General features: G+C 43.2%; 9 protein-coding genes and 1 non-coding gene across 21 annotated transcripts in view; 5 read left to right on the top strand and 5 right to left on the bottom strand.

Moving 5' to 3' along the window:
• The first annotated feature begins 8,491 nt into the window (after positions 1 to 8,491).
• On the top strand, positions 8,492 to 46,698 carry TMEM62 (transmembrane protein 62). 4 transcript variants are annotated; one of them, XM_007533523.3, is made up of 14 exons: positions 8,492 to 9,071; positions 9,277 to 9,388; positions 10,508 to 10,645; positions 16,389 to 16,434; positions 17,828 to 17,969; positions 22,271 to 22,395; positions 22,542 to 22,664; positions 30,996 to 31,151; positions 32,110 to 32,269; positions 35,230 to 35,343; positions 36,456 to 36,540; positions 38,194 to 38,298; positions 41,335 to 41,453; positions 45,858 to 46,698. In XM_007533523.3, the coding sequence occupies exons 1-14, from the start codon at positions 8,886 to 8,888 to the stop codon at positions 46,182 to 46,184; spliced, it is 1,938 nt and encodes a 645-aa protein (XP_007533585.1). In that variant the 5' UTR covers positions 8,492 to 8,885; the 3' UTR covers positions 46,185 to 46,698. The 4 variants fall into 4 exon arrangements, with proteins under 4 accessions (XP_007533585.1, XP_060030476.1, XP_060030478.1 ...); XM_060174493.1 differs by lacking the exon at positions 9,277 to 9,388 and having other exon boundaries at positions 8,946 to 9,071; XM_060174496.1 differs by lacking the exons at positions 8,492 to 9,071; positions 9,277 to 9,388; positions 17,828 to 17,969 and having other exon boundaries at positions 10,556 to 10,645.
• A 239-nt stretch (positions 46,699 to 46,937) lies between these two features.
• On the top strand, positions 46,938 to 58,630 carry CCNDBP1 (cyclin D1 binding protein 1). Of its 2 annotated transcripts, XM_007534076.3 has the most exons (11): positions 46,938 to 47,112; positions 47,291 to 47,350; positions 47,611 to 47,690; positions 50,599 to 50,680; positions 51,812 to 51,908; positions 52,529 to 52,602; positions 53,575 to 53,651; positions 53,983 to 54,257; positions 55,667 to 55,727; positions 57,889 to 57,935; positions 58,207 to 58,630. In XM_007534076.3, the coding sequence occupies exons 1-11, from the start codon at positions 47,001 to 47,003 to the stop codon at positions 58,319 to 58,321; spliced, it is 1,080 nt and encodes a 359-aa protein (XP_007534138.1). In that variant the 5' UTR covers positions 46,938 to 47,000; the 3' UTR covers positions 58,322 to 58,630. The 2 variants fall into 2 exon arrangements, with proteins under 2 accessions (XP_007534138.1, XP_060030474.1); XM_060174491.1 differs by lacking the exon at positions 57,889 to 57,935.
• Positions 58,631 to 61,911: 3,281 nt separating this feature from the next.
• Positions 61,912 to 84,206, bottom strand: EPB42 (erythrocyte membrane protein band 4.2). Of its 2 annotated transcripts, XM_016192600.2 has the most exons (13): positions 84,058 to 84,206; positions 81,933 to 82,118; positions 80,569 to 80,802; positions 76,439 to 76,557; positions 73,953 to 74,057; positions 72,658 to 72,826; positions 72,251 to 72,389; positions 71,887 to 71,990; positions 70,769 to 71,011; positions 69,413 to 69,709; positions 65,653 to 65,813; positions 62,845 to 62,978; positions 61,912 to 62,389 (listed from the first exon to the last, which is right to left on the bottom strand). In XM_016192600.2, exons 1-13 carry the CDS (start codon positions 84,065 to 84,067, stop codon positions 62,227 to 62,229), a joined length of 2,064 nt encoding a protein of 687 aa, XP_016048086.1. In that variant the 5' UTR covers positions 84,068 to 84,206; the 3' UTR covers positions 61,912 to 62,226. The 2 variants fall into 2 exon arrangements, 1 of the variants encoding a protein (XP_016048086.1); XR_009545271.1 differs by lacking the exon at positions 65,653 to 65,813 and having other exon boundaries at positions 62,258 to 62,389.
• An 8,438-nt stretch (positions 84,207 to 92,644) lies between these two features.
• Positions 92,645 to 138,408, bottom strand: TGM5 (transglutaminase 5). The gene is made up of 13 exons (XM_060174492.1): positions 138,274 to 138,408; positions 129,935 to 130,114; positions 129,531 to 129,770; positions 123,885 to 124,003; positions 121,496 to 121,624; positions 119,731 to 119,908; positions 100,919 to 101,057; positions 100,283 to 100,386; positions 99,964 to 100,203; positions 96,110 to 96,478; positions 95,219 to 95,379; positions 93,787 to 93,920; positions 92,645 to 93,595 (listed from the first exon to the last, which is right to left on the bottom strand). Exons 1-13 carry the CDS (start codon positions 138,281 to 138,283, stop codon positions 93,442 to 93,444), a joined length of 2,157 nt encoding a protein of 718 aa, XP_060030475.1. The 5' UTR covers positions 138,284 to 138,408; the 3' UTR covers positions 92,645 to 93,441.
• Positions 124,296 to 124,478, top strand: LOC132533547 (U2 spliceosomal RNA). The gene has a single exon (XR_009545420.1). It is a non-coding gene; the product is annotated as a U2 spliceosomal RNA (small nuclear RNA).
• Positions 138,409 to 148,003: 9,595 nt separating the features above from the next.
• TGM7 (transglutaminase 7) lies at positions 148,004 to 198,001 on the bottom strand. The gene is made up of 13 exons (XM_060174498.1): positions 197,928 to 198,001; positions 172,405 to 172,587; positions 170,561 to 170,806; positions 165,299 to 165,417; positions 164,182 to 164,310; positions 163,912 to 164,089; positions 161,026 to 161,164; positions 159,376 to 159,479; positions 158,733 to 158,975; positions 153,723 to 154,049; positions 151,750 to 151,910; positions 148,787 to 148,920; positions 148,004 to 148,275 (listed from the first exon to the last, which is right to left on the bottom strand). Coding segments are annotated over exons 1-13 (2,124 nt in total). The 5' UTR covers positions 197,929 to 198,001; the 3' UTR covers positions 148,004 to 148,115.
• A 28,731-nt stretch (positions 198,002 to 226,732) lies between these two features.
• Positions 226,733 to 230,421, bottom strand: LCMT2 (leucine carboxyl methyltransferase 2). Its single transcript, XM_007533513.3, has one exon. It carries the CDS (start codon positions 230,419 to 230,421, stop codon positions 228,370 to 228,372), a length of 2,052 nt encoding a protein of 683 aa, XP_007533575.2. The 3' UTR covers positions 226,733 to 228,369.
• On the top strand, positions 229,824 to 253,842 carry ADAL (adenosine deaminase like). Of its 2 annotated transcripts, none has more exons than XM_060174497.1 (11): positions 229,824 to 229,842; positions 234,458 to 234,669; positions 234,900 to 235,030; positions 236,398 to 236,458; positions 239,330 to 239,417; positions 241,250 to 241,331; positions 243,111 to 243,237; positions 248,453 to 248,533; positions 249,813 to 249,951; positions 252,484 to 252,584; positions 253,627 to 253,842. In XM_060174497.1, the coding sequence occupies exons 2-11, from the start codon at positions 234,565 to 234,567 to the stop codon at positions 253,819 to 253,821; spliced, it is 1,110 nt and encodes a 369-aa protein (XP_060030480.1). In that variant the 5' UTR covers positions 229,824 to 229,842; positions 234,458 to 234,564; the 3' UTR covers positions 253,822 to 253,842. The 2 variants fall into 2 exon arrangements, with proteins under 2 accessions (XP_060030480.1, XP_007533548.2); XM_007533486.3 differs by lacking the exon at positions 229,824 to 229,842 and adding an exon at positions 230,321 to 230,457.
• A 4,462-nt stretch (positions 253,843 to 258,304) lies between these two features.
• Positions 258,305 to 276,069, bottom strand: ZSCAN29 (zinc finger and SCAN domain containing 29). Of its 2 annotated transcripts, XM_007533503.3 has the most exons (6): positions 275,660 to 275,793; positions 274,412 to 274,818; positions 273,239 to 273,443; positions 270,713 to 271,414; positions 263,820 to 264,290; positions 258,305 to 260,476 (listed from the first exon to the last, which is right to left on the bottom strand). In XM_007533503.3, exons 2-6 carry the CDS (start codon positions 274,760 to 274,762, stop codon positions 259,608 to 259,610), a joined length of 2,598 nt encoding a protein of 865 aa, XP_007533565.2. In that variant the 5' UTR covers positions 274,763 to 274,818; positions 275,660 to 275,793; the 3' UTR covers positions 258,305 to 259,607. The 2 variants fall into 2 exon arrangements, with proteins under 2 accessions (XP_007533565.2, XP_060030484.1); XM_060174501.1 differs by lacking the exon at positions 274,412 to 274,818 and having other exon boundaries at positions 275,660 to 276,069.
• Positions 276,070 to 276,181: 112 nt separating this feature from the next.
• Positions 276,182 to 286,639, top strand: part of TUBGCP4 (tubulin gamma complex component 4) — a 39,022-nt gene continuing 28,564 nt past the window's right edge. For 2 of the 5 annotated variants that reach the window (XM_060174503.1, XM_060174504.1), the window contains exons 1-3: positions 276,183 to 276,378; positions 281,756 to 281,815; positions 284,814 to 284,942. In XM_060174503.1, the coding sequence (XP_060030486.1) occupies positions 276,301 to 276,378; positions 281,756 to 281,815; positions 284,814 to 284,942 (267 nt within the window). In that variant the 5' untranslated portion in view covers positions 276,183 to 276,300. Of the gene's footprint in view, positions 276,379 to 281,755; positions 281,816 to 284,813; positions 284,943 to 286,639 lie in introns of all 5 variants that reach the window. The other 3 variants (XM_060174506.1, XM_060174505.1, XM_016192718.2) reach the window with 3 other exon arrangements.

A 286,639-nucleotide genomic window follows, 5' to 3' on the forward strand; every position in this document is an offset into this window, starting at 1 on the left:
AGGCATGAAAGTCATTTGCATAACCTTTATGCTATCTCCCCCAGTCCAGTTTAAGAATTATTTCAACTTACTTGAAGAGTTTGCTTGCTTTGTCATAGACATGACCCAGGTCTGACCCCCCCCCACCACCACCACACTGAAGGAAGCTTTGGTGATATGGTATCTTTCTATCTCTGTCACTGTCTATTTGAAAGTTGGTCTGCAGTGGTGAAGCCCCAGTGACAACCAAAATTGTGTGTGTGTTTATTCAATATATTAAAAGTAATTAATAACTGATGGATACAAGGTTCTCTGCCTCTGCAAAAGGCATCCATTTTCCTTTGTGAAAATGTCATAAATTTTTTCTTTCTCTGATACCAGGATAAGGAGAGTGACCCTTATCACCAGTGACAGTGAGCCAAAAACTAAGATGAGACTGTATAAACAAACTTCATTTATTTTTAATGTATTTATTTATTATTACATAGAGACAGAGAAATTGAGGGGGAGAGAGAGGAAGAAATAGAGAGAAGGAGAGAGAGAGAGACACCTGTAGCCCTGCTTCAGAAGCTTTCCTCTGCATGTGGGACCAGGGGCTTGAATCTGGGCCCTTGAACACTGTGATATGAGCACTTAACCAGGTGTGTCCTTGCCTGGCCCCTTAACAAACTTTATTTTGTAAAAGTAATAACTTGCCACCCAGAAGATAGTGCAGTGGATAAAGCATTGGGCTCTCAACCATGAGGTCCCAAATTCAATTCCATATACCAGGATGGTGCTCTGGTTCTTTTTTCTCAAAAAAAAAAAAAGTACTCCTCAGCTATTAAAGATGATGAACTCACCTTCTTCACCTCATCTTGAGTGGAGCTTGAAGGAATCATGTTACGTGAGATAAGCCAGAAAGAGGATGAATATGGGATGATCTCACTCATGGACAGCAGTTGAGAAATAAGATCAGAAGGGAAAACACAAAGCAGAACTTGGACTGGGTTTGGTGTATTGTGCCAAAGTAAAGGACTCTGGGGGCAGTGTGTGGGTTGTTCAGGTCCTGGTGCCTGATGGTGGAGGAGGACCTAGGCTGGAAGTGAGAATGTTTTGTAGAAAACTGAGAAATTCTACACATGTACCAACAACTGTATTCACTATTGATTGTAAACCACTACCCCCCGCCCCCATTTAAAAACACCTTTTGATTAGGAAAATATCTCAACCAGTAGAGTGCAGGGCTGACATGCCTGAAGTTCTGAGCTTGAGCCCCAGAATGGCATATACTGGAGTGGTCCTCTGACTGCTCTTTCCCCCCATCCCATATAAAACTATCTTCTACTAAATAAAATCTCTTATTAATCCTAAGAAGAAAGAAATGGGAGATTACTTAAAAGATACAACATATAAGAAGGGCAACAAAAGGGAATGAATAAATATTAAAAAAAAAAGATACAACATTACCTTCCAGTAGTCCACTAGTATATATTGTAGTTAATTCCTCACTCATAATTGATGTCCACTGAAATCCAAACCATCTATTTTTTTTTCTATTTTTATTTTGGTAAGTCAGAGAGATAGTGAGAGGGGAGGGGAAGATAGGGAGAAAGAAATATAGAAACCTGAAGACCTAACATTCATTAAAGAAGATGCTAAACTTGTTCTGAGGGATTAATTTCCACTTTGAACAATGTCATGATTTGAGAAATACATGTTTCATTGAACACATCCCCCCCCCCCAAAAAAAAAGAAAGAAACCTGCAGACCTGTTTCACCACTCTTGGAATGTCTCCCCTGCAAGTGGGGAGCGGGGGCTCAAACCCAGATCCTCGTGCATGGGAATGTTGGGGCTCAACAGGGTGTGTCACCATCCAGCCCCCAAACCCTCTTTTCTTTAAGCTTCCAATCCTAACCACTTCAAGTTACGTGTGTGTGTGTGTGTGTGTGTGTGTGTGTGTGTGTGTGAGAGAGAGAGAGAGAGAGAGAGAGTTTTCCTGTGTATGCAAAACAAAACAAAACAAAACAATGCAATAAACATGTATCCCTTTTCTGCCATCTGTCTTGTCAATTAAATCTCTCTTAGTCTTCCTACACAAGATTTTTTTTTTTTTTGACCAGAGCACTGCTTAGCTCTGGCTTAGGAGCTCATAGGCTCCTAAGCTGAATATGGGCCCCAGACCAAATCAAATCTATGGGGTTTACAGTCAACAATATTTATACACCTTTCCCATATTAGGGAGCTACTCTCTTCCCTGATCCAGCTTTCTGTCCCTTTTCCAGCCATGACATCACCTCCCCAGACAATAACTTGGATCCACCTGCATATCAGATTTCAGGCTCAGGAAAAAAAAAAAAACTAGTATAGCTACAGGCTCTTTGGAATATAACTAAAATATGCCTACTAGCTATCTACAAAATTGAGGACCCCCCAACACTTCATCTGCACTATTCCAGCCTTTAGGTCCATGATTGGTCAACAATTTCTCTGGCTTTGTATGTTAAATCTCTTTTCAGTCACCAGGTTCCAGATGCTAGCAGGATGCCAACCAGACTTCCCTGGACAGACAACCCCATCAATATGTCTTAGAGCTCCGCTTCCCCCAGAGCCCCACCCTACTAGGGAAAGAGAGAGTCAGGCTGGGAGTATGGATCGACCAGTCAACGCCCATGTTCAGCGGGGAAGCAATTACAGAAGCCAGACCTTCAGCCTTCTGCATCCCACAATGATCTTGGGTCCATACTCCCAGAGGGATAAAGAATAGGAAAGCTATCAGGGGAGGGGATGGGATACAGAGATCTGGTGATAGGAATTGTGTGGAGTTGTACCGCTCTTATCCTATGGTTTTGTTAATATCTTTTTTAAAAAAAAATAAATTAAAAAAAAAGAACTTAACTTGCTCTTCTATCGATGGCCACACACTCTCAAACCCACCAGGTGAGTGGGTGGGTGGTTGCCATTTCCAAGGAGAAAGTGAGCAGGGCTTTTCCTGTCACTTTAGTCATACCTATGATATGATAATACCCCCTAAGCACCAGCTGGCTGTCTGGATGTGAAGTGCTGGTGTCTGTGAACTGGAGCTCAAGCAATGGGGACCAAAGGGTGTGGTGATGAGTGGCCAGCACCAGAAGAGTTGGAGTTCCAAACTGAAGGACTTCAAGCTAATGAACCAAGGAAGGAAATGGGAGGCGAGAGAAGCAGGTAAGGGCAGAGTCAGGACTAACAGGAGAAAACCAGTTCCCTACATAGTGTTCATTAGAAGCTGATATTCTTCACATGGTCTCTATCAGGTGTGAACCAGATCTTCCGGATAATAGCCCTAACACCACCATCAAGGCTCTGGTGATACGTGAAAAGACCTGAGCTCACCTGTCAGGAATATGGTGACCTCTGCACCCCTCTATATCTGAGCTCACATTCTGTGGTCATGAGTAGGAACATTCCAAGCTGCCCCCACCCATCCCTGGAATGTTACAGAAGCTCCGGACTTTGCTAGGAAGTGCTCCTGTAGGAAGCAGAGCAAGCTGGACACTGCTTAATGTCCCAGTTCTGATTTAAATTCCTTAAATCACTGTTGTTAAAATTCAGGGGCTCCAGCAGGCCAGGCTAGTGTCGCGGCGGTAGACAGAGACTCGAGGACACACGGCTGGGCAGGGAAGCTATATTTCTTTATTCAGGAACAACGATTCATAAACTAACCCAAACTAATCACCAAACAAGACTCTCCTGCCTCCTTCTCACATGGCGGCGCCAAGAACTCTCCAACTCTGGAACTCTGGAACTCTGGAACTCTGGAACTCTGGAACTCTCTCAGGGTTCCTTGGGGCGGGGACAAGAGGGCCCAAGAAACTAGCAGGACTGAACCAATTTTCTTGGCAGGGGGAGAGCTAGAACAACCCAATGTAAAGCATACAACAAATCACCATGGGCAGGCAGGTGATGCTTCCCCTATGTTCCCCCTGCTTAGTGAGGGTCATCTCCTAGTACAGCAATACAGACATTCATGGTTGGTGCTGGGTGGTGGCACACCTGGTTGAGTGCACGTTACAATTCACAAGGACCCGGGTTTGAGTCCCCAGTCCCCAGCTGCAGGAGGAAAACTTTGTGACCGGTAAAGCAGTGCTGCAGGTGTTTCCCTGTCTCTCCCATACCCTCATGATTTCTGGCTATCCAATAAATAAAGATGATAATAATAATAATAGAAATTCGTGGTCAAGTCCCAGGTTCCTAGATTGTACTAGATTGAGAAGAATATTTATTTTAATATATAAATTTACCATTTATACATTATATAAACATAAGAAAACAAGAGAGAAAGAATTACAGAGACAGACTTCCTTTAGTGTGGAGAGGGCCAAGCTCAGACTTGGTTCATACATGTTAAAAGAGCACACTATCCAAGTGAGCAATATTGCTGCCCTTCAGTCAATTACACATTATAGTTTCTTACCCCCCTCCAGGGTTATAATAGCTGGGGCTTGGTGCAGGCATTATGAATTCACTGCTCCAGTGACCATTTTTTGGGAAGGACAGAAAGAAATTGAGAGAGGAGGGGAAGACAGGGAGAGGGAGAGAGAGAGGAAGAGAGAGAGAGAGAGAGAGAGCCTGCAGACTGCTTCAGCACTTGTGAAGCGACCCCCCTGCAGGTGGGGATCGTGGGACTGGAACTGGGATCCTTGAGCAGGTCCTTACACTTAGTACTATGTGCTCTTAACCCAGTGTGTCACCACCCAACCCCACACATTAGTTTTTTAAAGCTGTTTTAAAATTGTGACTAATAGTGGTTTAAAAGATTGTAAGATTGGGAGTCGGGCTGTAGCACAGCGGGTTAAGCGCAGGTGGCACTAAGCACAAGGATGGGCATAAGGATCCTGGTTCAAGCCCTGGCTCCCCACCTGCAGGGGTGTTGCTTCACAAGCGGTGAAGCAGGTCTACAGGTGTCTATCTTTCTCTCCCTCTCTCTGTCTTCCCCCTCCCCTCTCCATTTCTCTCTGTCCTATCCAACAACAATGACAACAATAATAACTACAACAATAAAACAACAAGGGCAACAAAAGGGAATAAATAAATAAAAATAAATGTAAAAAAATATTAAAAAAAAAAGATTGTAAGATTATGGGATATAGTTCCACACTACCAAAGTTCTGTGCCCTGACTCTTCCAACAGTAACCACCATAGTTCTCACAGTTTTAGAGACAATTTGCTTTTGTATTTTGCTGTTGTTGCTACAAGTTCATGGCATCATTTTTTTTTAATTGGGGGATTAATGGTTTACAGTAAGTACAGTTGTTGGTACCTGTATAGAATTTCTCAGTTTTCTGAAAAGCACTCTCATCCCTCCTAGATTCTCCTCCACCAGTTTGCACCAGCACCTGAGCTCACCCCCCATCACCCCAGACCTTTATTTTGGTCCAAGACACCTAACTCAGTCTAAGTTCTGCTTTGTGTTTCCCTTTAGGTTCTTATTTTTCTTTTTGTTTATTTAATTTACTTATTTTTAAGATTTTATTTATTTATGAGAAAGACAGGAGGAGAAAGAACCAGACATCACTCTGGCACATGTGCTGCCAGGGATCAGACTCAGGACCTCATGCTTGAGAGTCCAAAGCTTTATCACTGCGCCACTTCCCGGACCACTTCGGTTCTTATTTTTCAACTTCTGTCTGTGACTGAGATCATCCCAAATTCATCCTTCTTTTTTTGGCTTATCTCATGTAACATGATTCCTTCAAGCTCATCCAAGATGAGGTGAAGAAGGTTAATTCATCATTTTTAATAGTTGAGTAGTATTAACATTATACTTTCTTTAATTTTTTAATTATCATTATTTATTTATTGGATAGAGATAGCTAGAAATGGAGAGGGAAAGGGGAGATAGAGAGGGAGAGAGTGGTCCAAGAGGTGGCGCAGTGGATAAAGCACTGGACTCTTAAGCTTGAGGTCTTGAGTTCGATCCCTGTCAGCACATGTACCAGAGTGATGGCTGGTTCTTTCTCTCCTCCTATCTTTCTCATGAATAAATAAATAATTAATTAAAAAAGAGGAGGGGTGGAATAACAGAGAGACAGCTACAACACTGCTTCAGCACTTGTAACGCTTTCCCCCTATAGGTGGGGACTGGGGGTTTGAAACGGGATCCTTGTGCATTGTAATGTGTACTTAAGCAGGTGTGCCATCATTCAGCCTGAACATTATACTTTCTTTTTTTATATTTATTTATTCCCTTTTGTTGCCCTTGTTGTTTTATTGTTTAGTTATTATTGTTGTTATTGATGTCGTTGTTGAATAGGACAGAGAGAAATGGAGAGAGGAGGGTAAGACAGAGAGGGGGAGAGAAAAAAAGATACCTGCAGACCTGCTTCACTGCTTGTGAAGCGACTCCCCTGCAGATGGGGAGCTGGGGGCTCGAACTGGGATCCCTATGCTGGTTCTTGTGCTTTGTGCCACGTGCGCTTAATCCGCTGCACTACTGCCCGACTCCCACATTATACTTTCTTAATTAAACTTTTCCCAGTTTTAGCCTTCCTCTAGTCTTTTATTTATTTTTCATTTTTCTTATTTTCCCCCTCTAGTCTTTTATATTTAATTGTCTTGTATTTCAAATGGCACATATATATATTTAAATATTTAAAAATTTATTTCCTTTAGTTGCATTATTATATTTATTATTGTTGTTGTTACTAATGTCGTTGTTGGATAGGACAGAGAGAAATGAAGAGAGGAGGGGAAGACAGAGAAGGGGAGAGAAAGATAGACACCTGCAGACCTGCTTCACTGCCTGTGAAGCGACTCCCCTGAAGGTGGGAAGGTAAGTTAGAGAGGGATAAAGATACCTGCAGCCCTACTTCACCACTTGTGAAGCTTTCCCCCTGCAGGTAGGTACTGGGGTTTTGAACCTGGACCCTTGCAGATTACTATGTGCATGTGCACTCTACCACACGCACCACTGCCTACCCCCCCCACAAAGTGGACCTTAATAACTCTGAATTATTTTCTTAGGTTGCCAATATCAAAATTATTATAATTTCAACTCAATACTTACTTTCTTTTTTAGTTTATGTATTATTATTATTATTTTTTACCAGAACACTGCTCAGATCTAGCTTATGTTAAAGCTAGGGATTGAACCTGGGACCTCAGAACCTCCGGCATGAAAGTCTTCTTTGCATTGTTAAATACTTTTTTGAGTACCATTAGAATGCAAGATAATGATCTTAAGCAGAAAGCGAAGAAACACATAGAAAGTAGCTGAAAAGCCAGCATGCATGATCTTAGAAACTTAGGACAGAGCAAAACACAGATAGATTTTTAAGATAATATACCATTTGCCCGGTTTGAGCCCCCGGCTCCCCACCTGCAGGGGGTTCGCTTTGCAAGCGGTGAAGCAGGTATGCAGGTGTCTATCTTTCTCTCCTCCTCTCTTTCTTCCCCTCCTCCATTTCTCTCTGTCCTATCTAACAACAGCAACAGCTATAACAACAAAACCAATAAGACTAACAACCACAACAAGGGCAACAAAATGGGAAAAATAGCTTCCAGGAGCAGTGGATTCATAGTGCAGGCACGGAGCCCCAACGATAACCCTGGAGGCAAAAAAAAAAAGTTTTATGATAACCCCAAAATTCAACAGTAATGAAATGGTTATGTAAGTTAAGCATAGGGATCCAATCTAATGATTCTCCAGTGCTTAGCCCATAGAAAGTATTTAAATTTTATTAAAGGGCAGCTGGAAATTATCAGAAGTTAAAATAGAACTAAACAAATAAATAAGAGGACCTGACATAGCATAGTGGTTATGCAAAAGGCTTTCATGCCTGAGGCTTCAAGGTCTCAGTTTCAATCCCTGGTTATCACCATGAGCCAGAGCTGAGCAGAGTGAAGTTCTGGTTGGGGATGCCTATGAAAATATATATATTTATTTTTAATTTAAGAAAGTGGGGACTGGTGGAGCTTAAGGAACTGAAAAACAGATCTCTCTTTCTCTCTGGTTGCTGGGTTAGAGTGTTCCACAGGAATGAATGTTCTATGTCCTTGCAACTTAAAAAAAAAAAAAAATATATATATGATTGGATAGAGACAGAAAGAAATTGAGAGGAGTTGGGGAAATAGGGAGAGAGAAAGAGAGATACCTGCATTTCTGCTTCACCACTCATGAAGCTTCCCCTTGCAGGTGGGGACCATGGTCTTGAACCTGGGTCCTTGTGCACTGTAATGTGCGCGCTTAACCAGGTGCACCATCGCCTGGGCCCAGTGTTCTCTCTACCCCTCTCCATCTCCCGTTCCCATTCAATTTCTCTGTCTCTATCCAAAATACATAAATAAATACATTTTAAATTAAGCGTCACAACGAATAGCATGCCATTGTACTAAAACACTACACAGTGCATATGACACCGGGCTAAGGGGTGGGGGGATCACTCGCGCCAAATACACGCATGGCATCCAGAGCAAGCCCGTGGTGCGACACTGAGTCGTCAGAAGCGGCCGGGGAGATGGCAGGGCCCTGCTGCACTCTGGTCCTCCCCGCCCCCTGGTGCAGGAGAAGCGACAGGCGGGGCGTCATGAGCTCCGCGTTTACGGGTTCAGGAGGTTGACCCGGGGAAACCGGACTGGACTAGGTGCAGTCAGCCCCGCAGCAGCCGCCTTCCCGTTTCCGCTGTCCGTTTCCAGGCCCTTCGCCGCCGTCGCTGGGCTCCTTCGAGCGGCGCTGGCACCCGCGCTCGCTCTTCTCCCCAGCCGCGCGCGCTGGAGCCGAGAGACGCGGGCGGCCTGCGACCGGCAGGAGCTCAGCGACTCGGGGAGCGGCGACGGCGGCGAAGCCAGAACCATAGACACCGGAAGTGAGGCCAGAGCGGCTCCTGGAGGGCAGGGGCGCCTCGCGCTCCCGGCCCGGGACGGCCAGGCGGCACCCGGGCGGGCGGAATGGCCGTGGTGTTGGCGCTCAGGGTGTTCACCGGGCTGGCGGCCGCGGCGTTGGCGGCCGTGCTCTTGGAGCACTACGGCCTGGCCGGCTCGCCCTCGCCCGCGCCGCTGCCCCAGCCCCGCGCCCGGCGCAGCCCGCAACCCGCCCCGGGCCCCGATGGCAGCAACATCTTCTGGGGTCTGCAGGTGACGCCGCGGCGGGCGCCCGGGGGCTCGGGGGAGGGGGGTGCAGCGAGGCTCGGCCTCATCCAAACCCGCACCTGCAGGTGGGGGTGGGGGGCTTGGTCTTTGCCGGGGTTGTGGGTGCATTGACGCTACGCCTTTTGCCTTTTTCTTTAAGTGCTACCTCTCCCTGACTCACATCTCTCCGTTTAACACCTGCTTTCGGCAGATTTCCGACATTCACCTGAGCAGGTTTCACGATCCAGGCAGAGCTGTAGACTTAGAGAAGTTCTGTTCTCAAACTGTTGACATCATTCAACCTGCTCTCGTCCTAGCAACAGGTAGGGAGGATGGCCGTGCCTTCGTGTTGTTCTCTTCTGGATGCTAGACCACTAGCCGAGGCTGCAGCCTTTTCACTGTGGGGACATTGGGAACACTGTAGCCACAGCTCTACGGGAGTCCTCTTCCTGAGGCATAGATGGAATTGTAGAATTCTTTGCTTGTGAATAGCTGAGTCAAGATTCCAGATAAATGACTAACTTGCCTTAGAAAGATTTTTTTCTTTTTCTCCAGAGCGGTAGAAGGAAGACTCCGATTTTCATGCTATTTGCTGTTAGTTCTACTTGTCTCTTTTGTCGTTGTTGCAGCTTTGCATTTGAGAGAACTAGGGAAACTTCTTGAATCACAAAGTTAAAATCACCCTCCTCTTCTCCCCTATTTACTTTACAGTAATAGTTGGTCTTATGTTGTCAGTTGTTTGAGGCATCAAGTGATTTATTTTATCGTCGTCGTCTTTATCTCATCTCTTGGTACTTATGTGACTTTAAATTCTGATTTGCTCTCAAACTGTGTTGGGAGGGGAAGCAGTTAATGGTGGTGGTGGTGGTGGTGGTGATGATGATGATGATGATGATGGTGGTTCAACTCCCACACACCTTAGTGAAACACTTCTGCTGTGATGGAACATAGACCTCATTTTTTGCAAGGTCTCATTTTCAAATGTGTGTCTAGTTTCCTAGAAATTTTTATATTTTGCTTTCTTGCTGTAAAGATAATACTTAGTCATATCACATATTCTGATTTGACATTTGAATAATATGGTCATTATAGATGGTAGGTACCTGCCCTGGGCTTCTTACAGGTTTTATTTTACTAGAGTCTCATGATACATTTTGTAATAATATATTTCTTTCTTTCTTTCTTTCTTTCTTTCTTTCTTTCTTCACAACTCATTCCTAAAAGCATTGGAAATTAAATAAACACTTGTTAACCCATAAGAAGCAAGCCTTGCTAAGAAAATCTTATTTTATTTGACTTGCTTTAAACATAGGTTGACTGATACATTGATTGTAACTATACATGTTGAGCTCATGAGATAGTGTTCTTAGGTGTGCATTAAAAAAATTGAACTCCCTGATATTTGTTTTGCACGGTGATTCATTTCTTATGTAAATCTACAGGAGACCTGACTGATGCCAAAACAGAGGAGCATTTGGGGTCCATGCAGCAAGAGGAAGAATGGCAAACTTACCAGGATATTCTGAAGAAGACTAGAGTCATGGAGAAAACCAAGTGGCTTGATATCAAAGGAAATCATGGTAAGAGCAAGGACTGTGCTTTAATTAAGATGAATCCCCAGTCTCCTTCAGGACCTTAGATTCTTCAGTCCACATTGTAAAATTATAAAGTGGTACATAATACCATTGATTTGGAAATATTGAAGGCCACAACTCTGAGGTCTAGATAGGTGATTTTAAAACTTCAAGTGTCATTGTTAGCTTTGAAGGGAAAAGTTGGTAAGAATTCTTCATCTTTATTTGGAAGAAGAGCCTCTAGAAAAGCCCAGGCAAGTGGGTATTTGCTTGTTTTATATGTGGTGCTGGGTATCGACTCACACTTGCAAGGCATGCTCTTATATTGAGTTACCTCCCAGTCTTTTAGATGGATGGATATATGCCAAACCTACAAGTCTATATGTTCTATGATTTCATTTATATGATATTAAAGAAAAGACAAAATTGTGGACAGGTGAAAGCCAGTGGTTGATGGGGCTTGGGGATAGGAGGAAAGGTTGACAACACAAAAGCTATAGGAGAGAAGTTTGGGGAGTAATAAGACTTGTGTATCTTGATTGTGATGGAAATGACTTTGTTAAATAGAACTGTATGTCCAAAAGAATGAACTTTACGGGGCCGGGTGGTAGCGAAGCGGTTTAAGTGTACATCGTGTGAAGCACAAGGACTGGCATAAGGATACCGGTTCGAGCCCCCCACCCCCCAGCTCCCCATCTGCAGAGGGGTTGCTTCACAGGTGGTGAAGCAGGTCTGCAGGTGTCTATCTTTCTCTCTCCGTCTTCCCCTCCTCTCTCGATTTCTCTCTGTCCTATCCAACAACAACGACAGCAATAACAACAACGATAGACAACATGGGTGACAAAAGGGAAAAAATGGCCTCCAGGAGCAAAGGATTCGTAGTGCAGGTACTGAGCCCCAGCAATAACCCTGGAGGCAAAAAAAAAATAATGAACTTTACTCCTTACATAAGCATAAAATTACATGGCAATTAATTCCCATATGCATGGGGAGAGAAATGATGGATAATCTGTTTCTGTTTTTGAGAGTATTATTTTTGTGTTACTGAAGAAATGAACTCTTCTTCATGGAGATGGGGTCCTGATGGCAGATTTCTTTGTTTTATAAGGTTAGCTTTCTTCTTAGCTAAGTACTTAATTTTTCTCCTTTATTTGATCATTCTTTGCTAATGAGTGAAAAAAAAAAATATATATGATTTTTTTTCCTTTTGCCACTAGGGTTATTGCTGGGTTCTGTGTTGTAGGATAGATCCACTCCTCTTGGTATCCATTTTCCCCTTTTTTATTCTTTCTGATAGAGAGAGGAGGACACCTGTAGCACTGATCTACCATTTGTGAAGCTTTCCTCCTGCAAGTGGGGATCAGAGGCTTGAATCTGGGTCCTTGTGTATGGTAGTGTATGCACTCTATCTGGTACCCTACTGCCCTGCTCTGAGTTTTTATATATATATATTTAATATTTTACTTATTTATTTTCTTTTTTGTTGCCCTTGTTTTTATCATTGTTGTGGTTATTATTGTTGTTGTTGTTATTGATGTTGTTGTTGCCGGATAGGACAGAGAGAAATGGAGAAAGGAGGGGAAGACGGGGGAGAGAAGGATACATACCTGCAGACCTGCTTCAACGCCTCTGTGTGTGTGTGTGTGTGTGTGTGTGCGTGTGTGTATTTCCTTTTTCAGATAATTTTATTGGCAGTGAATAACGGTTTACAATATAGTTGTTGACACATGGGTATAATTTTTTATCCCTTCATGACAGGTGGCTGCAAAGCATTCTCACCCTCAATTTAGGTCTTTTTTCCCACCATCCTGCACTGGGGTCCTCTCCACTCCTCCCATCCTTTCCTCCTTCAGAGACCTTAGCTTTTGTGTAATATACCCTGCCCAGTCCAAGTTTCACTCTTGAGTTTTCCCTTTCTTGTTTCTTAAGTTTTTAAAATTTTTATCTATAAAATGGAAACACTGACAAAACCATAGGATAGGAGGGGTACAATTCCACACAATTCCCACAACCAGAACTCCATATCCCATCCCCTGATAGCTTTCCTATTTTTAAAAATATTTTATTTATTTATTAATAAGAAAGATAGGAGGAGAGAGAGAACCAGAAATCACTCTGGTACATGTACTGCTGGGGATTGAACTCGGGACCTCGTGCTTGAGAGTCCCATGCTTTATCCACTGTGCCACCTCCTGGACCACGCTTTCCTATTCTTTAACCCTCTGGGAGTATGGACCCAGTATCATTATGGAGTGCAGAAGGTGGAAGGTCTGGCTTCTGTAATTGCTTCCCCGCTGAACGTGGGCATTGACAGGTCGATCCATACTCCCAGCCTGTCTCTCTCTTTCCCTAGTGGGAAAAGAGCTCTGGGGAAGCAGGTCCCCAGGACACATTGGTGGGATTGTCTGCCCAGGGAAGTCTGGTTGTCATCATGGTGTTTCTTAATTTCTACCTATAAGTGAGACCATCTGGTATCTGCCTTTCTCCTTTTGGCTTATTTTACTTAACATGAGTCCTTAAAGTTCCATCCAAGATGAAGCAAAGATGATACTATCATTTTTACAACTGAGTAGTATTCCATTGTGAAGTGATATATTATGCTAATATATCATAATAATGATATATTATGAGTTATTTCAAGTAATAACTATCAAACTGGGTCTTGTGACTAAATGATTTGAATAGCCCTGTAGAGATCACACTAATCTGACTGGTGTAGGCATAAATGCTTATGGTATGTGTATATGTGTATAATAGTGTGAGACCTGGTGCTGGGACACTTGGCAGAGTGCACATGCTGAACCAGTTCCCACCTGCAATGTGGGTAAGACTTCATGAGTGGTCAAGCAATGCTGCAAGTCTCTCTCTCCCCCTTTCTGTCTCCTTCTTCTCAGTTTTCAGTCTCTCTGTCTCTATCCAAAACAAACAAACAAACAAACAATATTAAAATAGTTTTTAAGGAAGTAGGGAAAGCTAATCTTTTTTTTTTTTAAAGATTTTATTTATTTATTAATGAGAAAGATAGGAGGAGAGAGAGAAAGAACCAGATATCACTCTGGGACATCTGTTGCCAGGGATTGAACTCAGGACCTCATACTGGAGAGTCCAGTGCTTTATCCACTGCTCCACCTCCCGTACCATGAGAAAGCTCATCTTTACTAAGCTATAACTATAGAAGAAATATTCTCTTACCAAGAGAACTATGAACTGTCAATATTTATTTTGGCCTAAATTGGACATACAGCTTACTCTGTGAGGCTGTTAGAAATGTACTGAGGAGTCGGGCGGTAGCGCAGTGGCTTAAGCGCATGTGGTGCAAAGCGCAAGGACTGGCATAAAGTTCGAGCCCCTGGCTCCCCACCTGCAGGGGAGTTGCTTCAAAGGCGGTGAAGCAGGTCTGCAGGTGTCTATCTTTCTCTCCTCCTCTCTGTCTTCCCCTCCTCTCTCCATTTCTCTCTGTCCTATCCAACAACAACAACATCAATAACAACAACAGTAATAACTACAACAATAAAACAACAAGGGCAACAAAAGGGAATAAATAAATACTTTAAAAAAAGGTTTAAAAAAAAAAGAAAGAAATGTAGCGTACCGAGAGTCGGGTGGTAGCGCAGCGGGTTAAGTGCAGGTGGCGCAAAGCACAAGGACCGGAGTAAGAATCCTGGTTCCATCCCCCGGCTCCCCACCTGCCTGAGAGTCGCTTCTCCCCCTGTCTTCCCCTCCTCTCTCCATTTCTCTCTGTCCTATCCTACAACAACGACATCAATAACAACAATAACTACAACAATAAGACAGCAAGGGCAACAAAAAGGGAATAAATAATATTTTTTTTAAAAGTTAATAAAAATACCAAACAGTTTGCTAGCTTGAAAAAAATGTAGTATACCTCTGGAAGTCAACACTGGTAATCAAACTATAGCTATTGCAACCAGGCAAAGTCTATGAAGTCATTGCATTTCAAATGCTTTATGATATCCTAAGCTTTCCTTAATCCTTACCATTGTATAACTCCCCCTCCTTTTTTTTTTTTTTAAAGTTTTTATTTATTAATACAAGATAGGGAGAAAAGGAGAACTAGAGCATCACTCTAGCATATGGAATGCCGGGAATTGAACTGGGTAACTCAGGCTCCCAAGTCCAACGCTTTACCCACTGTACCAACTTCCATTCTCCACTGAATATATCTTTAAGATTTAACAAGAGGGAGGTCGGGCAGTAGCGCAGCGGATTAAACACTGGTGGCACAAAGCACAAGGATTGGCGTAAGGCTCCCAGTTCCAGCTCTCTGGCTCCCCACCTGCAGGGCAGTCGCTTCACAGGTGGTGAAGCAGGTCTGCAGGTGTCTTTCTCTCCCCCTCTCTGTGTTCCCCTCCTCTCTCCAGTTCTCTCTGTCCTACCCAACAACAATGACATCAATAACAACAATAACTAGAACAACAATAAAAAAAAAAGCAAACCAAGGGCAACAAAAGGGAAAATAAATAATAATAAAAAAGATTTAACAAGAGAGGGGCTTGTGTTAATTAAAGTGTTATCAAGTGACCTTCCACTTAGCAGTTCTTGGTATGGATCAAAATGTAGTCCCTGTAGGCTTCTAGAAGCTCATAATTCTGATAACACTGTAATCTTTTAACTTCAAGTTGATTTACTCTGAGTAGCACACAATGCAAAGTATTTATTGTTCTGTAGTATACTGTGTGCCTTAAATAAATTTCCAGATAATGAGAATTGTATTACACCATCACATTTTAAGAATGATCTATTTAATTAATTTGCATTATAACATTTAAAGTATTATGATTTACTTTTTTTCTTTTTTTAAAGATTTTATTTATTTATTAATAAAAAAGATAGGAGGAGAGAGAAAGAGCCAGACATCACTCTGGTACATATGCTGCCAGGGATTAAATTCATGCTTGAAGAATCTAATGCTTTACCCATTGCGCTACCTCCTGGACCACTTAAAGTATTATTATTATAGAACCCGGGAGATGTCTCTGTGGGTAGCGAACAAGACTGGCATGCGTAAAATTTGGCTCTGATCCTCCTGTGCCATTTATGCCAGAATGATCTTTCGGTTTCTCTTTCTCATGTGAGTAAGTAGGAGGGGGCGGAAAGGGAAAGATGGCTTGGTGGTGGGTGAGATATATTAACACCTATCTTGGGTAGATATGAAAATACACTCTTCTGATAATAGTTCCTGTTTGTCAGCATTTCTTCAATAAAGTGGTTTTAAAAAAAATCTTAAAAAAGGTCAAAACAGGACAAGGGAGGTGGCTCAGTTGGAGAACACCTACCTTGCATGCAGGAAGCCCTGTTTTTTTTTTTTTTTAATTATCTTTATTTATTGGATAGAGACAGCCAGAAATCAAGAGGGAAGGGGGTGATAGAAAGGGAGAGAGACAGAGAGACACCTGAAGCCTTGCCTCACCACTCATGAAGCATTCCCCCTGCAGGTGGGAACCGGAGGCTCGAACCTGGGTCCTTGCGCATTGTAATAATAGGTGCGCTCAACTAGGTACGCCACCACCAGGCCCCAGAAGCCCTGTTTTTGATCCCCAGTACCACATGAGAGCAACAAATATAACTCTTTGAATGGTGTCTATATTTCCTCACTCCCTTTTGTAAAAATTAAGAAATAACAAAATGTAAAGTGTTGTTGAAAGAATTATCATTTTTCTGTAGTCATTAGCATGTTTGCATTTTCCTCTTTAATACTCAGGACCTTTGTACTTTTCTTTTTAATTAGATACATTCAACGTTCCCAGTTTGGACAGTGTGGAGAATTATTACAGGTACTGTAATGAACAGATCACACTGTAGGTTCTGGGTTATACAGGGGGGTATAGTTAGTTCAGTGAATGAGTGACAACACTATTAACAAAATAATTTTTTTATTGGGGGATTAATATTTTACAGTCAACAGTAAATACAATAGTTTGTACATGTATAACATTTCTCAGTTTTCCGAATAACATTTCTCAGTTTTCCACATAGCAATACAGCCCCCACTAGGTCCTCTGTCATCCTGTTCCAGGACTTGAACTCTACCCCTCCAACCTCCCCAGAGTCTTACTTTGGTGCAATACACCAACTCCAGTCCAAGTTCTGCTTAGTGTTTTCTCTTCTGATCTTGTTTTTTCAATGTCTGCCTATGAGTAAGGTCATCCCATATTTATCCTTTTGTTTCTGACTTATTTCACTTATTTAACATGATTTCTTCAAGCTCTATCCAGGATGGGCTGAGAACGGTGAAATCACCATTTTTAATACCTGAGTAGTATTCTAAATTAAAATGAGTGTTTAAAAATAAACAAAAATTTCACTATTTGCTAAGTGCCATTTCACTGTATCTTTTTTTTTTAAGTATTTATTTTTTTCCTTTTGTTGCCCTTGTTGTTTTATTGCTGTAGTTATTATTGATTTCATTGTTGTTGGATAGAACAGAGAGGAATGTAAAGAGGAAGGGAAGATAGAGAAGAGGAGAGAAAGACAGACACCTGCAGACCTGTTTCACCACTTATAAAGCGACTCCCCTGCAGGTGGGGAGCCTGGGGCTTGAACCTGGATCCTTATGCTGGTCCATGCACTTTGCGCTACTGTCCGACTCCCCTGTATCTTTTTAAAAATTGGATCAGTGGTTTACAGTCAATAATGAAATATAGTAACAAAATACAGTAGTGTGTAGAAAAAACAGATTTATAATATTTATTAATGAATACAAGAGAGCAAGGATCCATAGAATCAGTCCAGCACATGGTGATGTCAGAGGTTGAACTCAGGACCTCATGTTTAAGAGTCCAACACTTTAACCACTGTGCCACCACCTGGGCAACCCGTTTTACTGTATTTTGATTGATATCTTTTTAAATGTTTAGCAAACGGCCTACTTCTCTCCTTTGCTTGGTAATCTTGTACTTGGTTATTAGTGAGTTTGTTTGCCTCAGTCTAGGGCCATATAAAACAAGAGAAGAAAATCTTTAAATTTTCTTTTAATTGATTTTTAGTTTTTTTAAATCATAGATTTATTTTGGTGGGTTTCTGTTTCTGTGCCAGGTCAGGAAATTTCCTTTCCACAGGGAAGCAGACTCTAGTGTGATACTAGAGAAGTAATTTAAACTCATTCTGGTGTTTTTTTTTAATGACTGAACTAAAACTTTACTATCTTGTATTTTTTTATTTTTTTAGGAAATATTCTGCTTTACGTAGGGACGGCTCTTTCCATTACGTTCACAGTACTCCCTTTGGCAACTATTCTTTCATCTGTGTGGATGCCACCCTAAATCCAGGGCCCAAGAGGCCTTTTAATTTCTTTGGAATTTTAGATGAGGTACAGTAAAAGTTTCACTTCCCTTTGTATCTAATGTATTTTTATTTTATTTTATTTTGTTTTGGTATATGTGGCTTACTTAATGTTATCCTGGGTAAAAGTTGAGAAACACATATGGCATTTATAAGATATGCTGGGAGAAATTACCAGCATTTAAAAAAAATTTTTTTTGCCTCCAGGGTTATCACTGGGGCTTGGTACCTGCACTACAAATCCACTGCTCCTGGAGGCTATTTTTTCCCCTTTTGTTGCTCTTGTTTATTGTTGCTGTTGTTCTTATTATTGTTGTTATACCTGTTCAATAGGACAGAGAGAAATTGAAAGAGGAGGGGAAGACAGAGAGGGGTAGAGAAAGATAGACATCTGCAGACCTGCTTCACTGCCCATGAAGCGACCTCCCTGCAGGTAGGTGGGTGGGGTCCTCAAACGCTGCTCCTTGAGCTTCCCGCCATATGCTCTTAACCCGTTCTGCCACTGCCCGACACCCAGTTACCAGCATTTTTATTACTATCCCTGCTCTTATCCCAAAATCTGATAAAGGAGTACCTCACATTTTTTGTTTATTCAATAAACATTTATTATATATGTATTGCACTAAGTGCAGGATATACAGCTTTGCATAGTATATGTTATATTTCTAAATCCATATAGTTGCATTTCTAAATGGTTTAAAATATTTTGGGAGCCGGGCGATGGCGCAGTGGGTTAAGTGCACATGGTGCAAAGCTCAAGGACCTGTGTAAGGATCCAGGTTCGAGTCCCTGGCTCCCACCAGCAGGGAAGTCGCTTTACAGGCGGTGAAGCAGGTCTGCAGGTGTCTATCTTTCTCTTCTCTCTGTCTTCTCCTACTCTCTCCATTTCTCTCTGTCCTATCATGTTCTATCAACAATGACAGCAACAACAACAATAATAACTACAACAATAAAAAAACAAAACAAGGGCAACAAAAGGGAAAATAAATAAATATAAAAAATTAAAAAAATATTTTAAGAGAAGGGCAACTATTTTCTTAGGAAGTATAGTTCATAACGTGAGTGAAAACTGTAGCTAGATTTAAACTGCCTGGAAAAGTTACATCTGAGAACCTCTCATTTTGTGGTAGAACAAATGTTGGCCCATTAAATGTTTACTGAGCAACTGCCCATTAAACACATGCTCAGTGTAAGATGGCAAAGGTGGTAAGATCAAGTCTTGGACCTCAAAGAGTATTTAGCAGAGAAAATGGAGACCAGTACAGAGATAATTAGGATAGAGGGTAGAATTTGCTAAGAATTTAGCTAGGAAAGGTAATTAGTGTGATGGATTTACAAGTGGTGAAGCAGTGTTGCAGGTCCATATCTCTCTCTCTTTTCTCTCTCTCTCTCTCTTCCCCACTTCCCTCTCAATTTCTGGCTGTCTATCCTATAAATAATAAAGATAATAAAAAATTTAAAAAAGAATCAGTGTGATGTGAGAGTTCAGAGGAGCTCACGATAAACAAGAATACTGTCAAATGCATTGTGCTAAGCATTTTATTTAATGAAAAAATATAGTTTCCTATCTTTTAAATGTTTCTAGACAGAATTGACTAACACTATTTTAACACCTATTCCTTAGAATAGTGTTAAGCTATGATTCAAGGATCATCTGCATGAAAATCAGCTGGATTCGCAAAATGCAGATTCCAAGGTTTTACTTGAGACTTACCAAGTTAGAAACCCTGCAGGTAGGGACCAGGAATTTCTTGTTACAAGCATTTTACAGACTAATCTATAAGTATGTACCTACAAGTTATTTTAGAAGTCAACTTTAGCAGGGATAGTTAGCATAAAATAAAATATGTTGAGTTTAAATCTCACCACAACCAAGAAAGAATATTTCTTTTTTTATATATTTATTTATTTTCCCTTTTGTTGCCCTTGTTTTTTATTGTTGTAGTTATTTTTGTTGTTATTGATGTTGTCATTGTTAGATAGGACAGAGAAAAATGGAGAGAGAAAAGACAGAGGGGGAGAGAAAGACAGACACCTACAGACCTGCTTCACTGCCTGTGAAGCGACTCCCCTGTAGGTGGGGAGCCGGGGGGCTCAAACTGGGATCCTTACACCAGTCCTTGTGCTTTGCACTACATGCACTTAACCCTCTGTGTTACCGCCTGACTCCCAAGACAGTATATTTCTATCACCCCTAGGATGTTCTCTTGGACAGTCATTTCACTTCCAGTGACGGGTTTAGTTTTCTTTGAATTGTTTTAAATATTTATTAATTTAATTTAATTATTAATGAGAAAGATAGGTGGAGAGAGAGAAAGAACCAGACATCACTCTGGTACATGTGCTGCTGGGCATCAAATTTAGGACCTCATGCTTGAGAGTCCAGTGTTTTATCCACTGCACCACCTCCCAGAGCACTGTTTTAAAGATTTATTTAGTAAAACCTTTTAATTACTTCTTTAAAAAATATTTTATTTATTTATTAATGAGAGGGATAGAAGAGAGAGAAAGAACCAAACATCACTCTAGTTCATGTGCTGTCGGGGATTGAACTCAGGACCTCATGCCTGAGAGACCAATGTTTTATCCACCTCCCGGACCACTAATTACTTTTTTTTTAAACCAGAGCACCACTTACTCTAGATTATTATGGGGACTGAACCTGGTTCTGTGGAGCTTCAGGCATGAAAGTCTTTTTTCATAACCATTATGCAAAAATGGTTTTATCCCTATCTGATTTATTTATTTATTTATGAGAAAAAAAGAGGGAACCAGAGCACCCCTCTGGAATAGGTGGTGCTAGAAATCGAACTCAGGAACTTGTGCTTGGGAGTCCGGCACTGTATATATTGTACTACCTCCCAGACCACTGATTTGGTTTTCTATTGGTATGGATTAGCTTTGTATGCTATAGACTGGTTTTATTGTTATCACTAAGGCTTTACCATTTGGGGCTGATTTTTTCAGATAGCAAGTCAGAGAGCCAGAGAAACAGACAGTGGGAGAGACAGACAGCTAGCACTGGCTTTCCCCAGTGCCCTGGGTTCTGGGGCTGGAACATGACAATGTAGGTGTCTTCCAGGTGAGCTATCTAGAATTTTGAATAGGTTTTTGATCTAGAATTTTATATAAATGACATTTTTCTCTTCTGTCTAGCTCAATATATTTTATTACAACATTTTACTGGGAACTACTGAAAGTCAGTGATTCTTATTAATAAGTAGTATTCTGTTATCTGGATGTACTATGATTTATTGATAATTTCTAGCTTCTGACTATTATGAGGAAAGCTGTTATGAACATGCAGGTACAAGGCTTTTTGTGGACTTAGGTATTTTTTTTTTTTTTTGCCTCCAGGGTTATTGCTGGGGCTTGGTGCCTACACCATGAATCCACTGCTCCCGGAGGCTATTTCCCCCCCCCTTTTGTTGCCCTTGTTGTTTCACTGTTGTTGTGGTTATTATTGTTGTTATTGATATCGTTGTTGGATAGGACAGAGAGAAATCAAGAGAGGAGGGGAAGACAGAGAGGGGGAGAGAAAGATAGACACCTGCAGACCTGCTTCACTGCCTATGAAGCAACTTCCTGTAGGTGGGGAGCTGGGGGCTCGACCTGGGATCCTTAGACCAGTCCTTGCACTTCGTGCCACGTGCGCTTAATCCGCTGTGCTACTGCCCGACCACCATGTATATGTCTTAGAAATTTAATTTCAGTGTGTTTTTTGCAATGTAATATACAGGGTTAAAAAAAAAATTGTGGTTCAAAGGAAGCTTGTTTCAGCTTTTTCTTTTTTTTTTTAAATACATTATTGGCCAGAGTCAGAGAGAAATTGGTAGGGGAGGGGGAGATAGAGAAGGAGAGAGACAGAGAGACACCTGCAGCCCTGCTTCACCACTTGTGAAGCTTTCCCCCTGAAGGTAGGGAGCAGGGGCCTGAACCTGGATCCTTCACACTGTGATGTGTGTACTTAACCAGGTATGCCACCACTGGGCCTATTTCTCAGCTTTCTTACCTATCAAATGCAGATAAAACCTTCCCTATTTAGCACATTATTATTATTATTTTTGGATCAAATGAGCTAACAGGTTGTCAGAAAAAGTCATGACACATTTTTTGCATAGAAAAATACGTTAGGATTTACCAACTACCCAATATAATATGTGAAAACAGTGTAAAACTTACAGAGAGAGGTCCATATGTCATTAGTAGGATTTAAGCCTTTGGCAGATACACTTATTAATTTAAAATTTTGAGGGAGTTATTTAATTTGTGACATTAGATTTCTTCCTGTGTCTTAATTAAGGATCCACTCCCCTCTTCCCATTTCAGAAACAGATGAATAAACTTATATTACTGGATAAGGAGAGTAGTAGGAGTAACCACAGTATTTGGTTTGGACACTTTACAACATCCACTATCCTCTCTCCACCACCAGGGATTCGCTCCATAATAAGGTGATATAAGCTTCCAAAAGTAGACTGAGTTGTTCTTAATTATCTTGTGCTTCTTTACCTATCTTGCTTTCTCTAAGAGATATTTTTATAGCTTAGCATCACAAACTGTGTGTGCTCATTTAATCCATTTGTTTCCCCTTGGTTAGTTCTGCTACAGCTTATTTCTGTGGGCACCTCCATACACTTGGTGGACTGATGCCTGTTTTGCACACTCGTCACTCTCAGGGCACCTTGGAACTTGAGCTGGGAGACTGGAAGAATAATAGAAGGTAAGCAAGGACTTCCTTACAGAATAAAATTTAGACATGTAAGCTTTGATAAAACAATGGTAGTTTTCTTCCCTTTTTTTTTTTTTTAAAAAAAAAACAACTTTTTATCCTTTTCTTTTTTAAATTTTATTTAATTGATAGAACAGAGATAAATTGAGAGGGAAGGAGGATAGGGAGAGAGAGAGACAGACATCTGCAGACCTGCTACACCACTTGTGAAACTTCCCTCCTGCAGATGGGGACTAGGGCCTTGAACCTGGGTCCTTGAGCATGGTAACATGTTTACTTAACCAGGTGTACCACTGTCTGGCCCCCAATGATAGTTTCTTATTGCTACTATGAGTGATTATAGTGAAGGAAAATGTGTTGTTCCTGTGTGTGTGTGAGTGTGTGTGTGAGAGAGAGAGAGACAGAGAGAGAGAAAGGAAGAGAGAAAGAGAGAGAGGGTGTATGTGTGTGTGTCAGTCACTGGGGTGATTCCAGTGCACCCAGGCTGATTTTTTAAAATTATTTTTTATTTATTTATTTTTTGCCTCCAGGGTTATTGCTGGGGCTCTCAGTGCCTGCACTACAAATCCATTGCTCTGGAGGCTATTTTTTGCCTTTTGTTGCCCTTGTTGTTTATCATTGTTATTGCTGTCGTTGGATAGGACAGAGAGAAATGGAGAGAGGACAGGAAGACAAAGAAGGGGAGAGAAAGATAGACACCTGCAAACCTGCTTCACTGCTTGTGAAGTGACCCCCCCCCCCCCCGCCCCCTGCAGGTGAGGAACCGGGATTCTTAAGCTGGTCCTTGAGCTTCGCACCATGTGCGTTTAACCCGCTGTGCTACTGCCTGGCCCCACTGATTTTTTTAAGATTTATTTATTTATTTATTTATTTATTTATTTATTTATTTATTTATTTATTTATAAGAACAGGGTGGGGAGAGAGATAATTAGACTATCACTCTGGCCTAGTCAATAATGGGAATCAAACTTAGAACCTTATGCTTTCTAGTCCAGAACTTTATTGACTGTGACAACTCCTGGCCCACGTGAGCTTATTATTTTTTTCTTCTTTGTTCTGTATTATCTTTATTTATTTATTGGCTAGAGACAGCCAGAAATTGAGAGGGAAGGGGGTGATAGAGAGGGATAGAAACAGAGACACCTGCAACACTGCTTTACCATTTGCAAAACCTTTTCCGTGCAGGTAGGGGCTGGGGGCTCATAACTGGGTCCTTGTGCATTATAACATGTGCGCTCAACCAGGTGCGCCACCACCTGCCCCTTTTCTCTTTCTTTTTTTGTTTATTTTACCAGAGCACTGCTCAGCTCTGGCTTATGGTGCTGTAGGGGGATTGAACTGGGACTTTGGAGTCTCAGGCATGAAAGTTTCTCTTCATAACCATTATGCTATCTACTCCAGCCATTTCTCATTCTTCTTATTTTAGGTAGAGAAATCGAGACAGAGAGGGAGATCACCACCTACTTTGGGGCTTCTCCTGCTGCCTTAGTGCTCATTTGTGTGTTGGGGTTTGAATGCAGCCTTCACATATGGTAAGGCTTGTGCTCTATTGGGAGAGCTATCTCTTAGCCCTTCCCTGTTTTTTTTTTTAATTTCTTTATTGGAGGATTAATGTTTTACAGTTGACAGTAAATACAATAGTTTATAAATGCATAACATTTCTCATTTTTCCACACAGCGATACAACCCCCACTAGGTCCTCTGCCATCCTGTTCCAGGACCTGAACTCTCCCCCCGACCAACCCCAGAGTCTTTTACTTTGGTGCAAACACCAGCTCCAGTCCAGGTTCTGCTTAGTGTTTTCTCTTCTGATCTTGTTTTTTCAACTTCTGCCTGTAAATGAGATCATCCCATATTCATCCTTCTGTTTCTGACTTATTTCACTTAACATGATTTCTGCAAGCTCCATCCAAGATGGGCTGAGATTACTCTGATAGTGTCCTATAGTTCTAGTTTATCTAGCTTTTCATTTAGCTCCCTTGTTTCTTTATTGATTTTCTGCCTGGATGATCTGTCAAGTTGAGAGAGTGGGGTGTTTAAGCCCCCTACCATGACTGTGTTGCTGTTAATATATTGCTGTAGCTCTTTCAGCAGATGTTTGATGTATTTAGATGGCCTCTCCTTGGGTGCATAGATGTTGGTAATCATTAAGTCCTCTTGATTGATTGATCTTCAGAGCACTAAGTAATGTCCATCCCTATCTTTTTAAATTTTATTTATTTATTTATTTATTTTTATTTATTTATTTATTTTTTTATATTTATTTTATTTATTTTTTCCCTTTTGTTGCCCTTGTTGTTTTATTGTTGTAGTTATTATTGTTGTTGTTGTTGTTGGATAGGACAGAGAGAAATGGAGAGAGGGAGGGGAAGACAGAGAGGAGGAGAGAAAGATAGACACCTGCAGACCTGCTTCACCGCCTGTGAAGCAACTCCCCTGCAGGTGGGGAGCCGGGGTTCGAACCGGGATCCTTATGCCGGTCTTTGTGCTTTGCGCCACCTGCGCTTAGCCCGCTGTACTACAGCCCGACTCCCTTTATTTATTTATTTTAAAAATATTTATTTATTTCCTTTTTGTTGCACTTGTTGTTTTTATTGTTGTTGTTGTTGTTATTGATGTCATTGTGGGATAGGACAGAGAGAAATGGAGAGAAGAGGGGAAGACAGAGAGGGGGAGAGAAAGACAGACACCTGCAGACCTGCTTCACCACCTGTGAAGTGAGTCCCCTGCAGGTGTGGAGCCGGGGGCTGGAACTGGGATCCTCACGTTGGTCCTTGGTGCTTTGCACCATGTTCCCTTAACCCGCTGTGCTACCGCCTGACTTCCAAATTTTATTTATTTTAAGGTCTATCGTGTCAGATATGAGCAAAGCTGTTCTGGCCCTTTTCTGTGGGCCACTGACTTGTGTGGTAGTTTTCCGCCCTTTCACTTTGAGTCTGTGTTTGTCTTGTTGAGTCAGGTGCAGCCCTTCCTTGTGTTTTTTTTTTTTTTTTTTTTTTGCCTCCAGGGTTGTTGCTGGGCTTGATGAATCCACTGCTCCTGGAGGCTATTTAAAAAAAAAAAAATATATATATATATATATATTTTTAAAGATTTTATTTATTCATAAGAAAGATAGGAGAGAGAGAGAAACAGCCGGACATCACTCTGGTACATATGGAGCCAGGGATTGAACTCAGGAACTCATGCTTGAGAGTCCACTGCTGTATCCACTGTGCCATCTTCTGGACCACTATTTTATTTTTTTTATTCCCTTTTGTTGCCCTTGTTGTTTTATTGTTGTAGCTATTATTGTTGTTGTTATTGATGTCATCGTTGTTGGATAGGACAGAGAGAAATGGAGAGAGGAGGGGGAAGATAGAGAGGGGGAGAGAAAGACAGACACCTGCAGACCTGCTTCACCACCTGTGAAGCAACTACTCTGCAGGTGGGGAGCCAGGGGCTCGAACTGGGATCCTTAGACCAGTCCTTGCACTTTGCGCCACTTGTGTTTAACCCGCTGCACTACCGTTCGACTCCCCCTTCCCTGTTTTTAAAGCAATCTGATTATCTCATTGTCTTTATCATTATGCAGAAATCTTGTAGTATTATGTTTATTACTGTATTAAATTAGATTTATAAGATGTATCTTTTAGGAAGTAGTCCTCAAATTCTAGCATATAAAAGAATTACAGAGGAGGTTGTTAAAAATTTCTAGATCCTCTCTCTTGAGAATTTGCTTGTGTTGACATAGATGAGGGCCCAAGAAATTGCATTTGTATTTTTTTTAAATGTAGTTCCAGAGATCAAACGTAAGGTATAATGTATGTGGTTTTTTACCTCTCTGGACAAATTTTTATTTCTTAAAAATATGTTTTTGTTAGTGAGAAAGAGAGAGGAAAGGAGAATCAGAGCATTGCTTTGGCATATATGATGCTAGGGCTCCAAGTTGGGACCCCATAATTTTTGGGGGGATCCCATAGTTTTAAGTCTAGTGTTGTACCCCTTGTGCTACCTCTTATGCCTTAGAGAGAGAAAGATAGAATGAGAGAGAAGGGGGGATGAGAAGAAAACAGTGCTCCACCATTCACGGGGTTTCCCTATTGCTCTCTCACGTGCCCAGAATCAAACTCAGAGCTTTACACATGCAAGCTGGGTGGTCAGTGATCCCAGAAACTGCATTTTTTTCTTTTATTTTTTAAAAATTATTTATTTATTTGGATAGAGACTGAGAGAAATTGACAGGGAAGGGGAACTCTAGAGAGGGAGAGATAAAGAGAGGCACCTGCAGCACTGGTTCACCACTCATGAAGCTTTCCACCTGCAGCTGGAGACTGGGCTTTTGAACCCAGGTCCTTGGTTATTGTAACGTGTGCTCAGCTAGGTGCACCACTGCCCTGACTTTACATTTTAAAATATGAAGACCTCTGTATGTGTGTGTGTGTGTGTGTGTGTGTGTGTGTGTGTGTGAGAGAGAGAGAGAGAGAGAGAGAGAGAGGGAGAGGGAGGGAGAGCACTGAGCATCACTGTGGCACATATGTTGCTAGAGATCAGACTCAAAACTTCATGCTTAAGAGTATCACACTCTGGGGGCTAGGCGGTAGCGCAGCGAGTTAGGCACACAAGGCCCAAAGCACAAGGACAGGCGTAAGGATCCTGGTTTGAGCCCTCAGCTCCCCACCTGTGGGAGGAGGGGGTTTTGCTTCTCAAGCAGTGAAGCAGGTAATTTTTTCTCTGTCACTATCCAATAATAAGTAAATAAAAATATTAAAGGAGAAGTTGGGCGGGTTAAGCTCACCTGGTGCAAAGCCCAAGGACCGGCATAAGGATCCCGGTTTGAGCCCCCAGCTCCCCACCTGCAGGGGGAGTCGCTTCACAGGCGATGAAGCAGGTCTGCAGGTGTCTGTCTTTCTTTCCTCCTCTCTGTCTTCCCCTCCTCTCTCAATTTCTCTCTGTCCTGTCCAACAACAACAACAACAGCTATAACAACAATAACAATAACAACCACAACAAGGGCAACCAAATGGGAAAAATAGCCTCCAGGAGCAGTGGATTCGTAGTGCTGGCACCAAGCCTCAACGACAACCCTGGAGGCAAAAAAAAAGTGTCACACTCTATCCACTGTATACCTCCAGGAATGCAGGCCCTGTTTTTTTTTTCCAAATCTTTTAAAAATTATTTATTTATTTATTTATTTTCCCTTTTGTTGCCTTTGTTGTTTTCCATTGTTGTTGTAGTTGTTGTTGTTGTTGATGTCGTCATTGTTAGATAGGACAGAGAGAAATGGAGAGAGGAGGGGAAGACAGAGAGGGGGAGAGAAAGACAGACACCTGCAGACCTGCTTCACCGCCTGTGAAGCGACTCCCCCTGCAGGTTGGGAGCTGGGGGCTCGAACCGGGATCCTTATGCCAGTCCTTGGGCTTTGCACCAGGTGAGCTTAACCTGCCCAACTTCTCCTTTAATATTTTTATTTACTTATTATTGGATAGTGACAGAGAAAAATTGAGAGAGGAAGGGGAGGGAGAGAGGGAGACAGACAGACACCTGCAGCCCTGCTTCACCACTCGAGAAGACTTTCCCCTACAAGTGGGGATGGGAGGACTAACCTGGGTCTTGCACACTGTGATGTATGCACTTAACCAGGTGCACCACCATCTGGCCCCTGGCACTGTGTTTTTAGAAAGCCAGCCAGGTCCACTATGAAATATATTTTTGTGCTCCTGAATTTTTTTTGTTTACTTTCATAGTGTGTTGTTGGAAAAGTCATATGTATTTTTTTTTAAGAATACATTTATATATATATTTTTGCTACTAGAATCATTGCTGTGCACTGTGCTTATTCATGAAACTTCCCTTTTGCATGGTTCTTTTTATTATTTATTTTTTTTTTTTAAATTAATTAATTACTTTTTTTTAACCAGACCACTGTTCAGCTCTGGTTTATGGTGGTGCAGAGGGGTTGAACCTGAGACTTTGGAGCCTCAGGCATGAGAGTCTCTTTGCATAACCATTATGCTATCTGCCCCTTCCATGATGTATTTTTCAATGCTATAATATGCCATGGCTTTTCTGACAACCCAGTAGTTATTGCTGCAAGATAATAATGATTTAATTTTCTGAAATATATGGTTGTCCAAGCTTTATAAGTTCAAGTCTTTTTAAGAGAGAGCATAATATCCAAGCCAGATTTTATAGCACCCCAGGAGATGATGCAACGACTAAGGCATTTGACTTAAAAGCATGAGGTCCTGAGTTTGACCCCTGGCATTACATGTAGTAAGTGATGCTCTGGTTTTCTTTCTCACTTCTTTCTGTTTTAAAAATCTTCATTAAAAAAAAGAAGTAGTGTAATTTAATATGTGTATATGTACATATGAAATAAATGTGCATTTGAGATGTATTTCAGCTACTGAAGAGTAAGTACAGATAAGTATCATTTCATGTCTCTTTTGAGAACTATGTAGGTGAAATAGTTTAAGTACAACAGATACCATCTCATATTCATACCCAGTGCTCTGAAAACATCGTTTCTAGAAAGATCAGCTGCAATAAGTGCCTTCTAAGACTTAAAACTGCTTTTAAATGAATGTAGTTAAAAATAGGTAACAAACTCAGCTCAACAAATATTTATTGAGTTGATTTTCCTAGAGACTATGTTACACCTGCTCTTGAAGTCTATAATTAGTTGGCAACTGTAATTACTTTGAGCTGATACCTATTTAGTTCTGACTGTAGGCTAGGCTAGACTAGGATTGCTTTTTACTAGATAGTTTCCTACCCTATCAATTTCTTGATTATTTATAAATTCAGGTTAAGTGATGTTAACTATAAACTCATTCATTTCTTTTCCTGCCTGCTCTCTTATGTTCCAATTCTGGGGTTTTATCTTTTTAAAAAATATTTATTTATTAATTTCCTTTTTGTTGCTCTTGCTGTTTTTATTGTTGTAGTTATTATTGTTATTGATGTCGTCATTGTTGGATAGGACAGAGAGAAATAGAGAGAGGAGGGGAAGACAGAGGGGGAGAGAAAGATAAACACCTGCAGACCTGCTTCACCACCTGTGAAGCGACTCCCCTGCAGGTGGGGAGCTGGGAGCTCGAACCAGGATCCTTACTTCACATGTGCTTAACCCGCTGTGCTACCTCTACTGCCCGACTCCCTATCTGGAGTTTTAATTACAAGTCTCCCCTAACTCTTCCCATCCCTTCTAAACATTTCATTTGTGTTAGGACAATGGAAGAGTTTTTTGTTTTTGTTTTTTTCCTTTTTTTTTTTTTTTTAAAGATTTCTTTACCTGTTAATACTAGGGAAACTGGGAAATACAGGGGAACAAATGGAGTATTTTTGGAACACTGTTATTCCTGTCATTGTTAAGCTTTTCTCAGTTCAAAAAGTTAGAGCGAGAATACTTTGGTAAGTATTTATGCCTTTCATAGTATGCTTAGAAAATCAAAACAATGGGGATAGGGCGGTAGCGCAGTGGGTTAAGCGCAGGTGGCACAAAGCGCAAGGACTGGCGTAAGGATCCCAGTTTGAGCCCCCGGCTCCCCACCTGTGGGGGAGTCACTTCACAGGCGGTGAAGCAGGTCTGCAGGTGTCTATCTTTCTCTCCCCTTCTCTGTCTTCCCCTCCTCTCTCCATTTCTCTCTGTCCTATCCAACAATGAACACGAACGACATCAATAAAGTTTTAAACCAAGAATGAAAAGTTTCTAATTGTATTAATTTTATATCTTTTATGTAGTATCATTGATGGGTTGAAGAATTTCAGATATTCAGTTTATAATTAATGTTTTAGGTTCAAAATAATCTTAAAGTATAGAAATCCACTGAATTAGGTAGTGGAGATAGCATGGTGGTTACACATCCACAAAAACAAGTCCCAGGTTCAGTCCATCATAAGCCAGAGCTGAGCAGTGCATGGAGTGGGGTGGGGCGCAATGATTTAATTTACCAAGCATTTATTTAAGAGTGGGCTGGTGAAATGACTCACTTATATAGTGTGCTGCTTTGCCATGTGTGCAACCCAGGTTTGAGTCCAGCCCTCACAGCACTGAAGGAAATGTTGGTGCTGTGGTCTCTTTCAGTCTATCTAAAAATAAAAAAAGATAAAATAAAAATTAAAAAATGCATTCCGTGTGTCAGCTATTTTTTCTAAGCATAGTTAAGTTGTTTTAGTCAGATTCTAGTTGTAACAAATGCTAAGTGCAAAGAGATAGGGTAAGGGAAATAAATTCATGATCTCATAAAATGCATTTGTTTGACATTTGCTTTGTATCTAACTTTGTCTCCTTTTATGATAGGAAGTGACTAAATTGGTGTGTTTCCCTTTGGTCTCTAGGTACCGGATCTTTGCTTTTGATCATGACCTCTTTAGCTTTGCAGATCTGACCTTTGATGAATGGCCTGTGGTTCTCATCACCAATCCTAAATCACTCCTTTATAATTGTGCTAAACATGAACCACTAGATAGACTTCTTCACTCAACACACATCAGGTATGTATCAGCCTTTCAGAATTTACTTTTCACTTGGTACTTATGGAAAATAGGTATTGAGACTGCATTTCCATGTGAAGGCTGTGAGATGCCTACATCAGTTTTCTCAGAAATTTAAACGCCTGATGGCTGCAAATGGCTCACTGATTCATTTCCATTCACCTAGAAGAAGTGTCATTAATATATATATATATATATATATATATATATATATATATATATATATATATATATATATTTATAAGAGAGAAAGAAACAGCATTATTCTGGCATATAGAATGCCCGGTATCAAACTTGAGACTTTATGCTTGAGATTTTATTGTTTTTATTAAAGAAATAATTATTTTCAAGACATTTGTTGTCACATGGGTACAATTTCTTATCCTTCCGTGATAGATGCCTGCCCACCACTGCCACCATCAACCTAGGATCTTCTCCATTGTTGTGCCTTGGGCTCCTGGTGCCTCCTTGGCTCCCTCTCCCCAGCTCCACACCTTGGCCTTTCCACAATAGACCATGCCTAGTCCAAATTTTACCTGTGTTTTGCCTTTCTCTCCTTGTTTCTGTTTGATTTACTACCAGAGTTATCACTGGACTCAATAGCTGCACGTTGAATCCACAGCTCCCAGCGGCTTTTTTGTTTTGTTTTGTTGGTAGAGACAGAGAGAAATTGAGAGGGAACGGGAAGATAGAGAGCAAGAGAGTCACTTGCAGCACTGCTCCACTGCTAACAAAGCTTCCCCCATTGCAGGTGGGGACCAGGGGCTTGAACCCTGGTTCCTTGCCCATGGTAGTATGTGCATTCCACCAGGTGTGCCACCATCCACCCTGTCTTAATAGCTGTTTCAAGTGAAGGTTCTGCCTATACTTACATTTTCTCAGATTACAGTAAGTATTCACCTTTATAAATCAATGACAGATACCTAAAACCATGCAATTATGTATGCTCTCATTCCAGAGTTTTGGCCTTTTCCTTATTCTCCATTACTTCTGTCACAGTTAAGATTGATGGAGTTTATTTAGGGCAAGCTGTTCATTTGTCTGGCCCTCTTTTTGTACTGAAGTGGAACCCGCAAAACTACAGTATTAGGACACACAACATAGAAGTAATTGTCCAGGTAAGTTAGAAATTTTCAGTTTGCTATGTAAATGGTTAGAATATAAGCCCATGAAACTCAGATTGTGCCCTCCCCTTGGCCCTATTCAATTGATGGAGGTGAAACTATGCTAATAGAAATCTTGACTACATTAGGCTTTGTATGTTCTGAAAGTGGGCATTCAGGAAAACTTTAGCTGTTAGACTGAAAAGTAAACAGAAGAAGGTGACAATTGACCACAGTACCCACTGTGTTAACCTCAGGGAACTAACTACTTTTGTTAATTTATTTTTAAATTTTCGCTATTCTTTTTATAATGGGAACAGACTTCTCAATGAATCCCAAAATAATAAAATGAGTCAGAAAAAATGCACATATGCCCTTGATTGCTGTCATCAGTATAGGGAAATTATGTCATTATTTTCATTGCTCTAGAATAGAGATTTTTTTTTCTTTTTTTTTGCCAAAGCACTGCTCAGCTCTGGTTTATGGTGGTGTGGAGGATTGCAACTTTGGAGTCTCAGGCACAAAAGTCTTTTACATAATCATTACGCTATATCCTCCACCCTAAGATCTAACCTGGTAACAGGTAATTGTTCAGATTTTATTTTTCCTTCTTTTTTTCACTAGAGCACTGCTCAGCTTGGGCTTATGGTGGTGCCAGGGATTGAACCTGGTACTTCTGGTGCCTCAGACATGAAAATCTTTTTTTCCTTTTTTTTTTTTTTTTTTAACCTCCAGGGTTATTGCTGGGGCTCAGTGCCTGCACCATGAATCTACTGCTCCTGGAGGCTACTTTCCCCCCTTTTGTTGCCCTTGTTGTTGTAGCCTTGTTGTGGTTATTATTGTTATTATTGATGTCATTCGTTGTTGGATAGGACAGAGAGAAATGGAGAGAGGAGGGGAAGACAGAGAGGGGGAGAGAAAGACAGACACCTGCAGACCTGCTTCACTGCCTGTGAAGTGAAGGTGGGAAGCCTTCACTGCAGGTGGGAAGCCAGGGGCTCTAACCAGGATCCTCATGCCGGTTCTTGGGCTTCGTGCCCTGTGCCCTTAACCCACTGCGCTACTGCCTGACCCCTGGAAAATCTTTTTTGTAAAACCATTATGCTATCTCCCCAGTCCCATAAGAATTTTTTGTTGGGTGGGGTGGGGAAAAAAATGAATTTTTTGTTGAGAGTTGTGTGGTAGCTCAACGGGTTAAGCGCAGGTGGCACAAAGCGCAAGGACCAGCGTAAGGATCCCGGTTTGAGCCCCTGGCTCCCCACCTGCACTGGAGTCGCTTCACAAGCGGTGAAGCAGGTCTGCAGGTGTCTTTCTCTCCCCCTCTCTGTCTTCCCCTCCTCTCTCCATTTATCTCTGTCCTATCCAACAAGAATGATATCAATAATAACTATAACAATAAAACAACAAGGGCAACAAAAGGGAATAAATAAATACATATTTTTTTAAAAAGAATTTTTTGTTGGGGCATATGCATTAATCACATATGTACTAGCCATCTTTTTATTATTATTATTATTATTTTATCTTTTCATTATTCTGACTCAGCTTGGGTGCATTTAATGTACTAGAATACATTAACTGCTGGAATAGGACATGATGAGAACTCATTACCAAATAAAACATTTCATCATCATGATACTCTTTAGGGAGTAGACTGCTTAGAATTTAGTTTAAGAAAGAAAGAAAGGAAGAAAGAAAGAAAGAAAGAAAGACCTGTCAATTTCTACAACCATATGACTTGAATTTTTCCTTTTTTTTTTTTTCCACCAGGGTTATTGATGGGGCTCAGTGCTTTCACAACAAGTTCACCACTCCTGGCAACCACCCCCCCCCTTTTTTCAAAATTGATAAACAAATTGAGAGGGGAGGGGGGGAGGTAGAGAGGGAGAAAGAGACACACCGGCAGCTCTAAATCACCACTTGTGAAGCTTTCCTCCTGCAAGGGGGGACTAGAAGCTTGAACCAAGGTCTTTGTGCATAGTAATGTGAGTTCAACCAGATATACCACCACCTGCCCCCCTTGATGCATTTTCAGTTATTAAATCTTCTGTTAATTCTCAGTTTGATGATTACCTAAGAATCCTTCAGAAAACATATGTAATTATTTTCATTATCTTTTTTAGTTGTTGTCAAAGAAGGAGTTTGAACAGGAAGGTATTATTGATTGGAGAATGCCAGACACTTAGGAATGTTTACTTAGTCCATATAACAACCCTTTGTGGTGGGTAGTTTTATTCCAATTTATAGGTGAGGAAATGAGAGGAGGCACATTGCTATGCACCCATGTTTGATGTGTTTTACTTAAGAGGAAAAAGAAACACATGGGGGATGTGGAAGGAAGGCTGGCTGGGATGAACTCTAAATAACTTTCACAATAGAGGCCAGACCATTTTGAAAAGACTTGAAGGAGCAAGCACACCTAGAATAAGGAATGGTGAATTCGCAAATCCTTGTATTAAGTCAAAGCTCCAGCTCTGTAGATCGTTAGTTCACGTTTCCTTAACATTCTTGGCTACTTATTCTAATCCTTAGTTAATAAGTGTGAAGTCATTTTTTTTTTTTTTTTTTTTTTTTTTTTAATAAACCAGAGCACTGCTCAGCTCTGGCTTATGGTGCTGCAGGGGATTGAACCTGGGACTTCAGAGCCTCAGGCATGAGAGTCTCTTTGCATAACCATTATGCTATCTATCCCTACCTGTGAAATTACTTACACTTTTTATATGTTCTTACAACACTATTGAGCTATACTTTTCATTTTAAAAAAAAGCCTACATAATTGTGGTCTGTATACACAATGGAATACTACTCAGCTATTAAAAATGGTGAATTCACCTCCTTCACCTCATCTTGTGAAACTTCCCTAAAAAATATTGTTGTTCAGAGGTAATTGACAATGATTGGTCAAAATTAAACTTGGAGCATTATACATATTAAAATGTGCATGAGAGTTACTTCTTTACTGTACTTATAACTAGGACTCTGCTGGACGAAATAAGAGTGTTCAACACATTTTTTCGGTTCAAGAGGATAATCATCTCAGGTTTCACCCCATAGCATCACTTATTCTTCTCACTGATCACTACATCATGGTGAGTAAATTCAGGTAAATGTTCTTGTGTAGTTTTACTGTATTTGGTAGGTCAAAAGTGAAGTATAATCATGTGACAAGAATACTGAAGCTTTCAATATTAAAAATTGAATCATTTAGTTATCAGAAGAATAAAATACATTGATTTGTTGTGACATCAGTACTTCACTGGGGTTTTACACCTGCACCAATATATATTTCACTTGGTGGGACAGAGAAATTGAGAGGAAGAGGAAATAGACACCTGTAGCACTGCTTCACCTCTCATCAAGCTTCCTCCCCCTGCAGGTAGGGACTTGGGTCTTGAGCCCAGATCACTGTGCATGGTAATGTGTATACTTAACTAGGTGTACCACTGCCTGCACAATTTTACTGCTCCTAGTAGACTTTTTTTTTTCTTTTTTGAAAATAGAGGGTAAGAGATGGAGAGACAGGGAGAAGAGAGACATCACAAGATTACACTTGAATCATTTCTTATGTATGCTGCCTCCATGTGGTGACCAAGCACTCAAAACATTGGTCCTTTTGCACGGCCCTTACAATATTAAGGAAAACAAACTATCAGTAGTACAGTGAAAGTGGACTTTTAATTTGATGACTTTATATAGTTGTATAAAATTGCTTAGTTTCTTTTTTTTTAAATTTTCTGGGGCTTCACTGCTGCTGCTCCAGATCAACCTCTTTTTTTCCAGATAGAAGCACAGAGACAGAGAGACAGAAAGACACCACAGCACCAAAACTTCCCTCAGTACACTGGGAACCAGGCTAGAACCTGTGCTGTGCCTATGACAGAGCAAGCACACTATCCCAGTAAGCTACCTTGCTGGTCCTCAATCTGACTTAGTTTCAACATTGGTTTGAATAGCCAAATTTCAAAAAAGTAATTCTGAGATAATTTATAATTTTCTTTTCTAGGGAATCAGGTATTTGATCTTTTCTCTCCAGTCTGAATACATATCTATATCTACCTACATATATATATGTTTTTTTTTTCCCTTATATACTCACCTCTGCTATGATGTCATTGCCGTTTTTGTTAATGAGCCCATTTTAAAAAGCTTAACTGAAGCTGTACCCACATTATGCTTCCTGTTAACATCTGTTTCTCTGCAGGCTCGGGTCTTTTTTGTGATGATTGTGCTGATCCAGCTCACCATTCTCATTGCTTTTAGGTATCGAGACTTTCCAAACTGTGAAGGTCAGTTATGGTTTCTCTTATTATCAGAACCTTTTACTTTAAAGTACCACAGAGCCTCATTATTACCAGGTGATAAATATCAGTACATATTTTCTGTGCTTGAGCACTATGTGGTACAGCCTTCAAACTATCATCCATACTTTTCCTGCATTATTAAACCTTAAAGTAAAAACCCTTCTATTTTCACTGCTATATGGCAGTAAAACAACACTTAGCCAAAATGAGGGGCAGTGGTGATCAGAATATAACTCAAAATGATCAGACACCTCTACCAGACATAAAGACCCTTTGTAATCTCATCTAACTAGCCATGACTTCAACCAGTGACCCACATTCCCGCCAAGATAATGTGTCACTATCCCCTGTAATGCCATACTTATTTCTGTCTGTGTTTTTGCCAAGGCTGTTATTAATAAATTACTATTAATTTAAATCACTGAACTTATCTAAAACAAGAAAATCAATATCCTTTAGGGCCCACTCCAGATGCTTGTTTTCCATATCATTTTCTCCAAACATTCCCAGTCAGAATGATTTCTTGATTCTGAGTCCCTGTAAATCTTTGTACAGTTCTGGCTTTGGGTGGTATGAAAGATTGAACAGGGGACTGTAGAGCCTTGGGCATGAAAGTCTTTTGCATAATCACTATACTGTTGCCCTGCCCAAGAAATTTTATATTTCTTTGATATATGTTGATACACCTCTTGTAAGTTTATACATTTGCATACAAGTCCCATAGTAATCCTTTGAGTACAGCACTATATTTCAGACCACATGAAGATATGAAGATACAGTAATATAGGCCTCTGGAAGATAGTGTTCTGTTGTTTTCAGTCATTAAAAAAAAAAAAGGGGGAGTTGGGCGGGTTAAGCACATGTGGTGTAAAGCGCAAGGACCGGCAAAAGGATTCTGGTTCGAGCCCTGGCTCCCCACCTACAGGGGAGTCCCTTCACAGGCGGTGAAGCAGGTCTGTAGGTGTCTATTTTTCTCTCCCCCTCTCTGTCTTCCCCTCCTCTCTCCATTTCTCTTTGTCCTATCCAATGATGACGACATCAATGACAACAATAACTACAACTATAAAAAGACAAGGGCAACAAAAGGAAAAATAAATAAATAATGAAAAAAAGTGTGTTGGGGGCTGTGCTGGGGAGATAGTATTAATAGTTATTGCAAAGAGACTTTCATGCTTGAGGCACCAAAGGTCCCAGATTCAGCCCCCAATACCACCATAGCCAGAGGTGAATAGTGCTCTATCATTAAAATAAGTAAAAATATCTTTAATATCTCTGTGTGAGTATGAGTACATATATATATCTCACAATTACATCATAGCTTTGATTTTCCTAACTGCTATAATTCTTGGTGTACTTGCTTACCAGGATACCTTCCAACTTCTGAATTTTAAGTGAACCATACAGGATCAGATAGTCACACCCTGATTGAGCCCACAAGCTATAATGTGCAGGGACCCAGATTCAAGCCCCCAGTTCAATAAGTACTAAAAAACGAATAAAGTGCGTCATCTGAACACTTGCCATGTAATACAAAGACTTGGTGCATACATAGTATAAAACCCATGGAATTCTTCTAGAAATTGTTAGAAGTAAATTGAAGTTTGCATGTGTTCACTGGATCTTTATAATTCTGTTTAGGACCTCCGGGTTTTGTAATTTTTACCTCATTTTCCCTTCATGTCTTGAGTAAAATGAACATCTTCTACTATTCGGTGTTGCTGCTGACCATATACACTGTGCTGGGTAAGTTAATTTAGAAAACCTGCCATTGTGGGGAATTCTCTAAAAGAATATATTGAGAATTTGACAGTAGAATCATTCGGGGGTTTTGAGAGCATAGTGGACGTCACATGGTTCCATCATAAATCATTTCCTTGGATATGAACTCAGGAAATAAAGTTCTTTCCTAACATGCTTAGAGAACACTTGGTTGATAACAAGTTAACTGAGAAGATCGGTTTTTGTGTTGAAGCTTAATAGAAGATAGAAGTGTAGTTTAAATGCCATTCCTCAGTGCAGCCTTCTTTGATCCCCTTTAAGTTTTGTCCTCTGTTTCATCACACTTTTTGTTTCCTTCATTACTTTTATTGGAATTACGACTGTCTCACATGTTCATTATCTCTTCTAATATTTGAATATCTATTGATATCTTTATGAGTGGTGCAGCAGTGTCTCTTTCTCCCCCTCCCCACTCTTCTGTTCCTTTCCACCCTTCCCCCACCCGTCTTGCATTCTCAACTAAAAACAAATAAAAAACCACCAGAAAGGCTGCTAGTAATGGGAGCTGTACAGGCACCGAGCACCAGCAATAATCCTGGTGGCAAAAGAAAAAATAAAGTTCAGGTATATCTGAACTCTTCTGTTATATTAATTATTATTCATAGTAATCTAGTCATAGAAAATTCACTTAGCCTCTTATGGAAGAAGAAAATTTTGTAAGTCTCCCTCTTTTTTTTGCCTCCAGGGTTATTGCTGGGGCTTAGTGCCTGCACCACGAATCCACTGCTCCTGGAGGCCATTTCTCCCCCTGTTGTTGCCCTTGTTGTTGTAGCCTTGTTGTGATTATTATTATTATGATTTAATATTTATTTATTCATTTTCTCTTTTTGTTGCCCTTGTTGTTTTATTGTTGTACTTATTATTGTTGTTGTTGTTATTGATGTCTTCGTTGTTGGATAGGACAGAGAGAAATGGAGAGAGGAGGGGGATACAGAGAATGGGAGAAAAAGATAGACACCTGCAAACCTGCTTCACCGCCTGTGAAGCAATTTCCCTGCAGGTGGGGAGTCGGGGGCTTGAACCAGGATCCTTATGCTGGTCCTTGTACTTTGCGCCACCTGCGCTTAACCGCTGTGCTGCCGCCCAACTCCTGTGATTATTATTTTTTAACAAAAGTTTCTTATTCTTTTTTTTTAAAGGAAGTAGGTGCTGACTTTGATTTTTAAAAATTCTTATTTATTTATTCCTCTTTTTGTTGCCCTTGTTTTATTGTTGTTGTTATTGATGTCATTGTTGCTAGATAGGACAGAGAGAAATAGAGAGAGGAGGGGAAGACAGAGGGGGGAGAGAGAGAGAGACACCTACAGACCTGCTTCACCGCTTATGAAATGACTTCCCTGCAGGTGGGGAGCTGGGGGCTTGAACCGGGATCCTTACGCTGGTCCTTGTGCTGGTCCTTGTACTTTGCGCCACCTGCACTTAACCCACTGCGCTACCACCCGACTCCCAAAACAAAATATTTTTTATGTAATATACAAAATGACTTTAAAGTTGAACTCTGTTCTCACCAGCAAATTTTAGTATTTGGACTCTGAGGAAAGGATATTTCTTAATTATTCTTGATAATACAATAGTTTCAGAAACTTGCACACTGAGAAAAGGGCAATAGATAATAGAGAGGAGATAAAAGTCATTCTGGTGTTGCGAAAAAGAAGCATGTTAAACTTTGTATATGCTAACTTTGACTATGTAGTTGATATATATACTAAATAATGACTGTAGGCTGGTAAGAAAAAGACTAAAATACATTTCATTTATATCAATTAGAAAGAGTTGAAGTGCATTTTGGAAATATTAAAGCTTTATTGTTTAAAGGAATATCACAGTTACCTGAAAAAGTAACTTGTGAAATACCTCTTTCTTTTTTTCAATTTTTTCTTCTTTTATAATTTATTTATTTATTAATGAGAAAGATCAGAGGAGAGAGAAAGAATCAGACATCACTCTGGTACATGTGCTGTCAGGGATTTAACTCAGGACCTCATGTTTGAGAATCCAGTGATTTACCACTGTGCCACCTCCCGGACCACACCTCTTTATTTCTTAAAGGAAGTGTTAATGCGTTATAGTGAGGTTATTATTGCAGCAGAACCTCTTAGAATTTAAAAATGTACTCCAATGAATTTATGGCATCTAGAAACTGCATACTTATTTCAAGTACAGCATATACTCATGATTTTATAACCCATAGATATATAGAGCAAAGGAATAAATAACCTGAGGGTTTGCCAGGACTTGGGGCACCGCATTAAGATTAGCAAAGGAAGGAGTCGGGCAGTAGCACAGCAGGTTTAGCGCACGTGGCATAAAGCGCAAGGATGCATGTAAGGATCCCGGTTCGAGTCCCTGGTTCTCCGTCTGCAGGGGAGTCGCTTCACAAGCGGTGAAGCAGGTCTGCAGGTGTCTCTCTTTCTCTCTCCCTCTCTGCCTTCCCTTCCTCTCTCCATTTCTCTCTGTCCTATCTAACAACGACGACATGAATCACATCAACAATAATAATTACAACAATAAAACAAGGGCAACAAAAAGAATAAATAAATATTTTTTTAAAAAAGATTTAAGTTGTCCAGGAGGTGGTGTAGTGGATAAAATGTTAGACTCTCAAGCATGAGGTCTTGAGTTCAATCCCTGGCAGCACATGTACTAGAGTGATGGCTGGTTCTTTCTCTCTCCTCCTATCTTTCTCATTGATAAATAAATAAAATCTTTAAAAAAAAAATAGCAAAGGAGAGCTTCATGAGTACTGAAACAAGGCTGCAGTGTCTCCCTCTCTATCTCCCCTTCTCAGTTTCTTTCTGTCCTATCAAATTGAAAAATAATATATATATTTTTTAAGATTAGTAAGGGAGAAAAGTTGTGCAAATAAAATGCCTATAGTTGACTAATCTCTTATTTCTTCAATGTTTCTATAAGTGATCTCATGATGTATATAGTTATATAGATGTCTGTAGAGCCAATAGTTATTTAATCTTCTCCTTTCCTGTCCACTGTCTCGTTCAGGACCATGGTTTGTTGGTGAAATCACTAAAGGCAAATTAGGTTGCTGCTTTTCCTTTGGTATCTTTGTTGATGGGCATTTCCTACAAGGCAGCGTAACATTTGCAGTTGGAATTCTCCAGGTAAGAAACTAGAACTATAATTTAAGATGACTTTGGCCTTGAGCCAACTGTCTCACAGTTATGAAATAAATCCCAAACCTCAAGTAAACATGGTAGATTATGTTTCCTTATTTCCAGACAAGGAAATCTTTAATAACTGCTATTTTTTGCTTTAAGAGTACTTCTTTCTTTTTAAATTTTTTAAATTTTCCTTTATTGAGGATTAATGTTTTACAGTCGATAGTAAATACAATAGTTTGTACATGCATAACATTTCTCAGTTTTCCACACAACAATACAACCCCCACTAGGTCCTCTGTCATCCTTTTTGGACCTGTACTGTCCCCACACACACACACATACAGACTAGAATACTTCTTTCTTTCTACCACTGTTTTCTTGTAAACATCTAACGTACTGTTTTGGGAAGGTAGGATTTTTAAGAGGTTTTTTTAAATAAAGGTTTTTTTTTTTTCTGTTGTTGTTGTTCTGTTTTACTGTGCCTTTTCATTAACAAAAATGAAATAAGGGAATTATGGTAGAATAAATGATAATGTGAGTAAACTGAAGTTGATTATGATACTGGAGAATAAAAGTGTTTCAGAAGAAGAAAGGAAAAATAGATGTAAAAGAAAAATGAGTCAGGTATCCAGTGGAAGCTGCACTGGACATAAGCTAACCCTGGGCTTTCTCATGATGTCTCAGTGGTATACTTGTTCAGGAAACTGAGACGATAGGTTTACATGTAGATTAAAATTCCTTTAAAACAATACTCCAAAAAACCCGGATCCACCAAAACCTCCATAAATTGGTTTGGAAAGTATTTACCTAGCTATTAACTCATCTAATGGGGTTAATGAACCAAAGGCGAAAGTGATAATCTGTAATTCTGGAAGAAATCTAAAAACAACGTCAAAAAAAAGTTCACAATCCCATAACAGGTCAGTAAAACATGGTTACTAACCAAGGTAAGAGGAAGACAAATAGGAAGGATTTTCCCACAGACCACATTCTCTGTACAGCAGTGTGTTACAGGTGAGTGCTGGGCCCACTTCAGTTTGCTATTATGCAGGTAGAGGCTGTCTCAGGAGCACTCTTACACCAAATAAAACTTGAGCCTTATGAAAAGGCAGGCTTATATTCATATTTTAATAAACAGTGTACTAATAATGGATTTTGTGTATCATCTAGACTCATGATTTCCCAATCTCTAACCTAGACTTTTCCTGAGTATTTGGGTATCTAAATGCCATTTTACATCTCCCCATTGGGATCTAACAGGCATCTTAATTTAGTGTTAAGTCACTAGTTGGACTTTAATTTCTACCCTACACATGTTTGTCTTCCATTTCTTTCAAATGTCAGTAAATGACTGTACCATTTATACAATTTCTTTGGGCATATCCACTCTCAGGTATCTAGCCCATTAGCAAGTTGTGTCTTGTTTGATGTGCTTCTAGTATACATATCTTGAAGCCACCAGTTCTTTCTATTTCTGTTATTGTCACCCTAGGCTTGACATGATTATTTCTTGCCTGGGCTACTGTAATAGTCCCCTAATTTGCCTTCCTGCTGCTGTCATGCTCCCCTGCCATCAGTTTGCCAGAGGATATTGTGGCTCACTAACTTCTCAGTTTTAAGCCATTTAAACAGAGCAGTGACATGATCTGGCTCCTGCTGACTGCTCCAATTTCCACCAGAGGCCATTATCTCTCCTACCTTTGGGCTTTTTGTTTATCTTTTTCCCCTTGGAATATACTTTTCTTCTGCTAACCAGAAAACAAGTAGGACGTACTTAAGTTTTTAGATGAATTTGTTAAAAGTATCAGACGGAGCTGGGGAAGATAGCATAATATTTATGCAAACAGACTCCCATACCTGATGTTTGAAGATCCCAGGTTCAATTCCCCAAACCACCATGAGCCAGAGCTGAGCCAGTGCTTTTGGTGTAGAGAGTTTATACACTATATGAGCCAGTGGTTTTGGTGTAGAGAGTTTACACACTATATGTACATGAGGGAAGGTTACAGGACCAGAGAGATAGCTGACTATGTAGGGCATGTGTTTTGCCATGTGCTGTGCCCAGACTTTATAGCTCTGGTACCACATGGGAGATGCTATGGCATCAGTGCTATGGTTCATCTGTCTGGCTATCTATGTATCTGAATGAAAAAAATGACTGGTGAGGAGTGAAATTGAACATGTATGAAACCAAAACAAACAAAACAATCAAAACAAAGTTACGATCGGTCAGGTGTTAAAATTAATACCGAGAGAATTCTGTAGCATAGTAACTAACAATATTATGCAAGAATCAGTGTTATTTCTGCATTGAGGCAACCAAGTTTGGTCACTTTATATTTTTTTCTATTATTGTGTTAACCTGTTAGGGAGCTGAGGGCCAGGCATCATAGAACACTAGTTATTTGTGTGTCCTTGGTGACTAGTGAAGGTCAGCTCTCAAGTCTTTGTACCCTGCCCCTTCACAGGCTTAGGAGATTTGGAGTGTGGCCTCTTCCCCAGAGTCAGACCCACTTTGTTCTGACTTTTGGCTCAGAAATATATCTGTGAGAGATGGTAGTTTTAGACTGATTTACCTGATACTTAAAAAAGTTTATTTTATTATTTTATTTATTTTACAAAATTACATGTCAACAGGGGTTTAAATCCACACCATTCCCACCATCAGAGTTCTGAATCTTCTGTCTCCCCACTACAAGCCACCACAGTTCTTCCAAGGTTGTAGAGATGGGCCAACCATCATCTCTACAACCATCTGTCTACATTTATACATAATCACCCCCTTTTTCTTCCTGATCCAATCCTCTCTTCCCCTTCAAGCCACTCATGACAACATTACTACCTCCATATGTCCTTCTGTCTCTCTCTGGGTGCTGACAGAGCTGGAGTTAAGGGCCCTCTTATCACTTCTCCCCCACTGGGAGTACCAATCAGGGTTGTTTTGGAGGTGTAGAAGGTAGAAGTTCTGGCTTCTGTAATTGCTTCTCTGCTGGACATGGGTGTTGACAGGTTGACCCATACCCCCAGCCTGTTGTATCTTTCCCTGGTGGGCTAGAGCTCTAGAGAGGTGAGGTTCCACAACACACTGGTGAGGTCATCTGCCCAGAGAAGTCAGGAAGGAATCATTTTAGCATCTGTAACTTGGTGTCTGGAAGTTGTTCAGAAATTGAGATAATATGGTTAATGAACAGGAACCAAAAAGTAGGAATATAGAAGATGAGATTAGGGATCTTAGGGTAGAAGAAAGTTAGGAAGTTCATTCTAGGCATGTTCCTGGGGTTACACAGCTATGGTAGTTTTGCTTGAGTTTGATAGCTAGCCTGAAGTTGGATAAGAATATTGGCTGAGAGAATGGTGTCAGAATAGAGAAAAGGGCTAGAAAGTTGGAGTAGGGCAGCGAGTATCTCCCATTCTGTGAATAAAATTAACTATTTACCTACATCCACCTGGATATATATATCAGGACACACACACACACACACACACACACACACACACACACACAATCACCAGAGCCTGTATAACCTCTAAATCCCTACTGGTCTGATGGTCACAGCTGGAAACATTGCAGGCTGCACTTATTTCAGGACCAGTCTTCCTCCAGTGGCAGGACAGGATATCCCAGCCTCCCTCTGGAAACTGGGTTTATTCCTACTGTCACTGCTTTATGGTGAGGACAAGGTCTTGGAAGGTCCCACAAGATGCTGTTCCTGTTGGAAGTGACCAGTGGTGGTGGAGAGAGGGATCCATTAGAAGTCTAGGAGGCTGATTTACTTGACAAATTAGTTTTCCTTAACACTCCATATCCTCATTCCTGGCCCAAGGGCCTTAGATAGCCTAGCTCCCAGTTATCCCCTCACCACCCAATTATTTCCTTCATTGAATTTATCACTGTGTGTAACCATCTTTTTAAAGTGGTCATCTCCATGTTGTTATGTAAATGTATCATGCTTCTTTTCTCACTTGGGTGCTAAGTTATTATTTGGTGAATGGACGAACTTATAAACTAAGTCTAACTTGGACCCCAGCACTGACCACACTCCTTCAAATAAAAATAAGAAAAAAATCATGGATACTCAAGCCCTCTCACTCTGAAGCCCTTAAAGTGTGAGTGTATATTAAATTCATTTCTACCTTAAACATGGTTGAGGGCCTCAACATAAATGAAATGATAGTCTGCTTTTAAGATGAAGGATACAACTGGGGGTGGGGGGTGGTGTGTGTGGCATAGTGGATAATAGAGGGTACAGGCGAATACACAACTACACAACTAGGTCACAAAACATCAGAAGGAAAGCAGTACATTCTTAGGAATTTTTCCATCAATAATGTGTTAATGAGAACCAGCCTCTTCCAAGGGCTCACTAGGAAGAAGCTAATGGTTTGTCTTGTTCCTTTTTTCAGCTGGTGTTTTTCAACGTTCCTTTGATGGCTTACTTGTGTTGGAGCTTGCTGCAGCGATGCTTTGGCCACAACTTTAGATCTCATCTCCGGCAGGGAAAATACTTGAAAATCATCCCTGTACATCTGCTTATGTTACTACTGTTCCTCTGGCAGGCTTATTCCTGCTTCTTTCTTCATCTGACATATGGCACTCTAGCTTTTTTACTCTCCCCTTTGCGGACCTGGTTGACACTGCTGACACCTGTTCTCATTCATCGGGCGTGGACAGTGAGTCCCACTGAGCTTGGAACTTTCATTGGACAGTTAAAAAGCTACTTGAGCTCCTGAAGGCCTTGTCTCCCCCCATCTGCCTCTGTAGCCCAGGCCTTTGCTCCAGAAGCAAGTGGAAAGCCACTACTGGGTAGCTCCTGGAGCTCCTTGCTCCTGGGATACCCAGGCATTGAGGGGATTACCCACTACTGATTCCTGCAGGATGAACTGCAGACAAATTTTCAGATAATGCCATAATTCCTGCCTTCCCCAAGAAGGCAAAGGGTTGATTTACTTTTGTGAAGAGAAAGTCCCATCTGGGAGACCCGCAGGAGTGGGGCCGGGTCTGTGTATGGGCGTATCTAAGGCCCAGTGTGTTTTTTGGGTTACCTCAAGTAAAGTACTTAGCACTGGGTCTGGTACTGAGCCGCTGCTATCTAGAGTGCCACTTTAGGATCAGGGAACCAGGGCGCACGTGGGCCGGACCCTGATTGCTCTTGCACCTAGGCCTCTTTCCCCATGGTATTATTGCCTCTCTGCATCCTAGTCGGGGGTGTTCTCAACCAATCCAATAAATGAATGCTGAATAAGGCCCGGGCCTCGCACGTGTGGCGGCGCCATGGGAGAGGGAGGAGGCGTGGAGAGGGAGGAGGCGAGGGCGTGACCTGGTTGGAGGAGGCAGTCTCGGGGGCGGGGCGACCGAGTTGGTACCGGAAGCCCTGGTTGGAGGAGGCAGTCTCGGGGGCGGGGCGACCGAGTTGGTGCCGGAAGCCCTGGTTGGAGGAGGCAGTCTCGGGGGCGGGGCGACCGAGTTGGTACCGGAAGCCCTGTCATCGGAGACACCCGGAAGTGGTGCACCTAGAAGGCTGCGGAGGAAGAGGCCGAACCGTAGAGATGGCGAGCGCTACGGCTGCGCCCGCAGCCGCAGCCCCCGACCTGGCTCCAACTTTGGAGCAACTTCGGCTCTTAGCCGGGGAGCTGCGGCTGCTCCTGCCTGGACTGAGGGGTGAGCCGGCGCAGTGGGCGCGGGGGCTGGTGGGGGCTGGGCTGCGGGGGAGGCGGCGCTGTATGGGCGCCCTGGCAGAGGGGTGATGCCGGGTGGAGGAGGGGTGCTGCGGGAATAGTGGGGGGGTGGTTCGCTAACCTTTTCTGCCTCCGTCGGGTCCTCACGCCACACCCACCAGTCGGTGAAGCCCAGGAGACCACCAAGGAGTTTAATCGCGAGACGTTTTGGAGAAGACTCAGTGAGTGCTGGAGCGGGGACTTGCATCTGACACCTCCCGAGCCCTGGCCCTGGCCCTGGCCCTGGCCCTTCTGCTTTCCCCCAGCCGAATGTTACCCATCCTCAGAGGTTGAAATAGAGTGGTAAAGTGATCTGGAGAGGTGTTTCAGAGATATCCCAGCCCGAGAGGGTGGAGAGGGAGCGCGCTATCTTTAAAGCTGGGCCGCAGCTGCGCTCGTATCACCTGGTGCTCATGGCAACGCGTCTTCTGTCGCCCCTTAGACGAGGTCGCGATGCAAGTGTCAAGGGAAGCCCTGACTCTGACCACAATCTTCTCTCGACCGCCTCTGCCGTCTCCACAGGTGGGTTTTATTACGCTCCTGGAAGCCTGGTGCTGACTCTTTGTTCCTTTGGGACCTCAGCTTTTAAGTTCCACTTCATATACTCAAGCCAGGTGGCTTACTTTCTGGCAGTACCTGGGGTGGAGTAGTCCCAAGTATTGGTTCAGTCTGAAGTTTATCCTGGTTATTTACATTCTGGTAGTATATGTTTTTTAATTTCATTTATTTATTTTTTCATTTTGTTACCCTTGTCTTTTTAAAATTGTTGTTGTAGTTATTGTTGTTGTTGTTATTGATGTCGTTGTTGTTAGGACAGAGAGAGATGGAGAGAGGAGGGGAAGACAGAGAGGGGGAGAGAAAGATAGACACCTGAAGACCTGCTTCACCGCCTGTGAAGCGACTCCCCTGCAGGTGGGGAGCCGGGGGCTCGAACTGGGATCCTCATGCTGGTCCTTGCGCTTTGCGCCACCTGCGCTTAACCCGCTGCGCTACCGCCTGACACCCTCTGGTAATATTTTTAAGCACTTGCTATTTGCTAGGTGTTTTCACATATATGGTTGCCATCTGACAGATGAGCAAACAGGCTCAGAGGTTCAGGTTAAATAAATAAGCAGTGTTATTTATGTATTCAACCACTGACATATTGATAGAGTATAAAATTAAATCATATTGGTATGCTGAACTCGTATAATTTCCCTTTCCAGCTCCTTCTACATCATTCCATTACATATATTGCGTTTACACAAATGGTAGGATACCATAAACATTCTTCTGGATCTCCCTTTAAAAAAACAGACTCGGTAGCGAAGGGTAAGGACCAGAGTAAGGATCCCAGTTCGAGCCCCCGGCTCCCCACCTGCAGGGGAGTCGCTTCACAGGCGGTGAAACAGGTCTGCAGGTGTCTTTCTCTCTCCCTCTCTGTCTCCCCCTCTTCTTTCCATTTCTCTCTGTCCTATCCAACAACGATAACAACAACAATAGCAATAAAACAACAAGGGCAACAAAAGAGAAAATAAAATAAATAAAACAAAAAAACCACTCATAGCTTGAACATCGATTCTTAGCAGCACGTGTGATGTTTTTGTTTCTTTATAATGACTATCTGGTGTTCAGGAGAGTGATACTAAGTATCATTTATTTAACTGATACTCTGGACATTTAAACTGATTCCAAGTGGTAACTATTAAAAAGGCTCTGTAATAAATTACTTGACACAGTCTTTGGTTATGTGTGTATAGCAATAAAAATATCTCTGATGTATAATTTAAAAATTTTTGCATTTTTAATAACCTCTTGTTATAAAGTGAATGAAAGTAAACATGGTGACTGAGCTGTATTCTATATGCCCTGCTTCTCTAAAGCTAGTTATATTTAATTTTGGAGTAAGTTTATCTAGAAATGAGATATCTGTTTGAGTTTCATAGTCAATAGTTGTATTCTCTCATGTTAATATATACCTATGTTTTGAAATGAAAAAATGATTGTCCTGCACCTACATGCCTAACTCTTTCTCTACATTTCAGAGACATATGATGAGAAAATTAGAAATTGAATTATATGAGAACACTTAAAAAAAAAAACTTTGTGGAAGAAAGTCTGTTTATTTCAAAGGAAATAGTAATATTGTCTGATTTTTTTTATCTGCTTGCTTTTCTTCTGGATCCACTTAATACTTGCTGCTAAAATTTACAGCTAGTAAGATGCCACACAGGGACATCATAGAAATGCTTTTCAAGGGGTCGGGTGGTAGCGCAGCAGATTAAGTGCACATGGCACAAAGCACAAGGACCAGTGTAAGGATCCTGGTTTGAGCCCCCAGCTCCCTACCTGCAGGGGGTCGCTTCATAAGCCTTGTCTGTCTTTCTCTCCCACTCTCTGTCTCCTCTCTCAGTTTCTCTCTGTCCTGTCCAACAACAATGACAGTAATAACAACAATGATAAATAACAAGGGCAACAAAAGGAAAAAAATAGCTTCCAGGAGCAGTGGATTCCTAGTGCAGGCACTGAGCCCCAGCCTGGAGCCAAAAATAAAATAAAAATAAAATAAAGTAAAATGCTTGCCTGTATATAATCAGGACAAGTTTCATTCATAAATGAAAATTCAGAACTTTGTTTTATTTGGATGATGTACATTTGGATCAAATTGCTTCCTTAAGATCTCAGTACATTAGTCCTACTGAAGTTTTTTTTTTTTTGTTCATGTGTTTCCAAGATCTTTTTCTTTTTTTGTCTCCTTTTTGCATTTTAATATGCACAGTATTTTTATAAGTTGTGTTTGGAGACTGAAGTAATATGATGTTTCTATAAGTCTCCAAAGACTCAAAATCACTATACTTATCCATCCCAGACTAATAAATGTATGGACTAGTCCTAAACTGCAGATCATATTTTCATAGAAGTGGCTTAGAATTTTAACAGAGAAATGAGGACAAAGAAGATACAAAAAAAGCCAATGACTGCATAGAAAGAAAATAGTCAATACTGAGCATGGTAAAGTCCATGTTAATTACCGTTGGGTACAGTGTGACTATGCTAGGGAAAGGCAGAGATCAAAGGATTTGTGATTTTGTAGGCCCACTCTGCTCTTACACAACTAACACAACTATAGATAATATGTATTGACTAGACTGTCACAATAACCCTTTATTTACAAGAATTGGCAGTGGGCTTTAGTTTGCCAACTCCTGGTCTAAGATATATTGTATAAGTCATAGCAGATCACAGATATTTTTGGATAAAGATAAATTGTTCCTATAGACTTTTGATTTTTTTTTTTTCTAATTTTCAGCTTAGTTTCTTACATTCTACTAACCCCTCTCTCTTGTGAGCTGAGACTAGCACAAAGCCTCATAACAAAGCCTCAGCAAATGTTTAATAATGATTTAATCCATTTCCGTTTTCATTCTGAAATTGGCCCATCACTTTGTAGGAAACCCAGAGTCTCTGTGAACGAATCCATGTTGCCATCAAGGGGACTATAGCAGTATATTACTCACTTCCTAAGGGTCAAGGTAAGCCAGTCTGTGCACACAAGCTTTTGGTTTACAGGATAGATTTTTGTTAATACAATAGTTAGTACCTTAAGACTTTTTACCTTTTATTCAGTTTGAGCTTATAAGATAACTTTCCATCATAAATACAGCCAGGAATAATTTTTTTTTTTTCCCCTCCTCCAGGGTTATTGCTGGGCTCGGTGCCTGCACCATGAATCCACTGCTCCTGGAGGCCATTTTTTTTTCCCCCTTTTGTTACCCTTGTAGCTTCGTTGTGGTTATTATTATTGCCCTTGTTGACGCAATTCGTTGTTGGATAGGACAGAGAGAAATGGAGAGAGGAGGGGAAGACAGAGAAGGGGAGAGAAAGATAGACACCTGCAGACCTGCTTCACCGCCTGTGAAGCGACTCCCCTGCAGGTGGGGAGCCGGGGGCTCGAACCGGGATCCTTATGCCGGTTCCTGCGCTTTGCGCCACATGCGCTTAACCCGCTGTTCCACCGCCCGACCCCCAGGAATAATTTTTATAAGTGTTGTCCATAAATAAGCCTTTATGCTAAATTAGAGATGCTATATTTTCATCTCTCCTGGCTTTTCTAAATCTAGTTGTTGAATTCTCACGGGCTCTTCTTTCTCTAACACATTATAACCATCACTGATGCTGGCTGGATCTCTGGCCCAGGCCATCCCTAGTCTTCTCCATCCACATTGCATCACACCTGCTTCTGAGTTTTCTTATACCTTAGGTTACCTCTGAATGATCCCCAAATTATAAACAAATTATAATGTCAAAATTATAAGTGAGTTTGTGTCTTGTGGGTATTCAGGGTCACTCACAGATGGTTTCAAGTTCAAGTGTTTACTCCACAATTGTCAAGAGACCACTGTCCTTAATGCTGTTGTGGGAAAATTTTGCACGAGATCTGTTTTGGAAAACAGCATTAAGGAATGGTGGGAGGAGCAAGAAAATGACATGGGAGTGTAAGTCTGACCTGAGTTTTGTGTTGGCATGTGGGTGGGCCAGTTAGGCATGTGGCCAGTTAGGCCAGTTAGGCACTGCAAGCTCTGTTGTGAGAAAGAGCCTCTGGAAAGTAGATGCTGACCTCTGAAAAGAAGATCAGGCTGCTTACTCTTTGGGTTTGACTCTAGGAATCACCTTGAGAAAGCTGGTACGGAATGCTACTCTGGACATCGTGGACAGCATGGCTCAGCTTGTGGAAGTGCTTGTCAACACTCCTACTCAGAGGTAGTAATAGTAATACCATTATTCAAGTTGCCAGTTAGTGGGGTTCCTTTCTTTGGGGAAGGTCAAAAGCCATTTCAACAGCCAAGTTATTGGCAGCTGAAGATAATAACCAGGAGAGAGGAACTTTTATTTATTTATTTATTTAGGTGGCTTATTAAACTTTTAAAAATTATCTTTATTTATTCATTTATTGGATAGAGACAGCCAGAAATCAAGGGGGAAAGGAGGGACAGAGAGGAAGAGAGACAGACACCTGCAGCATTGCTTCACCACTTGTGAAGCTTTCCCCCTGCAGGTGGGGTCTGGGGACTCGAACCTGGATCCTTGCGCATTGTAAGGTGCGCTCAACCAGGTGCGCCACCACCCGGCCCAAGGATATTTATTATCTTGTGATTTGCCCTTGATTACATTCTCTCCTTGTTTGTTTGTTTTTAAATTTCTTTATTGGGGGATTAATGTTTTATAGTTGACAGTAAATACAATGGTTTGTACATGCATAACATTTCCCAGTTTTCCACATAACAGTACAGCCCCCACTAGGTCCTCTGCCATGTGAGAGGAGCTTTTTGAAGAGACAGGATCTTAGGTCATTGATACCTCCTTGCTGATTTCTTTTCTAGCCCCGAGAACACTGACCTTATCTCCTGCAACAGTGTCTTTATTGCCTGTGAGCATGTCCCCCGGATACCAAGAGGTGGGTCAGTGGTGAAGAGAGTTGACCATAGACTATACTGCCCAAAGCAGACAGACCTCCCATAGCTAGATTTCAGTTCTGTAGCATATATACATTTTAAAAAGATTGGTTTCTTTCATGAAAGAGGAAGGAGAGAAAGAGTCAGCACTCTGGCATTTGCAGCGCCAGGGATCAAACTCAGGATCTCACGCGGGCAAGTCCAAGGTCCTCTCACAGTGCCACCTCCTGGGAACACACATGTATTCCCACTTCTGAATTTAAATTCACCTTGTGCTGTGGCTTTGCCTTTTACTTACTTATTTATTTATTTATTTATTTATTTATTTATTTATTTATTTATTTTTCCCTTTTGTTGCCCTTGTCTTTTATTGTTGTTGTAGCTATTATTGTTATTGATGTCATCATTGTTGGATAGGACAAAGAGAAATGGAGAAAGGAGGGGAAGACAGAGACGGGGAGAGAAAGATAGACACCTGCAGACCTGCTTCACCACCTGTGAAGCAACCCTCCTGCAGGTGGGGAGCCGGGGGCTCGAACTGGGATCCTTACACTAGCCCTTGCGCTTGGTGCCATGTGCGCTTAACCCACTGTGCTACCTCCTGACCCCCAGCTTTATCTTTTATTGCATAAAAGTTCTTATTGAACAAATGCTCCAGGAACAGTAAAAGCGGTCTCACTGAAGCGGTTGTAGAGGTAGGGTGGCATAGCCAGCTAGGCCCAAAGGAGTGGTCTTCCAAGGGGACCATGATGAGAAACATCATGTGGCCTTTTAATTCTAGTGTTGATTGATGAAAAGCTTTGTAGCCTCCTGTCTAGGTACTAGAGTATGTATCTGAGTATTTTTCCAGTTAACTGTAACCCTTGTTGGCTGTCAACTAGGAGCACTGTTAACAACCAGTTGCCTTTTGCAGACTTGAAAAGAATTATCAGGTTTTTCTTCTAATTCTAGTTCCTCTGGTATTTCACTCACAGATAACAAAGCTGCAGCCCTTTTAATGCTGACAAAGAGTGTGGATTTTGTGAAGGATGCGTATGAGGAAATGGAACAGGTAAGGAAATCACTGTCTTAGCTGGCCATTGGAAAACAATCGTATGATCAGTAGCTGAGAGTTGGTCATTTAGAGAGATTTCCTGAGCATTGACCAAATCATGTCGTCATCACTCGTGTCCATAATCTCCCATCTCCCACAACATGCAGGTGTACCACTCATCCTTTCCCTTGTAAGAGGAAGAGAGTGAGGACAGAGTTTATGATGTGATTCAGCTCTGTTGCTATTAGTGAAGTAGCTGACTGAGGATTAGGGGAAACTCAGACATGATGCTTTAAGTATACTTGTCTTTTTTCTTCTTGACGTTCAAATATATCATTGGATGCTGCAGGCTGTGGAGGAAAGGGACCCTTACTCTGGCCTTTTGAATGACACTGAGGAGGACAACTCCGATAACCAGGGCAATGGTGGTTTGGGGTCTCCAAACAATCAGGATGCATATTGGTCTCAGGAAGATCAAGAGCTCCTAACACCATGCCTGGCCCTGGTGAGAGCATCCAAAGCCTGCCTGAAGAAAATCCGGGTCTCAGTGGCAGAGAATGGGAAGAAGGACCAGGTGGCCCAGCTGGATGACATTGTGGACATTTCTGATGAGATCAGCCCTAGGTAAGTACAACCCCCACTTGAAATATCTGGTTTGGCGTTCTGCAGCGTTCTCATCTCAGCCTTTGATCTTATTCTGAGACATTCCTCCATGATTTTTTATTTTGAAAAATTTCAAATCTATAGGAATGTTGAAAAAGTGTTGCAGTGGATACCCAGATGTCCAGTGCATCTAGATCCTATTGTTCACATAGTTTTCTATCTTGGTTTATTTTTCTGTAAATAGATATGCCATTTTTTTTTTGTGTGTGTGAACCACTTGATAGTAAGATGCAGACCTCAATGGCATTTCACCTTAAATACTTTAGCATGTACTTCCAAAGAACAGACATTCTTATTCTTTTTTTAAATTAAAAAAAAATTTAATTTATAAAAAGGAAACATTGACTAAGCCATAGGATAAGAGGGGTACAACTCCACACAATTCCCATCATCAGAACTCTGTATCCCATCCCCTCCCCAGATAGCTTTCCTATTCTTTAACCCTCTGGGAGTATGGACCCAAGGTCATTGTGGGATGCAGAAGGTTGAAGGTCTGGCTTCTGTAATTGCTTCCCCGCTAAACACTATGTGGTCATAAATTAGGGCAAAATATATACCTGAAAGCAAAAATACACAATAGTCTGTAGTGAGTCAGTATAAAGTTCATAATGAAATGGTGTCCACTTAGACTTAGATACCCTCCTCACCTACTTCCTATTACAGTTCTCTGACTCCAAAGCTAACCTCATCAAAGCAAGGACTGCAAAAGCTGAATAAGGGCAAGAGACTGGCATACTTTAACGACGACTCTTTAGTCACTATCAGCCCCCCACCCCCATCAGGGGTCCTAATCAGGGAGTCCTGAGATTCCCAAACAGACATGATGGGCCTAGGCCTCGAATAAACCCGTCTCTATATTGTTACCGATCATTTCTATCAGGAACAACACAATAGACCCCTTTGTGGGTCCCCATAGGGCCTTGCCCTCAACTTGGATCAACAATGGTAGAGAATGTTCCATCCTCCGAAGGGAGGCTGGACAATATACTCTATGCTACACCTGAGGAAGGTGGGTCCTGATACTGGGGCAGATTGGAACGTTCCTACTTATGACATTCTTATTCTTACCATAGCCAGGACATTGGGTAACACTACCTTATATGCAAATTTCCTCTTTTTTCTAAAATGGCTCTAGTAGACTTTTTTTTTTTTAAGTCTAGGTTCTGTCAGATTCTCACATTGCATTTGGTTTTCACCTCTTTAGTCTCATGTAACTAGCGTGGTCTCTTAGTTCTTCCTCAACATTGACATCCTCTATTGCATTTTTGTGTACTGGATACCACTTAGCTTGTTCTTTGCTCCTTTTAAAAATTTATTTATTGATTTATTTATTATTTTGGTTAATGGTTACTTTTGTTTTCTGCCCTTAGTGTGGATGACTTGGCTCTGAGCATATATCCACCAATGTGTCACTTGACGGTGCGAATGAATGTAAGTGCCATCTTTGAGGGAACAGCTGCAGATGGCCCCTAAGTGGGAGAATTTCACTAGTCATTCATTTTCCCTTTAAGCTGTGGGTAACCTATTCATCCATTTCACTTGGATGCCATCATAACTGCAGTGTCACAATTCTTGCATGCACTTGTGCTTGATAAATAGCTGCTGAAGTTGAGCTATACTAGCCATTCATTTTTACTTTAATTCTTGTACCATAGCTGTTTGGGTAATTGTTTAGAAAAACCTAAAGATGTGAAAACACTGCTTCGAAAAGAAAAGTTCTAATTATCACAGAGCTTTACAGTTCTCTCAACCTTAAGGCTCACATTTCATATTTATAATTTAGGCAAAACAAAATGTTCCAGAAACACACTCTGTTCTAATATAAACACAGTGTCTGACTTAACCATGGAGGGTCAAGTTTTTTTTTTTTTCTTACAAATATCTGTTATTATTGCATTCTTTCAAGTCCTGGCTCCTGTGCTAGAGAAAGTTCTAGTCTCTAATTTAATAAATTTGTTTTTATATATGAGCGACTGGCGAGAAAAGTAAAACTGCCAAGCAGGGAGTCGGGCTGTAGCGCAGCGGGTTAAGCGCAGGTGGCGCAAAGCCCAAGGACCAGTATAAGGATCACGGTTCAAGCCCTGGATCCCCACCTGCAGGGGAGTCGCTTCACAAGCGGTGAAGCAGGTCTGCGGGTGTCTATCTTTCTCTCCCCCTCTCTGTCTTCCCCTCCTCTCTCCATTTCTCTCTGTCCTATCCAACAACAATAATGACAACAATAATAACTACAACAATAAAACAACAAGGGCAACAAAAGGGAATAAATAAAATAAATATTAAAAAAAAAAGAATTCTCTTAAAAAAAAACAAACTGCCAAGTAACTTATATTTTATAATCAGATGTAGCAGTCCTAAGAATATTTGATAAGTTATATAGTGGAAATTATTTTTATCAACTGTATCTTCACAGTGTGCAAACACTTTGAGGCAGAATAGGATTCTTTTGGTATTAACTTTATATATATATATATATTTATTTATTTATTTCCTTTTGTTGCCCTTATTGTTGTTGATGTCATTGTTGGATAGGACAGAGAGAATGAAAGGGGAGGGGAAGACAGAGAGGGGAAGAGGAAGATAGACACCTGTAGACCTGCTTCACTGCTTGTGAAGTGACGCCCCTGCAGTGGGGAGCCAAGGGTCCGAACCCAGATCTTTTGCTGTCCTTGTGCTTTGCGCCACATGCGCTTAACCTGCTGCGCTACGGCCTGATTCCTGGTAATAACTTTTTAAAGTAGACTTGCTAACAAATAAACATCTTTAGCAATATATCTTGTCAATTATAAAAATTTTAGAAGCACAACATATTGTTGGCATAAATACAGCCTCAAACATGCCTCTAAAAAATACCTCTGATTATTGGCATTCTTAAAAGTGTATACATAGATTTCTTTTTTTAAAGAGCATTAGTTATTTCTGCTGTGCCTCCTGAGTTAGCAGCAGCTGAGACAAATCAAGCTTGCATTCTTCCTTTTACTTTTTTTTTTTTTAAGGCTTCTTTATTTAAGAGAAACCAGAACCCTGCTTAGCTTTGGCACATAATGGTGCTGGAGATTCAACTGGGGCCTCTGGTGTCTTGGGCATGCAAGCCTGGTGCACATCTACAGTGAAATTCCCAAGCCCACTATCTTTCTCTATTCAATTAAAAATGTTTTAAATGGGAGCCAGGCCGTGGTGCAGTGGGTTAAGCACACATGGTGGGAAGCTGAGGACCAGCATCAGGAACCCAGTTCTCAGCTTGAGCTCCCCACCTGCAGGGAGTTCCTTTCATAGGCAGTGAAGCAGGCCTGCAGGCATCTTATCTTTCTCTCCCTCTCTGTCTTCCCCTCCTTTCTCCATTTCTCTCTGTCCTAGCCAACTATGACAGCAATAACAACAACAATGATGATAAACAAAGGGAAAAAGTTTTTTAAAAATTTAAATGTTTTAAATTAAAAAAAAATTTCTTAACTAGGAGAAAATTCTATAATTCCATTACTCTAATCAGCATTTTTTTTGCATGTTTCTTTTTTATGATTTGTTGTTGGGGTCTTTTAAATATTTTTGTTTTTCTGGGAGGGCTTAGGATGAGTAACTTCTGTTTCTTTTCTAGTCTGCGAAACTTGCCTCTGTTTTAAAGAAGGCACTTGAAATCACAAAGTGAGTATGAGGACTTCCTCCAAACAGCATTTTAAGAATAAACATATCCAGATATTCTAAACTCCCAAATCCCTATTTTAAGGAGGAGCAGGAGGAGACCAATAGGGAGGGTGTGGTATTATTAACTTTCAGCTTCAGCTGTAGAGCAGTTGAGTTTCTGCAAAGAAACGTGTTTCCTTTCTTTAACAGTAGTTTCCTTTGTGCTCCTATTACCATAGGTTTTCCTTATAGTATAATATTGACTTTGTATTTTCTTCTGTTCTACTTGCAGAGCAAGTCATGTGACCCCACAGCCGGAAGATAGTTGGATTCCTTTACTCACTCATGCTGTTGATGATTGTATGAACAGAATCAAGGAGCTCACTCAAAATGTACTTGGATTATGAGTTTTCAGATTTATTTGTACCCGTCCCTCACCTTTTCCTATTGTCACAGGTGGGCTCTGATGTCTACTTTTAAAATGGAGCGAGAATGCTGACACCAAAAGGGCATTCCTGTCTATATTTATTAAAGGATACTATTACCAAAGATTGTTGGCTAGGCTAGTCTGGTAATTATTTATAAATCTTGTATATCTATTTTTCTGTGGTAGATAATTGCATGAGTTTATGCTCCTGAGTTAGCTTTTAAAGATTCCTGAGGAAGCTGGCTGCCTTATTCCTTGTTTGCAATAAAGTGTGTTATTTAATTATTAAGGATGTTGATTTCTTAATAAAAAGCTAACATGACAGTGATTAAAAGGGTTCTTTTTTTAATGTTTTTTAAATTTTTTCCCCCTTTTGTTGCCCTTGTTTTGTTGTTGTTGTAATTATTGATGTCATCATTGTTGGATAGGACAGAGAAATTATTGAGAGAGGAGGGGATGACGGGGAAAAGAAAGATAGACACCTGCAGACCTGCTTCACCACCTGTGAAGCGACTCCCCTGAGGGTGGGGAGTTGGGGGCTTGAACCAGGATCCTTAAGCCGGTCCTTGCACCTTGTGCCACCTGTGCTTAACCCACTGCACTATTGCCCGATCCCCTAACATGACAGTGGTTAAATGAGTCCCCATACAAAGTTTTTCTCTACCAGGAATTCAGTGGGTTGGTAGTAGAACACTACTTTCATTTGAGTGTAGGGAACTTAAAATACAATTGCAATCAGAAGTATAAAAAAAGGACACAATACTTAAAAAAAAAATTTAACTTATTCCCTTTTTGTTGCCTCTTTGTTGTTTTATTGTTGTAGTTGTTGTTGGTGGTGTTGTTGGATAGGACAGAGAGAAATGGAGAGATAAGGGGAAGACAGAGGGGGAGGGAAAGATAGACACCTGCAGACCTGCTTCACCACTTGTGAAGCGACTCCCCTGCAGGTGAGGAACACTTAATACTTGATTACTCCAGAGCCTCCTTAAATAATTTAGCATGTTACATAGTAAGTTCTTCTGAACATTCCATGTTATTCCATGCTTTTTTTTTTTTTTTTTTGCCTCCAGGGTTATTGCTGGGGCTCAGTGCCTGCACCATGAATCCACTGCTCCTGGAGGCCATTTTATCCCCTTGTTGCCCTTGTTGTTGTAGCCTTGTTGTGGTTATTATTGTTGTCATTGTTGGGTAGGACAGAGAGAAATTGAGAGAGGAGGGGAAGACAGAGAGGGGGAGAAAGATAGACAGCTGCAGACGTGCTTCACCGCCTGTGAAGCGACTCCCCTGCAGGTAGGGAGCCGGGGGCTCCCTTACACCGGTCCTCGTGCTTCGCGCCAGGTTCGCTTAACCCGCTGTGCTACTGCCCGACCCCCATGCTTCTTTTTTTTATACTGAGCTCATTTACTAGGGTTATCTGCCTTATTGGAGAGATTTACATACCTGTGTTCTTGATCTGTTACATATTACATGTCTCCCCACATGTAAATATAAAGTAGTTGTATTTATTTGTTTTTAGATAGAGACTGAGTAAGAGACTTAACACCAAAATGACTGGGCTCAAACATGGGTCTCACATGGCAAAACAGCACACCACCCAAGTGAGTTATTTTGCTAGTCTATAAACACAAAATACTTATAAATTAATAAAACTACATAGGACATTTCACATAATTTAAAGGATCTCTACACTTAATGTTATTTTTTTACAACAGAGAAGAAGCGAGACACACACACACATAAACACACAACTTTAGCACTGCTTTACCACTCATGAAGCTTCCCTGTAGGTGGGGACTGGGGGCTTGATCCCTGGTCTTTGTGCATGGTAATGTGTCCACTCTATGGGGTGTGCTACCACTACCTGGCCCCAATACTTTTTTAAAAACATTGCCACTTTGACTATTTTTTTTTTTTTAAAGATTTTATTTTTCACTAGAAAGATAGGACAAGAGAGAGAAAGCACCAGATATCTCTCTGGTACATGTGCTGCCGGGGATTGAAATTGAACTCGGGACCTCACGATTGAGAGTCCAGTGCTTTATCCACTGCACCACCTCCCAGACCATTTGATTATGTTTTCATTTATATTTCTGGAGGATTACGTATTGAAACAGAAGTAAACCTGTAGTGACATATGATTTTGGTCACCTGGCTTGGGCCATATGCATGAACTGAAGGTCTCTATGACAATATAGTGGGTACCAAATATCTTGGACCTCTAGCACCAATCCCTTTTCCTTGATTAGATATAATTCTCTACATCTGCCTATGTGATGTCTCCACAGCTAATGTATAATTAGCCACAGCAGTCATTCTTTTGAGCCAACTAGTATTTACTTGAATGGAAACTCCTGAAGTTAAATTAGTTTTTATTTACTTGTATGTGGTATCATTCTATACCATTCTGAAACTACTTTTTAAAAAAATATTTATTTATTTATGAGAAAGATAGGAGGAGAGAGAAAGAACCAGACATCACTCTGGCACATGTGCTGCTGGGGATCGAATTCAGGACCTCATGCTTGAGAGTCCAAAACTTTATCACTGTGCCACCTCCCAGACCACCTGAAACTACTTTTATGTGGTATCATTCTGAAACTACAATCATAGTGCCAAGGCAACAAAATAATGGAAACAAAAAGGAATCACAGATTTATACAAAATGATTCCAAGTCTTTTATAGAGTCTGTTTTTTTAAAATATTTTATTTTAATGAGAGAAATATTAGAGCCCTGGTTAACCCTGCCTTATGGTGGTTCTGGAGGTTGAACCTGGGACCTTGTAGCCTCAGACATGAAATCCTTTTGCATAACACTATGCTGTCTCCAGCCCTTACAGAGCCTATTTTAAAAAAATATTTTCTTATTATCTGTATTTACTGGATAGAGACAGTCAGATATTGAGAGGGAATGGAGTGACAAGGAGAGAGAGAGAGAGGGAGAGAGAGAGACACCTGCGACACTGCTTCACCACTTGCAGAACATTCCCCCTGTAGGTGGGAACTGAGGGCTCGAACCTGGGTCCTTGTGCACTGTAACGTGCGCTCAACCAGGTGCACCACCACCTGGCCCAAAAAACCTATTTTTTATATACATAATATCTTGCTTTTCATTTCTCTGCTGGACCAAGTTAACATTAATAACACTAGACTTTGCCAGATAATAAATGTAACAGAACTCCAATAAAGACTCATCTTTCTATATCTGAATGCTAAAGATCATTCTGCTCTCAGGCCCTACATTGTATATTTTAGAACTTAGTTTACTCATCTTTGGAGTTTTAAGAATAATGATTAGGGATAGTACCAATCAATGTAATCTTAAGTTTACATAAAAATTCTGTTTTTTTAAATACTGTCCTATTTCATCAGAAATACAAGAATTATTTAATGCCAGGATTGTCTCTTTTTAAAATTTCTTTATTGGGGAATTAATGTTTTACATTCAACAGTAAATATAATAGTTTGTACATGCATAACATTCCCCACTTTCCCATATAATAAGACAACCCCCACTAGGTCCTCTGTCATCCTTCTTGGACCTGTATTCTCCTCCCCCAACCCACCCCAAGGATTGTCTCTTTAATGAATGTGTATGTCAGTAGTAAAGTACTTCAAAAAAAAAAAAAAAACTCTGGACTTCCAAAATCTGAATATACTTATCTGATTACTTTTTCAAAGACATCCTTTTGTCAATCAAGTCCCATACTTTCTCCTTTAAAACAACTATTTAAGGTTTTTTTTTTCTTCTTCTTCTTAACTACCACTAATCACTCTTGAATGGAGATTCATTTATCTGAGAAGCAGTTTTTCTCCCCAACACATTGGTTTTAGATTATAGATGCCAAGGGGAATGTCTGAGGGTGAGTGACGCTAAAGCTTGAAGTCTAAGCTGGAAGTTCAGGGGCTACCACCATGACGTTTCTGTAACTGGTCAGGTTCTGGAACATGTTGCAGTCCATTTCCACAGTGAGCCTGTGGAGCCCCACATGCGTTGGTGTGAACTGGAATTTGGTACGTAAGATGTTTCCTGGCCACACTGGATCTAATCTGAAATAGAGAAAAAGGCAGGTACTATTTCTCTCCAGGTTCACTGCTTTGCTGGTGGACCATGAAGAAATAAAACATGGAATAACTTTGCTGTTAAACAGAAAGTATGGATGGGACAGAAGACGGGAGTTTCCCTGTGGTGACTAATTGCATGGTTGAGAAGATAAACATTCTATTATAAGGACTTCCCCCAAAATGCATCTGTTTCTGTTTTCACCTGTACTTTCAGTCTCTAGAAATTCTTGTAAAGAGGACTGGGGTATGTTTGGCAAAGCGATGGTTTGGGACCATTCACTAATTTTCAGTGTAATGGTAACAGTGGGCATAATGAGTGGTCACACCGCCTTCCTCATTCCTACAGACAAGAATGAGAGAGGTCCTAATCCTTTATTTCCTCGGTCTCCATGGAACCCTGCCTTCTTGATCAGTTGGGATATTTCAATAATATACCTTACCTGTAGCTCCTCTCTCTGTAAATGAGTCCCCTTCCGAAGATGGAGATCACACAGTCCTTCAGAGGTTCATCCAGGGAATTTTGGATGCTGACCAGGACAGTAAGAGGTTGATACTGCTGTGTAGTCTCTGGCATCTAGGGGAAGAGGCAAAATTTGAGCAGATGTTAAGAACAAAGCAGCAGTCATTCCTTCCCCTCTTAAACACCCCCCCCCCCCATCTAACCACAGCCACCCTTGTCTGCCATCCTGACCCAAAACTCCTAAGCTCATTTCTTTACCTCTCTACCTGGTCTTCCTGCATTTACTCTAACCCTGATGTATCACTGACCATCTCTGCTGGGGCCTCACCTCCACTTAGAAACCTTTTGGTTGATATTCAGAGGCTCCATGAAATGACCTCAACCACCACCTCAGCTTTATTTGCTCTTCCCTTGACTAAATGATATTCCAGTCATATCAGGAATCTCTTTGTCCCCAGCATCTTCACGTTCCCTTCCTCTAGATCTCTTTGCTCAGTTCTCTTCTGCCAATTACTCCCCCCTACTTCTGCACTAAAAGCTTATCCATTATTCAAATTTTAACACAAAGACTATCTTCTTCATGAAGTTCTCCTCAAACCCATCAACTGGAATTAACCTTTTTTTTTAATTAAAAAAAAATTTTTTTTTTCCTCCTCCAGGGTTATTGCTGGGCTTGGTGCCTGCACCATGAATCCACCGCTCCTGGAGGCCATTTTTTCCCCCCTTTTGTTGCCCTTGTTGTAGCTTCGTTGTGGTTATTATTATTGCCATTGTTGACACAATTCGTTGTTAGATAGGACAGAGAGAAATGGAGAGAGGAGGGGAAGACAGAGAAGGGGAGAGAAAGATAGACACCTGCAGACCTGCTTCACTGCCTGTGAAGCGACTCCCCTGCAGGTGGGGAGCTGGGGGCTCGAACCGGGATCCTTACGCCGGTCCCTGCGCTTTGCGCCACATGCGCTTAACCCACTGCGCCACCGCCCGACCCCCTGGAATTAACCTTTTAAGCTTACATTTATCGCATAGTGACTTTGTACCTTTATTAAAGCACTAATAGATTTCCCCCCCTCTTTTACCTAACTATAGTCTCCTTGAGGGCAAGAACAGGGTCACATTTATTTTCAGCCAGGATAAACATGTGGGAAGAGAATTAGACAAGAGCCATAAGCCTTTAAAATGGGATTTTTTTTTTAACATATATATAATTCAGCATTAGGGAAGGAACTCAGGTCTTCATGCATGCACAATCCTGCTGAATTACCTGCCTGGACTGATTTCTATATTTGGAGAGAGACATCACAGCACTGCTCCACCACCCATGGAGTTCCCTTGGTTGTTCATGGCACTCCCATGTGAGACAAGGGCCCCATGTATGGTAAGGGATGTGCTGTAGCCATGTAGTCATTTCTTGCACCTTCCTTATAATTTTTTAAAAGGTTTATTAATGAGAGAGAACCAGAGCATCACTCTGGCACATGGGATGCCCAGGACTGAACTTGGAACCTCATATTTGAGAGTCTCACACTTTTAACCACTGTACCAACTCTTAAGCCCCACTTTCTTCAGTCTAACACTCTCCCAACTGAGCTAGCTTGGTGAACTGACCCACTTTCTTTATACTCTTTTAAAACTGAGATCATTTTTAGTTCACAGGGCTACATGTTTTAGGGGTACGCTTTCACACTTGCCCTAATATATTATCATACCACCAAAATACCACAGTGCTAAAATGTCCTGCTTTTATTATTTTTGACGCATTACTTTCCAGGACTCTTTTCTGCATAATGAGGACAGCTCCCCCATTACAGGGTTTTGATTAAGAATAAAGGAGGTGAAAATATGGTAAAAAATATTACCATAAACATAGGCATGGTAATATAATAACATGGGAGTTGGGCGGTAGTGCAGCAGGTTAAATGCACGTGGTGCAAAGCGCAAGGACCAGCATAAGGATCCCAGTTCGAACCCCCCAGCTCCCCACCTGCAGGGGAGTTGCTTCACAGGTGGTGAAGCAGGTCTGCAGGTGTCTATCTTTCTCTCTTCCTCTCTCTATCTTCCCCTCCTCTCTCCATTTCTCTCTGTCCTATCCAACAGTGACGTAAATAATAATAATAACTACAACAATGATAAAACAACCAGGGCAACAAAAGGAGAAAAAAAAATAGCCTCCAGGAGCAGTGGATTCATAGTGTAGGCACTGAGCCCCAGCAATAACCCTGGAGGGGAAAAAAAAAAAAACATAGGCAGGCTATTATTGTCCCTGTGAACATGGAAGTCTCACTTGTAGAAACCTTTACTGAACCATCTCAGGAAGTTGGGAAAGGGTCAAGTGGTGAAGCGCCTGGTAGAGTGCACACATTACAGTGCACAAGGACCTGGGTTCAAGACCTTGGTTCCCACCTGCAGTTGAGAAGCTTCATGAGTGGTAAAGATGTGCTGCAGGCATCTCTCTTTCTCCCTTTCTATCTTCCTCTTCCCTGTTTCTGTCTCTAGCAAGTAAGTAAATAAATGAAATAGAATTTTAAAAAAGTAGTAGACTAAAAACAAGAGTGTTAGGGACACAGAGACAAAAATAAAATATGGGGAAAATGTTGGGAGGCTAAAATGTTAATATAATGCTGAAGTAACACCCTCTTTCAAGAGAAGGAGCTCTCAGCCCAACCTTTTATGATAACCTCACAAATACAGTCACCTGTGCTGAAGGTGGAAGGGCTTATATTGCTTCTGAAATGGGGGAGGACCTAACTCATGGCAAATGGGAGTAATTCAAGAAAGAACAGACACCTACCTGGATGACCAGTTGTGGTCTACAAATGGGGATGTCTTCCTGAGCAAAGCAGCTAAGGCTAGACTCAGAGTGTGTGGCCATGGCGGTGATTCTAAGGAAGCTATTTGTCGGTGGACTTTGACCAAAATAGGAGGAGGACAGGCTGGTCGTGATTCTTTTCACTGAAACATAGGTCAGGTGGGTTCAGTACAGGGGAGTGTTTGTACCACAGGAACAAGCAACAGGCAAACACACTGCAAAGGAGTCAGGACCACACCGAAGCCATGAAGGTACCTCCTCCACACAGCAACTTTAAGCTTTGGGCTTGTTTAAAGCCAGTCTCCATCCCCTTCCCACCCTTCCACCAACATTCTTGATAGACCACCTCAGTGAGCTTTTAAAAAGTTTCTGTGAAGGAGAGCAAATGCAGCATTTCTGGTTTCTCTTTATCTAAGTATATCACCCACCTGTTGTGGTGTTTTGGTAAATGAGATACTGCCAGTGAAGTACTCCCTCAGGCCCAGCCATGCAGGCTGTGCAGAGTATGTGTGTTTCAGCTTCTATTTCCTTTTAGCAGAGAAAGGAGACATTTCTCCTTGAAGAACTTTTTCAAGTTCATGTTTCCACTCCTACAGACCTGAAGACATAGCCCTCTAGCCTGCTAGTCCCTCCCCTCTGGAGTCCCATCCTGACTCTACCACCGTCTTGCTGTGTAGCTCTGTGTCTAGGTCTCCCTGTCTGTAAAGTGAGGGTAACAATGTTTGCCTCATAGATTGCTGTTAAGATCATTGAGACCATGCCAATAGGACATTAAAACTTTTTTTTTTTTGGTCCGAAACAGGTGTTCCAAAAAGGTACTGTATATTCTAGTTGTCACTCACCTATCAGGAGTTGCATCATCTCTCAGACCCATCTCTCCTGAGGCTTCAGTCTTTGCTTCTACTGATTTTTGATTAGTGTGCAAGCATGGTCTCCGTCTCTTCTTAAAAGACAACAAACACCCTTCCTCTACACGGTCTCTGGCTTATAATCATCCAGTTTCTTTTCTCTTCCCATCATTTGTCCAGGAAGGATTATACAGCTAGAATCAGCCTGTTTAAACTGGAAGAGCCTCACCTTTGTTCTTATTTCTCAGTAACAGTTCTCTCTACACACTACCTCGCTTTTAAAATTTTGTTGGATAGAGACAGAAATCAAGAAGAAAAGGGAGATAGAGAGAAAAAAGACTTGCAGCACTGCTTCACCAGTCATTAAGCTTCCCCGCTGCAGTTGGGGGCTGGGGGCTTGAACCCGTGTCCTTGTGCGCTCAACCAGGTGTGCCACCACCTGGCCCCTGTGAGTACTATCTCAATGGATGCTTTACAGCTTCAACGTGTCATGTCTTCGCTGCTGACCCAGTTGTGTCCCCTTCTTGTCCGGTGTCACTTACTCTCTGCTTTTTCCCTGACTGGCAGCCTCCTACATGCTAGGCCTGCCTCAGTTTTTTTCTCTCCCTTTCGTCCTCTCACGCCCGTTCTACTCTGCGAGCTCACCGATGCTATGACTCTCAGCTGGAATTCCTACATCTGCTCTCCAGCCCAGTCCTTTATTTTGAGTAGAGGTTTAGGCTTCTAGATGTCTAGTAAACATCTCTGCTTACTTGTTTTCTTCCTTTTTATCATTATCATTTTTATTAGTGACTTAATGATTGACAAGATTGTGGGATAAGAGGGGTACAATTCTTTTTCTCTTCCTTTCTTCTTTCTCTCTTGAATTTAATTTTAATTTTATTTTATTTGGTAGGACAGAGAGAAATTGAGGGAGGGTGGGGCAGAGGGAGGGAAGGAGAGAGAGAGAGAGGCACCTGTAGCACTGCTTTACCACTCATGCTTTACCACTGCTTTACCTTGCCCCCTGCAGGTAGAGACTGGGGGCTTGAACCAGGGTCCCTGTGCACTGTAATGTGTTTGCTCACCCAAGTGCACCATGGCCTGGCCCCACCATTTCGGCTTTCAGATGTAATGTACCACAAACAGAATGCATCATCCCTTTCCACAGATCTGTTCCTTTTTATTTCCCCTAGAGATTCACTGAAACCAGAAGTAGCACTTCTTCTGACCACTCCCCTTCACAGATCCGGTCTGTGGCATTCCCTTAATGTTTTAAGTGCTACTAGTTTAGCTTATCTTTCACTTCTTATTTACAAGTTTGCCCAAATCCTAATCCACTGGTCTCAATACCGGATGCACATAGAATCCTATGAGGCAGGAGGTGGGCCATGGTGCATCAGGTAATGAGTACACATCCTCAGATTGAAGGACCTTGGTTCAAGCCCCCAGTCTCCATCTGTAGAAGGAAAGCTTTACAAGTGGTGGAGCAGTGCTGTAGGTCTATCTTCTTTCTTCCCCCCTCTCTCTTTCCCTCTTCGCCCTTTCTATTCTTCTCTGTTTCTTAACAGAGAAGAATAGAAATAAAATAAATAAATAAAATAAATAAAAAATGGCCAGCAGGAATGGTGGAGTTGTGCAGGCACTGGGCTCTAGCAATAACTCTGGTGGCAAAAATAAATAAATAAATAGCCTTTGAGATGCTCATAAAACAACTTCAATGCCAGGCTATATTCTAGATCAATTACATTAGACTGGTGGTAAAATCCAGGCATCATCATTAAAGAACTTCCTCCACTGAATCAATATGCAGCCAAAGTTGAGAATCACTGTTTCAAATTCTTTCCATTTCACTCCACTGAAAAAAAAATTTTTTTCAAACAAATTTTTGATCACATTTATTCTGCTAGTTAAAAATCTTTCACCAGCTCTCCATTACCTGAGGACAAATGTCAGCCTCCTTAGCACAAGATAAAAGCCCCTTCAGGCTATGGCCTCATTTAATTCTCTTACCACTCCCCACCACCTTCTATGCCTCAGACAGGGAACAAGGCAGGGAAACTGGAGGCACAGGAGCTGCTTAGGGGCTGTTGCAGTGACATAAACAAGCTCTAGTTCACGGACTGTTCAACTCTTGCATGTTGGAATGACCCAAGGAATTAAAACTTTTGTTGATATTTGGGTCAAACCATGCAGTTTCTTTTTTAAAAAAATGTTTTAAGATTATCTTTATTTATTTATTTGATAGAGACAGTCAGAAATTGAGAGGGAAGGGGGGAGATAGAGAAGGAGAGAGACAGAGAGACACCTGCAGCCCTGCTTCACCACTTGTGAAGCTTTCCCTCTGCAGGTGGGGACCAGGGGCTTGAACCTGGGTCCTTGTGCATTGTAACAGGTGCACCACCACCTGGCCCCTGCAGTTTCTGATTTAACTAGTCTAGAGGTACAGGCTGAGCATGAAGCTTCCTACTAGGTAATGCTATCATGCAGGAGAGTTTGAGAACAAATGCTCTAGTCCAGGGAGTTTCAACTTAAGATAACATAAGGAGCTTTGAAAAGTTATTGATAGAATATACAATTTTTCTGTCCATCACTCTTCTACTTCTTTTTTTAAGAGCCAGTGAGTCTGAGTCACTTGGGATGAGCCTGCTCTGTCCTGGGCGAGTGGTCCCCTGCCACTGTGCTCTGTCTGCCTCATCAAACACCTCCTGCACTGCTACCATGACTGCTTACCTATCTGACCGCAAATAGGGTAATACAGTTACACATGGCTTTATTTTTCTCTCTCTGCTGAATTCAATAAATAAGTTGAATGGCAGTGTAAGGATTAGGAGCCACCTCTCAGGCCTGCAGGGGCACCCTATGGCTACAGCTGTGGCTGGGTGTGTGAGGTGTCTGGCAGAGCATAGAGTTACCCAGGTTGGCACTGAGTGTAAGGTACAGCTTCTTCCTCCAGAGTTCAGCAGCAAAGACGCCGTCGTAGTACACCGCCTGCACTCCAATTGCCAGCTGCACAGACTTCTCCTGGTCACTGGGGTTGACTAGGGTCACAGACAGCATGGTGTCCCCTCCCAAGGAGAGGGAGCAGGGCGCTTCCAAGAACAGATACAGAGGATCAACAACCTCAAGGATGGGAGGACAGATGCTGTTGTCTTTCCCATGCTCCATTCTCTCCTGGACTCTCCTCAGCACCTCTTTTTCTTCAGGAGACCCTGAGAGTGGAAGAAACACAGCAGACCTCTTACTCTGCAGTTACAGACCCCTTTCAGCTCAGGACTAAGGGCCATTTGTCCACTGCTGCTCAAATTCCAAAGTCACAGGAACTCTGCCATATTTAGCCTCTAAGGCCATATTTAGCTAACTAACAGCTCACTGTTGGTGAAGCCACCACAGATACAGCATATCTCTTCAAGCCACTCAGAGCCTCAGTTCAAGTGCCATGTGCTTGTCCCTTAGACAGTGGAATGCTGGTATGCTTCTAGTTCTGCTTCTGGGACCCCTTCTGTTACACTGCTTGACATTGTGGTCTATTTACATGGTCATTCTGTTACATTGGTTTGGTCTCACTCCCCCTGCCTCCGGGAGATTTTGGTTTAGACCTTGCTAGTTCGCGCTTTCTTCTCCCCACCCCACATCCTTCCTTGGTTCCTGACTCTTCTGCCAGAGGAGAGAGAGGCGGGACATAATTGGGTTGTGATTAGATTAGATTAGTTTTTTGAGCCATTCGCTCGTCAATAAAGAAATACTGCTCTCCACTCAGCCATGAGTCCCTGGTCGTCTGTCTCCCACCCGCGAAGCTAGCCTGGCATACTGGTGCCCTGAACTGGGACTGACAGTGGGAGAGCCAGCTTTTGGTGGAGTCACACTCTCTCTGAGGACTTTATGAGGAACTTGAATTATTTTCCTCAGTTAGAGTTTAGACTTATTTCCAGGGCAGTGTGGTCATGGACTGTTTCGGAGCAGAATAGCATAAATGCATAGTTCAAACTCCTGGACTTCACCTGCAGGGTGGAAGCCTCACAAGCAGTGAAGTGGTGCTGCAGGTATCTCTTTCTTCTCCTTCTCTACCCTCCCCTTTCTCTCTCCATTTCTCTCTGTCCTATCAAATAATCAAATAAAATGAGAGACAGAAAAAAAAAAAAAAAGGAAAAAAAAATCCCCTTTGCATATACTAAGGGATGGACCATGACTCTCTGGACTGCATCAGTCTCACCCTTCCTATCTGTTGCTGTTTCTGATGTCAAGAAGTCAGATGCCCACCATCCCAGTACCTTCAGGATACTTGTAGTTCTGTGTGATGTCCTCACAGCGGTCACTGCCCACGCCTTTGGTGCTGATGTTGTTGCCAATATACTTAGTGTTGTAGCTGGTTAGCTCCAGCGTCCCATCCTCACAGCTCTTCCACACCACACAGGAGGCATTTACTGAGGCAAATAGGTCAGCTACAGCAGGGGCCAGTTCCAGTGTGCCCTCCTTGACAGCTCTGACCGGGACCAGCTCACAGGCCTCCAGCACTGAGGGGAAGACAGGTTGGTGAGCAAGAGGTGTATAGCTTTGCCCCCATGGGTCAAGGGTAGACATGGGCACTAGGCAGGGTTTCTGCGAAGGCATTGCAGGGATGACACACTATTCAGTGACAGTCCTTTCTTGGCCATAACCTATAACATGAGTCTTCTCAGAGGCTGGCCAGAGAAATAGCATATAGAACAGTTTTTTATTTAATTTTTTTTATTTGACAGGACAGAGAGAAATTGAGAGGGATAAAGGAGATAGAGAGGGGGAAATAGAAAGAGACTTGCAGCATTGCTTCAGAGCTTGTGAAGCTGCATCCCCCACAGGTGAAGACTGGGGGCTCGAACCCAGGTCCTTGCTTATGACAACATGTGTACTCTAGCAGGTGCACCATTGCCAGCGTCAGAGAACAGGTTTTGTACTGACATGCTAGGAAAAGGTCATCTTTACTGAGCACCTGTGTGTTAGGCTTCTGAGGAAAGCAGAGCTATCCTTTTATGATTCCTGAAGATTCCTTCCCTGATCTTGAGTCTATCCTGATACCCTCGGCTTCCATTTCAAAAACTCAAAAAACAAACAATAAAGTAATTCAAAAGCCCTGACCCAGCAGGCTCACAGCTATCCCAGATGGTACCCTTCCGATGAGACCAGCTCCCTCATGGGACTCTGCACTAGGGCTGCTTTCCTGACAGCCTGTGGTGGAGATGGCTGAGGGCTGGGTTCCACAGACATCAGCCACTCTCATCCCTTTTTGCTGATCTCATCCATTTTGCAGGCCCCCTTAGGCCACTGGCTGTTTGTGTTTCCTCCCTGAGGGTCCCCTGCTCTTGCAGTTCTGTGCAGCCAGGGTGGTCCCAGGCCCAGCCTCAGATTTTACCTCCACCTTCATGAGGAACAGCCACGTGCAGGACCTGCCATCCACCATAGTCCGGGGCCAAAGTGGGCTGTGCCATCCAGCACTCTGTGGAAGTCTGGAAGACCCTGAAGGTCACAGAGGGAACAACACAGGTGGGAAGCAAATGAGTCCTGGAGAGCTTCTAGAAAGAGCAATCACTGTTGCCATGGTGATGGGGGAACCTTCCAGGAACAGGTGCCCCTTGGCTGCTCATCAGCATTCAGCAGTCTTAAAGGCCTGTTCTCAGGTCAGGGACACTTAGGGTAGGGGTGGATCCCATGGGAGTTATTCCATGTGGGTCTGGGACACTTCCAAGCCAGAGACCTCACCCTTTTGGGCTTCTCACCAGATTTTCCCCGTCTGGCCTTCTCCATTCTGAAGCCCCTCCTCATTGTAGTACTCATCCACCAGCAGGCTCCCGCCAGTGCCCTGGGCTGAGGCGAAGGTGGTGATGACTCGGGCAGGAATGCCCAGGCCTCGGAGCACTGTGTGAAAGGGGCTGTGAGTCAGAGAGCAAGAGTGGCCTGGGCAGGGATGGGTGTGTATACCTAGGACCCTCTGGGTTTCCTCTAGGTGGGCAATGCTTAAATGCCAGGTGATATGGAGGGCAGAGGAGAGGCAGGGGCACTGGTAAGTTAGGATCCACATCCAGGCACAGGAAGGGGAAGAGCAAGGCCTGAGGCCACAGCAGGGAGAGGCTCCCAGGACAGACACACCGACCGGTTGGGGAAAACAGACAAGCCTGTCCTGTACCTGTGCAAGTGACGGCAGCCAGCACCCAGGCCTGACTGGCATACACGGGCCGCCCCTGGCCTGTGAGCCACTGTCGCAGGATAGGCACGCTGCCCCGACGCTTGGTTGGCAAAGCCCCCTCCTGGGTCTGTAAGGTGGGCAGGACTCGCTTCTCCTTGAGCAAGTGTAGCTGTTGAGTGTGTGGGGGGAGACATGTGGATATTCTGTGAGTCTGGGGAGAGGACTGCCTCCACACTTGGCCAACGGTCCCTTTGCATCAGAACCACCTGGAGCTTGTTAACCCTGCACGTGCTAGAACTCTGCTCACTAACATCAGGGGGTGGGGCCCCGAACCTTCCTTGGTAACAAGTCCTTGGAAGACAAGGTTTGTGAAACACACTGGCAAATAACACACCAGGTCCTAAGAGCAGTGGGCTACCCCTCCCTGGGGGCGGGCTGACCTCCTACATCCCAGCCCAGATTCCCTCCAGGCCCACTTATCCCAAGCATGTTCTTCCTCACAGAGCTGTCTGGACCCTCATCCCCTTTCAGAGGGGGGTTCATAGCATTTGGGGTGGGGTGGGATATCCTGTGGTAGGGTCTTGAGGGACAACAGTTAAGCACCTGGCTACCTTCAAAGTCTGCGTACGCTTGGAAATAAGCAAGAAATGAAAGACAAATCCTGGGCAGGAGAGAGCTCCCTCACCGGGTCTGGCTCATGGCTTGTCATTTACACGGCCCAAGTTTGAGCCCCCAGCACAACATGGGAGAACTTTGAAACTGGGGAAGCTCTGGTGTTGTGACTTGTCTCTCTGTCTCTGTCTGATTGAATGAAAAAGCGGCCCTGGAGTGGTGAAATCATGCATGTGGGAGGTACCAGTTCTGAAAAACAAAGTCACCGCTGCAGAACACAGGACTTATAAGCTTTAAAGCCCCCAGTTTGATCCCCAGCATCACACATGGCAGAGTGATGTTCTGGTTCCCTCTCTTTTTCATAAATGAATATATATTCCTCTGACACCTTAGCCGTGAACACTAGGTCAGCAGCACCTCCCAATCCCTCTTACAAGCCCTGAGCCTCCAGGCTGGGGCAATCTGGTGGGAGGAGCATGTTGAGGAAACCAAGGCCAATTTTCAGTCCTTTTGCTTTTCTCTCCCCCATGGTTGCTGTTGCCCTCCTGTCTTCACTGAGACCCTTCCCTGAGTACTGTCCTTGGCCCCTGGAGGAGGGGACTTCCAAGGCCACTGAGGTAGGGCCCACTCTGTCTCCTCTCATTCCCATTCTGCCCACCCCCCTTTACCCTTCTTTTACTCACCAAGGCACCCAAAACGCGGGCCACATGCAGAGGGTTGCCCCACTCTTCCACTTGCGTGTCCACATTCAGCAAGCTCAGACTGAGGTCAATGACATCCCATTCGAACTGTAAAGATCACACAAGGCCACCTTGAAGGCGCTCCAGGTCACTCCCCAAGACATGCCCCCTGCACTGTGCCCCCTTGCTAGATTTGGGCTCCACTCCTTCTCTGCCTCCTTATGCTCCCAACCCCTGTGCTGCAGTCCTCTGCCCTGCCGCCTGACTCTCCCAGTGTGTGTGTGTGCCAGCAGCTGACATACGTGGAGACTGTGCCTGTGTGTGTGGTGATAGATTCTTTTATGGCAGTGAGGAAAGTCTGTAGATTTATAATCCCAATGACTGAAACACCAAGCCCTCTTTAAGTGCCTTACATGCTCTCTGCAAACCTTTAATGTCTTTTCACTTTAGCACCAAGATGAAAATAATTAAGAACAATGAGATAATTTTTAGTCTTGAGTTATGGTTAAGAAGGAAAATAAACAGGCCAGAAACTAGGAAGAAAATAAATCACTCTGACTGATGAAAGAAAAAAAACGAAAAGTTAGTCATCTTTTACTGGGTCTTCACCTTTCCAGAGGCTTTAGGCATCCATTAAAATGCAGGAGAAACATTACATGCAATAAAAAGCAAAGAAATGAAAATAAAACAACTGAGGACCTAGTGTCCAAAGCGACTTGCACACTTCATTCAACCCTCCTAATTGTAAGAGAGTGACTATAACTGTTTTACAATAAGGAAAATGAATGACTGGTGTCCAGGTTAAGCAGATGATGGAGTGCAGTTTATGTTCAAGTCTATGCCTACGCTATGCTCTACTAAGCTGTTCAAGTTCCTTAAAGTTTTTTTTTTCTTCTTTTTTTTTAGCTTTTTAAAAAAGATTTATTTATTTATTTATCTTTGCCTGCTGGGGCTCAGTGCCGGCACTACAAATCCACTGTTCCTGGAGCTTTTTTTTTTCTTCCCTTTTTGTTGCCCTTGTTGTTTATCATTGTTGTTATTATTGCTGTTGTTGTTGTTGGACAGGACATAGAGAAATGAAGAGAGGAGGAGAAGACAGAAGGGGAGAGAAAGATAGACTCCTGCAAACCTGTTTTACCACTTGTGAAGTGACCCCTCTGCAAGTGGGGATCCAGGGGCTTGAAGCGGGTTCCTTAAGGCGGTCCTTGCGCTTCATGCCATGTGCGCTTAACCCGCTGTGCTACCGCCTGGCCCCCTTCTTTTTAAAAAATTGCCACCAGGGTTATTTCTGGGGCTCAGTACCAGCACTACAAATCTACTTCTCTTGGTGGCCATTTTTTTCCCTTTTTAAAATTTCTATTTTATTAGATGAGACAGAGAAATTGAGAGAGGAGAGGGGAGAGGCGGAGCAATAGAGCAGCACCTGCAGACCTGCTTCACTGCTCATGAAGTGTCTCCCTCTGTGGGTGGGGATGGGGGTCTCAGACCTGGGTTCTTGCACATGATAATGAGTGTGCTCAGTCAGGTGTGCCGCTGTTGCTTCCCCCGCCCCCCCAATTTTTTCTCTATTGTTTATAGCTTCATCTTCTAAATTCAAGACTTTTAATAATCTAATGCTATTGTTAATTTACTTGCTTTGAGTATGGAAAAAATTTACTTGCTAAAACAGAAGGATATTAGAAAATCCTTCAAATAATTATAACAGTATATACATAAAATGGTGGTTGAATTCATTGGCAATGACAGTAGCAAAGTAGAATAAACAAAACATGAGCTTGGCTGTGTCTTCTTGAGCCCAGGGCTGGGAGTGGTGAGAAGCATTCAACCACTCAGACTAGCATCCCAGCAAGGTGGCCAGGGACCTAGAGAGAGTCCATCCCAGTATAAAGAACTCAGTGGGGAGATTCCCTTAACCCTCGGAGACTGGACATAGTCCCGAGAAGGTCTAAGAAAACACCTGAGGACTTTTCCAGGGAAATAAGGGAAGCTGTTGTCATTGAGCCCATAGTCTAGAAAATGGTCAAGAGCCAAGTATCGGTGGCTCATGGGGACAGAACACTGGCTGTGGAGAATCTTGTGTCAAGCCAGGAGAGTTGATCTCTATCCTGTACAGGGCGGGGCTTAACTGAGTTTGGACGTGCCTGGTCTTTAGGAAGATAAGTCTGGGGGTCGTGGAGGGTGGTCTGATGTGATTCTGAGGAAAGAGAATCCCCACCCACACTACTGTAATTGGCTAAAGAAATGGCCAGGTTGGGGAGATAGCATAATGGTTATGCAAAGAGACTCTCTTGCCTGAGGCCCCAAAGTCCCAGGTTCAATCCCCTATATCACCATAAACAAGAGTTGAGCAGTGCTCTAGTAAGAAAAAAAAAAAAAAGTAGAAATGGCCTCTGAACAAGTGGCTGTTGGACCTACTAGTTCTCTCTGACCTGAATGATGGTGAGTGCAATCACTGTCCCATTCTTTCTCTAGGCTCTCAAACCCATTACCTGTCCAAAGTCCCAGGGAACTTCCTGAAGGCAGTTGGAAGTTCCCAAGTAGATGATGCCATTCTGATTCAACACGTACTCCCTGCGTTGAGCCTCATTGTTCAGGAACACAGCATCCTCTGTTGAGAAAGAAGCAGGCAGCAGTGAGGGCCAGTGAGCTGCCTCCATAGCCAAGTTCTGCTTTCCCTGCCCAGGTGTGGCTGCAGGCCTTCAACCTTGACTCTGGGTCTGAGAGGGATCACTGAGAAGCAGTTTTCTTTCACCGTCTGGCAATGGGAAAAGGATCAGAGGACCTATTTTTCTCTCTACTCCTCTATCTTCTCCTCCCCTCTCAATTTCTCTCTGTCATATCCAATAAAATAAAATAAAATAAAATAAAATAAAATAAAATAAAATAGCCACAGAAACAGTGGATTTGTAGTGCAGCACCATGCCCCAGTGATAACCCTGGAGGCAAAAGAAAAAAAATAATAAATCAGGAAAACCTAAGGCCTCAAATTACAGACCCACATGGCCCAGGTGCACTCAATTCCTGCACCTGCATACTGATTCCAATCTGAAGTCTGCTGGACCCTGTGGCAATGGCTTCAACTATGAGTATGGCCCGAGGCTCTGCTGGGCTCTGTGAAGAGCATTATCAGAGCGGGGAGCCACATTCCTCTTCTCTACTTGGATGCACCCCCATTTATTTGTTTGTTTATTTTGATAGAGACAGAGAGAAATTGAAAGAGAGAAGGGGGAGCTAGAGAGGGAGAAAGAGAAACTTGCAGCACCGCTTCACCACTCGTGAAGATTCCCTGCTGTGGGGGGGGACCAGAAACTTGAAAGTGAGTCTTTGCACATGTGTGTGCGCTACAGCGTGTGTCACCACCTGGTCCCAAAGCCCCTTGTATAAAGTTCCCTAAGAGCAGCACATAGGTTTTCATTGTAAAATGTAGCATCAATTCTGGATCCTGGAGAGCTTGGTCTCCAAGTAAGTGAAGACAAGATTATGTCCTAGGCCGCCTCTACAAAGCTCACAACCACTTCCCAGGGGGGCAGGAGCAGAGCCAGCAATGCTTCCCGGCTCAGATATCTCCACTTATACGTATTCACACAGAGCCTTTCCAGGTGCGTCCCTACAGGCCCAGCACAGAAGTAGAAATCTTGGCATGGAGCTGAGACCGGGTTTTCTCTGAATAGACCCCTATTCGGGAACTATCTTTGCTGTTTTATTTTATTTACCTACCTCAGGGTGTGAGTTAGCAAGATGGGGGAAACACTAAAGTCTCGGCTTTGGAGGGAAATGACTTGAAGGCCTTCCTGCTATATGTAGAGTCATGGGGCTTCCCTGGCAGGAGGGTCCTGAATCCACACCCACCCTCATGGGTCAGGGCCACCTGAATGGACACTGGTCCCATCATCTATTCCACCTGCTGAACCTCTTGGAGAGGATAAAAAAGAAAGGAGTTGGGAGTCGGGTGGTAGCGCAGCGGGTTAAGCGCACATGGCGCAAAGCACGAGGACTGGCTCAAGGATCCCGATTCGAGCCCGCAGCTCCCCACCTGCAGGGGAGGCGCTTCACAAGCAGTGGAGCAGGTCTGCAGGTGTCTATCTTTCTCTCCCCCTCTCTGTCTTTCCCTCCTCTCTCCATTTCTCTCTGTCCTATCCAACAACGATGACAACAATAAAACAACAAGGGCAACAAAAGGGAATAAATAATTTTTTTAAAAAAAGGAAGGGAGTTGGGCAGGCAGGGCTATGTGAAGGAGGGGGGTCTTGGAGAACGCCAACCTGAGCAAGAGAAATGGAGAGAGAGCCCACTGGGGTTCAGGTACCACAGATCAAGGGAGTCAGGAACCGGGATCTGGGGACAGAGAGTGTGGGAACCTAGCAGGATTTTTTTCTGTTTCTTCATGTTTGTTTGTTTTTCTTCATTTTCAGCCCAGTCTTGTAGTGAACCCCCCTGGCAGAGAACTGATTGAGGGGAAGGGGCTCTGTGCTTGCCATGTGTGGTTAGGAAGGACAGGAAATGCTTCCATTTTCCCAAGTAACCCTTTAGGAACCCCAAGGAATAAGGTGAGTGGTAGCAGGTAGGTGTGTGTGTGTGTGTGTGTGTGTGTGTGTGAGAGAGAGAGAGAGAGAGAATCCAGAACAGCATACATCATACTAGGCCTACAACCGTGGGTTCAAGCATCAGCACCACATGGGAGCTCCATGGACGGTGGACTAGTACTGCAATGCTTATCCTCTTTCTCTACCTATTTCTTCCACCCGCTCTCTCTCAAAAATAGAAATTTAAAAAGTTGGGCCAGGTGGTCACTCAGTAGTATCAAATATGTGTGAGACCACAGATTCATTGCCAAGTGTCACATAAAATAAAACACAAAGAGAAAGGAAGGAAGAATAAAGGAAGGGAGGGAGGGAGGAACTCAGTTTTCAGAATGGAAAGGAGTAGGAAAAGGAAAGCCCTGCTGGGTTCTGTCTGAGGCACATTGACCTTGTCTGATGACATTTTCTTTCCTTTTCTTCTTTTTCTTTGTAAAATTTATTATTGGATAGAGACAGAGAGAAACTGAGAAGGGAGGGGGAGATAGAGAGAGGAAGAGACAGAGAGACACCTGCAGCTCTACTTTACCACTTACAAAGCTTTCCCCCCCACAGGTGGGAACCAGGAGCCTGAACCCGGGTCTTTGTGCACTGTAATGTGAGCACTTAACCAGGTCCCCCACTGCCTGGCCCTTATGACATTTTCTAGATGAAAAGTTCCCAAAGCCAGGGCTGAGCTTTGCTACAGGTGGCTACAGGTTGGACAGGAGGAGTTCACCCCAGGAAAGCCTGCCCAAAGAAGGCTGAGTTATAGAAGGCTGCCTTTTACTTTGCTTCTTCAGTTAGGTATTTAGACAGGGCAGTGTGGAGAGGACCCAGCAGTGTGTAATAAGAACATAACAAATACATGGAGAGCAGTAGAGAGAATGAAAAAGTGCAGATTTACTGTGAATCTGAATCAGAAGCTCTGGACCCCCTCACTAGCACAGACCCCTTCAGACTTTAGCAGCGGCCTCAGAGGTTCAACCTTTTGATGGTCTGGGAGATGGCACAGCATTAGAGCTCTGGACTTACAAGCATGAAGCCCTGAGTTCCATCCTGGGCATTCATATGTGATGCTCTGGTCTCTTATGAAATAAAAAAAATTAAAAACTATTCATATTAGAAAGAATGAAGTATGTGGTCCGGGAGGTGGTGCAGTGGATAAAGCATTGGACTCTCAAGTGTGAGGTCCTGCGTTCAATCCCTGGCAGCACATGTACCAGAGTGATGGCTGTTTCTCCCTCCCTCCTCCTATCTTTCTCTTTAATAATAATAAAAAAAGAATGAAGTAAACATGTTTATTAAAAAAGGAAATTCTAATTGTTTTCTAAAAACATTTACTTATTAATAAGAACTACAACAATACTCTGATGTATGTCATATCAGGAATTGATTCAGGATCTTTGGTTTGCAAGCCCTGTGCTCTACTGCAGTGCTACCTCCCTTGCTGCTGTATTCTTTATCTTAAAGGGGTCCTCCAGTGTCAGGGCCCACAAAACCACAGTTTCAGGTCCCACAAAACGTGGATCCCACTCAGAGATAAGACTCTGAGAGGACAAGGATGAGACAAACCTATCCCTGGAGTTGCCTTCATTCCCACAACAAAGGATAGTTTTCCTGAGGGTGACATCTGGACTTATTTATTTAATATATTTTATCAATTTATTTTGGGTAGAGACGGGTAAATTGAGAGGGAAAGGAGAAACAGAAGGAGAGAGAATGGGAAAGAGAGAAAGAGAGAGAGAGAGACCTGCAGCATTGCTTCACCGCTTGTGGGAGCTGCCCCCATTGCAGGTGGGAACAAGGGGCTTGAACTTAAGTCTTTGTGCATTGTAACATTCACAAATCAGATTTGCCACCACCTGGCCCAGCCTCTGGACTCCTGAGAACAGATTACCTGGTGGCAGCCCCAGGGTTTGATGGTGAGTCCTGCCTTTGCGTTCTGAAGGGTGCCCTAGACCGAGGGGGAGTGCTGGAGGGGAACGTCAAGACAGGATAGAGGGCCCCGTCTGCCAGGTGCTCCGAACTACAACTGCACCTTAGTTCCCAGACTTGCTCACCTGGGACCCAGGGGTTAAAGAGCAGCGTGAAATGACCTAGAAGGCGTGGCTTCCGGCCAGAGACCTGCAGGAGGAGGGAGTAGTGGCCAATGATAGCGTCGGGGGGCGTGGTCACAGAGATGGTCCAGGACTCGTCATCACTCTCCTCCACCTCAGCGCTCCATCCCTTCCTGTCTCCCAGACTGGACACTGAGAACTTGACTTGGGTCCTGTTGGTTGGGGAGGGCTGCTCTCCTGCAGTAACACAGAGTTAAACAACTCATTACGACCTCGTGGTCACAATACGGAGCAATCAAATCAAATACTTCTTCTTCTAGCGTTTGCCCTTCCGTAGCCAATCAACAGCGTCAGGTTGAGCCTGATGTAAAGTTTTGAGACCTCCTTTGAATCTGGAGAGGTGACAGTCGTTGACTATGTGGGTCATAGTCTGTCTGGAGCCGCAGGGGCAGTTCGGGTCGTCTCTGGCTCCCCAGCGATGGAACATAGCGGTGCACCGGCCATGGCCTGTTTGATAGCGATTGAGGAGGGCCCAATCATAACGTGCTAGAATCAAATACTGAAAAGCTTGAACAGATGGGCAGTGGTTTAGGGAGGAGAATGAATGGGCTCATCCAGTAATGGGAGGTGGCCAAGGCTGATAGGGGAACACAGGCAATGTTCCTACATCTGGAAAGCTTCCACAACTGATATGAATGGAGAAATAATACCTGCATCAGAGAGCTGCAAAGAGCAAGTTGTACTTTATCTGACTTGTACAGATTCAATAGATATTCACTGTTATATTTAGCCTGGATTAGATCCGATTCTAACTTTTTTACCAAAACCAAAAGCTATTATATTTGCAAAAGAAACCCCTTAGTGACAATGCTATTGAACAACTTTTGAGTCGTGATGAACATTTCTTCTTGTGCACGTTAGCTCATCCCCATCACAGTTGGCTGGGCAGGATTTCTTGGGCTCTAGGAACCATCTGGGCCATGTGCCCCTTGGTGTCTTGCAGGGATGCTGGAGAGAGAACCTTAAAGTCCCCCCCCCACTTTATTGCTGCCTGTGTTATCTCTGAAGACTGGTACCTGCAAGATGAATCCACTGCTCCTGGTGGTTATTTTTCTTTCTTCCTTTTTATTTGACAGAACAGAGAGAAATTGAGGGGAGGAATCAAAAGGGAGAGATAGAGAGACACCTGCAGCATTACTTCACTGCCTGTGAAGTTTCTCCTCCATATGTAGGGAAGAGGGGCTTGAACTTGAGTACTTGAGCATGGCAACATATGTATTCAACTGGGTGCACCGCTGTTTAACACCTAGTGAGAGAACCGCCTAGACCAGATGCCAAAAAAAAGGTCTGGGCCTTCCCCTACTTACCCGTTTGTGCAATGAAGGCCACCTTCTTTAAATTAGGCAGAAATCTGTCGATGGGAGTTAGAAACTTCAGGATGACATAGAAAGACTGCCCCCTCCTCAGTATGAGTTTCTTGGAGCTAAACTCCTTGGTATGGTGCTCTTCATTGTTCTTTGCTACCTGGAGGTCAAAGCTCTTGATCTTTAAGCCTACCTCACAGGAGAGAAAGCACGGAAATTAGGCAAACATAACCACACAAGTGAAAGCAGAGGTACTGGAATCAGAGAGACCAGTGTTCAGTTCTTTCACTCAACTTTCTCTTTTTTCTTTTTTTGCCTCCAGGGTTATCACTGGGGCTCAGTGCCTGTATTACAAATCCACTGCTCCTGGTGCCCATTTTATTATTATTTTATTTTTTGGATAGGACAGAGAGAAATTGAGAGAGGACAGGGAGACAGAGAGGGAGAAAGATAGACACCTGCAGACCTGCTTCACTGCTTGTGAAGCTACCCTCCCTACAAGTGGGGAGCCAAGGGCTCAAATCGGGATCCTTGTGCTCCATACTATGTGCGCTTAACCCAGTGTGCCACTGCCTGGCCCCCTCCACTTAACTTTCACTTACTGTCCGTCTCATTTCAGACAAGTAACTTAACCACTCTGAGTGTCACTTTCCACTCCCTTAGAATAACCCTCCCTCCTTGTGGAGATTACTAGGTAATATATATAATACTATTAGCACAGAATCAAATATCTAAGTCCCATTAAATGAGACTGGTATTATTAATAAAAATCAATGTTTGTTCTCATTATTTAGGTTGTTTTCTGTTTCCAGTTCAAAAGGAATGAATAAAATGAAGTATCATGCTCACCCCCTACTCATTTTGTCTTAGGACACAATTGGATAATTTTTAGAGCTAATTTTGAAATCATTGAGCACAATTCTCTCATTTTATAGATGAGGAGAATGAGCCCCAGGGAGTGGAACCAACTCAGCTGAGGTCAAATGTGATTCTTTGACTCACAGTTTTACCAAAACCATTGTTCAGCCTTGAAAAATTCTACAAGGAGTGCTGGCCAAACACCTCCTTGTATAGTGTGCTACTTTGTCATCTGTGCAACCCAAGTTCAAGCTTGGCCTCCATGACATTGAAGAAAGCTTTAGTGCTTTGGTCTTCTTCACTCTCTCTCTGCCTGTCTCTATCTAAAACAAATAAACAAACAAACAAACAAGTCTACGAGGGGCTCAAGATTACTAGCATTGTATCAGACAATTCTCATTTTAAATAATTTATTTATTACCTTTAATTTATTTATTCCCTTTTGTTGCCCTTGTTGTTTTCTTATTGTAATTATTATTGTTGTAGTTATTGATGTCATCATTGTTGGATAGGACAGAGAGAAATGGAGAGAGGAGGGGAAGACAGAGAAGGGGAGAGAAAGATAGACACCTGTAGACCTGCTTCACCTCTTACAAAGCGACTCACCTGCAGGTGGGGGGCCAGGGGCTAGAACCGGGATCCTTAAGTCTATCCTTGCACTTTGCACCACCTGCGCTTAACCCGCAGTGCTACCACCCAACTCCTGACAATTCTCATTTTATGACAGTTTACAATAAAACTTGCAAATGTGTTAATAGACCCTTGCTGAGGTCCCTGAAATTTCTGCATCCATTGCATTTGCTGATTTTGGTTTCCTTCTGTGTCTTGTTTTTATGTGTCTGTCCCCTTTGGTCTTGTTTACCATTAACCTTGATATTATGACACTCATTCATTTCCAGGCCATCTTCCTTATCTATCACAGCTTGGTGAGAACACTCATGTTTTAGTGATCTCAGGATAAGAACATAAATCCATGTTAACTACCACCATCATCTTCCCACTATCATCACAATGATCACAAATTCACCACCAACAAACTCCCCTATTGACTCTGTAATGCTATGAAGCCACCAATGTCACCACCAGAACACCCACTTCCCCCACCTCACCAAAGCCCTCTCTTGGTCACCTCCACCACTACCAGCATCAATACCACTCCCCCACACCATAGTCCACACTCCACCACATCCTACTTCCTTTAGTGAAAACACATAATGATGGAATGGTTACCGACTGTCAATTAAGCCCACGGAGAGCTGGCGTGGCTCACCCTTTGCCATAGCTGCAGGCTGTTCGTCTCCACTTGACCACAGGAAGCACTTGTCTTGAACTCTTGCTCTGGGCTTCCTTTCTGATTCTGATTCTGTCTCCTTGACAGAAAGTAATGTTTTGTTGACTCAAGAACCTGTTGACAGTGGAGTTTCCATCTGCTCCTCCTGTGAGCTCTTTGATAGGTTTTCTTTTTCCTGCTCACTCCTCATTGCTATCTCTTGGGCCAGTTGCTGGGAGTAACCCTTTTTCACCTTATCTCTTGTTCCAGAGGCTCAGGAGTATGGGGTGTGTGTGTGCCTGTGTGTGTGTGTGTGTGTGTTGTGTGTGTATAGGGGGAGGGTGGAACGGGGAAGGCCTATTAGGAGAGAATCTCAGAAGAAACCTCTAAGCTTATTTCCTAGCAGCCTCACAATATCCCCAGACATGCTATCTGCATGGGATTGAAAGAGCCTGGATGAGATGACTTGACTTTCTCTTCTGCTTCCAAATCTCTGGCCCTAGATATGCATAGGTTGCAAGTTGCTAGATGTTCATGTACTATTTTAATAATATAAAGACTGTGTATACCTGGGATTCATCTGTGTGAAACAGATAAGGAGCTTAAATTTATTGGTGAAAAAGAAATGTCTTAAGAGCAAAAGCCAGGGAGTCGAGCGGTGGCGCAGCAGGTTAAACTCACGTGGTGCAAAGCGCAAGGCCTGGCATAAGGATCGGGGTTCGAGCCCCGGCTCCCCACCTGCAGGGGAGTCCCTTCACAGACGGTGAATCAGTTCTGCAGGTGTCTGTCTTTCCCTCCCTGTCTCTGTCTTCCCCTCCTCTGTCTATTTCTCTCTGTCTTATCCAACAATGACTGCATCAATAACAACAATAATGAATATGGGATGATCTCACTCTCAGGCAGAAGTTGAAAAACAAGATCAGAAAAGAAAACACAAGTAGAACCTGAACTGGAATTGGCATATTGCACCAAAGTAAAAGACTCTGGGGTGGGTGAGTGGGGAAAATACAGGTCCAAGAAGGATGACAGAGGACTTAGTGGGGGTTGTATTGTTAAATGGAAAACTGGGAAATGTTATGCATGTACAAACTATTGTATTTACTGTTGAATGTAAAACAGTAATTGTACAATAAAGAAATTAAAATAACAACAACAATAATAACTACAATAATAAAACAACAAGGGCAATAAAAGGGAATAAGCAAATAAATAAATATTTAGAAAAAAAAAAGAGCAAAAGCCAGAGTCCCAGCTCTCAATCTGCTGAATCTGGGACACTCTTGCAGAGGTTTGGAGCTATACCAGGACATACATCATACATACATACATACATATTTGCCACCAGGGTTATATCTGGGATTCAGTGCCAGCACTGTGAATCCTCCTTTCTTGGCAGCCTTCCCCCAACCCCAATTTTTCTTATAATAGTTCTTACAAATTTTCCAGTTTATTTTTAGACACTTCATCTTTTATTGTCATTGTTGTTACTATTGTAATCTGGGTATTTACATACTTAAAAAATTTTTTAGGATAAAGAACATAATAAAGCTCAGCTCTGGCACAGGCAGTGCTGGGGACTGAATCTGGAACCGCAGCCTGCAAGACCTGTGCTCTACTGCTGACCTTTCTCCCTGGCCCTAGTTAAACTTCTAACTAGTTGTTGATTTATAGTTATGACAGCTATTGGTTTGATAATTTTGGTACTAGTTCTCTAAATTATTTTTCCTAGTCATTTATCTAGTAGATTTATGTTTTTTAGGTTAAAAAGAAAAAAAAAAAAGAAGGGAGCATTATGACCAGCCTTCCTAGATATCCAAGTACAATATGACATCACTGTAACTGCTAAAATACTCAGGACTGGGGAGCTGGCATAGTGTTATCTTTCATGCCTGGGACTCTGAGGTTCCAGTTTCAGTCCTAGACAGCAACATAAACCAGAGCTGAGCAGTGTTCTGGTGTGTGTGGGGGGAGGGGAGGTTGAATGTGGGAAGAAAGAAAAAATACACAGACCAAAACATATGCATTGAGTATGTGATAAATGTGGCACTTTGGGTGGGGTAGATAGTATAATGGTTATGCAAAGAGATTCTCATGCCTGATGCTCTGAAGTCCCAGGTTCAGTCCCCCACACCACCATAAGCCAGAGCTGAACAGTCTTCGTTTAAAAAATAAAATAAAGGGAGTCGGGCAGTAGCGCATCTGGTTAAGCGCAGTTGGTGCAAAGCGCAAGGACTGGCGTGAGGATCCCGGTTCGAGCCCCTGGCTCCCCACCTGCAGGGGAGTCGCTTCACAGGCGGTGAACCAGGTCTGCAGGTGTCTGTCTTTCTCTCCCCCTCTCTGTCTTCCCCTCCTCTTTCCATTTCTCTCTGTCCTAGCCAACAATGATGACATCAATAACAACAACAATAACTACAACAACAATAAAAAACAAGGGCAACAAAAGGGAAAATAAATATAAAAAAATTAAAAAAATTAAATCCTAAAAACACTAGCTGAACAGATTGTAGTTTTATTTTATTTTTAAAGGTTGTACAAAGTTTATTGGAATAAACAAATTAAGAAGTAGTTGCAACGAGAAGAGAAGGGTACACAGTAAAAAGGATCTTCAAAGATGAGACAGAGGGGGCATGCCAGCTAAGTTTCGAGCCTGGTCTCCATACCACTGAAAGAAACTTCAGTGCTGTGGTCTCTTTATTTTTCTTTCTCTATATTTGTCTTTTTATCTGAAATAGTCCTCCAGGAATAAAGCCCTAGTAACACTAACTACAGGGAAAAAAAATGACAAAGTAGTTTGACCATTTTCTGAATTGGTGATGATTTGGAAAAATATACATGTGTATATATAGGGATGGTAGAAGTGTAAATTGGTGCAATTTTATGAAAGGGTAATTAAGTGATATCATCTCAAACTTGGAAGTCTATATTCTGCTTTCAGAATTTTTAAGATGCAGATAGCATCTTAGTGTAAAGTGAAATGTATGCAAGTATATCCACTTTACTGGTATTTATAATAGGTCGTTGGAAACTACCTGAATGTTAAATAATAACAGAAAATAAAATGTAAGACATGCATTCTGTAGAGTACGGCTATCCAAGGATTAAAAAAAAAAAAAGAACGAATTAGCTTTATAAACTGAATATGTGACAAATCTCCGAGCCATATTGTTGAGTGGTATAGGCAAGGTGTGTGACAATGTGAATACAACGCTACCTGTCTATGTAGGGTTCTGTATGGGGAGAGACGCATATACACATTCCTTTGGGTTTACATAGAATCTTTCTGAAAAGTTACTTCTTCAAAATAGAAGATTCAGAATCTGGGAATAATCTATTGTTCACCCACCTCCTTTGGTATTTTTGTACCAGGAGAATACATTGTGTTTTAATATTTTTAAAGTAATAAAAGCTTTCAAGGGAAAGTCAAGGCTGTCTGAAAGGCTGTCTTCACCACTATGAAGGCCTTACCTGGAAGGACAATGAGGAGTCAGGAACTGACTTCAGGTTGGAGATTTGGCTCACTTCAGGTATCAGTAAAGAAAAGCTTCTTGGGTAGGGAAAACAGCATAATGGGTATGCAAAGAGACTTTCTTGCCTGAGGCTCCAAGGTCCCAGGTTCTATCCCTTATACCACCACAAGCTAGAGCTGAGCAATGCCCTGTCTGTCTATCATCTATCTATCTATCTATCTGTCTGTCTGTCTGTCTGTCTGTCTGTCTATCTATCTATCCTATTTCTCATTTAAAATAAAATAAAATAGGGAGTTGGGCAGTAGCACAGTGGGTTAAGAGAGAGAGAGATACTATACCATTTGGGAAGCTTCGCCATGCATGATACTCCCATGTGATGCCAGGGGCTTGAACCTGGGTCATCACACATGATAAAGTATGTGCTCTACTGGGTGAACTATCTCCCAGTGCCAAGATCAGGGAGATATGATAATGCCATTATCTTATTTTCATTTATTTTTCAAAATATGTATTTACAAGAGTTACAAGAGTTTTATTTTGGCACGTGCAATGGTGGGGCTTGAACTCTAGGACCTCATGTCCGAAAGGACAATGCATTATCCATAGCACCATCTCTGGGGCCACAAGAGAAGTTTAAATTTTTTTTTTTGCCCTTGTTTTTTTTATCCTTATTGTAGTTATTATTATTGTTGTTATTGATGTCATTGTTGGATAGGACAGAGAGAAACTGAGAGAGGAGGGAAGACAGAGAGGGAGAGAGAAAGATAGACACCTGAAGACCTGCTTCAAAGATTGTGAAGCGACCCCCCTGTACGTGGGGAGCTGGGGGCTCCAATGGTCTTTGTGCTTCCCAATCTGCTGTGTAACCGGCCAGCCCCCCATGGATGCTATTTTAATCATTGTTATTTGTCTAGTGAAGTTTTAAATGTTATTGGGCTGGTGAGAAAGCATAATGTTTATGCAAAAAGACTTTCATGTTTGAGGTTCCAAGCTCCCAGTTTCAATCCTCAGCAAATCCTCAGCATCACCATAAGCCAGAACTGAGCAGTGGTCTGATAAAAGGAAAAAAAAAAAAAAAGAAGGTTTAAAGGTTGGAATAGTATATGGTGATTTATGCAGTTTTTGATTGTGATAGAAAACACATGCCATAAAAATTCTCATTTATGAGTTCATTAACCTTTTTTTGCCTCTAGAGTTATTGCTGTGGCTCAGTGCCTATACTATGAATCCACTGCTCCTGGAGGCCATTTTTCCCATTTTGTTGTTGTTATTGTTGTTACAGCTGTTGTTGTTGGACAGTATAGAGAGAAATCAAGACAGGAGGGGAAGACAGAGAGGGGAAGAGAAAGATAGACACCTGCAGACCTGCTTCACTATTTGTGAAGTGCCCCCTCTGCAGGTGAGGAGCCGGGGGCTTGATCCGGGATCCTTGACTTCATGTCATGTGTGCTTAACCGGCTGCACTACTTCCCAGCCCCCAAATATACATTAACCATTTAAGAGTACAATTTAGTAGTGCTTAGTATATGTGAAAGAGGTCAGCAGATCTTGCATAACTGAACTTCTTTTTTTTTTTAAGATTTATTTATTTATTCCCTTTTGTTGCCTTTATTGTTTTATTATTGTAGTTATTATTGTTGTTATTGATGTTGTTGTTGGATAGGACAGAAAGAAATGGAGAGAGGAGGGGATGACAAAGAGGGGGAGAGAAAGATAGACACCTGCAGACCTGCTTCACTATTTGTGAAGTGCCCCCTCTGCAGGTGGGGAGCTGGGGGCTCGAACCGGGAACCTTACGCCAGTCCTTGCATTTTGCGTCACTTGCGCTTAACCTGCTGTTCTACTGCCCGACTCCCAGAACTGAAATTTGATGCTCACTAAATATAATTTTCTATTTTTTCTTTCTATTTTATTTGATAGGACTGAGAGAAATTGAGAGGAGAGGGGATGAGAAAACTATAGACACTTGCTGACCTGTTTCACTGCTCATGGAGTATTCCCCTTGCAGGAGGGGGGTTTGAACCCTCGTCCCTGAACAACGTAATGTATGTGTTCAACTGGGTGTACCACCACATGGCTCCCTAAATATAATTCCCCTTCTCCCACTGTCCTACTTTCCATATCATTAATTAGATTGATTTAGATACCTCATTTGAGTGGAAGCATGCAGTTTTAGGGCCTGGCCCTAGCAGACACTCAGAGAATTAAAAAAAAATTTGTTTTTATCATCTTTATTTATTTGATAGAGACAGCTAGAAATCAAGAGGGAAAGGGAAGGTACAGAGGAGAGAGACAGAGAGACACCTGCAGCCCTGCTTCACCACTCTCAAACCTTTCCCCCTGCAGGTGGGGACCGGGGGCTTGAACCTGGGTCCTTGCACACTATAATCTGTGTGCTTAACCAGATGTGCCACCACCTGGCCCCCACCCAGAGAATATTTATCAAGTGAAAGAGTTAAGTGCAGTATTTAAAATTATTTATTTTTATTTCATTTATTTTTATTGTGACCAGCGTTATCGCTGTGGTTTGTGCCTGTACTATGAATTTACTGCCCCTGGAGGCCTTTTTTTTTTTTTTCTATTTTATTTGGTAGGACAGAGAGAAATTGAGAGGAGAGGGGGAGGGAAGGAGGGAGGGAGAGAGAGAGAGAGAGAGACCTGCTGACTTGCTCCACCACTCATGAAGCATCCCTCCTGCAGGTGGGGAGCAGGGGCTCAGATCCATATCTTTGTGCATGCTGTTTCAGTGCTAACCAGGTACACCACCGCCCAGCCCCTCAATGCAGTCTTAAGATCAGAACTCATGAAAGAGTCCCAGGGTGTGATAGCTGAAATATTCTGATTACTGCAGAGGTTATTGTCTGTGTAGAATGCTCCCTTCCAGGACTTTTACCTTAAAACATTTATCATGCTTGTCAGGAATCATTACAGCATGCAATAATTACAGTTGGCTTCCAGCTCCCAGCTGCCAGAGTTTTCCTGGTTTTCTGCCCACTCCTTGACAGGACTATCAACTTACTACGAAATTCCCACCACACCCTCTCCAAACCCTCTAATTAACTGCATTTACCTTTTGTTCACATATAATAGAAGTATTTAACTTTAGTTAATGTGTGTGTTTAATATATGCCCTAGACAGCTTTCTCAGTCATGTAACTAATGCCTGCCGGGCAGGTGCTCCAAACCTTTCCCCATGCAGAACTGTGTGCAGAGTCATGAGAAAATAGATGTGAATGAGAGGAGATCATGACTGGCATTGTTTCGTGTTCAGTAGGACCATCAACACAAGCTGCAGCCATGCTGCTCTGTGGGACTTGAACCCAGGAGACTGTTAGACATGAGAGATGTCTTGGATGTGGTATGGGAAGGGATTCAAAGGAAGATCAAGTTGGGTTGTGAGATAGTTCATCCAGTAGAGCACAAGCCTTGCCATACAGAAGGCTTCAGATTCCAAACCCAGCATCATCACATGGACCACACCAGGCCAAGTTCTACAGGTGGTGGAGCTTTGCTGTGGTGCCTCTCCCTCTCCCTCTCCCTCTCTCTGTCTCTGTCTGTCTCTCTCTCTCTTTAAAACAAAAACAATGAATGTTGACCTAGAAGCTACAGAATCTTGCATACCAGAGGCCTAGGAAATACACACACACACACACACACACACACACAAGCAATGAAGAGGTCTCTTAGACTTTTTCCTAAAACACAAATATGGTAAACTATATGTAGACAGACCTACATGGGTTCTTTTTTTTTATGTGATACTTAAAAAAATATATTTATATATTCACTTTTGTTGCCCTTGTTATTTTATTGTTGTAGTTATTATTGATGTAGTTGTTGTTGGATAGGACAGAGAGAAATGGAGAGAGGAGGGGGAGACAGAGAGGGAGAGAGAAAGATAAACACCTGCAGACCGGCTTCACCGACTGTGAAGTGACTCCCCTGCAGGTGGGGAGCCGGGGGCTTGAACCAGGTTCCTTACGCTGGTTCTTGTGCTTCGTGCCAAGTGCGCTTAACCTGCTACACTATCACCTGACTCCCGGGTTCTTGTTTTTCTAACAGAATTATGACTGCCACTCCTACTGTAATAATTTGCTGATATGCTTCATATCTGTATCCTAGACACTCATCAGCCCCCTTCCTCCAGCTTGAATGTGAGTTCTACTGAGGGCAGGGATTTTTACTTTGTCTATGGCTTTATCCTCTATATTCATTTATTTTTTACAGATTTTTCTACTTCCTTTTTCAATTTTTTTCAAATGTCACCTGCTATATTCTTTTTAAAAAATCTTTATTCCCTTTTGTTGCCCTTGTTTTATTGTTGTAGTTATTATTGTTGTTGTTATTAATGTCATCATTGTTAGATAGGACAAAGAGAAATGGAGAGAGGAGGGGAAGACAGAGAGGGGGAGAGAAAGATAGACACCTGCAGACCTGCTTCACCGCCTGTGAAGCGACTCCCCTTTAGGTGGGGAGTCGGGGGCTTGAACAGAGATCCTTACGCTGGCTCCTGTGCTTTGCGCCATGTGCGCTTAATCCACTGCACTACCACCTGACTCCCCAATTTTAAAAAATTTATTAATGAGAAAGATAGGAGGAGAGAGAAAGAACCAGACATGATTCTGGTACATGTGCTGCCAGGTATTGAACTCTGGACCTGATGCTTGAGAATCCAATGCTTTACCTACTGTGCCACCTCCTAGACCACTATTTTCTACATTCATGACAGCACCTGACACATAGTGGACACTCAGTCAAGTACTTCTTAAATGAGTGAGTGGGCTCAGATACTGACACATTTGGAAACTTCCAGCACCCAGGGCAGAGGTGGGAAAATGGTGACTATGTGGGTGCAGAGATAAGGACAGTTTTTTTTAATTATTATTATTTACTATTTACTGGACTTGCCATTGTAATGACAGAGTTACAGTGAGTTGCTTGGCCAGACTTCTTTTTTTAAATTATCTTTATTTATTTATTGGATAGAGACAGGTAGAAATTCAGGGAAAGGGATAATAGGGAGGGAGAGAGACAGAGAGACACTTGCAGCCTTGCTTCACCACTTGTGAATCTTTCTCCCTGCAGGTGAGGACTGGGAGCTTGAACCCGGGTCCTTGTGCATTGTAATATGTGTGCTCAACCAGGTGTGCCACCACCCAGCCCCAGCATTTTTTTTTTCTTAATTTCTGAGGAGGGCAGAGGGTGGGGCAGTAAGTCATGATGGTGTCCAACCAGCGTCCTCAGACCTCTGTGCAACCTTACACACCTGGAGGGGACACCTGGAAGTCCTGGGCCTAGACCAGAGCCTTAGAAGCTGTGCACATGGCCCAGGGGACTGTCCATCTTCCCCATATCCCTGCAAAGCCTCTGAAGTGGTGGGGAAGGAAAGGCATGCTTGCATTTGAACTTATTCTTTGTCCTGATGTGGGTCATCAACATATCCAGCTCTTTGCCCCAGAATGTATTTATTTATTTATATTAGTGATTCAATATTAATTTACAAACTTACATGTCAACAGGGGTATAATTCCAAACTGTCCCCACCACCAGAGTTCTGAATCTCTGATCCCTCCATTGCAAGCCACCATGGTTCTCCCAAGGTTGCAGACATGGGTTAACCATCATCTCCACAGCTATCTGTCTACATTTGTACATAATTGCCCCCTTTTTCTCCCAGGCCTAGTCCTCTCTTCCTTTCTAAGCCACACATGACCCTATTACTTCATTCAAATATCTCTCCCCTGTTTGTCCTCTCTCTCAGGGACCTGATGGAGCTGGAGTTGAGAGCCCTCTTATCCTCTTCCTCCTATCACTTATCCCCCACTGGGAGTATGGATCAAGACTATTTTTGGGGTGCAGAGGGTGGGAGTTCTGGCTTCTGTAATTGCTTTTCTGCTGGACTTGATTGCCCCAGAATTTATAACCCAGTGTCTACATAGACAATCTTGTAGCCCTTGATGTCCTTAAACTTGTCACTCTTCAGATTGGCTTGAATCTGTCTTTGGCCACTCTTGAAGGGAATAGTTTCCAGAGTGATGCTGCCTCTGTGCTGGGGCCTGAGGACTCCAAAGCTGTAGCAGAGAAAGAAAAATGTCAGAAAACAGCAGGCAGCATGACGACCCAGTGGCTTTTTTTTTTTTTTTTAACTTGTCAACCAGGCAGCTCCTTTCTGTGAGTCTTCAGACTGTGACCTGGGTGCCCAGGCCCAGAAAGGTAGAGCTCATCCCAGATCTGATGGGGGAGAGAAGATACCAGCACTCACAGGATTCTCTGTTGTTTCTTGAAGATCCCGCTCCCTTCCACAGTTAGTTCACAGTCAGCAACCTGCTCTGACAAGGGGTTTGAAAATATCACCTGTATTGAGAGTGGCTGGTTCACAATGGCTGCTCCTAGAACCTACAGAGAAACCCAGAGGAGAGGGAGGAGTGGGGAATTAGTCTTATGGAGGGTACTGTTTCCTGGCTTGATTCCCAGAATGGCCTAAATTTTTCCAATTACACTTGATGAAGTACCATTTCAAAAATAAAACAAACATCCCACCAGGGGCAGGAGAGACAGTTCAGTGAATAGGGTGAGTACCTTGTTATGTATATAGCCCAGGCCTGAGCCCCACCACCCTATGGAGGGTACTGCATCTCAGTGGAAACTCCTGTACTAAAATCTCTCTCCCTCTCTCTGCCTCTGTGAGTCAAGTAGTGGCCAGGGAGCAGTGAAGCCTCACATATTTGAGACTCCCACTTTACACACACACACACACACACACACACACGTACATCACTGTTATGTAAAACTCCTGTTTTGTTTATTCACATTTGGATATTTGTACAAAATATGTTATATCACAAAGAGAAGCCTGGTGAATTGAGACCCTCCGGTGATGTTTCCTCTGCACTGAGAACCAACTATAAAATAATTCAGCGTGCTCCAAGGGCTGTTATGCATACTTTAGTGGGTAGGTTCCTTAGATCCTCATGTGGACCCCCTGGGAAGGCAAACAACAGGAAGTGGCACAAGGGAAGGATCTCTTAACTTTTATTTTTCCTGTCTTCTTCTCTTCCTTTTTTTTTCCCCCCAGGGTTATTGCTGGGGTTTGGTGCCTGCACTACGAATACACTGTTCTTGGAGGCCATTTTCCCATTTTTGTTGCCTTTGTTGTTGTTGTTGTTATTATTGCCATTGTTGTTGGATAGGACAGAGAGCTTGAGAGGAGAGGAAGACAGAGAGGTGGAGAGAAAGCAGACCTGCTTCACTGCCTGTGAAGTGATCCTCCCCACGGGGAGCTGGGGGCTCAAACCAGGATCCTTACTCCGGTCTTTGCACTTTGAGCCTCATGTGCTTAACCCACTGTGCTACCACCTGCCCCACCCCTTTAAATTAAACCAGAGCACTGTTTAACTTTGTCTATTGGTGGTGTGGGGCTCGAACCTGGGGCCTCTTGTACGCAAATTCTATGCATTACTGCTGCGTTTACTCTCCAACCCAAAAGTGAGACCTCTTTCTGACCTCTTCAGAACAACTGCCCAAGGTCCGCCCACAAGGCTTCTAGTGGTGCAGCAGGGAAGATGGAACCCTCATCCAGTGCTTTCAGACAAGCCTCCTGCTCCTGGCTGGGGGGAGGCATCTGGGGGCACCGCTTTCAGAGGACCCCACCCCCTTCTGGCAGGATCCCTATGAGCCCCTAGGCTCTTGCCTACCTTAATCATGATGGCAGGGTAGGCTAAGGTGATAATCTCGCTCACCAGGATCTTCTCAGGACTGCTCTGCTCTTCACCCAGGGCACTGATTCGGATCAGCTTGTCCGTGGACAGGTATTGGCTGTACTGACGGTAGGGGATTTCACAGAGGTGGGTCTTTGCTAGGGAGAGAACACAAGAGTGAGGTAAGCTGAGCTGGAAAACTGGTCAAGTCTGGGTTAGGCCTGTCAGAGTCTTCTGTTGAGGGGAGGTGCTGTGGCCTGGTGAAACAGGCACTAGCTTTATAGGGATGGTGAGGTTGAGAGAGGAACAGAGAGCCTATCCAAGGCCACTCTGTTGGTGATGTGTGAACTGACCTCTAACCAAGGATTAGGGATCTGGCTGATCCTAAAGCTCAGACTTTCTCCACTAAACCTGGTAATTTTCCTTGAGATAGTAAAGGAAAGGAGGAGAAGAGAAAGATCAAGAGAGGGGCCGGGTAGTGACATACTTGGTTGAGCACAGGTGTTACAATGTGCAGGGACCTGGGTTCAAGCTCTTAGTCCCCACCTGCAGGGGGAAGCTTTGTGAGAGACAGAGCAGTGCTGCAGTTGTTTAATTGTCTCTCTTCCTCTCTATTTCCTCATTCCTTCTCAATTTCTCTGTTTCTATCCAATAATAATGGTGGTGATGATGATGATAGTAAGAATAAGAATAAGAAAAAAAATAAGAAGAATAAGGAAGGAGGGAGAGAAAGAAGGAGGGAGGAGGAGGGGAAAAAACCTCCCAAAGGAAGAGCTGTGTTATAGGAGTCTTACCTCAGAACCCTTGTTGGCTGACACACCCTATACTAGCACTTCTGCACACACACCCCACACCCCACAACCCCTGGGCCCATCCCAGAGGCTGTACCTTCTTGGGGGTAGAGCGTGATGAAGGCCGTGTCCTGCCAGAATGGGGGTAGGGGGCTGCCATCATGCAGCAGGGACTGAGCACTCAGGTTCACTTTGAGGTCCTTGAACTGGGGTGACATGTTGAGAGCCAGCAGGGCAAATCTGATGTCCTGGCCCATGTTGGGTGGGTTGAGCAGCTGGAATTTCAGGGACACCTGGACAACTTCACTGGGCTGAAAGGGTGGTGGTGCCTCCAGGCTCCGGTGGCTGCTGGCGCTCCGTGGCGTGGGCCTGGGGGGTTGTAGGTATGCTGGATGGGAGCCTGGGGAGCTTCTGGCCTTTAGCTTCTGAAGAGCCTTCAGAAACACCTGTCTCTCCTGGGGAGAACCTGGGAGGGCAGAGCACACCACCAGAGGTTGGCCAGGCTGACCCAGGGCTCAAACCTCTCTGGGATTTCTCCCCAAGGGCTCCAGCAAGGACGTTAGTTAGCATCTTCATGTGCCAAAACAAGTGTTTCTCACTATTCGAGTGCTTTCCAAGTGTCTGCTCTGCTGAGCATGCCTCACTTTTCATCCTCACATCAACCATGACAGAGCTGCACTAGCACCACATTGCTAATGATGTTGTTATTGTATTACTCCATATGCAGATGAGGACAACAGGGCTCAAAAGAGATCATGTCACATTTTTTTTTCTTTTTCCTACCAGCTCTGACTTATGGTGGTGCAGGGGATTGAACCTGGGACTTTGAAGCCTCAAGCAAGAGAGTCTATTTGCATAACCATCCATTATGCTATCTACCCCTACCCTTTCAATCCGGGTTCTTTCTTTTTTAGTAGAGCACTGCTCAGCTCTGGCTTATGGTAGTATGGGGGACTGAACCTGGGACCTCAGAGTTGCTCTGGGGGTCATTTTAAGCCCAAGTCCAGGCAGAAGAGGCTCTTGAGATATAAATGTCAATCGGATTCAGCTCCTGTGAGGTCTGTTCTACCCCCAGGTCCTGTCAGGCTGGTGGTGAACATAGAACAGAGCTGACAGATGCATCACCAACATGGGTTGAACTGCTCAAGTTCACTTGTATGTGGGTTCCTCCTCCCCCAGTAAATATTATCAACGCATGAATTGTTATACTGGCAAACCAACATGAATTACTTTTTCTTTCTTTTTTATGTTTAGTGTTAGCAATATGTACAAGAGTGTTTTGTGGCCTGTAAGATGATATTGATGTTAGCACCAATAAACAGATTGTATACAATAAACACAATATAGTACTGAAAATGTGCTTTCTCTTTCTTTTTTTAAATTTTTAAATTTATTCCCTTTTGTTGCCCTTGTTGTTTTATTGTTGTAGTTATTATTATTGTTGTTGATGTCATTGTTGTTGGATAGGACAGAGAGAAATGCAGAGAGGAGGGGAAGACAGAGAGGGGGAGAGAAAGATAGACACCTGCAGACCTGCTTTATTGCCTGTGAAGCGACTCCCCTGCAGGTGGGGAGCTGGGGGCTCGAACCGGGATCCTTCAGCCAGTCCTTTGTGCCATGTGTGCTTAACCCGCTATGCTACCACCTGAGTCCCTTGCTTTCTCTTTCTTTTTTAAAAAATATTTACCATCATCTTTTAAAAAATATTTATTTACTTATTATTGGATAGAGATAGAGAGAAATTGAGAGGAGTTGGGGAGATAGAGAGGGAAAGGAAGACAGAGACACCTGCAGCCCTGCTTCACCACTTGTGAAGCTTTCCCTCTCCGGGGGGGAGGGTAGGGATTTGAACCTGGGACCTTGTGCACTGTAATGTGTGCATTTAACCAGGTGCATGGGCCACCGCCTGGCCTCTGCTTTCTCTTTCTTATGATTTTCTTTTAATTGACACTAGGTTATTGCTGGGGCTCAAACCTGGGTCCTTGTGCATGGCAATGTGTGCCCTCACTCAACCAGGTGTGGCACCAGGGAATGAGCCCAAGGTCTCGTACATGGCAAATACCACTGAGAGGCCTCACTGGTCCCAGTGTGTGTGTGTTTCTTTTTTTTTAATACCTTTTTTTTTTTTTTTTTTTTACTCCATGGCTATTGCTGGGGTGTGGTGCCTGCACCATGAACCCACTGCTCCTGGAGGCCATTTTTCCCATTTTTGTTGCCCTAGTTATTTTTATTGTTATAGTTGTTGTTGTTGGATAGGACAGAGAGAAATGGAGAGAGGAAGGCAAGACAGAGAGGGGGAGAGAAAGACAGACACCTGCAGACCTACTTCACCCCTTGTGAAGTGACCCCCCTGCAGGTGGGGAGCCAGGAGCTCAAACCAGGACCCTTGAGCCGGTCCTTGTGCTTTGCGCCATGTGCGCTTAGCCTGTTGCTCTACCGCCTGGCCCCCAAGTGTGTTTTTCTTTAAAAGAGAGGTGGAGAAAGAGAAACAGACACATAAAGGAGAGACACCACATCATCAGTCTTTCATGGATGGAGGCCCCCATGTCATCTTTATAGCACTACTATAAAGTGCTGGGGTTCAAACCCAGGGCTTCATAGATGTCAAGGCATTTGTTCTACCTGACTTCTTCTTTAGCTCTTGTGTATGTGACATACATACATATATAAATATATGTACATATATATAAATATGTATATATGTGTATGAAACAACTATGCTGTTAGACTTTCAATCAAGAAGAGGCTCTTGGTGGTTAAGTTTTCAGGTTACTTTTTTTTTTGTATAGCATTTTATTATGAGCACTTTGCCATTAACAGTCTTCCCCACCTTAATTTTTTAATTTTTTAATTTTGCCTCCAGGGTTATTGCTGGGGCTTGGTACCTACACCATGAATTTACTGCTTCTGGAGGCCATTTTTCCCATTTTTGTTGCCCTTGTTGCACTTTTTTTTTTGCCTCCAGGGTTATTGCTGGGGTTCAGTGCCTGCATCAGGAATCCACTGCTCCTGGAGGCCATTTTTTTCCTCCTTTTGTTGCCCTTGTTGTTGTAGCCTTGTTGCGGTTCTTATTGTTGTTGATGTCATTCGTTGTTGGATAGGACAGAGAGAGAGGAGGGTAAGACAGAGAGGGGGAAAGAAAGACAGACACCTGCAGATCTGCTTCACCACCTGTGAAGCGACGCCCCTGCAGTTGTGGAGCCGGGGGCTCGAACCGGGGTCCTTACGCCAGTCCTTGCGCTTTGCGCCACCTGCGCCCAACCCGCTGCGCTACCGCCCAACCCCCATTGTTGCGCTTTTTTAAAAAAATTGTTATTGTTATAGCTGTTGTTGTTGGACAGGACAGAGAGAGATTGAGAGAGGAGGGGAAGACAGAGAGGGGGAGAGACATAGACACCTACAGACCTGCTTCACCGTGAAGTGACCTCCCCCTGCAGGTGGGGAGCTAGGGGCTTGAGCTGGGATCCTTATGATGGTCCTTGCACTTTGCGCCATGTGCGCTTAACCCACTGCACTACCGCCCAGCCCATCAGGTTACTTTTGTAACATGTAGTTAAGCTAAAAGTTATTGGAGTGTTGTCCACTTCGTGGGGGGGGGGGGTGCGGTCAGTGCCCATAACCTATAACCCCTGAATTGTCTGTCAACTGAAGAACATTGGCACCACATGGGAGGTGCTATGGGATTATGGTGTCTCTCCTCTCTCGACCTCTGTAGCTGGATGAAAAGGTCAGCCTAAACTAGTAAAAATCATGCATTTACAATTCCCTCAACTCTGCAACATGAACAAACAAGTAAAGCTGAATGGCTGGGGGGACAGTGGACCCAGGCCTGTCCTGTGTGGGTCTGTGGCTCCTCAGGGGTCTGCCCCCACTCAATCAGAGGCTCCTGGGGAAGAGGAGTGGAGGGTACCCACAGGACCTGGACTGTAAGTGGGGAGGACTTGGCCCTACCTTCTCCATACTTGTAGTTCTCTGTGATATCATCCCGCTCATCACTCTGGATGCTCTTGGTGCTGATAAATTTGCCGACAGAGCTGGTATCCCGGTAAAGCTTCTGTTCCTTCCCTCCAGAGACCAGCCAGGACATGCAGTCGGCATTCACCATGGAAAAGGCGAAGGGTGTGTCGTACTTGAGATCCACCTCGCCCTCCTTGATGGCCTTGATCGAGGCAGGGCCGCAGCAGTAGAGGCCTGTAGGAGGGCAGGAGGGTCTCGGTGGGTGGCTGCTAACAGCCTGGGCAGGGGCTGCCTTCCTTCTGCAGAGCCTCACCATTGCTTGTCTCCTGAGGAGTGGCATCCACCACCTGCCAGCCTCCATAGCCGGCGGGGAGGTCCTTGCGAGCCATCCAACACTCGTTCCAGACGTGGAAATTCCTATGGGAAAAGCCGGCAGAGTGGGTGTGAAAGGAAACTAAAAGGAATTGCAGTGCTGGGACTCTTTCTAGGCAATACAGGGGATGGGTGGCCCCCATGGCATTGAAGGAAGCTTTGGGGCTGTGGGCGTTGTGATCTCTTTCTCCCTCTCTCTCGCTCTCTCCTCTCTGTCACTCTGTGTCTATCTTAAGAAAAAAAAAAAAAATAATAGAATGATTTAGGAAGGTTGCCCTGCAGTGGTATCACCATGCACAAGGGCCTGTGTCCATCCCTTGACAAAGCACAAAGACAACTCTTGTGCTTTAAAGATTCAAAACTCCAAATCATTGATACTGTGCTCAGCTGGTTTCCAACCTTAGTGCTGGGGATACTGAGTCCCAGGGCTGGTGAAAGTGTGTGTGTGTGTGTGTGTGTGTGTGTGTGTGTGTGTGTTGGGGAATCAGGCATGAGAGCAAAGCTCCTGGGGCACAGTCTAAGCCTCTTCCTGCTGGTAGGACTTGCCCCAGACAGAGGCCAAGACATTGTCTCTCACCAGATGCTGTCCTTCTTCTTATTCTCCAAAATTCTGCCCGTGTGGTCATAATACTCGTCTATGATCAGGTTTCCATCAGTGTCATGGCCAGAGTCGAAGTTAGTGATCACACGTGTGGGGATCCCCAGGCATCTCATCACTACAGAGAGGACACACATGAGAAGGAACACAGGAAAGCTGCTCAATAAGGTCAGCGAGGAAACGAGGCACCACTGCACTCCCACAGACGAGAAATAGGCAAGAAGCAGGAGAGAAGCAGGCCACACTTGTACCCACAGACACAGACACATACACAGACCACAGCACTAGAGCTTCTCCCGGTGTCATGGCACCTCACATGTGGCAATGTGGCACCAGGATGCTAACACAAGTCAGGTGCATGACAAAGCAGGAATTATTAATCCTCTGGTCCAGGATGGGTTCTCTGTACCCACAAGACATCCTTTTGTCACACCCATAGTCCTGCTTACCCACCCAGGAGAGGCAGGGCAGTCTGAGAAGAAAGCAGGAGACCGAGGCCCAGGGTGTCTGTGTCTGAGTCCCAGCAGGCGGAGGGGGGACTCTAGCTGGGCTTGGATGCTGGGGACAATCCCAGGGAGGGGACATACTCTTGGGAGTGGAACTAAATTGGTGAGCTGTGGGCTTGAGGACTCTGGGGTACTGGGTATAGGGCACAGGGAAAATGTTATTTGGCACTTGCAGGCAGGCAGGAGCTGACTGGGGTGCTGGGACCCATGGGAGAAACCCCAGAGAGGGCTAGGATGCTGGCTGGCAGCACAAGTGCTGCTGGGACCAACAGCTAGACAGTTCACCTGTTTGTTCATGTGCCAGTCAAAGTTTGAGTCTTGGGAGTCAGGCGGTACCACAGCGGGTTAAGCGCAGGTGGCGCAAAGCACAAAGACCGGGGAAAGGATCCTGGTTCCAGCCCCCGGTTCCAGCCCCTGGCCCCCACCTGCAGGGGAGTCATTTCACAAGTAGTGAAGCAGGTCTGCAGGTGTCTATCTTTCTCTCCCCCCTCTGTCCTCCCCTCCTTTCTACAACAACATCAATAACAACAACAATAATTACAACAACAATAAATGGGGTTTACAGTCAGTTAACAATATTCTATACACCTTTCCCATGTTTGGGAGCTACTCTCTTCCCTGATCCAGATTTTCCAACCATGACATCATCTCCCCAGACAATAACTTGGATCCACCTACATTTCAGATTTCAGGCTCAGGAGGAAAAAAAAAAAAAGACTAGTATAGCCACAGGCCCTTTAGAATATAACTAAAATAGGCCTACGAGCTATATACAAAACAGAGACCCCCCCCCAACTCTTCATCTACACCATTCCAGCCTTTAGGTTCATGATTAGTCAACAATTTGTTTGGCTTTATATGTCAACTCTCTTTTCAGCCACCAGGTTCCAGATGTTAGCATGGTGCCAACCAGACTTCCCAAGACAGACAACCCCACCAATATGTCCTAGAGCTCTGATTACCCAGAGCTCCACCCCACTAGGGAAAGAGAGAGGCAGGCTGGGAGTATGGATCAACCTGCCAATGCCCATGTTCAGCGGGGAAGCAATTACAGAAGCCAGACCTTCCACCTTCTGCATCCCACAATGACCTTGGGTCCATACTCACAGTGGGTTAAAGAATAGGAAAGCTATCAAGGGAGGGGAGGGGATATGGAGTACTGGTGGTGGGAATTGTGTGGAGTTGTACCCCTCTTATCCTATGGTTTTGTCAGTGTTTCCTTTTTATAAAAAAAAAAGGGCAACAAAAGGGAAAATAAATAAAATAAAAGTTTGAATCCCTGGTACAACACACAGGAGGACTACAGAGCACAGGGGGAAGTGTAGGTATTGTGGTGTCTTTCCCTTCTTTCTCTGTTTGAAAAGGTCAGCCTGGCACAGGGAAGCAACACCACCACCAGTGACAACAACAGACAATCTAGGAAGTGGTCAGCTCGCTGGCATGGCCTAGCAGGGTGGGCCAGGCACTTCCCTTGGCAGGACTCACTACCCTGACATAGCCCCATTTCTCTTGGCCAGAATGTTCCAACTTCCAAGAAAATAGCTGGAATATTCTCCTTCCTATAGTAAGGCTCACTGGTCAATATTACCAGATTTCCTTTTCCATTTTGGAAAGAATTTAATTAATGGAATAAAATGGAGGAGGTGATGGTCTAGGAGTTGGTGCCAAAGCTGGTACCAACCCAGCCCTGACAAATCCTGGGTAGGGCAAGGGGGCTCTTATTTGTACCTTTTTGAGTAGAACTAGCGTCGACAAGCAGACACACTACTTATAACCACTGCAAACCACTATACTATAGCACCTTCTCCTTGTGTGTACTTCGCATTATTTACAGCTTTTTATTTTTTTCAGAACATTTATTTTTGGGATTTTTTGCTTATTATTTGATAGGGCAGGGAAAAGATGAGAAGGGGAGGAGGGGAGCTAGAGGAGAGAAAAAGAGAGACAGCTGTAAGATTATTTTACCTCTTGTGAAGCTTCCCCATTGCAGGTGGGGACTAGGGGCTTGAGCCTGGATCTTTGCACAAGATAACATGTGCCCTCAACTGGGTGTACTGCCTCCCAGCCACCATTTACAGTTTTTTTTTGTTTGTTTTGCCTCCAGGGTTATTGCTGGGGCTTGGTGCCTGCACTACGAATTCATTGCTCCTGGAGGCCATTTTTCCCATTTTGTTGCCCTTATTGTTATAGTTACTATTATTATTGCTTTTGTTTTGTTGGATAGGACAGAGAGAAATCTTGTGAGGAGGAGAAGAGAAAGATAGACATTAGCAGACCTGCTTTACCACTTGTGAAGCCACCCTCTTGCAGGTGGGGAGCCAGGGGCTGAAACCAGGATCCTCTATAAGTACTGCGCGCTAACCGATTGCGCCACTGGAGCTCCTGGAACCAGGATCCGTATGGCAGTCCTTGAGCTTTGCACCATGTGCTCTTAACCCACTGCACTACCACCTGCCCCCCTACAGATTTTTTAAAAGACAGACTACTGCTCTTTGTTCCAAAGTAGCTTCAGGCACTCTGAAGCTGGCTCAGCGCATGAATGTATGCTTATCAGGAAAGTTTCAGTGCCTCACTAAAGAGATAGTTTTACTTAAAGAAGAAAACAATTTGTTCTGCTTTATATCTTCATGTTTTTCAGCCATCAGGTTGCAGATGCTACCAGGACACCAACCTGACTTCCCTGGACAGATGACCTCACCAACGAGCCCTGGAACCCCACTTCCCCAGAAAGATAGGAACAGGCTGGGAGAGTAGATCGACCTGTCAATGCCCAAGTTCAGTGGAGAAGCAATTACAGAAGCCAGGCCTCCCACCTTCTGCTTCACATAAAGTTATTTGGTCCATACTTCCAGAGAGGGATAAAGGGTAGGGAAGCTTCCAATGGAGGGGGTGGGATATGGAACTCTGGTGGTGGGAAATGTGTGGAATTACCCTTCTTATCCCACAATTTTGTTGATCATTATTAAATCACTAGTAAAAACAAATAAAGAAAACAAGAGATCAAATAAAAAGCTAGAATTTATAAGCCGAATTAACTCATGGAACCAGGTAGTGGTGCACCTGGTTAAGTGTACACATCACAATGCACAAAAATCCATTTTCAAGCCCCTGGTCTCCACCTGCAGGGGGAAAGCTTCACAAGTGGTGAAGTAGGGCTGCAGGTCTCTCTCTGTATCTTTGCCTGTCTATCTCACTTCCCTTCTCAGTATCTCTCCGTCTCCATCCAATAGTAATAATAATAAAAACCAAAATTAAATCACCAAAGTGAAAACAATGCATTTCTCAATAGCTAGGAGTTAGATTGCAGCTACAGTCTTTCATATATTTAAGTCTGCCATCCTCTCCCTCCAATTCAGGTTAAAGTTCATAGCAAGATAACACAAAGTCACACCAGTGCTCTCTGCCCCGAGGAGGTCAGAGCTCACAGATAAACATTCCTCAGTCCAAAGGAATTGTGACTGAGTGCTCGCTGTCTTCCTCAATCACAGGTCAAGCGCCATTGAAATTAGTCAGTCCCTTTCTGCCCAATGCTGTCACAGTGCTTTCTAAATCAGTCCCTTTCTGCCCAGTGCTGTCACAAAAGTCAAGTTTTGGGGCTGGGTGGTGACACATCTGGTTAAACACACATGTTACAACATACAAGGACCTGGGTCTAAGCCCCTGGTTGCCACTTGCAGGGGGAAAGCTTTGTGAGTGGTGAAGCAGGGCTGTAGAAGCAGGGCTCTCTCTATATATATCTCTCCTTCTCTTCCTCCCCCTTCCCTCTTGATTTCTGGCTGTCTATATTCAAGAAATGAATAAATAAAGATAATAAATTATTTTATTTTATTTTATTTTATTTATTTATTCCCTTTTATTGCCCTTGTTGTTTTATTGTTGTAGTTATTATTGTTGTTGTCGTCGTTGTTGGATAGGACAGAGAGAAATGGAGAGAGGAGGGGAAGACAGAGAGGAGGAGAGAAAGATAGACACCTGCAGACCTGCTTCACTGCCTGTGAAGTGACTCCCCTGCAGGTGGGGAGCCGGGGTTCGAACTGGGATCCTTATGCCGGTCCTTGTGCTTTGCGCCACCTGCGCTTAACCCACTGCACTACAGCCTGACTCCCAATAAATTTTTTTTTAAAAAAAGAAGTCAAATTCTGCCAGTCCAGTTTTTGCATGAAGGGAGATCTGTGTTATTTGTGTAAATAATCTGCTGCAGGAGTATTTTATATTCAAATCAGACCTCTCCTCCTGTTCCAGTAGATGATTATAGCCCTTGAGCTGGGGGTGGGGGGGTAGGTGGAGTGTTAACCAGAGAATTAATTCCTGCCTGAGTAGGAGGCCTGGGGATGGATAATTGAAGCTGTATTTGTTCTCATCCTTTTTTTTTTTTTCTCTCTTCCAGAGTACTGCTTAACTCTGGTTTATGATGATGCAGGGGATTGAATCTGGGACTTTGGAGTCACAGGCATGAAAGCCTCTTAGCATAACCTTTATAATATCTACCCCCACCCCATTGTCATTCTTGAATGCCAATATTGGCCTTTGACGGTTGTGTCTTATCACCTTCTGTACCTAGTTGGTCTTTGTAGACAAATCTGGGTGGGGACAGGGATGAAGACACATGTGTACCCTTGACTTAGGTGTGAGCTTCCCCCCCCTCTTAATTCTCTTCTCTTCCTCTTTCTTTCTTTCCTTTTTTCTTCCTTCCTTCCTTCCTTCCTTCCTTCCTTCTTTTTTAACTTACAGGGTTTTTTAAAAAAACATTTCTTTATTGGGGAATTAATGTTTTACATTCGACAGTAAATACAATAGTTTGTACATGCATAACATTTCCCAGTTTTCCATATAACAACACAACCCCCACTAGGTCCTCTGTCAGCCTTCTTGTATCTATTTACAGGGTTTTTTTATGGGACTTCTTGACTTCAAAGTTCTATTGCTCCCAGGAGTCTCTCTCTCTCTCTCTCTTTTTTTTTTAAGAGGGTGAGAGACAGAGAGGGAAAGAGAAATAGAGGAAGAGAGAAGTAGAGAAGGAGAGAGACAGAGAGAGGAGAAAAATGCTACAGTGCTGCTCTGCCACTCAGGAAACTTCCTCTGTGCGGGTGATCCCATGTGGTGACAAGGACTTGTCACTTCCTTCCACATGGTACAATGTGTACTCTTCAGGTAAGTTGTTTCCAGGCTCCAGCCTGAGCTGTTAGGGGCCAGTCATGAGGGACTAAGCTCTTGAGTCAGTCATGAGGGACCAAGTCCTCTTAGTGGTCCTCTCCCTGTTACCATCTGACATGAGGTATTTCTCCAGAGGACACCTCTTTCCTAGGGTCCAGTTTGTTATTATATGTTTAAATACCACCAGAAGCTACTAAAAGTAATCAAAGGAGCTTTTGACTTGTCTGCAGGTGTTTTTGACCACAAAGAGGGGGGCTGTGGCAAAGGCTTTGCTGTGATTGCTGTGATGGTATTTGTGACTTCTTTTTTTTTGGTGAGTGAGGGAAGTGTAGTAGGAAGTAGGTGAGAGGTGAGGAGGGTATCTAAGTCTAAGTAGACACTATTTCATTATGAACTTCATACTGACTCACTGCAGACTATTGTGCACTTTTGCTTTCAGGTATATATTTTCAGGTATATATTTTCAGGTATATATTTCAGGTATATATTTTCAGGTATATATTTTGCCCTAATTTATGGATACATGTGAATATATGCTCTATCTCATAGGACCTTATCTATATCTAGGTTTTGGGACTTTGTTAGGAAGTGAACCACCTGGAATGGAATTAGAGAATCCTATGAGAGGAAAGGTCTCACCCGAGTAATGAGGCTGAAGGGTTGACAATCCATGCCTGACGTCTCTGGACACAGTCTGAAGTGAAGTATGCTGAGGTGGTACTTGTTACGTTGATTAGGTTGTGATCAGCAGATGCAGTATTAGTTGGTATGAATTGAGAGAAGCATTCAGGAAAGTGAGCCCCACCCTAGAGGTTCCAGGACTGGGGGAAAATAGAGGCTCTACAGAGGAAGTGGGAGGTTCCTGCTGTCTTAAGGTTTAAGAAGGCAATAGATAGTTATTGCTGTAATCACATTGTTTGGCAATTGGGTTCACTTTGAAAAATCTCTTTGTTAGGATTTGCTGTATCATACACAACATCACCATAATTTATGTCCTTTGATATTATTTGTATATAGCTCTGCCACCGGTTGCTTCTGTTCTCCCTGGTCTAAGCTTTTAAGAGAGTCAACATATCAAAGACTCAGCCTGTGCATTAAAAAGTTTGAGATATTCAATCAATTTTTTTTTCCTCCTCCAGGGTTTATTGCTGGGCTTGGTGCCAGCACCATGAATCCACCGCTCCTGGAGGCCATTATTTTTCCCCTTTTGTTGCCCTTGTTGTAGCTTCGTTGTGGTTATTATTATTGCCCTTGTTGACGCAATTCGTTGTTGGATAGGACAGAGAGAAATGGAGAGAGGAGGGGAAGACAGAGAAGGGGAGAGAAAGACACCTGTAGAATTGCTTCACCGCCTGTGAAGCGACTCCCCTGCAGGTGGGGAGCCGGGGGCTCGAACCGGGATCCTTACGCCAGTCCCTGCGCTTTGCGCCACATGCGCTTAACCCGCTGTGCCACCGCCCGACCCCCTCAATCAATTTTTTTTTTTCGAATTTGTCACTTCTTAAGTTGCCTAGGGCTCTTCCCTTAAATTTCTGGTCAGGAAGTGGGTTCCTCTTGAGGTTTTTCCTTCAGTTTTGAGCCTGCTTTTAAGATTGATTTGTTTATCTATACACATGAGAGAGACAAAAGGATTGCTCTACCACATGGAAGGGCTGTTAATCAAATCCGAGGCTTCATATACTAAAGGCATGTGCTCCAACTCACTGAGTGAGCCCCTGCTCTATACCAGCTTGCCACAGCCTTAAGTCCGAAGATGTGTACAGTCTTAGTGTTGCTGGACAAGATAGTAAAATACTTCCTTTTTTTTTTTGCCACTAGAGCTATGATTGAGGTTAAGTGCCTGCATGACTGCACAGTTACTGCTGGTCATTTTTTGAAAGAGGAGGAAAGACAGAGGGAAAAAGAGACAGAGAGAAGAGACACCTGCAGCAGTTGTCCACAGCTCATGAAGCTTCTCCACACTGTAAGTGAGAACTGGGGACTTGAACCCTGGCCCTCAAGCATGATAACAACAACAGGAATAAGAGCAACAATAACAACAAGGGCAACAAAATGGAAAAAAATGGCCTCCAGGAGCAGTGGATTCATAGTGCAGGCACTAAATCCTTGCAATAACCTTAGAGGCAAAAAAAAAAAAAAAAAAAGAAGAAGAATTTGAGGCTAAAGATAGTTTGCTGCCTTGACCAAAACCACAGAGCTAAGAAGTAACAATGATAACTTCATTCTGGTCTCAGACCTAAGCTTGTATTCAATTCTGAGTCTCCCTCCAAGCCTTGTGAGCACAGTCTAGTCTTGTAGTATTTTTCTCCTAATGACACATCTCAATTACTTTCTCATGTTATTAAATATTTGGAAATAGCAGATTCTGCTGCCTATGATTTTTTTCTGATTGCCACCAGAGTTATTGCTGGGTTTTGGTGCTGACACTAACAATCCATTGCTCCTGAAATCCATTTTTTTTCCTTCTTCTTTCTCTTTTTCTTTCTTTCTTTTTATTTTTTGTATTTGATAGGACAGAGAGAAATTGAGAAGGCAGGAGGAAATAGGGAGAGAGAAAGACATCTGCTGACCTGCTTCACTGCTTGTGAAGCTTCCCTCCAGCTTGGTGGAGATTGAGGGTTAAAACACAGGCCCTGGCATATGGTAACACGCTCTCAACCAGTTGCACTATTGCCTTCCCCCTTCCTATGGTTTTTAGACATTTATTTTCTTCCTATTGTCCTTCTTGGTATAAATAAGGTTGTGATGAACATTTCTGAAGGCCAATCTATATCCTCTCCCCCCCTGCTTGGGACAGATTCCAAGAAGTGAAAGGAATGAGTCAAGAAATACAGACACTTCTAAGCATTCTTTGCACATAGTAGTGTCACTAGACATGTTTATACTTTTCAGCTCAAGTACTTATTTATATCAGGCATTTAATTGTTTTTCGGTTTTAGTTTAGGCTCCTTATGTGTGGGCATAAAGCATCTTTGGGTAACCTCTGAAGACACACCTGTGAGTGGGGACACACCCCTGGATGCAACTCAGGACTGGGAGGGGAGAAGCCCACAGGGGAACCTGGAGCTCTCCCCAGAGCAGCAGGTCTGTACAGGGCCAGGGATCAAGGGCAGGGAGTGAATAGGGCCAACAAGTGAGCCGTAGGTGGAGGTGACGCGGACAGCCTCAGAGGGAAGGGTGAAGGCTGGAGATGCAGCCACGGGAGGAAGTTGAGACAGGAGTGAGGCAAGAGCCTCCAGGTGACTCAGAGGCATTGTGTGTGCTAAGATTTCTGCAGAGGACAGCCAGGAAGGCGGATAACCCGTATGGTAATAAGAGGACGTGCCAGGGAGGGGTGGACAAGGAGAGCAGAGCAAGCCTCCTCTGTGTTTCACCCTGGTGGATAAGTTCACCAAGAGCCACTTGGGTGAGTGGTGGGGTCTACTGCTCAGCACACCTGAGTGGGTCCTTTGCCACCCAGCACAGGACACTAGTCTCTCAAGCACTCTGAAGATCTCTATTAGTACAGCCCATTAGTAATACAGGCTGTCAGGGCCAGGGAGACACTATAATGGTTTTGTAAAAGACTCTCATGTCTGAGGCCCTGAGATTCTAGGTTCAATCCCCAGCACCACCAGAAACCAGAGCTGAGCAGTGCTCTGATCCTTCTTGCTCTGTATCTTTCTCTCAGTCATTAAAAATAAATAAAATAATTAAAATATTACAAAACAAAACAACAACAAAATACAGGACAAGGCCTATGTTGTAGAGGCTGAATACAATTTTGCTGGGTTGGGGGAAACATGATATCTCCTGAAACTTTGCTGTTCTGGTGATTTTCGACCTCTGCACACACTGCCATGATGAGCATGTGCTGTGCTGCTGGTGCCAAGCTGGACTGTCAGAGGAGCATAAGCTCTGAGTGGTGGGGGGCTGCTCTGGTTGATTCTCACTCTTGCTTCATCATAGCTTGTGGGAAGACTGGGATGGGGGACAACAGCCAGTTGCCATGAAACTACAGAGAGGGGGGTCAGGCGGTGGCGCAGTGGGTTAAGCGCATGTGGCGCAAAGCGCAGGGACCGGCGTAAGGATTCCGGTTCGAGCCCCCGCCTCCCCACCTGCAGGGGAGTCGCTTCACAGGCGGTGAAGCAGGTCTGCAGGTGTCTGTCTATCTTTCTCTCCCCTTCTCTGTCTTCCCCTCCTCTCTCCATTTCTCTCTGTCCTATCCAACAACGAATTGCGTCAACAAGGGCAATAATAATAACCACAACGAAGCTACAACAAGGGCAACAAAAGGGGGAAAAAATGGCCTTCAGGAGCGGTGGATTCATGGTGCAGGCACCAAGCCCAGCAATAACCCTGGAGGAGGAAAAAAAAAAAAAAAAAAAAGAAACTACAGAGAGGCGAGAACAGCTTCTTACATGAGAAGAGGGGTCATGGCTTAGCTTCATCATGATGACACAAAGGGAGTCAGTAGCTCTAGGCAGTATAGTTCAAGCACAGACAAGTTTGGAGGCCTCTTGTACCCTTTGTCCTTGCTCTGTCTGCCATCAAGAAGCCTTTCTTGTCGCTTCACCTCTCACTTTATGACCTGAAGCTAAATTCAGAACCAGAATGGAGATCTCCCCAAGTGAGCACGCCTTTCAGTCCTCCCTCTCTTCCTCACCAGCTGACACTATCGTAGGTGTGAGGTGTGAGGCGTGAGGCCAGGTTCAGCACAGGCCTGATCCCACTTAATCCTTGGCACAGCTGTGTGATTATCCCAGCTTTAGAGAGGAGAAGCCTGAAGTTTAGAGGGATTGAAGTCACATGGAAGAAAGAGGAGAACCAGGGCAGGATTCAAACCCATGTTATTCTGCGTTTAAAACCTCTCCTGGGAGTCGGGCGGTAGTGCAGCGGGTTAAGCACAAGGCGGCGCAAAGCACAAGGATCGGTGGAAAGATCCCGGTTCAAGCCCCCAGCTCCCCACCTGCAGGGGAGTCTCTTCACAGGTGGTAAAGCAGGTCTGCAGGTGTCTATCTTATTCTCCCCATCTCTGTCTTCCCCTCCTCTCTCCATTTCTCTCTGTCCTAACAATGACGACATCAATAACAACAACAATAATAACTACTACAACAATGAGAAAACAACAAGGGCAACAAAAGGGAAAATAAAAAAATTAATTAAGAAAAAAACACCTCTCCTACACTTCTGACAACACTTCCCCAACCTGCAGCTTTGCAAAGCATCCCAGCAATAACTCAGGGTCGATTCACCTTCTTCTGTGGAGTTTTCAATGATTTCTCAATGTCACACCAATCTCTTCTGGTTCTCACTTAACCCCAATCACCTGTGCTACATGCTGTATCACTCTCTAGCCTGTCAGATTACAGATTCTCCCAAGAACAGGGTTCGTATGTTGTGCTTTTCCTTTCTAGCAGTGTGGGGCACAGAGTAGGTGCTCACTGAATCACTGTTGAAGTAACTCACCATCAAAAGAAAGAAAGAAAGAGAGAGAGAGAAAGAGAGAAAGAGAGAAAGAGAGAAAGGGAGAAGGAAAGAAAGGAAGAAAGAAAGAAAGAAAGGAAGGAAGAGAGAAAGAAAGAGAGAAAGAAAGAAAGAAAGAAAGAAGAAAAAGAAAGAAAGAAAGGTTTATTTATGAGAGCCCAGAGCCCTAGCCAGGCATATGCAGTGCAAACCTGGGGTCCTGTGCTTCCCTGCTGAGCCACCTCCCGACTGCATGAAGTGAACTATCTTGTCTTTAACCTGTGAACAAGGTTTCTGAAGACAGAATCCTGATGACTCATATGTTTTGTTGTTATTGTTGTCCTGGGCTTCACTACCCTGGGTGGACATTTTCAGAGAGAGAGAGAGACAGAGGGAGGGAAAGACATGACACCACTGTAGCTTCCTGCAGTGAAGTGTGTGTGTGTGTGTGTGGGGGGGGGCATCCATTCAGGGATGAATCTGGGTAGTGCAGGTGATAGGCAAGCATACTATCTAGGTGAGATTTTTTTTTTTTTTTGCAGTTCCTGATTCACAATTTAACATAAGACTCGCATGATTCTCTCGGTGATAATTTTGTGGGAGCCGAGTCCCTCGTGAAAGAGAAACCCATTTGGAGCTTGTGTGTGTGCGCACTTGCACACTCTCATACAAGGATACTTGGACAAATGTGAACACAGCCTCTGTGATGGGAAAGGATTACAGGTCTCTCAGTGAGGTCTGCCCCATTCCACACTCAGAGCATTAACTATGGGCTCTTCACCTGACCACTCACCAGCGAAGATGCAGAAAAAGAACCAACGGAACTTCTAAAGATGAAAAAAGCAATACAGAAACCAAAAATGATGCTGGAAAAAAAATTGTTGTGCATCTAACAATACACACTTTGAGAGAACACATTAAATATAATGCTACATACAATATATTAGGAAAATGTTTCTTGATTGTAGGGAAAAATGACTAGGAGCGCGTTAAGAGATAAGGGGGTGGGATAATAAGTAAATAAATTAAAACTAGAAAAAAGAAAGACCTTGGAGCCGGGTGGTGGCACACCTGGTTGAGTGCATACGTTACAATGTGCAAGGACCCAGGTTCAAGCCCCCAGTCCCTACCTGCAGGGGGAAAGCTTTGCAAGTGGTGAAGTAGTATTGTAGGCATCTCTCTGTCTCTCTCCTTCTCTACCCCAACTCCCTTCTTGATTTCTGGCTGTTTCTATCCAATAAATAAATAAAGATAATAAAAATAAAAAAAAAGAAAGACCTCAACTAGACCATGGATCTATCTATGATGATTGTTGCCATGGAATTTGGAACATTGTTAGTTTAGCCCCAAATACTCCAAGGAACACAGGAAAGAAATAAATTTAAAAAACAAGAGAAAGGAAGAAAAAAAAGTGTAGAGAGGATGGAGAAGTAAAGTTTGGAGGATGACTAGAAATACTTTTTTGCATAAGGCATAAGACCCAACAAGACCTTTAGAGGGTAAGAGGCAAGTACTTTTTTTTTTGCACTAGAATCTAGTTCATGGGCTATTAGCCTAACCTTTTGTCTGATGAAGAGGCAGCAAGAGAGGTAGAGACAAAGAGAAAGGGAAAGACACCACAGTACCGAGCTTCCTCCAGTGCTGTGGAATTCCTTTATAGTATCAGGGCCTCAAACATGGCAAAGCATGCTTACTACCTGGCGAGCTATGACTGAGATTAGAACGACATCAGACTACATATAATGGTTAACACTAACCATGTGCCAGATACTTTTTAAAAGTGTTTGCCATATGTTAGCCCACAACCCTATTAGGGAACATTCCTTCAACCCATCAAAGTCTCATGCCTGAGCCATCGCATTACACAAAGGAGAGTTTGGATTGGAATCTAAAGAAAGGCTGAAGCAAAACAACATACCAGGCTTGGTGAAGGTTCCTTCTTTGAGCACCAAGGACTCATACAATCAATGAGAACAAAAGTTGTACAGATAATGAGATACTTTAGCGAGGCCATTAAGCAGCTGAACTGAAATGTGAGGAATCCTATAAGACATCTTGCCTGGGGGCATTCAAACTAGGTTTAAGCAAGGACTCCTGCAGACAAATCAGAAGTGGGAATCCAGTATATCGAATACTTATACATGGGGAAGATGGGTTGATAGCACAGTAGTTATAGAAAGAGACTTTCATGTCTGAGGCACCAAATGTCCCAGGTTCAATCACCAGCTCCAGAAAAGATGAAGTTTATCAATGCTCTGGGAAAAGAAAAGGAAGGAAGAAAGAAAATAAGTAAGGAAGGAAGGGAGGAAGAAAGAAAGAAAGAAAGGAAGAAAGAAAGAAAGAAAGAAAGAAAGAAAAAGAAAGAAATGGAGACAGGAAGGAAGGAAGAAAGAATGAAAGAAAGAAAGAAAGAAAGAAAGAAAGAAAGAAAGAAAGAAAGAAAGGAAGGAAGAAAAAGAAATGGAGGAAGTAAGGAAGGAAACTTTTTGGGTCAGGGAAATAACTCACTTGGACAGTGTGCTATTTTGCCATATGCACAACCCAGGTTTGAACCCAGCCCCTACTACACTGAATCCTTTTTAAAAAATTTTTCTGTATTATTTTTATTTATTTATTGGCTAGAGACAACCAGAAATTGAGAGGGAAGTGGTGATAGGGAGAGAGACAGAGACACCTGCAGCACTGCTTCACCACTCGTCAAGTTTTCCCTCTTGCAGGTGGGGACCATGGGCTCAAACCTGGGTCCTTATGCATTATAACATGTGCGCTTAACCAGATGCACCATTACCTGGCCCCCTACATTGAATCTTTGGTGCTGTTGTCTCTTTTACTCTCTTTCTCTCTCCCTCTCTGTCTCTTCTGTCTCTACTAAAAGCAAAACTAAAATAAACACCAACAAAAGACTTATAAGTGGGAGACTTATGAGTGAAGGAAAGGGACAGACCAAGCATTCAGCTCCATCATTATCCACACCACTGCCCATCACTTTTCTCCCCAATGTGGCTCAGGCCCAGACCCCCACTTTTCTAGAAGTGGAGACCATACTCCATAGACCTGCCTACTGCTGCCCGATCCCCATCCCATGCAGTTGCAGGTAGGAATAGACATAGCACAGTCCCAGGATTCAGGCTCATAGCCAAACAACAAATCAAGGAAACTGATTAAATCTTTAAAAACAACAACAACAATAACAATTAAACAACTTTTTTATAGTCAGGGAGGTGGTTCAGCAGTATAACATAAGAAGTTGCAAGCATGAGGTTCTGAGTTCAATTCCTATCACTGCATATGGTGGAGTGATGTTCTGGTGTTCTCTCTCTCTTTCACTCTATAATAAGTAAATAAGTATTTTTAAAAAGGAGATGAAATTTACATACCATAAAATTCACTTCTCTCAGTGATATGAGAGGTGGTGCAGTAGATCTAATGGTGAACTCTGAAGTGTGAGGTCTTGAGTTTGATCCCCAGCCCTGTGTGCAGTAGAGTGATGCTCTGGTTTTTTATCTATTTATTATTATTATTTTTATTATTTTTATTTATTATTGGAGAGAGACAGAAAGATATTAAGAGGGGAAAAGGGAGATAGAGAGGGAGAGAGACAGAGAGACACCTGCAACTTTCCTTCACCACTCATGAAGCTTTCTCCCTACAGGTTTGAACCTGGGTCACTGTGCCCTGTAAAGTGTGCACTTAACCAGGTATGCCACCACCTGGCCCTTCTCTCTCTCTCTCTCCTCTCTTCCATCCTAATTCTTACTAGTAAATAAATATATCTTTTAAAAGAAACAAAATATTTAAAAAATAAGCATAATTTTAAAATTAAATTAAATTAAATTTAAAAAAAAGAAAAGAGAGCACTTTTCAGTGGACTGCACTATCTACTCCAGATGGCCTCATCATATCATAAAGAAACTCCACACCCTGTAAGTCATCACTGCTCCTCCCCTAGTCCTAGGCCACCAGTAATTGAGTCTGTGTCTGTGAATTCTCCTTGTCTGGCATTTCACATCTATGATGTCAGACAGGAGGCGACCTTTAAATGCCTGGCTTTGGGGAGAAGTTTCAGGCAGCCGGACATGGCTATCCCTTTGCTCCCTTGTTACCATGCAAGGTTCCAGGCTACTTTTCTGGCACAACCAAGGCTGAGGGGCTTAACTTTGTCACAGAAGTGGACAACTGGCACAGAAAGAACAAAAAAGGGACATGTTCGAAATCCCCAAATGGCTCACTGAACATTCCAAACAATTACAGCCATATCTTTGATGCGCACAGTCTCCTCCTAGCAATTTTTCTTTGGGAAGTCAAAGTCACTATGTTGACATTTTAAAAGGCAGCCTAGGAGTCAGGAAGGTGGCTTGATGAGAAAGTGCATGCCTTATGCTCTGAGTTCAGTTACCAGCTCCCCACAAAATCACATAAACACATGAAAGACAAAAACAAACAGAGGACCAGCAAATCAGCTCATTTGCTTTGCCAGGCATATGACCAGGTTCAAGCCGGATAACCACTTTATTGAAGAAAGTTTTGGTGTTGTGGTCTCTTTCACTCTCTCTGTCTCTGTCTATCAATTTACCCACAGGGGCCAAGCAGTGGCACACCTGGTTAAGTACTCACATTACAGTGCACAAGGAGCCAGTTCAAGCCCTTGGTGCCCACCTGCAGGGGGAAAGCTTCATGAGTGGTGAAGCAGTGCTGTAGGTATATCTCTGTCTCTATGCCTTTCTATCCCCCCCTCCCCTCTCAATTCCTCTGTCTCTATTCAATAATAAATTAATTAATTAAAAATATTAAAGAAAAATTTACCTGCAAAAGTCAGCCCAGAGTGGTGAAGTACCTCCCACCCACCCCAGAAAAAAACACACTACCACACCACCAAAATAGAGCATAATAAGTGATAAAACAATGCTCTCTCCCTCTCTCTCTCTTTCCGTCTCTCTCTCTACACACACACACATACACACAAATAAAAATAAAATGCACTGAGGAGCAGAACTTCAGAGAGGAGAATGTATTTCTGCGTCAGACAAGAGTGATTTGCTGTCTTTAAACCTCAGTTTCCTCATCTGTAAAATAACAGTAAATAAGAGCTACTTTGCAATGATTGTAAGAATTGTAAAGGGACAGCTAGAGAAATGGTAACTGCTTGAAATGGTCCTGTGGCAGCCTAACCTGATGAGCAGATCCTGCCCAAAGAGCCAGCCAGTCCTGAGACTTGGGCTGTCACTCTATTTGCTCATAGGGCAGAATGGAGCTGATTATAGAGCCTACTGCCCAAGCTCATTCAGGAGCTCAAGCTAACACTTCTGAACATTCCAGGGAGCCAGGCACTATTCTAAGCACTCCCCAGGCCTGCACTTTCTTGATCCCTTTGCTCACTCTCAGAGACATACCATTTTATGTCTGAAGAGACTGAGGCGCAAGTGACTTGCCAAGTGTTACTCAGTCAGGTAGTGGTAGCACTGGCATTTGAACCTCAGTACTGTACCTCCAGTGTCCACGTGCTTCATCTTTGCTCTAGGAGATGAATGTTTGTCACACAGTGCCAGGCAACCAGGAAATCCCCAGTAAACATCAACCATTGTGATAGTTCACTAACAACAACAACAACAACAAACCATGCTTCCCAGATAGATTGAGTCAAGGAGTTGGGTTACATCCTTCCCTTTCAGTGGAGAGTGGAGGCTGGTGTTACACTCCTGTGTACCCAAGGGTGGCTGAAGCACAGTGCCTAATGGAGGACAAGAACCCACTAAGTGCTGGGTGAACAGAGGAGGTTTTCAAGCCTGTGTGTTGATTCATAAACAGCGTGGTGGTCCTTTGGGGGCCAGGGTGGTTCTTACTGAGCTGCAGCTGAACTGGGTCGTATTTGACCCACTTTGCCCAGCCCTTTGCTTCCTAGGTCACTAAAGGCCGTGATTCTCACAAACATTTTAATTGCTCTAATTGCATAATTTCTATTCACTGGCTCCACCTCTGTCATCGCTCATTTCCAGACTGTCCTGCCCCAGTCCCTGACCCTCTCCCTCCACATACACCTCACCCAGTAGGCTCTAGGATTTTCCAAACACAGGAAGCTTCCTTCTCTATCATGCAAAAGAGCAGTCCACATTCTGTCATACTTGTCCCTGATCCTGGGATGGAAGGCCCAGAAGTCCCGGCTCTTTCAAGTTTCCATAACCCTGGGTTACAAAACTATTGAATCTACGGTCCCTTGTTCCTGAGCAATCAAAGCACACAACTAGTGCCCTTGGACAGAGACTTGACCTTACTGCTCCACTGCCATGGAGAAGCTTGGAGACAGGTCCAGCACACATGCATATAAGACTCCACCCAGCTTTCCTTCTGAAGAATTACTGCACAAAAGACCAGAGCTCTCTGTGAAGATCAGGTTGTAGGCCAAACTGGTCTCCCTGGCTTGGACCAGAGTCCTGTGAGCAAAAGCCGTACTTGGCCCCTTTCCCAACCCAACTAGAAAATAAATATGGCCCAGGTCACTTAACACACATGCGTGCCACAAGGTTGAGAGCTGTCTGGGACCTGGGGGTCAGGCTGGGGGTGGGGCAAGGAGCAAGCATTTGGTCCTGGGTGAAGCAGAAGGCCTCTTCCTGTCGCCCTCAGTATGGGTTTCATTTCAAGACCTCATTCTCCCTATATCCCCATCCTGTTTGCTCCTCTGTCACATGCAAATCAACATCCCATGTGAATGTTTTTAGCTTTTTTTTGAGTAACATGGCATCAGCTCTGTTTGAAAAGCTGACCTCCTACTTACCCTTAGCTCCTTGATCTGGGTCATGTGTCAGATGTTTTGAACTTCTATATCTCTAAACTCAAGGTCATTTTATTTTGACTGCCATCTTGCTCTAGCCCCATTGCCCTTCTCAGACATATGCCTCTGTCTCTCTGTCTCTGTAATACACACACACACACACACACACACACACACACACACACACACACACACTAAGTTCACTTCTTGAGTTCAGAAAAGGTACTAACCAGTTTTTAAAAAAATATATTTATTTATCAACAAGGGCAACAAAAGGAAAAATAAAAATATTTATTTATTTATTTTCCCTTTTGTTGCCCTTGTTTTTCATTGTTGTTGTAGTTATTATTGTTGTTGTTAATGTCGTCGTTGTTAGATAGGACAGAGAGAAATGGAGAGAGGATGGGAAGACAGAGAGGAGGAGAGAAAGATAGACACCTGTAGACCTGCTTCACCACCTGTGAAGAGACTCCCCTGCAGGTGGGGAGCCGGGGGCTCAAACTGGGATCCTGAATGCTGGTCCTTGCACTTTGCGCCACCTGTGCTTAACCCGTTGCACTACCACCTTACTCCCTTACTAGCCAGTTTTTAAGCTTTCTAATTAATTTACCTCTCATTTCATTCTTATTTTAGACTTAAGCAATTTCTAGTCATTCTCTTCAGAATATTCCTTTGGATTATCACGCTCAGTAGAAGGACAGGCCACTGTGACCTATTGCCATCTCAGAACTATCCGCTGAAATAAGCGCAGAGTTATAAAGTCTCAGGTCAGCCATGAGATACTTTGACTGGAAACCCTTCCTTCTGAATGAATGTCCCTTGGTGTGAATGGTGTGAGACCTGGGCAAGAAGGGTTCCTAAGGCTACCACCTGAGCCATGAAAGACTGTTCTCTCTCCCTGGGACCCTTTCACCCCCTACCTGTGCACATGACAGCCGCAAAAACCCAGCACTGCCCGTATCTCACTGGCTGGCATCCTGAGGCGTGCCACTGCTTCAGGATGGCCACACTGCCTGTCCACTCTGCAGGGTTGGTGCCATCTGAGTAGTTCTCACTCCAGTTGCCATTGAGCACCCCGTTATCATCATTGCTGTTGATCTGGAGAGCAGACAGAGATGGAAGCATTAAAAGCATCCTTTTCCATGAAATCTTTTCTTTTATTACATGTGGATGGAAGTGGAGGAGCTCATGATAAACACAACAGGACAGAAGGAGAAAGACAGATGCTGGATGACCTGACTCATCTGTGGGTTTCAGGAGACAGAGAAAACACGTATAAACAGAGAGAAAAATTTGTAAGCCCCTTGGCCTGTATCTACAAAAATGTGGGCCGCTAAGAGGGGAAAGGTCCTTAGGGAGAGGAGGTCCAATGCCCTGCACTAGAGGGAAAGGGCAACTTGGTGGTGGGCATGGTAAGATAGCACAATTTGGAGGACATATGAAGTTGTACCTTTGAGACAACAACTGTTTTATCAAACAAAATAAAACTTAATTAAAAGAAAGCAAGGGAAAAAGGAGGAGAAAGAGGAAAGGAAGAAGGAGGAGGAAGAAGAAAGCGAAGAAAGAAGAAAGACAAAAAAAGGAGAAGAGTGTCTATTTCCTCAACAAGCTGTGACATCCAGCTGGTCTCAAAAAGCCTGTGAGCCTGAGACACAGAGACTTTTTTTTTTGCCTCCAGGGTCATTGCTGGGGCTCAGTGCCTGCACCATGAATCCACTGCTCCTGGAGGCCATGTTTTTCCCCCTTTTGTTGCCCTTGTTGTTGTAGCCTTGTTGTGGTTAATGTCATTTGTTGTTGGATAGGACAGAGAGAAATGGAGAGAGGAGGGGAAGACAGAGAGGGGAAGAGAAAGACAGACACCTGCAGACCTGCTTCACCACTTGTGAAGCGACTCTCCTGCAGGTGGGAAGCTGGGGGCTGGAACCAGGATCCTTCCACCGGTCCTTGTGCTTTGCGCCATGTGCGCTTAATCCACTGTGCTACCGCCTGACCCCTACACCAAGACTTTGATCTCCTCTTACCTGGGACCTTCCAGACTAGCTGGAAAATGGATGGAGTGGGAAGTTGGCTATTCTGACTTGTGCTCTGTGGGTGGCTTATTGTTCTGTTTCTACCCACTCCTTGCACTCCCTCCCAACCCCCCCCCCCACCCCCATAAAGCTAGAACTTGGCCCTGCGAGCTTCTAAACATGAGTTTGTGTAGCCTAACAGAGTATTCCTAAAAGTCTTACTGGAAATACTCCAGGTCCATGGTAAAAATGAAATGAGAGTCCAATTAATTAGAAGCCTTATTAACTGACTAAAGTCCTTCCTGCACACATAAAACTAGCTTGGAGTAGAGGAGCAGACAAGAGAAAGATGGACAGAGGTGTGGGCTAGGGGGCAGAGCAAAGGGGATCTGGACTCTTGATCTATGCTCAGCCATTCCCAGAGCAGGAAATTTGGAGATGAATAGAGATGAGGGCTCACATACAGCTATCAGAGCTCAGATGGGAAAAACTGTTACTCATATTCTGGTATCACACTCACACAAAATCTCTCTTGCAGAAGGTCCCTGTCTCTCTCCTTTTCATTCTTTCTCTGCAGAGAGCAACTACAAATGGGAAGGGTCCCTCCCCCCCAACACACACAGTTTCCTCCCTGATGGACACACCCTGGCTGGACAGGACTGGACCCCCACCTCACCATGGCGCACACCACTCTGCTGATGTAGACGGGGCTTCCCCGCAGGGCACAGTCAATGGCTGGGTCGACCTGGAAGTTCAGGCTCTTGTCTAGCAGCTCCAGGCAGATGTCTACGATGTTCTCTTCAAACTGCAGGGAAGGAGCAGAGTGATGAGGCATCATGAGTGCAAAGACCTCCATGGTCTACCCCATAGGGAATCTGCGTCCCCAAACTCATTTGGAAAATGACTGTGTCCAGTAGCACAGCTGTGAACTGCCCCCTAGGTAGCTGCAGGGTCTCAGAACTCTGGGGTTAGTATGTCCAGCTTTGAGGTTTGTATGTTTATCAATGCTAATCCTTCTGCTCTGTTAATATTTTATGTGGTTTGAGGGAGTGAACTTAGGTCCTTGCATATGTGTGATTTTATCACTGAGTTTCTTCTGCAGTAGAACTCTTTCATTCTTTTTGAAAGAGAGAGAGGTAGAGAAGCCAGGCAAGTGACACATCTGGTTAAGTGCATATTATAGTGCAAAAGGACCCAGGTCCAAGCTCCTGGTTTCCACCTATAGGGTGAAAGCTTCACAAGTGGTGAAGCAGGGCTGCAGGTGCCTCTCTGTATCTTTCCTTCTCTCTATCTCCCCCTCCCTTTCAAATTCATGCTGTCTCTATCCAATAACAAATAAATAAATAAGTGAATAAATAAATAAATGGATTGGGAGTCAGGTGGTAGCACAGTGGGTTAAGCACACGTGGTGCGAAGCACAAGGACCGGAGTAAGGATTCCGGTTCGAGCCCCCGGCTCCCCACCTGCAGGGGAGTCACTTCACAGGCGGTGAAGCAGGTCTGCAGGTGTCTGTCTTTCTCTCCCCATCTGTCTTCCCCTCCTCTCTCCATTTCTCTCTATCCTGTCCAACAATGATGACATCAATAACAACAATAATAACTACAACAACAATGAAAAATAACAAGGGCAACAAAAGGGAAATAAATAAAAATAAATAAAAGGATTTAAAAAACCCAGGTTCAACCACTCTGTGTTGTCTTAAAAAAGAGAGAGGCAGAGACAGAGCTAGACAGAAGAAGAGCTATCTTAGCACTGCTGTACCATTCATGGAGCTCCCTCTGTGTTGCCCACGGTGCTTCCATGAAGTGCCAGGGTTTGAGCCCAGGGCTTTAGCAGGGCATGGGTTTTTGGGCAAGTTATCTTCTAACCTCTTTTTTTCTCTTATATTAAGGTAACCATTGCTACTGCTGAGAGCTTCTTCAAATAAGCCTGAATGTTTGGAAAGTCTGCTTCTCTTCTCCTAGGCCCCACACTCCTGGAGCTCTTGGGATGCTCTGAAATGAGGAGCATGTTGCCTTAATTTCCACTCTCACCTGCTGGTCTGACAGGTGCTGCGGAGTTGATGGTGCCCCTGACTCAGTGGCACCTGAGAATGACCACCCTTGTTCCTCAGGCTTGGCGTGATAGCCGCTGCCCTCAAGGCTTCCTCTGAGCTGGGCCTGGTGTATGTAACTCCACAGCCCTGGCCCCATCTTTCTACTTATCAGATTCACTGAAGAGTCACAGCCTGTCTCACTCCAGCTCTCCTCACCACTCTACACCACAGACTCTGTGTGACTTTATTGGATGAGAGGACATGAATGTGTTTGCTCCCCTGTTAACACCAGATCATGAACATATTAGGAGGCTTCTCTGAGCCATCATCCCCAGGGGATGGCTTGATCAGTTTGGTTTTTCCATTTTCAAATTATGCAAAGGTCTCTGCAACCTACAGACTCAAAGATCTAACCATCTCACCAAGACACACAAGGCCCTTTCAGACTCGGCTCCCTACCACCTCTCCAGCCCCTTCCTCACACCACACTCCCTGATAACCCCAACAGTAGCCAAACTGTTTCTCACCTTTGTATCTTTGTTCATGCTTCCTTCTGCCTGGGATGCCTTCCCATCTCCCCCTAACAATAGTGCAGGTATCTCCTGTTTTGGGAAGTTCTCTGTGACCAGCTAAGAGCTCTTCCTAGGGACTCTCCGAACACCTTGTGCCTGCCTCTTACTCATTTTACAAACCCCATTGTACAAAAAAGTGACCTTCTTGGGTGTCTGAGTCCCCATTACACTGTGGTACAGTGTTTTATTCATTCTCCTAGAGTGACTTTTATCCATTCATAGCTCTCTAGAGAGCACTAAGCACCCTGCCATCACTGAGATAGCTTTCCACTGATGTTCACGGAGTAGGAGAGGGAGAAGGAAGGGTCTAGGGTTCAATATTCAGGAAGAGTTCACTGCTATTTCTCACAGAAAACTCCTGTCCAGGGCTTCTTTGGGGCACAGCTCCCCTCCCTGCCACTACTCCCTCTTCCCATGAACCTAGGACATGGATGGACTGGGAGTAGGGAGAGACTCACCTGCCCGTAGTTCCAGGGGCATGGGAGAATCCAGTTCTTGTTGCCTTGGTAGATGAAGCCATAATCATTCACCACATACTCGTGCCTCTGGGGCTCACTGTCCAAATAGACAGTATCCCCTAGGAATTAACAGGGGAGACACGAAGTCGGAAAGTCAGCCAGTCCCTCCCTGGCCATTCCTGGCCCCGGAAGATTCAGTCCCATGGAAACAGTTCTGGAAAGGCGCTAGCTACACCAAGAGGTGCACAAAATGGGGTTCTTGAAGAGAATCTTCCATCACACCCACATACTGGCAGCGGGCTTAGCATGAGAATGAGGCAGAAGAGTAAAAATTTACCTTTGCTGGAATCCTTGGTTTACAAAGCACATTTCTTTCTTTCCAAAAAAGTGTTATTAATAGTTTGTTATATAATCACTTCTCGGCCTTTTGGCTAAGATCAAGTATAGTATCTGTTCTTTTTTTTTTCTAAATATTTTTTAAATTATCTTTATTTTTATTTATTTATTGGATAGAGACAGCCAGAAATCAAGAGGGAAGGGGGAGATAGAGAGGGAGAGAGACAGAGAGACACCTGCAGCTCTGCCTCACCACTTATGAAGCTTTCCCCCTGCAGGTAGGGACCAGGGCCTCGAACCTGGGACCTCATACACTGTAACATGTGTGCTCAGACCAGGTGCACCACCACCTGGCCCCCCTAAATATTTTTTTAATATTTATTTATTTATTCCCTTTTGTTGCTCTTATTGTTTTATTGTTGTTGTTGATGATGTCCTCGTTGTTGGATAGGACAGAGAGAAATGGAGAGAGGAGGGGAAGACAGAGAGAGAAAGATGGACACCTGCAGACCTGCTTCACCGCCTGTGAAGCGACTCCCCTGCAGGTGGGGAGCCGGGGGCGCGAACCGGTAGTATCTGTTCTTATCAGTTTAATAGTTTGTCATAAGATTGTACGATTACAACGTATAGTTCCACACTACACCCAGCACGCAAAGGACATTTCTAAGCTAGCCCCATTGTAAGGTTGAGGAGACAGGCGCAGGGCACTACACCATGTGCCCGGATCACAGTAAGTGCGGGGTGCAAGCTGAACGCCGAGCCCAGGTGACTCTACGCTCTTGTTCTTGCTGTTATACTCAACTACTTAATCCTGGCTGGCAAAGTGCCGACACGGGGCATGGCATAGAGACTCTCACGCCTGAGGTTTTGAAGTCCCAGGTTCAATCTCCCACACCACCAAAAGCCAGAGTTGAGCAGTGCTCTGGTTACAAAAAAAAAAAAAAAAAAAAAAAGCAGTAGCACAGTGGGTTAAGCGCAGGTGGTGCAAAGTGCAAAGACCTGCGTAAGGATCCTGGTTCGAGCCCCCGGCTCCCCACCTGCAGGGGAGTCACTTCACAAGCGGTGAAGCAGGTCTGCACATGTCTATCTTTCTCTCCCCCTCTCTGTCTTCTCATCTTCTCTCCATTTCTCTCTGTCCTAATAATGACGACATCAATAACAACAACAATAATAACTACAACAATAAAACAACAAGAGCAACAACGACAGGGAACAAATAAATAAATATTTTTAAAAGTGTGTATGGTGTGTGTGTGGGGGGCGGGGGTTGGGCAGTGGCACACCGGGTTAAACACACGAAGTGCAAGGATATGCGCAAGGATATAGGTTTGAGCCCCCGGCTCCCCATCTGTACAGCGGTCACTTCACAAGTGGTGGAGCAGGTCTGCAAGTGTCTATCTTTCTCTCCCCCTCTATATATTCCTCTCCCCCTCTCAATTTCTCTCTGTTCTATCCAATAAAATAGAAGAAAAAAAAAAAGGACTCCAGGAGCAGTGGATTCATAGTGCTGGCACCTAGCCCCAGTGATAACCCTGGAGGCAAAAACAAAAACAAACAAACAAAAAAACGTGCAAGATGGAATGACACTGACATTATCATTTCTTATGTAGGATTTAATCTCAGGAAAGTACTTAGGATTTAGATAGACTTATTGTCTGAGAACTGTTTATAGTACTGTAAAGCTAGAAGTAACTTAAATGGCCTGTTCTTAGGTTAGTTATCTCTACTATGGGATTCGGTACATTATTCCTATAAAGACATAAAATCACTTATAAAGGGGAGTGGGGAGGTAGCGCAGCGGGTTAAGCGCATGTGGTACAAAGCTCAAGGACCGTGTAAGGATCCCGGTTCGAGCCCCTGGGTCCCCAGCTGTAGGAGAGTCCCTTTACAGGTGGTGAAGCAGGCCTGCAGGTGTCTGTCTCTTCTCTGCCTCTCTCCATTTGTCTCTGTCTTATCTAACAACGACGATATCAATAACAACAACAGGGGCCGGGGTAATGGTGCACCTGGTTGAGCACACATGTTACAATGCACAAGGACCCAGGTTCAAGCCCCCAGTCTCCACCTGTAGGGGGAAAGCTTCACAAGTGGTGAAGCAGTGTTGCAGGTGTCTCTGTCTCTTGCCCTTTCTGTCTCCCCCTTCCCTCTCAATTTCTGGCTGGATCTAGCCAATTAATAAAGATAAATAAAAAATAATAACAACAGCAACAATAAAAAACAACAAGGGCAACAAATAAATATTAAAAATGTTTAAAAATCACTTATAAAGATGGGCCTGTATATGGTTTATTAATTTTAAATAGCTTACATAATAATAAATTCATTTGCTGCATGAAATGACTTTTGTTAAAAATGACTTTTGTTTATGCTCATGAAGCTTCCCCGCTACAGGTGGGGGAGAGAGGCTTGAACCTAAGTCCCTTGAGCATGGTAATGTGTGTGCTCTACCAGTTGTGCTCTCACCTGGCCCTTGACTTTTGTTTATGAATAGAGAATTTTGAAGCCTGTTCTTTTTTCTCCCCAGAGCATAACTCTTTGAAGCCTGTTCTAAAAGATGTTAATAATAATGTCTTTATAAGATTTATTTTGTTTATTTCATATTAAAGAGCGAGAGAAGTCAGGGCACCACTCCGTGCATGTGGCACTGGGGATTCTCAAGGCTGAAAGTCCTGTGATTTATCAGCTGAGCTATCTCTTCAACCACACTAATTCTTTTTTCTGTTTTTGCCAATTGGTAATCTCAAAATTTTCTGGAAATAGCATGTGTTGCTTTTAAATTACCTTCTGAAAGTTAAGAGTGAGCCACAAAAGGCCATGGGAACAGGTACTTCTTTTGCAATGTCCTGGAGCAGTCTGCAGGCCCTACCTGACCTAACCCTGAGGTGAAGTTGTCCCCTCCCTTCCTCAGGGGCAGCCTAGGCACAGCTTGTCAGGATGACAGTGGAGGAGGAGCCCTACTGAGATGCACTACTTGGAGGTTTGGGACCAGTGTGAGGAGAGCCACAGGCTTGTAATTAATATGATGCCCGGGAGTCAGGCAGAAGCCCAGCGGGTTAAGCTTAAGCGCAGGTGACACAAAGCTCAAGGACCAGCATGAGGATCCCGGTTGGAGCCTCCGGCTCCCCACCTGCAGGGGAGTCGCTTCACAAGCTGTGAAGCAGGTCTGCAGGTGCCTTTCTCTCCCCCCCTTTGTCTTCCCTCCTCTCTCCATTTCTCTCTGTCCTATCCAACAATGACGATATCAGTAACAACAACAACAACAATAACTACAACAATAATAAAAACAAGGGCAACAAAAAGGAAATACATTTAAAAAAAAGGTGATGCGTAAACCCCCACACAGTGGGGAGCCATTTGGGGATCCCAGTCAGTATCCTGGCAGGGTAGTGGGGCAGCTACTGGTCTGTCTTCAGCTGACCCTGTTGATCCTGACTTTCTCTGGGACCTGGGTGCACAGTCTTCATAGAAGAAGACTCCACACACACCACTTTTCCTTCCTGCATCTCAGAATGGCACTCAGAGTGGCTCTAAGTCCCAGTCTTGTAGGGTTTATGTGTGTGTCTTGGCCAAGGAAGAGGAAGGGGGGGCAGAGAGAGAGAGAAAATTAATATTCTTGATCTGGTTACCTGGCAGATGGGTAAAAGGTCTAAATCATCCAGTGACAGGACAGAGAGGTGCTTAGAGAGGTTCTAGATATTGGCAAATGCAGCTGGTTCTCTTAGGGGTGAGGTTGGCAACAAGGGAAGTAAGGAGGGGAGGGGCACCTTCTTTAAGTCATAGGTGAGATTTTGTTGTTTTGTTTTGTTCTTTGATGGGCTGGGAAATGAACTCAAGTAGCCCTAAGCACACTATTGGGGGCCGGGGATTGCTTGTCCTCATTTCTTTTAAGAAAGAGTCTAATTGGCTGCATCCACAGTTCAGAGCATTCAGAAGTGCTCCAACCCTCCTCTCTGTTCCCTTTCTTGGCCACTGATACTGCTTGTAGATGACTCCTCTGGTACTTTTTATTTGTTAATTGTCTTCTTTTAAAAATTAATTAATAAATTTATTTATTTATTTTGGATAGGGATAGAGACAGAGAGCAATTGAGAGGGGAGGGAAGAAAGAGAGAGACCTGCAGCACTTTTCACTGCTTGTGAAGTTAGCCCTCTTGCAGGTGGGGATGGGGGCTTGAACCCAGGTCCTTAGGCACCGTAATGTCTGTGCTCAACCAGGTGCACCACCATCCAGCCCCTCTTATGTTTCTGTTCATTTACATTTTTAGGGGGATTCTTTGATATCTGGTGGCTTGAAGAAAATGGACATGCTTAAGCTAGAACAGTATTGGTTGGGCAACATACAAGCTGGTAGATTCCTCAAATCAGTAAGATTTTACCTCTTGGTGACTCTGAGAAGAGACATCCTCTTAGAGGTTGGTCAATGACTGGAGGAGTGAGATTTAGCTGTGGAGTCTGGCCTCTGCCCCAAAGTCTATTCCCTGCTTTCAACACTTCCTGCCCTTCTTCCCACTTTTTCGTCCTGCCTTGTGCTTCATTCTGCCCACACTGTGTCCTTATGGTTGTGATACCCTCTCTGCCCCATTGATGATGAGGCAGATGGAGATAGCGGGCAGGGTGTGCTGGAATATTCACTGTAGCTTTGTTTGTGTGAGACAGAAACTGGAAACAGACAAAAATGCCCACCACTATGATACTAATTAAATACATCTGTATATCCAGACAGTAGAGGCACTACAGCTGTTAAAATACTGTACTGATAGAAAGAAAGTACACCCCATGTTGAACTGTTAGAGCAAGTTAAGAGCATGGTAAGTGTGATGTAACTCTATTCCTGGTGGGTACTGTGTAACCACTATATATGCACATACTATGCATAGTTGTGTATTTTTAAAGTCTACAACAGAATGTTAACAAGGTTTCATTTAAAGATAGAAGTTGGAGACTGAGATAAGGCTCCACTTGCCTTTTTTGCTTCATTTCACATCAGTTCAGTGCATTGATTACTCTTACAATGAACAAAGTTGAGTTAAGACTGTAAGAGATAAAAGTCGATGCTAATAGCAGTCAAGCTTCACTATAACCATTCTCACTTTAGGCAAAGCTGGTTCCTAATCTAATTCTAAGGAAACAAATCATCAGCAGCCCTGCCCTGCCCCATTTGTTGGTAGGTAGGATGGATGCTGAGTATACAGGGTGGGGGAGCTTTGTGGGTGGGTGGACAGCAGTGGTTTGGGAAACCTTGAGCCTGGCTCTGTGTGGCACAGACAAAGGTGCAGAGCTGAGGGGCCCCTTCAGGAGCATCCTGCCTTACCTGGGCACCAGGGGTTGAAGAGCAGGATGAACTCCCCAAGCTGGTAGGCTGTGGTGAACCCCTGAAAGGAGTTAATTCGAACCTTCAAGAGATACCGACCCACAGCTGCCATGGGAGGGGCGCACAAGTTTACCTCCAGGGACATGGCTGTGTTGTTCACCACAGAAGCAATCCAAGGACCACCATGACCAGCCAAGCTGAACATGGCCTGCGTCCCCTTGGCCATGTCTGGCAGTGGTCCTGAGGGGGAGACAGAGCTGAAGTTTTCTGTAGGGACATCAGTGAGTCCTCCCAACACACACACACACACACACACACACACACACACACACACACACACACACACACACACACCCTCAATGAGTCCCATAACTCCCTCTCCCTTTCTCTCTCTGGGTCCTCACCAGTCTCTACCACAAAGATTATGCTGTCCAGGCCAGGCTGGAAGCTCCGGTTCCTGAAGTACAGGGTGATGCTGAAGGCCTGGCCTCTGCGGACAAGGAGGCGCTCCAAGCTGATCTCTTCTGTGTGGTGCTGCACATTGTTTCGGGAGCTCTGGAGGTCTGTGACGGCCACCTCCAGCCCTGCAGCAGATGAAAGGGCAGGGTTCTGGAGTCAGTTCTAATCCACTTAGCAGATGTGCCCACTTGAGAAAGAAACTTAACCTCCCCAAGCCTCAGTTTCCAAGACAGTGAAACAGAAGCCACAAAACCCACCGTACAAATTTTGTATGTGCCAGCTGCCTCTTACTCATTTCCTCCCTTCCTTGCTTCTCTGACCCTCTGTCTCTGTCTCCCTTACACGCCCCTGAAAGGCATGAGTTTCTGCCTCTGTTCAACACCATAGTCCAGCCCCTGCTCAAGTGCAGCTGCTCTCTTCTGCCGAGAATACCCCAGACTTACCGCCACATCCACTTTCTTGACCTCAAGTTAAAAGTCTCACCTGCCTATACCAAGTCTCTGGAGCTGCCCTTCAGTTAGCTGCCCTGTTTTTTGTTTGTTTTGTTTTGTTTTAAGCCATTTGCTGATTCTCTGACTGCCTCTAGTGCTATGCCCTAAAGTTCCAGTGACTGAGATGCTGAGAACAATAAAAGAACCTTCTCCTGGCCTTCTGGGACTTCTGTCAAAACACAGGTTGATGGGAGTCGGTTGGTAGCGCAGCGAGTTAAGCGCACTTGGCAAGTGCAAGGACCGGTGGAAGGATCTGGGTTCAAGCCTTCAGCTCCCCACCTGCAGGGGAGTTGCTTCACAAGCAGTGAAGCAGGTCTGCAGGTGTCTCTCTTCCTCTCTATCTCCCCCTTCTCTCTCAATTTCTCTCTGTCTCTATCCAATGACAAATAAAAAAAATTAAAGAAAGAAAAAAAAAAAACACAGGTTGACTTCACTGTTCTGTAAGGAGCACTTCTGAATTTTCCATCCATGAGCCTACACTGATGCTTAGATATCTGGGCTCATACCTTTTTTTTTTTTTTTTACAATTAGCTTTTTCATTTTATTCTCAGCCCATACTTGATATGCCATCAAGTCCTTCCACTCTTCCTACAAAACTGGAAGAGAAAGAAGTAAGTGATACTACTCTTAGTGACTTATCAGTCCTCAGTTTTCTTTTTCTTTCTTTCTTTCTTTCTTTCTTTCTTTCTTTCTTCCTTTCTTCCTTTCTTTCTTTCTTTCTTTCTTTCTTTCTTTCTTTCTTTCTTTTTTTCCTCCAGGATTATCACTGGGGGTTATTGCCTGTACTATAAATCCACTGCTCCCTGTGGCTCTTTTGTGTTTTTTATGTTTTTCCTAGTTTATTTGATAGGACAGAGAGAAATTAAGAGGGGAGAGGAGATAGAAAGGTAGACACCTGATTCACTGCTTATAAAGCATCCCCTGCCCCCCGCAGGTGGGGATCGGGGTTCAAACCTATGTCCTTGCGCCTGGTAATATGTGCACTTAACCGGATGCACCATTGCCTGCCTCCTCCCTCCCCCAGCATGGTCTTTCTCCATCAACCTCTCCTCAGCACATCATCGCTTATTTTCTCCCTGAGTCAGTTTGATGATCATGCCGTTCTCTTGCTTTAAGAATTCTGAGATACTCCATAGCCACTGCCTAAAAGGTACACACGTAGCTTGACATTTATGACCCTCCTTGCCTGGCCTTGCCTGATGCTTGCATTCCCACAGCTTGAACCTGCCCAGCATGAGCTCTCTTGCCCTGCCAGTCTACCCTCAAGCAAGTGGCAATCCTTCCCCACATATTTTGGCTCCGTTATAACCTCAACTCAGGAAAACCCCTTACAACCAACCCAGACTCCATCTGTCCTCCAAGATCTGCTCAAGACCCACCTCACTCATGAAACATGTCCTTTTGGCCAGAGTTTCTTTTAATCCGTGATGTTTGACTGCATCACTTACAAGCTGCTTAATTGGCACATTGATCACCTGCTAACTTGCTCATTTCTACCAGTAGACTTTTACAGAGAGCCTATTAGTTTCTGTCTCAGCATGTGTTATGCATGTATTTTTGTTGTTATTTTGTCTGTCTTCTATCATTAGATGTAAGTTAATGAAGATAGAAACCTTGCTGGATTCCCCAGATTTTTAGAAATACAAGCCAACATACATGATAAAATCAAATATTTTATTATGTGCCTGACATAATAAAAATACTCCACAAATAAATTATTTCTATGACTCGAAAAAATTTTCCTCGGGCTTGTAAAGAGTACTATGAAAAAGTCATAGCTAAAATTATAATTGCAGTGAAGAAATAGAGGGCTTCTCCCTTAAGATCTGGAACAAGACTAGAATGTTCACCCTTTGCCCACCTTATTCAACATTGCATTGGAGGTTCTAGAAGCATACACTGGAAAGTAGAAATAAGATAATCTCCATTTATGTATAACAGGAGAGCCAGGAAACAGCTCACTAAGAACACACGTTACCATGTATAAGGACCCAGAATTGAACCCCTAGAACCACATTGAAGCACCATTCATAGCAGTGATCTCTCACAGTTAAATGGTGCTATGATATCTCTCTGTATCTCTGTCTCTCTGTCTCTCCCCCTATATCTTTATCCCTCTCTGTCTCAAATTAAGAAATAAAATCTACCAGGTGTGGTGGTGCAGGAGAACAAAATACACACATATAAGGGATAGAAAATTCTAGCAATTCCATAAACAAAATTAAAAATAATATCCCTATTCATCAAGGTTGTATAATGCCATCAGTTATATAAAACTTAATTGTACTTCTATACACATTTAATGAATAATCTGAAAATAAAATTAAGAAAACAGTGGTGGGGTGGGCAGTAGTGCAGAGAGTTAAGTGCACATGGCACGAAGTGCAAGGACCAGCGTAAGGATCCCAGTTTGAACCCCTGGCTCCCTACCTGCAGGGGGTCACTTCACGGGCAGTGAAGCAGGTCTGCAGGTGTCTGTCTTTCTCTCCTCCTGTCTGTCTCCCCCTCTTCTCTTGATTTCTCTCTGTCCTATCCAACAACAACAGCAATAATAACAGTAATATAACAACAAGGGCAACAAAAATGGGAAAAAAACAGCCTCCAGGAGCAGTGGATTTGTAGTGCAGGCACCAAGCCCCAGCAATAACCCTGGAGGCAAAACAAAAATGTGACAGGTCAGGAAGCTAGCACAGTAGTAGTACATGGTAGTATATTTAATCCCCAACAATACAACAAAAGCCAGGGTTGAACATTGCTGTAGAAAAAAGAAGAAGAAGAAGAAGAAGAAGAAGGAAGAAAGGGAAAACAATTTAATTTATAGTGGCATCACAAAGAATGGAATATTTAATAAAATAATATAGTTAATGAAATATTTAAATTTAGCAAAAGAAATACAGGATTTGCACCACACACATATATACATAATACACACACACACACACAGACACACACACAGCAAGCCATTATTTAAATAAATTAAAGAAAACCTAGGTAAATAGAAAGACATCCCATATTCATGGATTGGAAGAGTTAATAACATTTAGATGAAAGAATGATCTACAAATCCAACACAGTTCCTATCAAAATTCCTAACACTATTTTGTGTAAGTCAATAAATAAACCCCATTATTCATATGAAAAAGCAAGGCATCCAGATAGTCAACACAATTTTCAAAAAGATAAACATTTGTGATCTGGGAGATGGTGCAGTGGATATAGCACTGGACTGTCAAGCAGGAGGTCTGGAGTTCAATTCCCGGCAGCACATGTACCAGAATGATGGTTCTTTCTCTCTCCTCTTATCTTTGTCATGAATACATACATAAAATCTTTAAAAAAAAGATAAACGTAGAGGACCCACATTTTTTTCTGTTTCAGAATGTTTCAGAAAGCCACAATAATCAAGGCAATGTGCTAGTTGCATAAAGATGGACATACAGAGAGATGGAATAGAGTTGAGATTCTCTGTTCATGTCTAGTCAGTTGGCTTTTTGATGAAGGTGCAAAGATAATTCTATGGGGAAAGAATACCCCCTTTAACAAATGACCTTGGGGCAGTGAATAGTCATATGTAAAAGAATGAATTTTTACTCTCACCACACCCTAATTAATAGTTACATCAAATTTAATCAAAGTTCTAAACATGAGAGCTGAAAGTGATACAGTCTTTAGAAGAAACATAAGAGCAAGTCTTCATAATCTTGAAAAAGGGAATGATTTCTCAGATCTGACAACAGAAGCACAAGTAAGAAAAGAAAAATCAGATAAATAGAACTTCATCAAAGTTAATAGTTTCTTTTTACAAAGGTACCATCAATAAAGTGGAAAGAATTCACAAGGTGAGAAGAAATATTTGAAACCATAAATGCAAAAAAGGAGTTGTACTATGAAGTTATAGAAAACTTGTGCAACTCAACAATAAAAAAACAAAACAAATGAAAAGATGACAGCTGATCAGAATAAACATTTCTTTTTTAAAAAGGCATGCAGAAGACCAATAAACACATGAAAAAGATGCTTGACATTACTAGTAATGAGGGAAATGCAAATGAGATACCGTTGCACAACTATGAGGATAAATATAATAAGAAAGACAGATAAAACTAGTGTGGAAGGGGCCAGGTGGTGGTGCACCTGGTTGAGCGCACATGTTACAGTGTGAAAGGACCCAGGTTCGAGCCCCTGATCCCCACCTGCAGGGGGAAAGCTTCATGAGTGGTGAAGCAGGGCTGCAGGTGTCTCTCTGTCTCTCTCCCTCTCTATCTTACCCTCCCCTCTCAATTTCTGGCTGTCTCTATCCAATAAATAAATAAAGATAATATAAAAAATTTTAAAAACTAGTGTGGAATAAAATGTGGATAAATGGATCCCTAATACACTCTGATAGAATCGTGAAACGATGTGGTTACTTTGGAGAACAGTTTGACAGTTCCTCCTAGTGTTACAGATTTGCCACATGACCCAGCTATCCCTTTCTTAGGGTACTTAAGAGATTGAAAACAAACTTCCTACAAAATCTGCACACACACACATTGACAGCAACATATTCATAACAATGAGTAAGTGGAAACAACCCGAATTTTCCTAAATCAACAATTTATCCTTTTTGCAAGAATCAATGTGCTATGTCCATAAAATGGAATATTATCCAGTCATAAAAAGGGATGCTGAATATACTACAACATGAATGAAACTTAAAGACATGTTGAGCAAAAAAGGCCAGACACAAATGATCATGTTAATAGTTCTATTTATATTAAATATGACCAAGATAAAAATCCATAGAGATAGAAATTAGATTATGGCTTGCCAGAAGTTGAAAGAGTGGAGGGATATGGAGAGACTACCAGTGGGTAAAGGGTTTCTCAGTGGAGAAATCTAAAAGTGATCAGCTTGTTATAGGTACTCAGAAACGTTTGCTATGCTGAATGGTTTTCTGTTATTTGCATAATCACCCTGTACTTATTTTGGATTTCAAATTCAACCAACCTCGGTGAGGGCCTGTCTACTGTATACCTGGGCACAAGATATTGTTCCACCCTCTGGAACAGTATCTTATTGACTACTGACCACAGGATGGATAAGAGGAAATGTGTCAACCACTTGGAGAAGAGAAAAACAAGATGAAAGTAGCTTAAGAGTCTTGCTGCCGCAAGTTAAAAACCTAAGGTTGCTGGCCCGAGTCTTGTGCTTATCCTATTACCCAACAGTTACCACCCTTTACTAGATTCACTCATATTCAGAAAGAATATCGGGCCTGCTGCCAGCTGAGAAAGTACTTAACTTTTTCCTAGACGTGGAAAAAGAAGCTCACTCCCGCCCTTTGGAGACCAACTGACTAGACAGTGACTGTCCACAGGCTCTTCTGATTCAACCTGCCACATGACCTCCACTACTCAGCAGGTGTGGCATCTGCCCAATACCAGGCAGTGGGGCCAAATCCCAACCTCTGGACATACCACGAATCAAGTTAATCTCTGCCAGCACGCAAGGATGATTCTTTAACCCAGATGCCAGCTATTCAAACAGGAGTTACATTTAATATTGAACACGTGTTCTCTTTCATTCAAGAGGAGACTAGAATGAAGCAATCAAGAAAAGAAAAAGGGACGGGATATGGAGTTCCGGTGGCGGGATGGTGTGGCGGGGTGGTGTGGCGTTGTCCTCCTCTTATCCTGTGGTTTTTGTCAGTGTTTCCTTTTTATAAATAAAAATAAAAATAAAATAGAAAGGAGTGGTCTGCGAGGTGGCGCAGTGGATAAAGCATTGTGCTCTTAAATATGAGGTCCTGAGTTCAATCCCCAGCAGCACATGTACCAGAGTGATGTCTGGCTCTTTTTCTCTCTCTTCCTAGCTTTCTCATAAATAAATAAATAAACAAACAAATAAATAAATGTCTTTAAAAAATATCTGGGCTCTATTTAAGAAAAGGAAATTAAAGGAAGAACTTTAAAAATAATTGGTCTCAGCATCAATCCTAGAGAGACACTCTTACATAGTGAGCTCAGAGAGACAGAAAAAGATATGAGCATTACCTGTGCAGTTGAAAAGTGGGAAACATCCTAAGTGTTCACAACAGGGGCTGGGACAAATAAACTATTCACACCCAGGATATTAAATATTGTGCAAAGTGGAAAGCTTTAAGATAGATCCTGGGAGTCGGGCGGTAGCGCAGCGGGTAAAGTGCTTGTGGCTCAAAGCACAAGGACTGGCATAAGGATGCCGGTTTGAGCCCCCGGCTCCCCACCTACAGGGGAGTCGCTTCACAGGCAGTGAAGCAGGTCTGCAGGTGTCTATCTTTCTCTCCCCCTCTCTGTCTTCCCCTCCTTTCTCGATTTCTCTCTGTCCTATCCAACAAAAAGGACATCAACAACAACAATAATGACCACAAGAAGGCTACAACAACAAGGGTAACAAAAGGGGAAAAAATGGCCTCCAGGAGCAGTGGATTCACGGCGCAGGCGCTGAGCCCCAGCAATAACCCTGGGGGTAAAAAAAAAAAAAAGATAGATCCTGAGTGGCAGGGATAGAGTTCCAAGACATACTATCATATGAAAAAAAAAAAAGTTGTGGAAAAATATGTACAACATGAGGATATCATGGATATACCAAAAAAATTCACACAAGCAAATCATTTGTGTTATATTGTGTATATATGTACATTAACAAGACTAGTACTTGCACTTGGTTTAGCTGAAGAAGAGGTTGGGGTTACGAGTGATGGTCAGAGAATTATACTTTATCTGTATTATTGCTTTATCCGGTTTCAATGAAGTATTCTTATGTTTCTTCCATGACTAACAGTTACACAGCCTAGGCACCAACAAAAAGGTAAATAAAGCTGCAATCGTTATAGAAATTTCAGACAGTTCTTTTATGTGATTTCAACATTTTGGTTTTTTATACATATTTTTAATCTTTATGTATTCATTTATTATTAGATAAAGACAGAGAGAAATTGAGAGGAGAGGGGGCGATAGAGAGGGAAAGGGACAGAGAAACACTTGCACACCTGCTTTACCACACGTGCTTTCCCTATGCAGGTGGGGACCAGGGGCTTGAACCTGGGTCCTTGCGCACTGTAATATGTGCGCTTAAACTGGTGTGCCACCACCTGGTCCCAACATTTTGTCTTTATTGCAGTGGTTTTCAGAGAGTTTCTCTAGTAGAAGGATGATAGTGGAAAGATTGACTCAGATGATCAACAGACCCTCTGAAGTTGAAGGGAGAAGACAGGAAGACTCAGATAAATTTAGTACTGGAAAATGGCTTCAAGATCCCCTGGGGGCTGGGTTGATAGCATAATGGTTATGCCTTAAAAGCCTGAGGTTCTGAGATCTCAGGTTCAATCCCCAGCACCACCATAAACCAGAACTGAGCAGTGTTCTGATCTCTCTCTCTCAGTATCTTTCCCTCTGTATCTACTCTTTCCCATTAAAGTAAATGAAAATATTTTTTTAAAAAAAGATTGTCTAGTCCAACCCCCAGGTTTTTTAGACTGGGAAGAAGAAAGATGCTCATTGTCAGAGGGTCAGCTAGCGGCAGAGAAGGACACCTGTCCATCAATCCCTGACTCTGCCCCAGACTACTGGCCATGGAGGCAGACATGCTGGCACACAGCAGCCAAATAGTATTTACTTGCCACCTTATCTCTTGATTTTCAGGCTACCACCAAATCCTGAGGCTTCCCCTCTCACACCTCTCTGCTTCAGAATCCTCCTTCTCTTTGGTTTCCATCAATCTTTCTATCCTTCTTGTCCCTGAATTCCAGCAGCCCTGTGGGCCCGGCCTACCTTGCTCCATACTGGTTTTCTCTGATTCCCCTGCTCCTCTCCACAGAACAGTTGGATGGCCTGGAGCTTCAGGAAATTGGTCCTGGAATGTGTGTTTCCCCTTCCAATCCTAGGACTCCAGGAGCTACAGAGGGCGGGCCGGCTGCTGCCCTGCCACCTGCTTACTGGGCAGATCACAACTGGTTTTCTCAGTCGCCCTCAGGTTTTTCTTGGCAGTGTCGCCTGATTGAGAAGCATGGAGGCCAATGAACTGTCAGAGCCTGGAGCCAGCTGGGCACTGGATAGCTTTTGGGCAATGGGACAGTCCCTGGTGGGTGCTGAGCTGCAGTCTGCAGTGGGGGGGGGGGGGGAGTCAAGTACTGGAAGGGAGCCAGAGGGGGGACTATACTCCAGCAGAAAGGGCCTCAGGGTCCAAGGACCACTGTTCACAACTAGAGAGTCTCTCGGTCTTAGAACTCCACTCCAAACCCAAGTCCCTTCTTTCATCCAGAAGAGTAGCCTTAAACATTATTTTATTTTATTTTAATGAGAGAGAGACCAGAACCTTGCTCAGCTCTGGCTTATGGTGATGCTGGCGACTGAACCTTAGACCTTACAATTTCATTCATGAAAACCTTTTGCATAGCTATCATGCTGTCTTCTAAGCCCAACATCAATTACAAACAGAGCTCGCTTTGGATCCCCTTCTGCATGGCCTTGGGTACTTCTTTTTTCCTTCATTTTCTCTTTTTCTTTTCTTTTTCTTTTTTTTTGCAGAGGTATTATTTGGGGTAAGACCTGAGGTCCCAAGTAAATCTCAAATAAAAGCAGTAGCAGAAGAAAATATGCTTGGAGGGCTTCTAAAAATGGTTGAAAAGGCCAAAAAAGCAGCTCGATGCCTGAAAAGGGTCTTGGAGCTGCGAAATCATAAACTGTAACACCCTGATTCCATCAATAAACCAACAAAGTTAGAAACAGTTGAAATAACAGGAATGCCAGTTAGTAACCCTGACTGCGGTAAGAAAAGTGTATACACTTAGAATCAGTCTGTAAGGAGAACTGCACAAAAGGGAGGAGGGGGAGTGGATGGGATTCTCGACAGCCAGTGCTCTGTGCTAACATCTACCTACCTCTCCTTCTTTTGAGATCCCTTTCCCTGTAGCTCCCTGCTTTGGGGGCTCCATGTCCTTTCTCCTCAGGAACCTCAAGCACCGGCTTCCCTTTTCCCTCCTGTATCCCCAAGTCTCTCTGTCCCAGTCAGCTGATTACATTACCTGTGTGCGGGCACATATAGGATTCACTGCCTAAGACACCTGCAGCCACCTGCAACCCCCTCCTCTTCCAGATGCGCTTCTGGCCTTGGAAAGTGAGGGCAGTGCCTACCCAGCCACTCAGGGAGGAACCCAAGTGCCACCTCACACTTGCCCGTCCTCCCGACTGTCACTGAGCCGTGGTGAGTCTGACTCCTGATTGTCCTCTCTGTGCCTCTGAGCCTGCCTTCACGGAGCCCCATTGCCCCCTTACTGGACACCAGTTTCTAGTCAGTCTCCCAGCCAGCCTTTCCCCAGTGAGTCACCAAGGCAATCTTTCTGGAGTGAAATCCAACCAGCTTGCTTTTTGCTGTCTGAGAGATCCTCTCACTTGTCTGCCTTATCCAGTGTCCAGGCTCAAGCACCGCAGCTCTAGGAAGCCTTCCTGACACCCTCTCTCCTGGGGCTCCCCTTTGCAATCCTTAATTTAGCCCACTCACACCAAATGTTTTAAATACCCCTCTGTCCCCTAGTTTCCTGAGGACATGGTCTGTGTCTTATGACGACATCTCCACTGCTTGATAACAATTGTGGCTAACAGCAGTGCAACTACTAGCAGAACTAGCTGTTGCTTTTAAGTTCCAGACACTGAGTTGTTTATGTGCTTGTGCTGTTTAATGGTCACATTATCCCCATGAGTTAAGCACTGCTATTGTTCTCATATTATAGCCAAGGAAATCAAGTCTTTCATTATTATTATTATTATTGCCTTCAGGGTTATTGCTGGGGCTCTGTGCCTGGACTATGAAGCCACTGGTCCTGGTGGTCGTTTTCCCGATTTTTGTTGCCTTTGTCGTTGTCATTGCTGTCGTTCATTGTTGGATAAGACAGAGAGAAATGGAGACAGGAGGGGAAGACAGAGAGGGGGAGAGAAAGACAGATACTTGCAGACCTGCTTCACCGCTTCTGAAGTGACTCCCCTGAAGGTGGGGAGCCTGGGCCTTGAACTGGGATCCTTATGCGGGTCCTTGTGCTTCATGCCACATGCACTTAATCTGCTGTGCTGTTGCCTGGCCCCCGGAAGTCAAGTCTTAAAGACATTAGTTTTCTTAAGATCACTCACATAAAACTGGTGGAGCCAGATTTTGAACATAGGCAGTCAGACTCTGGAGCCCCATATGTTTAAGGCAGTTTCTTTTTTTTTTTTTTTAATTTTCTAAATAATCTTTATTTGTTTATTGGATAGAGACAGAAATTGAGAGGGAAGGGGGATATAGAGAGTGAGAGAGACAGAGACACTTGCAGGCCTGCTTCACCACTTGTGAAGCTTTCCCCCTGCAGATGGGGACTGGGAGCTTGAACACAGGTCCTTTCAAATTGTAACATGTGCACTCAACTAGGTGTACCACCACCCGGCCTCCCTTAAGGCAGTTTCTAAAGTCTAGTTTGTGTTCCAGCTCATATCTGTTGAGTGTTGGAAGGAATGAATTTAAAAAGACTACATGCATGGACTCATGGATAAATGCCTGAACCCACTGCTGCACTGAGATTAGCTTAGGCAGGAGGAAGAGATACAGGCAGAGGAAGAGGGAGAGAGGGAGGCTATGGAGAGATGGAGTAGCCAGAGGTGCCCAGAGGCTGTGGGTAACAGAAGAGGGCTCTGACTGAATAAGCTGACTTACAGGTTCACCTTCCATCTGACTCCTAGAAACCATCCGACAGAGGACAGGGAGGGAGTGTGCTGCGAGTGGGGAGCAGCTCTGAGAAGACCGAGCCTCTTGCTCTTTGGACCGGGGTCAGAGAGGCAGAGGCAGGCCTGGGAGCTAAGCAGGCTTAACTAGCACCTTTTTTGTTTAGATGGAAGGAAGGCTGTAACCCACAGCAGAGGGACAGGGAAGATTGTGGGATACTCAAGTTGGGAAATGTGAACTCACCTGCCACCCTCATGGAGTGGTCCAGCTCTAGGTGGCAGTGGAGGGGCCCCCAGACCTCCCTAATGGCCTGAGAGATAAGGACACCAATCTGGGCCTTACCACGAATCACCAGCATGCCTTTACACAGGCTCCAGCTTCCCTGTCTGTAGAATCAGGGTACTTGTGGGTGCCTAGCTTTGAGGGGAAGGTGAGGAAACTCCCCAGACAACTGCAAAAGGAAACCAGAAAAATTCTCTGCATCTTCCCTCTACCCATCACAGAAATGGCAATAATCTCCCAAGGGAGCTGTTTATTTTACCTTTAATTTTTTTTTTCTTTACTGGGAGGACTAAAGGTATCTCAGCTTCTCCTCCGCCATCATGTTCCAGGATCTGAACACTAGCCCCCGCCCCAGAGTCCTTTAATACACCAACTCCAGTCCAAGTTCTGCTTTGTGTTTTCCCTTCTGTTCTTATTTTTCAGCTTCTGTCTATCTCATATTCATCCTTCTATTTCTGTCTTATCTCACTTTTAAAAAGACTTATTTATTTGTTTGTTTATAAGTGAATGAGAGAGAGAGAGAGAGAGGATATTAGGATGCTGGTCATCAAATTCAGGACATTATGCTTCTGTCCTGTTCTCTGATTTTGTGCCATTTCTCCAGCTTCCAAGAGAGATCATTAAGTTGATCCCAGTTCCTCTGCACATGAATGTCCTTCAGAATTTACAAACCACCTAATTTTTTTATTGAGGCACTATCAAGCTTATTGGGTTCTGACTAGGAGCCAATGGGTCTTGAGAACTCTGTGAATTCTCTAATCCTCTCTCTTCTCAGTGTGCTTTGCAACTTGCTTCTGTTAACCCTTGAGCAATTTTTCCTTCTAGATATGGATCTCAGCTTTTCGTCCTTTTTCTCCTCTGGGGTTTCTGCATTGTCCAACCATGCATGCAAGTGAGCTAGGCACTCCATGAAACCCAGTGTTATTTATCTATTTATTTATTTTCTCATAGATACCAGGAAATGAACCCAGGGCCTTGCACATGCACCATGTCATCAAGAAAGCTTTCCAGCCCACTGTTTAATTATGGGGGGAGGGGGAGAAGAGAGAGACAGAGAGAGAGAGAGAGAGACACCAGAGCATCACTCCACCATTCTTAGAGCTCCTCTGGTACTTCCATGTGGTGCCAGGGCTCAGACCCAGGATCTCACACACAGCAACGTGTGCATCCTTCTGGGAGAGCTATCTCCCAGCCCTTTGAGATAGTCTTGCTCATCCAAATGAGATAGGAGGAAATGAAGCCAGAAGGCTTTTCTTATATGAGAAAAAGTTACAAAGTATGGTTTTTCAAGTTAAACGTTAGGTGGGGAGGGAAGGAATTATCCAAAAGGTCAAGTGGGGAGCTGTCGTTAAAATTTTCGGAGGCTCTTGCCGGGCGGGTAACAGAGACGCGGAGACAACGGCTGGGCAGGGAATCTGTATTTCTTTATTCAGGAACAACGATTCATAAACTAAGACAAACTAATCACCAAACAGAACTCTGCTGTCTCTTTGCGGCGGCACAAGCACTCTCTCTTACTCTCGAACTCAGGAACCCTCTCTTACTCTGGAACTCAGGAACTCTCGAACTCTGCAACTCTTCTACTCTCGAACTCTGAAACTCTCTCGGGGTTCCTTGGGGCGGGGCCAAGCAGGCCCACGAAATTAGCAGGCCTGATCTAATTCTCTTGGCGGGGGAGAACTAGCACCCAATGTAAAGCATACAACAGGGAGCTAGGGAGACAGATGGGCTAATGTTCACACACCTTGAGAGAGAGTCCCCTCAACCTCTCCCCAGGGTGAGGAGGAAACCTTTGCACCCTTACCCTGCCAGTAGTACAAGTGACTGAACAGGTAAGGCAATGGCTTCGGAGGAAGACAGGACACTGGAGAGGTGGGGCGAAGTTTCAGCTTTCCACAACACCCAGGCAGCTTCCGGGGTGCCCTTGCAGGTGGGCCTGGAGCCACCCAAGACACAGCTTAACAAGCAATGACAAAACCCCAGAGAAATGCCCAATGGAAAGAACCCAGTGCCTAATGGGGCTGGGCTCAGCTGGCCCACAGGGTGGAGTGGGGTGTGTGCAGGCACCTGCCCTTCCGGCCCAAAGCAGCTTGTGTGAAAGCAAAATAAATAAAAAGCAGAGGAGGTGGAGGGGGAGCTGGGGAAGAGGGGGAGCTTGCAGAGCCACAGAGACCAGGAGCCCACTCTTGAAACTCTCTCTCCCTGCATTTCTGGATTTTCTGGATTTCCTGTGGGAGAAGATGTCCAGGTATCCCAGCAACCTCGTAAACACCGCCAATGATACGGTAGATGCTGAAGGCATCCAAGCTGTTGACTGATGTAGCCTAAGGAGACCACCAGAGTGCTGTCAGTTAACACCACCCCACACGGTTGTCATTTCTTGTCTGTTGTGAGTACATTTAAGATCTGGCCTCTAAGGTGGCTGGGCAGTGGCACACCTGGTGAAGTGCTTGTTTCAGTGGGTGTTGGGCACTGCATTCAAACTCCTGGTCCTCACCTGTGGGGGTTGGGGGAGGCCACAGGAGCAGTGAAGCAGGTCAGCAGGTATGTCTTACTCTCCCTTTATCTCCCCCTTCCCTCTCAGTTTCTTTCTGTCCTATCAAATAAAAAGAAAATTAAAAATAAAAAGGGGTGGGGGTCACCTGGAGCAATGGATTTGTTGTGCCAGCACTGAGTCTCAGTGATAACCCTGTTAGAAAGAAAGAAAGAAAGAAAGAAAGAAAGAAAGAAAGAAAGAAAGAAAGAAAAAAGAAGGGGACAGGTGGTGGCACACCTGGTTGAGCACACTTGTTACAAAGTGTAAGGACCCAGGTTCAAGCCCCCAGTCTACACCTAGAGGGGGAAAGCTTTGTGAGTGGTGAAGCAGGGCTGCAGGTGTCTCTCTCTTCCCTTCTTTTTCACAAAAAAATTTATATTTATTTATTTATTTATTTATTCCCTTTTGTTGCCCTTGTTGTTTTATTGTTGTAGTTACTATTATTGTTATTGATGTCATTGTTGTCGGATAGGACAGAGAGAAATGGAGAGAGGAGGGGAAGACAGAGAGGGGGAGAGAAAGACAGACACCTGCAGACCTGCTTCACCACCTGTGAAGCGACTCCCCTGCAGGTGGGGAGCCGAGGGCTCGAACCTGGATCCTTACGCTGGTCCTTGCGCTTTGTGCCTCCTGCGCTTAACTTGCTGGGCTACCACCCGACTCCCTCTCTCTCCCTTTCTATCTCCCCCTTGATTTCTGGCTGTCTCTATCCAATAAATAAGATAATAAAAAATGTTTTTAAATAAAGAATGAAAGAGAAAGAAAGAAAGAAGGAAAGAGAGAGAGAAAGGAAGGAACGATGGAAGGAAGGAAGGGAGGAAGGAAGGAAGGGAGGGAGGAAGAGAGGGAGGGAGGGAGGGAGGAAGAAAGAGGGGGCCAGGTGATGGTGCACTGGGTTAAGTGCACATAGTATGTAGTGCAAGGACCCAAGCAAGAATACCAGTTTGAGCCCCCAGTTCCCCACCTGCAGGGGGGTTGCTTCACAAGTGGTGAAGCACTTCTGCAGGTGTCTATCCTCCCCCCCACCTCCCTCTCCCTATCTCCCCATCCTCTCTCAATTTCTCTCTGTCTATCCAATGAAAATGGAAAAATGGGCTCTAGGAGAGAGAAAGAGAGAGCTATCTTGCCTCTTGGTAGCTTTGGTCTGTAATGATTTTGTCAGCTGTGTTCACTATGCTCTACATATTACATCTCCAAAACATACTCCTCTTCTTACTGCAAGCTTGTACCCATTGACTAACTTCTTAATTCCCCCAGCTCCTGGTAACCACCATTCTCCCTTTTAGATCTCACACTAAGTCACCTCAGACACAGTATCTGTCTCTGTCTGACTGATGTCACTTAGCATAATCACCTCAAGTTCTGCCCATTTAGTTACAGGTGGCAGGGAACCCTTCTTTCTCATGGTGAGTAATCCTGCATTGTATTACCCCTTCCTTATCTGTTCATCCTTTCTCAGACACTTAGGTTGTCTCCAGCTCTTGGCTATTGTGAATGATGCTGCAATACACAGGGGAGGGCAGATATCTCTTTGAGATAACGATTTCCCTTCCTTTAGATAGATACCTATTGTTGGATCATATGGTAATTCTAGCTTTTTATATTTTGAGGAACCACCACACTGCTTTCCATAGTGTTACCCCAACTTCCACACCCACCCAGCTAACACAAGGCTTCTCTTTATTCCATGTCTTCACCAGCACTGATTTTTCTCCTGCCCTTGTGATGATGGCTGTGTGATGAGAACTTCAAATAATAATAATAATAATAATAATGCCACAATGAGATTACAACTAATATGAGTTCCTATATAATGCAGTTTTTTTTTATTAATTTCCTCTTTATTTTACCCCAATCTTTTACATATACTCACTTAGATGGTGTTTGTGTTAAAAGTATCTATACATAATTATGTAATATTTCTCTCTATTATGTTACAGTTCCTGTATTGTGGTATGTCTTTTCTCTATTTCATTACTTTTCGAAATACACAAACTAGCTGAAACAATATTTTAGAATTATTATACATTATCAATGTTAAGCTTCATAAAATCTAAGAAATAACCCTAATTATTAGTTGCAAATATTAAACTCTGAGTTTGATCAGATACAGATGATAAACATGGATTTCTAGTATAATAATGCAGTTTTTTATCTTCATGTCATTGCTATTTATAGAATCTTAAATGTTCTAAGAAATAAAACCAATGAAGCTAAACACGCACATACACACACAATGAGAAGGGGAAAGGGACAGGCGAATGTGTTATTTATCCACAGGTATTTCTCCTGGGGTGGGGGAGGGGGCTTTTGGTGATTTGGGTTGTTGTTGCTTCAGTTTTCTGTTCTTTCCAAATGATCTAGAGTGGGCACAATGATTTGATGAACCACCAGAATAAAATATAAAAGAGGCGGGGGTGGGGGTGGCTTTCGTCCTTAAAATAATAAGAGCAAAAAATCAGGCCTGAGAAGTTAGGGTCACTTGGAGAGGACAAAGATAATTAGAGGAGTGGGTGGTAAGATAGTGCAGTGGTAGCACAACTGACTCACATGCTAGAGGTCCCAGGTTTGATCCCCAGCACCAGAGCTGAGACATTCTCTGCTCTCTCACCTTCGTGTCCTGGAGCCCCAACTCTCCAGAGCCCAACCCCACCAGGGAAGGCTAGAAGCAGGCTGGGTGTCTGGGTTGATCTCCCAATACCCACTTGGAGAAGCAATTACAGAATCCAGACCTTCCACATTCTGCACCCTTTAAAGAATTTTGATCCATACTCCCAGAGGGGCAAATGTTAAGGGAAGTAAATAGAGGGCTCTGAACTCCAGTTCTACCAATGTCCAAAGCATCTGTCACCAGGAATCTTGGTTTTTTTTTTTTTTTTTTTTTTTTTTAGGAATTTTGTTTTTATACTGTCACTGAAAGGAAGGTGAAGCTAGAAAACAACAGAGGAAGTCAAGCACTATTTCTTTTATCTGAGAGAGAAAAGGGAAAAAGGAAGGTCACTTGGAAGTAGTAATAGGTGCTTAGGAAATGAAGGCAAGACCATAGAAAAAGATGGACCGTGAGTCAGACAGCAGCGCAGAGGGTTAAGCACATGTGGCGCAAAGCGCAAGGATAGGCGTAAAGATCCCCAGCTCCCCACCTGCAGGGGAGTCGCTTCACAGGCGGTGAAGCAGGTCTGCAGGTGTCTATCTTTCTCTCCCCCTCTCTGTCTTCCCCTTCTCTCTCCATTCTCTCTGTCCTATCCAATGACGATGACATCAATAACAACAACAATAAGAACTACAACAATAAAAACAAGGGCAACAAAAAGGAAATAAATATTTAAAAATATTTTTAAAAAATAAAAAGATGAGCAAAAAAGTATATAGATAGACAGTGATAGATATAAAGCCAGCCCATATCTGTGACCTTGGGAGAAAGACTGCATTTTCCAGTGGAGGGGTGGAGGACACAGAACTCTGGTGGTGAGAATGGTGTGGAATTACACCCCTAAATTATCTCATAATTTTGTAAATAAATATTAAACCACTAATAAAAATAAAGTTTAAAAAAGATTGGTCCCGCTCATAAAAATAAATAATTTTTTTAAATAAAAGAAAAGCAGGGGTAGGCATAGGAGGGGAAGGAAATCAGGGACCTCTTGAAAGCAGCTGGTTATGCTCAGCTTCCTGGTCACCCTGGGGGCCTGTCCTGAAAGGCCCTTTCTGGTTGTCCAACATGCTCTCAGCATCAACAGAGAGGCCCATCAGGGAGCACCTGACCAGGTCTCCTTGGCACTAGGCACCCTCCTCTCAAGCAGCTCCAGACTTCCCTCCAGCCTTGATTGGCAGGTTAGCTGAGTGCACTGGGCTTGTTAAAGAGAGAAAAGGAAAGAACTGTTGGAAGGCTCAGCTGTAGAGCCAGACCAGGAGGCCCAGGCAGCAGCAGTAAGGCAGCTGCTCATTAGCACAGAAGAGAGAACTCCAGTGATAAACAACCTTGTCTTTATTGCCTCAGGCTAGGAAGAAGATTGAGAAGGGTCCAAAACAGCACCTTCCTGAAGCAAGGCTGGACTGGGAGGGAGCGGAGGGTGTAAGAGGCACCATGGGAAGGTTGGGTGGGGCTCAAGAGGCTCCTGCAGCCTCCACAAAGATGTGTTTGTAGCCCTTGATCTCCTTGATCTCCTTGCTGCTGACCAGGACTTGGAGCTGGCGGGGTCCTGACTTGATGGGGTAGAGGTCCAGCTGAACGTGGATGGTGTGTTCAGCCACCAGTGTCCCGAGACTGAAAGTTAAAAAGAAGCCTGTTAGGGGGCCAGGCGATAGCACAGTGGGTTAAGCTCACATGGCACAAAGCGCAAGGACCGGCTCAAGGATCCCGGTTTGAGCCCCAGGCTCCCCACCTGCATGGGAGTTGCTTCACAAGTGGTGAAGCAGGTCTGCAGGTGTCTATCTTTCTTGTCCCCTCTGTCTTCCCCTCCTCTCTCCATTTCTCTCTGTCCTATCCAACAACAATGACATCAATAATAACTATAACAATAAAACAACAAGGACAACAAAAGGGAATAAATAAATAAATGTTAAAAAAAAAAAAAAAGAAGCCTGTTAGATTGTTGGGGAGGAATTGCTAAGTGGGGTGATCTGACTCCCCTCTCAATGGCTGAGCACCTCCCACCCCTCCCCCCAGCCTCAGCCAGCACTCTTCCTTGCCCACGGGGGTGAGATCAAGGAGGCACCGCCCAGGAGACTGAGGACCCTGTCTGGAGCTGGGATGGGAGGATGGTGGCTGCACTTACTTCTTTGATATCTGCCCATTAATGAGGCCACTTCCTTCCAGCACCATCGTGCAGTTGCTCAAGGCCATCGAGAGGGTGTTGGTAAGGGTGACGTGGACTTCCAGGGCCTTGCCCACCTCAGCTCTCTTGGACACCTGTGTGGAGAGAAGATCATGGGCAACGGGCCATGTTTCTACACTCCACCTGAGTAGCCTTACTCGGGCCCTCCCTTCTGCTGACCACAGGGAAATCAATACTACTCAGAAAATTCTGAACCCAGACACACTTCCTCTGGGTGACAGTATTTCAGGAAACTACCACTGAGGGGAATCAGCACCGAGATGAAACCTGTCTCCCTACTCATCATCTGTCTAGCCCAGGACACAATTAATCTCTCTCTCTCTCTCTCTCTCCCTCCCCTAGAGCAATGAATCCATTGCTCCAGGGGGCCATTTTTCTTCTTTCCTTTTTAACTTTCTCCCCCCCCAACAGAGAGAAATTGAGAGGAAAGAGGGAGGTAAAGAGAGAGAGAAACACTTAAACACTACTTCACTGCTCATATAGTTTCTCCCCTGAAGAAGGAGGCTGGGGGATTGAACCCAGGTCCTTGCTCATCTAACATGTGCACTCAACCTGATATGCCACTACCCAGCCCTCATGATTAGATTCCATCTAAGTGCCAGGTCCAGTACTCAGCTGTAGCTAGTAATAGCAATGAAGTGCTAAAATGCATCCCAAGGATGGATCTAAAATTGACCAGAGACTTGTGACTGGCTACTGGGGATAAGTGGTGTCTCATGTGGCATCCATACGCCATCAGTGATGTCATCCTGACACCAAGGTCACAGACTGTGTTCCTTGAAGAGACAAGACCTGGCCCAGGTGTGCCGGATCCCAGCCTGGCTCTCTTTCCCCCACTGCTGTCCTCACACTGAGTTTTCCCAGGTGCTCTCAGCGCCTCCCAGGTGAGCCCTGCCTGTGAAGCAGCACAACGTCAGCCTGTGAGCAGGTGGCGAGGAGTCTGTGGACCCCTCCTGGGATGCCCCATCAGCAGTGCCTGCCCAGAGCAATGGCTCCTCAGGAAGCAGAGCTGACATGTGCTCTGACCACTCAGACCCCACAGGGGCCACATTCTGGTTCAATCTGGGAAACTAGGAGAAGGAAGGTCTAAGTATGCTTCCTGATTTCTCTGGAATTCAAACGAGAGAAACAAGTCCTTTGTATGCTAATGAGGGTGGTGAAGTCAAGCTGGTAAAAATAATACAGATTCTCCACTGGTGTCTTATGCCAGGAACCAAGTAACAGCCTGCTTGGCAGCCGCTGTGCTCACCTTGGTTCCAGCTGGGCCCAGGACTCTCTCCTCAGCACCAGGCTTGTGCCCTCCAGGTGCTGTACCAGAGACGGTGCCTGACAGCTCCAGAAAACCTGGCAGATACCCAGGGGAAGACTGTTGGGAGGCCAGGTGGCTTGTGACCCAGAAACTGAGCCTTGTGATTTAGGGTAAAACAGGAAGGTGGGTAAGGTGACTTCTGGGAAGGAAAACCCTGGTAATGGTTGCTGGCATAAAATTGTAAAGACTTTTTGCCAGGCTGACAGAATAGCAAGAATTCAGAGGTAGGCTAGTGAAATGCCCGCTCATCTACTCGCCCCACCCCACCCCACCCCACCAAGGCTTAAGACATTTACAAGTAAAAAAAACAAAACAAAACTAGCTGTTGGGGCCAGGTGGTGGTGCATCTGGTTGAGCACACACATTACAGTGTGCAAGGACCCGGGTTTGAGCCCCTGGTCCCCACCTGCAGGGGTGAGCTTCATGAGCTCCTTTTCACTACATGTCATTCTCTTGGTGACTATTTCATTTTTCTTTTTTAAAAATCCTTTTAAAAATTACTTATTTAGGGAGTCAGGCAGTGGGTTAAGCACACGCAAGGACCCATGTAAGGATCCCGGTTCGAGCCCCTGGCTCCCCACCTGCAGGGGAGTCGCTTCACAGGCGGTGAAGCAGGTCTGCAGGTGTCTATCTTTCTCTCCCCCTCTCTGTCTTCCCCTCCTCTCTCCATTTCTCTCTGTCCTATCCAACAATAATGACATCAATAACAACAACAACAACTACAATAAAAAAACCCAAGGGCAGTAAAAGGGAAAATAAATAAATTTTAAAAAATTATTTATTTATTTTAAGAGAGAAATTGAGAGGGGAGGGGGTGGTAGAGAGGGGAAGAAACAGAGAGATACCTGCAGCCCTGCTTCACCAATCATGAAGCTTCCCCCCTGCAGGTGGGGACCAGGGGCTGGAACCTGGGTCCTTGCGCACTGTAGTGTGTATGCTTAACTAGGTGCACCAGCACCTGGCCTCGGTGACTATTTCTTAACTTATTTATTCCAATAAACTCCCTAAAAGCTTTACTGCATGCTGCCCTATTCTCTCCCAGATCCCATCTACCGCTGGCCAGAAAGAAGGCCAAATATGTGGTGGTGATGGGAACAGCTCACCCTCCTCCTCCCTCCCTTCCTCCCTCCTTCATCTGCATTCCTCATTGGGCAGTGGCCATTCCCATCACCCAGGATCCTGAACTGGAAATCTGAGGTGCACCTTTCACCAGTGTCCCCCTTTCTTTCCATCCCCCATTTTGTCAGCAGCCACCTTTTAAATGTAACCTTGTCTCTCTCCTACCAGGCCTCCTACCCCCGGCCTCCCCTCAACACATACACACACCCTCATCACTGCCTTTGGTTTCTGCTTCAGCCAAGCTGTTTCCTCACTTGAAATGCCTTTCAACTTCTCTTACAGACCCCCCAGATGTCACCTCTTCTGGGAAGTCCTGAAGCTTCACCCTCCCTCCATGAGGCCACATTGTACCGTGCTTTAATCATCTGCTCTGTGTCCCAGGCAGGGTCCACATCTCTGTGGCCACTGTGTCCCCGGGCCCTGCGTTGGGTGGGTCAGAGGACCCTTGGGCCCCATCTCTGTGTAAATGTCTCACCTCAATAGACAGGTGGGGTGGCTCCAGTGAGATGTCCTTCAGTACCAGGATGAAACTGCCCATCTCCTGCACCTCAGCAATTGCGGACACTCGGATCAGTTTCTCATCCGTCAGCTTGTTTCTGTAGCTGCTGTAGGGGAGCACGAGCGGCCACTGAACCTCTAAACACAGATAAAAGGCACTGAGTCTGGGGAACGGGCCTCAGGAGGAGAGAGGAGAACGGGGGGTGAGAGATGAATGTGTGAGAGGGGGGAAACCACCTGGAGAGGCAAAATAGCTCACCTGGAGAGTGAGTGCACTGCTCTGCCACGTGTGACCCGGGTTCAAGCCCTTCCCCCACTGTTCTGAAGGAAGTTTCAGTGCAGTTCTCTCCCTCTCTCTCTCTCTCTCTCTCTCTCTCTCTCTCTGCCTCTCTACCTCTCTGTCTCCATCTTTAATCTCCTTCACCTTATCTTGGATGGAGCTTGCAGGAACCACACTAAGTGTGAGATAAGCTAAAATGAGAAGGATGAATACCAGATTATCTCACTCACAGGTAGAATTTCAAAAAAACAAAAAAGGACAGAAAGGAGAAACAAGGTGAAAAGCGAAACTTAGACTAGGCTTGGTGTATTGCAACAAAGCAAAGAATTCTGGGTCGGAAGAGAGGAAGGGAAAGGGATGGTGGGACTTTGAGGGCGAGAGTGTTTTGCAGAAACCTCTCACAGGGAGATGAGAGATGAACCCGTGTGTCAACAGCTGCACTATAATCCATCAACCTCCTCCAATTAGAAAAAATGTTTACATGGCACCTGAGAATGAGTGACTCTGGACACACATGAGAAAGTCTGTGCGTGCGTGTGTGTGTGTGTGTGTGTGTGTGTGTGTGTGTGTGTGTGTGTGTGTGTGAGAGAGAGAGAGAGAGAGAGAGAGAGAGAGAGAAAGAGGTGGTGTGTGCCCTGCTCCCAGAGGGCACTACAGTGCTTCACCTGGGTGGATCGAGGGTGTCCATGTGGCATCTAACCTCCAGCCAGTGGCAGTGAAAGACACATTTGTGTAGACGTGAGAGTCTCCACTGTGAAAGGACCGAACCCATCCCCTCCACACCCGCATGCCTACCCCAAGCCTACCTCTTTTATTTTTAATTTTCATTTTGTTGTCACTATTCTGGGATAACTTTTTCAGATAGACAGAGAACAAGAGAGACTACAGCACCAAAGCTTCCTCTGGCACCGTAGAGCTCACACGGTATATGGGGACTCAGACCTTGTTTCTGAAGTTCAGCTATGAGTAAGATCATCCAGTATTCATCTTTCTCATATTGGCTTATGCTACTTAATATGATTCCTTCGAGCTCCATCTAAGATGAGGAGAAGGACATTAAAGATAGAGACAGGAGAGTCGGGCGGTGGTAGCAGCGGGTTAAGCGCAGGTGGCACAAAGCTCAAGGACCGGCATAAGGATCCAGGTTCGAGCCCCTGGCTCCCCACCTGCAGGGGAGTTGCTGCAAAGGCGGTGAAGCAGGTCTGCAGGTGTCTATCTTTTTCTCCCCCTCTCTGTCTTCCCCTCCTCTCTCCATTTCTCTCTGTCCTATCCAACAAGGATGACATCAATAACAACAACAATAATAACTACAACAATGAAACAACAAGGGCAACAAAAGGAAATAAATAAATATTTTTAAAAATTATTAAAAAGATAGAGACAGGTAGAGAGGCAGAGAGAAAGAGGAGGGCAGAGGGGAGGAAGAGGGAGAAGGAGAAGGAGAAGGAGAGGGAAAGGAGAGGGAGAGGGAGAGGGAGAGGGAGAGGGAGAGGGAGAGGGAGAGGGAGAGGGAGAGGGAGAGGGAGAGGGAGAGGGAGAGGGAGAGGGAGAGGGAGAGGCCACAGTGCTGAAGCTTTCTTCAATGCATTGGGGCTAGGTTCAAACCTGGGCCATGCAGCCACCCTCCCAGATGAGCCATCCCACGGCCCCCAGGCCTGCCCCTAACTCACCCTTCCCAAAGTCCAGGTGCAAGTGCATTGTGAGATTCCACAGGGGCTCCCAGGTGCCCCCCTTGTGCAGCAGGGGCTGAGCACAGAAGCGCACAAGCAGGGAGATGGGGCCCCGGGGGTGGGTCCTGTTGTGCACCCTGCGAGCATGCAGCCTGAGCAGCAGGTCATGGCCCCACTCAGGCGTCCTGGCCAGGTGTAGCTGCAGCTGGGCCGGCTGGTTCTGGAAGCCCCCAGAGCCCAGCAGATCCAGGAAGGGTGACGAGGCCCCTCTGGAACCCAACATTTTCCGGGCAGCCTTCATGAAGATGGACCGCTCTTCTGAGGAACCTGGCAGAAAAGAGAGACTGGGTGTGAGGGGACATCAGCAGGGAGGGGACCCGAGGGGAAGAGCGGGCACCAGCAATGCCATCCCCCACCCCACCACATGAATGGCTGTGTGAGGAGGAGGGTAGAGAGTGAGGGCAGAGTTGCTTGGTGTTGGGTTCAAATCCCTGCCCTGTCACAGTCCCTGCCTCTCCAGGTGCTCAGCCCTATCACCTATAACCCAGGGGTAACCTTGTCTCATACACCATGGTCAAAATTTACACCAGATGAGTGGGTGAACATAAGCGTCAATCTTGTCACCACCACCATCATCATCTAAACCAGCATCCACCAGCCATGACATCATCTCCCCAGACAACAACTTGGGTCCACCTGCATATCAAGATGTCAGGCTCAGGAAAAAACTAGTATAGTCATGGGCCCTCTGGAATATAACTAAAATAGACTTGCTAGCTATTTCCAAAATGGAGACCCCAAGTCTTCATCTGTACTATTCCAGCCTTTAGGTTCATGAGTAGTCAACAATTTGTTTGGCTTTATATGTTAACTCTTTTTTCAGCCACCAGGTTCCAGATGCTAACATGATGCCAACCAGACTTCCCTGGGCAGACGACCCTCCCAATGTGTCCTGGAGCTCTGCTTCCCCAGAGCCCTGCCCTACTAGGAAAAGAGAGAGACAGGCTGGGAGTATGGACCTGTCAATGCCCATGTTCAGCGGGGAAGCAATTACAGAAGCCAGACCTTCCACCTTCTGCATCCCACAATGACCTCGGGTCCATGCTCCCAGAGGGATAAAGAATAGGAAAGCTATCAGGGGAGGGAATGGGATATGGAGTTCTGGTGGTGGGAACTGTGTGGAGTTGTACCCCTCTTATCCTATGGTTTTTGTCAGTGTTTCCTTTTTATAAATAAAAATTAAAAAAACAACAACACAGCATCTGAATATATCAGAGAAAAGATGAGAGAGAATACATGTGTAAGAAGGGGTTCTTCACCTGAGGAAGCCAGGCTCTGTTTCTCTTATCTGAGAGGGAAAAGGAAAAAGGAAGGACACCCAGAAGTTGTAATAGATGAAAGTATGGTTTAGAAAGGAAGTGAAAGCAGAGCCATAGAAATTACTAAAAACGGGGGGAAGGAATATGTATATGTATGTATGTGTGTGTATGTATGTGTATGTGTGTATGTGTATGTATATATGTGTGTATATATGTATGTGCATATGTATATGTATGTGTATCTGTATGCGTATGTATGTATATGTGTATGTGTATGTATATGTATGTGTATGTATATGTATGTGTATGTATGTGTATATGTATGTGTATGTATATGTATGTGTGTGTATGTGTGTGTATGTGTATATGTATGTGTATATTCAACCCATATCTGTGACCTTGGGAGGACATTGGTAGTTATTGTTGGAGGGGGTAGGGACACAGAACTTTGGGGAGTGCTGTGGAATTTTATCCCTATTATCTTATAATCTTGTAAATCATTGTTAAATCACTAATTAAAAAAAAAAAGGTGTGTGGTGGTCCGGGAGGTGGTGCAGTGGATAAAGCATTGGACTCTCAAGCATGAGGTCCTGAGTTTGATCCCCGGCAGCACATGTACCAGAATGATGTCTGGTTCTTTCTCTCTCTCCTCCTGTCTTTCTCATAAATACATAAAATCTTAAAAAAAAAAAAAGGTGTGTGTGTGTGTGTGTGTGTGTGTGTGTGTGTGTGTGTGTGTGTATCTGCTTGCATGTGAAAAAGGGTGTGTGGACAATTGCATATGTATGACAGTATGTGTGTAAGAGACTGTATGTTCCATCCCCAGATATGGTGCTCAGAGGGAACCCAGTACAGTACTGCTGAGCCATCTTCCTGGCCCATATTTGTCCATATTTTTAGAGACAGATACACTAAAGAAAGCTTCAATGAGAGGGGGTATCTCCAGCATCTCCAGTCCCACTACCCATGGAGTTCCAGTCATGTTTGTCACTGGTACTGTGTAAGGTGCTTAAGTGTGGTGCTGAGGATAGAACCCAGGGCCTCACACACGGAAGGCCTACACCCTACCACTGAGCCACCTCTGAGGCCCCTACACTGAAGTGTCCTCTCTCTCTCTCTCTCTCTCTCTCTCTCCTCTCTCTCTCTCTCTCTCTGTGTTGTCACTGAAGCCCCAGTGAAGCTTTTTTTTTTTTTTGCCCCCAGGGTTATTGCTGGGGCTCGGTGCCTGTACTACAAATGCACTGCTCCTAGAGGCCATTTTTCCATTTTGTTGTCCTTGTTGTTGTTATTGTTATTATTGCCATTGCTGTTGTTGTAGGATAGGACAGAGAGAAATGGAGAGAGGAGGGGAAGACAGAGAGGGGGAGAGAAAGACAGACACCTGCAGACCTGCTTCACCGCCTGTGAAGTGACCTCCCCCACTGCAGCTGGGGAGCCGGGGGCTCAAACTGGGATCCTTATGCCTGTCCTTACACTTTGCACTCTGTGCGCCTAACCCACTGTACTACCGTTGGCCTCCTCCATGTCAACTTTCTCAGAGAGGAAGAGACAGAGAGAAACACAGCACATCACTGAAGCTTCCCTCAGTGTGGCGGGGGCCAGACTTGAACTTGGGTCATCCCTATGACAGAGAAAGCACACTGTTCAAGGGAGCTATTGTGTTGGCCTTCTTTGTTTTCATGCAGCACAGGAGAATGAACCAACAGCCCACGATACTGCTGAGAGGCCTTGTGGGGTGTGTGTGTGTGTGTGTGTGTGTGTGTGTGTGTGTTGCTCTATACTTTGGCGAGGGGGAGGAAGAGAGAGAAAGACTCCACAGCACTGCTCCACCATGTGTGGAAACCTCCTCCAGTGTTGTTTGTTTATGGTGCTATCATGTAGTGCCAGGACTTGAACACATAAGGCCTGCACTTAACCCACTGAGGCATCCCCCAGCCCTGCTCAAGCCTTTTAAATAGAACGTCATTTTTTGTTGCTAGGACCAGCTCAACATGCTGGTTTAACCCTAACTCGCTCCAAACTGAACTTCTCCAGCACAGGAACTATTTGCTGGAACTGGAGCACTGTTCTAAGTGGCCTCTGTGTGCTAACTCAGTTCACTTTCACAGCATCTGCTGTTCATCCACTTTACAGATGAGGAAGGGACCCGGAGATGGTGTGAGCACTGTCCAGGCTCCCACAGCTTGAGGCAAAGCCTTGGTGCATGTGCCACCAGCCTGGCTCGACTGGGGCCTTTTAAGGGAATGCCCCCCCGTCTTGCCATAGCCCGGGACCCCTTTCCTTCCTTGAGTGTGTCCTCTTTCTGCCACCCCTACCAGGAGGTGTGAAGCGACTGAAGCTCTATTATGGTACTTTTGTGCAATGTAGCAGAAGCTAACTGATGTTAAGTTTTTATGTGAAAAATACAAACAAATTCTGCTATAACACTGGTATCATGTGTTTGGGGAACCTTTTAAAGTGTACATGAATCTATCATAATAGAGTTACCAGGTAAAATAAAGCATTCGATCCAATTTGAACTTCTGATAAACACAAATGGCTTTTTAAAAAATATTTATTTATGGGGGAAGTCGGGCGGTAGCGCAGCGGGTTAAGCACATGTGACTCAAAGCGCAGGGACTGGCGTAAGGATCCCGGTTCAAGCTCCCGGCTCCCCACCTGCAGATGAGTCGCTTCACAGGCGGTGAAGCAGGTCTGCAGGTGTCTATCTTTCTCTCCCCCCTCTGTCTTCCCCTCCTCTCTCCATTTCTCTCTGTCCTATCTAACAATGATGACATCAATAATGACAACAATAACTATAACAACAATAAAAAACAACAAAATGGAAAATAAATAAATTAATTAATTTAAAAATATTTATTTATGTATGATAGAGGAGAAATACATGTAGTGCTAGGGACTGAACTCAGGTCCTCAGGGTGGAGAGTCCAACACTTTATCCACTGCTCTGCCTCTCAAGGCACAAACACAAATAACTTTTAGTATAAGTTTGTCCCATGCAATATTGGAAAGATAGCAATACTGCTATTCATAAAATACTTGTTTATCTCAATGAACCTGGAATTCAGGTTTAACTGTGAATGCAGTAGTCAATCAATCATTAATCAATCAATCAATCAACCTTCTTTTTTTCCTTCTTCTACTTCTCTCTTTCTTTTTAATATGGTGCAAGGAATAAGTCCTGGTGTGAGATCTGCTGAGTAGCCACCCTGGCCCTATTTTTAAAAAGGTATTTATTTGATAGGGACAGAGAGAAATTGAGAGAGAAGGCAGGAAAGAGGGAGAAAGAGAAGTCTCTGCAGGACTGCTTCAGTGCTTGTGAAGATGCCCCCACGGAGGCGGGAACTGTTGTTAAATCTGTACCTGTAGAAAGAAAGAGAAAAGAGAGGCATGACAGAAAGGGGTGAGACACCATGGAAGAGTTCCCATCACCCACAGAGCTCCCATGCGGTGCTGAGGCTTGAACCCAGGCCTCATGCCCCGTGAAGCATGCTCCCTACCTGCACAGCTATCTCACGGTCCCTGGGCACCCTGCATTGCACTTTGCTAAATTCAGCAAATGAAACTTAGATCCTCATGGCTAGGCCCCTGGAAAGCCCCTAGGAGTGAAAGCTTTAGGGGGAGCATCCCAGTTGGGGAGCAACACAGTGGAGGTGACACCCTCCCTCCACAGACCCCAGCTCCCAGGTACCTTCTGGATACTTGTAGGAGCTGGTGATGTTCTGGCGCTCCTCTGACCCCACCATCTTGGTGCTGATTTCCTTCCCGATGGAACTGGTGTTGTGGGCCAGGATTTCCTTGGCCTGGCCGTCCCTGAGGAGCCAAATGACCTCATCAGCGTTCACCTCGGCATACACAAATGGGGTGTCGTAGTCCATGTGGACCTCGCCTTCCCGGATGGCCTTCACAGACGCAGGGCCGCAGCAAAACAGCCCTGGGTGGAGAGCAGGAGTGTGAGCCCCGGCACACTGCTCACTTGTGGACCAGGGGTGACTGGGCAGGGTGGGACAGGGGGTGGGTTGGCAGGAGCAATGGCATCCAGGTCCCTCATCCTCTGAGTGCTCCCTGATTCCCACCAACTCATCAGACCCTCACAGCTACTCAGTGAACTGCAGTCATCATCACCATCACCATCACCAACCCCGCTCCCGGGAGAGGAAGCAACAAGAGGATCGGAGACTCGGCCATGACACCCAGCTCTAGTGACAAGTCAGCTCCTGACCCATCTTGTCTCTGCTGTATCTTGGGGAAGGGGACAAAGTGGGATAAATGCTGCTCCAGCCCTCTGTCACCTGACTCCACTCCCCCACCCCAAGTCCAGGTCTCCACTTAACCTTGGCTGGTTTGCTGAGGGGTGGGGTCCAAGACCTGCCACCCATTGTAGCCTGGTGGGAGGTCCTTCCGGATCATCCAGCACTCATTCCAGACGTGGAAATTCCTGCAGTGTGTGGAGAGAAGGACAAAGACAGCCAGAGGATATGCCAGAAGTCAGACAATTCATAGAGTACTTCATGCCATTCTTCTTCCCCTACCTTTTATTTGGGAAGTAGTTCCAAGCTTATAGGAAGTTGCAACAACACAAAGCCCCTTCATCTACTCAGTTCACTTATACTGAACATTTTCTTCATCATTGTCTCTTTTCTGCGTGGATAGGGAGGTCAGACAGCTTTTTTGTTTTTCTTTCCTTTTGGATTTTCACTTCCGTGTGTCTATCCTAAGAACAGTTATCTTCTCTTCCATGGGTCTTGCATGACCACATGCACTTAATCTGGTACCATGAGCACATGTAGTTGACTGTCTATATTTTAATTTTGTCAGTCGACCCCAGAATGTTCTTTGTAACATTTCCCCACCCTGTCTAGGATCAGTGCAGCATAGACCCTGCATTTAGTTCCCAGGGTCCTTGTCTCCTGTGAACTGAACAGTCACCTAGCCTTTGTTTTGCTACATTGGCATTTTGGACACTGTTCTTATTTTTTCACTAAAGTGGCCATTGTGTTAAACTTGTCTGTTTGCTTGTGGTGTCTGTCAGGTTACGCATCCACAGACAGAACTCAACTGCAGTAACGTGACCTTCTCTCTACCACTGCTTACTGGACCACAGAAATTCTCCAGAAGCCCAGGGAGGGAGAGGATTCCAATGACAACAGTCAGCTGTCACACAATTCAAAGGATCTTTATCTGGAAACTGGCTAGAAAAAGGAGTAGTAACAGAAAATCAGATTAGGGAGGGGCCAAATAGTGACACACCTGGTTGAGCGCACATGTTGCAATGTGCAAGGACCTGGGTTCAAGCCCCTATTTCCCAAATGCAGGAGGAGAGCCTCGAGAGTGGCGAAGCTGTGCTGCAGGTATCTCTCTGTTTCTCCCCCTTTCTATTTCTGGCTGTCTAGAGCCAATACAGAGATAAAGATAAATTAAAAATTCAAAAAAAGAAAGAAAATCAGGTTGGGGTAGACCAAAGGAGGAAGGAAGGAAGAAACCAGAGAAAAAGAAGAGACACAAAAACAAAGGGACACACACACACACACACACACACACACACACACACACACACACGAGGTGAGGCAAGTATTGGAGAAATTAAATATCCAAAGAAAACAAAATTATGTACAAGAGTCTCACAGAGACAGCGATTCTAGGTTTTGCCCCATGACAGAAGAAAGAGACTGATCAAAAAAAAAAAAAAAGACTCACTATAGGGAAAGTATCAAGAAAGAGTATATTCCAGGATTTGAGGTCAGTATTGAGAAGATATCTAGTCTATTCATTTGGTTGCGCCACATTATTGTCCCATAATCTACCTCTGAAGTGACTTAGATGTGATGATCTAATAATCAGAACAACCTCCTTGGTGGGGAATTTATTCTGAATATCAGCAACAATTGAGAGTAACATAGCCTCAGGGCCAAAGAGGACCAGGTCAAAGTGTCCCTGCCAGACCTGGAGTGTAGCAGACATCAGTCGGAGACAACTCCACTTACCAGATTTTGTCCCGTATCTTAATTGGCAGCATCTCTGCGTTCTGGTCATAGTAGGTGTCGATGGTCAAGTTCCCGTCCACATTGTGTGCAGAACGGAAATTGGAAACGACACGGGTTGGGACCCCTAAGCACCTCATTACTGAGGGGGAACAAAAGCATGGAGAATCACTGGGCTCATTTCAAGCCGGACTACAGGTTACCCATGTTCATGCTCTAACTTTGGAGTCAGAGAGAGAGAGAGAGAGAGAAGGCCAAGCTCCATGCAGATCCATACCCGTAAGCCTCTCTGTCTACAGAGCTCCATGCTCAGGGCCAGAACCTGCTTCCCATCTGTCCTTCCAATGGGCTCCAGCCCACAAGGAGAAAGAAATTAATTTCAGGGTCATTTTGCAATTAATAACTCAATTCATCATTTGGGGTCTTGGGGAGGGCATCTTTTCGATTCAGAACCTGTCCAGGTGAAAAAACAAAACAGAGGCTGGTTGGTGGCACACCTCATAGAGCATGCTCATGGCCCAGGTTCAAACCCCCGGTACCCACCTGCGGAAACTTCATAAGTAGTGAACCAGTACAGTAGGTCTCTCTTTTGCTCTCTCCCTCCCCCACACCGCCCAACATCTCTGTGTCTATTTAAAACAAATAAATAAACATTTAAAAGGGAAAGAAAAGACAAAAACATTGGGTAGCTATAAAGAAAATTACAACTGTATGTGTTGTGGCCAGTTTTAGAAGAGAAACTCTATTATTTCAGGTAAATAACTTGACTTCTCTGGAACATAGATGTCTAGTGTGTAACAAAGTGAGGTGTTGAACCAGATGACCTTTACTTCCTAAATTCTCCATCTATAATTATCCTTAAAGACAGGCAGCTGGAAATGAAAGAAATCAAGAGATTTGTATGTATATTCAAGAGACTAGTGGACGCCACCTGACAGCTTTGATAGGGCAACTGCACCCTCTGGTGGCCTTATAGGATAGTGCTACAAGGATTTTTATTTATTTTAACCACACTGCTCAATTCTGGCTTATGATGGTGCAGAGGATTGAGCCTGGGACATTGGAACCTCAGGCATACGAGTCTCTTTGCATAATCATTATGCTATCTACCCTTCATTCAATTTTTTAAAAAGATGTATTTATTTATGAGCAAAGAATGAGACATAGGCAATCCAACATTTTACCTAATGAACCACTTCCTGGACTGCTCCACAAAGACCTTTTTAATGCTGAGTTAAGATTTCACAGATCTAATCACCTAAGTAAATTACTGGGGAATAGTGGACTAGCACAAGAATGAAGCTTCAGGGGGTTGGGCGATAGTGCAGCATGTTAAGCGCACGTGGTACAAAGCAAAAGAACCCTGTTCGAGCCCCCAGCTCCCCACCTGCAGGGGAGTCACTTCACAGGCAGTGAAGCAGGTCTGTAGGTGTCTCTTTTTCTCTCCCTCTCTGTCCTCTCCTGCTCTCTCCATTTCTCTATGTCCTATCCAACAACGACGGCAGTAATAACAACAACAGCAACAGAACAACAAGGGCAACAAAAGGGGAAAAAATAGCCTCCAGGAGCAAGGGATTCGTGGTGCAGGCTCCAAGACCCAGCGATAACCCTGGAGGCAAAAAAAAAAAAAAGAATTTAAAAATGGGGTGTGTGGGGCGGGGGCGGTAGCGCAACAGGTTAAGGGCACGTGGTACAAAGTGCAAGGACCCGCTTAAGGATCCAGGTTTGAGCCCTGGCTCCCCAACTGCAGGGCAGTCACTTCACAGGCAGTAAAGCAGGTCTGCAGGTGTCTATCTTTCTCTCCCCCTCTCTGTCTTCCCCTCCTCTCTCCATTTCTCTCTTGTCGTATGCTTTACATTGGTTTGTTCTAGCCCTCCCCTGCCAAGAGAATTGGATCAGTCCAGTTAATTTCGCGGCCTGCTTGGCCCCGCCCCAAGGAACCCCAGGAGAGGGTTCCTGAGTTCGAGAGTGCCAGAGTTTTCAGAGGGTTCCCCAGTACGAGAGTTCCAGAGTTCCAGAGTTGGAGAGTTCGAGAGTAAGAGAGAGTGTTTGTGCCGCCGCAAAGAGACAGCAGAGTTCTGTTTGGTGATTAGTTTGTCTTAGTTTATGAATCGTTGTTCCTGAATAAAGAAATACAGCTTCCCTGCCCAGCCGTTGTCTCCGCGTCTCTGTTACCCGCCCGTGAAGCTAGACCCGCCCGGCCAGAGCCTCCGAAATTTTAACAACACTCTCTGTCCTATCCAACAACAATAACAACAGCAATGACAACAATAATAATAACAACAACAATAAGGCAAACAAGAGATAACTTTTAAAGAGAAAAGCAAGTGTGGGTGGTGAAGTAGATAGTATAATGGTTATGTAAAGAGACTCTGTGCCTGAGGCTCCAAAGTCCCAGGTTCAGTCCCCTGCACCACCATAAATCAGAACTGAGCAGCACTCTGGTAAAAATAAAATAAAGAAAGAAAAGAAAAGCAAGGGTTACATTTTTAAAGAAAAATGCAGTTGGTGGCAATCTTCCCCACTCCTCCCAGCATAAATAGGGCTTCCCATTGATGTCATCCAAGAGACCTTGGTCTGTGGCCTTAGAATCTGCTACTTCTGTCCAAGAGTCTGCTGATAACCCAAACAAGTTGTACTCTCTGTATACACAAAAGAAAAAGTAACCTGTGAAAACTGTTGCTATGAGTTACTATGGGAAGTTGGTAACTGTATAAAAGGACAAGCACCATTGTGCCCTGGACCCAGTCTTTTGTGGATACAAGTCCGGCTGGCCTACTGACATAATAGACACTGCTTCCTGCATTCAAGCCTCAGTGTGTCCCGTCTCTCTGCCAGATATCAAAAGGGGTGTGAGTGGCCCTGCATCCCCCTCTCCGGCCCACTCACCAGTACACATGACCGCTGCAAAGACCCAGCACTGCCCATACTTGACGGGTTGCCGGCCTCGGGCTGACCACTGCCGCAGGATGGCCACACTGCCATTCCACTCCAGCGGGCTGACGCCTAGCGAGTAGTTCTCACCCCAGTTCCCCTGCAGGACCCCGTTGTCATCATTGCTGTTGATCTGCAGGAGACAGGGGTGGGGAGGGATTGCATGGGGAGCCTGTGTGTCCTGGGGAGACCTGAGATGGGCTGGGTGGGTCAGTCCTCACTCACCATGGCGCTCACCACCCTGCAGATGTACACCACGTCGTTTCGCTGAGAGTAGTCTTTGGATGGGTTCTCTAGGAAGTACAGGCTCTTGTTAAGGATCTCAAAGCAGATGTCTATGATGTCCTCTTCAAACTGTCAAAATAAGAGTTAGGATCAGAGAGTTTCATCATAGTAGCCTGTTTTCTTGTAGAATTTTTTTTTAATGCTTTTATTTTATTTTATTTTTGCCTCCAGGGTTATCACTAGGGCTTGGTGCCAGCACTATGAATGCACTGCTCCCAGTGGCCATTTTTTCCATTTTACTGGATAAGACAGAGAGAAATTGAGAAAGGAGGGGAAGGGAGTCTTTCTCCCTCTCTATTTCCCCCTTCTCAATTTCTGCCTGTCTCTATCCAATAAATAAATAAATATTTTTTAAAAAAACATATATAAGAAAAATAAAAGGGTAGAGAGACACCTGCAGACATGCTTCACTGCTTGTGAAGTGACCCCCCCCCGAAGGTGGGGAGCTGGGGGCTTGAACCAGGATCCTTGTGCAGGCCCTTGCACTTCATAGTATGTGCGATTAACCTGGTGCACTACTGCCCGGCCCCCTTGGAGGATTTTTTTAAAGAATATATATTTTATTTATTCATTTGTTGGGTAGACACAGAGAAAAACTGAGATGGGAAGGGAAGAGAAAAAGAGAGAGAGAGAGAGAGAGAGAGGAGAGAGACCTGTAACACTGTCCAACCACTCATGAAGCTCAAACCCCCAGTAACAAGTATGCTCAACTGAGTGTACCACTTGGCCCCTCCTTGGAGGATTTTTTTTTTTAATCTCACATATAAATGATCAAACGCTTAAAAGAAGGCTGTGGGAGACAGCATAACGGTTATTCAGAAAGACTTTCATGCTTGAGGCACCAAAGGTCCCAGGTTCAATCCCCAGCACCACCATAAACTAGAGTTGAGTACTATTCTGGTAAAATAATAATAATAATAATAATAATAAAAGCATCTTTGCTTTCCATCTTGCTCCTCTCACTGAATCAGAAATTGGTGGCCCTTCAGAGAGCTGACAGTGGCCTAAGGACCAGGTTTCAGAGAAATGACCCTGGCCCACCTTCGGGTGATGTTACCTGCCCGTAGTTCCAGGGCCAAGATGTGATGAACTTCTCATGTCCTTTGTAGATGAAGCCATAGTCCATCATGATGTACTCCTGTAACAATATTTCACTTGGCAGGTAGACGTCATCCTCTAAGTGTCAGAAAGAGCAAAAAATAGAGTGAGAAGAATGACAACCAGTAAACTCAACACCTTGCTGGAAAATAGAAGCAATGGGTTGATGACAATAGAAATGAAGACTAGGCCCCTTAGAAGCCTCATTTGTGCTTTTATAGAGGCCAGTGATGTGATCTGTACAAAAAGAAAAAGAAAAAGAAAAAAAGAAGAAGAAAAGAAAAAGAAGAAAGAAAGAAAGAAAAAGTGTTTGGATGGAGGAGACAGCATAATGGTTATGCAAAAAGACTTTCATGCCTGAGGCTCCAAAACCTCAGGTTCAAGTCCCACACCACCATAAACAAGACATGTCTGGTCTTTCTATCTCCTTCTCTTTGTCTCTCTCTTTTTCTCTCTGTATCTCTCTCTCTCTCTCTCATTAAAATAAAATAAATAGACCAGACAGTGGTGCACCCAGTTAATAATACATGTTAGCATGAATAAGGACTCCAGTTCAAGGCTCTGGTCCTCATTTGTAGGAGAGAAGCTTCAAAAGTGGTGAAGCAGGTCTGCAGGCATCTTTCTTTCTCTCTCTATCTCCCACTCCCCTCTCAATTTCTCTCTCTCACAAAAAGAGGGAAAAAATTTAAAACATTATAAAGAACAACATATACACAATGATGACCTTATCTTTTAAAAAAATTCTTTATTGGGGAATTAATGTTTTACATTTGACAGTAAATACAATAGTTTGTATATGCATAACATTCCCCAGTTTCCCATATAACAATACAACCCTCACTAGGTCCTCTGTCATCCTTCTTGGATCTGTATTCTCTCCCACCCACCCACCCCAGAGTCTTTTACTTTGGTGCGATATGCCAATTCCAGCTCAGGTTCTACTTGTGTTTTCTCTTCTGATCTTGTTTTTCAGCTTCTGCCTGAGAGTGAGATCATCCCATATTCATCCTTCTGTTTCTGACTTATTCCACTTAACATGAATTTTTCAAGGTCCATCCAAGATCAGCTGGAAACGGTGAAGTCACCATTTTTTATAGCTGATAGTATTCCATTGTGTGTATATACCACAACTTGCTCAGCCACTCATCTGTTGTTGGACACCTGGGTTGCTTCCAAGTTTTGGCTATTACAAATTGTGCTGCTAAGAACATATGTGTATACAGCTTTTTTTGGATGGGTGTGTTGGGTTCCTAAGGATATATCCCCAGGAGAGGAATTGCAGGGTCATAGGGTAGGTCCATTTCTAGCCTTCTGAGAGTTCTCCAGACTGTTCTCCACAGGGGTCGGACCAATTTACATTCCCACCAGCAGTGCAGGAGGGTTCCTTTGACCCCACAACTTCTCCTGCATTTGTTGTTGTTACCTTTTCTGATGTATGACATTCTCACAGGAGTGAAGTGGTATCTCATTGTTGTCTTTATTTGCATTTCTCTGATAATCAAAGACTTGGAGCATTTTTTCATGTGTTTCTCTGCCTTTTGGATCTCTTCTGTGGTGAATATTCTGTTGATGTCCTCTCCCCATTTTTGGATGAGGTTATTTGTTGTTTTGTTGTTGAGTTTGCAAGCTCTTTATATATGTTGGTTATTAAACTCTTGTCTGATGTATGGCATGTAAAGATCTTCTCCCAGTCTGTGAGGGGTCTCTTGGTTTGGGTAGTGGTTTCTTTTGTTGTGCAGAAGCTTTTTAATTTTATGTAGTCCCATAGGTTTATGCTTGCCTTAGTCTTCTTTGTAATTGGATTCATTTCATTGAAGATGTCTTTAAAATTTATGCAGAAAAGAGTTTTGTCAATATTTTCCTCTAAGTATCTGATAGTTTGTGGTCTAACATCCAAGTCCTTGATCCACTTGGAATTTACTTTTGTATTTGGTGAAATATAGTGGTTCAGTTTCATTATTCTGCATGTTTCAACCCATTTTTTCCAGCACCATTTGTTGAAGAGACTTTACTTTCCCCATGTATTAGTCTGGGCACCTTTGTCAAAGATTAGATGTCCATAGGTGTGGGGGCTGACTTCTGGGCTCTCAGTTCTATTCACTGGTTAGTGTGTCTATTCATGTTTCAGTAACAAGTACAATGGCCCTATAATACAATTTGAGATCTGGAAGTGTGATGCCTCCAGTTCTGTTTTTTCTTCTCAAGATTGTTTTGGCAATTCTAGCTCTTTTCTGGTTCCAGGTAAACATTTGTAGCATTTGTTCTATTCTCCTTAAAAATGTGGTTGGGATCTTGATGGGGGTAGCATTAAATTTGTAGATGGCTCTGGGTAGTATATTCATTTTGATGATCTTAATTCTTCCAACCCATGAACATAGAATATCTTTCCATTTCTTTGTGTCTTTTTCAATTTCCTTGATTAGTGACTCATAATTTTCAGTATACAAGTCTTTCACTTTTTTGGTTAGGTTTTTAAAACAAAACAATATTTTATTGTTTTGTTGCTACAGTAAAAGGAATTGATTTCTGGATTTCAACTTCTTCTACCTTAGTGTTTGCATTGAGGAATGCCACTGACTTTTGAATGTTAATTTTGTAGCCTGACACCTTACTGTATTGCCTGATGATTTCCAAAAGCTTCTTGCTGGATTCCTTAGGTTTTTCTATGTATACTATCATGTTATCTGCAAATAGGGAGAGTTTGACTTCTTCTCTTCCAATCTGTATCCCTTTAATTCCTTGCTTCTGCCTTATTGTTACGGCAAGAACTTCCAACACTGTGTTGAATAGTAATGGTGATAGTGGGCAGCCCTGTCTAGTACCTGATCTGAGGGGAAATGCTTCTCACTATTGAGTATGATGTTGGCTGTAGGTTTGCTATATACAGACTCCACTATCTTCAGGAATTTTCCATCTATTCCCATTTTTTGTAGTGTTTTGATCATAAAGGGATGTTGTATCTTGTCAAAGGCTTTCTCTGAATCTATTGATATGATCATGTGGCTTTTGGATGATGACCTTATCTTAATTGTAAAAGCAGCAAACTTCTAGTCAGGATTTAGAAAATACAGGTGACATTCCCTGGGCAGAGGGCTTCAGCAATGTGTCCTGGATCCTTACCTCCCCAGAGCCTTCCCCGACTAGGGAAAGATAGAAACAGGCTGAGGGGTATGGATCGACCTGTCATTGCCCATGTCCAGTGGAGAAGCAATTACAGAAGCCAGACCTCCCACCTTCTAGACCCCAGAAAGAAATATGGTCCATACTGCCAGAGGGGTAACTAAAAGGGGAAGGGCTCTACACTCCCATTCCATCAGGACCTGAAGTGTTTGTCACCAGGAATCTTGTTTTTATAACAATACTGGAAAGGAAACAAACCTGGAAAATACCAGAAGCCAGACACCATTTCTTTTATCTGAGAGAGAAGAGGAAAAAAAAAAGGAGGACACTCAGAAATAGTAATAGGTGTAGCTGTGACCTAGGAAATAAGGCAGAATCATAGGGGGAAAAGGAAAAAAGAAATATATCTGGACCACTTTGGGGCCCCCATAGGACCTTGCCCTCAATGTGGGTCAACGATGGTAGAGAATGTTCCATCCTCTGAAGGGGGGTTGGATAACATATATTTTTTAAATTTTTTAAAGCATTTTTTATTATCTTTATTTTTATTGGATAGAGGCAGCCAGAAATTGAGAATGGGGAGATAGGGAGAAAGACAAAGAGGTACCTACAGCCCTGCTTCTACACTTGGGAAGCTTTCCCTCTGCAGGTGGGGCCTGGGGGCTTGAACCCAGGACCTTGCACACTTTAATATGTGTGCTTAACCAGGTGTGCCGACACCCAGCCCCGGATAACATATTCTATCTACCACCAAAGGAAGATGGGTCCTGAAATTGGTGCAACTTAGAGTGTTCCTACTCATGACCACAGAGTACAAGCTCAGACCTACAGGGATGCAGAGGTTACATAGACTCCTGTGCTGACTATGGGCCCCAGATCAAATCGATGGAGTTTACAGTCAACAATATTTATACACTTTTCCCATATTTGGGAGCTACTCTCTTCCCTAATCCAGCTTTCTAGCCCTTTTTCCAGCCGTGATGTCATCTTCCCAGACAATAACCTGGATCCATCTGCATATCAGATGTCAGGCTCAGGAAAAAACTAGTAAAGTCATGGGCCCTTTGCAATATACCTAAAATAGACCTAGTAGCTATTTCCAAAACAGAGATGCCAAATCTTCATCTGTAATATTCCAGCTTTTAGGGTCATGATTAGTCAACAATTTGTATGGCTTTATATGTTAACTCTTTTTTCTTTTTTTTCCAGCTACCAGGTTCCAGATGCTACTGTGATGCCATTTAGACTTCCCTGGGCAGATGACCACACCAATGTTTCCTGGAGCCCCACTTCCCCAGAGCCCTGCCACACCAGGGAAAGAGAGAGACAGGCTGGGAGTATGGATCGACCTGTCAATGCCCATGTTCAGCGGGGAAGCAATTACAGAAGCCAGACCTTCCACCTTCTGCACCCCATAATGGCCCTGGCTCCATACTCCCAGAGGGATAAAGAATAGGAAAGCTATCAGGGGAGGGGAGGGGATGGGATACAGAGTTCTGGTGGTGGGAATTGTACTCCCTCTTATCCTATGGTCTTGTCAGTGTTTCTATTTTAAAAGTAAGAATTTTTTAAAAAGGAATATAGCTAAATAGATATAGATAGTTATAAGGTTAGCTCATATCTGAGACTTTTAGAAAACTGAAAGACCAGTTTTCTGAAAAACCAGCTTCCAGTGGAGGGGATGAAGACACAGAACTCTGACAGTGGGAACTGTATGAAATTATACCCTTACTGTCTTATAATTTTGTCACTAATCAAAAATAAAAAAGAAAGTACAGGTGACAGAAAGAAGACAATGAGAAAATCATTGATTCCCATCTCTCAGAGATTCCTGCCATGACCATTTGTGCCTTTCTGGCCGCTGACTCCTTCTCTGCACACATGTGTGATCCAGTCAGGACCACACTGTGTCCCACTTCCCCATGCTGGAGTGTCCAACACTTTACCCAAGGCACCAACCCCCAACATCCCCACTTCCCACCCTACTTCCCTTCACAGCACACCATGGACATTCTCATCATGCAAAGCTAGCATTCGTGAGCACACGGGGACATGCTGTGCTCACAGAGCTTTCCCAGTGGGACCTGGGAGCACATCCCACCTGCACTCCAGGGATTGAATAGAAGGATGAACGTCCCCATGGGCTGAGTCACGCTTTGGCCCTGGCCTTGAGAGATCTTTAGCTTCAGAGTGTAGGGACCGATGACAGCACTGGCTGGCGTGAAGAGGGAGACCAAGAGCGAGTTGGCATCCACAGTGAACTCAGAAGCACTCCAGTTGTTTCCTTGTCGGGCCTGGGTGAGCGAAAAAGTGGCTTTCGTGCCCAGCAGCTCTGTGGGTTCTGGACCTGAAGAGAGATGAGCCCAAAGTCATGTTCAGCATCTGTGTGACAAGGTGTGGGCAGTGGCACACCTAGTTGAGCATACATAGTGCACGAGGACCGGGGTTCATGTCCCCTGTCCCCACCTGCAAGACGGAAGCTTCACAATTGGTGAGCAGTCCTCCTCATCATTATCATCCTCTTTCCCTCTCTCGCTCTTCTTCTATATCTCCCCCTTCTCTCTTAGTTTCTATCTCTACCCAAATTAAATACATACAAATATATATTTTAAAAGGGTAATCTAAATTTGAAATGTTTCAAATTTAGGTAGGATTGTTGTTGTGCAGAATATATATATATATATACATATATATATATATATATATTATAGGAATTTTTCACCTGACAAAAGTAAATCTTATTATCATGGAAAAAAAAAGTGGGGTGGGGGAGTCAGGTGGTAGCATAGCGGGTTAAGCACACGTGGCACAAAGCGCAAGGACCAGCCTAAGGATCCCAGTTTGAGCCCCTGGTTCCCACCTGCAGGAAAGTTATCAGGGGAGGGGAGGGTATACGGAGTTCTGGTGGTGGGAATTGTGTGGAGCTGTACCCCTCTTATCCTATGGTTTTGTCAATGTTTCCTTTTTATAAACAAATAAAAAAGAAAATGAAAAAAAAAAGAAATTGTTGGGACACTTCTAGGATTTGATGACTTCATCAATATGGTACTGGAGGATGTCACTGAATTTGAAATCATACCAGAAGGAAGAAGAATAACTAAATTAGATCATATTTTGCTAAATGGAAATAATATAACAATGTTGGTCCCTGGAGGAGAAGGACCTGAAGCTGCATGGCTTTTCTGGACTTACACTAGATTCTGTTTTGTCTCATACTGACAAGAAGATAGAATTTTTTTTTAACTTTTTAATATTTGAATTCTGTGAAGCTAAGTTTCCCGTTGAAGGGAAATGCTTTGAAAATGCATTGTAAATGTCTTCTTTCGTAAGTTGGTCCTGACTATCTTGGGAAAAGAACATTTTGTTCTTTCTATGCTAAAATCAAAGTTGGTTTTGGTTAATAGTCATGCTACTTGCTATACTGCAAGATCCAATGGAACAAAAATTCTAATTTTGTCATTTGCCTTCCTATCATTCTATATTACTTGCTTCCTCATTTGCACAATCACTCGATTTTCAAACAAAAATTGTTCCTAAGAAAATGATGCTTGATTTTGTACAGGTGCATTTAAGAGACTTGAAGTGGTTATATGTAAAAGTGAATTAAAGTTGTTACATTGTGTAATGAGGATTTTTCCGCTGAACTCAAGTTTCATTATCTCTTTTAAAAAATAGCACAAAATATAGGTAATATATGTATACTGTAGAACTGGGGAAACATAGATATTAATTACACTGCTGTATATCTTTTTAGACTTTCTCAGAATATTCTCAACACATGTTTTATTTTTATTAAAACTTATTCACACATACACACACCCAAAAAAAGGAAGAAAGAAAAATTGGGTGTTATTATTGCAACTTCAACCGGCAAGGTAGGGAGGGCAGTTTAGAGGGGAGAGGCGAGGCCCTAGTTATGAACTTCGGGGGGCGGGGTGAGCTCACCGGTCTCAGCCACAAAGGTGATGGAGTCACTCCCAGGCCGGAAGGGTCGGCTAAGATGCAGGCTGATGGCGAAGGCCTGGCCCCGGCGCACGATGAGGCGCTTCAGGCCCATCTCTTGCGTGTGGTGCTCTTTGTTGTTCCTGCGGGTGTGCAGGTCCACCGACCTGAGCTCCAAAGTGGCCACTGGAGGAGAGGGGAGGACACTCACTGCCTAGGCATCCCGGGTCACCTCTCACTGGTTTCTAGGACACCTGGCTCAGGTGGTGCCATCCCTCTGCCCCTAGTCTCACGAGTCAGCTGCAGAAGACAATGGAGCAGCCCTAGCTAGACTGCAAGGAGCACCGCGTGCCTTCTGCAGCTAGACACCCAGACAGCTGGAGCACTAGCAACCAAGGAAAAAAACATTCCCAGGGCTGGGGAGACAGCATAATGGTTAAGGCTCTGAGGCCCCAGATTCAGTCCTTAGCCACCATGAACCAGAGCTGAGTAGTGCTCTGGTATCTTCGGGTATCACCCCCATTAATAAATATATATGTGTGTGTTAATACATATTTTTAAATACATATTCACAAAAAAACATGTTTTCAGATAACAGATACTTAACCTTGGAATAGCTGTCACCAGGGGTTGGGCGGTAGCACAGAGGCCAAGTGCAAGGACCAGCGTAAGGAATAGCTGTTCACATACCTTTAACCTCTTTAGTTGACAGTCTTTTTAAAATTATAATTATTAGTGTTTTAATATTGATTTACAAAATTGGGAGATAACAGAGGTATAATTCCACACTGTTCCCACCACCAGAGTTCTGTGTCCTCATTCCCTCCACTGAAAACTGTGGTAGTTCTCCCAAGGTGACAGATAAGGGTTGATTTTTATTTATATATATTTGCCCATTTTTTTCTATTGTCCTGCCTTCTCTTCCTTTCTAACTTACACCTATACCTATTACTACTTCTGAATGTTCTTCCTTTTTTCCTCTTCTCTGTCTGGGTCCTAATGAAATTGGAGTTCATAGCCCTCTGGTCATTCTCCCCTATCATTTCTCTCCTGAGAATGGACCAAAAATAATCTGTGGGGCAGGGTGCAGAAGGTGAGAGTTCTGGCTTCTGCAATTGCTTCTCAGCTGGACGTGGGCATGAGCATTGGCAGGTCCATCCATACCCAGCACTGTGAATCCACTGCTCCTGGAGGCCGTTTTTCCCATTTTGTTGTGCTTGTAGTTGCCCTTGTTGTGGTTATTATTATTTGTTATAGCTGTTGTTATTGAATAGGACAGAGAGAAATGTAGAGAGGAGGGGAAAACAAAGAGGAGGAGAGAAAGACACCTGCAGACCTGCTTCACTGCTTGTAAATCGACCCTCCTGCAGGTGGGGAGCTGGGGGCTTGAATGCCGCTCCTTGCGCTTTGAGCCGTGTGCGCTTAACTTGCTGTGCTACCACCCAAAACCCTTGTTGGAAGTCTTTTAAAAATTCACTTTATTCTCCAGCTGTTAGCATGATTAGCTGATAATGTAGTGGAGATGTAGCCAGAAGCAGACAAAGAAGCAGATTGAAAGTAGATGAGAAAACTGATTAAGAAAAATAGGTAAGTAGTAAATAAAAAGAATTAGAATGTTGGGAGTCGGGCGGAAGTGCAGCAGGTTAAGCGCATGTGGCGCAAGGACCAGTGTAAGGATCCTGGTTTGAGCCCCCGGCTCCCCACCTGCAGGGGAGTCGCTTCACAGGCAGTGAAGCAGGTCTGCAGGTGTCTTTCTCTCCCCCTCTCTGTCTTCCCCTCCTCTCTCCATTTCTCTCTGTCCTATCCAACAATGATGATATCAATAACAACAATAATAACAACTACAACAAGGGCAACAAAAGGAAATAAATAAATAAATACTTTTTAAAAATAATTGAAAGTTATAAAAACAAGTTAGGTCAGAACTAGGTCAGACTGCCCTGTCATCTGTAGAGTGAAATAATCCATCCCCTGAACAGTACACCTACTAGTTGAAAATGTCAATGATGTTGATGGTGGTGGGTGGCAAAATCCCCTGTAATTGTAACTGCAAGGGTTAACTGCCTTGAATTTTGCTTCTGTACTTCCTGGCTTGCCTACTTGTGCTGATAGACTTGGAATGAACTATAAAAGACAGTTTAACATGAGGTTTGGGGCTGAGCACTTTCTCTGGAGTACTCCAGGCTCTGGCCGAATGGTGAAATAAACTTCTTTTGCTGCCCATCTTGGTCTCCGTCTTGTTACTGGCTGTAACAAGAACAGGTTAGAGAGCATGACGCCTGTGTTCCAGCCCCGACATCACAGGGAAACTCCATGGATGGTGGAGTGCTGCTATGCTATCTCTCTCTCAAAGTGGAAGAACAGGCCTGAGAGGCCACTGAGTGGTGTCATATATGTATGAAGCCTTGAGTTCTTTTCTGGGCATTGCATTAACAAAAGAAATAATAGGGTGCTTAGGACTAATCTGCAAAGAAGATAAAAAATATTTGAGTTTTCCAAATTATAAGTTACTGCTAAAGGAAATGAAAAAAAAAAAAAAAAGACACAAGGAAATAGAAAGAAAATCCATGCAGGTAGATTGGAAAAATTAACTTAGTGAAAAATGACCATCATATCCAAAGTACCCAAAACAATGCATAAATTCAATGCAATCCCTATCAGAGTACCAATGAATTTCTTAAAGAAATAAACAGATGCTAAAGAAATTTGTCTGGGACCATAAAGGACTCAGAATTTCAGAACCAATGTTGGGGAAAGGAGATGAAGGAGGAGACGGAGAAGGAGAAAGGGGAGAGGAAGGGGAAGGAAAAGGAGAGGAAGAAGAAGAAAGGGAAGAAGAAGAAGAGGAGGAGGAGGAAGAGGAGGAAGAGGAATGGAATCATCATTCCTCCTGACTTGAAGCTATATTACAGGGTTGTAGAAACCAAAATTAAAAAAGAAAAGAAAACAGAAAGAGAGAGAGAGAGAGAGGCGCAGAGAGAGAGACAGAGAATGAAAGAAAATCATACCTGTGTGATAATGAGGAGAAAGAAAAAGGGGTTTAGGTGGACTCTGAGGTTCTGGTGCTTAATGGTGTAAAAGACCGTGTGCTGGGGGTGACCTACCACAGGGAGATGGGAGATTGTACCCAGGTATCAACAACAACCACACTGTGACCCGTTAAGCCCACAATAAAGTAAACAGAGAGATAGATATCGGTGGAATAGAATCAAGAGCTACAAAATAAACTCTCACATATATGGGCAGTTAGTTTATGACAAAGAGATCCAGAGCATAAAACGAAGAAAAGAATGTCTTCTCAACAAGTAGTTGTGGAAAATTGTATAGTTACATGCAGAAGAATGAAACAGGATTACTGTATTTTACCATGCACAAAAGTCAACACAAGGGCCCTGAGAGGTGGCACAATGGATAAAGAGTTGGACTTTCAGGCACTGGGTCACAAATTCAAACTCTAGTGTCCCATATTGGGGGAGGATAAAGACACAGAGAAATTGAGAAAGAAGGGGGATATATGGAGGGAGAGAGAAATATCTGCAACACTGTTCATTACTCATGAAGCTTCCCCCCTTGCAGGTGGGAAGCAGGGTCTAGAACCCGGGTCCTTACACACTGTAATATGTGTGCTCAACCAGGTGTGCCACCACCAGGCCCCAGTAATATATTTTTTAAAGTTAACACAAAACAGATTAAAAACTGGGTGTTATACTCACAACCATAAAACATAGGCAGAACACTCAATGATACTGGATTTAGAGATTCTTCAGAAAATTCAAGTCCAATTGCAAAGAAAAAAAAAGTAAAAATAAACCAGAATTACATCCAACTGAAAAACTGTTTTACAGCACAAGAAACCTTCACTAGAACAAAAAGATCCTATCCACTGGGAACAGACATTTGTATAACATACATCAGAAAAGGACTCATAAAACTCAACAATAATAAAAGCCCTATCAAGAAAATAAAAAAATAAAAGACAGCAGCTGCCAGCCACAAATATAAATAAGTAAATCTATCAAGAAATGGGATAAGATCTGAACAGACTCACTAAAGAAAATATACAGGCACATGAAGAATATTTTCATAATCATTTACTGTCAGAGAAATTCAAGAGAAGGGCCAGGTGGTGGCACACCTGGCTGAGTGCACAAGTTACAATGTACAAGAACCAAGGTTCGAACCCCGGACCCCTACCTTCAGGGAGAAAGCTTTGCGAGTGGTGAAGCAGGACTGCAGGTGTCTTTTTGCTCTCTCCCTCTCTATTTCCCCTTTCTTCCTTGATTTCTGGCTGTCTCTATCCAATAAATAAATAAAGATAATTTTAAAAATTAAAAAAATAGAGAAAACCAAGAGAATGCGTTTTCAGTTCATACTTGTGAGGAGGGCCTCCATCAACCAGGCAGAAACAAGCGGTGCTGGTGAGGATGTAGAGAAAGAGGGATGTTTTTACACAGGTGGTGAGAATATAACTGGTTGAGCCCCTATAGAGTGTCAAAATATTAAAAATAGGGCCGTGGAAATAGCTTACTTGGACAGTGTGTTGCTTTGTCATGTGCCCAGCCCCCAGTGCACTGAAGATTTCAGCGCTTTGGTCATTTCCACTCTGCCTTTCTGCTTATCTGCTTCTATCTTTAAAATAAAATGGAGACAAAGGCGCATTCATTCATTTTTTATTAGTGACTTAACATTGATTTACAAAACTGTAAGATAATAGGGGTATTCCCTCCATTGGAAACTGCAGTAGAGACAATGGATGACATTCTTGCATCACAGTTTTCCACAGAACAGTTTATCCCCCATTAGGTCTTCCTCCACCATCATGTTCCAGGATCTGAACCCTCCCTCACCCTAACCCCAGAGTCTTTTACTTTGATGCAGTACATCAGATAATCTGGGGGATGCATTGGATCGACCTTCTCGTGGTGCATCCCGTGAGTACCCATTCATTGGGGAAACTGACGATCCTTCCTAGCCGACTGAATCCACATGGATCCCAGTCACTTTCAAAGCCAGCAACAAGCAGCTCCTGACAGCTTTCAACCTGACCTGTTGACTGGCTACGGAAGAAGGGCAAACGCTAGAAGAAGAAGAAGGGTTCCCCTGTAAAGATCCCGGTGCAGTAACTCTGATAGCAGATCCTGAGTAAGTACCCAGAGTAGTTATCTGTGGCTCTTCCTATAAGCCATAACACAGCCTCAGATTGCATTTGCTTTGCTGGTTTTTCAGTGGTTCTATTTATTGTATTTTTTGTTAGGGGTCTGTGCAGTAGCACATCAGGTAAGAGCACCCAGGTTCGAGTCCCTAATCCCTACCTGCAGCAGGGGGGGAGTTAAGTGAAACAGATCTTCAGGTGTCTTTCTCTCTCCCAATTTCCCTCTCACTTTTATAATGCATTACTCAAAACAGTCAAAGAGTGGGAGCAGCCAAAATGCCCACTGACAGATGACTGGATAAAGAAGTTATTGGGGTCTAGTCAATAGATTCCACGGGCACTACTCTGCCATCAAAAAGATCAAAACAAAATGCATGGATTTGAAGGTGATTATGTGTATCAAAATCAGAAAAGAGGTGAAGGATGACTACTGGATGGTATCACTCATGTGGAATCTAGAGAACTGAAACACATGAACTGGAAAACAAAACAAAACAAAACCATGTTACCGTGCACAAGGACCCAGGTTCAAGGCCCCAGTCCCACTTGCAGAGAGAAAGCATCACAAGCAGTGAAGCAGTGTTGTAGGTGTCTCTGTCTCTGTCTCCCTATCTCCCCCTTTCCTCTTAATTTCTTTCTGTTCCATCAAATAAAATTAAATTTAAAAAAAGTTAGAAAACAAGAGCTTAGCTTCTATTGCTGTTGGAAATGACTGCATTTCATTAAAAGTATACTTATTTATTTGTGACTTAACAGTGGCTTATAATATTATAAAATTATAAGGACGTAGTTCCACATCACATACACCACCAAAGTTCTGCACCCCATCCACCCACCAATAACCACCAGATATCACAAAACATCATCTCATTTGTTTATGAGAAATCTATTTTTTTTAGATTTACTTATTTATTAATGAGTGAAAACAGAGTATTACTCTGGCATATGAAATGCCAGGGATCAAACTTGGGATCTCATGTCTGTGAGTCTAACACCTTATCCACTATACCACCTTCTGCCTCACTAGACCTGATTTTTTTTTAAATTTCTTTATTGGGGAATTAATGTTTTATATTCAACAGTAAATACAATAGTTTGTACATGTGTAACATCCCCCAGTTTCCCATATAACAATACAACCCCCACCAGGTCCTCTATCATCCTTCATGGACCTGTATTCTCCCCACCCACCCACCCCAGAGTCTTTTTCTTTGGTGCGATATACCAATTCCATTTCAGGTTCTACTTGTGTTTTCTTTTCTGATCTTGTTTTTCAACTTCTGCCTGGGAGTGAGATCATCCCATATTCATCCTTCTGTTTCTGACTTATTCCACTTAACATGAATTTTTCAAGGTCCATCCAAGATCAGCTGGAAATGGTGAAGTCACCATTTTTTATAGCTGAGTAGTATTCCATTGTGTGTATATACCACAACTTGCTCAGCCACTCATCTATTGTTGGACACCTGGGTTGCTTCCAGGTTTTGGCTATTACAAATTGTGCTGATAAGAACATATGTGTACACAGATCTTTTTGGATGGATGTGTTGGGTTCCTAAGGATATATCCCCAGGAGAGGAATTGCAGGGTCATAGGGTAGGTCCATTTCTAGCCTTCTGAGAGTTCTCCAGACTGTTCTCCACAGGGGTCGGACCAATTTACATTCCCACCACCAGTGTAGGAGGGTTCCTTTGACCCCACAACTTCTCCTGCATTTGCTGTTGTTACCTTTTCTGATGTATGACATTCTCACAGGAGTGAAGTGGTATCTCATTGTTGTCTTTATTTGCATTTCTCTGATAATCAAAGACTTGGAGCATTTTTTCATGTGTTTCTCTGTCTTTTGGATCTCTTCTGTGGTGAATATTCTGTCCAAGACCTCCCCCCATTTTTGGATGGGGTTATTTGTTGTCTTGTTGTTGAGTTTGCAAGCTCTTTATATATGTTGGTTATTAAACTCTTGTCTGATGTATGGCATGTAAAGATCTTTTCCCGTTCTGTGAGGGGTCTCTTGATTTGGGTAGTGGTTTCTTTTGCTGTGCAGAAGCTTTTTAATTTTATGTAGTCCCATAGGTTTATGCTTGCCTTAGTCTTCTTTGTAATTGGATTCGTTTCATTGAAGATGTCTTTAAAATGTATGCGGAAAAGAGTTCTGCCAATATTTTCCTCTAAGTATCTGATAGTTTGTGGTCTAACATCCAAGTCCTTGATCCACTTGGAATTTACTTTTGTATTTGGTGAAATACAGTGATTCAGTTTCATTCTTCTGCATGTTTCAACCCATTGTTTCCAACACCATTTGTTGAAGAGACTCTGCTTTCCCCATTGAATAGTCTGGGCACCTTTGTCAAAGATTAGATGTCCATAGGTGTGGGGACTCACTTCTGGGCTCTCAATTCTATTCCACTGGTCAGTGTGTCTATTCATGTTCCAGTACCAAGCAGTTTTGATGACAATGGCCCTATAATACAATTTGAAATCTGGGAGTGTGATGCCTCCAGTTCTGTTCTTTTTTCTCAAGACTGTTTTGGCAATTCTAGGTCTTTTCTGGTTCCTAGACCTGCTTTTTAAAAAAATATATTTTTATTTATTTATTCCCTTTTGTTGCCCTTTTTTATTGTTGTTGTTACTGATGTCATTGTTGGATAGGACAGAGAGAAGTAGAGAGAGGAGGGGAAGACAGAGAGGGGGAGAGAAAGACAGACACCTACAGACCTGCTTTACATCTTGTCAAGTGACTCCCCTGCAAGTGGGGAGCCCGGGATTCAAACCCAGATCCTTAAGTCGGTCCTTGCCTTTGCGCCACCTGCACTTAACCCACTGTGTTACCACCCAACTCCCTAGACCTGATATTTTTATACCAAGACCTACTGAGCCTTCAGGGAAAGTCTTTACACACTTTATCTTTTAATAACTATTTCACTCTAAATATCAACTACTGAGGAAAGTCAGAGCTGGAGATAGCACAGTGATTGTGCATCTGAATTTCATGCCTGAGATTCAGGGAGTCCCAGGTTCACTCCCTGGCACTATAAGCCAGAAATGAGAAGCCAGAACTTTCTCTCATCAATTTTTTTTTTTTTAAAGAAGCAGTGAAGAGCCAGAAGATAGCTCACCAGGGAGTCCGGCAGTAGTGCAGCAGGTTAAGCGCACGTGGCGCAAAGCGCAAGGACCAGCGAAAGGATCCGGTTGGAGTCCCCGGCTTCCCACCTACAGGGGAGTCGCTTCACAAGCGATGAAGCAGGTCTGCAGGTGTCTTTCTCTCCCCCTTCTGTCTTCACCTCCTCTCTCCATTTCTCTCTGTCCTATCTAAAAACGGCAACAACAATAATAATTACAACAACAGGGGCAACAAAAGGGAAAATAAAAAAAAAAAAAAAAAAGAAGATAGCTCACCAGATTGAACATATACATTACAGTGTATGAGGCCTTGGCATCATGGACAGCTCCAGGGGACTTCCACAGATGGTGGAGCAGTGCTGTAATATCTCTCTCTCTCTCTCTCTTCCTCCTCCTCTTCCTCCTCCTCCTCCTCCTCTTTAAAAACTTTATTTAAAAAAAAAAACTGGGCCAGTAAGACTATTCAGCAACATCCCTCATGCACAGAGTCTTGGCTTTATTTCCTAGTGCTATAGGACCAGGAATGGACGCCTTTTTTTTTTTTTACTGCTCAAGGCTTAGCTCCTAAGGGCAGCCACCATACTCTCCCCTTTATCTAGGCCATCACTAGGTTTGGGGACAAAAGTGCAAAAGGAGGAAGAAAGATGATACTGTCATCTCAGATCCAAGACTGCAGAGCATGGAGGAAGCTCATCCCCCTGTGGAAATTCTGGTTTTCTTTTTTCATTCCATGTCATGTAATCATGCATTTGGCTCACTGAGGTGCTTTTTCATGTCAGAGAAACGAGTACAGAAAAGAAAAGGGAGGGCCATCCAGGGAGCAGGAAAAAAAAAAAAAAAAAAAACCAACCCAGAGCATCAGGAAGAAGTTTAGCAAAGCAGGAAATCAAACCAAACCAATTAGTAAAAACATGTCAGCACCCACAAGGTTGCCATCCCACTGGCATTAATAACTTGAGTAAGAAGTGAGGTGGGGCTCTGCCACCTGATTCCCAGAGCTTGGCTAGTAGAAAGACAAGGATCTATAAAGGATCAAAATATACCTCTGTGTATTATTACCCTTTTAAAAAAAAGGCAGGGGTAGATAGCATAATGGTTATGCAAAGAGATTCTTAAGTCTAAGGCTCCAAGGTCCCAGGTTCAATCCCCAGCACCACCATAAGCCAGAACTGAGCAGTGTTCTGGTTAAGAAACAAACAAACAAACAGAAACACTAAAAGGAGACATTCAGACAGTTGTCTGTCTATAGTGAGTTCTGCTGTGAGAGGTCAAAGTTGGAGGTTGGTGGTTGGTGGTTGGTGGTTGGTGCCATCTTTCTTGTGGGTCCTTCTTGGTAGACAGATAACCACTGAATATAAGCCCCACCTCCCACCCTACAATCACTTATCATCCATCATAGCACCCTCTTTACTGTCCACAGAACACTTAGGAGGGTCTAGAGTCAGTTCCATAGAAGCAGAGTTCTTGTCCATCTTCTCACCACTGGGTTCCTCATGTCTAGAATCAAATAGGGCTCCTAATTGCTAAGAATTATAAATACTAGTCACTGAATACTTCCTACACACCAGGCACTGTCGGGAGAATTTTTACATGTCTGAAATAATTTACATTCTTACAAATTTTACTATAAAATAAAATAAAGTCTAAAAACAGTACTTGTTAATCTATAAATTTCTTCTCTAGGAATTTTCCCAAGAGAATTATTGTGTGCATAAAAAAAAAGTAACAAGAAGAACATGTATTGCAATCCAAAAATTCTAAAATAAGAGTTAGAAACATTATCTTTCTTCCTCTCATCTTGATATAGCCAACAAACAGCACAAATGATATGGGGAAATAATTCATGAGTTTTTTTTTTGTTTTGTTTTGTTTTTTGCGTGTGTGTGACATAACAGAAGGCTTAAAAAACAGTGTGTTACAAATTAGGTGGTTAGATTATGGGATATTTTTTTCCCCTATGAATTTTTTTGGTGTTTTTCCAAGCTTTTCCTTTGAACATGCATTCCTTTGTATAGGGAGAAGAGTTATATTGATTAAAGGCAGTTTTTTCAGCAGGAGTGGCTTGATCAAAGCTTCACTTCAGGGCTAATCCGGCTGTGGTATGTAGCTCAGACAGGAGGAAAAAAGCTGAGGCGGGAAGGGCAGAGAGCACTGTCACAACAATCTGAGCAAAAGGCTAAAGATAACCTGGAAGTGTTGATGAGAAAGGAAGAACCACCTGTGTAGGCCAGCGCCTGCTAGTCCTCGCGTTGAGCTAAGAAACACTTGTGGAAATAATGTCTAGACCCCAGGTAGCATAAAGAAAGACTGGAGAGTAAAAAAAAAAAAAGTCCATTGTCAACACTTGGGCAACTGGTGAGGAGCCGGAAAGCCCCGGATGGATGCAGATGGCAGAGGGTAAGTTACGCCAGGCACAGACAGCAGTTAGATTTGGCACCTGTCCCCAAGTATCCAGTGGGCCCTGGCCTTCCCTTCTGCTGTCTTTGCCCTTGTGTCTACTTCAGTTTCTCTGCCAACTGTCTTTTCTTTTTCTACTTCCTTCTGCATTATGGTTGTCAGACTGTTGCACTGATATATACTTAACTCTTTTTAAGTAGTTGCTTTTTTAAAAAATATATTTATATATTTATTTAATTCTTTTTTGTTGCCCTTGTTGTTTTTATTGTTGTTGTAGTTATTATTATTGTTGATATCGTCGTTGTTGGATAGGACAGAGAGAAATGGAGAGAGGAGGGGAAGACAGAGACGGGGAGAGAAACACAGACACCTGCAGACCTGCTTCACCAGCTGCAAAGCTGCCCCTGCAGGTGGGGAGCCCGGAGCTGGAACCGAGATCCTTATGCCGGTTCTTGCGCCACGTGCGCTACCGCCCGACTCCCAACTCTTTTTTTTTTTAAGACTTTATAGCTTTTTTATAAAAGGTTTTATTTATTACTGAGGAAAATAGGCAGAGAGAGAAAGAACCAGCCATCACTCTGGTACATGTGCTGCCGGGGATCGAACTCAGGATCTCATGCTTTGAGAGTCCAATTTTTTATCCACTGCCATCTCCAAGACCACAATACTTCACTCTTTCTTATTCCTTTCTTTTTAAAAAACAAAACAAAACACATAGAAGAGGGGGCTGGGCGGTGGCGCACCGGATTAAGAGCACATAGTACAAAGTGCAAGGACCCACCCAAGGATCTCCGTTGGAGTCCCTGGCTCCCCACCTGCAGGGGGTGGGGTCATTTCACAAGCTGCGAAGCAGGTCTGCAGATGTCTTTCTTTCTTCCTATCCTCCCCTTCCCTGTCCTATCAAAAAAAAAAAAAAAAGGAAAAAGCTGCCATAGTGGCAGTGGATTCATAGTGCAGGCACCGAGCTCCTGGAGGCAAAAAACAAAACAAAACAAAAAAAAAACATAAGAGAGGAGGAGGTGATACTGTAGTTAGAGCATTGACTGTATATGAGAGGCCCTGCATTTAACCCTGACTACCACCTGAGAGTGACAGACGAGTCAGAAGTCCATGGATAGTGGAGCCGTGCTTTGCTTGCTCTACTTCACAAAAATAAAACATTTGCCATTGTATGAAAGGGCACACATCTGTGTGAGAGCATAAAAAACTCCTATGCGGTCAGGATACTGCAGAGAATTTCTGTGTCTAAGACTTTAAGTTGATTTTAAGAATTAAAAATGCATTATTACTTAGAGGTTCAGATCCAAATTCTTGAGTAAAGCATGCAATTCCCTCCACCATGTGGTCCCATCATGTCACTTACCTCTCAGTACCCACAAACAAACCAGACTTCACTGATGTCGGGACCTCCCAACAGACCAGGCCCAACTATATCCCTGGACCTCACCTGCCCTCCCATTTCTTTAAGCAAATACAGTGTCATCTCCCTGAAATCCTTCCCAAGCATTTCGCACTGTGGAGATGTCTCTGTCAGCTCCTATAATGTTAGTTTCCTTTCTAGCTAGTATTTACTGAGTGTTCTTAAGCTCCAGGCGTCATGGCCTTGTGTATTATTTCCTTCTATACTACCAAACAAAATTTAAAAGAGATTTGTCTATTTAATGAAGAAAGAGACACCAGAACAGCATTGTAGTCACATCTGATGCCAAGGATCAAACCCAGAATCTCCCATTGACAAAGCATTTGTCCTCTAGCCCCCAGTAAGATATGATCAGTGAGGTTAACTGCTTAGTGGCTCAATGCTAACTTCCTAGCAAGTAGCAACACTGTCATTGAAACAGTTTGACTACAGGCCCTCGCACATAATCTCTGACTTGGGCTGCTGGAACGGAGGTGCTGGGTTTGGTTTTTCCAAGTGAAGATCCTGCTCGGTTCAGGATGAAAATGCAACACTTTCTCCCAGCTCTGCAATTTTCCAGATCAGAACCACTTCCTTGTCAGTTAATCTTGTACTTTTGTGTTGTTTCTTTGAAACAATATTTTCATTGATGGTGTTTACATGATCAACTACATTGTGGGATTGTCTGTATCCATTACTCATCAATTCCAATAGCTGCTGGCAGAAGGAAAGTGTTGCCAGGCTGGCTCTGCAGGTTTAAATCATTAGGTCTTCTGTAGTAAATGTAACAAAGGATTCATGTTCATGATCTATTAAAGTGGTTATCAGTATGAAGAAATCTTGCTATAAACAGAGAAATGTGGATTGAAACAATAATGAAATCCTGTCTTCGTTCCATTCAAAGATGAAAGGGCCAGGAGAAAACCCAGTAAAACCTTGCCTGTGTGTGAGGACCTAGCTTCAAGCTCCCGGCACCACATGAGAGTTCCATGAAAGTGGAGTATGTTACCTTTCCATTTCTTTTCTGTTCTTTTTTTTTTTTCTTTCTATTTTTATTTGACAGGACAGAGAGAAATTGAGAGGGGAGGGGAGGGGAAAAATTGAGAGGGGAAAGGGGAGGGGAGAGGAGTAGAGAGAGACACCTACAAATTTACTTCACCACTCATGAAGCGTTCCCCCTACAGGTGGGGAGCAGAGGCTCAAACCTGGGTCCTTGCACATGGTGATATGTGCCCTTAACCAGGTGTGCCACCACCTGCCCCCCCCCCCACCATGTGTTTTACCTTTCTACCTCTCCCTGTCTTTATCTAAAACTGCCAGGAGCAGTGGGATGGGGCATAAACAAAATTCCAGTGGATGAGATTTAAAAAAAAAAAAAAAGGTCAGGTCAAAGAATAGTTACAAGCGATTTTATGAGGTTGTATGGAAATATACTGCCTTTGTTTCATATAGGGAGAAACGCAGTGAACACTGATTGATAGTAAAAGACAGCAGAATTTGCCATTCCCCAAATCCGTCACTTTGCCATATGGATTACATCGAGCTAATGGCAACTGAGGAGAAGTGAATACAATAAAAGCCCTCTGTTCTCACCCTATTTGCCTATCAGCAGAACAGTTTTTCAAAGGTGTTCTCCCTGCCATCTCTACTAGGGGAGACAGAAGTTAATCACAGTTTTAGACTTCACCAGCCCGGAGAGACCACCAGAGAATATATCAATATCTAACAAGCTATTAATTACCCCTTAGTTTCCACTAGTCCTCCTGTATATTTCTTCCTTAAGTCTGTGCCCTAGAAACTCCATGTCCTTTTCCTTGTTGCCTCTCTAAAACTATGTTTTCTTTTGTTAAACTACTACCCAAGCCCAAGTTCTAACCACCTCACTGAGTTACTCAGCACTGTCTATGTGGTGCACGTGGTGATAAATGGTCTGTTTTTCTCTTGTTAAAGTGTTTATCACTTTTCAGTCTAATTTTCCCTCAGACAATGAACCTGACTAGTAGAGGAAAACAAAAGTTAAGTCTTTCCTCACCTACATTATCTGTCAGATCTTAAAGTGGATATTGTCTTAGAAACAAAAGTCTTTCTTTTTGGAAATCTTTCATATAGGGACCCAGTCGAGTGCACATGAAACCATGTGCAGGAACCCAGATTCAAGTCCCCGGTCCTCACCTGCAAGCTTCACCAGCAATGAAACAGGGCTGTAGGTGCCTCTCTTTCTCTCTCCTCTATCTCCCCCTTCCAACTTGGCTTCTCTTTATTTATTTATTTTTTAATATTTATTTATTCCCTTTTTGTTGTTTAGTTATTAGTATTGATGTCGTTGTTGTTGGATAGGACAGAGAGAAATGGAGAGAGGAGAGAAAGACAGAGAGGAGGAGAGAAAGATAGACACCTGCAGACCGCCTGTGAGGCAACTCCCCTGCAGGTGGGGAGTCGGGGGCTCGAACCGGGATCCTTATGCAGGCCCTTGCGCTTTGCGCCATGTGCGCTTAACCCACTGTGCTACTGCCCAACTCCCTTTATTTATTTCTTAATATTTATTTATTTATTTATTCCTTTTTGTTGCCCTTGTTGCTTTATTGTTGTAGTTATTGTTGTTGTTACTGATGTCATCATTGTTGGATAGGACAGAGAGAAATGGAGAGAGGAGGGGGAGATAAAGACGGACACCTGCAGACCTGCTTCACCACTTGTGAAGCGACTCCCCTGCAGGTGGGGAGCCAGGGGGTTCAAACCAGGATCTTTACACCGGTCTTTGTGCTTTGTGCCACCTGCGCTTAACCTGCTACGCTACTGCCCGACTCCCTTCTCTTTATTTCTATCCATATAAATTTAAAAAAAAACCTTTCATATAAAAATAATTACAAGTATATGAAGTTATATTAATGAGGATGCTCATCATTACAGTATGTGTTTAGAAGCAAAAGTTTAGAGTGGATTCTATAATTTTGTTTTCAGAACTGGGTCCCAGGCACATAATTTCACTGCCCCTGGGTTCACTTTTTCCCCCATCCAGATAGTCAGAGAGCCAGAGAGTGAGGAAATGATACCTCAGCACCACAGCTCGCCCTGGTACCGTGGCACTCCATTGTGGTTCCAGAGCTCAGACCTGGCATAGACTCTACTTGGTGAGTTATATCACCAACCCTCACTGCACCGTTTTGATAGACCAATACACACTGGCATGCAAAGACTTCCAAGACAGAGACTTACATTTTTTTAAAGTAGCAAACTATCAGATAATATTTATTATATACTCCCCTTTTGTAAAAGCAGGTTTATGTAATCTAGAATTATTTGGAAGCAGTTAACCAAATTGTCAACAATTTCTCCTTAAAAAAAGAAGCAGGTGGGGCCGGGTGGTGGTGCACCTGGTTGAGTGCACATGTTACAGTGCTCAGGGACCCAGGTTTGAGCCCCTGGTCCCCACCTGCAGGGGGAAAGCTTTGCAAGTGGTGAAGCAGTGCTGCAGGTGTCTCTCTTTCTCGCTCCCTCTCTATCTCCCCTACCCTCTCAATTTCTGGCTGTCTCTATCCAATAAAGATAATTAAAAACCTTTAAAAAAAGAAGCAGGATTGAGAATATATATATAGAGAGAGGGGAACTAGGCCCTTTTTTCACCTTAGTATATAAAAGTTTTACTTCTTACAACAAGCTTATATTTTTTATTTAGTACTTGTTTAGTTAAACATATTGTTTTTTAAAATACATCATTTTAGATGGTGATAGTTTAAAGGGAAATACCCTAGAATCCAAGACAAAAATGCCCCCAATTTTAGCACATGAGCAAGCCTATTAAATTATGAATTGTCTTAAAATGCCATGTACATGTCTAATGTTTCTAGGACATATCACTTAGAACACAATAAATTATTTTTTTAAAAAAAAAAGCATAATCCTGTCCAAGAAGATAATTCAGCATGCTAGAATACCAGTTTTCATGCCTGAGGCCCCAGAGGCTTTAAGTTCAGTCCTCAACACTGCCATATCCAGAGCTGAACAGTGCTTTGGTCCTCTCTCTTTCCCTCCTCTTTTATTCTCTTTCATATAAATCAGTAAGTCATTCATGTTTAATTCCCTCTCTGGCAGGCCTTATGAACCTGTCAACAGTCCTAATTTCTTGGCGTGCCCTCACTCCCAGGAACAGGACAGCAGAGGTCATGAACACACCACAAGGAAGGTTTGAGAGTGAGGCAACTTAGAGAGGAGCTGAGAACCAGAAGAAAAGTCTAGAATCTGAAAGCTGGTTCTCTCACATCTCCAAGACATAAACAAAAACTCCCAAAAGCCCAAAGGAAGTAAACACCCAGAGCCTTGTAAGCCCCCTCAGACTTTTCAAGGCTATTCTAGTCTCAGGATACTATGGAAATGATCGTCCACACTTTCAGGAGTAAGTGGGAACCACCTGTCAGAAAATGAATGGCTAGGGGTCAGGTGGTAGCACAGAAGGTTAAGTGCACATGGCAGGAAGCACAGGGACCAGCTTAAAGATCCCAGTTCAAGCCCCCGGCTCCCCACCTGTAGGGGAGGGAGGGATGCTTCACAAGCGGTGAAGCATGTCTGCAAGTGTCTATCTTTCTCTCCCCTCTGTTTTCCCCTCCTCTCTTGATTTCTCTCTGTCCTATCCAACAACAACATCAATAACAACAATAATAACCACAACAATGATAAACAACAAGGGCTACAAGAAAGGAAAAAAAAAAAAAAAAAGGCTCCAGAAGCAGTGGATTCATGGTGCAGGCACCAAGCCCCAGCAATAACCCTGGAGGCAAAAAAAAAAAAAAAAAAAGAATGGCTGTATGATTTGTGACTCAAGGTCCACATGAAGGTGAGGAAATGGAAAGATCCAGAAAACAGAATGAACTATCAACACGGACCCAGGCTCCACTGTCTCTCATGTTCATCCCCTGCCCTCTCCAAATGTGTCTCCTCTCTTGACTTAGCATCTCAGAAAACTTAGATTCCCAGTACTCACCCTGTTCCATATCCTTCCTTCTTCTACTAGTCAAGTCCCTTCAACTAACAAGTATTAAGATCCAAGACCTAGTTGCCTCCCTGAGCATTGACAATTATCCTACTTGAACCTTCCTTCCATCCTGAGCTGGGTGGGGCTGCCACTTCCTCCTCCTCCTCCTCCTCCTCCTGTTTCCCGTTGTTCCGGGTGCATCTTAAGGAAAAGAGCTTCTGTCTAAAGCCTTTTTCAAAATTGCTAAGGGGTTTGTTTCTGTAGCCTTCTTCTTAAGCCATGAAGACTCATGTGATCTAGGAAGGCATACATTTGGTTTGGTTCTATCCCTTTCTGTCTTTACCATTTCAAGGCTTGGGACCTGACCCACACAAAGTTAGCTCAGCCTTGTGTCATGCATGGCCTGCAGTCAGTGTTGAGATGGAGATGAGTAAGGATAGGGCTGTCCTCCGGAAGGAGACATTTGGATAGCCAAAAAATGGATTTGAACTGCCCATTATAACCCAGAGAACTTTGCCTCTGATGAAAAATGAAGTACATGGAAATGGTGGATTGTTATACTGCTGATTAAAAATGAAGTTGATAGGGCAGGGGTAAATAGCACAATGGTTATGCAAAGAGACTCTCATGCCTGAGGCTCCAAAGTCCCAGCTTCAATTCATCACACCATCAAAAGCCAGAGTTGACAGTGCTCTGGTAAAAGTTAATTAATTTTTTTCAAAGTGAAGTTGATGGCCAAGGATGTAGCTCAGTGGTAGGGCAGATGTTTCACATGTATGAGGCCATGGGTTCAATCCCTGGCACCAAGAGAAAATTATTTTTTTGATACATTTCTGATGGCAAGGGGAAATGTCTATGATATACATATTAACTAGTGTGGAGGTGGGGACATCCTATCTCAATGGGGTAAACATGTTATTGATACACAAAGATTCCTTTTTTACATGCCATACATCAGATAAGAGTTTAATAACCAACATAGATAAAGAGCTTACCAGACTCAACAACAAGACAACAAATAACCCCATCCAAAAATGGGGGGAGGAATTGGACAGAATATTCACCACAGAAGAGATCCAAAAGGCCGAGAAACACATGAAAAAATGCTCCAAGTCTCTGATTGTCAGAGAAATGCAAATCAAGACAACAATGAGATATCACTTCACTCCTGTGAGAATGTCACACATCAGAAAAGGTAACAGCAGCAAATGCTGGAGAGGATGTGGGGTCAAAGGAACCCTCCTGCACTGCTGGTGGGAATGTCAATTGGTCCAACCTCTGTGGAGAACAGTCTGGAGAACTCTCAGAAGGCTAGAAATGGACCTACCCTATGACCCTGCAATTCCCCTCCTGGGGATATATCCTAAGGAACCCAACACATCCATCCAAAAAGATCTGTGTACACATATGTTCTTATCAGCACAATTTGTAATAGCCAAAACCTGGAAGCAACCCAGGTGTCCAACAGCAGATGAGTGGCTGAGCAAGTTGTGGTATATATACACAATGGAATACTACTCAGCTGTAAAAAATGGTGACTTCACCGTTTTCAGCCGATCTTGGATGGACCTTGAAAAAATCATGTTGAGTGAAATAAGTCAGAAACAGAAGGATGAATATGGGATGATCTCACTCTCAGGCCGAAGTTGAAAAACAAGATTAGAAAAGAAAACACAAGTCGAACCTGAAATGGAATTGGAGTATTACACCAAAGTAAAAGACTCTGGGGTGGGTGGGTGGGTGGGGAGAATACAGGTCCATGAAAAATGATGAATGAAATAGTGGGGGGTTGTATTGCTAAATGGGAATCTGGGGAATGTTATGCATGTAAAAAAAAAAAAAAAGAAGTAGAAACGCAAAGCAGAAATTGACTGAGTTTGGAGTATGGCACCAAAGTAAGAAAGCAGAAGTATACTAGAGTTTGCAGTGAGTACCTCCCTAATACTTCCTCTCCACTTTTCCAAGCTTTGGGTCCATGATTGCTCAACAATTTGTTTGGCTTTGTATGTTAACTCTCTTTTCAGTCACCAGGTTCCAGGTGTCATCAGGATGCCCGCCAGACTTCCCTGGATTGAAGACACCACCAATGTGTCCTGGAGCTCAGCTTCCCCAGAGACCCATCCTACTAGGGAAAGAGAGAGGCAGACTGGGAGTATGGACCGACCAGTCAACGCCCATGTTCAGCGAGGAAGCAATTACAGAAGCCAGACCTTCTACCTTCTGCAACCCTCAATGACCCTGGGTCCATGCTTCCAGAGGGATAGAGAATGGGAAAGCTATCGGGGGAGGGGGTGGGATATGGAGATTGGGCGGTGGGAATTGTGTGGAGTTGTACCCCTCCTACCCTATGGTTTTGTTAATTAATCCTTTCTTAAATAAATAAAAAAAAAAAGAATTGCGAAGAAGAAAATATCAAAGTAAAATATCACAAGCACCATGACCCCCTGATGCTCCACCTGTTTTCAGAAAATGAAAGTTAACTCAGCCATGTAGGATTACCAAGTAGATGAGTTCTAGGATGTTGGCACCACAAAGTTGTGGTTCTGTGTATTCTTTCTTTATTTTTTCTTCCCTTCTTTTATTTGATAGGACAGAGAGAAACTGAAAGAGTAGGGGATTAAAAAAAAAAAAAAGGAGAACATACAAATAAAAAGAAATGATTCTGACTTTCTTATTTATACTTCTGGGTTAGACCAAAATTCCACAATGGGAGAGTAAGGTGTTCTTAATCAGGAAGGAAAAAAAATACTTTTAAGAGAAAGTGAGAAGAGCCAGAGGTCTCCAGTCATGGAGATCTCCACAAGTGTGTCTTACTAGATTCTCAGTTAAAAGAGAGTAGCAGATGTCTTCAGCCGACACATATTTACTTGGTAAAACTCAAAACTTATTTGGTAAAAGAACAGTGCCACAGAGAAAACATGAAGCTATTTGTACATTTACTAATCATTCTCAAAGGTATGTAAGAGGTGTCTAATTCCCTGGATTAATCTCTGTGATTCATCGTAAATTCCCAAGCACTTCTTGTAAATCAAAGCTGTCATATCCTCTGCCTTTTTTAATGTGTTGAGTGTATTTAGGAGCTGGCCCTCAGTCAAATGCACTGAATTCAGCCATTAAGAAGTGTTTACTGAATATCTGGGGACTATATTTTATCAAAATTACTTTGGCTCAGAAAAAATAACATTTTGCTTACTGATGCAAACCTCTTATAGCAGAAATATATGTTCTTTTGAATAGAATTTTTTAAATGTGTAATAAAAGTCCTAATTCACATTTCAGGCAGGTTGAATATACTCTTTAATGGTGGGGCAGAAAATAGTCATCTTGATAAATTTCTGTTCTTATGTCTAAGTACAGATTCTTTGACTAGAGCACTGCCCAGCTCTGGCTTATGGTGGTACCAGGGATTGAACCTGGGACTTTGGAGCCTCAGACATGAGAATTTGTTTGTATAACCATTATGCTGTCTACCGCTGCCCAGCACAAATTCTTTTCCCCAATGTTGTAATCACACTGTATCTTGAAGGTAGGGCTCATCTAAAATAAGGATTTCCATGTAAAACAATTTGCCATTCTATCTGAAAATGTACCTTTAGCTATGCAATGATTTTATCTTGCAAAAAAAAGTATTTGCATAAAATTGATTTTATGTACTTATTTGTCTAAATCATATATATAGTTATTGGAAAAGTCATTATGTATTTTTTTAATTTTTATTATTATCATTATTTTTATTTATTGGGTAGAGACAGCCAGAAATTGAGAGGGGAGGGAGATATAGAAAGAGAGAGACAAAGAGACACTTGTAGACTTGCTTCACCACTGGTGAAGCTTTCCCCCTGCAGGTGAGGACCAGGGGCTTGAACCCATGTCCTTGTACATTGTAGTGTGTGCACTTAACCAGGTGCGCCACCAGCCGACCCCGATTTGTCTATTTTTCAATGCAACATGTGTCATGTTCACAATGTTATTATCTAGGTGAACCAGAGGAAGCCCATTTGATTAGTCCTAAGGGCATCACTAAGACAGAGTGTCCTATTTTTGCACCACTTTGATTGTATCTAGTGTGTTAAGCCTACTGACAGAAATAAAACACAAAAACATCCCTTACAAAGAAAACTATCTTGGATAGTAGACTCAAAACCACAGAGATGTTCTAGTGAGTTGCTCAGGAAAGTGGGAATGAAGGGGGTTTTAGAGAGTTGTGGTGTGAGAAAGGCTTTCCAGGCCTGAGACACAGTGTCAACAGAGAGGAAGATCGAGGAAAGCTAGGGACTTTCTGAAACGGGCACAGGCCTTGCCCTCTTGATAAAGCAATCGCTGTAATAGAGAAAAGGTTCAAGCCTCTGGTCCCCACCTGCAGGGAGAAAGATTCACCAGTGGTGAAGCAGATCTACAGGTGTCTCTGCTTCTCCCCTTCTCTATCTCCCCATCCTCTCTCAATTTCTCTGTCTTTATTCAATAATAAACAAATAAAAAGATTTATAAAAAAGAAAAAAATAGGGGCCGGGTGGTGGTGCACCTGGTTGAGTGCACATGTTACAATGCGCAAGGACCCAGGTTCGAGTCCCTGGTCCCCACCTGCAGGGGGAAAGCTTCACAAGTGGCGAAGCAACGATACAGGTGTCTCTCTGTCTCTCTTTCTCTCTATCCCACCCTTCCCTCTTGATTTCTGGCTGTCTCTATCCAATAAATAAATAAAGATGATTAAACAATTAAAAAAAGAAAGAAATATTTAAAAAAGGAAATTGGAGTTTTACAGTTGTGAGTTCTCAGTTATAAAACCTAAACATCACTAGTCAAAGTTGAGCTTTTTTTTTTTCTTTTATTTATTTATTCCCTTTTGTTGCCCTTGTTGTTTTATTGTTGTAGTTATTGTTGTTGTCGTCATTGTTGGATAGGACAGAGAGAAATGGAGAGAGGGAGGGGAAGACAGAGAGGAGGAGAGAGAGATAGACATCTGCAGACCTGCTTCACCGCCTGTGAAGCGACTCCCCTGCAGGTGGGGAGCCGGGGTTCAAACCAGGATCCTTATGCCGGTCCTTGTGCTTTGTGCCACCTGTGCTCAGCTCGCTGCACTACAGCCCGACTCCCCAAAGTTGAGCTTTTTATCATCTCTAGCTTTTTTTCCTTTCACATCACCACCTCATGCTACACCAACTTCTTATATGTTGCCATCCTTACCTAAGACCTAGCTAATATTAGGAAAACTTTTTTCTTTTCACAGTGACAGGGTGTCATACACAATCCCGTGGGTCTTGGACAACTTCTTTAATCTTTTTATTTCAGATAGAGTGGGAGAGAGAAGAGATGCCACAACACCTTCACTGAATACTTGGAGCTTCCACTGGTTCCTTCCATGGTGCTTCCTTATGGTGCCAGGTAAAGTGTGTGTCCTACTGGCAGAACTATTTCCCACCCACTGGTCAACTAATTTTTAAATTAAGTTACAGTTAAGGTGGAGGCCAGTAAGTGACACACCTGCTGAAAGTGCATTTTACCAAGCACAAGGACCCAGAGTTCGAGCCCCTGCTCCCCACATGCAGAGGGTCCACTTCATGAGCAGTGAAACAGATCTGCAGGTGCCTATCTTTCTCCCCCTCTCTCTATCTCCTTGTCCTCTTTCAGTTTCTCTTTGTCCTATCTAAAAAGAAAAAAGAAGAGGAGTAGGAGGAAGAAGAGGAAGGAGAAGGAGGAGGAGGAGAAGAACAAAATGGCTGCCAGGAGCAGTGGATTCGCAGTGTCAGCATCGAGCCCCAGCAATAACCTTGGTGACAAAAAAAAAAAAAAAAATACAATCAATGTTTCATACGGCATTGCATTTTTCCTTTGGGGGCTAGGGTGGGGGAAAAGTTTTCCTTTGTAAGTGTCCTCGGATTTTGTGCCTGAATGTCTTCACCGCTCCCAGCCTACTCCTTTTCCCCACTTATTTTTAATTCAGATAGAGACAGAAAGAGGGAAGACAACACAAAGCCAGTCTACTGTTCTTGAAAGCTCCCCTTGTAGCATTCTTGATGCTCCCATGTGGTACCAGGGGTTCAAACTTGGGTCCTCACTCATGGCAAAATGCCTACTCTGTTGGGTAGACTACCTCCCAGCCCTGGGAAAAAAGATTTCTTTGGAGCAATGTATGTTCTTTAGCTGATCATATCATATTGTTTACTCTATAGATTTCCTAAAAAGTAGATGTTCTACATTACAATCAAGTTTTAAATTTATTTTCTGGAATAAAAACAGCAACAAAAGTCTACCTACTATAGAATTATTTCCATGTTAACAATAGGCCAAACTCTGCCAGGGTTAATCCACAAAATTTTTTCCACAAGACAGCATGCTCTGAGGACACTAAAGTCTAAAGTCAATACAGACACACTGTAATCCTTTCTGGCTCCACACCCTTTTGTGTCTCCGCTGGGATCCTCACTAGAAAATCCTGCAGTCACTTCAAACTCAACATGCTTAAAATTGAACTTGGCCCCACCCATCCCCCCAATTAATTTAATTTCTTACTCAGTCTCGCAAATGTTACAAAACTGCATTCATTGTTTGGAAGTTACTATTTGAAGGCTTTGCCACCAAATGAACAGAGAGAGCACAAGTTTCTAAGTTTGAGAACCTGGTTCACAGTCCTGCACTGGGGCCTTCAAACGTTCTAATTTATTTGCCCTTAAGCAGGTAAGCTTTGACAAGAGAGTCCCACCTTCCTGCTACTTAAGCAAGACTAATATCAGGTACTTAATTCTTGAAGCTCCTTGGAGAATCAGACAGTGTCTGTGGAAGCTTTAAAGTGCTATACAAACGTTTATCTAGTTTGATTGGCAAGACTTACAACGATAATATGTATGATCCTTCAGCACCTGACATTTGTGTTGAGTGAAAGAATGTGTTAAGATGTGCTGCTAAGTTGCCCAACAGACATTCATGACCAGGAGAAGCTTGTCGTAGCTGAGTCTAGCCTTGCTTTCAGTCTTGTCCTTACAAGCACACGTGAGCATGCTGTCTCATTGTGGATCAGGCTGGCATCAGCCGTGTGCAAGGTCTCGAGTTCATTCACTGGCACATTGAAAAAAAAAAAACAGTTGGAATTACTCCAGAGTCCAAAAATAAATCTGAAAAAAAAGTTTACTTAAAAAAAATGAAGGATTTGTTTATCAGTGAGAAAGAGAGCATAAAACCCAGAGCACCACTCTGATAACATTTAAGGATCAAACTCAGGACTTCAGGCTTGCAAGTCTTGCACTCTACACCACCTCCCTGGCCACATCTTAGCACGGTTTAAACATTCTGCCACTATATTCTACCCTGATCTCATCTCCACCATTCTTGGGACTTGTTGATCTTTTCCTGGTTTGCCCAAGCACCACAATCCCAAATTCAAGTCTTCCCCAAACCATGCCCTTTCCTGGTCACACCTCCCCTCCTCCTCCTCTTCCTCCCCCCCTTCTCCTTCTCCTCCTCCTCCTCCTCCTCCTCCTCCTCCTTCTCCTTCTCCTTCTCCTTCTCCTTCTCCTCCTCCTCCTTCTCCTCCTTCTTCTCCTTCTCCTTCTCCTTCTCCTTCTTCTTCTTTAAATTTTTATTTTTGCCTACTGGGTTATCACTAGGGGGTCAGTGCCTGCACAATTCTACTATAATAGGTGGCCTTCCCCCCTTTTTGTTAATGGAAACTGATAGAAATCTAATGGATAAATAGATATAGAGAGGCAAAGAGGGAGAGTAAGAGAGGAGAGATGAGAGACAAGCGACACCTGCTCCACTACTCGTGAAGCTCCTCCACTGCAGGTGAGAACCCGTGACTTAAACCTGGGTCATCATGCACGCTAACTTGTGCTCTCCACCCGGCACCCCAGTCATACTTTCTGCCCTCTCTCTAGCCCTCAGAACTGAAATGCCATTTCCTCACAGAAGCTTTTTTTTTTTTTTTTTTTGGCTCCAGGGTCATAGCTGGGGCTCAGTGCCTGCACCATGAATCCACTGCTCCTGGAGGCCATTTTTCCCCTTTTGTTGCCCTTGTTGTTGTAGCCTTGTTGTGGATACTATTATTATTGTTGATGTCTTTCGTTGTTGGATAGACAGAGAGAAATAGAGAGGAGGGGAAGACAGAGAGGGAGAGAGAAAGATAGACACCTGCAGACCTGCTTCACCACCTGTGAATCAACTCCCCTGCAGGTGGGGAGCCGGGGGCTTGAACCAGGATCCTTGTGCCAGTCATGGCGCTTTGCACCACATGTCTGCATTACCGCCCGACCCCCTACAGAAGCTTTTTTCTTAGTAACTGAGGAACACTTCAATTCTTCTTCTCAACACATCTAAACATCCATCTGTATTCCTTTCCTAGTAGGCTCCGTCTCTTACATATGCTGCTTAGATGACCCTGCCTGAGCCAGCTACAAAAATAAAGCTCATTTCCTATGGTATCTGATTAGCTGGAAATCAAGTACTTCCTAGGGTTCCCTCCTCACATATCCTAGGGTATCCCCAAGTTTGCTTACTTCTGTCCACTGATGGGTCCTGTTCTCTGCCGGTGCCTGCTTGGAGAATAGGTATTCAGTTGCACTCTTTCAAGGGTGGGATGACTGATTCTGCCACCAGGCTAGAGGTTCTTGACTGACTCTAGTTTATATAATCAGGAGGGTGGAGCAGGAGGGGCTAGTGAAATCAGCCCTGCCCACTGTCTGGGATCAGCTCCTGAGGCCCTGTAGTTGAGTCTTACCTTCTCATGCAGACAGCCCCTTCCTGGTGGTAAGATGCACACTTTGTCCTCCCCTGCCTGACCTCAGTCTGAACCACCTCAGGCTATTAAAGATTTTTCAAAAGTTTATTTATTTATTCATGGGGCAGGGTGTGTGTGTGTGTGTGTGTGTGTGTGTGTGTGTGTGTGTGTGTGTTGGAGGGCGGGGGTAGAACCAGAGCATCACTTTTACATGAGACACTGAGGACTGAACACAGAACCTCATGCCTGAGAATCTAGTGCTTTATTCACGTTGCCACCTCCCAGATCACTCAAAGTTGTTTTAATAAGTAAACATCTACCAGAATTGGAGGTGGTTATGCTAAGTGAAATAAGTAGAGAGGTAGAAGACAACTATTGTATGATATCTCACATGCAGAGTATAGATGACTAAAGCAAAGAAACTGGCAAAAGGGGAGTCGGGTGGTAGCACAGTGAGTTAAGCGTAGGTGGCGCAAAGCGCAAGGACCCATGTAAGGATCCCGGTTCGAGCCCCCAGTTCCCCACCTGCAAGGGAGTTGCTTTACAGGTGGTGAAGCAGGTCTGCAGGTGTCTATCTTTCTCTCCCCTCTCTGTTTTCCTCTCCTCTCTCCATTTCTCGCTGTCCATGATGACATCAATAACAACAACAATAACTACAACAACTATAAAAGAAAGAAACAACAAGGGCAACAAATGAGAAAATAAATAAAAAGAAACTGGCAAAAGAAAAGAAAGAAGGAAGGGAAGAAAGGAGAAAGAAAGAGTGTCTCTTGTAAAATGTGAATAGTAAATTGATTGTGGGGGGTTAGGTTGGATGAACTTTGGTGGAGAACGTAGTGACTTGCATGGACCAATTGTAGATATGAAAATACTTCTGAAGAGGGCCAAGCAGTACTGCACCTGGTCAAGCACTCACAGTTACAGCGCACAAGGACTCAGGTTCAAGCCCCTGGTCCCCACTTACAGGGGGAAAGCTTCACAAATGGTGAAGCAGGGCTGCAAGTGTCTCTCTGCCTCTCTTCCTCTCTGTCTCTCCTCCTCTCAAATTCTCTCTGTCTCTATCCAATAATAAGTAAGATTTAAAAGGAAAGAAAATTTGATGATCCTGTAAAACAACGTTAAAGCACTAATAAAATGTTTGTTAAAAAGAGTAAGCATTCTATTTTGAAGGGCGGTCAGGCCACTGTCACTTCTCCTGGAGCAGCTCCTAACTGACCTCCCATTGTTGGTCAGGAGTCCAGAATTTCCTTGGACTTTGCCTTATTCCTTGTGCACACCTGTTTTTTTCCTGCTCAAACCATTTGTCATGCGCATCTTCCCAGAATATTCTCCTTTCATCTGTTCTCCTAGCTAACTACTCCTCTTTCTTTAGGACATTGGTATAAATGCTTTTGAGAGTCGGGTTAAGCACAGGTGGCGCAAAGCATGGCATAAGGATCCAGGTTCGAGCCCCCAGCTCCCCACCTGCAGGGAGGGTTGCTTCTGAAGCAGGTCTGCAGGTGTCTATCTTTCTCTCCCCCTCTCTGTCTTCCCCTTCTCTCTCCATTTCTCTCAGTCCTATCTAACAATGATGACATCAATAACAACAACAATAATAACTATAACAATAATGAAAAACAACATGGACAACAAAAGGGAAAAATAAATATAACAAAATAAATTATTAAATGCTTTTTCTCCTGGATAACTTGCTTGATAAATGATTCAGTAGTTTGCATGCATTCTTTCACTCATTTCACAAAGACTTATCAAGTGTCTGAGGTGCTAGGCACTGTTCTAGGCTCCAAAGATATTATTAAACATTAGCAAAATTATAATGATGTGCTTAGAAAAATATGATGAGAAGTGTGGTTAACACAGTATGTCAAGAACACCATCCTAGGAATTTTACTTGCCAAACAACCAGGGAAGATAGCATAATGGTTATGCAAAAGCCTCTCCAAAAGAGGCTCAAAGTCCCAGGTTCAATTCCCCACATCAACATAAGCCAGAGTTGAGCACTCCTCTGATTAAAAAAAAAGAAGAAGAAGAGAAAAGAAAGGAAGGAAGAAAGGAAGGAAGGAAGGAAGGAAGGAAGGAAGGAAGGAAGGAAGGTAGGAAGGAATAGCTGTGCTTTAGGCCACTCGAGGGAGTGCAAGCAGGTCTGAAGCTTTGGGCTGAAAGAGACACAGCTTATGAAGAAGTAGTTGACCTGAGAAAACAAGGATTTTGAATTCACCTACAGGTGGTCATTTGAGACATAGTTGTTTCTCTATACATTCCAAAGGTTTTTGTTAATTAAAAACTCTTATTTTTAGCTCTAATGATTTTTCCTAAACAACCCCAGAGTGTACATGCTAGTAGTGAAGGGTGGTTATCAGTGGAGACTAGCTACACACAAGATCCGCTGACTGCTCTGGTTGCTGATGTCTCTGGTTGCTGCCACTGTTTCCCAGATGGCAATTCTGCAAACCTTGAGGACTCTCTGGGATGACTCCTTTCAAAATGAGTCTTTTTTTTTTTTTTTTTGCCTCCAGGGTTATCACTGGGGCTTGATGCTTGCACTATGAATCCACTGCTCCTGGAGGCCATTTTCCCCCCATTTTGTTGCCTTTGTTATTGTTATTGCTGCCATTGATGTTGTTGTTGGATAGGACAGAGAGAAATGGAGAGAGGAGGAGAAGACAGAGAGGGGGGCAGAAAGAGAGACACCTAAAGACCTGCTTCACCGCCTGTGAAGCGACCCCCACCCCCTGCAGGTGGGGAGCTGGGGGCTCGAACCGGGATGCCTGAGCGGGTCCTTGCACTTCACACCATGTGCACTTAACCCGCTGCACTACCGCCCAGCCCCCTCAAAATGAGTCTTTGAAAGTTTAAGACAGGGAGTCTGGCGGTAGTTCAGCAGGTTAAGCTCACGTGGCGCGAAGCACGAGGACCGGTGTAAGGATCCTGGTTTGAGCCCCTGGCTCCCCACCTGCAGGGTGGTCACTTCACAAGTGGTGAAGCAGGTCTGCAGGTGTCTATTTTTCTCTCCCCCTCTCTGTCTTCCCCTCCTCTCTCCATTTCTCTCTGTCCTATCCAACAACGATGACATCAATAACAACAACGATAACTACAACAACAATAAAAACGGGCAACAAAAGGGAAAATAAATAAATATTAAAAAATAAATAAAAGTTTAAGACAGAGTCCTTTTTGTGTCCATTTATCAGTTTCACCGAGAGCTTCTATAAGTGTGGTAGATCCTGAAGACAAAACGCAGTAAAGAACAGACACTGTTCTTGGACACAAGGAGCTTACATTCTGTCAAAAGAAACAGCTTGTAAGTGGTGTATGTTGTGGCCAAGGGAGATAGCCTCGCAGGTAACACACGGGATTTGCATGTGTGCTTAAATATGACTCTCTCCAATTGAGAACTATAGATGGCTCCGAAACTGTATTTCCAGATGACCTATCATTCTGAGAAAGGGTGGAGAATTTGGTCCTGAAGGCTCCCCATGGAAACGATCTTTCAGTTTGTTTTGTAAGGTTATTGGCAGTTCTAATGCTGAGAAGAAGAAGAACAGCTGGGAACCTATCTCTTAAGGGGAACAGCTGGACAAGCACTCTCAGGGGAGAGAAGCACTTGTGATACCCTGACCATTTCTGAAAAGTGTGTTTGACTGCAGTCTCTGAATAAAACAGAGCACAGGATGAGGTGAAGGCATGACAGGAACCTTGTGTGGGGGTTATTCTCTGAAGAGTATTGGGAAGTCCTTAAGTGTTATCTTATAGGGTAGAAAATTGTCTGTTTTGAGAAAAATCATTCTGACATTCAAGTGGAGGATGAGGATGAAGGTGGGGTGGTGGATGAAAGGACATTCACAGAAAGAGTCTGCAGTTAGATAGGGGAAGCCTGCTGGATGTCTGGAAGATTCCAGAGGCATCAGAGGTAAAACTTACAGGCAGTGATGGTTGATTGAAAATGTGGAATGAGGAAGAAGGATGTGTCACAAGTCCAGAACTTTTTGGCTTCAAGCTTCTAGTAGATGGTGGTATTATTTTTTTCTTTTCTCTTCTTTCATTTTCTCCTCTTCTCTTTTCCTTTCTCTTATTAGATAGGACAGAGAGAAATTGAAAGGAGAACGGGAGATAGACAGGGAGAGAAAAAGATAGGCACTTGCAGACCTGCTTCACCATTCAAGAAGCTTCCTCCTGTAGGTAGGGTGGAGATTCAGAACACAGGTTAGGTTCAGATCTTATACCTGAGTTTCCTGTTAGGTTTTACTGTAACTGACTGAATTTGACCTACAAGGAAAGATCTAAATTGAGGCATGAATAATGATCCTTAAAGTTAAAGAGATTTGAATCAGTGCAATCAGTAAAAGAATGAAAGTAGAGCCTATGTTGGATCTTGTAGGGACTAGCATTGGGTAGAGGAGGGTGAGTATGTAACGAAGGTTAAACAATAGTCTAAGAGGAAGCAGAATAACCAAGAGACAATTATCCCAAGAAATCATAGTATTTTGAGAGGCAGGGGCACTGTCTGAAGTATCAAATAATAGAAAGTCTGGAAAGTGCCCTGCTATCAACTTGTGGTATGTAAACAATCATACCTTAGATAATTTTACAAGATTGATTAGTTGGTTTTATGACAGCATGGCTCTGGCATTTGCACTACTGGGGGATCAAACCCAAGGTATCATGTATGTAAATCCTGCTCTTTGTGTGCTGAACCATCTCTCTGACCTCATGACAGACATTTTGATGGTGTGTGTGACTGTGACAGAGGGAAAGAATTTAAAGAGTGGCACAAGAAATGCAAACTGGTGAAGCCATTATGGAGTACAGTATGGAAAGTCTTTAAACAAATACAAATGAAAATACATTATGAATCAGCAATGCCATACCTAGGCATTCATTCAAAAGACATGAAAACACACACCAGTTTGGAGGAACATATGCACTCCATGTTCACGACTGCATTATTCACCATAGCCAAAATATAGAAGCAACCTAAATGATTATTGACAGATGACTAGATGAAGATGTTGTGGGAGTGGCCAGGCAACAGTTAACCTGGCTGAGTATCCATGTTACAATGTGAAAGGGTCCAGGTTCAAGCCCCAAGAAGGGGACCTGCAGAAAGGAATCTTCAAGAGAAGTGAAGTAGTGTTGCAGCTCTCTCTCTCTCTCTCTCTCTCCCTTTTTATTTCACCATCCCTCTTGATTTTTCTGTCTCTAACCTAAATTAATAAAGAATAAACATTAAAACTTTTAAAAAGAAGTTATGGGATATATACTCAATGGCGTACTACTACTCAGAAATTAAAAAAAAAAAAGAAGAAGATATTAAGGGGCCAGGAGGTAGCTCAGCAGGTTAAGTACACATGGCGCCAAGCACAAGGACCGGTGTAAGGATCTGGGTTGGAGCCCCCACCTCCCCACCTGCAGGGGGGCCACTTCACAGGAGGTAAAGCAGGTCTGCAGGTGTCTATCTTTCTCTTCCCCTCTCTGCCTTCCTCTCTTCTCTCAATTTCTCTCTGTCTTATCCAGCAACAATAGCAATAACAACAATAACATTAACAATAACAACAAGGGCAACAAAATGGGAAAAATAGCTTTCAGGAGCAGTGGATTCATAGTGCAGGCACTGAGTCTCAGAAATAACCCTGGAGGCAATGAAGAAGAAGAAGAAGGTGGAGGAGGAGGAGGAGCAAGAGGAGGAGAAGGAGGAGAAGAAGAGGAAAAAGAAGGGAAAGAGGAGGAGGAGGAGGAGAAGGAAGAAGAAGAAGAAGAAGAAGAAGAAGAAGAAGAAGAAGAAGAAGAAGAAGGAGAAGGAGAAGGAGAAGGAGAAGGAGAAGGAGAAGGAGAAGGAGAAGGAGAAGGAGAAGGAGAAGGAGAGGAAGAAGAAGAAGGAGAGGAAGAAGAAGAAGGAGAGGAAGGAGAAGAAAAAAGGAAAAGGAGAAGGAGAAGAGAGAGAAGAAGAAGAGAAAGAAGGAAGAAGAAAAAGGAGAAGAAGGTGGTGATGGTGATAGTGATGAAGAAGAAGATATTGTGTCCTTTAGGACAAAATAGATGGAACTGAAGGTGATTATGCTTAGTGAATTAAGTAAGAAAGAAAAAGACAACTACTGGATGGTTTCACTTGTATGTGGAATATAGAAAATAGAAACACATGAACTTGAAAAAAAAAAGTCAAGCCATCTCTAAGGCCTTGGGAAAACTATGATGTTTGTCACTGGGGGCTGGGAGTAGGGCACAAAACTTTGGTGATGGGAGTAGTGTGGGACTATACCCCATTATCTTATAATCTTGTAAATCACTATTAAATCACAAAAACAAAAGTAAGATTCAAGCTAGTCTAGAGCAATAATAAATGCTTTTTTTAAGTAAATAAAAAAAATCCAAAAGATGGTAGAGCAGGTTGAGAGCTGACCAGAAAGATTGAGGTCCCAAGTTCTATTGCTAGAATAGAATATGCCAAAGAAATGCTCTGGCTCTCCTTTCTCTCCTTCTCTCTCTCTCTCTGTCTCTCTCTCTCTCTCTCTCTCTCTCTTTCTCTCTCTCTCCCTCTCTCTCTCCCTCCCTTTCTTTCTCTCTAATAAATACATAAACAAATCGTGAAAAACAAAACTATAGAAGAGTGCTGGGGACTGTATGAGAAGAGAGGAAGTGGAGATAGTGAGTACAGACAAACTTGGGATAGACTTCCTTTTTGTTTTCCAGGTTTCACTTTTGTTTTCTTAAAAATAATCAGTGGAGGGAGCCAGGTAATGGTGCACCTGGTTAAATGCACATATTACAAAGTTCAAGGACCCAGGTTTGAACTCCTGCATGCTTCAGGAGTGGTGAAACAGGTCTGCAGGTGTCTATCTTTCCCCCGAAGGTGGGGACCAGGGTCTTGAACCTGGGTCCTTGTGCACTGTAATGTGAGCACTTAACCATGTGTGCTACCACCTGGCCTCTAAAATAAATTTTTTATAGATGCTATTTTCTATTGAAAGCAATATTATTTATTCTTTTCTCTCATTTTTTTCTCCACTGCTTTCTTTTTTCTTTAATTAGTGATTTAATAGTGATTTACAAGACTATAAGATTACAGGGTATAGTGGTCTGAGAGGTGGTGCCATGGTAAAGCTTTGGACTTTCAAGCATGAGGTCCGGATTTCGATCCCCAGCAGCACATGTGCCAGAGTGATATCTGGTTCTTTCTCTCTCTTCCTATCTTTCTCATAAATAAATAACATCTTAAAAAAAAAAAAAGATTACAGGGTATAGGGAGTTGGGTGGTGCACAGCATATTAAACGCACATGGTGCAAAGTGCAAGAACCGGCATAAAGATGCTGGTTCTAGCCCCTGGCTCCTCACCTGCCAGGTGGTCACTTCACAGGCAGTGATGCGGGTCTGCAAGTGTCTATCTTTCTCTCCTCTTCTCTGTCTTCCCCTCCTCTCTCCATTTCTCTCTGTCCTATGCAACAATGATGACATCAATAACAACAACAATAATAATTACAACAACAATAAAAAACAACAAGGGCAACAAAAGGGAAAATAAATAAGTAAAACAAAAATTACAGGGTATAGTTCCACATTGCACATACCAAAAGTAATATTCTTTTTTGTTTGTTTTATTTTGGAGTGAGGGGAAGAGAGATACCATACATAGCTCCATTCCACCATCCATGGAGCTTTCTTTTTTGTAATTTAGTAATAATTAACAAAATTGTACGGTAAGAGGGATACAATTCCATACAGTTCCCACCACCAGAGTTCTATGTCCCATCCCTCCACTGGAAGTTTCCTTATTATTTATCCCTTTGAGAATTTGGACCAAACTTCTTTATGGGGAGCAGAAGGTGGGAGGTCTGCCTTCTGTAATTACTTCTCTGCTGGACATGGGCGTTGACAGGTTGATCCACACCCTCAGCCTGTTTCTATATTTCCCCAATGGAGAAGGGCTCTGGAGAGGTGAGACTTCAGGACATACTCCCAGAAGGATAAAGAATAGAAAAACTTGTGGTCCGGGAGATGGTGCAGTGATAAAGCTTTAGACTCTCAATCATAAAGTTTGGAGTTCGATCCCTAGCAGCACATGTGCCAGAGGGATGTCTGGTTCTTTCTCTCTCCTCCTATCTTTCTCATAAATAAATAAAATTCTTTTAAAAAAAAAAAAGAATAGAAAAGCTTTCAATGGAGGGGATGGGACACAGAACTCTGGTGATGGGGATTGTATGGAACTGTACCCCTTTTATCCTACAATCTTGTTAATCATTGTTAAAGCATTAGTAAAAAAGAAAAGAAAAGAAATTCAGCATTGTTAGGTATTGAGAGAAAAGAGGTTTATTTTACAAGAAGGAGAAGGACTAATCAAGGCACTTTCAACTCTCAAATGTCTAATGTGTTAGATAGTAACCCAAATGAGGAAGGCAGTGGGGTTAAGAATCAGTGACAGGAACAGAAAAAGACAGGACAGAGGCTTGGAGGGATGATTAGACTGTTCTTATTATTATGGTAGTCTTCACACAAATGCAGGTTTTGAGTACAAATGGTGCAATTCTACACCACCCAGTACTCATTGTAAAAATATGCAAAGCATTCTGTACATTATGAAAAGTAAAAAGGAGAGGTTCCTAACTGGGGCATAAAAGTATTCCATAACTTGAAACCCACTAATAATTTTACTTTATTCTTGAGACAGATAAAGGACCAAAGTACCACTCTGCCATTCTTGGAATTTCCACTTGCTTTGTCTTCGTTGCTTTCACATATGGAGCCAGAGATTAAACTGAGACTCCTTTTTTTTCCTCCTCCAGGGTTACTGCTGGTGCTTGGTGCCAGCACTAGGAATCCCCTGCTCCTGGAGGCCATTTTTCCCCCAATTTTATTGTATAGGACAGAGAGAAATTGAGAGGGGAGAGGAATATAGAGAGGGAGAAAGATAGACACTTGCAGACCTGCTTCACCACTTGTGAAGCAACCCTGGCGGGGGGAGGGCAGGGGTTCAAGCCGGGATCCTTGAGCAGGTCCTTGCACTTCGTACTATGCGCACTTAACCCGGTGCGCCACCGCCTGGCCCCAAACCCAGAATTTTTGACATGTAAGAAACATGTTTTATGCTGGCAGCAGAGAACCTAGAGGGGTTGAAATGTTATGTGGAAAACTGAGAAATGTTATACATGTACAAACTACTGTGTTTTATTCTTTTTTAAATATTTATTTATTTTCCCTTTTATTGCCTTTGTTTTATTATTGTATTTATTATTGTTGTTGTTATTGATGTTGTTAGATAGGACCGAAAGAAATGGAGAGAGGAAGAGAAGACAGAGAGGGGGAGAGAAAAACAGACACCTGCAGATCTGCTTCACCACCTGTGAAACGACCACCCTGCAGGTGGGGAGCCAGGGGCTCGAACCGGGGGCTCGAACTGGGCTCCTTACCCCGATCCTTGCCAGACTACTATATTTTACTGTTGACTGTAACTATTAATCCCCTTCAATAAAGAAAGAAGTAGAAAAAGAGAGAGAAAGATGTTTTATTGCTGAGCCACCTCCCTGGCCCTGCACCTGTGTTAAAAGGCTATGTACCATTTCTCTGCAAGGAGTTGGGCATTCCGAGCTTTGGCCACTGGAGATTCACTAACTGACTGAGTCTAGTCCACATCAGATTTCTGTGGCTAAATTTATGCCATGTCCTACAGGTGCCTCTGATCTCTTGACAAATAAAAAGGCACAGAGCACCCTCCCCTAGTTTGCTTCCAGTGGCTCCATGGCTCCAAAATCCATATACCTCAGACACTGGGACTCCACCTATGCCTGACAATTCTCTGCTTGTTGTCTTGGGGAAGGTTCAGTTCACGCATGGAATGAACTTGAGCAACTCCCTCAACAACTTTTAAAGCAGAGGAAGCGCCATCAGGTCGGGTGATGGAAGGTTTATTTAGACTTGACGGAAAACCAGGTTAAGATGATTCTGCGTCAGTTTGTGGTGATGTTAATGGTTATTCTGGTTTGGATTCTCATTGGCTAGGATGGACTTTGGGCTAAAATCATTACAGTAAGGTGTGGCTGCTCTCTGACTCTGCATGACGAAACCCTGCACCTTGGCACGAGGCCAGGCAAGAATTTAAAGACAAATCTGGTGAAGCTGTGATTTCAACACCTTCATCTTGAAGCCTTGGAAGAGTGATGGCTTCATTGCCTAGGAGGTGTGGGCTTGGGATCAGTGGAGAGCTGTACTGCTTTATAGACATCTTTTCCCTTTTTTGAGGTTCCAGCCCCAAGCCCATTATTTATACTCCACTGATAACTAAAAATGAAGCAACAAAGTAGAGTTTCTGTGAAGACAGAAACTCTGAATGTGTATGAGAGGGAAAGGAATGGGAAGTTCCATTTCCTTCTAGCCATCATAAAGAAGAACATGTGAGATGAAGTGGCCTGTCTTGGTGTCTTCCCAAGGTTGTGTTCCCACTCACCCTCAGGCCAGACAATTACTCATAGGCCCCCAACAGCATGGATCTGTGGTTTCAGCAAGGGGTACAGAAGCAACTTCCCTGAGGGTGTCACTATCAGGATAGGAACTGTGGACTGAAATTTCATGGTCACTTGACTTTTGATATAGCAAATGAACATATAGAAATGAAAAACGGTCTGGGGTAGTGGGGGTTGTATTGTTGTGTGGAAAAATGAGAAATGTTTTGCATGTACAAACTACTGTATTTACTGTTGACTATAAAACATTAATCCCCCAATAAATAAATAAATAAAAGAGGAAAAAAAATGAAATGAAAAACGGTGGCACAGAGGGTATAAAGCATTGGACTTTCAAACAAGAGATTCCAAGTTCAGACTCGGGCATCATATGTGCCAGAGTGATGTTCTGGTTCTCTCTTGCCTGTCATAAATAAATAAATATTAAAGAAAAATACTAGGTGGGAGTCGGGCTGTAGCGCAGCGGGTTAAGCGCAGGTGGCGCAAAGCACAAGGACCGGCAGAAGGATCCCGGTTCGAACCCCGGCTCCCCACCTGCAGGGGAGTCGCTTCCCAGGCGGTGAAGCAGGTCTGCAGGTGTCTATCTTTCTCTCCTCCTCTCTGTCTTCCCCTCCTCTCTCCATTTCTTTCTGTCCTATCCAACAACGATGACAACAACAATAATAACTACAACAATAAAACAACAAGGGCAACAAAAGGGAATAAATAAATAAATAATAAAATATTAAAAAAAAAGAAAAAAGAAAAATACTAGGTGCTCCCCCTAAAAACATTTTCATCTCCCCCTTCACCTCCATCTTCTACACCCTCTCTAAAAGTCTTTGGGGCCGGGCAGTGGCCCACCCCACGGAGTGCACATGCTATGATGCACAAGGACTTGGGTTCAAGATCCCAGCTCCCACCTGCAGGTGTGAGTGTGGGGGGGGGATTTCACATGTGGTGAAGCCGTGTCACAGGTGTCTCTTTCTCTCTCTGTCTCTCCCTTCTTTCTCAATTTCTCTCTATCAAAATAAGAAAAAATAATGAAGTAGTCCAGGAGGTGGCACAGTGAATAGGCAGGCATTGGACAACTCTCAAACATGAGGTCCCAAGTTCAATCCCCAGCGGCACATGTATCAGAGTGATGTCTGGTTCTTTCTCTCTCGCCTATCATTTCTCTTGAATGAATAAAAAATCTTTTTTTAAAAAATCAATTAAATGGAAGAAGGAATGGCAGGGGAGGTGGCTCAGTGGTTGGTTGAGTGCAGGACTTGCATGTATGAGGTTCCAAGTTCAAATCAACACTACACGTATCAGATGAGATACTCTAGTTCTGGTTCTCTCTTTCATTAAATGAGTTAATATTTATTTATTTATTTATCTTGCAGCACCCATTGCTTCCCAGGATTATCTTTTCTTTCCTTCCCTCTCCCTTTCCCTTCTCTCTCTCTCTCTCATCACAAATCCACCAGTCCAGTGGCTATTTTTTTCCTTTTTTTCTTATTTGATAGGACAGAGAGAAACTGAGATGGTGAGGGGAGAAATATAGAGAGAAAGAGATTAAGATATACCTGCAGTACTGCTTCACCACTTATGAAGCTCCCCTTCTGCAGGTAGGGACCAGAGGCTTGAGCCCAGATCCTTGTGTATAGTAACATATGTGCTTAACCATTGTCATGCACATCCTAAGCGGATTTTTTCATTTTTATTCATTTTATTTGAAAGGTTTCTTCCATTTTATTTCAGATACAGACAGACAGACAGAAAGGAAGATACAGAGAGGGGAAAAGAGTCAGGAAGAGACACCATATCTCTGCTCGCTACTATTCATGGAGCTTCCCTTGATGCCATGGGAAGTAATCCCATGTGGTGCCAGGGCTCAAGCACATGACTGTGGGCATGTGACCTATGGGGTGAGCTATCTCTTAGCTCCCAATAAATCTTACACAAAAGATAATTAGAAGAGAGGAGAAGCTAACAGAATCTGGTTTCTAAGGTACTTTGACAGAATAGTAGAGAAACTTCTTGATGAGAAGATGGCTTCAGATCAACTTGCTCCCAGCCCTAGTCCTTCTCAGTTAGATTGCAAGTGATAATATCTGAACTGGACGCCTGGAAAACTCCCTTCACTACATCAGCACCAGGAAATACCACACATTTCCCTCATAGTTTCCTGCATGGTTGATTGTCATGGGCAAAAAGGCAGGGGTTCTCTGTGACAGTTTGTAATCAGCTACCACAACAGAAAGCAGTGTCCTGGTTATTTGATGCCAGTGTGGCATGAAATCACAGGTTTGGAGAAGGAATCAGGGAAGCATTGTGTAAGGTGTGTGTTTCAAAGTCAATAGAAACGGGTTTCGGGCAGCTGGCCTGACATGCAGAGAAGGGAGCATTGGCACTTGGAGGGCAAGGTTGAGGGTAACTGCATGGCCAGTCTGGTCAGTGGCACATCCTCAGAGCCACCGGCACTATGAGTCCGGTTGGGTCAATAAAATGGCAAAGTCTTTTTATTGTGGTGACAGATTTCTGAAGTGACATTGGATTCATTCCAGTCTTTGGAGCTACTTTAAGACTAGGTTGCTACAGAATTCTCAAACCTAAATTTGAGGATTATCCTGTGTCCATGAACAAATCACATTCCTCCGTGAACCTCAGTTTCCTGCAAAGGGACTTGGCAAGGGTACATACCTCTTTATGAGGCAGGACTGTGAGGGTCACAAGAGATAAAGCTTGGAGGCACTAAATCCAGTTCTGTACACAGAGTCAGATCACAGTAAGTAGATGTAATGATGACTTGTTTAAGAGAAAGAGATAGATAGAGAGAGAGAGAAACTGATGCCTGCTCAAGTAGGGGTCTGTTCTCTTCCCAGTATCCTTTGTTTTTGCTAAGAGAGTCCTTGGATGGGCCTTCAGAGTTTCATCTGCCGGCCATGCACCTCATTACCCTTCCTCCCAGCCCTTTACTGGGAAGCTCATCCACTCTGAGGTGGTTCCCTCTGATTATTACTTCAACAAATGACTCAGGTTTTTTGGTAATGAAGAAAGCAGGATTATGGCTTGTTGACAACATATTTGATATAATAAAGAGGGAAGGGTGAAGGTGTCTATTGAGTAATCTCAAGGCTGGGTCCATCATCTGGAAACAGCTGAGCCTGACAAGTACTCAGGTTACCACAAAAGTTTTCTGCTGAATGAGGAACAATGATGCTAACGTATATTCTTTCAGTTGTTAAATTCGCCTGTCACATGACTGAGTGAATATCTCCGGTGTCACAGAGAGGAAAACGATACATATAATTTACCAAAGTGCAACAGAGAGGATTCAAGTGACCAAAAATAATGGGTGTCTTAAAACTTTAGAAAATGGATTTCCTTATCTCCTCCCCACTGACTAAACGCTTACCTTTGTGGGTTGAGCCTAAAAGCTCATCGCATCCTATTGAATCCCATCCTTTAGAAATTGATTTTTGAATGCCATGCTGACTTACTCCCAAACCAAATTCATCTCTCCCCTTTAACTGCCTCTCTTCTGTCAACAGTGTTTCCATGTTCGAATCTCCAAACTCAGAGATCTTGGAGGGTCTGATTTTTTCCACCATGTTTCTCTTGTGGTTAGGAACCACCTGGTCCTGATGCTGAGGGATGGTGAAGTTACTCCTTTAAGATCCTAGACTTCACTATTGGACCCTTCTGGGCTGATGCTTGACTTGGCCACTGATAGCTCTGTGACATTAGGTGTGTGTTACTTAACCTCTTAGTGAACTGGATTTCTCACCTGTAAAATGGGAAACATAGAACTTATTTTTAAAATATTTTTATTTGCTTTTATTATTGTATACAGACAGAAATTGAGAAGGGAGGGGAGATCGTGAGAGAAAGAGACAGAGAGACACCTGCAGCCCTGCTTCACTACTCACAAAGTTTTCCCCTGCAAGTGGGGACCAGGGACTTGAACCCAGGTCCCTGCACACAGGTCCCTGCACACATGTGTGCTTAACCACCTGACCCCTAATCTATCTCCCTTCCTTCCTTCTTTCCTTTCTCCCTCCCTCCCTCCCTCTCTCTCTCTTTCCTCTCTCTCTTTCTTTCTTCCTCCAAGGTTATCACTGGGGTTTTATGCTGGCATTACAAATCCATTGCTCCTAGAGGCCATTTTTTCCATTTTATTGGATAGGACAAAGAGAAATTGAGAGAGATGGGGAAAACAAAGCAGGGGGGAGAAAGATACCTGCACACCTGCTTCACTGCTTGTGAAGCGACCCCCTGAATCTTTTGTGCGGGTCCTTGCACTTCATATTATGTGAGCTTAACCAGTTGCCAACACCCGGTTCCACCCCCCATCCCCCGCATTTATTTCTTACAGAGTTGCTGTGTGCTGTAATAACTAAATGAGACAAAGTTCAGCACATTAACTGCACAACTGTGTCCAACTTCACAAAATTTTTACAGATTTTATTATTCTTACAAATAGTCCAGGATGTGCTCCTTTTCTCTGACTTCATTGAAATTACTGATTTTAAAAAACTGATTCTATTTATTACATATGAGAGAGAATTTCACATAAGGCTGAGAGACACACGCAAGTCAATGTCCCATGCTGGAACATGTAGTGTCAGGGATTGAGCCAAGATCCTCAGGCAGGAAAATTTGATGCTCAACCAGTTGAGCTATTCCACAGCAGCAAACTGCTCTCTTTTAACTTCTGATTTTTGGTTTGGGGCTACAGATACTGCTAATTCTATCCTGCTAAGACTCTACTTTCAGAGATCATTTCTATAGTTTGTTACTATCCTGCTTCCAGAATTTTTTCTCCTCACCATGTCCTGCAGGACTTTCCCAGAATGGTATATATATATATATTCCCTTTTGTTGCCCTTTTTTTTTTTGTGGTTATTGTTGTTGTTATTATTATTGTTGTTGTTGTTATTGATGTCATAGTTGTTAGACAGGACAGAAAGAAATGGAGAGAGGAGGGGAAGGCAGAGGGGGAGAGAAAGACAGATACCTGCAGACCTGCTTCACCGCCTGTGAAGGGACTCCTCTGCAGGTGGGGAGCCAGGGGCTCAAACCAGGATCCCTACGCCGGTCCTTGTGCTTTGCTCCACGTGCGCTTAACCCACTGCTCTACCACCCAACTCCCTGTTTTTTCTTAAATATCAGCTAACTCCCCAGCTCAAAAGTTACAGTGATTCTCTAACATCTATGGTTTCCATATTCAAATACCTCTGGACATCTTCCAACCCCCTCAGAATCCACCCTCCTCGCCGTTTGTTCAGAAGTAATGTAGTAATTGAAGGCACAAGGTTTGGGGCACCACTGTTTATGTGTAACCCCAGGTGATACTTGCCCTTGTCATTTAAATACATGAACTTCCTGTCCAGACAGTTTCTTCACTCTCAAGACACCTTTCCCTCCCTATCAGCTTTGTAAGATGGCTGCTGAGTACAGGGTGAGCTTCCATTCTCACAGGCACAGGGACTGATGAAATAGCTCACCTGGATAGTGCACTACTTTGCCATGTGTGTGATCCAGGTTTGAGCCCAGCCCCCTACCTGTACTCAGCAGCCATCTTACAAAGCATGAAGGAAAATGAGCCAGGCCCCAGTGGTTCCAGGACTGGGAAAAATATGGGTTTTATAGAGAATGGGGAAGGTTTCTGATGTCTTAGAGTTTAAGAAGGCAATAGATAGTTATTGTTGTAGCCAAGTTATTTGGGAATTTGGTTTACTTTGAAAATCCCATGGTCAGGATTTACTGTCGTGTACATGTGTCTTTAAAGGAGCTTTCTGCAAACACACTGTTGGATCCAGAAACCTCAGCTTTCTTGTGCTCTAGTTTAACCACCACTGGTATGAAGCCAAGGAGTCAGCTCAAAACCTAGTGTGGCCACAGGCAAGTCTTACCTAATCTGAAATGTTCAAAGGAAATTTGGGCTAGAGGGTAAGTTGCATATTCAAGTCATTATGGGGTGGGTCTTCTCATAGTTAAAATATGATTAACAAGCTGGTCATCTACAAAACTAAACAAAAAAGATTATTTTTCTGTGGTGACTTGTTTCTGTAGCTACCCAGTAGATGTCTGAATTTGAGGTAGAGGAAGCAGATGGTTTAAATATGGGGTATCTGGAAACAGATGTGTATAATCCCAACTATGTTCTAATAGTTCTGGCTGATTCTCTCTGAGATTGAGAAAGCAGTCTTGCATGACAGGAGTCTGGGATTTGGGGAGAGACTCATTGTATGATTGACTGGTGCTTTTCTTCACCCCCCAAGAAGGTACAGGATAGAACACATTATACTGAAAAGGAAAGAGGAAGGCTTAACTCCAGAAAGGTAAAACACCCCACAAGAGATCTTTGATCAGTTCAAGTGTATACAGAATGTGAAATGTTGAGAAAATAGCAATGAATAATAAAATATATCAGTACTAGTCTGCCTTCAAGGAGCTTCAGCCTAGAGTGATAAAACAAATAGTGTCAGGCCATGTGCTGGTATAACCTGTAGAGCACACAGTGCCATGAGCAAGGACCAGGGTGTCTATCTTTCTCTCCTCCTCTCTATCTCCTCCTTCTTTCTCAATTTCTATTTGTCCCATCTAATAAAAAAGGAGAGATTAAAAAGAAAGAAAGAAAGAAAGAAAGAAAGAAAGAAAGAAAGAAAGAAAAACTGACCCCCAGGAATGGTGGATTCATAGTGCTGGCACTGAGCCCTAGCAATAACCCTGGTGGCAATTTAAAAATAAATAAATAATAAATAAATAAATAAATAAATAAATAAATAAATAAATAAAATCATGGCCAATGGAAGTAATGGATTCCTCAAGAAGACACCAAGCTCCAGCAATAACCCTAGTGGGAAAGAAAGAAAGATAGAAAGAAATTACAGCACAATATGGTAAGTGCAATTTAGATGATATTTACAAGCTACTTTTAGCAAGACGCGAAGGTTAACAATCCCAGCAGGAAGAGCAAAAGAGATTAAAACCAGAGGATGCTTCCCAAAGATAAGTTTTGAAAGTCACGCAGAAGTTGTATGAAGGGTTGGGATGGCGTGGGAGTGAGATAATAAGGGTAGTATCAAGAGTCCCATCATGAAAACGCTGTAAGTAAAGGAATGGAGGCATGAAACAGTATTGTGTACTTTGGGATTAGGTATTGTTCCATATAACTGGGATGTCAAGGAAGGGGAGGAGGTGTGGCAAGGAATGAGGCTTATGACATAGGGGATGTCAGAGTCTGAAGAATTACACAGTCTGCATACTAGGCACTAATATAAAATTGAAAAGCAGGTAAAAACAATGACAATGGATCTATGTGAAAGTGACTTGGGGACTGGTTCTGGGAGCCAGGAGCAGTCAGGTTTGGGCCATCTGACAAATGATTTGTCCCTTTGCTTTTTCTTTTCTTTCTTTTTTAAATATTTATTTATTCCCTTTTGTTGCCCTTGTTGTTTTATGTTGTAGTTATTATTGTTGTTGTTATTGTTGGATAGGACAGAGAGAAATGGAGAAAGGAGGGGAAGACAGAGGGGGAGAGAAAGACAGACACCTGCAGATCTGCTTCACTGCTTGTGAAACGACCCCTGTGCTGGAGGGGAGCCGGGGACTCGAATCAGAATCCTTACGCTAGTCTTCGCGCCACCTGCACTTAACCCGCTGCACTACTGCCTGACTCCCCTCCTTTTATTTTTCAAGCTACAGTTCTTGTTTCCAGTTCATCCACTTCATTTGCTGATCCTACTCCAGTGTTTGAATTGGTTATTTACAGAAGGGAAAGGGGGAAAAAATGAGTGAATGTAGAAGATAATAAAGGAGCATGAAATAGAGATTTGAGGGGCAGGATTGTGGCACACCTGGTTGAATACACATGTTACAATGAACAAGGACCTGGGTTCAAACTCCCACTCCCCACCTGCAGGGGGAAAGCTTCACAAGTGGTGAACCATTGCTGCAGGTGTCTCTCTGCCTCCCTTTCTATCTTCCCCTTCCCTCTCAGTTTCTGGGTGTCTCTATCCAATAAATAAGAAAAGCTAACTTAGAAGAAGAAAAGGAAAGGAAAGGAAAGAAATAGAGATTTGAGTAAGTGACTCTCCAATGGGACATCTAGCAAACATCCTAACAATACACTTTGATCAACCCCCACATGTGACACCAAGAGCTTCCTTCATCTCAGCTGAAGGTGACTCTGAATTTCCAGTTGCTTGGACCTAAAGTCTTGCGATTCATTCTCCTTACTCCTCTGGACATCACACCCCATGTCCAGTTCATTAGATATTGTTGACTGCTTTCAAAATCTATTCCAAACTTCAACGTTTTCCATCATTCTCAGTTGAGTTCCTGTCATCTCTCACCTGATTACTGCTACAGCCTTCCAGCAAGTCTCCCTGCTATTTTTAAAGGAATTTCTGGTTTTGGGGTTTTGTTTGTTTGTTTTGTTTTTATTTGGTTTGGTATTTTTTGTTTGTTTGTTTTTCCTCTATGGTTATCACTGGGGCTCAGTTCCTGCAATATGAATCCACTGCTCCTGGAAGATGTCTCTTCCCTTTTGTTGCCCTTGTTGTTTATCATTGTACTTGTTACTGCTGCCATTGTTGTTGGACAGGACACAGAGAAATTGAGAAAGGAAAAATAAATAAATGAAAATAAAAAAAAAAGAAATTGAGAGAGGAAAGGAAATTGTTGCTGTTATTGTCATCATTGTTGGATAGGACAGAGAGAAATGGAGAGAGGAGAGGACGACAGAGAGGGGGATAGAAAGACAGACACCTGCAGACCTGCCTCACTGCTTGTGAAGTTGACCCCCCTGCAGATGGGGAGTTTGGGGATCTTTGCTGGTCCTTGCACTTCACGCCATGTGTACTTAACCTGCTGCGCTACTGTCTGGCCCCCAGGAATATCTATTTTTTAAAGATATATTTGTTGGGTGGGAAAAATAGCATAATGATTGTGGAAAAAAAACTTTCATGCCTGATGCCCTTAGGTCCCAAGTTCTATTCCTAGCATCACCATAAACCAGAGCTAAACAGTACTGTACTAAAAAACAAAATGATATAAAAATGAGGTGTATTTGTTAATAAGAGAGAAAAAGAGAGGGAGAGAGAGAGACCCCAGCATCACTCTGGTACACATACGGTGCCAAGGATTAAACTTGGAGCCTCACCCTTGAAAGTCTAGTGCTTTAAACACTGCACCATCTTCATGCCCAAGTCTCCCTGCTTATGAGAGATACTGACCACCTCCAAGCTCTCTCACAATGTCCAGATTCTGAGGCTCTGAAGTTCCAGGTTCAATCTCGACATCACCATAAGCCAGAACTAAGCAGTGCTGTAGTAAAAAAAAAAAAAAAAAAAAAAAATTAGGGAGTCGGGCAGTAGCGCAGCAGGTTAAGCGCACGTAGTGCAAAGCACAAAGACTGGTTTAAAGATCCCGGTTCAAACCCCCAGGGGAGGGGAGTCACTTCACAGGTGGTGAAGCAGGTCTGCAGGTGTCTGTCTTTCTCTCCCCCCTGTCTTCCCCTCCTCTCTCCATTTCTCTATGTCCTATCTAATGTCTAACGACGACATCAACAATAACAACTACAACAACAATGAAAAACAACAAGGGTAACAAAAAGGAAAAATAAATAAATGTAAAAAAATTTTTTAATTAAATTAGTAATAAAATTAAAATCAAGGTAAAATAATCCCACTACAATTCCTGTACAGCACCCTTTTCCACCCTTGTTGAAAGCCAAAGTCTACACAAACACACACTCCAATGGAGGAAGTCTCCGTGCTATGGTGTATTTCCATCTCTCTGTCTCTTTCTGTGTCTGAAAAAGTCAGCCTGGAGAGGTAACATCCTAGCAAAAAAAAAAAGAGGCAAAGTGCTTACAATGAATTGCTTTAAGAGCTTTAAGAGCAATTCATTGATTATTCACTGCTGTGTTGCCTTGCTTTGCTCTTTGAATTGAAGTTTTGTTCTGTGGAGGGTGATAGCAACTTAAAAAAAAAGTATATATAATATAGTTTTTATAAATTTAGATGTATATGTATAAGAAATGTATTTATATGCTTATATAATATGTAGTATTGGCTAAAAGTAATAAAAATAAATTATATATTGATTAAGTTGTAAAAGTATTCATAAAAAGAAAGATCAGTTTGCTAACATTTTTCTGACATAATAAATCTAAATATGAAAAGTCTGAAAATTTGGATCAAGGTTAGGGAATGAGAAAACCAGAATGTGGTGAAATATCCTAAAAATTGTTCTTATTAAGATTAATTTCCCATTCTTAGTCTGCCAATGAGGTGGCAAATGACTTCACATAAAAATTAGGGCTAGGTCCTTCCTCTCCCTCTATTAAACTTTCTGTGAGTGTCACACACCAAGTCATTCCCAGCGAAGAATCATAACACCCTAGAAAGTGTGTGTGTGTGTGTGTGTGTGTATGTGTGTGCTCATGAACGCATTTAATTGCATGTTCCTATTTCCTCAGATTAGCCTTTCGGCAAAGTTAACTCATTTCATTTCCAAAGAATGTGAAGTAACCATGGTCCACTGTTGAGTAAAGGGGAATGAAGAGCAACTGGAAATTGCCATCGGGGAGAAATTTCAGATATAGTCTGTAAAGTTAAGCATAACACCAGGAAGTCTATCACCTCTACCTAGGTCAGGTCAGTAGCATTTTTAAAACTCTTAAACGAGGGTGGACAGTGAGGCTGAGATAAGATAAGGTGTATATATTTAAAACTTTAATGCTCAGGCTGGCAAGATAGTCACCTGCATAGTGTATCTGCTTTGTCATGCACACAACCCAGGTTCAAACTTCACCCCTGTACACACACTCGAGGAATTTACAGTGCTGTGATTATCTCTTCCTCTTTCTCTTTCTGTTTCCCTCTATCTGAAAAAGTCAGCTTGGCAAAACCCAGATGACAATAGTAAAAAAGAACTTTTTAAAACTTTTTTTTATTTCTTTATTGTATAAATAATGTTTTACATTAAACAGTAAATACAATAGTTTGTACATGCATAACATTTTCCAGTTTTCCATATAACAATACAACCTCCACTAACTCACTGTAACTAAAGGAATTTTGACATATATGTGCATAGTAGGCATACTAGTAATAGCCAAATAAAATTTATTTGAGTGCCAGGTTGGCTCTCCATCCAACAAATATTGATCGAAGATCTATGTTGAAAGAAAGATGAACTAGACAGATGCAAATCCTTCCGTCAGTCAAGGACCTATCACTTCTACACCAAATGTTTTATGTCATTATCCTGAAAAGGTAAGTAAGCAGTCTATAACTAAACCACGGAAAGACAGAACTCTTTTGTTTACCATATAATTATTGATAGCCAAGGAATTATCGGCCTACTCTAAGGCTAATTGTAAGTTTCATAATTTCTGCTCTACATATTCTACTCTAAATATCAAGTCCAAGGGTGATTAGCAAGGATTTAAGACAACTTTGTCAGCCTAATCCTACCTTATTCCCTTCATTACTTCATTACAAGAGGCTTTTTTTTTTTTTAGTTTTAATGTCACACTGCTGAACAAAATCTATGATTAACTCACATTAGTAACTAGTTCTTCTATCCACCAGCATTTCCAAAAAGCACAGGCTTTGCTTGCACAGCGAGAGACGGATTGAGATTTGGGGTTTTGCAGATATTTGAGTGTTTTCCAAAAGACACCAAGTGGGATAGCCCCAGAGCAGGGACGAGCTGCCTGAAGTTGGATTTGATATCACAGAATGCATAGGGAATAAATCGGGAATTCAAAGTCTGATCTGAACACATCTGATATATGACTAATGACTAGCATCACTAAACAGAATTAAAGCTTCAGGAGGATAAAAACAATTAAAAAAAGAATTTTCAGTAGTAAAATTCAGAAATTACCCAAGGAAGTGACAGTCTTGACTTTTGAAGAGCATAATTTTGATGAGTTGTTCTTAACTTTATCATATTCTCATTTGTACCATATACTGGTTTTTTTTCCCCTCTAGGATTATCACTGGGGTTCAGTGCCAGCACTATGAATCCACTGTTCCTGTTGACCATTTTTTCCTTTTTTTTTTCCTATTTTATTTGACAGGACAGAGAAACTGAGAGGAGAGGAGTATATAGAAATGGAGAGGGGGTCGGGCAGTGGCACAAAGCGCAAGGACGGGCTTAAGGATCCCGGTTGAGCCCCCGGCTCCACACCTGCAGGGGAGTCACTTCACAAGTGGTGAAGCAGGTCTGCAGGTGTCTGTGTTTCTCTCCCCTTCTCTGTCTTCCCCTCCTCTCTCCATTTCTCTCTGTCCTATCCAACAACGAACGACATCAACAATAACAATAATAACTACAACAAGGCTACAACAACAAGAGCAACAAAAGGGAGGAAAAATGTCCTCCAGGAGCAGTGGATGGTGCAGGCACTGAGCTCCAACAATAACCCTGGAGGCAAAAAAAAAAAATGAAAAGAAGAGAAACATCTGCAGACCTGTTTTACCACTTGTGAAGAGTCCTGCTGCAGGTATGGAGCAGGGGCTTGAACCCTGGGCCCTTCCACATAGTTCTGTGTGTGCTTAACTGGGTGATATATTGTTTCTGAGGCCCTAATAGAGATGGAAAATGAAGAATCCTTTTTCTTCCTTAACTAGTTTTCCTGGTCTAAAGAGAAGTATAATCACTAAGTGAGAGAAAGATTACTCTGGAGTCTCATGCCAGAAATTTAGAACAAAAGATATTCAGAGGTGAAATAGAAAACAAAGGGAGTTGGGCGGTAGCACAGCGGGTCAAGCACATGTGGTGCAAAGTGCAAGGACCAGAGTTAAGGATCCCAGTTTGAGCCCCTGGCTCCCCACCTGCATGGGGGTCCCTTCTAGGAGGTGAAGCAGGTCTGCAGGTGTCTATCTTTCTCTCCCCCTCTCTGTCTTCCCCTCCTCTCTCCATTTCTCTCTGTCCTATCCAACAACGACAACATCAATAACAACAACAATAAGAACTACAACAAGGGCAACAAAAGGGAATAAATAATAAATAAATCTTTTTTAAAAAAAAGTTATTACACAACTTCAGTTCTCAATCTAGCCCATAACTCAATTGCCAATTATTGCTATGAAACTGAGTTCCCATACCATTCCATAGCACTGTTCCAAAAGCAGAGTAAATATTGCTGACAAAATTTCTAAATGCTTTAATGTACTCATTGAGAAATGAATAATTCCTTAACTGAGTATGATGCATGGATAGTGTTAGAGGTGGAGGGCAAGTTTAATCTGGTAATCACTTACAGAAAATGTGGTTAATTTCTCTGTAGAGAACAAACCCAATTACTCATAATATGCTGCACTGGGCAGTGCTCAAGAGAATCCACGCCACTGCACTACTAGTTTGGGTCTGGCACATGTCCATTTTCTCTTGATGACATCCCACCACCCATACTAAAAATGTAATGAAATGATAGTGGTTGATAGCACTACGTAAGAGGTAGCACAATGAAAAGTACACTTAAAATTTGGATCCTACTCCTCATCTCAGTGTTCCTGTTTATCTACTGAAAGTTTGAAGTGGACTGTGGGGAACTTAGAAATACTAAGTAGCACAGGAGCCTGTATCCCTGTCAGTCTGAGCTCGCATTCCATGGTCACAGCTAGGAACGTTCTAGGCTGCACTCATTTCAGGACCAGTCTTCCTCGAGTGGCAGAGTATATTGACCCAGCCTCCCTTCAGAGTGAGGCAATTTCTGTGTTGTTCTACATTGAAGGCAAGGTCCTGTAGAGTCTCACAAGAGGATTTATGATGTTCCTGATGGAGATGACCAGTGATAGTGGAGAGAGGGATCTACTAGAGGTCTAGGCCCATGATATCTATGTGGGAATCCCAGTATTCCCTGACTAGGGCCCCAGATGATGGGGTGGCCTGGTAGTGACCAAAAGGGCCATCATTAAAATGTGCCAGTCTCTTGACCTTATCCAGCTTTTGTAGTTCTTACTTTATCTGACAAGGTTAGCCTTAGAGTGACTGAGGGAAGTGAAATAGGAAGTAGGTGAGAAGGGTATCTAGGTCTAAGTAGAAACTATTTGACTGAGTACTTTATGGTGTCATTTTTATGTCTTTCTACCTGCTTGTTGCACCTATTGAGTCACTGTAGACTATTGTGCACTTTAAAGGTATGTATATGTTTTACCCCAGCTTATGGAAACGTGCACATGTGCCCTGTTTCATAGGCCCTGGTCTCTATCTAGGTTCTATAACTTCATTAAGAAGTGTACCACCTGGAATGGTGAGCTTCTCTTTACCCTGATCCAGCTTTCTAGACCGATTCTCAACCCTGATACCATCTTGCATGTTAGCTGTCAGGCTCATGCAAAAATTAGTACATGGGTGCCTTAGAATATACCTAAGTAGACTTTCTAGCTTCTTCCCATATGAAGACCACTAATTTCACCTTATGTTTAGGTTCCTGATTACTAAACAACTTGTTCTGCTTTACATCTTAATGTTTTTAAGCCACCAAGTTGCAGATGCTACCATGACACCACCCTGACTTCTCTGGGCAGACAATCTCACCAATGTGTACTGGAACCCCACCTCCCCAGAGCCTTATCCCACTAGGGAAAGAGAAACAGGCTGGGGGTATAGATTGACCTGCCAATGTCATGTTCAGTGGAGAAGCAATTACAGAACCCAGACCTTCCACCTTCTGTTCTCCACAAAGATTTTTGGATAAAGAATAGGGAAACTTCTAAGGAGGTGGGGGGATATGAAATTCTGGTGGTGGGAATTGAATTGTGTAGAATTGTACACAGGCTTATCAATCATCTTATCCCACAGGCTTGTCAATCATCATTAAACTGAAAGAAAGAAAGAAAGAAAGAAAGAAAGAAAGAAAGAAAGAAAGAAAGAAAGAAAGGAAGAAAAGAAAGAAAGACTAAATAAGGACTGGTCAAATAGCTTGCTTGGATAGTGTGTTGCTTGGCCATGTGCAAGACTGAGGTTCAAGCCTGGTCCCCACTGCATTGAAGGAAGTTTCAGTGGTCAGTCTCTCTTTCTCTTTCCCTTCCTCTCTCCCCCATCTATATCTAAAAAAATAAAAAATAGTAAAAAACAAAAATTACTTTAAATACTAGAGAAATCCCTCCCCCTCACTTTTTTTTTCTTTATTATCACTGGGGCTTCAATACTTCAGGCTAACTTTTTCTGATATTGAGATATACTACAACACTGAAACTTTTTTTTTTTTCTGCCTCCAGCGTTATTACTGGTGCTCAGTGCCGGCACTGTGAATCCACTGCTCCTGGAGGCTATTCCCCCCCCCCTTTTGTTGCCCTTGTTGCTGTTATCATGGTTATTGTTGTTATTGATGCCATTGTTGTTGGATAGGACAGAAATGGAGAGAAGCAGGGAAGACAGAGGGGGAGAGAAAGTTAAGACACCTGCAGACTTGCTTCACTGCTTGTCAAGTGATCCCTACCCTGGGGAACCAGGAAGGCTCGAACCAGGGACTCTAACCGGGATCCTTATGTCAGTCTTTGTGCTTTGCGCCATATGCACTTAACATGCTGTGCTACCACCCAACCCTCTGAAACTTCTTTTGGTGCAGTGGGGGCCAGACTCAAACCTAGGTTATACCTTGGCAAAGCAAGCACACTATCCAGATGAGCTCTCTTGCCAGTACTCTTTGCCTTTTCTGATCTCATTCCTGTCAGATACCTACTACCTGACTCACTGATGACCTTGCTAGATGCCCACTTGTGCTAAGACCTTCGTTGCTCAGGACTCACTCACGGTCATAGTAACTTCCCCTGAAAGGGCTCTTACAAAGTCTCAGGAAAGTTGAAGTTAGGTAACAACTATATATTCAATTTCTCTTCTCTTGGAAGTCTTCATTTAGTAGGCCAACATTGCCCCTACTTGGGTTTATGCCTGCTACTCTGACTTTGTACTAATTATCTTTCACATTCATTTATTTGCAAAGTTGTTTATGAAACTATTTATGGAAAAATGATGTCATATTAAACTAGTCAAAGTTTTAGTGTTCCCAGTACTTACCAAACTTTGGTACTTACAGGATCTCAAGATATTACTGAGGTTTCAAGGATTGAAGACTAACAAAACATACTGAAGTGGTACCCATAGTACTATCAAAAGCACTAGCTTTAAACATGATTTTTCTCTTTTTTTTTAAAGTTTTATTTATTTATCGGACAAAGACAAAAAATCAAGTGAAGGGGTTAACAGAGGTGAGAAACCTGCAGCACTGCTTCACTGTTTGGGAAGCTTCCTCTCTGCAGGTGGAGGCTGGGGTCTTAAACCAGGGTCCTTGAGCATTGTAACATATGCACTCAACCAGGTGCACTACTGGCCAGCCCCTAAGACATGACTTTCACAAGACATAGGTGACAATTAAGGGCTCAAGTTTTAAGCATTAATATGTAAGATGTTGTTGACCTCATTAAGTTCACCAGGAAAGACGGTCCACATAAAAGGGATAATTGAAGAAAGTATAATGGAACCAATAGCACAGCTGTATACAAGATACTGGGTACTGTACAGCAAACCCTAACAAAAGGACCTTTCAAAATTAACCCAATTACCAAATAATGTGATAACATTAACTATCGATTGTCTTTTTGAACCCTAAGACAGCAGGAACCTCACATCTCCACTATAGAGCCTCTACTTCCCCCAGTCCTGGAACCCTTGGATAGGGCCCACTTTCCCGTATGCCTCTCCCAATCCATATCAAATAATATTGCATCTGCCGATCACAACCTAACCAACACAACAATTGCCACCTCAACATGCTTCACTTCAGACTGTGTCCAGAGACTTCACGTGTGGAATGACAACCCTTCAGCTTCATTACTCGGGTGAGACCTTTCCTTTCATAGTATACTCTAATTTCATCTCAGGTGGTTCACTTTCTAACAAAGTCCCAAAACCTAGATACACACCAGTTTCTGTGAGAGAGAGCATATGTTCACACGTATCTGTAAACTACTGCAAAATATACACCTGAAAGCAGAAGTACACTAGAGTTTGCAGTGAATACCCCCCCTAACACTTCCTCTCCACTATTCCAAGCTTTGGGTCCATGATTGCTCAACAATTTGTTTGGCTTTGTATGTTAACTCTCTTTTCAGTCACCAGGTTCCAGATGTCATCAGGATACCAGCCAGGCTTCCCTAGACTGAAGACCCCACCAATGTGTCCTGGAGCTCCGCTTCCCCAGAGACCCACCCTACTAAGGAAAGAGAGAGGCAGACTGGGAGTATGGACCAACCAGTCAACGCCCATGTTCAGCGGGGAAGCAATTACAGAAGCCAGACCTTCTTACCTTCTGCAACCCACAATGAGCCTGGGTCCATGCTCCCAGAGGGATAGAGAATAGGAAAGCTATCAGGGGAGGGGGTGGGAAATGGAGATTGGGAAGTGGGAATTGTGTGGAATTGTACTCCTCCTACCCTATGGTTTTATTAATTAATCCTTTCTTAAATAAATAAAGTATAATGAAGATACCAAAAAGGAGTGGGAATTCTTAATCTCAGTCAACTTTCAGTATATATTGGCTATCACAGCTCAAATCTAGTAAAAAGCCATTGAAACTCCTGAAGAAATAAGAAATAATTACTGGAACCTACAGTGACACAGAACTAGAGCTACATCTTAGAGGAGTGTCTGACAGAACATGGCTACTAGGGATGCCTTAACTTGTTCTTCCTGCCTCACCTTGACCCTCTGGTGCTTCTGATTACAGGACGAGAGGAAACTACAGACCAAGAAAGTTTCTTGATACAACAGAAAACAGTGAAGGGGTGAAGGGGAAGCCTGGGTGGTAGTGCACCGGGTTAAGTGCACATAGTGCGAAGGACTAGCACAAGGATCCAAGTTTGAAATCCTGACTCCTCACCTGCGGGGGGTGGGGGGTGGGTATCACTTTGCATGTGGTAAAGCAAGTCTGCAGGTGTCTTATCTTTCTCTTCCCCTTTCTATCTCTCCTCCTTTCTCAATTTCTCTGTCCTATCCAACAACAATGGAAAAAAGGATGGCCACCAGGAGCAGTGGATAAGTAGTACAGGCATCAAACCCTAGCAATAAACCTAAAAAAAAAAAAAAAAAAGGAAGAGTGAATGGTAGAAAATAAATCTGGAAGTATTATTATACTTGTATAAATTGAGTCAAGGCAGCAAGCATTTGGTTTATTGACCTTTATAAATCCAAATAAATATGAAGCAGTGACAAAAACAAAACACGCAACAGAACATGTTATTTGTAGGTATGTTCTGTTTCTGGGCTTGATGAGGGAGGAGCCACAGGAATGAACACAAATGTCAGTGGAGGACCAACATTTACTGGATTTTGCTACAGCTTATACAGAGCAAGACTGTGACAAAAAAGCATGAAGAGACCTTTAATTATAACGTTTTTAGTTAAATCTTGTAACTTATGCTTATGATCCACCCTGTTTCTGCTCTTAAGGACCTTCCCCAGAACAGGTAGGCATCTGTGGCTTGCCTGTAGATGTCAAGTTCATTCTCTCTGAGGTTTGCCTTCAGAGAGGGAAGTCTGTTTGCAGTATGGCATGAACCTATTGTTCTGGGTTTATCAATTATTGAGAATAGAGCCAACTTATGTCAGCAGCACTAAAGATGCTGTGTTTTTCCCAGTTCTTCAATAGTGCTACAAATGTTTTTCGCTTTCCCTTTTTTTGCTAGAGGTTTGTGGCCCAAGAGCTGGTGCAGTGCACGAAGAGTTGGATTCACAGGCATAAGGTACCAAGTTTGATCCCTGGCATCACGTGCCAGTGATGCATTGGTGCTCTCATTAGTAAATAAAATTGCAATAATTAAAAACATGTATTTGAGACCAGAATATTGTTAAGTTCTGGCATTTGGTATATGGGGGATAAAGCCCAGGATTTCTTGTGTCCAAGTCCTGTGCTCCAATTGCTGAACTGCATCCCTTAAAAATGTGTCTTATTAAAGCTAACCCAGTGTTCTTTGCTACCCGTGTGTAACACTTTAAACTACAACTAGGTTCATTTCAGGTTTCATATATGAGGAATGAGGTCAAAACCATATTTCTTCAGTTTCAACCTGTATTCTTACCAAGGATCAAATTTTTCCAAAGTGCCATCTCTAACCACAAATCCCGGGAATGGGAAAAATTAAACACACCTGGTTAAGCGCACACATTGCAGTGTGCAAGGATCCTGGTTCAAGGGTTCAAGCCCCTGCTCCCTACCTGCAGGGGGAAGGCTTCAGAGTGGTGAAGCAGTGCTTCAAGTGTCTTTTCCTCTATCTCCCTCTCTCCTCTCAACACGTCTCTGTATCCAATGGCAAATACAAATTTTAAATATATATACATATTAAAATTTTAAGTTAGGCTAGAAGCCATGGAAACTCAACAGACTAATCAACTTAAGAGTAGAAAATAAACTAAATACAAAAGAAGTCAATAAACTAAATACAAAAATCTAAAGGTTGTCATTTCCTACTCCAGAACTGTATGATCACTTTTTAGATAGGCCAAGTTAAGTTTAACTTTTGTACCACCTTGCTGGTGTTTTAACATCTTCACTTTCTGCACAAGATAGTGGTATCAGGGGAAAAACAAAAAAGAGGCAGATGGGAACGATGGTATTTATTAGAGTCAAATCTTGTTTGTTTACTTCAGTGGGTGCTGAATGTATCAAAACCCAGTCCTGACCAAACATAAGATTGTGTTTGCTACTCAGCTTTTGTAGTAATCATCTTTCATATTTATATGCAAAGCTGTTTATAAAACTATTCACAGAAAGAGGATTGTGCCTACTTTAAGGATGAAAGGTCTAATGTCACAACATGGGGATTTAAATAGGTGCCAAAAGAAAAACAGTTCCCTCCACCTCCAAGGAGCAGGAGCTTTTGCTCTTCAGGAAGGAGGATGCTGGTATGATTGTGTAACATTAATGGCCACGGAACACATGTCGAGTCAATCTGATACTCAGAGCTCAATCCTGTAGACAAATTGATGACTGTCACTCCAGGAACTGAGGAAGAATGGATACAGACGCCTCCAACCAGAAGAAGGTTTCCATTGAGCACATGCGCTGTGTGGGAGTACCTTGGGGTAACGGGAGGCTGGATTTCTACTGGCTCCCAGAGAAATCCACCAGAGGTAGGTTTCAGAAAGAACACGGAGCCCAGTGGTTCCTCAGAAAGGCCCAGGCCTCCGGCGATCAGGGCTCCCCCTTGCCAACTGCAGGCACTGTGAGAATGGCGGCCCGCAGGCGCCTGCCCCTTTACGGGGATGCTGACCCACGCCATTGCTCCCACGTGCAGAAAATGCCAGCCACTTAACACGGGATGCAACACACTCCGACCTCCATACACAAACAAGTATCTCTGACTCTCATAGGACACTTCTGTTGTTGAATGTCGCCAGCACGCCGGAGTGGAATCTTCTCCTTCTGCGCCAGCCTTTGCTACGGTCAGGTCGAGGTCCTCGGCGCCCTGAGCCTCACTCCGACAAAGGCGAAGCTGGAGGATCCCCGAGGCCGGAGTGACTGGGGACAGCCGCCCTCCCAGGACCACGACGTGCGTGTCTGAAAGCCTCGTCATGGTGTGATGCAGGCGCCCGTCCCACCCGGCTTCGGCCCCGCGGCCGCAGATGTGGGCGCCTTCCCATTCGGAGCCGCGTGCGGCGAGCGCGTGGAGGCTGCGCACCCTGCAGTGCCGCCCCGCCTGCGCTCCGAAGCCTCCCGCGCTGAGAATCAGGTCCCGGCGCAGGGCGACCGAGGCGTGGCCGTAGCGGTTCAGGCTCTGGTCCGGCCGGTCCGCGGCGACTACCCGGGCCCGGAAGACCCCCGAAGGCGGAGCGGGATCCAGCTGAGAAAAGGCGTCGGAGGGCGGAAAGACCCGCGTGGGCGAGAGAGTGTGGCCCCGAGAAGCGGCCAGGATGAAGTAGTGGGAGCACTTGAGATGCCACTCCTCAAACTCGTCGAAAGGCTCCAGCTGCTCGGCGCGTCTGCGCTCCTCTGAGGGGAGGAAGCGGCGGTAGAAGGCGTTCATGTCCACGGCGGAGCAGGCGGCCCAGCCCGCCTCCAGGAAGCGGCGCCGCTGGGCCTCCACGTCGGGGAAGCGCTCCAGGCCGTGCAGCGGGGAGCCGAGCTGCCGGAAATGGCGCTGCATGACCTGGCCGAAGGCGTCGTGCGGCCTCATCTGCTCGTAGACCACGAAGAGGGCGTCGGGGAAGCGCTGGGCGGCCCAGGCCACCAGGGCCGCGGCGTCCTCCGGCTCCAGGTAGGTGAGCACGGCCTCGGCCAGGAGCAGGGTGGGCGCGGCCGCGTCCAGGCCCGCGGCGCTCAGGGTCCGCTCGAGGGGCTGCAGCCGCCGCAGGTCGACGCCCAGGATGCGGTAGTCGGGGCTCTGGAAGTACAGGGCGGAGGCGGGGTCCGCGCTGCGTTCAGGCCCGGCAAGGGCGCGCAGCTCTGGAGACTTTCGAATCCTCTCAGCCTTGCACCGCGCCACGTCTGGAAAGTCGACTTCCCAGAGCGCCGCCCCTGCCAAGCGTCCGGCCGCCTTGAGGCGGAAGTACAGCGAGTCCGAGCCAGCTCCCAGCGACAGGATCTGGGCGCGCGGCGCGCCCGGGGCCGCGCACGTCTGTTTCAGAAAGGCGCGCACGCAGTGCCGCACGGCGCGCGCGCGCACGTAGTAACCGCGGTGGATGAGCGGCGCGCGGCGCGCCGTGCCCGGAACTAGCAGGGCGGCGAAGGCGTCGTGCACGTACCCGCGCGCGGCCAGGGAGCTCTTGCTCAGGGCGCTGCTGTCGTTGGTGCTCTGTACCGCCCCTGCCCGTCGCCCGTGGCTTCGTGGGCCCATGGCCCGAAGAGACTTGCGAGCAAGAGACCGTCACGGGTGAGCTGTGCTTCCGCTTTGTGGGACCGGGCTGGCGGGCTTCTGCACAGAAAGAATGAGACTTCCCTTCCGGGAACGTGGGTGTGTCACTTCCGGGAGAGGCGCCTCCCCCCTCCCTGCCAATCAGAACCGAGATGGCTGCGGTGGTGTTGAAAATTCACTCCGGTGTCTCAGCGCATCTGTTTGGGCGGGAAGGCCTCACGCAGGAGCTTACTGTGAACACGTGGGCTGTGTCAGGGACCCGCGGGTCGTCACTTTAGCACAAACCTGAAGGGGGCTGGCGGGCATCTTTCTAAGTTGTTATAGTTGATTCAGTTGAAAAATGTTTCAAAGATTGATTACTAGGGGGGAGTGGAGGCTGGGAGAACCAGAGTGTCACACTCATACATGCAGTGTCAGGGATTGAACTCTGCACCTCAAGTTTGAGAGCCCAATATCCACTGCTCCCGGGTTGATAAACTCATTTTAAGAGGTAGGCATTGGGGTGGACATCAAGACCTAATGATGGAGGACGGACCATTGCCTTTGGTCCCTCCTCCTATGCTAACGATGGCTACTTAATGACTTACTTAATGCTGAAAACTTATGAAAGATCTTAAGTGTGAAAAGAAATTGGTGAAGCCAGGCGTAAAATGAAAATTTTACCAAGTTTGTGATTCACTGAGAATGTTTTCTCATGAATACACACACACACACACACACACACACACGTTAATGTCCCGTGGGAAATTAAACTCAAGTCTGAAGCATGTGATCTGTCTCTGAACCACCACCACCCGGGCCCAGTATGTATGTATGTATGTATTACGTTTTGATCAAGAGGGATCACAAAGCACACTGCTTCATCCGTGGATTCCTGACCTGTTTTTTTTTTCCTCCAGGGTTATTGCTGGGCTCAGTGCCTGCACCATGAATCCACCGCTCCTGGAGGCCATTTTTCCCACCTTTGTTGCCCTTGTTGTTGTAGCCTCGTTGTGGTTATTATTATTGCCATTGTTGATGTTCGTTGCTGGATAGGACAGAGAGAAATGGAGAGAGGAGAGAAAGACAGAGAGGGGGAAAGACAGACACCTGCAGACCTGCTTCACCGCCTGTGAAGCTAACTCCCTGCAGGTGGGGAGCCAGGGGCTCGAACCGGGATCCTTATGCCGGTCCTTGCATTTTGCGCCACATGGCTTAACCCACTGGCCACCGCCCGATCCCCCCACCCCCCGTTTTGTTTTTGTTGCTTGCATACAGTGCCAGGATCGAACCCAGGGCCTCACATTTACAAGGTAGAGGCAGGCTCTACTACTGAGCTCCTCACCCCCGCTCCCATACATCCTATTTATTCCCCTGTATTCCTAACTGTGTGAGGCTGATAGTAAGTATGCTACTTGACCTCTGTTTCTGAGCTTTGTGGACATTCCCTTCTACTTTCAGGTGTAAGGGTATTGAGAAAGAGGGGGTTATTCTCACTACTTCTTCTAGCGTTTGCCCTTCTTTCACTGATGTGGTCTGAGTCTTGTTGGGGTTTAAAATGACAGTCGCATTTCTAAATTTGGTATTTGGGAGTCAAGCACTTCTAGTGATATTCGGGAGATTTATCATTTATTAATTGGGGTTTTATAACTGATAGTGGAGAAGGAAATTAGATGACTATAAATGTGGTTAAGGTGAAGAAGTAAGAACCTGAGTTTTGGAGTCTAGTGATTTAATCTCTGTATCTCAGACCCCAGAGCTAGTAGTGCTCCTGAGTAAATAGGGGATTTTGCCTAGGTTGACCCTTTTACCTGTCCTCAGAGTTGGCCATATGGACTTTGCCTCTGCAGTGATTGCAGCTTACTTTTTCAAAGTAGCACTGTGTCATGGAAGTCTTTCCATATAGTCATATAGTTGAATGGATATATAATTTTGCCAGTACCATTACCCTGCTGACAGACATTTAGGTTGTTTTCAGTCTTTTGCTGTTACAAACCATGCTGCTGGAAATGCTTTTGACCTCAAACAAATGTTGTTGACCTCAAACAAAAGCAGTCAGTTATTTCAACAATGAATAGGGTTTATTCTGGAACAAGTTGTAGGGAAACTCAGTACATTTCACTCAGTATTTTATCTTAATTTATAAGCTACTTTCAGAGGTAAAATGAAATTGGGTTTCATTTTTCACTTAAAATGTACTTGATGGGGGCCGGGTGTTAGCTCAGCAGGTTAAGCACACATGGCGCAAAGCGTTAGGACTGGTGTAAGGATCCAGGTTTGAGCCCTCTGCTGCTCACCTACAGGGACGTCACTTCACAGACGGTGAAGCAGGTCTGCAGGTGTCTTTCGCTTCCCCTCTCGGTCTTCCCCTCCTCTCTCCATTTCTCTCTGTCCTGTCTGGCAACAGCAACATCAATAACAACAACAATAAAAAACAACAAGGGCAAGGAAAGGGGGCAAAGGTAGCCTCCAGGAGCAGTGGATTCATGGTGCAGACACCGAGCTCCAGTGATAACCCTGGAGGCAAAAAAAAAAAAAAAGAAAAAGTCGCTGACATTGTACTAGGTACTAGGGAGGTAGAATAAGCTTTGGTTCTTGTCCTCAGGAAGTTTATAGTCTTCTGAGAAAGACAAGTAGATCAGTGATTGAGTGTGGTGTGATAAAGTGCTGAGTTAAAGGTAGTCACAAGTTTATATGGGAGCATAGAAAATGGGAATTTTGGGGCCTGATGATGGTGCACCTGGTTGAACGCACATGTTACAATGCGCAAGGACCCAGGATTGAGTCCCCCGTCCCCATATGCAGGGGGAAAGCTTTGTGAGTGGTGAAGCAGGGCTGCAGGTGTCTCTTTGCCTCTCTATTCCCCCATTCCCTCTCGATTTCTGACTGTCTAAATAAAGGTAATAAATTTTTTTTAAAATGGGAATTTTAATTACTTTATTAATCATCTTAGCTACCCTGCATTTGTATCTGATTTTTATAAATCAGGAAGCTGAAGCCGTAAGGCCCCACAGCTGCTGAATAGCAGAATAGGTACTTTTACTATTCTAGGTTCATCTGATTCTGCTCTTTCTTCATTTATGTTAAGCAATTCAAAAATCAAACTTGTCCAGAAAGTGGTGCAGCAGATAAAGCATTGAACTCTCAAGTTTGAGGTCCTAAGTTCAATCTCTGGCATTGTGTATAGCAATGTGATATTTTGGTTCACATAAACACAAATAAATATTTAAAATCTTTTTTTTAAAAAAATTGAGCTTTTTTTTTTTTTTTACCCACAGTAAGCTTCTACAAATTCTTTTTTTCTTAGAGGAATTCTTTTTTAAATGTTATTTATTTTATTTTAATGACAGTGAGATATATATACAGAGAGGGAGGGACCAGAACACTGTTCATCTCTGACTTGTGGTTCTAGGGAATGAGCCTGGGATCTTGGAGCCTTAGGCATGAGTGTTTTGCATAACCATTATACTTTTTTCCCCCCTTTTGCTGCCCTTGTTGTTTTATAGTTGTTGTTGTTGTTATTATTGCTATTGATGTTGGTGTTGTTGGATAGGACAGAGAGAGGAGGGGAAGACAAGAAAAGTGGAGAGAAAGATAGACACCTGCAGACTTACTTCACCGCTTGTGAAGTGACCCACCCCAGCAGGTAGGGAGCCGGAGACTCAAACCGGGATACTTACACCCGTCCTTGTGCTTTGTGCCATATTCGCTTAACCCACTGCGCTACCGCCCAACTCCCAACATAACCATTATACTATCTCCCCAGCCCAGAATTTTTGCTTTATAGATAAGCCTAATACATTTGTAGTTTTATAGAAGGTGCTAACAAGTAAGAAATTTATCCTATTAAATTTGAGAATTTAATCACCACGTATCAACTTGAGGCCCTTTTCTAGTTCTAGTTCAGATGGGTAGTTCAGCTAAGTTATCTTTGGGGGTGGGTTTTTGTTTGTTTGTTTGTTTTGCCTTTTAAAGACTAAATTAACAAAATTCTGTTCTTTTTATATCAGCTTGAAAATGTTCATATATGTTTAAATAGGTGAAGTTGAGTCCAGAGCGACAGATGTATGGAAAACAAGCAATCTGAATGAAATTCAAGAACACAAAACTTGCTAAGTGAAATACATTGTACTGTCCTTATCATGGATGAGAGTGTTTGAAGAAAAAAAACATTTATCCTGCTTAATCATGATGGAAGCAGAAGAGCCACTGCCATGGGAGACAGACTTTTACTCAGAATTACCTAAAGTGGTGAGAACTCACCTTCAGAACTCTGGAATGGTTGCTAATTACAATGACTTCTGTGTCGTTCCTTTTCAGAAAACTGAAGTAAAATTTGCAGGTAGAATTTACAAACTCTAAAAGCTAGGTAGCTGAATCTGGTGGGCAGTTTGTCAATATAAAATACAAGTATCATGTACTTGTATGGTGCTTTGAATCTAATAGCTGATGCATTTTTACTGATTATATTTTCTTCTTAGGAACTTCATGCTCACTTGAATGGATCCATTAGTTCTAATTCCATGAAGAAATTAATAGCTAAGAAGCCTGGTCTTAAAATCCACAATAAGATGACTATAATCGACAAGGGAAAGAAAAGGACATTAGATGAGTAAGTCTGGAGAAATTGTGGTCATACTTCATTTTCTTCTCTATCACTCTTTGAGATTGTAAATAGTATAATAAGAATTCAGATGTTGGGGCCAGCTGATTTCTTAACCAGTAGAGCACATACATTACCTCACACGAGGATGTGGGTTCAAACCCATGGGAGGAAGTGTCACAAACATTGGAGCAGTGCTCCAAGTGTCTTTCTCTCTCTCTCTCTCTCTCTTTTCCCCTCTACCTCCCACTCTCTACCCTTCTCTGTCAAAAGGAAAAACAAAGGAAATAGGAAAAACAAAAAAGCCTGCTGGGAACGGTGGAATTGTGCAGATGTTAGCCCCATCCATAACCTTGGTGGCAAAACAAAAAGAATTCAGAATTTTGGGGGGGGGGGTGGGTGTGAGGGGGTGGGCCCAGGAGATAGCTCATTCAGTAAAGCACACATTTTTATCATGCCCTGGTCAGTACATGGTAGCATCATGCAAAGAAAGGGGCAGCTTCATGAGTAGTGAAGCAGTGCTGTGGTGTCTTTCTTCTTTCTGTCTCTCCCTCTTTGTCTTTAACTACTATCTGAAAAAAAAAAAAAGTGGTAAATCATAGAGGTTTGGAGCCCCAGCAAAGTCCTGGTGGCAAAAAAAGCAAACAAAAATATATAAATTAAAAAAAAAAAAAAAAGGATTTTCATAGTTAAAGACTTGTCATCTAGTATAGAGACTATAATTTGCTATGCAACGTTTGTCCAATGGTCCATCTGTTGGTAGTATTTTCATTGGCTTATGTTTATGAGGTTATACTAGAATATATTTCAGACTCAAGTATGTAAGAGCAACTATTGATTTCTCCCCTAGTTGTTAATACTACTAAGGTGGGTAAAGAAGGGAAACTGATTTCTCACTTTAAAATATCAGTGATGTGGGAGTCGGGTGGTAGCGCGGCGGGTTAAGCACATGTGGTGCTAAGAGCAGGGACAGGCATAAGTATCCCGGTTCAAGCCCCCGGCTCCCCACCTGCAGGGGAGTCGCTTCACAGGTGGTGAAGCGGGTCTGCAGGTGTCTATCTTTCTCTCTCCCTGTCTTCCCCTCCTCTATTTCTCTCTGTCCTATCTAACAACGACGACAACAATAACTACAGCAATAAAAACAACAAGGGCAACAAAAGGGAAAGTAAGTAAAATTTAAAAAAATGTATCAGTGATGTTTAGTTTTTAGTCATTTGACTATCATTCCATATCAGTAAGATTTTTTTAAAATCTTCTCTGTAATTTTTTATAAATATGTAATGACTGTTAGTCTAACAATCTCTTCATCTTAATGCTTTCTTAACAAACACACCTCTATGTGCAGGGTATGTTAACACTTTTCAATCATGTTGCAGATGTTTCCAGGTGTTTCAAATTATTCATCAAATTACAACTAGCCCTGAAGATATTCTAATGGTGAGAAATGAGTCAATTTTTAGACTGGTTTAAAAAGTGACTTATAGACCATTTTATTTTACACACATGGCCTTTTGCTCTCATCAAGATTCTGATGAAAAATATATTTTTTTATAGCAGCTCTTTTCAAAAGCAATGTAAGACATTTGACTAAGTGCTAATATCAAAAGGCTGCATTCAATGTAAAGGATATAAAGAAATTTAAGACCATCATGTTGTGGTCTGGGAAGTGGTGCAGTGGTAAAGCTTTGGACTCTCAAGCATGAGGTTGCGAGTTGGATCCCCGGCAGCACATGTGCCAGAGTGATGTCTGGTTCTTTCTCTCTCCTCTTATCTTTCTCATAAATAAATAAATAAATTTTTTTTTAAGTCATCATGTTCTATTAGATAATAGACAAAGTAGAGAAAAATCTGATCCTGCTTTCTCTAAAGTGCTGGATGAAATATTTGACCACAGATGGGCATGTCTTTACTAAGTCATTACCGGTATTACTTAGGAGACTTTTAACTGCTAGGGTGGAAGTTATAAGAGTAAAGTTGAAAATATTAGGAATTGGGCCAGAAATTTAGTTCACCTGGATGTCTCTATCCAATAAATAAAGATTTAAAAAATCTTTTAAAAAAATAGATCAAATGCTCAATGCGTAGGAAAAGTGTACCTTCCCCTTGATGATAATAAACTGGAGAACACTACTGTGATTTCTAGCTGAAGCTCCCTTACTCTACTGTCTGTTTTCAGAAGACTGGCTTCTGTATCACTAACCTAACCAGGATGGTATTATTCACAGACAGAAAGTAGCTAAAATAACTGTCTATCTGGTTGTAGAGCCCATGCTATTTGTCTTTCAAGATACTTAATTTTACTTTATCTTCAGTAAGCAAAAACTTAACTTGTTGCGACATACTGTTATTTGAAGAAAGAACTTGCATAGATGTTCTCAGCCAAGACGTATAGAAGAGGAAAGCCCAGAGAACAAAAGGGTTGCCCTTCAGACCTGTGGCCAGGAAGAACTGGAACTGGCAGGCACAGATGTAGATGCCAGGAAAGTGTTCCTGGACCCGGAGTAGAGGTGATTCTTCAGGTCTCTCAGGGCCTCTATAAATTTTCCTCTCTTTGCTCTCATTCCATACTTGCCATTTGGATTCACAGGTACATCACCACCAAGAAGAGGGTGACCATGGTAGTAGATATCACTTAGCCACTGAGAAGGACTCCCACTTCACACCCTCATTTCCACCATTATTGTCAGTGCATTCATTAACCAATAGACTTCAGTGTAACTCATGAGCTGGTCTTTCTGGGTCTGCTCTGGTCTGGGACAATGACAAGGTCCAGGTCTCTCAACCTGCAGAGAGGAAGATCCATGCTCTGGTAGTAGAGAGGCAGCAATGGGGAGTTCCTGGGGTGCCATTGCTATGGGGTCCAGCACCCTAACTGCTGGTGCAGAGGCTGTAAGATCATGCTTTGTCTTGTTTGGTCCAGGGACATCACATAATCTGAATTAAGTTTGCCCTTATCTGTGTAATCTGAGGCTAATTCTCTAGGCCTCTTGGCGCATCTGGTTTACCCATCATATTTATATTAATTCTTTTTTGGCTTTTGTTTTGTCTTCTGGCTACTAGGGAGTAAACCCTAGGGCTGTGTACAGTACCACCAAACATCCTCTTTAGACAAATGTTCTGTGCTTTATTTTTGGAAGTAAAAGAGGGAGAGAGACTGATAAGAGTCTTTAGTACTACTCCATCATCGGCCAAGCTTTGTCAGAGTCATGGTGTTGCCATGGACTCGAATCCAGGGCTTTAACTAAAGCAGTGTATGTACTCTCCAGGGAAGGAGAGCTAGGTCCTGATCCCTGGCTTCAAGGTTTAAAAAGTGTGGCCTGGGAGTGCACAGTGGCTAAAGCATTGGACCTAAGAGTACAAGGTCCCAAGATTGAACCCTGGCTTTACATGTACCAGAGTGATGTTGTGGTTCTCTCTCTCATTAATATATCAATAAATATTTAAAAAGTGAAAATAACTAAGTTAAAAAATAAAAGCTCAAACCCAGGTCTTGAATTGCCAGAATCTACCATGGTAATACCATCTATTTAGGCATTGTCTGTGTAACCAGACAGCCCTGTTCCCTTGCCAAGAAACTGCACTTCCCATGCCCTTATACTCAGCAGTTAAGGTTAGGCTGTTAATTGGAAGTACTAACTAGCACAGCCTCTCTTCTGTGGTCACTTTTCTTCTAGATGTAGTGTTTTTAGGAAGGATAACAGAAAACATGCCTTACCATTGACTGTGATCACTGTAGTAATTTTTGGGTTGTTGAAATTTGTACTAAATTACATACACTTCCTATTTATTACTTATGTTCTTTGCCTGGGAAAAATTTAGCCCTGTCTAGAGAATACCTTGAAAAGTTTAATTTATTCCTAAATAATTGAATAAAAACTCATGTTCTGACTTTAGATGGCATGTCATTAATACCTGGTCATTTCAGCCACTAAGATGTAGCTAATACTGCATATTTTTAGATGGGTTCTAGGCTTTAGGGTTGCTTTATTCAGCTCTGTTTTCAGTCTGGTTATGAACATCAGAAAGTAAAGAAATAGTTAAAATTAGTAAAAAGAAAAAAATAGATGTGGATGTCATGCAAATTTGAGTTTAATATGAAAAACAGGTACATTATGAACTATTAGAAATGTAGTTCTGGTGTTGGGTCTCTACAAGGGGTGAGACAGCATGGGCAGTCTTTACCTTATGGGAGACTTCCAGCATTCCTTGTAAGCCAACTTTGATGAATAAAGTTAGCCATAGCACTTAGTGCATTCATTGGAACCCTTACGCTGGAATCAATATTGTGTACCTTGCCTTTATTATCAGATCACAAAAGATGTCATAAGAGAATTTGCAGAGGATGGTGTCAAGTATCTGGAACTAAGGAGCACACCCAGAAAAGAAACGGCTACAGGTAAAATTGAATTACTTCTCAACTAATGCAATATATATATATATTTATGTTGTGACTATGCGGCACTTACTTTTACATGAGTCAACCACTCAAATCTTCTAATATAATATAATTTTAAAGTGAAAGTTACCCTTTTTAAGTAGAAAAAAAAAAAGAGTCGGGCAGTAGTACAGCGGGTTAAGCACAGGTGGTGCAAAGCACAAGGACCGGTGTGAGGATCCTGGTTTGAGTCCCTGGCTCCCCACCTGCAGGTGAGTCGCTTTACAAGCGGTGAAGCAGGTCTGCAGGTGTCTGTCTTTCCCTCCTTCTCTCTGTCTTCCCCTCCTCTCTCCATTTCTCTCTGTCCTATCCAACAATGACGACATCAATAATAACAATAATTACAACAGTAAAACGAGCCACAAAAGGGAATAAATAAATAAATATTTAAAAATAAATATTTTTTTTTAAAAAAAAGCATATCAGGTGTGATCTGTTTAAAGTGAATATAATGGCTTGTGAGCCCCATGTTGCACTGGGGCTCAAACCATGAATGAACACAAGGCAGTACAGGTGAACTATCTCTGATGAGCTATCTGTCTCTGTGCCTCTATTTTAATGTGTCCTTACTGATTTTTTTTAAATCATCTACTTTTTTCAATTTTTACTTTACTTTTTGTAAGATTTACTTATTTAGTCAGAGACTACATAGTCCCAGATCTTGCAGATTTCATCTATGCTTCTTGACTCAAGGTTGCTGCCTCAACCATGCTCCAGTAACTCCTCAGGCCAAGAAGCATCCTAGTTTGATCCTCCTCTTCCTCTATATTGAAGTCAAGAGGTACTGGAGCAGCACTGTATGCCAGTGTGCCTGGCATTATTCAGTCCACATGTCAGTAGGCACAGAAAGAATAACTCAGACACCTGGAACAAACTGGGTCCCAATGATCAATACAAGTTCTACTCAGTGAGTGTAGATTACAACAAGCTGAAGGAAGAAGGTTCAGACTTCTATATGTGACATCTCACTATAAAGCTGCTTAAAATGAAAGTTTTCTAGAAGCCACATGCACAGTTTCTTATTTAACCAGGAAAATCTCCCCTTCAAATGCATGAAATCATATGTTGTATTGTTGGGGTTACAATGGTTAATCATCTAGACTGTGAAAAAAAATTACTAGCGTGAGAGAGACAGAAAACCAGAGTGTTCCTCTGGCATATACAGTGCCAGGGAATGAACTGGGGACCTCATGTATGCAATTCCTATGCTCTACCACTGCACAAACTTCTAGGCTATTCATTTAATTTTATTAAAAATGCAGTTGCAGGGCAGGGGTAGATAGCATAATGGTTATGCAAAGAAACTCATGCCTGAGGCTCCAAAGTCTCATGTTCAGTCCCCCACACCAGTATAAATCAGAGCTGGTAAAACCACCATAAACCAGTGGTCTGGTTAAAATATATATATATCATCTATTAAAATGTACCACTAAGTGCCTTTAAAAAAATTTTTTTAAATTAATTTATTTATTGAATAGAGACAGCCAGAAATTGAAAGAGAAGGGAGAGATGGAGAGGAAGAAAGACAGACAGAAAGACACCTGCTGGGAAAGCACTCACAGAGCTTTCCCCCTATAGGTGGGGTTGGGGCCTTGAATTCGGGTCCTTACAAATTATATCATACGTGCTCAGCCAGGTGTGCCGTCACACAACCCCCTAAGTGTCATGTTTTAAATACTCCTTTAACCATACCCTTCTTAACAATATAAAGTGGAGATGTGATTCACATGGGGGTACTAATGTTGCATGAAATTTGATGGCCTTTTTACTTGTTTTCTTTGTGTCCTTTCTAGGAATGACCAAAAGGACTTATATAGAATCTGTACTTGAAGGAATAAAACAGTCCAAACAAGAAAACCTGGACATTGATGTTAGGTAAGAAGCACTGTACCAGGCTAGAGAGTTGTTATGATGGTAATGCAAGAGACTTCCATGTGTGAGGCTCTGAGATTCCAGGTTCAATCCCCAGCACCATCATAAGCCAGAGCTGAGCTATTATCTAAGGTGTTTGTTGTTCTGTGTGTGTTCTGTATCTCTCACTAAATAAAGTAATTTAAAAGAAGCATTATATCAGGAGTCAGGCGGTAGTGCAGTGGGTTAAGCACATGTGGCGCGAAGTCCAAGGACTGGTGTAATGATCCTGGTTCGAGCCCCTGGCTCCCCACCTGCAGGGGAGTCACTTCACAGGCGGTGAAGCAGGTCTGCAGGTGTCTGTCTTTCTCTTCCCCTTTTCTGTCTCTCCCCCTCCATTTCTCTCTGTCCTGACAATGATAACATTAATAACAACAACAATAACTACAGCAACAATAAAAAAACAAGGACAACAAAAAGAAAAATAAATATAAAAATTTTTTTAAAAAGAAGCATTATACCTTACTTAGTCACTATTTTGTTATTTTATTTTTATAATTAATTCTATGAGAATGAGAGACAGAGGGAAGAGCACTGCTCTGGCTTACGTAGTGTCATAGAAACATCCTGGGGCCTCACATATGAAAGTCCTGAACATGGCCATGGGGCCACCTCTCCAGATACAGGAATCACTATTTTTAAAAAGCTGGAATGTGGAATTTTACTACTCTGATTATGGGTATAGAAAATTTTTGCAAAATTAGTAATCGACTTTTATCATATAGTAGAAAAAATAGGATCAAAAGATCTGTTGTTGAGACTGCAATCGTGGATTTATGTAGCAACAAAATGCTAAGTGTTGTTGCTCTAGTGAAATATAGGCTCTCCACAGCATTTAAGCTAACATGCAGACTTCTTACTGTGGCTGACATGTGGCTGACATGCTCTGGCTGTCTCTTTTCCTTCAATAGCTTTATCTGGATCATTCTTCCTTGCTGATTACACTGACTCTGAATAGAGCAAGACTATCCCACCTCCACACTGTACTTCCAGTTGCTTTGCCTGGAGCACACTGTCTTGCATGATTCCTTATAGAACTCCAGCCAGTATATGAAGAATGAAGTTGTGTCAGCTAGTAGATATATGCTATAAGGAGAATATTGCCAATTTTGTTATGCACTAATGCACCCTCATGATGATATAAAGGACATACTGCCACCTATATACCATTGCCCCAGAATTGAGCTTGAGCTGATTGGGCCTCTAGAGTAGATACAATTATTAGTTTATAGAAAATACAAGAAGAAAGAAAACAAAGTACAAGAAATAGGAGAACAGTTATCAATACAAGTATTCATTTGGTAAACCCTAGGCTGTGCAAAATTTTTAGAACAAATGACCTGATTTCTTTGACAGATAAGTTGCAAGAGGCAGGGGCTGGAGAGATGGGAGGTAAGGGAAAGGCTATAGATTAAAAGCAATCAGAGATTTTTTGTGGACTTTGTTTGGATCCTGAATCAGTATTTTTTTTTAAAAAAAGTAAAGTATGTATGGTAAGAACTTTTTCTCAACCAAAAAATTATATGAACAAAAAGAAAATGAGAATTCAAAATTTGAACATTGATAACTCTATTTGATACTCTAGGAATCTGTGTCTCATTCCCAGAGCAAAGAGGTTATGTAAGTCAGGATACTTTTCCTAGTAAGACGCACCTTACAGACACACCTCTCTGGTTTTGCTGAAGAGTTATCATTATCATCAGTGTCCTATGCATTTTCAATAGTGTTTTTCTTTTGTTAAAGGTATTTGATAGCCATTGACAGAAGAGGGGGCCCTTCCGCAGCCAAGGAGACTGTTAAACTTGCTGAAGAATTCTTTCTGTCTACTGAGGATACAGTTCTTGGCCTTGACCTCAGTGGTGACCCTACTGTAAGTTACTTTTCCCAAAATAAATTTTACTTCTAAGAGGTGGTAAGTGGGGCCAGGTGGTGGTACAAGTGCATATTACCATGTGCTAGGACCCAAGTTCAAGCCTCCAGTCCTTACAAGCAAAGGAGAACTTTATGAGTGTTAAAGCAATGCTGCAGTTGTCTGTTTCTCTCTTCCTCTCTCCCTCCCCCACCCCGTAATTTCTTTTCTGTCCTATCAAATAGTAAAAAAATTAAAAGAAAGGGAGAAGGTGGTAGCAAACCTCTGGTTAAGTGCTCACATTATAGTGTACAAGGACCCAAGTTCAAGGCCCTGGTCCTCACTTACAGAGGGAAAGTTTCACAAGTGGTAAAGCAGGGCTACAGGTGTCTCCCTATCACTTTTCCTCTCTAACTCCCCTTCTCCTTTCAATTTCTCTCTGATTCTATACAATAATATGTAAGTAAATAAATGAATATTAAAAGAGAGAGAAAAGAAGGCTGCCAACAGTGGTGGGTTTGTCATACAGACACTAAGCCCCAGTAATAACCCTGGTGGCAAATAAATAGTAGTAACCACATGTAGAACAAGGATTACCTTGGAGCATCCTGAATTCTTGAAAGATCCAGCAGACTCTATGTAGATGAGATCTTTGTCATCCTGGATATCCAGAACATCTAGAGCACCTAATCTCAACCAGGGTTCAGTACAGAATAAGAATCCCTAAAGAAGAAGAAAAAAAGATTGGTATGACAACACGCTTATGTTCTCTTTCCCTTTAAAGATGGCAGATAGCTAGTACCATTGTATATACACAGGAGAGAAATTAAACTTATTACAGATGAGTATCTAATGTTCAAGTAATACTTACTAGTTGTGGCTAAACTTAATTATCTCATAGAACCTCCAGTTGAAAAAGGCTGGTCTAGGCTATCAAGAAGACATGCTTCTTTTTATTCTTTTTATTGATTTAATAATGATTGGCAAGATTGCAAGATAGGAGGGAGTACAATTCCATACAGTTACCACTACCAGAGTTCTGTGCCCCATCCACTCCATTGGAAGTTTCTCTATTCTTTATCCCATTGGGAGTATGGACCCAGGATCATTATGGGGTACAGAAGGTAGAAGGTCTGGCTTCTGTAATTGCTTCTCCACTGGACTCCCCCAGCCTGTTTCTGTCTTTTCCTAGTTGGGGAGGGGTGTGGAGAGGTGGGGTTTCAGGACACATTGGTGAGGTCATCTGCCCAGGGAAGTCAGGTTGGTGTCATAGTAGCACCTGCAACTTGGTGGCTGAATAACATTGAGATGTAAAGCAGAACAAATTGTTGAATAATCAGGAACCTAAAGATAAGAATATAGCAGACGAAATTTGGGGTCTCCATTATGGAAAAAGCTTATAGGTATATTTTAGGTATATTCCAAGGGGCCCGTGACCTTACTAAGTTTTGCCTGAGCCCAACAGTTAATATACAGGTGGGCTAAAGGCATTGTCTGGAGAGATGGTGTCAGAATTGGAAATAGGACTAGAAAGCTGGATCAGGGCAGAGAGTAGCTCCCAAGTATGGGAAAAGTATATAAATAAATACGATTAACTGTAGACCCCATTGATGTGATCTTGGGCCCATGTCTATTCATATTCAGCACAGGAGCTTGTGTAACCTCTGAATCCCTAGAAGTCTGAGCTTACATTCCATAAAGACATTCTTCTTGAATGTGACTTTCAAGCAAGGTATCTTGACGGTGGCACTATTGACACTTTGGTAATTCTTTGTTATGGTGTCTGTCCCGTGCATCATACAATACTGAGCAGCATCCCTGGCCCCTACCCAGTAGATGCCAGTAGCTCTCTCTTCTTTGTAACAGCTAAATACCCCTTTAGGACAAAATCACTCCTGGCTGAAACCATTGAATTACAATTCCATGAAACCAGTTAAATAGAAACTAGATAGAGACAGAAAGGCAAAGAGACAGTGAGTGTGAAAGAAACGTAGCACTGAAGCTTTCTTCAGTGTGGGGAGAGCCAGGCTCAAACTTGGATTGCATGCATGGCAAAGCAACACACTGTCCAAGCAAGCTATTGCACCAGTCATTGAGAAACTACTTCCTTTGACTTAGTCTTACTAAACCTGGACTTTTTGCTTTTGAAAAAAGTGTTTTTTGTTTTGTTTGTTTTGCTTGCTTTTGTTTTTTAGTAATCATGGGTTCCTGTGTTAAGTGAGTTCTCCTTAATATAGCTTTCCAGACATAAAACTTGCTGAATCCTATTATTATCTAGTGTAACTGATAGACTACAGGCTCAATGATATATGATTTAAGATTCTTGGCAAGAACTTTGAGTATGCCAGCTTTGTGTCTAGAGTATTATAGGTGCTTTAAAACCAAATGTGCATTGTCTCAGGAAGTGGTGCAATGGATATAGCATTGGACTCACAAGTGTAAGACCTTTATGTTTTATTTGTTCTGATATATGGCATATTTATGGTGGTCTGAGTGTTTATAGGAGACCTTTCAGAACTTCGAGGGCAGGCTTGGTGATAGTTGATTCTTTCAACTGTTGGTTGTCTGAGAAGGTTTTTATATCTCCATCTAGTCTGAATGACATTCTAGCAGGGTACAGTAGTCTTAGTTGAAAGCCTTTCCCATTGAGCACTCGATAGATATTTTGCCATTCTCTTCTGGCCTGTAGTGTTTGTGTGGAGAAGTCTGCTGCTAATCTTATGGGTTTTCCTCTGTAGGTGACTCTTTGTTTTTCTCTTGCAGCCTTCAGTATCCTTTCTTTATCCTTATTCTTTTTCATTCTAAATGTGATGTGTCTTGGTGTCTTTAAGTCTGGGTTAATTCTATTTGGGACCCTCTGGGCTTCCTGAACCTTTATGTCTTTGATGTTGTCTAGACTAGAGAAATTCTCAGCTATTATGGCCTAAAGAATGCTTTCTTCCTCTCCCTCTCTTTCTTCCTCTGGTAAGCCAATAATGCGTTTATTATTTCTTTTGAAGTCTATGTTGATGTTTTCAGTATCTCTTAATCTCTTTTTGAGATCTCTTACTTCTTTTTTAGTTGTGTCTAATTCGTCCTCAATCTTGCTAATTCTGTCTTCAGCCTCATTTATTCTGTCCTCTTTACTGTTTTTTGGAGTTCATCTATTTTGTTACCCTGTTCTGATACTGTTTTAGCTTGTTCAGCTAGTTGTGTTCTTAGCTCAGCTATTTCAGCTTTCCGCTCTCTAATCACCTTGAGATAATTACTGTTTTCTTCCAGAGTCTCATTTGTTGTTTCTGCATTTTTTTTATGACAGTTCTTTCAAACTCTTTACTCACTCCTGTGATTATTTCCTTAACTAGTGTTTGGATGTTGACCTCATTATTTTGTGCTTCAACCTTTGGGGGGCTTTTAGCTGGACTCTTGTCCTGGTTCATTTCTCCAATATTTCTCCTTGTTGGTTTAACCATTCTATATAGTATGTTATGAGGTCCCTTTCTCAGTACTTTTCAAATTACTGATTACTCTTGCCTAGATTGACTTGTGTCTTAAAGGTATTTGTGTCTTAAAGGTATTGGTGTCTAAATAAAGTACTTAAAGGTTCACAGTTGTGGAAATTGACAGTTGTTTCAATATTATTTTAATCCCTAAGTTGGAGCATAGTGGCTTTAAAAGCCTCTTTTGTTCTTTTTCTTCCCTGTAGGCTATGGGAGCCTAAGGGCTTTTAAACTATAAGAGGCTTCTTAGCTTAATCCCTCACTCCTGACCAAGAGATAAAGCAGGGTGGGGGAGAGATAATTCAGTGGTTATGCAAAGAGACTCTCACACCCCAAGGATCCAAAGCTCCAGGCTTAATTCAGCTTCTCTGCCAAGCCAGGCAGCATTGCTGGGCCCTGTGAGTTTCTAAACAAGTCCTGTTTATAGTCTGTGGGTTCTGAGGCAACTATTCACTATGCTCTCATCAGGAGAACAACATGGAAAGGCTCCCACCACACACAGCTCCACCAATAGGCCACCAAGGTGTAGCTCTTCTCCTGAGTTTCCTGGCCAGTTCTCTGTTCCCAGCTGTCAGCACAACGCCTCATCACAGACCCCTGCAAGCATCAACCCGGCTTTGACCTAGCACGTTATGATTGGGCCCTCCTCAATCGCTATTGAACAGGCCATGGCCGGTGCGCCACTATGTTCCATTGCTGGGGAGCCAGAGACGACCCGAACTGCCCCTGTGGCTCCAGACAGACTATGACCCACATAGTCAACGACTGCCACCTCTCCAGATTCAAAGGAGGTCTCGAAACTTTACATCAGGCTCAGCCTGACGCTGTTGACTGGCTACGGAAGAAGGGCAAACGCTAGAAGAAGAAGCACAACGCCTCCCCCCTGCTGCTCCAGCCTCTGAGGGCAGTAGCAATGGAGACTCACAGTTGCATTTGCTGAGTCTTAGGGGAGCCCTCTCCTCCCTTCAGCCATCTTTTTGTTGGTAAAACAGACTGGAGGTGGTGCCTCAATTGGTAAACTGCCGGACTGTTACCAGCCACTGAATCTCTCCCTACGCCCCTCTCTGTCCACGAGCCACACGTGTTTGCACTCACCAGTGATTTGGTGAGGTCCTGAAGTTGTTCTAGTCCTGTTTGTTGTGGTCCCAGATGATCTCCTTTGGTATTCCTAGTTGACCTGGGAGAGGAGAGGAACATATTATTTGTTTGCCATCAGGGTTATCGCCGGGGCTTGGTGCTTTCACAGTTGCTCCACCTTTCTTTTTCTAATAGAGAAAAACAGAGGGGGAGAGAGAAAGAGAGATGCTTACAACAGTCCACTGCTTGTGAGGCTTTCCCTCTTCTGGTGGGGACTGGGGGCTTGAACCTGGGTCCCATGTCCAAGCAGCCCTGTAAGCACAAGTTCTGGAGTTCCATCTCTGGCACTGTGTATGCCAGAGTGATGTTCTGCTTTTCTCTCATAAATAAATAAATAAATCCTAAGGGCTGGGGAGACAGTATAATGGTTATGTAGAAGACTTTTATGCCTGAGGCCCCAGAGTGCCAGATTCAGTCTCCAACACCAGCATAAGCTAGAGCTGTGCACAGTACTCTGGTAAAAACCAAAACCAAATAAATATTTTAAAAGAAAATATCTGCAAGTGAATCAATTTGCTAATTTTTTTCTGCCATTATTCTGTTCCTCTGTGAGGGACAGAATATTTTCTCAATTTGCTCAGAATTTTCATGCATCCTCATTTTAACTTTTTATTTTCAAGGCAGGAGAAGCAAAAGACTTCTTGGAACCTCTTTTGGAAGCTAAAAAAGCAGGTCTAAAGTTGGCATTGCATCTTTCAGAGGTAAATAATATTATAAAATTAGACTGGAGAAAGTAGATTGCAGTAGAAAAAAATAATAGAATTGTTTATAAATGACTTAAAATAAACCTGGTCTAGAAAAATGTTTTTGGAAGGGGAAAAGCAGGAATATTTTAAAATGTAAATTATAGTGCTGAGTCATGATTTGTTCAGTCCCTGTGTGTGTGTGTGTGTGTGTGTGTGATTAATAGTAGGTTACAAGATTGTAAGATTACAGTGTGTAGTTCCACACCACACGCATCCACCACCAGAGTTCTGTGTCCCCACCCTCCCACCTCCCAAAGATAAACATCATAGTTCTCACAAGTCTTAGAAATAGTTTGCTTGCTTCTATTTTTTCCAAGTTCATAAATATCCAGTCTCAGGGCCCCATATACGAGTGAACCCATCTGGTAGTTGTCTTTCATTTCTTATTTTGCTAAATATAATCACCTTCAGTTCCATCCATTTTGTCCCAAAGGACACAAATCATCTTTTTTGATTGCATGATAGCATTCCAACAACATATATCCCATAACTTCTCTAGCTAGTCATCTATTGATAGACATTTACGTTATTTCCACTCTGGCTATTGTGAGTAATGCAGCTATGAACATAGTGCGCATACATCCCTTCTGCTTAGTGTTTGAGTGTAGTACTTGTAGATAATAAGGTAATTCCATTTTTATTTACAGACTCTCTAAACAGTCATCTGGTGTCTTGACTTGCATTTCTCTCATAAACTTATTATTGAGGTGAATCTGGAAGAATATCAGGAAGTAAGTGGGAAGATAAAAAGCTAAGAGGAGAGGTGTGAGTAGTTAGCTGTCAAGAATGTTCAGCCAGGAAGCTTCACAGAGGATAGAGCACCAGACTTGTGTGCACAAGGGTCTCAAGTTTGATCCCCAGCACTGCATATAGCATATAATGCCTCTAGTTCTCCCTCTTTCATAAAAAATGAATAAGTAAAAAAAAGAAAGGAAGGAAGAAGAGAGAAAAGAAATAAAAAGGAATGTTTGGATTAACTTTTCAAGAGATAAAGTACAAAACTAGAAAAATGTGCTTCTGGGCAGGCTGATAACATAATGGATATGTCAAGAGACTCTCATGCCTGAATCTCCAAAGTCCCAGGTTCAATCCCTGCCCCATCATAAGCCAGAGCTGAGCAGTGCTCTGGTTAAAAAAAAAAAAAAAAAATTAATTTAATTTTTAAAAAGAAAAGAAAAATGTACTTCTAAGAAGCACTGAAATTGGTTATTGCCCTCTCTCTCTATTTCTTTAGATTCCAAACCAAACAAAAGAAACACAAGAACTCCTGGATCTCCTTCCTGACAGAATTGGGCACGGAACATTTCTCAATTCCTCTGGGGGAGGGTCCATGGACCTGGTGGATTTTGTGAGGCGACACCAGATACCACTGGGTAAAACTGATGGCTTTGGGTTCTCCAGATGGCTCTTACCCTTCCTCCCTTCATCGAGGGTGCAAACTCTAAATAGAAAAGGACTAAATAGATAATATTTAGAAATTAGTGTGTATATGTCTCATGTGCTTTCTGATCCTCACTTAAGGGACAGAAAGTATTAGTGCTGGGGGCCGGGCTGTGGCTCACTGGGTTAAGCATACATATTAGAAAGTGTAAGACCTGAGGAAGGATCCCAGTTCGAGTCCCCAGCTCCCCACCTGCAGGGGAGTCACTTCACAAGCAGTCTCTCCCCCTCTCTGTCTTCCCCTCCTCTCTCAATTTCTGTCCTCTCTGTCTTCCCCTCCTCTCTCAATTTCTGTCCTATCAAAAAAAAGATTTTTAATAAAAAATAAATAGGGGGTCGGACTTTCTGAAGAGAAAAGAAGCAACTGAAAACTATTTTACTGAATCCAGTTACCAAACTTACAAATTTACCAGTTTATAAAAAAATAAAATAAAAAAACTTATGGGTGTAGGTGTGTACAACTATTCCCAGCAAGATATTTGCCCTTTAACTACGGAAAATTTTACATCCATAAAAATAGAGAAAATGGGGAGTCAGGCAGTAGTGCAGTGGGTCAAATGCACGTGGCGTGAAGCATAAGGACTGGGTGTAAGGATCCCGGTTCAAGCCCCCGGCTCCCCACCTGCAGGGGAGTTGGCTTCACAAGCGGTGAAGGTCTGCAGGTGTCTCTCTTTCTCTCCACCCGTCTTCCCCTCCTCTCTCCATTTCTCTCTGTCCTATCCAACGACAACAACAATAACTACAACAACAATAAAAAACAAGGACAGCAAAAGGGAAAATAAATATAAACAATTTTTTTTAAATAGAGGAAATGAAAAACACTTGCATAGTGATCTTATTTAGTACAATAGTCCAGCTCTGCCCCTAGCTAAGTGAAGGGGTGGGTCACATTTGCTGTCCCTTGCTCTGGGTGGCCCTGTGTTAAGATTGCCTTCTCCAAATGAGCTGAGAGCAGCAGTCAAGTCAGTGACATATTTTATTCTGACTGGATCCCCCAGTGCAGTGTTTTGATCCAGGACTTTGTTGATAGTTGAAGGCATTCTTTTTTTTTTTTTTTTTTTGCCTCCAGGTTTATCACTGGGACTCAGTGCCTGCACTACCAAGCTCCTGGAGGCCATTTTTTCCATTTTTGTTGCCCTTTTTGTTACCGTTATTGTTGCTATTGCTGTTGATGTTGTTAGGACAGAGAGAAATCAAGGAGGGGAAGACAAGGGGAGAGAAAGACAGACACCTGCAGACCCGCTTCACCACTCGTGAAGTGACCCCCCTGCAGGTGGGGGGATCAGGGGGCTTGAAATGGGAGCCTTGCGCTGGTCTCTGTGCTTTGTACCGTGTGCACTTATCCCACCAGGCCCCAGTTGAAGGCATTTTTAAAATGCACTTGTCTGCTACAAGGGCAACAGAAAGGGAATAAATAGATAAATGACTATATAAAAAAAAAAAAAGCTTAAAAAATGCACTTGTGTGGGGTCAGGCAGTGGCACACTCAGTTGAGCACACGTTACCATGCTCAAGGACCCTGGTTGGATCCCTTGGTCCCCACCTGTGAGGGGGGAGCATCACGAGTAGCGGAGCAGGATTGCAGGCCTCAGGCATGAGAGTCTGTTTGCATAACCATTATGCTATCTACTCTCCTGGAAAAGTTCATTTTTTTAATATGTTTTTTTAATATTTATTTATTTGCTGGGTAGAGACCATCAGAAATTGAGAGGGAAGGCGGTGATAGGGAGACAGACAGAAAAAGTTCATTTTTTAGGAGAGTTACTTAGACAAAGGGAGACTAGAGTGCCGTTTCATCACATATGGTACAGAGAACTTAACCCCGAGTCTCACGTGTGCAAGGAATTCATTCTACTCACAAAACCGCCTCTGCAGCCACCTCTGCTCCAATACCATAACTCAAATAGTACTACAATTGTCTTTTTTTTCCTAAATTTTATTAGTGACTTAGTACTGATTTACAAAATTGTAAGATGCCTTTATTTTAGTATCTACTGTAGCAACAAAAAGCAGCCCTTCAAAAATGACTTCCGCTTTTCTGGTGACTGAATTATTTTACTGCCATTTCTTCTTTGTTTTCGTAAAAGATGTATATAGCTGTCTGGTGTAGTTTATGCCATAAATTGTAACACATATTGCCTGCATAGTTACAATAGTTGAACTGTGAATTTTCCCATACAAGAAAAAGTCAGGACTGGAGAAACAGCACAATAGTTATGCAAAAGACTTATGCCTGAGCTCTGAGGTCTCTGCTTCAATCCCCAGCACCACTGTAAGCCAGAGCTGAGCAGTGCTTTGGTCTGTCTCTTTCTCTCTCTAACTCCCTTCATTGAAAAATACTAATTAAAAAGAAAGAAAGAGCATCAGTTGTATGTAATAATGAGCTACTGCAAATCAGTATCATTTGGAAAGTTTTCCTGGTGAACAGTGAGTCCACGTAACTGTTTTTCTCTCCTTTCATCTAGAACTGTGTCTGAGCTCAAACATCAAAAGTCAGACAGTTCCATCTTATGACCAGCATCATTTTGGGTTCTGGTACAGCATCCGCCATCCTTCTGTGATTTGTGTAAGTATGAACTACCTTGCTCATTTCTAGCCTTTCAGTTATTTGAGGTTAGTGGTTCAGTAGTGGCTGCTTGCACGCTTGGATGTAATGCACAAGTGGAGGGACTGAGAGGGGATGGGGGCATGGCAGGCCGCAAAGGGCCAGAGCATCTCTGATTTGTCTCTCCAGGAAAAGATCTTCCACAGTACCTGCAGGAGAAATAAACAAATAAAAAGCTCCCTGGGTGATTTTTTTCAAAATGTTTGTTTATTATTGAGAGGGAGGGAAGAATCATAGCATCACTCTGGCACATCTGTTGCTAGTGATTGACTTAGGACCTCATGCTTGAAGATCAGACACCTTATCCACTGCATCACTTCTAGTGCCTCTCCCTGGGTTGTTTTTTTTTTGTTTGTTTGTTTTTAAATATTTATTTTATTTATTTATTCCCTTTTGTTGCCCTTGTTTTATTGTTGTAGTTATTGCTGTTGTCGTTGTTGGATAGGACAGAGAGAAATGGAGAGAGGAGGGGAAGACAGAGAGGAGGAGAGAAAGATAGACACCTGCAGACCTGCTTCACCGCCTGTGAAGTGACTCCCCTGCAGGTGGGGAACCGGGGTTCGAACATGGATCCTTATGCCGGTCCTTGTGCTTTGCACCACCTGCGCTTAACCCGCTGCGCTACAGCCCGACTCCCCCTGGGTTGTTTTTTAAGGAGATTTAATTATTTTTCTGAGAGACCAGAGCATTTCTCAGCCTGACTTATGGTAGTTCTGGGGATCAAATCAGTCAGGCAAGTCCATGCTTTAACCTGTTCCAATTATCTCCCCAGCCTTCTCGAGGTGATTTTAATAAGCACCCATGCTCATGGAGTCACTTTTACACTGTTTTGGTTTTTTTTCTAATAATAAAATAATCTGCTCAGTTACTGATATGCAGGGATGTATTTATAGGTCCCTATTAGAGTCTAGAAAGAAGAATCAAAAAATAGACTACCAACAGAAAGTTGTTTTGAAAATATAATTTCTTTGTCCATTTTGAACTTTCTTATTTATATTTGCAGACTGATGACAAGGGTGTTTTTGCAACAAGCCTTTCTCAAGAGTATAAGCTGGCAGCTGAAACATTTAATTTGACCCAGTCTCAGGTGTGGGATCTGTCTTACGAATCCATCAACTACATCTTCGCTTCTGACAGCACCATGTCTGAACTGAGGAAGAAGTGGAATCATATGAAGCCCAAAGTGTTACATTTTTAATTCAATTTAATTTTTATTTTATTACCAGTTGGGTTTTCACTGGGGCACAATTCCATCATTCCTAGTGGGATTTTTTTTCCCAAGATAGAAGGTGAGAGAGGAGAAACACTACAGCACTGTTCCACTGCCCATAAAGCGTCCCTCTTGCATGGTGCTCCCCTGTGGTGGCCAGGAACTCAAACCCAGGCCTTCACACATGTTAAAGTGTGCTCTCCATGGGGTTAGCAGTCTCTTGCCCACCCTACACCTCAAAAGTATTATATATTTTAAAATCTGTAATGATCATCCTGCCATATTCCACTTAAGCCATCCAATGCTCACTTTGAGGCATAGTAACATTTGCTTCCAGCCCAAATACATTCCTCCTACTGGGTACTCAGTAAATATGTCAGAAACTGGCATTCAAACTTAAGGTCTTACATTGCTTAACTCCATACTGCTTACTGAACAGGATTAGAATGTTGGTGCTAACTAAACTTAACAGTCCCCATTGACTCCAGAAATCAAGTGGTTTCTCATCCAGAAAAGCTTTAGAATTACTAACTTAAATGAGAGGAGCAAGGGGAAAAAAGATTTACCTTCAAAGAAAAACAAAAAAGAAAAAAAAATAAATAAAATAATAAAAAAAAAGATTTACCTTCTAGTTTGTAACATTATCTCTCTTGTTTGTTATTCTTGCATTATTCAGACTTTCTTCATTTCAGTATTCCCCAGAACTGTTAACCTCAGGCTTTATTACATATTATTTTTGTGAGTGCCATCAGTTAATCTAGGTTGGTGACCCTTGTGAAACAGAAAGCTACTGAGATCTGGCAGCAGCCGGATTCCATGACTCTTCCATGAGTACTTGAAAGTTATACCTTTAGGGGGGCGGGTGGTAGTGCACCTGGTTGAGCGCACTGGTTACAGTGCACAAGGACCTGGGTTTGAGCCCCCTGTCCCCACCTGCAGGGGGAAAGCTTGGCAAGTGGTGAAGCAGGGCTGCAGGTGTCTCTCTGTCTCACTCCCTCTCTATCTCCCCCTTCCCTCTCAGTTTCTGGCTGTCTCTATCCAATAAATAAAGATAATAAAAGAAATTTAAGTGGTCCAGAAGGTGGTGCAGTGGATCAGGCTTTGGACTCTCAAGCGTGAGGTCTTGAGTTCAATTCCTGGCAGCACATGTACCAGAGTAATGTCGGGTTCTTTGTCTTTCTCCTATCATTTCTCATGAATAAATAAAATCTTTAAAAAAAAAGAATTTTTTTAAAAAAAGAAAGTTATACCTTTAATTTAGGAGTAGAGAGAGACTAGAGGGCAGGAGAAATAGCATAATGATTATGCAAAAAGACTTTCATACCTGAGGCTCCAAAGTTCTAGATTCAATCCCCCACACCACCATAAGCCAGAGCTAAGTAATGCTGTGATTAAGAAACAGGAAAATAGCAATCATAGTGAATAAACATGGTAAGCACACCAAAACCAAAGGAAAAAGTTAACAATAATACTGTGGCAGGGGGCTAGGTGGTGGTGCACTTGGTTTAACACACTACATTACAGCGCACAAAGACCAAGGTTCAAACCCTTGGTCCCCACCTGCAGGGGGAAAGCTTCACATGTGAAACAGGGCTACAAGTGTCTTGTCTCTTTCCCTATCTTTCCCCATCCCTCTCAGTTTCTCTGTATCAATCCAATAAATAAATATATTTTAAAAGATTATTCTGGCAAACTAATATCATTTGCCTCCTACTATGATACACTAAGACAGAAGACCCCATCCAGTTATGAGGAAATATGAAACTAATATAAACTGAAAGTCATTCTAAAAATAACTTTTTACTTTTCAAAATATGAAATTCAAAAGGTTAAAGACTAACAAACGTGATCCTGAGATGGACCTTGGACTAATACAAAATTTACTTATAGTAAATTAAGGAAGTTAATGGGACAAGTGAAGAAATTTGAAAAGTAATGTATCAATTTTTAATTTCCTAATTTTGATAATAGTGTGGCTATATCAAGAATGTTCTTGTCGCAAAACGCAAGGACTGGCCGAAGGATCCCAGTTCGAGCCCAGCTCTCCACCTGCGTGGGGGTCGCTTCACAGGCAGTGAAGCAGGTCTGCAGGTGTCTTTCTCTTCCCCCTCAGTCTTCCCCATCTCTCTCTTGTTTCTCTCTGTCCTATCTAACAATGATGACATCAGTAACATAACAAGGGCAACAAAAGGGAAAATAAGTATTTAAAAAAAGAATGTCCTTGTTCTTATGAAATGAATGTATTTAAAGAGACATAGTTCCTCTAGTTTATTCTCAGATTCCACATGTACACATAAATACACACACTGAGAATAGAAAATGGGAAAAATATAACCAATGAACCCGAGTAGTACACAGGAGTTCTTTTGAACTTCCTTTTTGAAGTTTGAATATGAAGCTAAAGTCACAAAAGGGGCTGAGTGGCACAAGCTACCTTGTGCAAGGACCCATATTCAAGCTCTGGTCCTCACCTGCAAGGGGGGAAGCTTCACAGTTGAAGTAGTGTAGAGGTATGTCTCTCTCCTCCATCTTCCTTCCCTCTCAATTTCTCTGTCCTGTCAAATATTTTTTTAAAAGATGCCACAAAAAAAGGGAGGGAGGTAACAGAGAAGATTAGACCTTCTGAAATTATATTTCATGGATTCCTTCAGGGATCTGGCATCTTTAAAATATGCACACCTGCTAGTCATATCAAGTAACTACACATATCCCATTGTCATCTTCAAAGCTCCATTCCACACCTACCTGGTCATCACTGGCATTGCTACTTTTGCTTTCTCTGTTGCTAAGAGCACACATAGCGTGTGTGTTACCTAGTTGCCACTGAACTGAGGACCCAGTGGGACTGATCTGGAATGGTGCCTTATTTTGCTTATAATTTCAGACCACATCGAGACCACTAAGCTCACTAGAATTTGACTTTTCTAATGTTGCTTCCTCATTTATCTATTGAAAACTCTCAACTGCTGACTTTGGACAACCAGAGACTTGTGGAATCTAAGAATCATAATTTATATACACATTTTAAAAACCACTTGGTGAGGGAGTTGGGTGGTAGTGCAGGGGGGGTTAAGCGCACGTCAAGGACTGGCTGGCATAAATTTAAAAAATTATTTTAAAAAGGGCTGGGGAGACAACATAATGGTTATGCAAAAGACTTTCAAGCCTGAGGCTCTAAAGTCCCAGGTTCAGTCCCCAGCACCACCGTAAGCCAGAGCTGAGCAGTGCGGTAGCTGAGCAGTGCGGTAGCTTTCTCTGTGTATCTTTCTCTCTGTATCCCTCTTTCACTAAAAATTTAAAAATATTTTTAAAAAATTTAAAAAAAAAACCACTTGGTGAAACACCAGGCACTTTGTAGACATAATTTTTATTAACACAGTATCCCTGAGAGACAGGCTAAGGTGTAAACATTGTATTTGACAGAAATAGAAATGGAGGCAAGTTGACTTAAGATATCTACTAGCAGAAATGCATACTTGATAACCCAACCAATGCTTTTTCCAAAGACTATGCATAGATATACTAAAGGTAATAATTTACTTTAAAAAAGATACATAGCACACTTCTTAAAACCATCTCTGATCTGGAAGCATTACTTTAGACTGGTGTTTCCTATTACTCTGTCTCCTTATAGCAACACAACTAAGATATCATTTCCCCTTAATTCCTGATACAGGGAAATTCTTCCTACTAGGATCCCTCAACACCAGGATAAACTCAGCCCTCTTCTAATCTGGTATGCTGTTGCTTATGGACTGTTTTCACTCCCTACGCCTCTCATAGATTTCATTCCAGCCAGAGGACTAAATACAATATGAAACAGCTACTTGTGTCTGGCCATTTGCTTATTTTCACTATTCTTCTGACCTTCCTATCTGGAGTAACTTCACAAAATACAGTGATTGTTGCTGACCGTTGCCCCCTAAGTCTTCACCCCTCCTGCCAGCTGTTTGCTTATCATGAGGCACAGCACAGAATTTAGTTTACTGTAGAGGATGGGAGTACAACCTCCTGGCTGCTCCTGGCACTCCGTGTTTCACCATAGTGATTCTTTCCCACACAGCCTGTCATACTATTCCCCAAATTCTGTGCTGTTCCAAGTTTCATGTAACCTTTCTATTTGCTCTCTGCTTAATCTACACAAAACACCTTGCTCCAAAATGCTCTAATTTCTCATTAATTTAGGGAGCATGAACTCTCCCAAACTTGAGTGCTGAGTGGGTAAAATTCCCTCCTCTGGATACTTTTGTGTCTCGTGCAGCCTTCCCAAATTGAACCTCCCTGGTTTTCCTTACAGGAAATGTTAACTCATTATACCTTAACATTTATGATAATGTTACTAACTTTCTACATTTCTCCAAAGCTGTTGTAGTTATATATGTCACTTACCTGCTCATGTTAGTGCCATCTGTTTTCGACTAAGGACAAGGAGAGGGTTTAACTTGTGCTATACAGGGCTCATCACATAGTGGTGAAAATATTCAATATTATTCAATTAATTCAATACTATTGAACTGTAAATGTCAGAATTATACTAGTGCTGTGAAGAGCTACTTACAAAATCAGTGTACACAGTTAAATATGTGTATATGAGTATTAGCAACTCCACTGAACAGACGGATAATTTATCCCCCATGTCATTAGGGCAAAGTGACTAGCACAAAGTGATGTTTTCCCAGTCCATGGAAATGTGGCAGTGGCTTTTGCTCATTCCAGGCTAGTATTTATAGTGCCTACAGCACTACAGGATGTACATTAGACTAGGATTCAGGAGTGTGGATTCCTTAATAGCTTTAAGCGCTTTCCCTGTCACATTCAGCTCACCTGCTCATGGAGCTTCTGGACAATAACAAAACGCAAATGAAATTCAGATGAGATGGATGAAAGGAAAATCAAAACTAGGTCCTATAAATGTGTTAGACCCACCACCTTCATGGGATTAGAAGAAATGTAAGAAATCCAGGGTTTACACATAATAATCATAGATGGCTTGCATCACTTCTCCAGACAGGCAAGAACCAAGATGGATATTAAACTTTCTCCTTTAAGGTAAGTGAGTATATATGACAAGTCATTCTCAACACAGGCTTAAGTGAACAGAAAGTCATTCTTGGGCATTTCCATTACCCACATTCCCAGTGTTGAATGAAGAGTTAGACCCACTAAATGACAGTAGTTTTGCTTCTCTGAAATGCTTCAGTATCCCTCTAAATCCTTCAGTCATTTGCAACTGATATGGATAAATAAGGGTGCATCTCAAATTTATCAATCTTCTATCACATTCTCTCTGAGGAAACAACAGGCACTGAGGTAAAAGTGTTTATCTATTGGTTCATATACAGGCAAGGAGAGGGAGTGAAAGCTTCCTTTTATCCACAGTATGACTGCCTTGGAAACTTGGATCTAGGGGCCAGGTGGTGGCACACCTGGTTGAGCGCATATGTTACAATGCGCAAGGACTCAGGTTCAGGCCTCTGGTCCCCACCTGCAGGGGGAAACCTTTGCAAGTGGTGAAGCAGGGCTACAGGTGTCTCTCTTTCTCCCTATCTCCCCCTACCCTCTTGATGTCTGACTGTCTCTATCCAATAAATAAAGATGATAAAATAAAATAAAATAAAATAAAAAGGAAACTTGGATCTAGATCTAAGTGAAAGTCCAGTGGGGTAACCCTAAGAATACCTCCTAATCTAGTTGAGCACAGAAGAAGAGATAGATGTCACTATCAGAAGACTTCCCAATTTTTGATGCTCTTTTCTTGAAGGAGTTTCAGGGGCTTACTTAGGTGTAGGCTGTGACAGAAGCTTTTCTCGTACATGGATTTCTCTGTGCTTATTAAGAACAGAGCTTTTACTAAAGGACTTGCCACAATCATGACACCCATAAGGCTTCTCTCCTGTGTGGGTTCTGTGATGTATGCGTAAGTCAGAACTCTTACTGAAACTCTTTCCACAGACAGGACACACATGGGGTCTCTCTCCAGTGTGTATCCTCCGATGTGCACTGAAGTGAGAACTGTTATTGAAGCTTTTCCCACACTCTTCACATTGATAAGGCTTTTCTCCTGTGTGGGTTCTCTGGTGAATTATAAGACTTGAACTCTGATTGAAGCGTTTTCCACATTCGCCACATTGATAAGGTTTCTCTCCTGTGTGGATTCTCCTGTGAGTGATGAAATTTGAGCTGTCACGAAAACTTTTTCCACAGTCAAGGCACTTGTAAGGTTTTTCTCCAGTGTGGATTCTCCGGTGTCTAATGAGACGTGCACTTCTACTGAAACTTTTCCCACAATCAGCACATTTATATGGATTTTCCATTTGATGGGATATCTGATACATCAAGTGGGAATTTGAACCAAAGTTTTTGCCATATCTGAGATACTTAAAGGGTTTCTCTCCCAAATAAGGTTTCTGATGATTTAGAACTTTACCTAAACTCTTCTCTGGGAGTGCTGGTTTTCCTCTTTTTTCCTCTGGATTCTTTTTCCATTGTCTTCCTGATCTATATTTACTCTCATCGTCTTTACCTGAATTAAAGTTCTGGGGAATTTTCCTTTCTGACCTTGCAAGTAATGTCCTATGAAGTTGTACTTCCTCAGAAATATCCTGCTTTAGATTCTCTTCACTGGCAAATCCAGCTTCAAAACCTGACAGAACAGAATTCTAAGTTAACCACTTTCTCCATTATATATTCCAGAATAAAGCAAAACTCAGAAGGCTGGCAAGATTATTCATCTGGAGAATTCACCTGTATTTACCAGGCATACAACCCAGGTTCAAGTCTGGCTTCCAGCTCACTTAAAGGAAGCTTCACTCCTGTGGTATCTAACATTCTTTTTGTTTCTATCTCTATCTGAAAAAAAAAGTTGGTCCAGAGTAGGGAATAACCAGCAATTACAACAATAATAAAAGGAATCTAGGTTTAAATGTCACATTAAGGGTCTAGGAGGTGGTGCAGTATGTAGGGCATTGAACTTGCCTCAGAATTCAATCCCTGGCTTCCCATGTGATGCTATGGAGTTCTCTTTCTACCTATCTTATGTTAATAAAATATTTAAATAAGTGTATTAAATGATTAAAGATAAAAATAAGCTCTAGATTCCAAATAACTACTATCTATAATAATGCTAATTTTGGACAGGAGAGACAGTTCGTCAGATAGGGCATGTGTCTTGCCATGCACACAGTCTAGCACTACATGGGAGGTGCTATAGTAATCAAGGAAGCTGACACTACATAGGAGATGCTATAACCCCAGGAGAAGCTCCTGTGTTGTGTCTCTGAAATTGGCCCAGAGTGGTGAAGTTGTGCATGTGCAAGATCCTAGCTCTGCAAAAAATAGCCAATATTTTACTTTTCATCTTGGTAACCTATAACGTGCTTCTCATCTATATAGGGGCTAATTTTACTTACTGTTTGTTTTGGATGGAGACGGAGAAATTGAGATGAAAGGGAAGATAGAGGAGGAGAAAGAGGAACACCTGCAGCACTATTTTGCCACTGAATTTTCATCTCTGCAGGTGAGGACCAGGTGCTTGAATTCAGGTTCTTGCACTCTAATGTGTGCACTCTATCGGGTACATCAGCACCCTGCCTCCAGCCAACCTTTTTTTAAAATATATATATATATATGTATATGTATATGTATATACATATATATATATATATATATGATTTGTTTATTTTCCCTTTTGTTGCCCTTGTTGTTTAACATTGTTGTGGTTATTGTTGTTGTTATTGATGTCATTGTTGTTAGGACAGAGAGAAATGGAGAGAGGAGGGGAAGACAGAGGGGGAGAGAAAGACAGACACCTGCAGACCTGCTTCACTGCTTGTGAAGCGACCCCCCTGCAGGTGGGGTGGGCCAACCTTTTTTTTTTTTTTTTTTTTTTTTTTTTTAACCAGAGCACTGCTCAACTCTGGCTTATGGTGGTGCAGGGGATTGAACCTGGGACTTTGGAGCCTCAAGCATGACACGCTCTTTGCATAACCATTATGCTATCTACCCCTGCCCAGGCCAACCTTTTTTTAACCCTTCCTAGATACTCAGTATGATCAGGAGAACTATCACTATTCTTATATGTAGGAAAGACACTTGCTATAATCTCAGACCTATCACGGTCTTCTAGTTTATGTTCCTTGCTGGTAACTAAAAGGATTAGAAGGGAGTACATAGAAAAACTTTCTGGGAAACATCTATATCCAAGATCCACAGGTTCCACAATTCTAATAAATGCTGAGAATAAAAACAGGGTAGAAAAGTACTTACTGTCTTTCAAGAACAAAAGACCTTCTGAGAAATAGACTTGTTAGGCAGTATCTCTCTGAAACATTGGTTTCCTCACAGGAAGATGATTACTAAATGCTCTAAAAGCACCAGGCTGACTCAAGCCTCCTTTTCAGTATTCTTTAAAGACCAGATGCCTGGCACCCCTGGGTCTAGGCCATAAATCATGTACTGATACCTGCAAATTTTCAGTGTGAGGGCTGGGTGCTGGCACACCTGGTTAAGTGCATATACTACCACTTACAAGGACCCTGGTTCAAGTCCCCCGTCCTCACCTGCAATGGGGAAGCTTCACAAGCAGTGGAGCGGGTCTGTAGGTGTCTGTCTCTCCCTCTCCCCACCTCAATTTCTTTCTGCTCAATCAAATGAAAGATTTTCTTTCTTTCAGTGTAAATGTGTAGAATTTCCAATGGCATAATAAATTCTAGAGCCTACACTCTATGGACTGAATCTGAGCACAAAAGAATGCCAAGTGTTAGTCTATGTATGTACCCCATAAAACTATTTCTATTTGACCCTAGTTTTATGAAATGTTCCATGAAATAGTTTTACTAAAATAAATGAAATCTTGGATTCTTCTTAAATTTGTAAGTATATATTATGATTCTACAAAAGGGGTATTTCCCAAAACCTGGAAGTCATTTTTTAGTGGAACATAGGGGGATATTCATGGAATGGATGCTTTATGGAACACGCTTGAAGAATGCTAATCTCAAGAATTTTTGAATTCAGGTTCAAATTTTTTTTCAAAATTTCAATGTTTTTGGATACTTTTTGTCTAGGCATTAAGCTAGGTGTTTCACCACAGTGCCTTATTTATATAATTTATAACCTTATGAGGTAGTCTTAATGTATAAATTTATAAGATTAAATGACCTGTGGTCCGGGAGGTGGGGCAGTGATAAAGCTTTGGACTCTCAAGCATGAGGTCCTGAGTTCGATCCCCGGCAGCACATGTGCCAGAGTGATGTCTGGTTCTTTCTCTCTCCTATCTTTCTCATAAATAAATAAAATCTTAAAAAAAAAAAAAAAAGATTAAATGACTGCTCTTAGCTAACAAGCAACAGAGCCAAGATTCAAATACATATATGACTCTAAAATCAGAATTCTTCCCACAAAAAAGGAAAACATAGTGAAGTATTTTTCTTTACGTACCTGAGATTCAGAGGAATCTTGGACAAAGGAATCTTGATTTAAATGAATCAAGTTTCAGACTTGGAAAAAAAGTATTTCTGCTGGAAAAGGTTATCTGGATTTTGTATGTGAACAAAGCAGACTACTGCTGGCACAGAAACTAAAACTTGAAGAAAAAAATAAGTGAGAACAAACTTTTGAAGTCAATTTCATTTGACTATGAGTATAGAACATACTACTAGGGAAATGTTAGCTTTCAGATTTCCTGCTTAGTAAATGACCTATATGTAGATGGTAAATTTTATTTTTACTTTTTTTTAGTGGTAAATTTTAAAGGACTGCAACTCATGTTGGTATTGTATGAAGAAGCAAATCTCATGAAATTTACTTTATCCCTCACTGAGCTGCTTAAGTAGACAGAAAACATGGGGAAGATATAAAGTGTGTATAAGAACAATTCAGTAGAGGTACATATAGTGGATAGCTCTCCTGGTGTTCAATCTGATGACTTCTTTCTTCTAAGTTCACTTCCTTTTGCTATTTGCCATCAAGAAGTAAACAGATCTTACCACTCGGGCTCTGGAATAAGACAGGAGAACGGCTCATGGCAGCCGCTGTGGGTATCTCACTATCCTCTTCCTCATCACCATCAGAATCATCTTCTGTGGGCTCTTCTGTGTCTGCTACTTGCTTCCCAGTTTCATCCGTACTGGCAATGATGGGGCTAGAAACCTTCTCCTCTTCCTGGCCATGACGGGGCAGGGCAGCAGTGTGGGCACTCACCAGAGCGTCCATTTCTTCAAAGAAGGGGCATGTTTCTGGTGCTTGACCATTCTTCACTTTCCGATAGCTGGTCTGTAGGCTTTTAAACTTGGTCCGACACTGCTCTGCTGTCCTAAGGAAACCATATTTCCACAGCCGCTCAGCCACTGCTCCATATAGCTGACTGTTGCGGTGACAATTCCGGAGAGCTTCATAAAACTGAGTCTCACTAAGGATTGCAAGGTAAGTCTTGGTCTCTTCATAGCCCCAGTGCACACCTGCCACGAGAAGAGGAATTTCAGCATCCATTAACCTAGGGGCTTAGAGCCTCAGTTCTACCACCTGTCCTATTCTTAGTCCTATCATGTGCATCATAAACTATCACTAAGCGGGGGTCGGGCAGCAGTGCAGCGGGTTAAGCACATATAGTGTGAAGTGCAAAGACCGGAGTAAGAATCCCGGTTTGAGCCCCCCAGCTCCCCACCTGCGGTGGGGGGGTGGTGGTGGGGTGGTGGTGGTGGTGGTGGTGGTGGTGGTGGTCGCTTCACAAGTGGTGAAGCAGGTCTGCAGGTGTCTTTCTCTCCCCGTCTGTCTTCCCCTCCTCTCTCCATTTCTCTCTGTCCTATACAATAACAATGACATCAATAACAACAATAATAACAAGGGCAACAAAAATGGGGAAAAATGGCCTCCAGGAGCAGTGGATTCGTAGTGCAAGCACCGAGCCCCAGCAATAACCCTGGAGGCAAAAAATAAAAGAATAAAACATAAAAGAAATGCACACAATGATATATGGGTCTGGATCAGCATTTGGTCTGTTCAAGTTTAAGTTAAAAAAAAATATATATATATATATCACTATGTGTTTCTTGATACTGAAACAATTATGCAAACTGAATCAAGCACAGAATGCATTTCTCTATTCTACTAATTTTTCTAGAACTGATTGTGATATTGACTTGTAGGAAGATATAAAAATATTTGATCATCTGACCAAATATATATTTCTCATACATATTGAGTCTTTTAAAATTTTTATTTATTTTTTGCCTCCAGGGTTATCACTGGGGCTCTGTGCTGGCACTATGAACCCACTGCTCCTGATGGCCATTTTTTCAAATATATGTGTGTGTGTGTGTGTATGTGTATACTTGAATAGGACAGAGAGGAAGGGAGAAAGATACCTGTAGACTTGCTTCACCACTTGTGAAGCTTCCACCCTGTAGGTAGGGAGTTGGGGGCTCGAATCCCTATCATTACACTGGTTCTTGTGCTCATAGTGAGTCTTTATTTGCAGTTCAGAGCTCATAGCTTCCAAAAGCCTGGGAATTCCCTAAGTTTTGTGAGTGATAAAGGTTATCCCTTATATTAGTTTAAGAAATACTTTATTGTTTAATATTTTCGATTATTTGTTCTGGATAGAGAAGCTGAGGAAAAGGGGAGATAGGGAGAGCAGAGGCCTACAGTACTGGTTTACAGCTTGTGTGATTTCCCGCTGCAGGAGGGGACTGGGGGCTTGAACCCTGGTCCTTGCACATTGTTATGTGTGCACACTACTAGGTATGCCATCGGTGGGCTCCCTCCGTTATTATAAAGATCAATGTAGTAACTTTGAGGGAAATACTTAAAGAGAGGAGCTGGCTGCCAAGAGAGTCAGTCTTATAACCAGGGAGGAGACAGGCTGGAGGCTGAGTACATTTGCCAATGGAAAATGAGTCCATCACATTTATGGAGAAGCCTCCATAAAACCCAGCATCTCCTTGCCTGAATATATTAGTACTGTAGCTCCCACCCGCAATACTTTGTTAGGATGACTATAGACTGCTCCTTGATGGTAACCCAAGGCGGCAGAAAAGGGAGATTCAAATAGCTTTCTCCACTTGAAAGTCAGATGGAGGTCACCTTGCTCCCATTATCCTCGCATTATGAGTAAAGGAGAAGGGGCCTGGTGGGGGTGGTATTGTTATATGGAAAACTGGGAAGTGTTATGCATGTACAAACTGTTGTATTTACTGTTGAATGTAAAACATTAATTCCCCAATAAAGAAATTAAAAAAAAAAAGAATTAGAGGGCTGTAAAAAAATTAAAAAGAAAAAGGCTTCAGTCTGGGGGTGATAGTAGATAAAGTGTTGTAGGGCAGGGGAGATAGCATGATGGTGATGCAAAAGACTGGTGCCTGAGGCTCCAAAGTCCCAGGTTCAATCCTCCGCACCACAATAAACCAGAACTGAGGAGTGCTGGGGGGGGGGGTTAGGCTATGGAGTAGCAGCTGATTGTGTTTGCTGCTCTCCAGTTCATCTAGGAAAAGCAACGAAATTCACCTGAGAACTCAACAAAAACCACGATCTGTTCAAACCTCCCAAGCTCATGGACAGGAAGCGCGTGAAGCCCAGGTAGTGGTGCACCCGGTTAAGCGCGCGCGTTCTAGGGGGTGAGGCGGGTCCCAGGACTGAAAGGCGGTAATCAGGGACAGCCGGCTCCAGGCTAGCAGCTGAGGCACACCAGTTCCAGGTCTGAGTTAAATAAACGATGGTTAAGGAAAAAAAGAGAGAAAGAAAATTGCCTAAGCCACAGCAGGTGAGTACTGTGGCTGAAAGGGGGTGAGAAAGCGATTTCCAAGATTAACAAAAAGGAAAAATGTTGTAGTCTCAAGTATGAGGTCCCAAGCTTGGTCCCTAACTATTATATGTTCTAGAGGGACACTCTGTGTCTCTCTTCATATGTATGTATATATACATACATATACACACACATAGATGTATACATCTTTTTAAATTTATTTATTCCCTTTTGTTGCCCTTGTTTTACTGTTGTAGTTATTATTGATGTCATTGTTGTTGGATAGGACAGAGAGAAATGGAGAGAGGGGAAGACAGACACCTGCAGACCTACTTCACTGCTTGTAGGTGGGGAGCCGGGGGCTCAAAACGGGAGCCTTAAAGCCAGTCGTTGCGCTTTGCACCACTTGTGCTTAACCCATTGTGCTACTGCCTGACTCCCATGTATACATTTTTTTTTTTAAAAGAAACCAAACAATGAAAATAGCAGTAGCAAACACACATGCCACACTTGTCATTTTAACTTTGTAACTTACCCAAACTTACTCTAGTAGGAAAAGGGTTAAGCAAACAAGAATAGAAAAAATAGAAGATAAACAAGAAAAGATGAGAGTGGCAGAGCTGGTTGAGTGAGCGCACACGTTACAGTGCACAAGGACCTGGGTTCAAGCCCCTAGTCCCCACCTGCAGGGGAAAGCTTCACAAGCAGTGAAGCTGTGTTGCAGGTGTCTGTCTGTCTGTCTCTCTCCCTATTTCCCCTTTCTTCCTTGATTTTTCCGTCTCTAGCTGATAAATATTTTTAAAAGACTTGTTAGTATAAAGAAAATATAAAAATATAATAAGGGCTGGGGAGATAGCATGATGGTTATGTAAAAGGCATTCATGCCTGAGGCTCTAAGGTCCCAGGTTCAATCCCCAGCACCACCATCAGCCAGAGCTGAGCAGTGCTCTGGTCTCTATTCCCCAGCACCACCATCAGCCAGAGCTGAGCAGTGCTCTGGTCTCTATTCCCCAGCACCACCATCAGCCAGAGCTGAGCAGTGCTCTGGTCTCTATTCCCCAGCACCACCATCAGCCAGAGCTGAGCAGGGCTCTGGTCTCTATTCCCCAGCACCACCATCAGCCAGAGCTGAGCAGGGCTCTGGTCTCTATTCCCCAGCACCACCATCAGCCAGAGCTGAGCAGTGCTCTGGTCTCTCTATCTCCATCTTTCTCTGTATCTCTCATGAAAGTAAATAAAATATTTAAAGAAAAAATAATGAAAATAAAACTAAATTAACACACATAATAAAAATAAAAGGAGGGGTCAGGTGGTAGCATAGCACATTAAGTACCGGGAGCGAAGCATAAGGATCCCAGTTTGAGCCCCGGGCTCCCCACCTGCCAGGCGGTGAAGCAGGTCTGCAGGTGTCTGTCTTTCCCTCCCCCTCTGTCTTCCCCTCCTCTCTCCATTTCTCTCTGTCCTATCCAACAACAACAATAACCATAACAACGATAAAACAACAAGGGCAACAAAAGGGAAATAAATGGCCTCCAGGAGCAGTGGATTCTGGATTCGTTGTGCAGGCACCGAGCCCCAGCAAAACCCTGGAGGCAAAAATAAATAAAAGAAAGAAAACATCACTGCTGACAGTGGAGCTGCAACTTTAGAAGTGCAGTGCTGCTGCTCTGCCCTGTTTTCCAGTTCAGGAAACAAACTATGATGTTAGTTAACTAACGACTCAAGGTTGCCTGGGTGTCTAGTAGTCCTTAAAGCCTTCGGACTCTTATTTTTATTTATTTAAAATATTTATTTATTCCCTTTTGTTGCCGTTGTTTTTTATTATTGTAGTTATTATTGTTATTGATGTCGTCGTTGTTGGACAGGACAGAGAGAAATAGAGAGAGGAGGGGGAGAGAAAGACAGACACCTGCAGACCTGCTTCACCGCCTGTGAAGTGACTCCCCTGAGGTGGGGAGCTGGGGGCTCGAACCGGGATCCTTATGCTGGTCCTTGTGCTTTGCACCATGTGCGCTTAACCCACTGCACTACTGCCTAACTCCCAGGACTCTTATTTTGTTTTTAAACAATATGACATTTGTTGTAGTAAATAAAACTCAAGAAAGTCCTACAGGTAGATAATATTCCAACTTAAGAGAGTTAAACAAGGCAGCCAGGTGGTGGTGCACCTGGTTGAGTGAACATGTTATAATGCACAAAGACACAGGCTCAAGCCCTCAGGGACTTTCAGGAGGAAAGCTTCACAAGTGGTGAAGCAGGGCTGCAGGTGTCTCTCTCAATCTCTCCCTCTCTATCTCCCTCTTCCTTTCAATTTCTGGCTGTCTCTAGAGAATAAATAAATAATATATGTAAAAAAAAAGAAAGTTAATGATCTTTCTCCAGGAATTCTTGGCCCTATTAGAATGTCATTGTGTGTTGCACATCTCAAATAGGAGACTGATATAACATGTTTTCCCAAATTTAGGCAATCTTTCATTATATTATTTGAAGTAAAATGGAATAAAATAAACTGACTTTAACATTTGAGCAGAGGAGGGGAGGGATAAAAAGATAAAACACCAAATTCACATAAAGCACTCTGAAGTATTAGTCCTCCTTGAAGATAATATAGTACCATTTTTCGCAGTAAGCCTGCAATGATCTTATAATCAGGAAATGTATTAATAAAGAAATGTGAAGGGCAAACGCTAGAAGAAGAAGAAATGTGAAGAATAATTCTCCTGTGGTCCAGGAGGTGGCGTAGTAGATATAGCGTTGGACTCTCAAGCTTGGGGTCCCTGAGTTCAATCCCTGGCAGTACATGTACCAGAGTCTGGTTCTTTCTTTCTCTCCTATCTTTCTCATTAATAAATAAATTCCAAAAAAAAAAAAGAAAAAAGAGTACTTCTCCTTTTAAAGAGTACTTCTCTCTGTTAAATTTTCTGAGTGTATCTGTTTTGTAAGATTTATTTAGGCTGGGAAGATGGCACAGCAGTTCACACTACATTCATGCCTGAGGTTTGGAGGTCCCAGCTTACTCCTTGGCACCACTGAAAGACAGAGTGAGCAGTGTTCTGGTTTAAAAAAAAGAAAATATTAGAAAGAAAGAGAGATAGCAAACCACTGCTTTGGTCATGTGTGATGCCAGGGATCAAACCTGGAGCCTCTTTGTCTACCTGAGTATATTTCTTTAAAATATTTCAAATTAGAGCTGGATATAAAATATGGCATAATAGTTATGCAAACAACTTTCGTGCCTCAGGCTGTGAGCTCACAGGTCTAATCACCTGCACCACCATAAACCAGAGTTCTGGTCTTTCTCTGTATCTCTCCCATTAAAACAAACTATAAAAAATAAAATACTTTGGGGGCCTAGTGGTAGCGCAGCGGGTTAAGCGCACATGGCACAAAGCTCAAGGACTGGCTCAAGGATGCCGGTTTGAGACCTGGCTCCCCACCTGTACAGGGGTCAATTCACAAGCAGTGAAGCAGGCCAGCAGGTGTCTATCTTTCTGTCCCCCTCTCTGTCTTCCCTTCCTCTCTTCATTTCTCTCTGTCCTATCCAACAACAATAACAGCAATAATAATAACAAGGGCAGCAAAAATGGGAAAAATAGCCTCCAGGAGCAGTGGATTTGTGGTGCAGGCACCAAGCCCCAACCATAACCCTGGAGTCAATAAAATAAAAATACTTTAAGTTATTTTTTACTTGTGATTTTCTCACAAAATGGAATAAAATAGACATAGAATTGAGAAATGCCTCTTTGCCCTCTATTTAAATGACAAAACTGGCACATGGCATTAAGAAGTGTCCAGGGGAGCCGGGCTATAGTGCAGCAGGTTAAGCGCAGGTGGTGCAAAGCACAAGGACCGGCATAAGGATCCTGGTTCTAGCCCTGGCTCTCCACCTGCAGAGGAGTCACTTTACAGGCGGTGAAGCAGGTCTGCAGGTGTCTCTCTTTCTCTCCCCCCTGTCTTCCCCCCCTCTCCATTTCTCTCTGTCCTACCCAACAACAGCGGCAACAATAATAACTACAACAATAAAACAAGGACAAAAAAAGGAATAAATAAATATTTAAAAAAAAAAGAAGTGTCCAGAATCTACATCCAGTCTGATTATTTTTTAAGGCTAATCACAAAACCCCAAGAAAAGATTCTTACCACTTGGGCTTCGGAAAGGCCCAGGTGCAGTTGAGTCATCAGGGTCCAGGGAAGTGGGTTCTTGGCCCATTTCATCATTGTCAGTCTCCTCAGCCAAGGTCTTTTCTGCTACCTCCTGGAGCTGCCAGGGCTCCTGCTCTGGTTCTTCCAGCTCAGTGGCACTGCTCACCAGGCCAGAATGAGACACTGCCCCCTCCAGGGCACTACTGGGCAAGGCAATGACCTGAGCACTCATTAGCGCTTCCATTTCTTTAAAGAAGGGGCAGGAGTCAGGTGGGTGTCCACTTTTGACTTTTCGATAGCTCTTCTGGAGACCTTTGAACTTTGTCCGACACTGCTCCAGGGTCCGGAGGAAGCCATACTCCTGAAGCCGCTCAGATACTGCCCCATACACCTGACTGTTTCGATGACTGTTTTGAAGAGCCTCATAAAACTCAGTCTGGCTGAGGATTGCAAGGAGAGTTCTGGTTTCTTCGTAGCCCCAATGCACACTGGCCACCTTCTCATCCTCAAAGCCCCAGTGATCTTGTTTTACCCAGCTGCTTCTCTCTTTCCTGGATGGTAGCAGATCAGCATGTATTAGTGTATCTTGTATGGGACCTCTGCTTGGAAGTTCCTTTTCCTTGGAGCCCAACAGATCTGGAATCTGTGACTGTCCTTGCTCTAACTTGGAGACCACACCAGATTTAGGAAATGGAAATCCTGCTTGCAGGAAAGCAAATAAAAGAATATCATAGTTTGGACAGATTATAATATTGCCCACCCTTTTTATCCAGGGGCCTATAAAGTATCTAAGGAAATGTTTCCAGAAATTTCAGTGGGCTGAAGCAACGTGGGGAAGATAAAAATCTCAAAATCTGAGAAATAACTTTATTCTCCAGACCAGGCTGACACGAAAAGTTTCTGTTGTATGTCCCAAGCAGATAATTCTGTTCCAAGTTGCTGGCAACAGTCACTTCCTCTGCCCTATATCCTCCACTAATCAATTAAACTCATGAGTGATTTCATGGGGCAGAGGAGACGGTTTTCAACTCATCTGCTTCCTTCACACACAGTCATCAAGTATAAAGATTTTTCCCATAATATGCCCTTCTCCATTCTGACTTCCAGACTCCGCATCTCCACATGCAGATTTCCTATCCTCTCACACTGGAGTAACTGCAGCAGTGCTGTCCTACCTACCTCTGAGCTCTTGTGTTTATTTTTTAGCTCATACAACATACTGAATCCTTACCAAGTACGGTCCACTCATAGTAGACTTCTCTCTAGAACACAGCACATTTTTTAGTCCTTCACTCTGTGGCTTTTCTTTAATTCTTCTCCTATCCAGATAACACTGCCCTCAAGGCGCTGTATTTGCCTATGTCTCCATGAAGTCTTCCCTTAGCCTTCACTCTGCCGAAGTCAAGCCCTATTGGACTCATACAATTAAGTTAACAAGTAATTGGCAAATAAGCATTGTTTCAATGCTAAAGGCTGAGGAAATAGCATAATGGTTATGTAAGATTTTCATGCTTGAGGCACCAAGGTCCCAGGTTCAGTTCCCTAGCACCACCATAAGCCAGAGCTGAGCAGTGCTCAGTAAAGTAGACAGAAAGAAAGATGAAAAGTTTGCTAAGCTTTTTTACATCTTAAAAGCTTTATATCTTAAGAGTTTTATATCTTAAAAAAGTTCTCACAAAAAAATTATAAAGAAGAAAACACAAAATGGAGTTCAGTAGAGCTAAAAGAAAAAATAGTTCTACAAAAATAAGAACTAGGTACAGAGACAATGAGGAAAGCTATGAGTCCTAGGAGTTACCAGATGAATAATAATCATCAAATTTATGTTGGGCTGTACTGAAAAAAAAAAAAAACAACTGTGAGATTCTGAAGTATAATTCTTACTTTATTCACCTACTAGACCCTCACTGGAAGAATATATGTAATTCAGTTCTCCCCAACTATGATACAACATTTGGAGGAAATGTTTTCAATGGAAGGACTGGGGTGATAGCATAATGATTCCATAAAAGGCTTTCATGCCTGAGGGTCTGAGGTCCCAGGTTCAATCCCCAGTACCACTATTAAGTCAGAGCTGAGTAGTGCTCTGGTCTCTATCTTTTGCTCTGTATCTCTCTCTCATAAAAATAAAAAAAAAATTTTTTTTCAACAGAAATGAATGAAAACCTAGTAGGTCTGGAAAATGGAGCTCTGGGAGGAAAGCTTCAACAAATACAGTTTAATTTGTTGAAGGAAGATGTGTCTTCAAATACAGAAAGTAACTTTTATCTTTTAAAAAAAATGACCACTTATCACTATTAACAAGAAGAAATCAAACAGCTCCAAATTTTGACAAAGCCCAGAGAGTTATCCTCTGATAACTTAATAAAAGAGGAAGTTCAAGGATACTTCATGTAGTAGTGGCCTTAACCAAACGCCTTCAGGAGACAAGCCAATCACATACTCTACAATTTTCACTCAGCCCTGAACTCCCATTCTGTATCTCTGTCCCGTCCTATCTTCCCATATGGATCTACTCCTCACCGCTCGTTTGAAAAGGTCTGAGCTTCTCCTTTGGGTTCATCTGCTCCTGTGGTGCCAGGTCTGGGCTTCTTGCCCTCTCTTTCTTGGGTACACCCCTGGGCTGGGGTTCCACTGACTCCTGCCGAGCACTTAATAACTCTTGTGATGATTCCAGGGGTGCCATCTTCTCCAAGTGCACTTGCTGCCCCTTCACAGAGTCTGTGACCTAGAAACAACCCCCATTCATTGTCACTGCAAAGTCATGATAAGGGACATTCTCAGGAGATTCTTTAAGACCCCAAAAGAGAGCATCCTTCTGGAATATGGCTAGAGCCAGTGGGGCGGATCAGATTAAAGGTCATTCTTACTCCACTACTGTTAGCTTAGAGCAACTGGAACACCAGAAGGGAGAAAAAAATCATTCTAGTAAATTCAACTACCAGCTTGAAATGTATATAATTCTGTTTTAGTTATGTAAAATACTTGTTTTTAATTCTGTTTTTAGTTTATTTTTCCCTTTTGTTGTCTTTGTTTTTTTTTTATCGTGATAGTTAAGATTACTGTTGCTGATGTCGTCGTTGTTGGATAGGACAGAGAGAAATGGAGAGAAGAGGGGAAAATGAGGAGAGCAAGATGCCTGCAGACCTGCTTCACTGCTTGTAAAGTGGCTCCCCCACAACCGGGATCCTTACGCCGGTCCTTGCGCTTTGCACCACCTGCGTTTAACCCCTGCGCTATCGCCCAACTCCCTTAATTCTATTAAAAAAGAAAACAAGGGAGTTGGGTGGGAGCGCAGAGGGTTAAGTGCACATGGCGCCAAGTGCAAGAACTGGCATAAAGATCCTGGTTCGAGCCCTGGCTCTCACCTGCAAGGGAGTCACTTCACAGGCGGTGAAGCAGGTCTGCAGGTGTCTATCTTTCCCTTTCTCGGTCTTCCCCTCCTCTCTCCATTTCTCTCAGTCCTATCCAACAACGACATCAATCTAAACATATATACACTATTGGTCTGTGAAAGCTCCTTAAACCAGTGTGGCAGTGGCCAGGTAGCATAAGCAGGTAAATTCTATCTGAAAATGTGTCCCAGGACAAGATGAGCAACCTACCAGGGAAAACAGTGTTTCTCTTTCAACCTGGCTATAGGTTAACTTGGCCCCTTCTCCTCACCCCTTCCCAGGTTTCGAATTCCCTCCTCACCACATGTCCAGGTTTCCCAGGCTCTCTTTCTAAGTCTTCCACCAGAGCCACTGCCTCCTCTCCACTTTCTGGACACTGCTCCCGGATCCACGTCTGGAACTTCCCAGGTAAAACCGTCAGGAACTGCTCTAGCACCAACAACTCTACAATCTGCGCCTTGGTGTGCCTCTCGGGCCTGAGCCACCCGCAGCAGAGTTCCCAGAGGTGGCTGAAAGCCTCTCGGGGCCCAGCCACCTCCTGGTAATGAAATCCCCTGAAGCGCTGGCGGAAGGTCTCGGAGTGGGTGCCAGTCCCTTTCAGAGTGGGCTTGGGCATCATTCGCAGCTGAAAGCAGCTCCCCTTGGCTTGCATCAGCGGGCTCCTAGTTTCTCGTGTCCTTGGAAGAGCACCTCTCGGTAAGAAGTATCCTAGGGTAGAGAGAGAGGGGTGGCACTATCAGGACTGCACTAGGGGCCGGATGGTGGGCACCTGGTTGAGTGTATATTACAATGCTCTAGAACACAGGTTTGAGCCTCTGGTCTCTACCTGCATGGGAAAAGCTTTGCGAGTGATGAAGCAAGGCTGCAGGTGTCTGTCTCCCCTTCCTCTCAATTTCTGGCTGTCTCTATCTATAAATAAAGATGGTAAAAAAAAAATATATATATATATATATCTTTTTAAAAGAAGGGTTGCACTCATTCGTCTAGATTATTTATTTATTGGCTAGAGACAGCCAGAAATCGAGAGGAAGGGGGTTGGGAGAAAGGGAGAGAAACAGAGAGACACCTGCAGCCCTGCTTCACCACTCACAAAGCTTTCCCCCTGCAGGTGGGGAGCAGGGTCCCGAACCTGGGTCCATGCTCTCTGTAATATGTGTGCTCAACCAGGTGGAGCCACCAGCAAGCCTCTTCTTTTCTTTTTTTAAGTCTTGCGGGGGGTGGAGGGGTGGCTAGCCTGACTTCCCATATGGTCCCAGTGGACATTTGCTGTAGCACCCACTTCAGGACAGCAGGAAGGAGCCTTTTCCAGAAGCTGCATTTCTGGACCATTTTCAGAGAAGGCTGGGGGGGTGGGGATGGGGGTGGTGAGCAAGAGCACAGCAGGCACCTTCCACCTTTCTTCACCTGCTCCACATCCGATACACTCAGGGCCCTGCTGCGGGTGTCAGCGTGCGGGCGCCTCGCCGCCCCGCAGACCCGGCCCGGCTCCCCTTCCCGCCCCAGACACCCGCAAGCGCCGAGTGCTGCAGGGCCTTCGTTCTGCCCTCACATCAGAAGCGACTGCCCGGCCGAATTCCTCGCACGCCAGCCGGGAGAAGTGGCTTTGCACCCTGGAAGCGGCGGAGCGGCGGGCTTGGGGGAGCGAGAGAGGACGGGAGGGAGGTAGCCCGCGGAGTCGGGTCCCAGAAGGGGGCAGCCCCGAGGTCGGACCCGGGGGCCGCGGGGCTCCGGCCAGGCCACTCTCGGAGCCGTCCAGGGACTTCCGACTGGGCGACGGCGCCCGGAGAGCGGCCTCCCCAGCGGCCCCGCCGGCGGCTCCCTCCCAGCCCGGCCTTCCAGACGCTCGTCCGTGTGAGCCCGCGCCGGCTCGCCCGGCCGCGCCCCGCCGGGCTCCGGGAGTCTCGGGTCCGGCTCCCCAACCGGAAGTCCGAGCCGCGGCGGGGCCGCCCGGGCGCATGCGCGAGGGCAGCGGCGGCGACCCGCTCGCCACAGGCGCCGGCGGGAGCGGGCGGGTGGGTCCCGGCGGGGCCGCGCACTTCCGGGCACCGCAGCAAAGCGGGGCTCCAGCCCGGGGCCGCGGCGACCCGCGGCCGCACTCGGGGCGAGCGGCCGGGCCCGCGGGGCTGGACGCGTGGGGAGGAGGGAGCACCCGCCTCCGAGGCGCCCGGGGGCGCGGGGCCCGCCGCGGGGATGATCCACGAGCTGCTGCTGGCGCTGAGCGGCTACCCCGGGTCCATTTTCACCTGGAACAAGCGCGGCGGCCTCCAGGTGCGGTGCTGCCCCCGAGCGCGGGAAGCGGGAGCCCAGCCCCCGGGGTGGGAGGGGACGGAGGCCGGACTGCGGGAAGTACTTCGGGGACACGGTGGGAGTGGGGCCCCGTGTCAGGTGGCGTCTGAGAGTTGCTGCTGTGGGTCGAGCTAGAAAAGCCTGGGAGGCACTTGCTCCTGTTTTCACGTTTGGACTGTTGTTTTGTTTTACAAAGAAAAAAAAAAAAAGATTCCTTTGCTTCTTGATGATGATAGGAGAGAGAGACAAGAGCACTGCCCAAGTCTGCCATAAGGCAGAGGCTGGGATTGAACCCTGGGACCTCAGGCATGTATGTACCTTGGTCCTCTGACCCGCAGGGCTTGCACTCCCTCCCTCTTTAAGTGACTGCAATTTGCAGTTAGGCTTCATGCATAAGATCTCTTCATTTTTCTTTTAAAAAAGAGGAAGAAAGAATGAATGAGATCTTGTGTTTCCTTCAACATCTCTTTCTAAGGAATTAAAAAATTAGTATTTATTTATTCCCTTTTTGTTGCCCTTGTTTCATTGTTGTAGTTATTACTGTTGTTGTTATTGATGTCGTTGTTGGATAGGACAGAGAGAAATGGAGAGAGGAGAGGAAGACAGAGAGGGGGAGAGAAAGACAGACACCTGCAGACCTGCTTCACCGCCTGTGAAGCGACTCCCCTGCAGGTGGGGAGCCGGGGGCTCGAACTTTTTTTTTTTTTTTTTTTTTACCAGAGCACTGCTCAGCTCTGGCTTATGGTGGTACGGGGGGATTGAACCTGGGACTTCGGAGCCTCAGGCATGAGAGTCTTTTTGCATAACCATTATGCTATCTACTACCCTCTAAGGAATTAAAAAAAATTTTATTAAAGTTTTTATTTTATTTTATTGCAGTTTTTTCAAACTCTTTTTGTTGCCCTTGTTGCTTTTATTGTTGTTGTAGTTATTATTGTTGTTGATGTTGTTGGATAGGACAGAGAGAAATGGAGAGAGGAGGGGAAGACAGAGAGGAGGAGAGAAAGATAGACACCTGCAGACCTGCTTCACCGCCTGTGAAGCGACTCCCCTGCAGGTGGAGAGCCGGGGCCTCCAACCGGGATCCTTACGTTGGTCCTTGGGCTTTGTGCCATGTGTGCATAGCTGGCTGTGCTACTGCTCTATGCCCCCCAATTTTATTTTATTAGTGATTAATAATGATCAACAAGATTGTGGGATAAGAGGGGTAAAATTCCATATAATTCCCACCACCAGAGTTCCACATCCCACTCCCTCTGTGGAAGCGTCACTGTTCTTTACCCCTTTGGGATTATGGACATTTATGGGGTGCAGAAGGTAGAAGTTCTGGCTTCTGTAATTGCTTCTCCACTGGACGTGGGTGTTGACAGGTCCATCCTACCCCCAGCCTGTCTCTCTCTTTGTCTAGTGGGGCGGGGCTCTGGGGAGGTGGGGTTCCAGGACACATTGGTGAGGTCATCTGCCCTGGGAAGTCAGGTTGGCATCATGGTAGCACCTGCAACTTGGCAGAAAAGCATTAATATTAAACAATTTGTTCTGTTTTATATCTTAATGCTTTTCAGCCATCTGAGTAACCTCTGCATCCCTGTCAGTCTGAACTCACATTCCATGGTCACAGCTAGGAACATTCTAGGCTGCACTCATTTCAGGACCTGTCTTCCTTGATTGACAGAGTATGTTGACCCAGCCTCCCTTCAGAGTGGGGCAATTTCTACCACTGTTGGTCTACATTGAGGGCAAGGGCCTGTCGAGGCTCACAAGAGGGTTTATGATGTTCCTGTTGGAGATGATCAGTGATAGTGGAGAGAGGGATCTGTTAGAGGTCTAGGCCCATCATATCTATGTGGGAATCCCAGGATTCCCTGCATAGGGCCCAGAATGATGGGGTGGCCTGGTAGTGACCAAAAGGGCCATCATTAGAGGGTACTATTCTTCCAAGAAGTTCTAAGAGGGATTTGTAACTGCTCTTAGAAGGCAGAAGGGCTACAGGCACCATCACATTCTTTTATTCTTTTTTAAGATTTTACGGTATGGGCAGTGGCACACCCAGTTTAGCGCACATAACTCCACGTGTGAGGACCCAGGTTTGAGTCCCCGCACCCCACCTACAGGAGGGACACTTCAGGAGCAGTGAAGCAGGGCTGCAAGTATCTCTATATTCCTCTCCCCCTCTCCGTTTCTCTCTCCTACTAAAACAAAGTAGAAAGGGGAAAAGAATGTTTACTCATGAGAGAGAGAGAGGAGAAAAGAAAGAGAATCATAGCATCACTCCAACACATACTGCGCCTGGGGTGGGACTCATGCCTGAGAGTCCTGCACCTTATTCATTGTAGCACCTTGTAGAACACCATCTCTCATTCGTCACCATCTGTCTCTGTTTTTACACATGCACCTAGACTTAAAGAATCGTCAGCATCACACAGTCATGAGTGACCTTGCTTTAGAACTCCAGTTACCTGCCCGATTCCAGTATTGGAGCTGTTTTCTGCTTCCAGTAATCTACTGCTCAGCAACTTAGTAACTTAGCCTTAACTTATAGACTCAGTTTCCAGGAAATTCCAAAGAGCAAAGTGAAGTTCAGAGAACTTTGTGTTGGTGTCTGATCACACAGCCATGCTTATTTGTAGGAGAATTGGCAGTCTGAGTTGTGGACAAGCAGAAAAATTGCATTCTTTTTTTTTTTTTTTTTAAGTTTTTTAAAAATACTTATTTATTTTCCTTTTTGTTGCCTTTGTTGTTGTTTTTTAAATTGTTGTTGTAGTTATTATTGTTGTTGTTACTGATGTGGTTGTTGTTAGATAGGACAGAGAGAAATAGAGAGAGGAGGGGGAAGACAGAGAGGGAGAGAGAAAGATAGACACCTGCAGACCTGCTTCACCGCTTGTGAAGCGACCACCCCATGCAGGTGGGAAAATTGCATTCTTAATCTATAAAATCTGGCAATCAAGAAGATTTCTGTTACCACTATATATTCTTTCTTTTTAAAAATATTTTATTTATTCCCATTTGTTGCCCTTGTTGTTTTATTGTTGTAGTTATTATTGTTGTCATCGTTGTTGGACAGAGAGAAATGGAGAGAGGATGGGATGTCGGAGAGGGGAGAGAGAAAGCTAGACACCTGCAGACCTGCTTCACCACTTGTGAAGCGATTCCCCTATATGTGGGGAGCCGGGGGCTCAAACCGGTATCCTTACATTGTTCCTTGCGCTTTCTGCCATGTGTGCTTAACCCGATGCGCTACCACCCAACTCCCAACCACTATATTTTTTAACAAAAGTTTCTTATTTTAATTTAAGGAAGTAGGTGCTGACTTTAATTTTTAAAATATTTACTTCTTTTTATTTCTTATTTATTCCCCTTTTTGTTGCCCGTGTTTTATTGTTGTAGTTATTGTTGTTATTTATGTTGTCGTTGTTGGATAGGACAGAGAGAAATGGAGAGATGAGGAGAAGACAGAGAGGGGGAGAGAAAGAGAGACACCTGCAGACCTGCTTCACCACTTGTGAAGTGACTCCCCTGCAGGTGGGGAGCCGGGGGCTCGAACCAGGATCCTTACGCTGGACCTTGCACTTTGCACCACCTGTGCTTAACCCACTGTGCTACCTCCCGACTCCCTAAAATTTTTATTTATTAGCATAGAAGAGAGAAGGAGAAACAGAACATCATCCTGGTACCAATCATACCAGCTATTGAACTCAGGACCTCATGCTCTTAAGTCCAAAGCTCTAGCAACTGCACCTCCTCCTGGTCTGTCAGAAGTTGATTATTAAATGTACAAAAGCCTTCAGGAAACTTCATTCTACCTGTTGATATCTGCAGATGTTACTAACATATTTAACCTTAACAATTCTCCCCACTTTGTAGGTCTTTAAAAGCTGAGGCACAGAGAAGTATTGTAACTTGTCTTAGAAGCTACTCTAAAGAGCAGGTTCTTCCACACTGTGTTAGTTCCCTCCTAAGTTATTACCTTGATGATACAGTTAGCATTGTGTCTTTAAAATCTACATTAGAAGGGGCCAGTATCATTACTCATTAGGGAAATTCAATTTGGAAGCATGCTGAATTATCACTTCACATCCACTAGGATGGATATTATCAAAAACAACAAAATGACAAGTATTGGTGAAATTGTGGAGAAATTAGAACCCATATGCATTAGTGGTGGGATGTATTACAGTGCAGCATCCATGAAAACAGTCTGGTGACTTTTCGGAACATTAATCATAACATTACCAAACAATCCAGAAATTACACTTCTAGGCACATTCTCAGAGAACTTAAAGGGACTCACACATGTTTGTAGTACCATGTTCACAGTAGCATTAATCACAATTGCTGAATTACTGAAGCAACGTAGTTCCATCAGTAGATGAATTGAATATACAAAATGTGATATATACATACAATAGAGTATTTTATTTATAACTAGAAGACTGCTCAGGTTTAGGATTGAACCTGGAACCTCAGCACTTCAGGCCTGAAAGTCTTTTGTATAATCACTGTGCTGTTTTTAAAAAATATTTATTTTCCCTTTTGTTGCCCTTTTTTTTAATATTGTTGTTATAATTCTTATTGTTGCTGTTATTGATGTCGTCGTTGTTGGATAGGACAGAGAAATGGAGGGGGAAAGACAGAGGGGGAGAGAAAGATAGACACCTGCAGACCTGCTTCACCACCTGTGAGGCGACCGTCTGCAGTTGAGGAGCCGGGGGCTCAAACCGGGATCCTTACGCCGCTCCTTGCACTTTGTGCCACATGTGCTTAACCCGCTGCGCTACCGCCCGACTCCCACCACTGTCCTGTTTCACTGGCCCCACACAGTGGAGTACTGCTCAGTCTTTAAAAAGGCTTGCTGGGGCAGTGCAGTAGTTCACTCAGTAGAACACAGACGTGCAGCCTGGATTCAAGCCACAGTACCATGTGGGCATGTCATGACACTGGGAAGCTCCTCCCTTATCTAAAATGAAAATAATGAAAAACTTAGGCCAGCGGTGATGAGATTGTCCCCATACAAAAGCCGTAGTGCTGGGGGGAGGTGGGGAGAGGGAGGCTGGAACTGAAGAGGTAGCTCAGTGATACCTGAGGAACTGGGTTCAATCCCTAGCATACACGCCAGAGCTGAGTGGCATTCTGACCTCTCCTGCCCTCATAAAAAACAGTTTTTAAATACACTTACTAGTGAGTGAGAGAGAGAACCAGAGCGTCACTCTGGCATTTTCTTTTTGTTTATTTATTTATTTTTAAGCATTGAAATTTTTACTTATTTACTGTGTAGAGACAGTGAGAAATTGAGAGGATAGAGGGAGAGAGACAGACACCTGCAGCACTGCTTTGCCACTCGCAGACCTTTCTCTTGCAGGTGGGGACAGAGGAGCTTGAACCCAGGTCCTTGCACATTGTAACATGTGCACTCAGCCAAGTGCGCCACCACCCAGTCCCCATACATTCAGTGCCAGGGATTGAACTGGGGATATCGTGGTCACAGATGAGATGTTCTGGTTGCTGTGTCGCCTCCCAGGCCACAGTCTTTTTACTTTGTTTATTTTTTATTTAAAGTGGTCTTGAGCCGGAGTGAAGCCAGCTGGTAGAGCTGGCACTTTACTGTGTTCATGGTTCTGGGTTTGAGCCCTGGCACCATCGGGGAGCATCATGGATGATGGAGTTGTGTTCTAGTCTCTCTCCCTCTCCCCTCTGCCTCTCCCTTTATCTAAAGTAATGAATGAAAAAAGTGAGCCCACTGGAAACCATTCCGTGGTAGTGATGCTCATGCACAAGGCCCTGGTGGGTACCATATAAAGAAATAAAAGGAGAATATATACTTTGGAATAAAATGTGTATACTATTTTCTTTTTATCTTTTATCATCATGGTTATTATTATTGTTGTTATTGATGTCGTTGTTGTTGGATAAGACAGACATGGAGAGAGGAGGGGAGGACAGAGAAGGGGAGAGAAAGACATCTGCAGACCTGCTTCACCGCTTGTGAAGCGACCCCCTCCCCATAAGTGGGGACCCAGGGGCTGGAACTGGGATCCTTACACCAGTCCTTGTGCTTTGCGCCATGTGCGCTTAACCTGCTGCGCTAAGACCCCCTATACTATTTTCTTAAAAGAAAATTCTGTTCATGGGGCCAGGTGGTGGTGCACCTGGTCGAGCACACGTGTTACAGTGTGCAAAGACCTGGGTTCAAGTCCCCGGTCCCCACCTGCAGGGAGAAAGCTTCACAAGTGGTGAATCAGTGCTGCAGGTGTCTCTCTCCCTCTCCCTCTCCCTGTCTTCTCTTTCCTCTCAATTTCTAGCTGTCTCTACCTGATAAATAAATAAAATTAATAATAATAATAATAAAGTAAATTAGTTTGTTGTAGAAAATCTTTTTTAAAAAAAGAAAGAAAAGAAGATTCTGTTGAGTGCACAACATGACTGAGCCTTTGAGATACTGTGCTAGGTGAAATAAGCCGGTCTTAGAGGGACAACTGTTGTGTCGTTCCCCTTAGTGTGTCAGGATGGCTGAGGTTTCCTACGGCACCAGACTCAAGTTCTTCTCCCACTTACTTAAAGTACTCAAACTGTTAAATTCAAAGCGACAGAAAGTCGGGTGGCTGCAAGGGACTGGAGGGGTAAATGAGTTTGCACTGAGTGGGTACAGAGTTTTGGTTTGGCAAAATGGCAGAGTTTGGGATATGGATGGTCGTGACAGCTGCATAACACTGAGGGTATTTAATGCCACTGAGTTGCATACTTAGAAGTGAGTGCAAATTTAGCTTTTGAAAAACTATTTTATTTTTAATTTATTTTAATTTTTATTATCTTTATTTATTGGATAAAGACAGTTAGAAATGGAGAAGGGGAGATAGAGAGGGAGAGAGACAGAGAGACACCTGCAGCCCTGCTTCACCACTTGCCAAGCTTACCTCTTGCATATGGGGACTGGGGGCATGTACTGAACCAGGTGTGCCAACACCTGGCCCCGCAAATTTAGCTTTTACGCTTCCTTTACCATACTTTTATACCTGTTCTCTCTCTTTTTAAAAAATTTATTTGTTTTATTTAATGGGAGAGGTACAGAGAGACACACCAGAACACTGCTCAGCTCCGGCTTATAGGTGGTGCCAGGGATTGAACCTGGGAGTGTGGAGCCTCAGGCATGAGACTCTTTTATGTAACCATTATGCCATTTCCTTAGCCCAAACCTTTTCTGAAAGCGTGAAAACATGAGCATAATATGTGTGTGTCCTCGAGTATGCTACAGTAATTTTACATTTCTGTAATGCAGCACCAAGGAATGGACCTCCCTCCTTGTGTGAGGCAACTAAGATCGCCTTTCCAACCCCGATTTTATCGCCTATGTTTTGAGGGAGCGACGTTAAAGTACTCAAGGAGGTCCCTTTCTTGTTGTCCATGGTGCTCCCATTTGTTGCTGGGAATCAAATGTAGGGCCTCGTGGAGACCCATTGAGACATCTGTTAACCCCTGATTTTCCATTTTAATTGAAATGAAACTTTTCCTAAATATTGAAAGTATGGACACAAAATTTCTGTGCCCATTTGTTAAGATACTCTTATAGAATCTAGCATACTGCATTAGTTTTATGTTTTTGTAATGTAATACTGAAAATTTATAAACCCTAAGAATATGTGATAAAACCCCAGAATCTGCAGGCCTGTTTGAGTAGTATTGCTGTAGAGACTTTGTGGCAGCCAGACCAGATATCTTAGGTCCTTATAGACCATCCCTAGAAGACTGCATAAGACACATGATAGTTGCTGCCCTTAACTTATTTCTAATATGCATCTATTTCATATTGTTTTTATGAACATTTTTTTCTGTTATTTCTAATGATTTTTTTATTATCTTTATTTATTGGATAGAGACAGCCAGAAATTAAGAGGGGAGTGGGAGAGAGAGAGAGAAAAAGACCTGCAGCTCTGCTTCACCATTTGAAAAGCTTTCCCCCTGCAGGTGGAGGCTGGGGACTTGAACATGCAATCATGCACATTGTAACATGCACTCAACTAAGTATGTCACCACCCGGCCCCTGTTTGAATTGTTTACCACGTGTTACCTATTTTAAAGATTACTAATGAGATTAGAGGTAGGGAACAAATAACCACCATCGTGTTTGGAAATACTTTGTTATCCAGTATTTATCTTTTCTTAACTTATTTATTGGAGAGGAGAGAACCAGAAAACGGGAGCTTCACTGGCATCTGTGACGCTGCAGACTGAACTCAGGACCTCATACGCGAGTGTCCCAATTCCTTATCTACTGTGTCACCTCCTGGTCAGTACAACTTACCAGCCTAAAATGGCCATCTTCACATCTGGAAAACAACTAGTAGAGAATATTTGTAGCTCGTCTATAGTTATTGCTCCGTGAACAGCAGACATCAGTGTTTCTAACATTTCTCCTCCTACAGGTGTCACAAGATTTCCCATTTCTCCACCCAAGTGAAACCAGTGTCCTGAATCGACTCTGCCGGCTTGGCACAGACTATATTCGTTTTACTGAATTCATTGGACAATATACAGGTCACGTGCAGCAGCAGGTAAGTAGGTTCCTGTTGTGAGGAAAGATAGTATCTCCAAAGAGCAGTGAATCTACTGATAGCACATGTGAAGTAAGTTTCAAGAAGTTTTGAGTTTCTCACTACTGGACTTGATCAAATGAAGGCCAGGTGACCGTACCTCAAACAAAGAGAAAATAGTGGCACGCGACTGATAAAAGAAAATATATCTGATCTGAATTTCAAGAGACCTAAAATGAGTTTGATATGGACCATAGTTTCAATTTCTTTCATTATTATTTTTTTTATTAATTTTTAAATTACTGTTAAGGTTATTGCTAGGGCAGGGACTTAGTATTTGCACAACAAATCCACTGCTCTTTTTTTTTTTTTTTTTTTTTACCTGAGAGGGAAGAGGGACAGAGAAAGAGACACATGTGCAGACCTGCTCATGAAGCTCCCCCCACTGCGGGTCAGGACCTGGAGGCTTGAACCTTGGTCCTTGTGCAAGGTAACTGTGAGCTCTGCTGGTTTCTCCAGCGCCCAGCCCCCAATTTCAGAGATTAAAAAGTTTCAGATTCTTTTGTCACTCCTATAGTCACATGGAAGCAAGTAGCTATAACCTTTGGACTTTATTTTTATTAATAGGAAATATATGAATCAAAATAGGGAAAGTGCTTGACACCTAGTTAGCACTTAAGAAATATCCGTTAATATGAATTAATTAGAAATGGTCTGGGAGGTGGCATAGTGGATAAAGCATTGGATTCTCAGACATGAGGTCCTGAGTTCAATCCCCGGCAGCACATGTACCAGATTGATATCTGGTTCTTTCTCTCTCCTCCTATCTTTCTCATAAATAAATAAATAAATAAATAAATAAATAAAATAAAAAAAGAAAAGAAATGTGCACTATTAATTGCAACTAGTATGTCGGAGTTCAAGGATATGTATCTGTTCCATCCCTTACTGGCTGTAGACTGCTTGGCAGACCTAGTGCTCAATTCCCTTATCTATAAAGTGGGGATAAGACTTGGTACCTATTTCTTAGGGTTGGATTATAAGGATTAGACAAGGTAATTCATGTAAAAGTGCCCTGGTACACGGTAAGTAACAGTGCACTCACCCAGGTGCGCCACCACCCAGCCCCCAGTACACAATAAGTAGTCAAAGTGTTATTTAAAAAGAAAGAAAAGAAATAAAGTTCTGTTTTATTTAACAGTCTGTGATTCAGCCAGTGATATAAAAAGCGTGCCAAACTGTATAATTCTGATTCAAAGATCACTATGGAAGTGAATCTCTTAACAGTTTAGACAGTGACCTGCATGTACAGCACTGGTCCCGCAGACTGTCCTGTAAGTGTACAGTGGGCTATGCGCTCTAGCACACTGTGACATTCGCACAATGATGAGGTCACCACTGGCACATTTCTCAGGATATGTTCTCTCTCATCATTAAGCGGCATAGAATCGTATTTGCCATTTGAAACAGTGATTCTGGTAGACTTCCAGAAAGGAAAAGGAGGCATACGTAATATTTTTTTAAAATTTCACTTTATATTTGATTTATTTTGATGAGAGAGATATACTGAAAGACCCACACAGCTAGAGACGAGAACACTGTTCGGCTCTGGCCTGTGGTGGTACTGGGGATTGAACCTGGGACCTTGGAGCCTCAGGCATGAAAGTCTCTTGCATAACTATTATACTGCCTTCCCAGCCAGGAATACTTTTTTGAAA

The sequence above is a fragment of the Erinaceus europaeus genome, chromosome 16 (assembly GCF_950295315.1).
Source record: "Erinaceus europaeus chromosome 16, mEriEur2.1, whole genome shotgun sequence".
Classification (NCBI taxonomy): Eukaryota; Metazoa; Chordata; class Mammalia; order Eulipotyphla; family Erinaceidae; genus Erinaceus; species Erinaceus europaeus.

Bases quoted from the DNA above. Each gene is read 5' to 3' on its own strand.
- TMEM62 (XM_007533523.3), top strand. From the start codon at position 8,886: ATGGCCGTGGTGTTGGCGCTCAGGGTGTTCACCGGGCTGGCGGCCGCG. The intron at 22,396-22,541 runs GTGATATAAGCT...CCCCTTGGTTAG, and splicing joins GGGATTCGCTCCATAATAAG to TTCTGCTACAGCTTATTTCT. The intron at 22,665-30,995 runs GTAAGCAAGGAC...TTTGGTCTCTAG, and splicing joins GACTGGAAGAATAATAGAAG to GTACCGGATCTTTGCTTTTG.
- CCNDBP1 (XM_007534076.3), top strand. From the start codon at position 47,001: ATGGCGAGCGCTACGGCTGCGCCCGCAGCCGCAGCCCCCGACCTGGCT. The intron at 50,681-51,811 runs GTAAGCCAGTCT...GTTTGACTCTAG, and splicing joins CTCACTTCCTAAGGGTCAAG to GAATCACCTTGAGAAAGCTG. The intron at 51,909-52,528 runs GTAGTAATAGTA...TTTCTTTTCTAG, and splicing joins GTCAACACTCCTACTCAGAG to CCCCGAGAACACTGACCTTA.
- EPB42 (XM_016192600.2), bottom strand. The intron at 71,012-71,886 runs GTAAAATCTGAG...TCTTCCCCTCAG, and splicing joins TGTTCCTCATGAAGGTGGAG to TGCTGGAGGCCTGTGAGCTG. The intron at 69,710-70,768 runs GTACTGGGATGG...TTCCACTCTCAG, and splicing joins GAACTACAAGTATCCTGAAG to GGTCTCCTGAAGAAAAAGAG.
- TGM5 (XM_060174492.1), bottom strand. The intron at 96,479-99,963 runs GTAGGGCCAAGT...CTGCCCTCCCAG, and splicing joins GAACTACAAGTATGGAGAAG to GTTCTCCCCAGGAGAGACAG. The intron at 93,921-95,218 runs GTAGGCAAGAGC...GTTTCTCTGTAG, and splicing joins ACCCTGCCATCATGATTAAG to GTTCTAGGAGCAGCCATTGT.
- TGM7 (XM_060174498.1), bottom strand. The intron at 164,090-164,181 runs GTGAGTGAGGAC...TGTCTCCTGCAG, and splicing joins GCAGGGTGGTGAGCGCCATG to ATCAACAGCAATGATGACAA. The intron at 148,276-148,786 runs GTAAGTGCAGCC...TTTAACTTTCAG, and splicing joins AATGGGCAGATATCAAAGAA to TCTCGGGACACTGGTGGCTG.
- LCMT2 (XM_007533513.3), bottom strand. From the start codon at position 230,421: ATGGGCCCACGAAGCCACGGGCGACGGGCAGGGGCGGTACAGAGCACC.
- ADAL (XM_060174497.1), top strand. From the start codon at position 234,565: ATGAGAGTGTTTGAAGAAAAAAAACATTTATCCTGCTTAATCATGATG. The intron at 236,459-239,329 runs GTGAGAAATGAG...CTTTATTATCAG, and splicing joins GCCCTGAAGATATTCTAATG to ATCACAAAAGATGTCATAAG. The intron at 243,238-248,452 runs GTAAGTTACTTT...TTTATTTTCAAG, and splicing joins ACCTCAGTGGTGACCCTACT to GCAGGAGAAGCAAAAGACTT.
- ZSCAN29 (XM_060174501.1), bottom strand. From the start codon at position 276,067: ATGCGCCCGGGCGGCCCCGCCGCGGCTCGGACTTCCGGTTGGGGAGCC. The intron at 273,444-275,659 runs GTGAGGGCAGAA...GGTTGTTTCTAG, and splicing joins GCCGGGCAGTCGCTTCTGAT to GTCACAGACTCTGTGAAGGG. The intron at 271,415-273,238 runs GTGAGGAGTAGA...TCCTGCAAGCAG, and splicing joins CAGACCTTTTCAAACGAGCG to GATTTCCATTTCCTAAATCT.